This window comes from Glycine soja, chromosome 8, assembly GCF_004193775.1.
Source record: "Glycine soja cultivar W05 chromosome 8, ASM419377v2, whole genome shotgun sequence".
Classification (NCBI taxonomy): domain Eukaryota; kingdom Viridiplantae; phylum Streptophyta; class Magnoliopsida; order Fabales; family Fabaceae; genus Glycine; species Glycine soja.
In genome coordinates this window covers 8,660,576-8,941,826 of record NC_041009.1, presented here as the reverse complement: position 1 = coordinate 8,941,826, position 281,251 = coordinate 8,660,576, and the positions used below count along the sequence as shown (strand labels likewise).

The 281,251-nt window shown below is 32.0% G+C and overlaps 34 protein-coding genes, 9 non-coding genes and 3 pseudogenes across 59 annotated transcripts in view; 17 read left to right on the top strand and 29 right to left on the bottom strand.

The window, feature by feature from the left end:
* Positions 1-3,084, bottom strand: part of LOC114423436 (protein LIGHT-DEPENDENT SHORT HYPOCOTYLS 10-like) — a 4,549-nt gene extending 1,465 nt beyond the window's left edge. The window contains exon 1 of the mRNA XM_028390198.1: positions 2,289-3,084. Within this exon, the coding sequence (XP_028245999.1) occupies positions 2,335-2,838 (504 nt within the window). The 5' untranslated portion in view covers positions 2,839-3,084 and the 3' untranslated portion in view covers positions 2,289-2,334. The remainder of the gene's footprint in view (positions 1-2,288) is intronic.
* Positions 3,085-22,696: 19,612 nt separating this feature from the next.
* LOC114421717 (protein SCAR1-like) lies at positions 22,697-31,197 on the top strand. 2 transcript variants are annotated; one of them, XM_028387775.1, is made up of 9 exons: positions 22,697-23,246; positions 24,642-24,805; positions 26,289-26,412; positions 26,675-26,807; positions 26,928-26,992; positions 27,079-30,184; positions 30,286-30,387; positions 30,677-30,784; positions 30,874-31,197. In XM_028387775.1, exons 1-9 carry the CDS (start codon positions 23,092-23,094, stop codon positions 30,922-30,924), a joined length of 4,008 nt encoding a protein of 1,335 aa, XP_028243576.1. In that variant the 5' UTR covers positions 22,697-23,091; the 3' UTR covers positions 30,925-31,197. The 2 variants fall into 2 exon arrangements, with proteins under 2 accessions (XP_028243576.1, XP_028243578.1); XM_028387777.1 differs by lacking the exon at positions 22,697-23,246 and having other exon boundaries at positions 24,679-24,805; positions 26,278-26,412.
* A 4,344-nt stretch (positions 31,198-35,541) lies between these two features.
* On the top strand, positions 35,542-36,637 carry LOC114421715 (annotated as a pseudogene).
* A 5,282-nt stretch (positions 36,638-41,919) lies between these two features.
* Positions 41,920-44,839, bottom strand: LOC114421713 (14-3-3-like protein C). Of its 3 annotated transcripts, none has more exons than XM_028387772.1 (7): positions 44,496-44,839; positions 43,983-44,289; positions 43,791-43,878; positions 43,341-43,450; positions 43,072-43,220; positions 42,257-42,309; positions 41,920-42,179 (listed from the first exon to the last, which is right to left on the bottom strand). In XM_028387772.1, exons 1-6 carry the CDS (start codon positions 44,566-44,568, stop codon positions 42,257-42,259), a joined length of 780 nt encoding a protein of 259 aa, XP_028243573.1. In that variant the 5' UTR covers positions 44,569-44,839; the 3' UTR covers positions 41,920-42,179. The 3 variants fall into 3 exon arrangements, with proteins under 3 accessions (XP_028243573.1, XP_028243575.1, XP_028243574.1); XM_028387774.1 differs by having other exon boundaries at positions 41,920-42,174; XM_028387773.1 differs by having other exon boundaries at positions 41,920-42,171.
* Positions 44,840-46,158: 1,319 nt separating this feature from the next.
* LOC114421712 (putative lipase ROG1) lies at positions 46,159-54,572 on the bottom strand. Of its 2 annotated transcripts, XR_003668568.1 has the most exons (12): positions 54,120-54,572; positions 51,491-51,632; positions 50,977-51,044; positions 50,154-50,224; positions 49,765-50,031; positions 48,646-48,809; positions 48,507-48,562; positions 48,345-48,400; positions 46,893-47,061; positions 46,690-46,787; positions 46,380-46,607; positions 46,159-46,290 (listed from the first exon to the last, which is right to left on the bottom strand). XR_003668568.1 is itself a non-coding variant. In XM_028387771.1 (11 exons), exons 1-11 carry the CDS (start codon positions 54,277-54,279, stop codon positions 46,503-46,505), a joined length of 1,356 nt encoding a protein of 451 aa, XP_028243572.1. In that variant the 5' UTR covers positions 54,280-54,572; the 3' UTR covers positions 46,229-46,502. The 2 variants fall into 2 exon arrangements, 1 of the variants encoding a protein (XP_028243572.1); XM_028387771.1 differs by having other exon boundaries at positions 46,229-46,607.
* A 4,709-nt stretch (positions 54,573-59,281) lies between these two features.
* Positions 59,282-63,994, bottom strand: LOC114421710 (mitochondrial dicarboxylate/tricarboxylate transporter DTC-like). The gene is made up of 6 exons (XM_028387769.1): positions 63,653-63,994; positions 63,400-63,483; positions 62,806-62,867; positions 62,231-62,592; positions 59,748-59,962; positions 59,282-59,667 (listed from the first exon to the last, which is right to left on the bottom strand). Exons 1-6 carry the CDS (start codon positions 63,776-63,778, stop codon positions 59,611-59,613), a joined length of 906 nt encoding a protein of 301 aa, XP_028243570.1. The 5' UTR covers positions 63,779-63,994; the 3' UTR covers positions 59,282-59,610.
* A 3,439-nt stretch (positions 63,995-67,433) lies between these two features.
* Positions 67,434-73,089, bottom strand: LOC114421709 (thioredoxin-like fold domain-containing protein MRL7 homolog, chloroplastic). Of its 4 annotated transcripts, none has more exons than XM_028387768.1 (5): positions 71,898-73,089; positions 69,130-69,259; positions 68,210-68,294; positions 67,864-67,975; positions 67,434-67,728 (listed from the first exon to the last, which is right to left on the bottom strand). In XM_028387768.1, exons 1-5 carry the CDS (start codon positions 72,580-72,582, stop codon positions 67,625-67,627), a joined length of 1,116 nt encoding a protein of 371 aa, XP_028243569.1. In that variant the 5' UTR covers positions 72,583-73,089; the 3' UTR covers positions 67,434-67,624. The 4 variants fall into 4 exon arrangements, with proteins under 4 accessions (XP_028243569.1, XP_028243568.1, XP_028243566.1 ...); XM_028387767.1 differs by lacking the exons at positions 67,434-67,728; positions 67,864-67,975; positions 68,210-68,294; positions 69,130-69,259 and adding exons at positions 70,033-70,353; positions 70,489-70,600; positions 70,835-70,919 and having other exon boundaries at positions 71,768-72,656; positions 72,821-73,086; XM_028387765.1 differs by lacking the exons at positions 67,434-67,728; positions 67,864-67,975; positions 68,210-68,294; positions 69,130-69,259 and adding exons at positions 70,033-70,353; positions 70,489-70,600; positions 70,835-70,919 and having other exon boundaries at positions 71,768-72,648; positions 72,821-73,086.
* A 562-nt stretch (positions 73,090-73,651) lies between these two features.
* Positions 73,652-76,530, bottom strand: LOC114420898 (annotated as a pseudogene).
* A 4,048-nt stretch (positions 76,531-80,578) lies between these two features.
* LOC114421708 (bZIP transcription factor 11-like) lies at positions 80,579-82,006 on the bottom strand. Its single transcript, XM_028387763.1, has one exon. The coding sequence runs from the start codon at positions 81,358-81,360 to the stop codon at positions 80,854-80,856; it is 507 nt and encodes a 168-aa protein (XP_028243564.1). The 5' UTR covers positions 81,361-82,006; the 3' UTR covers positions 80,579-80,853.
* Positions 82,007-90,681: 8,675 nt separating this feature from the next.
* On the bottom strand, positions 90,682-93,929 carry LOC114421705 (mitogen-activated protein kinase 7-like). The gene is made up of 4 exons (XM_028387762.1): positions 93,687-93,929; positions 93,350-93,453; positions 92,425-92,851; positions 90,682-91,661 (listed from the first exon to the last, which is right to left on the bottom strand). The coding sequence occupies exons 3-4, from the start codon at positions 92,845-92,847 to the stop codon at positions 90,978-90,980; spliced, it is 1,107 nt and encodes a 368-aa protein (XP_028243563.1). The 5' UTR covers positions 92,848-92,851; positions 93,350-93,453; positions 93,687-93,929; the 3' UTR covers positions 90,682-90,977.
* A 15,430-nt stretch (positions 93,930-109,359) lies between these two features.
* LOC114421704 (tubulin alpha-3 chain-like) lies at positions 109,360-111,623 on the top strand. The gene is made up of 3 exons (XM_028387761.1): positions 109,360-109,750; positions 109,840-110,548; positions 111,065-111,623. The coding sequence occupies exons 1-3, from the start codon at positions 109,423-109,425 to the stop codon at positions 111,378-111,380; spliced, it is 1,353 nt and encodes a 450-aa protein (XP_028243562.1). The 5' UTR covers positions 109,360-109,422; the 3' UTR covers positions 111,381-111,623.
* Positions 111,624-113,408: 1,785 nt separating this feature from the next.
* On the bottom strand, positions 113,409-114,204 carry LOC114423866 (ethylene-responsive transcription factor ERN3-like). The gene has a single exon (XM_028390769.1). The coding sequence runs from the start codon at positions 114,202-114,204 to the stop codon at positions 113,437-113,439; it is 768 nt and encodes a 255-aa protein (XP_028246570.1). The 3' UTR covers positions 113,409-113,436.
* Positions 114,205-116,330: 2,126 nt separating this feature from the next.
* On the bottom strand, positions 116,331-125,257 carry LOC114421703 (importin-5-like). The gene is made up of 20 exons (XM_028387760.1): positions 123,859-125,257; positions 123,469-123,672; positions 123,042-123,146; positions 122,861-122,926; positions 122,612-122,776; positions 122,441-122,515; positions 122,201-122,355; positions 121,736-121,871; positions 121,568-121,637; positions 121,320-121,447; positions 120,954-121,010; positions 119,876-120,061; positions 119,659-119,751; positions 118,712-118,797; positions 118,547-118,613; positions 118,398-118,464; positions 118,188-118,324; positions 117,943-118,034; positions 117,780-117,846; positions 116,331-117,001 (listed from the first exon to the last, which is right to left on the bottom strand). The coding sequence occupies exons 1-20, from the start codon at positions 125,080-125,082 to the stop codon at positions 116,837-116,839; spliced, it is 3,345 nt and encodes a 1,114-aa protein (XP_028243561.1). The 5' UTR covers positions 125,083-125,257; the 3' UTR covers positions 116,331-116,836.
* A 1,812-nt stretch (positions 125,258-127,069) lies between these two features.
* Positions 127,070-132,512, top strand: LOC114423561 (peptidyl-tRNA hydrolase, mitochondrial-like). Of its 2 annotated transcripts, none has more exons than XM_028390372.1 (9): positions 127,070-127,231; positions 127,315-127,430; positions 127,678-127,762; positions 127,860-127,927; positions 129,044-129,094; positions 129,189-129,262; positions 131,362-131,420; positions 131,507-131,583; positions 132,113-132,512. In XM_028390372.1, the coding sequence occupies exons 2-9, from the start codon at positions 127,323-127,325 to the stop codon at positions 132,245-132,247; spliced, it is 657 nt and encodes a 218-aa protein (XP_028246173.1). In that variant the 5' UTR covers positions 127,070-127,231; positions 127,315-127,322; the 3' UTR covers positions 132,248-132,512. The 2 variants fall into 2 exon arrangements, with proteins under 2 accessions (XP_028246173.1, XP_028246171.1); XM_028390370.1 differs by having other exon boundaries at positions 127,071-127,231; positions 127,318-127,430.
* A 19,632-nt stretch (positions 132,513-152,144) lies between these two features.
* LOC114422111 (IQ domain-containing protein IQM2-like) lies at positions 152,145-156,336 on the top strand. The gene is made up of 9 exons (XM_028388318.1): positions 152,145-152,427; positions 153,227-153,746; positions 153,833-153,947; positions 154,104-154,169; positions 154,273-154,361; positions 154,461-154,548; positions 154,652-154,888; positions 155,027-155,128; positions 155,257-156,336. Exons 2-9 carry the CDS (start codon positions 153,271-153,273, stop codon positions 156,067-156,069), a joined length of 1,986 nt encoding a protein of 661 aa, XP_028244119.1. The 5' UTR covers positions 152,145-152,427; positions 153,227-153,270; the 3' UTR covers positions 156,070-156,336.
* A 2,673-nt stretch (positions 156,337-159,009) lies between these two features.
* On the top strand, positions 159,010-161,538 carry LOC114421702. 2 transcript variants are annotated; one of them, XM_028387759.1, is made up of 2 exons: positions 159,010-159,174; positions 160,151-161,538. In XM_028387759.1, the coding sequence occupies exon 2, from the start codon at positions 160,183-160,185 to the stop codon at positions 161,392-161,394; it is 1,212 nt and encodes a 403-aa protein (XP_028243560.1). In that variant the 5' UTR covers positions 159,010-159,174; positions 160,151-160,182; the 3' UTR covers positions 161,395-161,538. The 2 variants fall into 2 exon arrangements, with proteins under 2 accessions (XP_028243560.1, XP_028243559.1); XM_028387758.1 differs by having other exon boundaries at positions 159,011-159,174; positions 160,167-161,538.
* Positions 161,539-162,730: 1,192 nt separating this feature from the next.
* On the bottom strand, positions 162,731-167,770 carry LOC114421701. Of its 2 annotated transcripts, XM_028387756.1 has the most exons (8): positions 167,410-167,770; positions 166,885-166,991; positions 166,556-166,735; positions 165,490-165,558; positions 165,196-165,395; positions 164,657-165,072; positions 163,590-163,774; positions 162,731-163,153 (listed from the first exon to the last, which is right to left on the bottom strand). In XM_028387756.1, exons 2-8 carry the CDS (start codon positions 166,961-166,963, stop codon positions 162,786-162,788), a joined length of 1,497 nt encoding a protein of 498 aa, XP_028243557.1. In that variant the 5' UTR covers positions 166,964-166,991; positions 167,410-167,770; the 3' UTR covers positions 162,731-162,785. The 2 variants fall into 2 exon arrangements, with proteins under 2 accessions (XP_028243557.1, XP_028243558.1); XM_028387757.1 differs by lacking the exons at positions 166,885-166,991; positions 167,410-167,770 and adding an exon at positions 166,008-166,321 and having other exon boundaries at positions 166,556-166,695.
* A 421-nt stretch (positions 167,771-168,191) lies between these two features.
* Positions 168,192-178,258, top strand: LOC114421700 (protochlorophyllide-dependent translocon component 52, chloroplastic-like). Of its 2 annotated transcripts, none has more exons than XM_028387755.1 (7): positions 168,192-168,812; positions 170,027-170,214; positions 170,538-170,623; positions 170,888-171,054; positions 171,148-171,336; positions 172,293-172,480; positions 177,914-178,258. In XM_028387755.1, the coding sequence occupies exons 1-7, from the start codon at positions 168,291-168,293 to the stop codon at positions 178,167-178,169; spliced, it is 1,596 nt and encodes a 531-aa protein (XP_028243556.1). In that variant the 5' UTR covers positions 168,192-168,290; the 3' UTR covers positions 178,170-178,258. The 2 variants fall into 2 exon arrangements, with proteins under 2 accessions (XP_028243556.1, XP_028243555.1); XM_028387754.1 differs by lacking the exon at positions 177,914-178,258 and adding an exon at positions 173,527-173,988 and having other exon boundaries at positions 168,193-168,812.
* Positions 178,259-179,209: 951 nt separating this feature from the next.
* LOC114421697 lies at positions 179,210-181,360 on the top strand. Its single transcript, XM_028387751.1, has one exon. The coding sequence runs from the start codon at positions 179,388-179,390 to the stop codon at positions 181,113-181,115; it is 1,728 nt and encodes a 575-aa protein (XP_028243552.1). The 5' UTR covers positions 179,210-179,387; the 3' UTR covers positions 181,116-181,360.
* Positions 181,361-181,932: 572 nt separating this feature from the next.
* LOC114421699 (60S ribosomal protein L32-1-like) lies at positions 181,933-184,030 on the bottom strand. 2 transcript variants are annotated; one of them, XM_028387753.1, is made up of 4 exons: positions 183,875-184,030; positions 182,352-182,533; positions 182,098-182,265; positions 181,933-182,009 (listed from the first exon to the last, which is right to left on the bottom strand). In XM_028387753.1, exons 1-3 carry the CDS (start codon positions 183,962-183,964, stop codon positions 182,136-182,138), a joined length of 402 nt encoding a protein of 133 aa, XP_028243554.1. In that variant the 5' UTR covers positions 183,965-184,030; the 3' UTR covers positions 181,933-182,009; positions 182,098-182,135. The 2 variants fall into 2 exon arrangements, with proteins under 2 accessions (XP_028243554.1, XP_028243553.1); XM_028387752.1 differs by having other exon boundaries at positions 181,933-182,265.
* LOC114424808 lies at positions 182,634-182,717 on the bottom strand. The gene has a single exon (XR_003669107.1). It is a non-coding gene; the product is annotated as a small nucleolar RNA Z196/R39/R59 family (small nucleolar RNA).
* Positions 183,044-183,120, bottom strand: LOC114424806. The gene has a single exon (XR_003669105.1). It is a non-coding gene; the product is annotated as a small nucleolar RNA Z195/SNORD33/SNORD32 family (small nucleolar RNA).
* Positions 183,250-183,329, bottom strand: LOC114424830. Its single transcript, XR_003669125.1, has one exon. It is a non-coding gene; the product is annotated as a small nucleolar RNA U31b (small nucleolar RNA).
* Positions 183,612-183,694, bottom strand: LOC114424824. The gene has a single exon (XR_003669121.1). It is a non-coding gene; the product is annotated as a small nucleolar RNA U31b (small nucleolar RNA).
* Positions 184,031-184,911: 881 nt separating the features above from the next.
* LOC114421696 (60S ribosomal protein L32-1-like) lies at positions 184,912-187,118 on the bottom strand. The gene is made up of 3 exons (XM_028387750.1): positions 186,911-187,118; positions 185,357-185,538; positions 184,912-185,272 (listed from the first exon to the last, which is right to left on the bottom strand). Exons 1-3 carry the CDS (start codon positions 186,998-187,000, stop codon positions 185,143-185,145), a joined length of 402 nt encoding a protein of 133 aa, XP_028243551.1. The 5' UTR covers positions 187,001-187,118; the 3' UTR covers positions 184,912-185,142.
* On the bottom strand, positions 185,639-185,722 carry LOC114424807. The gene has a single exon (XR_003669106.1). It is a non-coding gene; the product is annotated as a small nucleolar RNA Z196/R39/R59 family (small nucleolar RNA).
* On the bottom strand, positions 186,049-186,125 carry LOC114424804. The gene has a single exon (XR_003669104.1). It is a non-coding gene; the product is annotated as a small nucleolar RNA Z195/SNORD33/SNORD32 family (small nucleolar RNA).
* On the bottom strand, positions 186,258-186,336 carry LOC114424827. The gene has a single exon (XR_003669123.1). It is a non-coding gene; the product is annotated as a small nucleolar RNA U31b (small nucleolar RNA).
* On the bottom strand, positions 186,452-186,528 carry LOC114424828 (annotated as a pseudogene).
* On the bottom strand, positions 186,640-186,722 carry LOC114424825. Its single transcript, XR_003669122.1, has one exon. It is a non-coding gene; the product is annotated as a small nucleolar RNA U31b (small nucleolar RNA).
* Positions 187,119-190,070: 2,952 nt separating the features above from the next.
* LOC114421695 (glucan endo-1,3-beta-glucosidase 4) lies at positions 190,071-194,178 on the top strand. 2 transcript variants are annotated; one of them, XM_028387749.1, is made up of 5 exons: positions 190,071-190,443; positions 190,839-190,981; positions 191,838-193,085; positions 193,688-193,715; positions 193,816-194,178. In XM_028387749.1, exons 2-5 carry the CDS (start codon positions 190,915-190,917, stop codon positions 193,961-193,963), a joined length of 1,491 nt encoding a protein of 496 aa, XP_028243550.1. In that variant the 5' UTR covers positions 190,071-190,443; positions 190,839-190,914; the 3' UTR covers positions 193,964-194,178. The 2 variants fall into 2 exon arrangements, with proteins under 2 accessions (XP_028243550.1, XP_028243549.1); XM_028387748.1 differs by having other exon boundaries at positions 190,072-190,443; positions 190,831-190,981.
* A 775-nt stretch (positions 194,179-194,953) lies between these two features.
* Positions 194,954-196,432, top strand: LOC114423116. The gene is made up of 3 exons (XM_028389739.1): positions 194,954-195,132; positions 195,222-195,392; positions 195,972-196,432. The coding sequence occupies exons 1-3, from the start codon at positions 195,019-195,021 to the stop codon at positions 196,053-196,055; spliced, it is 369 nt and encodes a 122-aa protein (XP_028245540.1). The 5' UTR covers positions 194,954-195,018; the 3' UTR covers positions 196,056-196,432.
* Positions 196,433-198,954: 2,522 nt separating this feature from the next.
* Positions 198,955-201,532, top strand: LOC114422861 (constitutive photomorphogenesis protein 10). Its single transcript, XM_028389408.1, has 4 exons — positions 198,955-199,238; positions 199,326-199,399; positions 200,245-200,392; positions 201,215-201,532. The coding sequence occupies exons 1-4, from the start codon at positions 199,025-199,027 to the stop codon at positions 201,310-201,312; spliced, it is 534 nt and encodes a 177-aa protein (XP_028245209.1). The 5' UTR covers positions 198,955-199,024; the 3' UTR covers positions 201,313-201,532.
* A 1,053-nt stretch (positions 201,533-202,585) lies between these two features.
* On the top strand, positions 202,586-211,174 carry LOC114421694 (probable acyl-activating enzyme 18, peroxisomal). Its single transcript, XM_028387747.1, has 14 exons — positions 202,586-203,034; positions 203,112-203,241; positions 203,324-203,586; positions 203,993-204,194; positions 205,433-205,473; positions 206,334-206,462; positions 206,608-206,681; positions 206,758-206,978; positions 207,370-207,464; positions 207,536-207,752; positions 208,248-208,373; positions 208,865-208,963; positions 210,459-210,665; positions 210,860-211,174. The coding sequence occupies exons 1-14, from the start codon at positions 202,766-202,768 to the stop codon at positions 210,971-210,973; spliced, it is 2,187 nt and encodes a 728-aa protein (XP_028243548.1). The 5' UTR covers positions 202,586-202,765; the 3' UTR covers positions 210,974-211,174.
* Positions 211,175-213,101: 1,927 nt separating this feature from the next.
* LOC114421690 (translation initiation factor eIF-2B subunit gamma-like) lies at positions 213,102-217,121 on the bottom strand. 2 transcript variants are annotated; one of them, XM_028387745.1, is made up of 13 exons: positions 216,886-217,121; positions 216,712-216,807; positions 216,553-216,630; positions 215,910-215,990; positions 215,608-215,827; positions 215,469-215,521; positions 215,095-215,144; positions 214,921-215,008; positions 214,568-214,828; positions 214,368-214,460; positions 214,162-214,266; positions 213,868-213,984; positions 213,102-213,789 (listed from the first exon to the last, which is right to left on the bottom strand). In XM_028387745.1, the coding sequence occupies exons 1-13, from the start codon at positions 216,949-216,951 to the stop codon at positions 213,724-213,726; spliced, it is 1,374 nt and encodes a 457-aa protein (XP_028243546.1). In that variant the 5' UTR covers positions 216,952-217,121; the 3' UTR covers positions 213,102-213,723. The 2 variants fall into 2 exon arrangements, with proteins under 2 accessions (XP_028243546.1, XP_028243544.1); XM_028387743.1 differs by having other exon boundaries at positions 215,469-215,527; positions 216,886-217,120.
* Positions 217,122-219,543: 2,422 nt separating this feature from the next.
* On the bottom strand, positions 219,544-221,322 carry LOC114421689 (probable polyamine transporter At3g13620). The gene has a single exon (XM_028387742.1). It carries the CDS (start codon positions 221,202-221,204, stop codon positions 219,756-219,758), a length of 1,449 nt encoding a protein of 482 aa, XP_028243543.1. The 5' UTR covers positions 221,205-221,322; the 3' UTR covers positions 219,544-219,755.
* A 3,610-nt stretch (positions 221,323-224,932) lies between these two features.
* TRNAG-UCC lies at positions 224,933-225,004 on the bottom strand. Its single transcript has one exon. It is a non-coding gene; the product is annotated as a tRNA-Gly (tRNA).
* Positions 225,005-225,060: 56 nt separating this feature from the next.
* LOC114421686 lies at positions 225,061-228,438 on the top strand. The gene is made up of 3 exons (XM_028387740.1): positions 225,061-225,247; positions 226,654-227,037; positions 227,585-228,438. Exons 1-3 carry the CDS (start codon positions 225,076-225,078, stop codon positions 228,292-228,294), a joined length of 1,266 nt encoding a protein of 421 aa, XP_028243541.1. The 5' UTR covers positions 225,061-225,075; the 3' UTR covers positions 228,295-228,438.
* A 1,610-nt stretch (positions 228,439-230,048) lies between these two features.
* LOC114421688 (serine/threonine-protein phosphatase PP2A catalytic subunit) lies at positions 230,049-236,584 on the bottom strand. The gene is made up of 11 exons (XM_028387741.1): positions 236,296-236,584; positions 234,512-234,568; positions 234,146-234,229; positions 233,662-233,733; positions 232,910-232,981; positions 232,506-232,546; positions 232,224-232,290; positions 231,013-231,204; positions 230,835-230,924; positions 230,650-230,757; positions 230,049-230,553 (listed from the first exon to the last, which is right to left on the bottom strand). The coding sequence occupies exons 1-11, from the start codon at positions 236,380-236,382 to the stop codon at positions 230,488-230,490; spliced, it is 936 nt and encodes a 311-aa protein (XP_028243542.1). The 5' UTR covers positions 236,383-236,584; the 3' UTR covers positions 230,049-230,487.
* Positions 236,585-238,719: 2,135 nt separating this feature from the next.
* LOC114421685 (pentatricopeptide repeat-containing protein At4g32450, mitochondrial-like) lies at positions 238,720-242,995 on the bottom strand. Of its 2 annotated transcripts, XR_003668566.1 has the most exons (4): positions 242,856-242,995; positions 240,352-242,379; positions 239,307-239,608; positions 238,720-239,187 (listed from the first exon to the last, which is right to left on the bottom strand). XR_003668566.1 is itself a non-coding variant. In XM_028387739.1 (3 exons), the coding sequence occupies exon 2, from the start codon at positions 242,209-242,211 to the stop codon at positions 240,364-240,366; it is 1,848 nt and encodes a 615-aa protein (XP_028243540.1). In that variant the 5' UTR covers positions 242,212-242,379; positions 242,856-242,995; the 3' UTR covers positions 238,720-239,187; positions 240,352-240,363. The 2 variants fall into 2 exon arrangements, 1 of the variants encoding a protein (XP_028243540.1); XM_028387739.1 differs by lacking the exon at positions 239,307-239,608.
* Positions 242,996-244,953: 1,958 nt separating this feature from the next.
* LOC114421684 (DEAD-box ATP-dependent RNA helicase 37-like) lies at positions 244,954-251,873 on the top strand. 2 transcript variants are annotated; one of them, XM_028387737.1, is made up of 7 exons: positions 244,954-245,111; positions 245,488-246,423; positions 246,521-246,604; positions 247,722-247,964; positions 248,438-248,605; positions 249,136-249,249; positions 250,817-251,308. In XM_028387737.1, exons 2-7 carry the CDS (start codon positions 245,665-245,667, stop codon positions 251,306-251,308), a joined length of 1,860 nt encoding a protein of 619 aa, XP_028243538.1. In that variant the 5' UTR covers positions 244,954-245,111; positions 245,488-245,664. The 2 variants fall into 2 exon arrangements, with proteins under 2 accessions (XP_028243538.1, XP_028243539.1); XM_028387738.1 differs by lacking the exon at positions 244,954-245,111 and having other exon boundaries at positions 245,665-246,423; positions 250,817-251,873.
* Positions 251,874-254,488: 2,615 nt separating this feature from the next.
* Positions 254,489-259,248, top strand: LOC114421683 (F-box/kelch-repeat protein At1g55270). The gene is made up of 3 exons (XM_028387736.1): positions 254,489-254,813; positions 254,896-255,110; positions 257,611-259,248. The coding sequence occupies exons 2-3, from the start codon at positions 255,048-255,050 to the stop codon at positions 258,859-258,861; spliced, it is 1,314 nt and encodes a 437-aa protein (XP_028243537.1). The 5' UTR covers positions 254,489-254,813; positions 254,896-255,047; the 3' UTR covers positions 258,862-259,248.
* A 2,423-nt stretch (positions 259,249-261,671) lies between these two features.
* On the top strand, positions 261,672-263,653 carry LOC114421681 (berberine bridge enzyme-like 8). Its single transcript, XM_028387734.1, has one exon. It carries the CDS (start codon positions 261,803-261,805, stop codon positions 263,408-263,410), a length of 1,608 nt encoding a protein of 535 aa, XP_028243535.1. The 5' UTR covers positions 261,672-261,802; the 3' UTR covers positions 263,411-263,653.
* Positions 263,654-264,725: 1,072 nt separating this feature from the next.
* LOC114421682 lies at positions 264,726-265,487 on the bottom strand. The gene has a single exon (XM_028387735.1). It carries the CDS (start codon positions 265,470-265,472, stop codon positions 264,942-264,944), a length of 531 nt encoding a protein of 176 aa, XP_028243536.1. The 5' UTR covers positions 265,473-265,487; the 3' UTR covers positions 264,726-264,941.
* Positions 265,488-271,198: 5,711 nt separating this feature from the next.
* On the top strand, positions 271,199-273,298 carry LOC114421680. Its single transcript, XM_028387732.1, has 2 exons — positions 271,199-271,838; positions 272,944-273,298. The coding sequence occupies exons 1-2, from the start codon at positions 271,356-271,358 to the stop codon at positions 272,986-272,988; spliced, it is 528 nt and encodes a 175-aa protein (XP_028243533.1). The 5' UTR covers positions 271,199-271,355; the 3' UTR covers positions 272,989-273,298.
* Positions 273,299-277,963: 4,665 nt separating this feature from the next.
* Positions 277,964-279,399, bottom strand: LOC114421679 (protein YLS3-like). Its single transcript, XM_028387731.1, has 3 exons — positions 278,926-279,399; positions 278,589-278,687; positions 277,964-278,284 (listed from the first exon to the last, which is right to left on the bottom strand). The coding sequence occupies exons 1-3, from the start codon at positions 279,260-279,262 to the stop codon at positions 278,139-278,141; spliced, it is 582 nt and encodes a 193-aa protein (XP_028243532.1). The 5' UTR covers positions 279,263-279,399; the 3' UTR covers positions 277,964-278,138.
* Between the last annotated feature and the right edge of the window lie 1,852 nt (positions 279,400-281,251).

Sequence of the window (281,251 nt, the reverse complement as noted above, 5' to 3'; positions counted from 1 at the left end):
TCAAGAGTGCAATTTTTTAAATTAAAAAACAAGAGTTGTTACTATTGTAAAAGTTGCAAGAGCAGGAGTTTTCTTCTCTCCTTTAATTATGAGAAAAAATTCATCTTGATGACAAAAGAAGTAATTAAATGACTCTAGTTTGTGGCACATGCAAAAGACTAGGGCACTTGAACCACAATAGCCTCAAGTTGCTTTCTCAAAAGATGGTGTATGGTTAGCTTACAATTTGAGAAAATCTAGTGTGTATGAAGGATATGTATTTTTGACAAGCATGGCAACCATTTTTAAAGGATATGTATATATGTTTCTCCTCCTCCACTTGTTCTTCTTTCAAAAAACTAGAGCCAAATTAACAGTAATTTATAGCCTATATGCACAACCTCAAGGCTTTGTCATTGAAGGCTAAGAGGAAAATGTCTATAAATAAATAAATAAATATAAATTTTATGAGATGAAATAAAGCACCAAGAGCATGGTATAGTAAAATTGACAGGTACTTCATTAAGAAAAAATTCCAAAGAAGCATGAGTGAGCCTACTTTGCATGTCAAGTATCAAGGTAATAATGACATTCTTCTTATAGCACTTTATATTGATGATCTGGTGTATACATGTAATAGCATGAAAATGATTGAGAATTTCAAAATAGAGATGACAAAAAAGTATAAGATAACTTATTTTGGCTTGCTACAACACTTTCTTGGTATTGGGGTTTATCAAGATGAAAATGGTGTTTTCATTAGTCAAAAGAGATATGCTTAAAACAAATATGTTGAAGAAGTTTGGTATATATGAATGGCTAAAAACTTGTTAATACCCCTTTGTAGTGAATGAAAAATTAAGAAGAGAATATGGTGGAAGATTGGTGGATGTAAGCAAGTATGTATTGATGCTTGGTTGGAAGCTTATTCTATCTCACTGCAACATGATCCAATTTGATGTATTTGCTGCTAGAATTGTTGATTTGATGATATGAAAAACACTTTCAGTTATGTATTTTCTGGTAGGGCCAACAAATTATTGAAGCCTTTGTTGGTATATCCACGTACACACAGGCACTAAAGCTTAAACATATATAAACACTAGACTCGAATATCAAATCCTTCCCGCCACAACAACTCAGGTAAGTTTAAGTGATCAGTAATCTAGCTATTTATCTATCTATAGAATTTTGTTTTTTCTTTTATTTAATATATAAAACAAATCTACCATTTCACTTTCTCTACTTTAATTTTCTTCTTTTAGAAAATATTTATTTTTACATTTTTTTTAGCTCTATTATATCACAAGAATAAGAAATACAGACATTATTAGATAACTGTGATAAAGTGGAGTCAGCTTCCACTAATAAGAGACAATAAGTATATAACAATCTAGCTAGAGAAAGTCACGAGACAAACAAAAAGGGTATGTCCAAGGCCCCTTGTCTCTTCACATGCATAAACAAAAATAAGCATTAATAAAAGAATGACTAACATTGATTAAATAGACCTTCATGTGGAAAAATAATTAAGTTTTTTTCTCGTTAAACCATGAATTTAATGTTAGAAGACTTTCTATGGACCACAAATATACATATACAAATAGTTGAAGGACAATTGTTAGTTATTAATAAAAATATGTATTTCTTTAAAATTACAACATGTGAAGTGAAAGACTTCCGATTCTTCCAATATGTTATGATCGATCTCTATAGCAACGTCAGGTTGTGTATGTAATCACATGCAACGTATGATATATAGATCAAGCTCACACATCCATGGGGAGCACAAGAAATCTCGCAGAATCACAAAAGGCCCAAATTTAGCATAAAGAAAACACCTGATAGTATTTAATTAGGAAACTGCAATAACAGTGTTTTGAATGATAGGAGAGAGAAAGAAAGAGGAGGGATGAGAGAAACACTATTCTTTCTAGTCTCATCATTACTCTTAGCCTTAGCCAGTAAAATATTCTTCAGCCAAACCTTTTTCCAATCGACAATGAAATATTAGGGTTCTTATTCTGCTTCTAGGGTTTTGTAAGCTACAAATGACATCTCCAAACACACTTAATTGACGATTTTTTTAGCCTATTTAGTTATAAAAGCTTCCAATTTCTCAATAATCTGTTTTCTCTCTCTCTCTCTCTCTATATATATATATTAATGGATATTATTCTAATATACAAGTTGCGAGTTAGTTTGTAATTCAAGCAATTCAAAGGGTTGATGCTTTGCATGAATAAAAATTAAACATATATAAATTGGAGCAACAATTATGTGCACCATATATAATATGAAAAATTTACCGTTCATATCATATATATATATATATAGATATAGATATATATCATCTCAAGAAGCTTGTTGCTCGATATCTTTAGCTCTTTGAGTCCCCTTGAGAATTGGGTTTCTCTTCTTCTTCTTCTTCTTATATGGGATCCCTCTAGCCTTTGCCTGACACTCCTTGACCTCACGCAGGTACACCCGAATGGCTCCTCCTCCAAAGGGATTAGTCTCTGGCGATCCGCCATGCTCCTCATAGGCAGCGCGAAGCCGGCCTATGAGGGCATCGAGGCTACCCCATGCTTGCCTGAGAGGGCAGGCACAGGGTGCAGGAGGGGTGGGCTGGCCAAAGAAGATGCAACCGTGCAAGTGGACCTTGGTTTTCCCAAATTGATCGAGGTACCGAAGGAAATCCAACACATGGTTGAAGTTGCACTGAGAGAGTGGAACTGGGGGACTCTGATTCCTCAGGTACTGTCCAAAGGTGTTCCAGTCTCGCCGCTTTTGTGACTCATAGCGACTCAGTGGTTGTTGTGATGAGGAGGAAGAACCATTTTGAATTTGAGTAGACATGTTTTGGTTTGGTAACTGTGTGCTATGGTAGAAGAATTAATGGCTATAGAGATATGGATGTATATGGAGTTTTGGGAAGAAATAAGAGGGTGAGTGAGAGAAGGAATGAGGCGAAAGAATGTGTTGGTGCAGTGGAGAAAGATGAAAATCACGTCTTGTGGTCTTTTGAGAGGACAGAATGTGGGGCCTTTGAAGGTGCTTTTCTTCTCCTCCTCCATCTCTTTCTCGTATTTGTATTTCTACCTTTTACGTTGTTTTTACACTATACGTACATGTTTCACTAGATGGGAAAAGAGATGCTGCTTGGGTAATTATATAGGATATGGAATCATCAATAATACAATCACACCAATCATCATTTTTCACAATAGGCATTATTGTCACTTTGGTAATGGTTTTGCGTTGGACCCTCTTTTCTTGATTTTGTCTAATCCAGTGGGAGCCGACTAGAAATACCCTACTCATTAGTCGGCGACCTGGTGCTTATAGTCCAAATGCTGCTTGATTTTTAGGATTTGTCTTCATTAATTATTAAAAGGATAAAATTTAGATATAATTCTTTAAGTACTTTTAATGTTGTTTTTTTTAAATAAGAATTGGAGTTTTATTTTAATACTCAACATAATAAAGATTTCATTAGATGTTAACATAGATCGTTGAGATAAAACTTTAATTCTTAAAACCAAAAATCTGTAAAGAATTATATCTAAGTTTTATCTATAATTTATTAATAACAATAATTTAATCAACTTGGTTATGAGTGCTGTTTGGCACAGGAAAATGATAAAACATATATATGTATATATTCTATTTGGAGGCCCCAACATAATTAATAAGAATAAAGTAATAAATAAATTAACTGGATAAAAAAGTAATAATGAACCACAGTGTATGATTTGATATTTTAATGATCAGGTATAGTTTTTTTTTGGTAATTTTGAATGGGGTTATTTTGAGCCTGATCTGTGTATGTGCCTTAGTGATGCAGTATAAATTGCTTGTAATTATTGTTGTTGAGATAGAATTCATGGTCAGCATAATTTGTAAGAAAAAGTAATTGTTAATTAGTTTAAGACTCTTTTAAAAGTTTGCTTGAATTAGTATGAAATGTAAGTAGCACCAGAGATACCTCTGACCCCTGTTTACAAATTTTCAGCTCAAAACAATGTCAGGTTTGAGAGTACATGTCCATGCATGAATTGACAAATGGTTATAATCATGCCTGACCCCCAACATACAAGCAGTTACCTTTTAATAAAAGTGATACATATATTACATTTCGCTTAGTGCTGAAGGGTTAGCTTCACTGAAAAGAATTTAACACTTCAATTGCTTCTGATTAACTAAATGATGTGTTTCTTCTTCTTCTTTTTCCCCTTTTAATTCCTCTGTATGTACGAAACCATAATTTTTTTGAACTACCTAACATAGGACATCAAAGTAGACAAACTCCAAATTCATATCTCAAGAGTAATGATTAGGTTAGATTGTGGCATATGTAAGTATTAATTAGTAATTATCTCAACAACATAATATCCAAATGGACAAAAGAATTATATAAAGTGGCTGTAATATTTAAAGATTGAATCACACGCATAAGATTTATTGAGAGAATAGTAATCACATAAAGTGGTAATCGATGGGGAGAAAAATCCTTTTCAGGATGTACATGTCTGTATAGATTTCAGGTAAACAAAGGGGTAAGTCTCATCTGAGTGAGCCCTATAGACAGGACTCACTATTAATAATTACCTATCCTATATATATGCATCCGGACATACGTATTCTGATTAAATAGCATAGCCCTTCAATCAAATCAAATTAAATTACATATACAGATTTTCAATTACAACAAAAAGGAAACATTGAAAGATTGAAGATGGGAAAAAGAAATGCCGTCTTCATGTTTATCATCAAATCAAAGAATAAAAGGAAACAAGACACTGAAAAGAAAGATTGGTACAAATTAGATAGACAACTTTGTGTGATGGTCCATAACTCCCGGAGATGTCCTTAGCGCATTATGGTGCTTGTTGAAGTTTTGACACTGCCTTCTACATTAACTCTTGCACCGGCCGATTGCTGATGATCTAGACATCTTCATGAATAAAATTAAATTTCATTAATTGGCACACCTGGAAATACCAACACTGATCACAATATATGATATGTGGGTGGTACAAATTACATTGTTAGTAGTGCCCATGACTGTGACAGTGAGCAATACTAAGTTGCTGCTCTATCTAATTTCGTTGTATAGTTTTGCTAGAGATTCATGATAAGACTAACTTAAAATAATTTCCTAATTGCACTGTGGTTACCAATACCAGAGGATGATATTAAGGTTACTGTCAACCAATAATTTCTCCAGTTGAATGATAGGTTTGATTTTGAAAATATCAAATTTGTAATACCCGAAGACACTCGACACAATCGCAATGAAGCATATCTTGATCAGTTTGTGCAGTGCTTACCATTTTCACTTATTAAAAAGGAAAAGACCCGTTCAATGCAAATGGTCCGAAACACTCCATGTTCCCCACCTAGCTAGATACAACATGGGTATATGGCCACCCCTTTTTGTTCTTTTCCTAGGAGATTCTCATTTTTTTTTCAAAGCCTTTATTAGCTTGGATCATAGCCAAAATAAAGTTCCTAGGCCATTGATTCATATCACAGCTCTTCAAATATTAGGTCAAAATATAATTTTCATGTATTAGTAATTTTGGTCTCCTATAAAAATATAGAAATACTTAGTTCCTCTATTTTCAAGATAATTTTTTTTATTCAACCATTAATTTTTAAAACATTAATCACTAATCACTGACATGATATTGTAATATTAGGTTTTTTTATGAATACTATAATATATATTTTCGGTCAAACTTTGTTTTAGTTTGTGTAGGTTTAAATTGATCAATTTGATCTCTATTTTTAAAAAAATAAATAGATTTAATCTCTATTTGATCCATTGGTCATCAATGCACAGAGATTAAGTAAAATTATTTTTTAAAATACAAAAATCAAATTGATCAATTATAGAAACTAAAACAAAATTTGACAAGAAAGTAAGGAACTAAAATTATATTTTTTTTCATTTAATTAAAAACTATAAATTATTTAAAATCGCTTTAAATCACCTAAGAATCTAATTAAAAATTTAATATTATAGTGTTGTGTAAACAATTTAGTGATCAACATTTTCTAATCAACGGTTAAGCTCATGACGTTGAACCAAAAAAAAATTGAAAAAAATTATCAAATATTTCTATTTTATTTTTATAGGGGTTCAAAATTATGAATTAAGTAAAATAAAAAAATCAAAATTGCATGCTAGTGGTCGAATAAAATGAATTAATATCTTACCACATAGAAAAAACAGTTCAGATTCTTGCTGAAAAAATATGCTCACGTCTTTAGTGAGGTTTCATGATCATTTCCCAACTACGTTTTGTTATGCTTATTTACTAGTTTTGGTCCCTTTAGGTATACTTTGTTTATTAATTACTTTTGTCGATGAATAAAATAACTCTGCCAAGAATTCTAACCAACCATCTTTAATCAAATTCTATTTTTCAATTACTTTTTGATCTACAATATTTAAATTCGATATCTTAAGAAATTTAGACTTAATTCTACTCAAACTAACATTATATGAAGCAAAATAAAAATCTAAACTTTAATTTAATATAATAAAACATAAAATCTTTGTAAGTATTAAAACCAGTATATTTGAAGCACAAAAATAATTTTTTATCTTTATTTTTTTTTCCGAATATTGATAGTTTAATTAATTTGTACGTAGTTTGAGCCTCAGGTTATTCATTATTGCCAGCTTTCAGTCCAATTTCACATTCGTGGATGATGATGGCTCGTTTGTGGAAACTGGAGTTAGTTCACTAGTTCAGATTCGTGGATACATGTTTCAGTTTCACACTCCAACCAACAACCAGCTCTCTCATGAATGTTGGCAACCACAACATCATGTTCCGCGCCATGTTCTTCTTCAAGTTAGTACCTTTGATTCCATTTCCACCCCCATTATGCATTGCACGAGTACCGTGCTTCTGCATGGCCCACCCGTTTTGCAAATTTTTCTCTGACCTGGTCATATCCTCCACCAACAACGTCAACCTCCCTTTAGTAAAACATTCAAGTTTTCTTAGAAGCAAATGACAACGAAAACATAAGAGAATGGATTTCTACGTACGGATACTTTATCAAACAAGAAAAAATCCTAATCAAGGGACCAACACACGATTACAACAATTTTTATAATATGGACGGAACTCATACGACCACACATTTTTTTAGAAAATTATTAGATGGTTTTAAATTACTATGTATTTATGATCTTGCGACTAATCTTTACGTAATATATAAATATAAATTTTTAATTTAAAAAATTAATAAAATTCGATTACATAACAGTAAAACGTAATTCAGATCATAATAATCTTGAATTATATATAAACGGAGTATGTAATATTTTCTCCATTTTGGAGTCTACGTATTCTAAAATTAAAAAAGATCGAAAACCATATACTACTACATCCCTAGCTAGCTCAAGTCACTGCGATCCATGGTAACATGAAGTCATGATGACCCAGCTCCACGAACCACCATAAGCTGTCACACCTCCTCCATCCTCTTATTACATGACTAAGTAATCAAGTATTATTACTTTCTTTTTTCTTCTTTTAATTATATTCCTTTTTCAGAAATATATGTTTTTTACTATTTCTTTTCCTTTCTTACAGTCAATGGAAGTCATTTCAAAAAAATAGTGACAAAGGTTTGGGTTTATTCCTTTGGCCCTTCCTTTGTCTTATCCTGGGATTCCTTGTCTAATTTTTGGGAGACAATTCCATGTAGTACCAGGTTAAAATGCTGGTAATAATATGTGCTTTTCACCAAGTGCAAGGTTTCCTTTGCTTGCATCGATCATTATTTCATTTTTCTGTTGAGTCTTAATTAGAAACAGCTAGTAAGTCTATATATATAATGCTCCAACTCAAGGGTAATGATGCACTTTTCGAGGGAGTTATCACTTGAAACGCATATACCGGAACACAGAATCAGCAGCAAAGTAAGGTATAATGATTTTTCAATATACAAAATGCCATTAATTTACTCTAATTTGTCCTTCCTATGTTTATCTTCTCTTTTTTTTTCCCCTTCAACAACCCTTTACGTATCTAGCTCGTTGTTAAAGTAACGGAAAAATAATGAATCATTTCAGTTTATAACCAAGCCAAATATGAATGGATGTCTAGTCATTAAGAGTACATCTTTGGACCTTTTTTTTTTTTTAAGATTGGCTTTCTTTTTCGTTAGTTACTCCTTAGTACTGTGATTCTCTGCTAAAAGCTCTTTAGCAGAGATACTTCTTGAGCCAGTGGACCCATTTTGAGTTTTGAATTTCTCTGCATGTGTAAACAAAAACACTTATAGTATCCAATAACGAATATTATGCAATATGGTGTCCAACAATAATACAAGATAGTTTTTTTATGGGCAAATATTAGTTGTTATTTATTAGTATGTTAGTTTTTATTAGTAGAAAAGATTTGAATCTATAATCTTTTTTTTTTCCTTTGATCACCAAATCAAATTTATATAACTCGTAGTTCCTACCATATGGCGGAGACGTACGTTAACTTGATTCCGGGGTCGTAAAGATAGAATTATCCAGCTTTCATAACGAGTGAAACTAGCGATGAAACTAGGAATAATGGAAAAATAATGAAGGGGTGTGAAACAGAATAAAAGGGTTGAACAGAATTCCAAAACTTAAATATGTTACTACCCTAAAAAATATGCGTTTCGGATTAGGCTTAGCTAGCTTGGAGTTCAACTCTAGAAGAGTCAAAGTTCAGATGTAAACTGAAGTCAAACATCTATACAACTTAAGTCCAAGAACATCATAGTTCACGTGTATACAGAAGAAGTCGATCGTATTACTCTAAAACTGGTTAATATTCTACGTACGTATGACCAACTCACCTTAGATATCAAACACAATTGATAACATTTTCAACGATCGAGTGTGAGTATTTGATAAATTCATTAATTCTCACCCTTCAACATGATCAGCACCAGACATCATACCACGAAAGAAGTAGACTCACCCCACTATCCCCTCATCAACCTGACTCCTCGGTTTTCATCACTATTCTTTCAACTAACCAGTGAAGTCATGATCGAGAATGGTTTAGGCCCAATTAACTAACAAGTTATAACATTTGTTAGTTAAACTAGTAAAGATTTTATGGTCTCAAATCTCAAATCTCAATCTTGTGAATGGAAAAAATAAATTATCTCTTTTTATAAATTCATCCAACTTAACTCAAATTACTCAAAATGTAATATAACATTCAACTTTAAAACTATTAAAAAACACTTCAAACTTCAATGCTTATATATATATAACAAATTCAACTAATTTGATTTAATTTCATGAGAGTTATCTTATTTTATTATTGCTAATATTTCTGTTAATAATTAAAAAAACTGAGGTAGCTATCCTGCTCCTCCCTTCTTTTTGAGTTACATGGTTATGCTTTTTATTTTTTTGTCTCATCTCTTAATTATTTATGTTAGGGACACTTTTATTTCCTCTTTAGTGGACTATATGATTTTGCTAGTATTTTCTTTGGGCGTCAGCTCGAATATTTACCTGTGTTTCACTGGATTTGGATGCTGCCATTTTCAAATTTAGTATGCATTTGGTCATACCTAATTTTTATAATTAACATCTTAAGTCAATGATGGAAGTGATCACATCATATTATCCTTTTGGGAGTGGATAAAATTTGCCGGTGACCTTTTATCAATACAAGTTTATGTCTTGACAGTAAACCCCACAATGACAAAGGTCTTTTTTCACATTAATTACTACCTTAAGAGTAAAACAGAAAAAAAATTACAAATTTGTCAAATGACATTAGTGTATCTTAAAAAAAAGTGAACACACATGAAAATAACAATAATAATAATAATAATTTATTTATTTAAATAAGTTAATATGTGATGCACTAAAAATTTAGATGATCAGTGCTTAAAACTTAATGTATATTTCTAAATAAGATATCATTTTTTTACTTAACTTATTAAGTAAATAAATTTAACTCAAATATTTCTAAACAAAGAATGCAATATTTTTATAGGTAATATATTCAACGAAAAAGAGATAGTACTATAGTTTGAAGTGAGAAAAATCCCTTGACTTACATCATTTTTTTAAAAAATAAAAACTTTTATTTACATCATTTAAAGGAGATGGGAGACTCAAACTTACAATGTGTCGCATGCAAGTTTTAAAAAAATCTTTTATTTTTAGATCATGTTATTATAATAATTCTCACAATTTTTTTATTTCTTGCTAAATTGTAATTTTTTTTTTTAAAATAGGTGTAAGAATAAAATTATAGTTTATTGTATTAAGGGTTTCATTTTTCAATATGATAGGCCGGCCAGTTAGATAAGACTTAGGTTGTAAACAATGTAAGCCAATATTAAATTATGTTATTCTTGGAAACTTTAATTATGCATCTTTATACGACTTCTGACCAGATTAGTCTAATTTTAATTTTAAGGCAATTTGGCAGCGTATATCTAGTCATTCAAATAGAAAAGGCAAAGATTATGCGCAAAATGAATATAAGCAGCTTTATCAATAGTAATTAGACAGAGATTATGAGTTATGACGTTACGAAAATACCTTCATTCAATGCTTTTCATTTTTTTTTTTCTCTTTTTCCACTTTTTCAGTGTTGGTGTTGGTCAGTTGGATCTGTATGACAAATGTCAGTATCTGTTGTCTCCGAATTTAAAAGCATTTTATAAGTTTTTAACGTTTAATATACAAATTTCTGTGAAAAAAATGGCATTTAAAATACACGACAAGGTTCATTAATAATAATAAGTTCACGTCTAAAACAAAAAAAATAATTACTTTTAAAAAAATTAAAACGACATTACATTAAATGTTTTTTATTGACTCGTTGTGAACCAATTTTTGGCTAAATTTGAAAAAATTTACAATTTTTTTATCAATTTTTCTCATGGTCAATTTTATAATTTATTTGGATCGGGGACGTTTAATCAGTTCACCATTTTTGGTTGAACCAGCTTGTCCAATCTTCGTTTTAGCACAGATTTATTCCTTGAGATTGTGTATATGTGTAAAAATTTAAATCTTTTTAGATTAAATTTAATTTTTTAATTAGAATTAATTATTTTATAAAATTTATTATTTCTTTATTTTTTTTTCTTTTTCTTTCCCACCCAAGCAAAGCGTAAGAGAATAGCACAAGCACGTGAAATGGCCCCCACTTTCTTCTCAACTGTCTCCAATTAAATGATGAAATCTCCGGTTACTTCAGGGTTCCCTGGTCCCCTATATCAAAGACTCTTTATTCATCCTAGAATAAGAAACTTTTATTAATTTCTTTAATCCTCGATCCTTGATTAAGTTCCAATAATAACGAATCATAGTTCAAGTTCTACTATATACATTTCTCATCCTGGAGCCGTAAGTCATCGGGGTTCATAACTGTAAATCAGATTCTAATATTTTTCAATTTGAGATTTTTTTCCATAATTTATTATGACTGTAATTACGAAAGCATATTTTTTATACTATAGTATACTTTTAGCAAGTAAAATATAACCGTAATTGACACCAACGATTGGAAATTCTACATTTCTTTAACAGAAGGACGACATGGGCAAGATTAGTTTCAGCATAAGCTTCATTTTAGGTAATTCTGTTTTTATAAAATTGATTTTGATTAAAATTAACTTTAAAGTAGAGCCATTTGTGTTTTAAAAAAAATAATCTTGAAAAAATAGCATTAAAATATAGTATAAAATTTTCAAATCAATACAAAATCTTTATCTCAATATTTTTATTCGTTTTGAATCAAATGTTCTTTCAAGGGCAAAAGTAAAGTATTGATTTGAAACAACTAATTAACTACTATCATTCTCTTATGTTTTTTTTTCATAATCACCTCCAAGTTACTCACCTCAAACATGATGTTTTGGAGTATCCCACGTACCATTTTTCTAAAAAAAAGTTGAAAAACATAAACCAGAAAGCTCAACGGGTCACCAATGTTGCAGTGCCTTTTCTTTGATAAACATGATCTGCTTGGGAGGAATGATTCTGTCATCCTATATCATTTCTGAAAAACAAAATGCTTTCCATAAAGTACAGCAGGTTAGAGCTGGGATTAAAAATGTCAATATGGATTGCAGCACATTCCAGATGGAATTTTTATCTGGTCAGTGTGGATGTTCAATCAAATTATTCCATCCTGATTTTAATTTTCTTTTGTGGTCCTTTGATTTTTCTCAAATAAAAGGACCTGATAAAATGTTTTCTAGCGAGGACTGCACTCAGTGATCCAGTCTGAAGTGGTTCTTGCTGATTTGATTTATAATTATTTTTTGGTCTCTAAAATGACATTTTTATTGTCAATTTTATCGTCTCTTTTTTTTGTCTCCATTAAGAATATTTATGATGCATGATTATTTAAATAAATTATTTATCTTCAATTTATAGATCTGTCACATAAATTAAGAATTCTATATGAAAATTTACTCAAATATTAATGTTTTTAAAGTGAGTGCTTAATCAATTTTCTTAATTTTTGCACTGATTATATTTATAGAAAAATAATTCTTTTTATTGATAAAAAAAATAGTATATAAGCAATGATACTCATATAAGAAGTTTCTTTGTTACCCTTAGAAAATAAGAAAGCTAGTCGAGGAAAAAATGAAATTAAAAAAAAATAGGGAAATGAGAAAAGGAAAATTTTAAGTTTTTATTTTTAAAAATTGACTTTTCCATTTTTTTATTCTACTTTCTAATCTAACCAAACAAAAAAAAAGGATGGATCATTCACTTTATTTTCTTTAATTATTGAAAATAAAAAAAAACTATAATAAAATAGTAAAAATGGATCTTCATCTAATAATTTTATTTTGTTCAAATAAGTATTAGCTAACAATTAAAGTCTTCATTTCATGTTGTAGACAAGGATACTCAATAATTTCAGCTTCAACTCTCAATCGATTCATTTTTATATCCATCCTGCTTCTTCCAAGGATAGGCTGAATGAATCGTAAAACTTGGTCACGCACTCATGATAGCTGCAATAGTGAGATTATAATCTGGTTATCAACGCAACATGCACTTTCTTCTCCCAAGCATTTTATTTGTGAATACTGAATCTGTTTCGCAGCATAATTTGCTTACCCACTCTAATTTGTTTCTCGCAAAATATATGATGGATTCAATCAGCGTTTATTAAATAATAATGTCACATCTCATGCTTAAATAATATCTCTTGGTTAAAGGATAGTTGATTCTCTTGCTTGAATGCATGTTTCCAATGAAAAAAAAATCACATCTTTAACAATATATTGAGTATTCTATTTGGGAAAGAATTAAGTTCCCATGTCATCCTTCAAATTCACATGTAAAATAGTCATGAAAATGATTATTAAAAAAAGCAGCCTAAAAAGAGACATGAAAATTTTCATTATAAAGATAGAATATCAACAGTTGCTGGCACCATATATATATCACAGCATTCTAGCAGTAGGCATAAGATCAGGATGAGACAGAACTAAACTGTTTTTGTATCGATATTACTTAATTTGGAGATGGATAAACCATCTTAAGGCTCCCTTATTAGGATCCGAAATTATAGTGAATGGCGTTTTCTGGGTAGATTTTGAGAAACAAACAGGAAGACAACTAAAGAAGAACCCTCATAATAGTGAAGGCGTCAAAGTAAAGGGCCATTCTCGAGAGATCAGTCAATGTGAAATATATACACTACCATAACAAATGTAATTAACCTAGCAAATGTTTTTTTCATTTATACTGATAGGGTAGGATAAATACATTTATATATGTAACCTAACAAATGCCAACAATTAAATAATTATAATCCTACACCTGCCTTTAGGAAATTAAAATAAAAACTAAATAACATTATAAATTATATTTTAATATTCTACTATACTACTCTGTAGAATTATTTCTAAGATACTTAACTTTTTTATTTATTATTATTTGTCTCTCTAGAACCATTTTACCAGAGAGCCAAGACAAGTATATATGTATCTAAAAGAAACGATAATAAGATTACAACAGCAAATAAGCATATCTTAAGCAGAATTAAGTTTACTTCTAAGTTGAGGCTAAATGTTCATTATATATTTATGTCTTTTTGTTTATATATGAAACATGCTGAAAGAGTGAGAGGAATTCTCCCTAACAAAATTAACTTAAAAAGGCAATAGGGAAATGTTGAAAGAGTGAGAGGAATTCTCAGCAGCTCAAAAGGATAGCTGGTTGTTCGAGCTACAATGTGCACAATAGCTGGTTTAGCTTGAATTTAACGAAATATTCGCTTAATTTTTAAAAAACTGTCCTAAAATTGATAAAAAAAATTGAGTTAAGAGGTATTAATTTTCGCATACTAATTATAGCTCATGATGGAGCATTTGGGCTGGTCTAATGGTAACAACAAATCCATACTTTAAGCCCATAAACTATAAGCCACATAACAGGCCAATCATATCAATAATCAATAATATTCACCAACGGGCAGAGCAACAAATTTTCAAGACTGATACAATTATGCTAAGAAGCTAAACACCAAATGTTGGGTGTTCCCACAGCTTGTCAGATCATGTTTGAATCCATTTGTGGCTAAGCAATAAAGCAAAGATGACTCATGCAAAGCAATTGCTGAAAAGAAGGATGATGGGAAATTTGATACAGTTCCATATTGTAAAGCTCTGAAAGACAACCATTCCCGGCTACTACTTCAGCTTATGTGGGTTGACTTAAGGATCTCAAATTTGAGCACAATTATGGAGGTACTGTCCAATCCATAAGCTAACATAATTGGATTGTATGGGCTTGGTGATGTAGCCATGTAGGTAGACTACTTGGGCCAAATTAGTAACCAAAAATAAGATGAATTGAACAAAAGCTATTGGACATAGTGTTTCCCAACTTCTCAAGAGAACCAGCTCCAGACAAAATGCCATAGCATATTGGTGACAATGTGGGCCTTATATTCGATTATGAAAGTGAATTCACTAGAGCCAGTGATCTATGTGTGAGAGAAGTTGAGGCAAGATAAGAGAGTGTGCTTATTAATTATATTTATTCATGTTATATAGTATGATGTTTTCGGGGGTGTTGGTAGCTATGTTACCCAATCAACTGCATTTAGTGACCAAAACATTTCCCTGATGGAAGATCAAACACAATGATTTGTGTTATAGGGAAGATTTCAACCCGTGTCCTGATAACTACCACTTGAGCTACTTTGCAGGGACAAAGAGCTTTCTCTAAAAGTTTGAATGTGACCTCTCGATCTAAGACTATCCCATTAATCAACATGGTGATAACACGTAAACATTTTTATTAGTTTGCTATATATTTTTATTTTATCCGAAGCGTGGAATGGTAGGTGCTATGGTACATATCCCCTCCATAATTGAATGAGTCCTAAATTCGGTGCCTTAATTCTACGATCTAATCAAATAGCACTTTACTTTTGAGCCTATTAGCTGATGTAGAAGCTAAATGTGTTTACAATAACACTATAAGAGATATAATGTAAGTTGGGCGAGAAAAAAAAAGTTGTGATTCAATCCCTTTTACTAATAAAATTAATATTTTAATAAATTAATATTTATCAATTAAAAAAAAGTTTACAATGATCTCATTCCAAGGGACGAAATTGTATGAAGGCTTTTGGGATTTAATGCTACATGGTCTCTTGGACCATTGATGTCAGATAATACTCTGCCAATGGCTAATTATGTGGGTTGGACCACTGGGTAGGAATGGGCCTACCAAAAAGTGAAAGAAAACTTGTCAAAAATCTTGCAAAATACAGACACACTTGCAAGCACATCAAACAAACCTGGAGCCTCCACCCTGGCGCCAGTTTTCAAACTTGACCACGGCCATCACTGGCTTCTAGAGTATTTGGATAACATGTAATTGATTATAGTCTATCCTACAAAATCATAGTATTATCAATAAAAAAAAAAAGTAACTGTTTATAATTTTATTTTCACTGTCAAAAATTAAGTAATTTTTTTCTGCCATAAATTTATTCCAAACATACTATCTCTCGGCTTGTATTTCAGCGTCTTCTTTGGTAGCCATGTTTATTGTTTAGTTTGAATCGTATTTCAAACAATTTTTTTTTATCCTAATTTAGATGTTTCTTTTCAAAAGAAAAATATGCATCACACATTTAACATGTCTAAAACAACTGTTTTTTTTTAAGTCAAGTGAAATTTATTGATAATAAAACTTAGAGAACAACACAAGGTGTGTCCTTTCTAAGATAAACACTGATACAAGTAATATGAATAAGATATATAAGGTTGTCTAGATGGTGAAAAGAGAAGAAAAGAGAAAGATTTTGAGTTCAAATCTTTGTGTTAACAAACTAATGACTACTAACATTTGCCAGTAAAAAAAAATAGGAGCAGTGAAAGCATGCTACCACACAATTATATCCCTTTCCCTGCATGTAAATCTAAATACCCAACACCCCTTAAAATTACAATGACTTTCTCCAAAACCAAACGCATGGAACTAGGAACAGGCTTGAAATTATCTTTCATTCAATAAGAATTCTAATTCAGTGAAATACTCAGTGACAGTTAGTGTATCTTGATGCATAGGATAGATGTTCTGTACCAGATCAAAGATTTTGAGAATAACCCCTTTGCAAATTCGATCCGAAACTTGATCTATGCACAGATGGATTGCAACATCAAGTCCTAAATCAAACAATGAATCCATGCAAGAACCATCACATTACACCTCTCGCAAGCCCCAACTGCATGGATCGGATTTGACATCAATGAAAGTATGGAACAGGAATACCACCATAGACATTCTTCAATTTGTTCTTGTGGCAAAAAGAGTCAGTTTCATTGTTCTAGCCCATGCATGATACTTTCTAACATTTAATGGAGGAAAAAAAAGCACTTGAGATGGAAGAAAAGAGGGATTGATGGATTGGTGAGAAAACTAGAATAACTCTGATTTGCCATAATTTTAGAGGAGATGGTAATAGAAAACGATGGAAAGAATCACAATGAGAAGAATATAGATTCATGCAACCAGAACTCTTGGCCAAGTTCTGATACCAGATTAGGAATCATTTTTCTTGATTGATCAAGTGTACAAAGTCAGTTACAATATTTACATGTGACATTCTACACATGAACCAGAACCAAAGACTTAACTATAACTGAACATAACAGAGTAACTACACATAGAAGGATAATTAACCTCAGTTATGCTGCTTCACCACTACCTTGAGTTTAAAGCCTTGTTAGTTTATGCATTAAATGACTATAAAATTAAAAATATGTTAATTAAACATCTTCTTTGTCTTTGAGATGTAACATGGTTGGATTAATTGCATATTAAAGCTGTGTTAACATCCATCTAACGCGCTAACTAGTCAATATTGAGAAACTCTTAATTTCCCAGAGCGAATCAATTAATATATTTTTTTTGTCGGTATATATTCTTTCGATATATAGTTTTTTTTCTTTCTTTTTAACGATGGCTCTTGCGATGTATAGTTGTTTTAATCGATTATGTATTTAGTTTGTGATGGTGGTGTGACCGTCTCATGTTGAAATCCGCAAGGACATATGGTGTGAGGAGTATTCTATTTATTGTATATAATTAGCCTATCATGCTAACTAATTAATTAATATCTCAACTAAAAATCGAAGAATAGGCCTAAGTCATAAGAGAGTGACTCAATAGTTAATCATACTTGCGGTTCCTGATTGATGGCTTTCTCACAACAATTGATATAACTTGCAACATTAATTATTATAATTATTATTTTGAAGAGGCAAAAAAATATTATTAAGAAAAGAATTTCCCACAAGGTGTTTGAACAATCCAAAGAAGCTGCAAAATATGAAACCTCCACACAGAGATGCATAGCTTGAGATATATCGGTCGAATGCCCCATAAAGCTTCTTATTTGCTTCATCCTCTAATTTCGCCTATTCTTATATGTACATCAACATAAGAAATTTTAATTGTAAAACACCTAAATAAATGGTTTGTGATGTAACTCTTAGTGGCTAATTAATTTAATCAAGACATAATTAAAAAATATATATATTTTTAAAAATTATCTTTCGAAACCTCCATACATATTAATTTATTTCATTGGCATGATCTATGTAGCTTCAGTATTTTATAGAGAAATGGTGAGCACAGCACAGGTACCATGATCCCATCACCTGATTGCCCTTATCTGTATTTGATGTGTAAGTAGCTCACGTGAATATCATGTGAAACTGTTATCTTTGTCTCCCCTTTTATTTAATATTTCATTTTTTTATTTATTAAAGAAATATCGAACTTTAAGAATCCTATTTGAAGACACAAACAAACAAACAAAATCAAGAAATGAAATTTCTCACCTTACTTTACTAATGATACGCCATATGATTTCTTGAAGCCTTGATACAATGATACCTGCGTACGGATAAATCAAACAAGAGTTATTTAAAAAATTCTATTGCAAAGGGATTTCCAAAGTTTGTGAGCGTGGGGTGTTCAAAATACTAAAACACATATGGTTGAAGAGATACTCTATTTAAAACTTTAGGTGTTGTTTAAAAACATTTTTATACTAGTGATAATTGAGATTAAAAATATATTTAAAACAATATAATATACTACTCATGAAAGTATAAATTGAGTAGATTTGATAGATTTACCGTTTTTATTTTAATTTTTTCTACCCCGTGCTAAGTAAGAGTTAAGCATACGTATTTAGGACTCGAGTTGTTTCAAAATTGACATATGAAAAAGGAAACTAACCCATTGAACTGGCCGTATGAATTAATAAATATCACTCTGTAAAGAAATGGGACAGCACAAACATCTTACTTTTTATGTACCATATTTTAATTTTAACGAAAATAAGCAACAAATTAATGACACATAAATTAAAAGGCCACAAAGAAAAGATAAAGAAAAAAAAAGACCAGGAAGAAAAGGAATGGAAAATTGAAGTCCTCCAACTATTTAATTCATACTCAGAGAAAGGAGTAGCTTATTTGGCTGAATATATAATTAATTGCATTGAGCAGTCATGGACCCTTTAATTATGGCCAAAGATGCCTAAAGACATGTTAACACATTGGCTTTACTTATCTAGCCTGCCACGTATTATTATATTTGATTGCTTTCACGTACTTCTTTTCACAATCCAATAACTTGAACGATCTGATTTATGATAAATTGACAAAGTAATTAAAATATAAGTTCTATTCTATCCCTTTGAATATTGTGAAACCTAAACAAATTGAAGGACTAATTATGGGCACTGCCTGTCTTCATAGATTACTGTGACGCAACAGCGTGAACTTTCCACTACGCAGCATTGGATTTGGCAAGCAGAGTGCCGTTGTGCACTTTGTTGGAATTATGTTAGATTATATAATAATGTTGACTCAGATATAGTAAATCATAATCAACCACAACTTGAGTTATGGTCATTTTAAATTTGTTTAAAATGCCCATGTTCGAAATAAATATTCGATACTGAATGATAATGGTTTATTCTTTTTGTCATATCATTGATGCATTTTTTTTATTTTTGTATTTAAACGATGAAAATGATTCAAATATTAATGTGAATTTTTTATTTTATGTTTTTATCCAATCATATGAAATTAATAACGCATAGTAAATTTAATTATGCTATTATTAATAATAAATTTGGTGTTATTGTTTATTAGTACCAAGAATTCTTTGGGATTGTCAGGGACATTAAAAAAAAGGAACAAATTCCTAAAAATAAAGACAACTATTATTTTATTTGTGGTTTAAAGATTTTACACTCGGATTAAGAATATAATAATATGTTAAAATTATTTTCATTTTTTCTAATATATTCTAGCTGTTCTTCTATAGTTATATCTTTTATTAATTACTAAAAAATATTTTAAACAAAACAACAAACAACTGTTTTTTTTTCTCTGAGATGAAGATAAAATTAAAAAAATGTTACGTTGAAATTTTAAAATAAAAAATAAATATATTTTTTTTATAAAGTGACCCTGAACAAAACAACAAATATGGTATTTAATTATCTGTTAAAATAGTTCTTGTCTACCATAATAGTTATTGTTTAATATTTATTAAAAGATATTTTTATTATGTATTCATGATAGCATGATGAGAAGTTAAAATAGTTGTTTGGGGTAAATATTTATTATGTTAAAACTTAATGAAATATCAAATTACATGTAACTTTGATAAAGTATTACAATTTACATCCGTTAATAATTTTTAATTAGATAATATTTTCTTAAAATTTATTATTAAATTAAAACTTTCTTTGACATAGATCATATTAAAATTTCATATGAATTTAAAATTATTTATTATTTAATTTATATAGATTAAAATTAATGTAATATAATTTTTTCAAAATATATTAAAATATAGATCATTTGATTATTTTTGTTTAATTTTGATAAAATTTAACATAGAAAATTTTAATAATATGTAAATGTAGTTAATGATTGAATTAATAAAAATTATATTCTACATCAAGTTATTAAATGATGTAATAATTATTTAAGTTATGTCGATGTAATTTAATTTTTGTTCGTCTTATTATTTAAATAATTCAATTCAATAAAATATATTTAATGTCGGTAAACCATGTATCACACGCAATAAAAAAAATGTTTTAAAATAAATGGCGCGTTTATACTTTCTACTGACCCAATTAGGGAGTATGCGTGTATTGGTTGAAACTAGGATTAGGAAACCCAAATTAAAAATATGTAGCTCTCTCAAAGATTTCAGAGTGTTACTACAATGACCCGGGAATAATAGTAGTATAATGATCAATTTGATAGTAGTAATATAATTAGAATCAAAGGGATCAAATGGCATTTGTTTTGGGTGAAGTGAAAGCCAATAAAGATTCTTGATAACTGTTTCAAGTGAAACCTTTCACCAAACGTTTAACCTCTAGATTTGTTTGTCAACGCTTATTGACTCAGCGAAAGAGACAATTGATCATATTTTATTCCTCAAGGATTTGGTGAGAATTGCCCTAAGTTATTGTTTTTGTTAGTATTACTGTTAACTACTCCCCCAACAAACGTGCATTTTTTTTAGAATGCATATTTACTGTTGACTACAATGTCGAATTAAAGCCTCACAAAAAACTGGCTTATCATGGTGATTATGTTCTTTGTTGTTAACCATTTTCCACTCAGATAGACTATATATCAAAATATCTAGTTTTTGGTATATCACGTAATACATTTAAAATTACATTTTATTACTAGACAGATAGATTTTTGAAAGACGTGGATTACAATTCATCCACTGAACACTTTAGCTTAACAACTCCAGAAAGGAAGAAAAAACTTACCTTATCTACATTTATGATGTATGGCAAATGACACATGAATTTGTTTGCCCCTTACTCTTATTAATGACAAATCTCTTTCTATCACTTTCCTTTTCCCGTTTCTTTCACTTTATTTTCTTATTTTCTTTGACAAAAATACCATTTTCGTACTTAGATTTATGTAGCCCTTGCCATGCCATTACTCCCTCTCTCTCCTTATTAGAACCAAATTAATTAGCATGCAAGAAAAGATTACAGAGTGTAACACGCAGTCGCCATTACTTAGTAGCTCAAGTAAATAACTTCAACTGCTTTCTTATAATTCATTTATGAATGGCTATCTAGGTACGTACTACTACTACTACCCTTGAAAAATCCATCAATTTCTCAATATATTAATAAATTTTATACAACATTTTCAATATTTTTTAACTAATCAATATTCTAGCATTTTAGCTATACACATCCCATCACATAAAAAATTTAGATCTTAGCATTAAATCCTTGAACTATTTAAGGCTGCCGCATGATTCTAGCTATGGTGCTATATACATAATATCCCACCACATAAAACAAATTGTAGATCTTAGCATTAAATCCTTGAAATTGAAAAATCAGAAACCATTCCATCCGTAATTGTCACCCGAAGCACCGTATTTTTGCGTTCATAAACATCACTTTCTCGCATTATCCACATCACATACGTAGAATTCTACTTCTTCACTATTCTCAATTTTATTTTATTTTTATTCTTTCCTTTCACAAGTTGACCCAGTAGGATTTCAGAAACAAAAATTGAACATGTTCCGATTCATGTCTAGCGTTAGGGTCCCTTTGCGTTTTACCATTTTGACCAAACCTCAAAAAGTTTGTGGTACCCACGTCGAAGGTTCGGAGCCATAGAAAGCCACATTTTTTTTGTCACACTCCACATATATAATTGATGGTAATTTAAAAAAATTAATTAGTATTATTTATATTAAGAATCTTTTAAGTAAATATATTTGACTTAAAATAATTATAAGATGTATTATCTTTTTGAAAGTTTTTCAAAAAATATACAATTGTAAATAAAACATGTTGAAAATTCATCTATTAGTTCATACAAACTGATCCTTAAAACAATCAAAATAAATTGTGGTGATCTCAAATAGAATTACCTATAAAGAGAAATTCTCACCAACAAGAACCTCGGGTGAAGTGACACCATGAAATATCCTAGAGGACAAATTCTCAAAAAGCTGACAATAAAAGATGCTACAATAAAGGTGCTAACAAATCGATTAACAAAATTATCTCATAAATTTATTATATTTTCATACATGAATTTGATTATTCAATCTATTATCACACAACACTTTTGGGACACGTAAGGCATTTTAGCAAAGACAGAGGGTATTTTGGGAGTAGTGAATTCCAGCCATGTTTTTCTCAGACAATGATTTCCGTTCAAGAATGGCTTGCAGAGTTGGCAATGTCCTTCTTCTCCCTTACCTCACCGATCCGTACACTTAACCTGCTTTCTCACTCTTTGTCGCTTCTCTTTGGCAGTTAAGCTGCTTCAATCCACACTCCCACCTAATTTCTCTCTTTTAAACTAAAAAAAAATCCATTTTTTTGTTGTTGATCTCTCTCTCTCTCTTAATTCGTTCATTTAATGCTTCTCGTTCCACACGCACATTCATTGGTTTCAGCAGAAGAGTTAACAGCTAGAAGGGGGTAAATAAAAGAGTACTTTGTTTTGGGCTTTCACTGTTTGAGTGAGAGGAAGATGCCTCTGGTGAGGTTGCAGGTGAGGAATGAGTTCGGTTTGGGGCAGCCTGAGTTGTACAGAAAGACAAACAGAGAGGACCCTAAAGCTGTGTTGGATGGTGTGGCTGTGGCTGGTCTTGTCGGGATCTTGAGGCAACTTGGTGATCTTGCTGAGTATGTTTTCTTTCAATATCATCTCTTTTTTTCATTTGGGTTTGTTTAAATAGGTGCAATTTGCAATTTTTATGCTTATTGGAGTTGTTTGGGAAATGGGGTTGGTTAATTTCTGTAGTTTCGTGGCTTTAATGGGGTTGAAGGGTGGGAGGTTTCTGTGAATGTTGTTGGTTTTAGTTATAACGAAATATGGCTGAGTTTTTGTTTAGGGAGAAAGATGATACTTAGCCGTTGGAATTGAGGTCTGTTTTTTTTATTTTTCGGATTTTGGGCCAAGTTTCAATTGATAAGGAGACAAAATGCTCTTTGACTTTTGTTTTTGGTTGAGCTTTGAGTAGACTCTTGTAGCTTGTGTACAGCTCGACCTTGGTTGCTCTTTGGATAATAACTCTAATTCATTTCCTCTTTAAGAGTTTGTTTGGGTGGTTCACGAGGTGCAACAGTTTCGAGGAATGGATTTGTCAAAAAATGCTTTCTTGTTTAAACTTTGTGAACTGACTCTTGATTCTTACTTCCATTTCTTCTAGAAGTTTTCTCTTTTAACTAAACTAATACCATGTCATGCTCCAGCTAAACAACTGTAAATATAGTCCGTAGTAGAAGGAATATGACTAATCTGAATGCCATTGTGGGGGTTTTTCTAGTTTTTGGACCGCCATTACTGATATATGCCACCTTCCTCCCCTCTGCTTTACTCCTTACTTATTTTGATCTGAGTTACAATTCAAAAACCTATATCTTTAGTTTCAATGAAATCAGGCTATGGTTGTGTAAGAATTAAAGTTTCAAGTTCTTGTATTTGTAGGGCTTTGTTGTTTTATTTGTAGAGCTTGTTGGCAAAGTTGGAACTCCAATCAATTTGATTATATATTTTGATTTTGATAGAGTAGAACGGATGTGGGATCTTGTGTGTTCTTCCTTCAAAACCTTATCCATGCTGGACCCCATTTGGACAAGTTGCTCTTCTGTGAGAAGTAGTGCTTAAATAGCTAGTAATTATTGTTAGTTTTGCTAGATGTGAAGCCTTACTTATGGTGTGTGTTTTTTGTTTTGGAAATATCCCGTATTAAGATTGCACATTTCTTAAAATAAATCATGAAATTTTTTAATGCTAAAATAAATAATGATTTCTTGTGTTGGATTCAATTTAATCTCTCCATTGCCCACTGTGTACTTCCATCCTATTCTGATATCTGTTTGTGTGTTTGGTATGTGCTCCATTATCTAGGGTAATTATTATTACTCAGTTACTGATAATTGTGGCATTTACTCCATGCTTGTTGAAACCTTGTTTAATATTTGTTTGATGAATGCAATTTAATCTAAGTAGTTATAGTTTTCCTTCTGTTATTTGTGTTGATATTAATTACTGACGAAACATTTTTGAAAATGTAGTTTCGCAGCAGAGGTTTTTCATGGTCTGCAAGAGCAAGTAATGACAACAGCTTCCAGGAGTCATAGATTGACGTTTCGTGTTCAAAACATTGAAGCTTCATTACCTGCCTTGGAGAAGGCTGTATTGGCACAAACAAGTCACATACATTTAGCTTACACAGCTGGTATGGTTCTTTTAGGCAATTATCTCAGTCTATGTGTAGATTTATTGGAATTTTTTATTATTATTCAGAAGATGTTAATTTCATTTCTGAATGTTATTGCCTTAGAAAGATAGAGTTAGGGCTTATTTGGATGCATTTTTCTAAAAGCACTTTTAAGAGAAAAAATAAGAAGAGAAAAAGAAAATGAACTTCTTCATAAGTTAAAATGAGCTCTCCATTAGCTAGTTCGTAGAAGCTCTCTCATATAGCTTCTCTAAAAGATTAGAGGACATCTACAAATTAGCTAATGGAGAGCTCATTTCCTTTTTTTCTTCTCCTAGAAGTACTTCTTGAGAAGCTTACCCAAGCAGGCCCTTATTTTATTTTGCTTAATGGGGGTGTATCTTTACCAAATTTTATTTAAAGGGAATTTTGAAAACCACAAATAGAATTTCTCCCAAATTATATAAATGGCGGCCTAATGGGGTCAGGGGGCTATTTCTGTGATTTGAACATGTGCCCTGCCAAAATATATCTTAAAATTAAATTTGTACCAAGAAAGTGTTATGTTTTAAATTAATGCTTCCTGAGTAATGTCACAGAATGCAAATCATTACTGTTTTACAAGTTCTGATATAAACATATTTATGTCCCAAGTGAATCAAATAGAGTAGCTTTTGAGATAGTTATTCCCATGTTAAATATTTGATTATATCGCAAACTTCTTAAACTTGTTTCTTTGAGTAGAATCTTTATATACCAATCATCACTAAACATTAATTGGCACACTAGAATTTGTATCAATGAATTAATGTGAAGGGCTCTCATTTGTTTGTCTAGTGATGTGCTGATCAGGCAGCTGAATCATATTGAAGTTAGGTTGTGTTTTCCAATGTATTTTCTTTCTATTTCTTTACATTGTTCATGAATCCGCTTTTGCTCTCTCTTTTGCATTTATCAAAGGGAAATCGCTCTGAGAAATTTCATTTGTCTTTGGGTGTTCCATAGTTAATATATAGATAGATCTTTGTTAGCATGCAAGCTATTAAGTTGTTAGTAGACCTCTAAAACTTTAAGGAAATTGGAAATACTGTGGTTGGTTCAGTATTCATGTCTTCAATATGTTCAACGAGTCAAGGTATTGTGATGAAATAGGGGCTGATCATTGTTGAATATGGTCATGATTTACTGTAAATATGATGAAGCTTATATATCAAATCTTGTGTGTGCATTGTGATTTGTTTGGCATGGAAGCTGATGTGTGAAAGACACTATAAAGCAAACTCATAATATATATAATTTTGACAGTAATGTTGATCTCAGATTATTTTTAACCTGATTGCAGTCAAGTGGCATTAAGCTAGATTTATGCACTTTTTAGATAGCATATATCTATATATTTTACTTCAAATTTTGCAATACTACATTATTTAATGATCATGGTTTCAAACTTTCAATGTTCAAAGATTATAGGAGTCCTTAATGAACAGCAGTTTCCTTTCAGGTTGTGAATGGCATCCACGCATGAAAGCTGCTCAAAATCATTTCATTTACAATGACTTGCCTCACTTTATTATGGATTCATATGAAGAATGTTGTGACCCTCCACGTGTTCACTTGCTTGATAAGTATGTTAAATTTCCTTCCATGTTTTGTCTTTCTGTTTGAGACTTCAAGATTAGTTAGGTACTACTGCTTATATTAATTTCCAAGGTCTAGATGATAAAAAAAAAATACAGTCTAGTTCAAATTTGGACTGGTATCCCTGGATCTTGTACCTGTCCTATTTGCCATCTCTCTCTGGTTTTGAAAGAGTTGAATACAGTCAACTAGTCCTGCTTAAATCAAGTGTCCTGTACTGGTTAATGAAATATTCCATGTGCCCATCAGATTTGATACTGGTGGCCCAGGATCTTGTTTCAGGAGATATTCAGATCCAACCTTCTTTCAAAGAGTATCTACAGATTCAGACAAATCTTACTCTGGGAAAACTGAAAAAGCAAGGGAATCTCATAAAAGCAAGGTACAATAATGATCATTTCAGGGGGAAGATTATTTTTAACCCAGTTTCATTCCTGTCATATGCATGCATTGATTTTTTTGCAAACAATTTCTCGATGCTTACACAAAAAATGTTGGACAGAAGAAAAGGTCGCGAAGGAATGGAGACATTTTAAGGGGTGAACAGAGTCATGGCACTAGTGGCAGGTATTGCATCTATATATGTCTATTTAATCTTGGCATACTTCTTGTTCATTCAAAATCAACACTTACATATTGTATTGACTACCCAGAATGAAATCTATTTCTTCTGCTATCAATGGGCGAACTTCTTCCTCACAAACAACCTCCACCATAGATATGACAATGAAATCAGATCTGGAACATTATTCAAATTCTTTTGATTCAAAATCTGGTGCTGGCTACATTGAATGTGTTTTCCATCCAAGTAATTCTAAGCAATCTGATGAGCCAGATTATAAAGCACCATCCTCTACAAAATTGAAACGGAAAAATGATACTCTGTCATCAGTATCTCATCATATAGATGATAGTATTTCACATGATACATTGGAAAAGCAAGTTGCCTCTAGTTCATCTGGTGTTACTTGGGATGAAAAGGAAGAGATAGTGGAATCTAAGAGTCAAGCATGTGATATAGATAAAACTCCTGAGAGGCTTGTGGAGAACCATGACTTAGATATGCATGTAAATGAGGCTGTTACCATAACCAGCATTGACTACAATCATATCCTATTTAATGAAGAAAGCAACCTGAAACCAGTCTCCAACAGGGTTCAAACTGATGATATTGATAGTGAACCTGATAATTACGTGGATGCTCTCAACACCATTGAATCAGAATCTGAAAATGATATTGATTATATAACAAAACGAGAGGTGCAGCAGTTATCTTCACGTGTCACTCGTGGAACAATTGAAAATGGAGTTACTGAAGCTCCTCCCAATTTATTGGACAATAATTTATCTGATGTCGTTTCTCAGACTGATTATACTGTTCCCTTAAATGAAGAAAAAGGGAATTTAGCTGACTCAGTGCAAGAAAATCGTGTTCTTGATCTTGTATCAAAGCCAAATGCATCTAATTTGGGATATGTTAGTCCATCTGATGATCTTGATAGAGAAAATATGACCAGAGACACAGCTTCCTTAAACAAAGAACCATTCAGGGATTTGTCTGACTCACTGCAAGATATTCCTCCTCTCACATCAGAGCCACATGCATCTAATTTGGGACCTGAAAGTCCATCAGATGTTCCTTATAGTGAAGAAATGACCAGAGACACCGTTTGCTTCAATAAAGAAATGTTTGGGAATTTGCCTGACTTGTTGCAAGAAATTTCTCCTCTCACATCAGAGCCACATGCATCTAATTTGGGACCTGGGCATCCATCAGATGTTCCTTATGGTGAAGAAATGACCAGAGACACTGTTTTCTTCAACAAAGAAACATTCAGGTATTTGCCCGACTCAATGCAAGAAATTCCTCCTCTCACAATAGAGCCACGTACATCAAATTTGGGACCTGTGAATCCATCAAATGCTCCTTATAGTCAAGAAACGACCACTGATACTATTTCCTTAAACAAAGAAATGTTTGGAAATTTGCCCAACTCATTGCAAGAAACTCCTGCTCTAACATTAGAGCCACATGCATCTAATTTGGCATCTGTGAGTCCATCAGATATTTCTGTTAGCAAAGGGATAGCCAAGAATATAGCTGATTCTCATCACCCCAAGACTCCTGCCTGTGAGCAGGTTCCTTGCACAATTGAAAATTCTGTTTTGGATAACTCAGTATGCACTGATACCTACATTGGTTCTTCTACTGTTAATGATACAGTGTCAGCACCAATTGAGACTGATATATCATTTTCTGGTTCCAATAACTCTAATTTACCAGATGAGGAAGCAGGTAAGATCAACAACAATATCTGCAAATCTGAAGAGACTCGTAGAGAGTCTTTGGCTGATCATTCAGTTAGGTTCTGGACTAATGGTGGATTATTAGGACTTGAGCCATCAAAACCTCCTGACTTTAACAAGTCAACTTCTTTAAGTCAAGGGTCTTTGAGCACTAAAAGTGAAACAGATGGTGGTTCACATCATAATTCAATGCAAAAGAGCAATGGTTATAAAGAGGAACGGGAATCATCAGAAGACGTTGCTGAGCAGATTCTAAAGGAACCAAGTTCTAGATTCTTAACATCAGGCCATAATGATGACCAAGCTTGTATCTTTGAAAAGGCCACTGGCAATTCTCAGCAGAGTAATGGATTTTGTCAGATTGAGAGGAACAGTTTAGGGGAAATCAGGGTAGCTGCACCTGAAAGTGTTCTCCCATCGATCCTTGACACAAAGGACATTACTGAACCCAACCAGGGAAATGGTGAAAACTCATCCCGTGTGTTTGGACTTAGTCGTAGATTACTAATAAATAGCTTTCAGCGGAAAGTTTCTTTTGATGAAAAATTGGAACGTTATAATTCTCTGAAATCTGTTATATTGGACCAGAGTGGACTAAATGGCATTGTAGGACAGTCACTTCCTGAGACAACAACCTCCAAAGAGAAAGTTGGTTCTGGATATCCTATAATGTCACTTCCTCCTTCACCTCCACTTGAACATATGAAAATATCCTTCCATCCTGTCAGTGGACTTGAGATCTCGAAACTAAAATTGAAATTTCCTGATGGCAGTAATCGTCATGAAAGCTTAAAGGATGTGTTTCCTTCTTTCCAGTTGGTCCCTGAAGCTTCCCTTCCTCTGGATGGTTTAGTTTCTCACTCAGATGATGATGACACTTTCTGTAGATCATCTCCATATATATCAGATGATGGCCGAAGCCCTCGCTCTGACTATAATTCTGAGCAGTGGGAATCTGATGAAACTCCTGAAAACAGTGACCAAGGGGTACATGATTCTCCTCGCAGAAGGTCATCAGCTGAATCTGTGTCCATTGATGATACCAATGTAAGAAGTGGACATGGTACATGTACTACAAATGGTGTGGAACATTCTCTATCTAGGCCTTTACTTGATTTTCCAAGTTATGATAATGTTAATCCTGCACTTGAGAAAGAAAGTAAAAGACACTCCAAATGCAATAATGTTATGTCACATAGTCATGCAGAGCCTACACAACCACCACCTCCTCCTCCACCTCTTCCTCCAACGCAATGGCGAGTCTCAAAACCACAGTTGGATATGACAAATGGGACACACCATTTGTCTGAAGATGCTGAACATATTGATGATCACGGTCTTCCACATTCTACTATCTTCCAGCAGCCTAGGCTCACCCAGGTTGAGCAAATACAAATTAATCACGATGATCATGAATCTTATAACAACATTATATATAGATTGAAGGACAAGGTAACATTTGGTCTTACCTTTCTCTTGCACACTGTATTTATGAAGCCATAGTAGATATTGGAATTTAACAGTGTATTAATCTCATTGAGCATTTCCTGCAGCTGGATCCGCAGAAGTTGCAGGGTCAGAAGGAAGCAAACCAGTTGAAAATGGGAAAGGAGACGGATGAAAGAGAAGATTTCCTATATCAAATCAGAACAAAAGTATGTAGTCATGTTATAGTCTCAACTATTTTAAGGGTAACTAAACATTTTGGTCCTCCACAGATATAAGTGTCATTGACTTTGTCTTTCATTATAAATACATCAAAATGATAATTAAATACTTAATTTTTTTTACATAAAATTAGTCTTCCAAATGACAAATTGATGACAAAAAATTGGCATTGGAGTCTAGACCATATCAATCCAGAGCATGTTCTAGCAACATTAAGCTGTAAATAAAGTAATCATGTTTCTGTAGTTAATTTTTGCAATTTATTTATCGGTTCAGGCCTTCAACCTGAGGCCCACAGTAACAGGAAAGTCAAATGATACCACTGGTCCCACCGCAAACGTCAAAGTTACAGCAATTTTGGAGAAGGCAAATGCAATCCGTCAGGTATTGGTCACTCCTCTTTGGTTATACATTACTATTTTTGGTGTCTGCATTTTATATCTAACTGGCACCCATAATGGATAACCTTTCAGGTTGTTGCGAGTGATGATGGTGAAGATGATGATAACTGGAGTGATACATGACATTTTTTTTTATTTCATACATGAGCAGTCTTTTATGTTTTTTAGCCTCTTGAAGTGAAGTTGCATGAGGCTTTGTTTTATTGTATGTACACACGTGTGAATAAATCTTGTTTATCTGTTATTAAGTGTAGGCAGTTTCATTCATTTTCGTATGATGAATTTATGTCTTCTTTAGTTTTTGCTTTGAATATCTGGGCTGACCCTATGTATTGTGAGATCACAAATCCAAGCCATTGTTTATAAAAAGTTCCTGAAAAAAAAAAATTCCGAGTACTTGACTTGATTTCAATTTAAGATACTAATGTTCTTGACCAATTTTTCTATCGGTGGTACTAATGTTGTAAATGTCAAGGTTATGAGAATGTTTTTGTGAGAAAGTTGGTAAAAACAATTCCTAGGAAATTAATAATTTCCTGAGAATGATTTTTTTAAAATACATAACAAACTTGATGAAACAGAATCCCTCTTGGAAAAAAAAAAACAGAATCCTTTATAAGTTTTATGATGCAATGTTTTATCAAACAAATATGGAGAAGAGATATCGAGAGAAATTTGATAAAACCATGAGGTGCTGGATTAATTTATTCAATACTTTTTAAAATGATAAAATAAGAATGTTTTTAAATTTCAGGTTTAATAAAGTGAAAATATAATGCACTTGAAATGAATAATAAATAAACACTTAATTTTTCTACTTTAAAAGAAAACTTTCTAAAAGAATATAATAAGTTAAAAATATGGGTCAGCTTGAGTGAAAGGAATACGATTTTCCTTAATGTATATGATGTTGGATTTAATAAAAAAATAATTAAATTTGTATATTGTAAGTGTAAAAACATGGGTCAGCTTGATGCATGTTCTTTTGCTCCACTCACCCTCTAGCCTCTAGCCTATGCCCATTTATACTTGTAAATTAAAAGTGTTTGCAAATTGATGGAGGGCATCCCAGAGCCAGAAAAAGCGACTAATCATCAGACACCTTCGGGACAGACAAAGGTATGGTGTTTGTGTTTCAACACATTTTTTGTCACAACTTCTTGTAACCTGTCATTGGCATGATTGAAAGTAAAATTAAACCATTAAGATATTTTTTTAACATAAGAGGTTGTGCTCTTCCACGTACAATTTTCTTTTACATATAAAACTCTCCCCCTGTATGTTCAATATTTTTATATAACTCTACCTTTTTTTCTCTGTTTTTCATCTATATGTAAGCCATTGTACGGTACCATGGAAATAGGAGGTGTGAAAATAAGGTTGATTATTTGGTTGAATGAAAATAGAATAGGACCAACTAGTACTTTTTAATTCTATTTTTATTCATTTTTTTTTTCTATTTCTCTTCGATAAACATCTTTAATTCTTATTTTATTCTTCATTTCTTTTCTTTCTATGAAATGAACCCCACAAATTGTTTAACAGGTTACCCCACAAATTCCTGTCCTCCTAAAGCCAGTGCCATTGGTAAATCAAATCTTAATTCTGAGAAAATGGTTGAGTTTGTTGCACAAGCTGAATTTCAGAAATATATTTATTTGAAGGTTGAAGATCCTCAACTTGCATCAATGAATCTGGCTGTTCATCATGTTCCATCGCGTCGATTTGTGGCTCATGTAGCAGCACCATTGTGTCCAAGGGGAAGTTGGTGATTTTTTCTTCTATTGCTCCTTAGTTTAAATTTAAATTTTATATAGGATAACATTTAATTACAGTATTATAGCTGTTAATTTTTAATAATATTCTCTAATTAAAAATTAGAGTTTTATTTACCTATACTTAGACAATAAAAGTCAGCATGAAATTTCAATTTTGATATTAAAAATACCTATACTGCACCTGATTTTTGTTTCTTCATATATTCTTGCTAAGGTTTTCCTCTTTGATTTCATTACAGGTAAGCAATTTGCTGCATCTTCTTTGTCGCTAGCCTTATGGCATATCTTATTTATTATCGATATCATTCGTATAATAATAAATAAGTGATATTTGCCAAAACTTGCACATAATATTAGTGAATCTAATATTTTATAGATAGCTGAACTTTTTTCTTGCGTAAAGGAAAAAAAGGATAATGGAAAAGAAAAAGTAATAACGAATGAGTTCGATTTCTGTGACTGGATTAGATCAACAACATCCAACTTTTCCCCTTATTATAATTAGAAATCTATGACTATGATATTTTGCTCCGATATATCTTTGCTTTTAAAATTGATAAAAGACTAAATAAATACGAACTGATTGACTTTTAAAAGAATCCTCACGAAAAAGTGTATCCTTTATCGATAAAAAAAAAAAAAAGAAGCAAATTGATGCTTCCTAATCTTCATTATAAAACAGAGTAATGAGTTGGAAATGGGATCACTTTCCAAATTAATAATATTAAAAATCCTTCAGTAAAAAAAGTGGCATATAAATGTTGCGTACTAAAAGGAGCTGGCAAGGCCACAACGGTGTGTCTATTTTTTATCTTTTAAAAAAATTAACGTTTGATAAAGAATATTTAAAGTTTATTAAATGCTATTAGTTACTTTCCACTATATAAAAAATTATTCAAACTATTTTACGTGATTTTTATGTTGTTAAAAAACTTATGCAATAATAATATTTTTAAGATTTGTTTTTAATCAACAAAGCATTTTTAAATTAAAAAACTACATTAATGTTTTCCAAAAATCTATTGGAACCTGAAAAGTTAGGTTTTTTGTGTGAAAAGTGCTACCAAATGCCATTAGGAGCATGTCACTTTAACAAACAAAATATATACACGGAAAGAAAAAGGCAGGATATTTTTTTATATTTAAAAATGATTCGTGAGTCGTTCGTGACCGACCTATGATAGTTCTTCTAAAAGGCACACTTATTTGGAGGCATCCCTTCCCTACTCACGTCACGTGCAGAATATATATATCCATGCAGATAGAGTTTCTTGAATTTATTTTCCTTTCTTGTTATGAAACTGTTTTTTTATTATTAAAATAACAAATTAAAACTATAGTATTTTTTTATTCACAATATATATTTATACTAATTTTTTGTTGTTGTGAATATTAAGATATACTAAGTGTTGAATTTCTTTTAAATTCTGTCAAAAAATAATTCTTTTAAATAAAAATTATATATACAAATTAATAATTGTAGATAGTATCCCGGTAAAAAAAAAAAAACTGATATATAGTGTTAAATCTTGACATTTTGTCCGTTAGTAAATGAAATCAATAAATCATACAAAGATCATTATTTAATTTGCCCCTTTAGTCTTGTGTAAGGATAAATATGGATAGATGAAATTTTTTTTATGTACTAACAAAATCTTAAAGGAAATAATGTTAATGATTTAAACTTTTGAGGGATGAATTTGATAATTTAAAATTTTATAAAATATTAATGTTAGGATGCATTAAAGAGTCAAACTTAAAACTTTCTCTAAATAAGTTAAACCTTTTTAAAAAAAAATGTTATATATATACTTAATTTGACCTGATAAAGGATTTGTTTGTTTTAAAGTTAGGTAAAACTAATCTTAATAAAAGTATTTTTGAAATATCAAATATAATTCTAATAAAAATAATTTTGAATCATTAAATGTAATTAAGACATATATTTAAATTAATTTCAGTATTAATATTTTTTTTATTAAAACATGTGTGAGAATAAAAGAATCCAATCGGACATTAGTTTACATTTCTATGTGGCTAGCTGTGGGAGGATAGCAACACCCAGACAATAACTTATCTAAACAAACAACGAATCATGCTCTAGACTCTAGAGCATTCATGCATTACTTAATTATCCGTTATGATCAGCTAGCAAACATCCTTATTTTCCAAACTTTAATTGCAAGTTTGCTTAGATCATAGATCATAGATCAATGCAATAATTTAGACGTCTCAAAGAAAATTAATTAATATACAATATTCCTTAATTTATTTCTCTTTCCGAATTTTTTTCTTTAAAGAAACTAACAAGGAATATATAGACATCCCTTTTGGCTAGTGTATATAATATCTATGAGTTGGCTTACATTTGAAAATAGAATATAAGTAGAATTTAAATACAAGAAACTACTCTCTCCCTCTCTTTTTTTTCTCTCTCTCATCGTATATAAAGTAATGATACATTTATAACAAAACTTTATGATATTTTTTTTATATAATTCTCTTTCTTTTCTTCACATCACTTATCAAATAGCAAACAATTCTTTTCATTCGTGTCTTTATCGTATATTATAAGATTGATTATATAAATCAATATATTATACTCCACTCTGTTTTACACTTTGTAAGCGATCTACCTGGATTGGGCCTGTTGCATGTATAAATTTTAGCACTGCATGGTCATGACGTAGACTACTGATGTGTACAAAAAGCTCATCCATAGCTTTTTCTAATTTCTACTCCCCAAAACCCTTTTAACTTTTCTTCATTTTCTCTTTTTCTTTAGTGTAATTTGGCAACGCACTTAATATATATTCCACTTACGATTGGCGTTTATCACATGGACTTTCTTCCCAAGACCATGGTTTATGATTGTACTAACTATTATACACTTTTAGCTTTATTCCCCTTTGTATATATAAAAGGCAACTTAAAAAAATTTCCTCCTCCATTCCAACCTAAACCTTCTTCAGTAAGAATAATTAATATTCTCTCTCTAACATGGCTCAAGTACAAAGTGGCCAAGCTAGTGAAGGAATTATTAAGCTGTTTGGGACAACGATTAGGTTGTATGGTAGAGAAAGAAAAGAAGATAAAAACCATAGAGAAGATGGGACAGATGAGGACATAAAGAGAGCTGATAAGATCATTCCATGCCCAAGATGCAAGAGCATGGAAACCAAGTTTTGCTACTTCAATAACTACAACGTTAATCAGCCCAGGCATTTCTGCAAGTAACGTGCCAATAGGAGCCGGACGGCGAAAGGCCAAACCGCCGTGCCATGACTTTGGATGAATCACATGTTGCCACCGCTGCTCACGCTGACTTCCGGCAGCTTTTTCCATCTCAGGTGCTCAACTTCAACCTTGTTAAGCCTTCTCTTCCCTCTTTTTCTCTTGTATTAACATAGGTCTCCCTTGGAGGGTTTTTTTTTTTTTTTTTTTACTTTAATTTTGCTTACGAAACTTAGGTATCAATTACCATTTTATAAGTATTGTTGTTGTTGTTGTTTCCCAATACAAACACAAGGTATAACATGTAATTGATAAGAATATAACTATTGTAATAATTGTTACATATTTTGTATATTTAATTTATTGAACAGAAAACACCGAAACTGTTTATAATATTACATGCATGTATGTTTCATCCATCTATTTGTTAGTATCTTCTTTTCTAACTCAAAAAGACTGTGAGTAAATAAGTAATCCTTTAATAAATTCATCTCATTCACACATCTAAAGCGATTTTTCTAAAGAAAAATATGTTCCCATGTACCAAGCGAAAGAGTTTGTTTGATATTTTGCTTATTAAGCATGGAGAAGCCATTAATTGATGTGTGTTTATTTTTTTATTTTAAAAAAGAAAACTTCAATATGCATGGAACTCCGAAATTTCCCAACTTCCAGAATACTCACGAGTCATGACCCAAGCAAAGTGATAATGATCCAATTATTTGATTTTGTTCCGGGAAAATAAGCTTTTTTGTATAGTTAATATTTTGGCATTACATATAAATAAAATGGGCCAAAATAATTTTTGTATAGAATTGCTTGTTAGTGCAGCTCAGCATGAAACTCAAAAAAAGTTTGTTAACATCCAAATCAGATAGAAACAAAGGAGGCTTGAAAAGGCAGTGACAATCTAAAAGCTTATCTGATTATGAAGATGCGAATGCTCGAAAAAAGACACAGCAAATGAACCAACCATGTTCTAGCTGTTGGAGACGTGAACGGTTCAGATTATTTCTCATCTACATGCTCTAGTTCTCGCAAAATCTCTATAGAATTAATTCAAGTACATTAATCCCTTTGCTTTGACATGTCATCCGCAAAAGCTACATTAATTAATTTATTAGCGGAATAAATGGTCAATGAGAAAGAAAGGAAAAAGTTTATTAAAGTAAATACGAAAATTTGAGAGCAAATTGTACTTTTGTTAATTATTTATTTTCTCTCTGCCTTGAAAATTAGGGAATTTATCCGTCTTTTGTTCACATCTTGGTCCTAGAGGCCGGCTTAAACGTTTAGTACACGGTATCAATAATTCAATATAAGAAAATAATTTGAAGTTAAAATAAAATAAAGATTCCAATTTCGTGTTTTAAAATAATATAAGTGGTCAGATTTATTGTTTTATTATAATAATGATATCTAATTAATCGGATAAGTTTTGTAAACGTATGTAATTAACCGTATCAAATTTGTGATAGAGTAGCCTGGATCATCAGTAATTTATTTTTCCACTTGTTTCGTTAATTAAATTAAATTCCTTTTGTCTGATGGGAAGGAACGTTTTTCGTAAAATAAATAAAAATAGTTTTATTTAAAAGTTAATAAAGTTTTTAGAAATTAAATAAAGGAGATGAAAGAGTTTTTGTTAATTAAAATAAGAATGTCATAGTATTAAAAAATAAATAGAGTAAAATGATGTTTTAGAAAATAAAGGAATATTTTAATTGATTATTTATTTAATAAAAAAGTAAAACAAAGTTTTTTTTTATAAAATAATTTAAAAAATAGAGTACATAATAAACTCAAAGTATTCTAAATAAATTAAGACATATTAGGTCAGTTTTTAAATTTATAATATGTTTGTACGCTCTTTTTCTTCCTTCTAAATTTATTTTTCCTTTTTTTCCTCCTAAAATCCTCTCTTTCACACAACTCTAGACAGAGAAAAGTCCCTCGTATGGAGACCGTGAAATTGAGACTCAAATTCTTTATATTTCTCTCTAACGCTTGAAAACTCTAGCAGAACAACCAAAGATGCTGTTATCACTGTCGAACTATACACGTGAGCCCGCTTAGAAGTAAGGAATAAATTTATCGCAATTAGGATTAAAATGAACATGTGTAGGGATTATTAGAGGATTAAATTGAAATTTATTTTTGGATGTTTATTGTACTGTAATTCTTCCTTTATAATTATAATCACAAGATCGTTATGTTTGACGAGCCAATTGATGTCCAATGCGAAATTTCTGTGAAGTTGATGTGTTCTTATATTGAGTGTGAATCCTAGAAATTAGGTTTTTTTCTAATTGGTGTGAATTGATGAAACTCAATGATTAGTATGATGTCATTACTAGTTAATTTGCGTTATGAGTTTATACTTGAATCTAGCATAATGTGATAAAGAATAAATAGTAAAAAAAAACCTTTGTGTTTGTTTTGTATATTGCGATAGATTGAAAAAGGTATTGTAATGTTATATTAAAATAAACTTTCAAACCAAGCTGAAATCATACGCAAATTTTTATGTTTTGTATCCTGCACTTTTGATATTTGACACCACACACATCAATTATACTTTATTAAAAAACGTGAATTATACTCTAAATAATCTTCTTTTTAGTTGCTTATTTTATACAAATTATTGTCTTTGTCTTGTATTCTACCACAATGATGATCAACATGTTATATATACATTGTAATAAATAAAGTAATAATTTCTTTTGTGTGTGTGTGTGTGTGTGTGTGTGTGTGTGTGTGTGTGTGTGGTGTGTGTGTGTGTGTGTGTGTGTGTGTGTGTGGTGTGGTGTGTGTGTGTGTGTGTGTGTGTGTGGTGTGTGTGTGTGTGTGTGTGTGTGTGTGTGTGTGTGTGTGTGTGTGTGTGTGTGTGTGTGTGTGTGTGTTGTGTGTGTGTGTGTGTGTGTGTGTGTGTGTGTGGTGTGTGTGTGTGTGTGTGTGTGTGTGTGTGTGTGTGTGTGTGTGTGGTGTGTGTGTGTGTGTGTGTGTGTGTGTGTGTGTGTGTGTGTGTGTGTGTGTGTGTGTGTGTGTGTGTGTGTGTGTGTGTGTGTGTGTGTGTGTGTGTGTAAAATTATTTTGAGAACAATTAAGGAGTTATGTGTTTTGTATAATTCATAGATAGAGTCTACGTGTTAAAATGTTTTTTGAGTTGGACTAGAATCAGGAGGAACAAATCCTAATAGACTATTCGGAGTCTAAGCCTTGTGAGTAAATATACCTGATTTGAGTGATCCTTTAAGCTTGTGTTGCTCTCACATGGTTGGATCATTCTCATAAAACAACGTGACTCTGATTGATCTTCCTATGATTTTACTTAGTGAGAGTGACCTGAATTACCAGTATATGGTATGTATTGTCATGTACTCCTACGCACTCAACGAGATTTTTCACTGACATGATACCACATTACATATAGGATTGAGTCTTAGTATATCTGTTGAATAACGTCTGTGTAATGATCATTATGACTTATTACGTAATGGTGGGTAATAAATTGTGTGAGTGTGAGATGTTGTGTTATACTTGGGATGTGTTGTTGATTTATGTGATTTTGTGACTAAATCCTTGGAACAAGTGATGTTACGCAATGAGTGGTAAAATCATGAAAATTATGCTAAGTTGTTTGTGTTTGTTTATCTCTACCTTCGTTTATGTGCCTTTGTTTATCTCTACCTGTTTAGTAATGTGATAACTCACTTTCTATGTGTTGTTTGTGTTTGGATCTTATGATAATCTTGAACCTTGTGTTTGTGGGAGTAGATGGTTAGGTGGATGACTATGCAGAATCTCATGCTAGATGACGTTGTGACATAATGCTCTAATAGGATGTGACATCGAGACATGAATTTTTGTATTTATTGCATGAAGTTCTAGACATGTAGTTCTAGACACCAGGGCCTTATTTTGAGCCGGAGATGTTTTCATACCCTTAGTTGACATGGTTATTATAACGCAAATGTGAACATTATACTCACTCGAACTCTTTTATATTTATTGAATAAAATCATTTTATATAAGTCTACATTTTCATCTATTTGATTATATAAATATGTATACCAGAATAGAGAGTGTCACATTTGGAGGGAAAGAAATTTTTCATGCCAACAAACTCATGATTCATCGTGACTCTTGAAAAATGAATCAAATTTATTTGATTGATCATATTAATATTTATATAAATTTTTTGAGAATAAAAAAGTTATGTGATATTTTTATTAATTATTTTAAACATTTATCACATTAAATAGTCTAATAAGAAAAAAAGTTTTTATTGAAAACATAGCTAAAAACATTTTTGAAAAATATTTTTTCCATGAATTCCATTTAAAAACTTGATACTAAACATGAAAAACTATAATTATCAATCTAAAATTCTCATAAAACCAAAAATTGATCCCCTATCAAACGTTGACTCAAAACAAACTATATGCTAGTTGTTTGCCTTACTTCAATTGATATAAATTTTGTCTAATAAAAATTAAATTATTATTATTATTAGTTTACTCTAATGTAATATGTCACGTTAAGAACATGATATATCAATTATATGTCTCCTATCCGTTCAAAAAAAAATTATATATATCTTTTTTCTCAAACTAATCAAGTTAGATGTTAACAACTTAACATGATTTATAGCGTCCGGGTAATCAATAATATCTGTATTAATACTGTTAAATAACAATTTACATTTTTTTTGTTACATAAAACTTGGGGGGAGGAGACGGTGTTTGACAAAGTCTCTAAACTCAAGAAATATTTATATTTTCCTAGTCCTAAAGAAATGAGTGAGAGTTTGAATTTGTAACTTGTCAAATGTAAAATGTGAGAATCTATCTTGATTCATTTGACTAACCTTTTAGAATTTAAATAAAATCTATATATGAAAGGGAACAAGTTTAATAACTAACAATTAATTAGTATAGGAATTTTTCAGTGTTAATTTTTTTCTATAAGCAAAATTTTATTTATCCTGAAAGCTTAATTGGGATCTAGATGTACCCAAATGAAGACTCCAAAAAGTGTTAATACTATTATTTTAATCAGATGAAAAAAGAATTTGTTATTTTAAGTTAACTCCTTCATGAAGAAGGAAAGAGTGGGGACACGATGCCGTTACCAGCTGCTCACTGGCAACATCTCCGCAATCAGCCTTGCTGCTCTTCCCCAGCTTACACTCTCTCGTCACAGCTTCCTTGCACTCCACGCGTACAGTTGCACCTTAATTTTCATTTTAGTTCATGTTTTATTTTAATTATTTTTTTCGTTAAAATTTTTCCAACTTTATTGATGTTTAAAATTTTGACAGGATACTAAATATAAATAAAATAATCAATTTAAAAAGTAGCGACTAAAATAATTATTTATTTCAAAATTAAAACATAAATGGAACACTAACATTTTTAATAAAAACTGAAAAAAAAATCAAAATAAAACTTTTGAAAACATAAAAAACTAAAATAAAACTTAATACATCAAAATAAAATTTTTAAAAATATAAAAGAATCAAAATAAATTTTTTAAAACTTAATGTGATAAAATAAAATAAAAAAACACTAAAATATAATGGAATAAAAATAGCATTTAATCTTATTTTTAAGAGAAACTTTTCTTCCTTAAAAAAATAAAACACTTTTCTTCATATAAAAAGCCGAATAGGGTATCATAAAGAATGTCTTTCCACGGGGGACTAAAAAGGATCCATAGGGCATTACAAGACGAATGATTGAGATTTTACTGATTTTAGTACTCTTCATTATTATAATTTGGTATTTTTGGTTTACGCAATGGATGTGTTTTCGTTCTTGTTTTTAGATTTTACCTACATGTCTGCAGTCTTGTCGTGAATGTAACCATAAACATTGAACGTGATATTAAGCCCCCTTTAAAAAATAAAAATTGAAAACTGGCAGTAGTTGTTGGGAAGTCTATTTAGTCACAATCATGTTGCAATAATATCATGGGTATGGTAAAGTAAGAGTCCAGTCAACCATTAAGAAAAATACGGTCGTAAATTCACACTTTTCTTTTGGAACAATGATTCGTCGCATAATTTTGATTCAATATTATCTATCTATGTAAACTGATAAAAGAATGCAAGGTATCATCCTCTTAGAAAGAAGTCAAAATGAAGAAATTCACTGAATCACAGGCAAACAACATACAAATCTCAACTCCAGTCTCCATCCAGTAACAGAAAGCACACGCATAGAATAAAAGGCTCGCAAAGCCCTATGGTGATTTTCTAGAGACCAACTCCATGTTCTATTACTACATCCTAATGGTAAATTATCAAGAGAAAGACTAGCCTTCTCGTATGACACCACAAATTCCTAGCCAATACCTGCTTCACTTCATTGCAAAATGTAACTTTGTTAAGGTGAAAAGTAAAACCCAAATACCATCAGCTAAATGGGTACATAACCTACCTATGCATTGTCACCTCCAGCAGCTCTGGCAGAATCCACCTTTTGTTCCTCAGCTGTTAAAAGAGGACGTATTTAATTAACCAGACAAATCATAGATACTGATGTTGGGTTGGCAGGACCACAGAACAAAGAAAGAAAAATAGCTAGAAAATAAAATGAGAAGCAATAGCCTAGTCGGAAACAACAGCAAAATAAGTATAGTAAACAGAAAACCACAATCAAAATATGATGACCAATAGAAGCAATAAATTAGAGTGAAAATGAATTGAAAAACAAAGCGAAAGACTAGGACATCACCTTATAAGTCACCACAACCAAGTACATAATACTCTCAGCAAACTCACCTGACCCTAAAAATACTAAAGCAGTGGTATGGCCTTCAAGCCACAGTAGTCTGTAACAATGTCCAATACTGGAATGTGTGCTGCATGGTATGCATGCTTTTGCAATTTTTATTTTGGAAACCCTTTTAGTTTTTTCTGACACCAGGCAGCCAAAATTTCAAGTTTTGTGGGCTTCTGACCCAATAAGGGCAAGCATGAATCTTCACCACCCAAAACCAACCTTTGATGGTTTGAGTTTTTGGTTGGAAACTTTTCATTTTAAATTATTTGGTATTTAGTGGGTTAAATTCATTGGATCAATCCAGGCTAAGCCTATGAATGCTCTTAATTTTTTAAGTTCTGCTTAGCTACAAATGTTTTTTAGTGTAATTCTTGTAATTAACCCTAAAAGTTTTCATGTATTTAATTTACATTGTGGACAAAGTCCAGCTAACAGAGTGACACAAAACATTGATTTCCATTAATGAATACCTCCTTCTTCAGGGATGTCAGAAGTCCACAGGGTGAGATTGTCCCTCAGAAGCTGCATAATTAGGGTGCTGTCTTTGTAAGACTCCTCGCTCAGAGTATCCAACTCAGAGATGGCTTCATCAAATGCCTGCTTAGCAAGGTGACAGGCCCTGAGATATGAAGAGTATGGTGTTAAATTTGTTAAACAGGGCCCAACTTAGGCACATAGTACACAAAGAGGTGGGCATTTAAACAGTAATACTGTCAGGAAAATAAAATAAAAGTCATACCTTTCAGGAGAGTTCAAAATTTCATAATAAAAGACAGAGAAGTTCAAAGCCAGGCCCAAACGGATGGGATGTGTGGGTGGTAACTCAGCCTCTGCAGTAGTGGAAGCCGACTGCAATATTTATAAATTGTTCAGATAAATATGAACAAGTGGAAAAATACTTCGGTGATGAAACAGCCAAATCCATATCAGTGATGCCTTCATCTAAATGAATGTCACAGTGCCACACTGGTAAAACTAATCATATGTGGTCATAAGACAAATACAAGGTATAATAAAGAACCATTAGAAACACTCCTTCAAAATCATATCACCGGAGAAGAGTTGTGGTTAAAAAATCTACAGGTTAACACCAACATAACAAATACATTAATATTGATGATGTTGAACGTCTTCCAATGAAATGATTTGCATTACAACTACAACAATAGAATTTTGACTTGCCAATCACCTGATACGCCTTCATGGAATGATCAGCAGCCTCTTTTCTCTCATCACCGGACTTGAACTCCGCGAGGTACCGGTAATAGTCCCCCTTCCTGCAACCAACCAACCAACAAAGGCTTAATTTAAATCAACACACACAAAACGAAAGTCTAAATTCCACACTGAAGAACAAAAATGAGAACTGAGCAGCACTCACATTTTGTAGAAAAAGACACTAGGTTCACCAGCAGAGCTAGAGGGAATAAGGTGTTCATCAATAACAGTCATGATATCACTGCAGATATTGGACAACTCAGACTCCACCTTCTGCCTATACTCCTTTATCCTCTTCACACTCACATCGTTCCCTTTAGCTTCTTCTTTCTGTTCAATCGACGATAGAATCCTCCACGAAGCCCTACGAGCACCCACCACGTTCTTGTACCCTACCGACAGAAGGTTCCGCTCCTCGACCGTCAATTCCACGTTCAGCTTCGCCACATTCTTCATTGCTTCCACCATTTCTAACCACAACATACCAAACACTCAAAAAATCACACACAATTGTGCTCCGCAAAGTTCAAATTCAAAATCCACAACGAAAATTCAACCGTCTGAGCCAAAATTAAGAAAAGGCGATTATCTAATTAAACATCTAGGTCAGCACAGTGTGGTGACTCTCAAATCTCAACATGGAAATGAAGAGAATGGATTATTATTATTAATATACCTTCATAGCGTTCGGCTTGTTCGGCGAGCTTGGCGGTGTAGACAAAGTTTTCGCGTTCCTTGGTGGAGGCCATGGAGGATCAGCTACTTTCTCTCTCCTCTCACTTTCTCGCTCTAGAAATTTTTTGTGTGTTTGTGCGTTGTGTTGTGTTGTGGGAATAAGCAAGTTGAGAGAAGGAAGGGTTTGGTTGTGGAGGGACAGGGCACGACGGCAAGGGTTGGTGGTGGGAGAGGGGGTGTTTCCACGCGCTCTGAGAGGAATGTTTCTCACGCGTTTGTCTTTTGGTGATGAGTGGGGAGTGAGTGATTGTCACGGTGGAGGGAGCGCTGTGGGATTGGGAGGGAGGCAAATTGAATGGCGTTTGGTGGGCATTGAATTTCAAATTCACTTTTTTGAATAAGGGGGGGTTGTTCTTCACACGGAAACATTAAAAATTATAATGGGCAAAATTTTGTTCATTATGGTCACGTTTAATTCTTAACCGTTGGATATAATTTTTAAATAATGTAATGGTCCAGATGAATTTATTTATTTTAAATTGTACAACCAGTTACATAGTGACACTCACATTTACGTCAAAATTGCAAAATAATCCCCCATCACATTTGGTCGCTATATTTTTCATATTAAACTGACATCCATGATCTAACATTTTAAAAAAAAATGCTAATTTTTATACTTCAATCAAATCCAAATATTTCTTTATTTAAATAAATTTTGCATTTTCTTTACTAATCTATACAAATCAATGTTGCATTATACGTATATTACATTACCATGAATTATTAGACGACAAAGTTTGAGGTAAAGAAATTTAGTTTAATCGAAATTGAGAAACTATGAAGACTGAATGTGATTAATTAGAATAGAGACCAAAATCACATTTAAAAAGATAAAATATAAGTACTAATGATACAATTAAATAGAACAAGTTTAAAAGTGTTTCTTCTCAAGTTTTTATTTCATCCCTTAAAAGGAGATTTGGGAAAAAATAGAATAAAAAAATATTTTTCCAAAACAAGATACAGGATGAGAGAAAAAAATACATATAAAATATAAGGGGGTGTTTGATTTGGTTGTTTTCTGTTTTCATTTTCACTGAAAATAGAAAATGGTGATGAAAATGTGTTTGGTTGGATTTTTGAAAACATTTTTAGTGAAAATGAAAACAAGAAACAACCAGAAAATGAAAACAATAAAATCTCGTTTTCAGTTGAAAACAGAAACCTCATTTCGGGTAAAATGAAATTGTGGTGACAATGAATATAATTTTAAGCAAATCTAAAAATACAAAAAGACAAGAAGTCAATATATCATACATTTTTAGTATTTTTATTTCATGAAAACAGAAAACAAAAAGTCAAACCAAACATATTTTCAGAATTCTAATCTTTTGAAAATGAAAACAGTTTTCAGAAAATGAAAACAAGAAATGAAAACAGAAAATGAAAATGCAAACCAAACACACCCTAAGAATTTTCACCTTGTTGAAGATCTAATAATGTTACCTGAAGACTTAAATGAACAACTATTAATGTTAAGAACAACCGAGATGAATCATTAAATAGTATAATTTGTATTCCTGATACAAAATTACATAAATTCATTCATGTATCATAAGATACAAAGTCATTTAAAATCCATCTTCCAGTATAAATGGGTATGATACACACAAATCATATTGTTTCCATTGATATGATTGTGTATTTGTCTAAAAGTTGTATGAATGTATGTTAATAATAAAATATTGTAAGTATATTAATGACTACTATAATAAAAAAAAATGTTTTCTCATCTTGCATTGTATAAGTTAGGCGGTGTTTAGTTTAGGAAGCTAGGAGAGAAATAAGAAAGAAATTTGGTGGGTCTCATGTGGACCCATACCTTTTACACCTTATTTTAATAATAAAAAATTCTCTTCAATTTACATCTCTATTTTTATTCTCTGAACCAAAGACAACATTAGGCATGTTCCCGGCAAAGTGGAATCACATACTAGTACACTAGTTACAAGCTAGCAGACAAAAATGATGATGCTTCTAGCTGTCTTAAGCTTTCGGCCACATGAGCAATAACTCCTACACCAGCATTGTGAAACCATTCATTTTTCACCTGAAAATCAGACAAGCACTCGTGTTAAAAACTCTGTATCAGTGATACCATCATCATCCGACAGATTAAATGGATGCAGTACATGAATGTTGTTATGAGCAAAGAAAGGCCAGAATGCTGAGTGAAAGCTGACATCAACTTTTTTCCATCCCAACTGCTGTAATCCTCGAATCATCTCATCTGTTAAAAAGATTAGTGGCTTTAGAGGAACACCAGAGACTGAACAGATGATTGATACAGCTTAAGTTTAATAAGTTACTCTGGGCAATTATAATCATTAATCACCTTCTACAATTTCATGATATTCCACAGTATTCTGTGTATTGGGCGCATTTTGTGCTGCCTCTTTTGCTTTTACTGCTTTTGGAGGAAATTTAGGGCCATCAGAAGGAACTGGGGGACAGTATTCCACATCAACCACGTGCTTGTATCCATCTAAAGATTGGCGAGGAGGCTGCTAATACAATAGAAAATGTTAGTACCATAAAAACATATTCACATTCTCTAACTTTCACAATTCAAGCGTTTCCCTTTTCTTATACTATACAAATTCTCCTCCTAGTTTTCAAAACAGAACCTGCACCAAAAAATAAGGATTCCAGCATTTTTTCCTTAACTCAACGTCTATAGTTTCTTTTCCATGTTTGCAACACGGAAGCTAACACTGACAAACTAGGATGCCAGAATTAACACCACTCACAGGTCACAACATTTTAGTTGCAGCATCAATTGAATAGATCCATCAATTTTATTTTATTTTCTTCGTTTCAAAATTCAAAGGGATTTAATTATAGACATTCAAGAACATCAGTATTGCATAGATCAACTGATACAGATACAAAAGAACCACTGCCACGACACGTCCATTTCTAGATACAGGCTTTCATCTTTTGCGGATAGGCTGTGACTCTGCAGTGATAGGAAATTCCAATTGGAATTCCTAATTAAGTAATTATGAAAGGACAATAGAGATTGGGCCACTAATGAACTTAGTTAACATAGTGCAAATTATAAAACCATCCTTATAATTGAAAATATGAAGAACTGAAGATCCCAATCAACAATCAAACTAGTGAAGTACAGTGGTACACAAGTATTTCTCCAAGAATTAAAAAAAATGAAATATAGGCACATTTTGATGGGACACTTAATTCTCTCAGTTCTCTCAAATTTTACATATTTGTTTTTTCACAATGTCCCACATAAACTTTGTCGTGGTAGATGCAAGTTCACTTTTAAACCCTTTTTCTGTTGAAATTTAATACATTGATGATGATGAAATCTAATACATCATCAAATTATTATTATTAGGAGAGGGTAAGAAAATTTGATGCTCTGTAACAGTTCTAGTACACAGAGTAGTAAAAATAATAATAATTTCTTTTTAGTATTTTATACTTCTATTATTTTCATTACTTGATATAATTCATTGTCACAAACAAAATTTTATATTAGAACTCCTGATAATATTTCATACCTAAAGAATTTGTCTAGTTATCCTATTAGCAATTGTAGAATTTAAATTACAACTTATCATTTAAATGATAAATCTAAGAGTTAAGAAAGTAAAACAGATTACAAATGCAAGACATAAACACAGTTAGGATGTTAAGCATAATTCTAAGCATCCTACAAGAATTTAATTTAGTCATAATATAAGTATTAATTATTAATCATTAAACTTAAATATGTTAAATATTGGAGATCAATAACCAAAAGGAGAATCATCATATTCACCTTCTTACTGAGCTCAGTTTCCCTCCTTATAGAGGATGTGCGCCACCCAACCATATCTATATGAAGTTAAAGAAATTACTAAAATTGAGGAGAAAAGAACCATAAGTTTATCATTGATATGCCTAACAAGTTGTAAAACAGAAAAACATACTGAGAGGATACGATCATATGAAACATTAGCATAAATGATACGACATCTAAATGCTCCAAGTGCAGATCTACAGAAATATTAAACCTTGTATTAGATCACTTAATTGAAAAAGAGGGATATAAACTAGTATAATAAGATTCCTTTACTTACAAAAACTTTCCATCATCAGAATCAGAAGCCATTCTCAATAGGAGAGGAGGTTTGTCAGGTTTACCATCAGTAAGGAACAACTGACTACCTGTCTGACCAACAAAAAAAGGAGCTATAGGTGCAGCAAGCTTTTCTAGGATTGGGACACCCAACAGAAATGGAAGCTGAAATATATGCACAGTAAACAATCAAAACTCTTATGGCCTGCAAATTTTCAGCAAGTTGAGAAACATGAAGAGCATCAACAAGACATATAAACGGAGGGTTGGCAGAACGATGGTTTGGATATTCAATTCATTCATTTGACTTTAAAAGTCCCATTTATTAGCATTATTTTCTAATCGCCTTTTTCATGATTGTAATATAACATTTCTCCTGTATAATTAAAACTTTGTTAGGACCATTTTGGGGATAATGCAAATCCTATTCTAGTATTCTTTCCATCCGAACTGCTATTAAAAGAGTTATTGGCATTCTCTCCTCCTTCCACTCTTTCTATTTAAAAATTTCTTAAAAGAAACTAAAAAAATAAATACAAGCATGCATAATTCAATGTAAGAACTAAGAACTATGTACAAGAAACTAATTCAAGAAAGTGAATAGTTAAGTCAAATCTCAGCTCGGAGACAAAAAGCCTAAAACTTAATGTAGTTAATTCAATGCATTATTTGATGGATAAAAAAAAGCCTAAAACTTAGTAAGCTTTAGCTTGGGGGAGAGTGTCATATCTTGCATTATCTTCAAGGATTAGTTTCCATATTTCCTCATTATCTCTTAATATTGGTTAACAACATATTTCCTTATCTCATCATGATTTGTTCACCTAATTATCTAGGATTATGATTAGTTAATTAGTATAAATATGAGTTAGTGCTTCAAGTTTTACGAACATATCAAACACACCAATACATAGTAATATCTTAGTTAATACTTAATATCAAATTATTAATTTCATTCTCTTGTCGCTCTTCCTCCTCTATCCTTAAGCTCATAATTTCAACATACAGCACCAAGACAATTTTAAGTTTTAAAAAAGAAAGACAAAACAAATCTGATATATAGATGTTTCAAATAGAAGTCAATATATACGGCAAACAAATTATATCGCCCAGAACAAACCTGCTTCTTTCCTCTCACGCCAAGATGTGGTGTTGCTAAAGTTATAAAATTGATTGGCTCTAACCCAGCAATCATCCCTCCTCTTGAAAGGGTTGTTCCCTGGGAATTTTCTGTCATGCTGTTTGCTAGATCACCTGGTTGGTCCCTACTATAAGTATCAGGTGAATAAAGAACAGCAATTGCATATCTAGCAAACAAGCCTCCCAGAGAATGGGCTAGAAAGGAGATTCTTTTCAGGCTCTTTGTCTTTTTAACAACTTGCAAGACCTGTTTTAATGAAAGGCCATAATCATTCAACATGAAACAATTTGAAAGAAATCCAAAGATATCAGAACTGAAATTGGGCGTGCTAACTTCAGATACATAAATTTGCATATCTCGTGACTCACTTCATCAGCTAATCGCTTTCCAGCTCCATCAATCCCAGTAAATGTCTTAGTGTAAGTATTTGATGAACTTACTGCAAACAACAAATAATTGTTAAGGACTTCAGCCAGACAAATAATTTTACATTCATGGATGAGGCACCCATGCAATACCCAAGAAAATCTTCACAACATTAAAAAAAAATCTTAGGCAGCTTAAGCTTACTTCTTTCCAAATGATACAAATAGACTTTTTCCAGCTTAACTTCAAAGAAAGTGAAAAGAACAGTTCAGGGTGTGTGTTCAGCACAAGAGTGAGAGTTAAGTTTTGCATGTTTACTCAAACCTGTAAAGCAGATTATGTTTGAGTTGGCTAAGGTATCTCAGCCAGTTGCCTCCAACATAGATCATTGGAAAAAATTCACAATTGTTCTCATGCTTTGACCAATTCCATTTTTGTGCATAACACACACAGACATTGTCCATCATATTCAAATAAAAAGATGAAACATTTGAATATTTTCTTAATCAAAATCCCAAAAGTAACGATTTAATTTAAAGAAACTAAGAAAACTCTGGTTCAACAATCAAACAATACATAATGGTAAAAAGCTCTTTTAAAGTGAGCTTGCATGTAAAATACATCAACAAGGGTGTATTCACCATTGATTTAATTTTCAACTACATCACAATCTTAACACATTTAACTAATTTGAACTACTTTAACCCACTAAAATTTAAGGGTGGTTACACCCTTGTACACCTTACAAACAAGCTCAATTAGTAGACCTAGAGGAGCACTATGCAATATAACATAGAGAACCACCAGTTAAAAAGATGCACTAACCATAAATTAAAAAGTTTTTTCCAAGGCGCCTTTTCAACTCTGCTTCCGCATAAGTCCAGTCTGCTGTGCTGTATCAATAAAAACATCAGTACAACTTTGTATGAGACTAAACTACAAAACAACATCCAAATGACCAACATAAAGAAGCAGACAGATGAGACATGATAAACAACCATTGGCACAAATTTTGCAATGAAACCAACTAGTAAAAATGTAAACACTGAAAGGAATATTTTACTTTATTCACAATTATAGGCTAAATTGTGAGATTATAAATTGAATCAGATTTATAATTGACAGGCAAACTGGAAAGGTACCCACTAATCATAAACAGGATGAAAATCATAATCCCTTCCAACTGAACTTCAATATAGTACCTAACTTTAAAAGCATTAAGCACATTAACTTCACTTTTGACCCATACTCCCATAGCTCAAAACAAGCATCACTCATATTTTAACACAAAATAATTTGAACAATTTTTTATTCTTTTCAATATAAATATATCGCATACCTAGCCAAGATACCATGAACAAGAACAAGGAGATGATCAGGATCGTTCTTCAAATTCCCTATGCTAGCAATAGAATTTCCAAGTGTGACAGTACTCATAGCTTGAGCTCTAAGGCCCTGGTGTCTTTGTCCACTGTTTGTACCTGCAAAAATTCATCTACCAGCCTTAATGAAAATAAAAACTTAATACTGTTGTTAGAATATTGGGATTATTAGTCGTAGTGTTTGTAGGCTTAGACTAGTACTAGTACTTGCCGTAATCATTACTAGGTTTATAGGAGTATTAGGTTGTAGTACTTTATCACATTTATCAAACTTATATTCAATCAGAAAACAAATATGCACAACCATCTTTCTCTCTTTTATCTCCTCCCGACCAAAATCTTATTGTTCCTACAATGGTCTTTTGCCTAGAAAAGTACAAAAAGAGAATAGATAAAAGAGTGACAAAGAAAGAGGACGGAGAAAGCAAACCAAGGAGGAAATAATTGTAAAAAATGTTGCCCAATGCACAAGGTTTCTAACACTTTGGGGCCTTGAGGCGGCATATGTATGAATCTTCTTGAGGAAAAGATGATCCAACCCTATAGTTTTAATGGATAACAAACAAAGCAAATTGAGGAATAAAAATATTATGTGCTAACATGTTCTCTCTAAGCATACAGGGATTAAAAATTGACAATCCATCTGATTGAAAGATATACAGTCCCATGAAGATCGTCCTAAGAATATGCTCAACAAACGTTGGAAGACTTCATTGTCGTATGATCATTTGAACTGGTCCACGACAGAAAACCACCCACACAGCCACACTATCTACCTAGGGAATGCTTGGTTGAATGTAGCCACTAGCCAATGGAAGAATGTTTTGCTTTTGCATGGTGCTTCACTTTACACTCACTCCCAAAATGAGATATATAGACCCATAATATCAAGTGATATATCAATAAACTACTAAAATCAACGTTATACTTGAATTCAAATTAACTGCCTTAGGGTGAAAAGTCCATAGTATCCCAATTCTGCATATAGTACCAACGGAAATAGTATGCGATAGTTTTTATTACTAAGCTTCACGCCAATGGGGTTTAAAGGTTTGACAGAGTTGATTGCAGACCTCTATTTTACTAGTGTTTTAAGGTTAGATAGGTTTGATCAATAAGCTTGGAACTCACAGGGTATTAATGGTCTTATCACTGAGATTTTCAGTCACCACCTCTTAACTCTGGTATAAGTTGTATGCATATCCTTACATGTCAATCAAAACAGAGTCCTGTTTATAACATCAACAAATAAAGTTTCTAGAACTAGATGAACATTGAAAACTGCCAAGTACCAAAATACAAAATTAAATTGGTCTTCAAGTCACTTCCCAATAATCAAGGAAGGTGGACCATAGAGGGCACCTTGGGCCAGTACGAGTCCCACCCCACCCTCTAGCCCAATTTTATAAACCTGGCCCACTGCCTAAGTAGCTTTAGAAGAGTTTTGGAAACTGTTAGGGGCACCCAGTATTTTTTGCTGGTACACCTAGCATAACATGCGAAATTCTGATTTTGTCCTTTTGTAAGTCCAATACGGATTGACAATCTGTAGGCCCAATACAGATTGTTAATCCGTCACATACGGATTATTAGTGCAACACTCTAACCAATTAAGTTAATACACCAATTATGTTATAAAATAATTAATGTCGCTATATATAACACTAAAATTTATAATGTATATTTAATGCTCATATAAATTTACATAATAAATTTTGTAATAATTAATTTTTATCTAATAATTAATTTGTTTATATATATAAATTGTAAACAAAAATCATAGACTTAATAAAAATTTACATATGTAAAAAAAATACCAATTTTTTTTAATTATCAATTGTTGTAATAAACATCTAAATACATCATTCAATTAAATATCATATTTGTTTAATTTTTAATCACTGTAATAAATATCCAAATACATCATTCAATTAAATATCAAATTTACTTAACTATTAATTACTATAATAAACATCTAAATATAACATTCAATTAAATATCAAATTTGTTTAATTATCAAATTTTATAAATAAAAAGAATTCAAAACATACGGATTGTCAATCCGTATGATTCATACGGATTAACAATCCGTATATTTTGAAATTTTTTAATTCGCACATCTTCTTTTCCGACAACGAAAAATCATCGAACTTCACCGTATATCAATAAATAACGCACGTACACTACCAGCGACAACAAACAATCACAAAAGTACTCTAAGGGAAGCAAGTTACACTAAGGAAGTGTGATTTTATCGAAGAAAAAAAAAAGGCACTACAAAAATGAAAAAGCTAATATGCTATTTACACTCCTATGTAGTTTTTTTTTTCTTTCGAGGGGTGGACCCCATTGCTCTCCCACGTGTAGACCAACCTCTCGTGTGCACAGAAGAACAGAAGGCGAAGAATAAGATCATAACGAAAAATCGAAAATGATCAACCCTCGATGCTTAATTGACTTATGATACAAAACACTCTTAATTACCAGAAACTTATGCTCAAATACTAACAAATCCGCAATAAAATCTGATTAAAAAAAATCGAAGGTTAGGGAATTAAGAAGTGAATGGTTTAAAATTAAAATTACCAGAAGGGTGAGAGAAGCTAGAACTGGAGGGTGAAGAGGAGGAGGAAGCATGAGAAGACGAAGAAGCCAAGGGGCCTTGTTGCGAACTAGGCTTGTTGTTGCGATTGGAAATTCTAGGCGAGTAAGCACAGCGCGCGTGAATGAAGGGAGCGGTTGCCATATGTATGATGCAAGATAAATAATATAATCCAATCCTTGTTTGAAGGCAAGGAAAACGGCACGAGTGTAGTGTCGTGTTGTTATCTTCTGGACCAAATCACAACACTGCCCATACCACTCTGAACTTTTGAGTCTCTCAGAACTCAGAAATCGGAATGGGCAATGGATTCGTGGGTGGGAACAGGCCAATTGTGAATTTGTAAACGACAAGAGTAGGCGATAAACGACACGCAACGCAACGCAGACATACAGCGTGGCGTCACCGCAAACTCACCACTCATCAGTGGGGTTTGTTTTGCTTTGGCGGCCTCTATTTTATTTTTTTTTTCTTACCAAAACCAACCTACAACAATACATTTCGATAAAGAAATGTCACTAATTTCTTCTTTTTAATGCTATATTTTTTATTATTAATTCAATTTTACTAAAAATTGCAAAATTATGAGTCTTACTCTTAATTCAATAATTTTCTCTTAAATCTCATATATAGACCTTTATAACTTAGCGTTTCACTTTTATTTGATTATATCACAACTATATATATTTATTATTAAAATATTCACATTGAAAGCATGAATTATTTCATTGAGAATTAAGTGGTGATGTTTAAATCACGTTATTCTTCAAACAAATGAGAATTCTCTTCTAAGTAGCCCACATTTAATGACAGGAAAAAGTCCAGAACTTGATGCGATAATTAAATGTATGCTTCACATTATAGAACAAGACTGATGGTTGTCACCAATTGGCTTGTGGTAATAGCCAAAGTCTTCACCATAACTATAGCCATAATGGCCGCGAGCCTAGGCATGCATGGTATTCTGGGTTGTATGGATATGGCCACAGTTCTGCCCTCCTGCCAGTCTTCCTTATATCTCCACATTGGCACAATGTTAAACTACAATCATATATAATTGATACGTACGTAGATATATAGTAATAATTTTTTATATATATATAAATATATATCATCAAGCATGCTCAATGACATGCATTGTGTTGTCAATGCAAAATAAAAAGAAACTAAATCTGATATAGCAATTGATACGTACGTAGATATATAGTAATAATTTTTTAAATCAACAACGAACATATATCATTAAAAACAGGTAGCAGTAGTACCGAAAAGTACAGGGTAGGTTATGTTATATTTTATTTATATTTATATCAGTGAGGATATAAATATTAGATAACCCCAGAGAAACAAAAGTAATTAAAAAAGCTATGTCCTTGTTCCTCACCAATAGTATTGAATTCTTGTTTTCACCCTCTTTCAATTTTTGTAATTTTACCTTTTATTTTGTTCTATTCCTTCTAAAAGTTTTGATATTTTGGAGCGCTTATGAAATTAATCATATGTGTAATTCACACATTACGGAAGACAGCAAGATTATATATTCATATGTCCTATTTCGCTACCGGCAAGTCTAGATAGATTTATGAATCTTTGTAGTGTATATATATAGTCACGAGAACCAGCAAGAGCTACATTAAGAAATGCAAACATGATTAAGTAAGAATATAATATACTTATTAATTTCACGCGTAGTCCCCAATAGATGGATTTTCTTTCTCTTTTTATAATTTGCTGCTCATAACCTAAACTTGAAAGAGTAGACAAAGTGGAAATTGCAAAGCAAAAACCTTTTTATACCGCGATAGTGTATATATAATAGAGGAAAGCTATGGACGGCAAAATATATGCACCAGTCACCATAAAGAAAAAAGCATATGATATATGTTACTATCACTTTGTTTTTCATTTACTATGCCATTTAACAGGTTAATGAAACCTTATCACGAATTTTATTGGAATGAATTTTTTGACTACTTTATGTTATTCTGCAGAAGCTGCCTAAGAAGAGCTAGCTACGTACGGCAGCATGATGCATACTCTTAAGTGACAAGGTCCAAAATTGAAGTTTAGAAGCTAATTATCAATTATTAATTAATAAATAAATCGAAGGGTGTTGCCGTGTATGCGACTTCCTTGCACATATTATGAAAAGAGATATGCTACGAATATGATGTGTTGACAATATATGTGAAAAACTGAAAATACTAGTTGATATAGCTGACAAAGTCACTTCAACTAGAAATAATAATATATGAAATTGTTTTTTTACTCTTAACTATGTTGTTCATTAGTAGAAAGGGATCAGCTAATTTGAAATTTTATCAGAAAATAAGTAAAATTTGATTAATAATTTTTTTTAAGGATTGAATTTAGATAGTATCTGAATTATTTAATTTTAACTTTAGCATATTAATTATTTGTCTTCAATTATTCAATTACTTGGTTACTGTCATTTTTTTTATTATATCGAAAACTAGTATTTGAATGATTATCGAAAGACGGAAATCAAAATCGATCAAAGACCAATATTATCAACGATGAAGATTTATACTCTATAAATATAAAACTTATATGTTATAATTGGGATTGAAATATATAACACTCTTGTATCCTTTTAAGGATACGCTCCACCACGCAGCCTTATCTTGCATATGCAAGGAGGCTGTTTCCGGATTCGAACCCATGACCAACAAGTCACCAAGGCACAACTTTACCTGCACCAGGGCTCGCCCTCAATATATTTTCAGAACATAAAAAATATTTTTTTGACACAAAAAAATAATATAATTATTAACCATATTTTCATTATAATTAAGATACTATACTTCTATGTATTTATTTTCATTACACGTCATTTATATTACTGGGATTTAACTAAATTAGAATGGTCGATTTTTTACGATGTTCAGAGGATAAAATATTTTTTAAAAGTAAGAATATCATGATTATTCTCCTAAAAAAAATTAAAAAAGAAAAGTATGCATCTGTTTTCATAGGAAATAAGTGGAGAAATTATCTGGTGATCCATCTAATTCATGGTTCTCACAAATTTTTACATAACTCAGAATTAAATATTATTAATTGTTTTTTTAATTAAAAAACTTAAATCGTGTTACAAAGATTCATATTTCATCGGACCATACACAGGTAATGGTCCAAAGCTAACTGATAATTTCTCAAATAAGTGGGTGTCTCATTTCACAAAAAATTAAAGATATGAAAAGAGATTAACCATTAATACAATTAAAAATAGGTCTATATTTATATAATTAAAATAAAAAAATTACTCTTTTTATCTGTTATGCAAAAGACAAGATGTAATAATATACAGGCTAAACTATATTTTTAGTCTTTTATGATTTTAGTTATATTTAATTTGATTTTTTATCTTTCAAAAATTTAATTTAATTATTTATATTTTTTAATTGAGTCAAATTGATCCTTTGAAAATAATAATTATTTACAATTTTAGGATATAATTTTGAACACTTTTTTATTAATTCAATACATGAATCTTGCCATATTAGATTCACTTAGGTTATGATTATATTTGTCAAAATTAGCTAAAAAGCTAGTTGAAACGATAGCTTGAAATTAAAAAGTTAGGTTATTAAATTAGAAGTATTTGATAAAATTAGCTGTTAAAATAACTGAAAAGTGTGAATGACAAAAAATAATAATATCGTGATTTATTTAAAAAGATAATAAGGAAATTAATAAATATATAAAGGATAAAAATGAAAGAAAATATAAAAATCTGAAAACTAACATTGTAAAACACTACTTGAAGTAGCGTTTAAAAAACTTTAGAAGCTAGTAAGAAAATAATTTGTTTGAAATGTCTTGTTGAACATAACATATGTTTGATAAAACATTTAATAAGTTAGTTTTTTTAGCTTCCAACTACCAATTAGTTTTTCATCTTTAAGCTAACTTTCCAACTTTCTTCTAACTTTTCAACAAGTTTTGTCTAACATAACCTAAATGTTTGGTAAAACTAACTATTGCATTAATTGAAAAGTATAAAATGACATAAAAATAATAAAATTATGATTTATTTAAAGGTTATGTTCGACAAGATAGTTCAACTTATTTCTATCTTTTTTATTAGTTGAAAAGATTATTAGATTATTTAGTTGTTCGATAAGCAAACTTTTTTTAGTAGTTTCTAGCATTTTTTAAATGTTACATTAAGTAGCATTTTTTAAAACTCTAACTTCTAGCTTCTAGTTTTTTTTTATATATTCTTTCACAACTAATTTTACCGAATACCTCTAATTTAATAAACTAATTTTCAACTTCAATTATCAACTATCAGCTATTAGCTATCTTTTCCGTTAGTTTTGTTGAATATAACCAAATAATAATAATAAGAAATTTTGATAAATATATTAAAGATAAAAATAAAAGAAAATATAAAAAAAAACTAGAAACTGACATTTTAAAAAATATTAATTCAAATAGAATTTTAAAAAAACTTTAATGAAAAACTATTAAAATAAGTGTTTACCGAACAGAAAAATAAAATTTTCAGTTAATAAAAAAATTTAAAATTAATTTAAATATGTTATTAAGCATAACCTTACATAAAAACTATGAAATTCTACCGATGTTTGAACAAAAAGGACCGTATTCGTGATGAAAATAACATGGGAAACAAGTCCCCCAGGCAACCGTAATTACTATGATTCATTTTGTCATTTTTCATCTTTCGTTTTTATTAAAATACAGCTGAGGGTACATCGCAGTGATGTGAGGACAAGACTAATCTAACGGCTATTAATTGTGATCCACTATAGACCATATTAAAGACTTCTCCACCGTAGCCGTGGACCAAAATAAAAGATAAAAAATGAGAAAATGAATCAAGCAAATTTTGAACACATGTAAATTTACCACTAGAAGCACCAGCTAAGATGATAGACTACATAATTTTTAACCTCATTAAAAAAGACAGAAGACCCAAAGATAGTGAAAAATAATATCTAACCAATCGTTAGCTAAATTCAATTATATCATGAAATCCACGCTTGTTTTACTTCCACTGTAATTTCCAATGCGATTTTTAATTTTAATAAAAAACTTTGTATTCATTTTTACCTTAACCAGTAATTTTAACTTTTAACAAGACACCAACAACATAATATTAAAGGAAAAGCTTGCAACAAATAAATATGGAAAGAAATTACAAAACTTGATGTCGGGAGTTTACTTATTCTAGTTTCTCAATGACATCCATGCTAAAATGGAATTATACTAAACTGCTCCAGCCGCATCCAATTCTATATATATAACTAATACAATGTTTGTATGCAAATTCTCGCTTCATTCGGATGATTAATTAAACTTAAAAAATGATCAGCTCCATTGGTGTTTAGTTGCCAAAAAGGGCTACAACCCAGCCAACAAATTATTCAATATGCTCAAAAAGCTTGAATTCAACAGAAAATATCCGTTACCACGGAGAACTACAAACTACAACCCGTAGGATTTCTGCAATTTCTGTATCTGGTTCAGGAAAATCCATGTCATCTGCATAAGAAATTAATACAATTAGACATCAGAATATCAAAATAATAAACAAAAGCAAAGGAATCATTATAGAATAATACCATCACATGAGGAGCAATCCTAACACAATAGACAGGGAATCCGGTGTAAAATTTGAATGGTCCTCCTGCTTTGAAGGTTTTGACAGCACAATCAACGGAGCCAGTGTATGGATATTTCCCATCAGCATCAGGTTGCATCTTCTGGATCTGGGTCTTGACATAGTCAAATGGTAAACTGCAAGCTGCTGCGAAAAATCCAGAAACAGAACTTGCACCTAAAGAAGAACAAATTTTAGTTGGTAACAATGAGAATAAAATCTTAAGCAGTATTTTAACCAATGTGCTAAAACAACAAAAAGTAACCAAGTCCCCCAATTTGTACAAAAAGTAGAAATAAAAGAAACATATCTGCTTAGGCATTGTACAAGAACTAAATACCACGGGAAATGCAAGTACTAGCAATTGGTGAATATGCAATACCCCCCACCCCAGTATAAACACAAGAATTTGTGTTATGAACATAAAAGCGTCATGGATATCAGCTGGATGAAGAACCACTCAATGTTCAAAATAATGACACCATAGTTCAACTGAGGATAATTTTTAATTACTTGCAAGTTGCAAACATGAATAACCACCACCTTAATGCATGAAATGAGGATGATACATCTCTAACCAACATATACATTATACAGAACTACAGAAGAAAGAAATGTGGGCTGAGAATGAATGAGCCAAGCAGAGTGGAAGGACCACAATTCAGGAAGTTGGAGTGGAGACAAAAGAGGATTCTCTTATACAAAAGCACAGCTGGTAGGTTGTGAATGGAGAGAATAAGACAGACTGATTATCAGTATGAAGAGGAGAGATCAAAAGCATGGGCGAGGATATAGGAAGGTGAGGGTAATGTGGGAAAAATTAGGAGGGTTGGTTCACAATAGTGGGAGATCCCTGGGGTCTAGAACCCCATTGTTATTGTGCTTCTACTTCAATTTACATCTTGTATTTCTTTCTGTAAAAATTCAGGAGCTAGTCTCCTGTATCCATTATATTACCATAATATATCACATTACCAGTCCTTAACACAGAATCAATCAAGAGTTACTACTCCTTTCTTTTTACCTACCACTAGTGCCCTTTTGTTAAAAGATACTATTTAAAAATAAGCATTTCTAAGCCAAAAAGTCAAAACATTAAGATACTATTTTAACTCAATTTTCTTTCCCCAACTTCCTAAAAGGGTAAAACATCACAGACTATGTAATACATTTTCCATAGTCTGCATGTAAAATCTTGAACACATAATCAAATATCACAGAGAATCATTAAGAGAGCATCCCACTGGATCTTGGCAACATAAAAACCCATCCATAAAAGCCAACATCTCATCAACTTTAAACTTTGAAAATTCAGCCAGTAAATTCAAAACATACATATCAGTATTTTGAAGATAGATAATGTTGAAGTAATCATAATTATATTAATAGAAAACGGATTAATGATTATATGTATTTTTTTTCCCATACAGATATATAGCTCTATGTCTAAAACTTAGAACTGTAGGGACATTTTAAATTTTTAATAACACTTATTAAGAATAAGATGCAAAACTTAGACCATTTTCAAGGTTTAGCTAAATTACAGTCATCTACTTGAAGAGTTTGTCCAAATCAAAATTGGTGCATTAACCCTAAAATCCTCCCAATAAAATGGTTAGTTTCAAAAGAGTAAACTACCTCGACAATAACATACAGAAATGTTGCAATTGTTTTCATTTTGCCTGAATTGCATAAACTTTTCAAAAATGCACTGATATTTGTCTTCTACAGCATACTAGAAGTGACTAATTGACAGGAATCAGTCGTAAAAAAAGGAAACATCAGACAATAAATTCAGTTCTTATACGATAGAAAACAGTAAAAGGAAACACTATGGACCTGTTGATTCCTTTACCAGATTGTCTTTAGAACTGTTTTATAAAACAATTCCACACTGAGCAATTAATTTCTCATGTAAAATCTATTACGTTATGAAAATTGTTTCCCAAACAAGTGTTTTTTTCCCATTCCCTTCTTTTTTCTTCAAGGATTCTCTGTCAAGTTCTCAGAAAACAAACTTTTAGAAAACAGAAATGTGCTCACTTCCAAATGTGCTCAGGGGACAAAAGTTTTAGAAAACAGAAAACTGTTTTTGTAAACAGTAAACAAACAAGGCCAACTATTGTATCTGTTGGCAATTTTTGAGCTTTTGGCAAATAATAATGGCAGTAGATGTGGAAGACAACCCAACTATTGTAAGGTTTGACTAAATCATTTTGTTTCAGTGTTGTCAAATCTACATGAAGCCAATGGGAGTAAAGCATAGACTTTTGAAACATCAACAGAAAATTTTAAATAAAGTGCACTAAAAATAATCTGGGCAAAATCTTTAGAAAGGTGTAGTACATCTGAGCTTACTTGTCCCACACATATCATCACAATGTATAAAGCTAAAGCCAACAAGTTCAAATAAAATAATTTGACAATAATAAAATTGTTACTTACCTAGCACAGTAGCACCTTCACCAAGACCAACAGAATCCCTGAAGAACTCAACACTTTGATCATAAGATGCAAGCATGCCCATGTTCAATGCCATGGCTCTTACAACAGTAGGCCCAGCACCTTTCCAAAGCGCCAAAACCCCTTCATCTGCAGTAATTCGATAGAGTGCATGGAAGGCATTTGTGTAATTTCGGCGCTGAGCAGCAGGTAATGTTGCATCAGCCTGCATCCGAATGAGTGCCAAGTCTGCTGGACTACCAACACTTGCTCCGATAGCACCAGCAGTCAGCCCACACAGAGCTTTCTGATACAGTGGCAGGGGCTTCCCATCATTAGCCTCAATAGCTTTGGCCGTCAAGATTCTAAAAATCATTAAAACCATTAAGTTAGACACAATCACACACAACAATTCCTTAGAAGCCATGAAAGATGATGTGCCTTCCAGTTATCAAAGCTATCATCGTATAAACAATGCAATACAGCAAAGGAATAGCAGAAAGCCTTTAGAAATGAAAACTACAGAGTTTCTACTTTTTGATTAATCAAGAGTGATGAACATAGTCATAAAAACTCACTTAAATGATCCAAGACGGGCAGTGGTGTATGTAGCCTGCCTGAGTAATCCAGCAGATAGACCCTACAAGAAGTGATTCATTTTAGACACTATAATTATTAGATAATTAAAAAAAAAGCCCAAACTCAAACTGGAACAAAACAGTCACTCATCAATTAAGAAACCTTCATAACTCATAAGCCAAAGCAACAACACATGGTTTTAATATCGGTCCACAACCGCAATTGAGGCTGCAACATAACGGTTTTTCGACTATCCACAACCGCATCGTGACAACAATTCCGGACGCATTTACGCGCAATGTAAAGGTTTTTTGACTCACTGCAACCAGGACTACAATTGCGGACGCATTTACGTGCAATGTAAAGGTTTTTTGACTCACCGCAACCGCGGGCAATTTAAAACCTTGCAAAAACGTATACAAAATCCACTTCCACTTGCAGATCTATAGCCATGTAAGTGAAACAAACACAACACACACACCATCTGGCCATACCAAAACCAATAACACAACAAGCATCCCACATTGGAACCAAACCCACACCCAAAATGAAACAACATAAAAAAACATGGGAAGAGATGCAAAAAAAAAAACCTTATAGAAGGCAGCAACACCCTCATTCTTAAGCATGGTGGAAGTGACCTGCGCAGCTGATCCTTGCCCAAGTTGAATCCTCACCTACACCACCAAAAACCCATGAAACCAATCAAACCCCACAACACAAAAACAGAGATCGTAAACAAAAAGCCACAGATCTGAACCCAGCAACAAGATTCGAAGAGACCCAGAAGTCCATTTGGAAGAATAAAGAGAAAAAAAAGGCAGAAAGGTGAAAGCTTTACTTCACCTTGATCATATCGATGGGTTGAATGACACAGGTGGCGAGCATGCCGGAGGCTCCGCCATTGACGAAAGGCTTGATGGTGGACCACACGCCGGAAGCAGGGGACTTGGTCTTATTCTCGTCTCCCATCGATGTTAGTGAGATAGGAAAAATAAAGGGGGGGTTTAGCGAAGAAGAAGAAGAAGAAAAAAAAAGAGGGAGAACGAGTAAGAAGTGCAACAGTGATGCGTGCTCTTAAGAGCTGAAAGTAGGTATGGGGGAATCCTAGAGAGAGAGGCCACAGTATTTAGAAGCGCATTTATAAATTGTAAACCTTGTTGTTGTTGTTCGTGCTCTCTCCCTCCCCCAACAAATGAGAGAACAACATTTTGATAAAATTAATGTGGTATTTCTTTTTTTGTTATTAACCTTGGCTTTCCTGTAATTTACGAAACTAGTTTTCGGCCAATGAGATCCATGTTCGTCATTTATTTATTTATTTTTAATTACTCTTTCCAAATTTAAATAGATTATCTGGTTGCTTAAACTAGTTTCTAATTATTTAATTGGAGATAATCGCGATTAACTAGTTATTTTTTTATTACCACCAAGTATGACACAAGTGATTAATAACTTAACCATTTAAACATATGATAAGGGTTTAATTTCTGTTTATGTGAATAGAGTAAACATTTATGAAAAAATAAGTTGTTTCTTAATTTGTATTCTACTTCTTATTCAGGGATTAATCTTATAATTTTTTACTGAGGTAATACCATGTTTTGAGAAGAAAAAAAAACTAATCATTTTCTAGTAGAATGCAATTATTTTAAAGTAATAGTGGGTATATGTAATATTTTAGAATTAAATTTTTATATGTTATCAGTGTACGGATTTTAATATTCTCAATTACGAGTAATTAAAAATAATTATTTATGACAATCAATAGAATTATCATGTATAAGAATTCGTGACTTGATAAAGATATAAAAAGAAAAATTACACTAACAATATATATATGATTTACTCAACATTTTAACATTTAAAAGATGTTTGATACAAGAGAAATTTATAAATTTTTTGGATGTTTGTTTCCCATGTTTGATTTATTTTTAAAAAATAGCATTTCTAAAAATATTCCAATCTAACTGAGTTAAAAAAAAGTTTTATCTAAATAATAATTAGATATATTTAATATTTATTAAAAATATATACTCATTGATAGTTCATTTGTAGAGAAGTTGTTCAATTGAAAATGAAAAAATAGAGGTTTAAAAAATTTGGAATATATTTTAGTTTTAAGTTATTGTCGCTAGCCTTTTATGATATATTTATATACTTAATTATATAAGCAAATTTATGTTATTTTTAAATTTAATTCTTTATATTTGACATTTTCAGTGGCCTTAATTTATGATATAAAAAAATCATATTATAATTTATTTTATTCACCATGTTATATTGGTGTAAAATACTGCATCGATCCATTTTATAATTTTATTAATACGTTATTTACTAGAGATAAATATGACATTTACTCCCAAGCCACTGAAATTATATGCAGTATTAGTTATCATATCTTTTTTTTTTTTTTCTGAAGATTAGTTATCATATCCTTAGCGATAGAAACGAATTTTAGGTGCGTCGGGTCTAATAAGTCAAACCATGACTTTAATTATGGGCAAATTTAGGCATAGCTTCTTAAAAGCCTATATTCAAACATTTTAAGGCGCTAGAATATTCAATATCGAAGGCCTATCTGAAAGGATGGTACATATATTTATATATTTTTAAATTGTTATGCATGGTGAAGGTTATTAACTTTTATAACATTATCAACAATTATACTTTAGATTATTTTCTATTAATTCACAATATAAAAAATTTCATACTAACAATATATGAAATATGATTCCTCATGGTGGCTCAAAGCGCAGTTTTGGTTACGTAATATGAAAATTACAATTGTATATTTGTATACAAGTGTAGTGGTGCATATGATGTGCGGTTCTTTCTGTATAGACGTGTATATTGTATAATAAAAAGGAAAAAGAAGAATGTTCCATCAAGTGTCAAGTGGGGTTGGTTGCTTTCGGATCTTGCAACGAATGAGCTTTGCGTTTTTTTTTTTATTTGGTTCGTATATAGACTGGATGAGGATGAGTATCCAATAAAGTTTATGGTGGATAATATAACAAAAGAATTATGATACTCTACTCGAATCATATCCGTTATAGCAAGAAAGTCTAATTCACATGCTTGAGTTAGATATATAAGTTATTATGTATTTTTTAGTATCGATTTTTTATTCTTACAAATAAATAAGAAATATTTTCCATTATGAACAAAGTTATTAGCAATTACCAAATAAATATTAGCAAGGCCTTCTGAATTTGCATTTGCTATGGCATAACAATCATGTGAAGGGCAATAGGATACGGATTACAAGAGTAAAATAAGGAGTGCATGAAGGACATTTTAGAGAATTGACACTTGAGATTTGTTGTATCTATTATCTAATATCGGTGCTCCACACGAGGACGTGTGATTCCATGAGAGTTGCCAACTTGTGGAATTGGTTGGTTGCTGCTGTGGGGTGGATATAAAACTTGTGGAAGCTAAAAAATACCAAACTCTCCCTTAGGATTTGTCGTTGAATGGCCATTATCACATCAAACTTTTGTCCCCTTACACGTTTTTGTACTCCTTTGTGTTTAATTGTTACAATTTTTTGTTTTATACAATGTTCAAATAGAATGAAAGCCATCTTAATCTCTTTTTTTTCGATATAAAGGGAAAGCTAACTTATTCTAGAGCCAATTGAGTCTCAAGCTAAACATTTTAGATTCGATCTTCGTGGCACGCAACACCAAATTTGGATCTAGACTGGTATTGCAACTTGTAAACCACACCCATCTTTCTATGTTGGCGAGGGTGGCAGCATAACAATACTTTTTTAATGTTTGAATTTATATTTTTTTTTTAACGAAGAATGCTGATGATATTATTAATTATTATTTGATTGAAAGCGAAAGAATTGATTATTTTAATAATTGGTTGTGAATGATTAAGAAGATGTAAAAAAAATATTAAAGAGATCACATTGTTTTCCAATTTTCAAACTTATTTGTTTAAGATTCTTTAACGAAAATTGGCGTAAAAGAAACAGAATAAATTTTATTTTTCCTTTAAAGGCTGCTTACAATAGAATCCAGAACAAATAAGCCACTCCTTGTATTTTATTTTTAGTTCGATAGACATCACCATATTCTGTTATATGCATCGCTTGAAAGCCAAGAGGACCACCCACCAAGGAATACGAATGATTATCATTTATGACCAATGAGTGGGGCTAGAGTCGAGCATTTCAGCTGAATAGCCATTCACAACATATAGTTCTTTAATTAAAAAAAAACCCTGAGTTTAATTTTTATAATTGGGTAGAAATCTTTATATTATTGATCATACCGTATGCAACGTTTAACACAAGATAATTATTATACAAATCAATAAACTTATCATCATAGAAATTTTTGTGATTGGAAGATAAAATAATTTTATATTGTTAGTACATAGGCCACTAACTCAAATTCTTTTCTTTATTTTCTTTAAAAAATCCTATATAAATTGCATATTTAATATGCTCGCAATTCGTATGTATAGTACGAGATGAAAGGCAGTATATTTGTTGTGCACGTAAAAGTGCCCTCCCTAGTGATATAACTTTTCATGGTAATCATACGACTTTTAATTAATCCAAGGGAGAGAAACCAACAATCCAAGGGACTTTAAACTCAGTAGCTAATGCGTGGAAGAGAAAACAATGAATATGAATGTCTATTGTTCTACTTAAAATTTCTAAATTTGGTAGTCCAGGATTGTTTTGCTTAGATATTTTTTATACAAAAAAAAAAAAAATTGCTGCCAATTTTGTTTGTTTCATTACAAAGACACACAATCTTCAGGTTGTCAAGGGCTATATGATATTGGGGAAGATTAAAAACGAAAATACAGGGCCTTATCATCTATCCACGCAGGCTTTTTTGCATTATAATAGAAAAATGCAATCATCTGAACCAGCTCATCCGCAGTTCTGAGTTCTGCAAAGATATAAGTAACAGTGCATTATTATAAAAGAAGAACCTAGAGAAAGAGAATGTGCATTTCTTGGTACCAACCAAACAAAAACTCTTATATACATAAAAAAGAGTGAAGAGAAAGATCAATGATCTCACCTTTTTCCCTGTACACGACCCTGTTACCCCGTAAAAATAAAATTTGAGGACATTCTCTAACTTTCAGGGCGTATGCCAAATCTCTCTCGATATAGATATCTATCTTAACCGCCTACAAATAGGAAATTCAGCATGTTACATGGTATTCTAAAATAGTGAGGTTATCACTTGTAACATTTGTATAGTGATAACTAAATAACAGAAAATATAATTCAATAAATCTAACAAGTTAGTAATCAGAGGGAAGATTTGTATTGATGGAAAGCAACATCATTCTTTTCATTTTAGGTATGTATAAATGGATGAAAGTGCAGTCTTAGCACATGAAATAGAAAAATGACCATACCCGGGGAGGCAACCGATCTTTTGCACTCCAAAATACCTTTACTGCTTTCTCCAGCTCTTTCAAATTTTTCCAGTTATCAGATGCCCTGTGGAATAACAAAATCAAACGCCAAACTAAAGGCTACATTTACCTATAAATAACTAACATTATTTGAAATCGCTACCAACATATCATTCATTATATATGGGGATGTGCCATTTCATATATTCATTCAATTTTCACAAACAAAAAGAAACCTTTAATTAAAATAATTGTTACGGAATTTATTTTCTAAATATTTTTTTATTCACAATGGTTAACAAGTTTTTGGGAGATATAAGGCTTGAATGGTCAAGGGAAAAGGGAAGAGAAGAAAGGTCATGGATTTGATTCCCTCTACTAACCAATTAACATTTCTCTTTAAAAAAATTATCATTTTTTTAAGCATTTCCACACTCATGTGCATTATCACGTGCCTCTGAATAAACAACAATTATCTTCTGTGAAGAATCGACATCTTAAAAGAAGTAGGTATAGCAAAAGTTTTCTTGGCCCCAATTCAAATGCATGTGGAGAAAAAGTATCCAAAGTTAACCAACCAGCAACTTGTCGCACCCCATGTTTCCAAATGCTGTCTTTTTTATAAGGGAAGTATAGGTGCCAAGCTCTATTAGGTTTATCAGTACTTTTAGAGAAGTTAGAAAAAGGAAGCTTCTGAAAAAGATGAAGAACATAACTTATGCAAGAAGTTTGATTCATTTTCTCCCTTATCCATTTGTGTATGAGTGCTTGTTGAGAAGTTTTTACCATCTCATTCAGTAATACCATTTGTTCCATCCCACTCTTGCCTTAAGTATTACCAGCGATTAATTCTATTTTTCTTTACTCCTGCAAATCCATGCAGACCCACCCAAAGGGAAATCCAGAACAGTAGAAATTACCTGTTATAGCGTTCAAAGACAAGGACAATTAAAGGACTGGGATGGAAAGCAAAACTCTCCCATTCCAAACAGTTGATCTCTTGCACCCAGTTGTCATCAATCTCCCCTTCCCAGTCAATTTCATACCCATCTTTCTATGTTGGCGAGGGTGGCAGCATAACAATACTTTTTTAATGTTTGAATTTATATTTTTTTTAACGAAGAATGCTGATGATATTATTCATTATTATTTGATTGAAAGCGAAAGAATTGATTATTTTAATAATTGGTTGTGAATGATTAAGAAGATGTAAAAAAAATATTAAAGAGATCACATTGTTTTCCAATTTTCAAACTTATTTGTTTAACGAAAATTGGCGTAAAAGAAACAGAATAAATTTTATTTATATTCTGTTATATGCATCGCTTGAAAGCCAAGAGGACCACCCACCAAGGAATACGAATGATTATCATTTATGACCAATGAGTGGGGCTAGAGTCGAGCATTTCAGCTGAATAGCCATTCACAACATATAGTTCTTTAATTAAGAAAAAACCCTGAGTTTAATTTTTATACTTGGGTAGAAATCTTTATATTATTGATCATACCGTATGCAACGTTTAACACAAGATAATTATTATACAAATCAATAAACTTATCATCATGTAAGGAAATTTTTGTGATTGGAAGATAAAATAATTTTATATTGTTAGTACATAGGCCACTAACTCAAATTCTTTTCTTTATTTTCTTTAAAAAAAATCCTATGTAAATTGCATATTTAATATGCTCACAATTCGTATGTATAGTACGAGATGAAAGGCAGTATATTTGTTGTGCACGTAAAAGTGCCCTCCCTAGTGATATAACTTTTCATGGTAATCATACGACTTTTAATTAATCCAAGGGAGAGAAACCAACAATCCAAGGGACTTTAAACTCAGTAGCTAATGCGTAGAAGAGAAAACAATGAATATGAATGTCTATTGTTCTACTTAAAATTTCTAAATTTGGTAGTCCAGGATTGTTTTGCTTAGATATTTTTTATACAAAAAAAAAAAATTGCTGCCAATTTTGTTTGTTTCATTACAAAGACACACAATCTTCAGGTTGTCAAGGGCTATATGATATTGGGGAAGATTAAAAACGAAAATACAGGGCCTTATCATCTATCCACGCAGGCTTTTTTGCATTATAATAGAAAAATGCAATCATCTGAACCAGCTCATCCGCAGTTCTGAGTTCTGCAAAGGTATAAGTAACAGTGCATTATTATAAAAGAAGAACCTAGAGAAAGAGAATGTGCATTTCTTGGTACCAACCAAACAAAAACTCTTATATACATAAAAAAGAGTGAAGAGAAAGATCAATGATCTCACCTTTTTCCCTGTACACGACCCTGTTACCCCGTAAAAATAAAATTTGAGGACATTCTCTAACTTTCAGGGCGTATGCCAAATCTCTCTCGATATAGATATCTATCTTAACCGCCTACAAATAGGAAATTCAGCATGTTACATGGTATTCTAAAATAGTGAGGTTATCACTTGTAACATTTGTATAGTGATAACTAAATAACAGAAAATATAATTCAATAAATCTAACAAGTTAGTAATCAGAGGGAAGATTTGTATTGATGGAAAGCAACATCATTCTTTTCATTTTAGGTATGTATAAATGGATGAAAGTGCAGTCTTAGCACATGAAATAGAAAAATGACCATACCCGGGGAGGCAACCGATCTTTTGCACTCCAAAATACCTTTACTGCTTTCTCCAGCTCTTTCAAATTTTTCCAGTTATCAGATGCCCTGTGGAATAACAAAATCAAACGCCAAACTAAAGGTTACATTTACCTATAAATAACTAACATTATTTGAAATCGCTACCAACATATCATTCATTATATATGGGGATGTGCCATTTCATATATTCATTCAATTTTCACAAACAAAAAGAAACATTTAATTAAAATAATTGTTACGGAATTTACTTTCTAAATATTTTTTTATTCACAATGGCTAACAAGTTTTTGGGAGATATAAGGTGAGTTGAATAGTCAACGGAGAAGGGAAGAGAAGAAAGGTCATGGATTTGATTCCCTATACTAACCAATTAACTTTCTAACAAACTAACATGTCTTTAAAAAAATTATAATTTTTTAAGCATTTCCACACTCATGTGCATTATCACGTGCCTCTGAATAAACAACAATTATCTTCTCTGAAGAATCGACAACTTAAAAGTAGGTATAGCAAAAGTTTTCTTGACCCCAATTCAAATGCATGTGGAGAAAAAGTATCCAAAGTTAACCAACCAGCAACTTGTCGCACCCCATGTTCCCAAATGCTGTCTTTTTTATAAGGGAAGTATAGGTGCCAAGCTCTATTAGGTTTATCAGTACTTTTAGAGAAGTTAGAAAAAGGAAGCTTCTGAAAAAGATGAAGAACATAACTTATGCAAGAAGTTTGATTCATTTTCTCCCTTGTCCATTTGTTTATGAGTGCTTGTTGAGAAGTTTTTACCATCTCATTCAGTAATACCATTTGTTCCATCCCACTCTTGCCTTAAGTATTACCAGCGATTAATTCTATTCTTCTTTACTCCAGCAAATCCATGCAGACCCACCCAAAGGGAAATCCAGAACAGTAGAAATTACCTGTTATAGCGTTCAAAGACAAGGACAATTAAAGGGCTGGGATGGAAAGCAAAACTCTCCCATTCCAAACAGTTGATCTCTTGCACCCAGTTGTCATCAATCTCCCCTTCCCAGTCAATTTCATACCCATCTTCTCCCACCACATTCTTGATTGGATGCTTCTCAAAATACTCAGAAGCTCTTATTCCCCACCCAACATCTGCATCCAATGGCCAGTTTTTACTCTCTTCCTCAATCACCATCTTATTTCTTACGCCTTCTCCGCCATCTTCCTCTTCATCATCATTGTCATCGTCCTTATCGCTGCTTTCAGATTTAGAACTGTCACCATCCCTCTCCTTCATTATATTTTCATGACTCTCCAAAGCATCCTTGTTTTGTTCCCGAATTGCAGCAAACGTGCGCTCGAGCGAATCGCGTACAAAATCTTCCACTGCCACTGCTTCACTTCTACGACCACGCCTCGGCTTCCTGGGAATCGTTGTGGGGAATGTCTCTGCTGAACTTTTATCGTCGTTACTGGATTCCACATCTTTAGGTTGGTGACTTCTGCTTCTCGCCTTAGGCCCTGCTCTTTGGTTCGAATTAGCTTCAGGTTCGGGTGGTTCAGGCTCAGGTTTTGAATGGGACTTTCTAGAAACAGAGCATGATATAGACTTTACAGTGCGGTTGCTAGGTACAGGGGAATAATGAGAAAAACTGTGAGCACATTCCAACATAGGATTTTGAACATTAAGTGATGACAATGGATGCAAAGTAGCATCACAAAAAGGTGAGAAGCGTCTAGGTAAGACAGTGGTTTGGAGAAACAGCATTTTCGTAACTTCACAACGTTCTCAACGGAAATTCATCTATTTATCTAGAACGAGGAGTCTGTTTCTCTGTTCAGCTGTGTCAAAGAGTGTCAGAATCATCGTCGAGATAGTGCTCAAGGGTTGGAAAACATTAATTTCAAATAAATGGAAACTAATGGTTGGATTATTTTATCAAACAGCTAGTGCTCAAGGGTCAAAACACAGAGAATATCCCAAACTTTAACAAATGAAGCCTTACTTTGATTTGTTTTGGGGTTCCGAACGTGGAAAATGATTCAACTGAAGTTCCGAAATAGTGAGCGATACGCACTGAAACGAGAGAAGTACGGGTGTGTGTGTGTATGTAGTTGCCTTTCTTCTCCACAATGTCACTTCTGCTAACTATGCTACTCAGCTTCATCTGTGGCGAGTCGCGTCTTCATGTTAGTGCTGCTTTTTTCGCTATTGGCACCCCATCTGTGCTACTTAAACCCCCCGAGAGTTGGTATTTTTATTTTTGACAAAAATTCCTTTTTAACTTGATAGATATTTTTATTCTTGACAAAAATCCCTGCCACAACTGAAAACAAATTTCTGTTGTATAATATTTTTTTGCACCCTCTACTACACTATAATAATACAATAAAACTTTCTTTTTAACTTGATAGATATTTTGTAGTCAGGAATAACCTTTGATGTCTTTTCCTATTTTATTACCTAGCTAGTCTTTAGCATGACATCATTAATTTTTGCATAATTTTGTAATATTGATTTGAGATGATTTAAATTTGAAACATGTGATATGTTTTTACTTCTAAGTCACTTTCCTTTTGTTTCTTGCTAAAAAAAGTCAATGCACATACTCTATTTTACTCCAAGTCAAGGGGAACACTTTTGCTTCCAATGTCCATATTTAGAGCTCAAGTTTAGAGTTAACCTCTTTCTTCAATTCCTCAATCAAATCTATATCATATTTTAAAAGCATGCATTTTTTTAAAAAATCATGTAAAAAATGTATAAGTAATTAATAGTTTAGCCTAATTAAAAATATTGAATAATGATAAAATCATGTATCTATGAAGAAAATGTCTTCATTTTAAATTTATTTTATTATATAAAGGTGCATTGCGTATAGAGCATTGAATGGTTGTAATTCTACAACCAGATTTACTTATTTTTTGCTACATGTACTTGAAAAATATTTATATTCATATATCTACTATATTTTCACCCACCACCGGTAGCACTTATTTTCTTAACTTTGACCTTTGATTACACACCAAGGACTTCAGCTAATAAATAATCTATGCTGCATTGCAGTGAAAATCTGAATGCTTCCAATTCCAAGGTTTTGTCTATCATGTTCATCCCTCACCCAAATAATCCTTCACTTATTTTTCGAGATCAAGAGGACTGAATGTTGGTGTCTGCTCTAGTCTTTTGAGAATCAATGGTGTCACTAAAGTCTGCTCTAGTCTTTTTTTGAGAATTAATGGTGTCACTAAAGTCTGCTCTAGTCTTTTGAGAATCAATGGTGTCACTAAAGTCTGCTCTGGACTGATAGCTCACGCTTCATTTGATCCCTCATTACTCTCCTCGGTATTTTGTTGGAAGATGTCCCAGGAAACTCTGGCACAATTTTAGCAAGGCTTACCTGTTATGTAATGAAAAACAAATTGTGAATGCAAAGTCAGTGAACTGTATCATCCCAAGTCAGGCCAGTTTTCACAAAGTAATAAATAAACCGCAATTAATTCACAATTGTTTAAAACAAACCAAGAGTCAGACCTTAAGCAAAGGGTTAAGGTTGCTTTGAATAGCTTTAGTGAATTTCATCTTTAGAGTTTCTGCACTGGAATTGTATCCTTCCTTTAAAACTACAAATATAACCAGTTGTTCTGGGCCTCCATTTGCAGTTGCAACACCAACTGCAGCTGTCTCCAAAATGCATTCATCCGCTCCATCACAGACACTCTCAATTTCTACAGAACTTGTCTACATATCAGAAAAACAGAAATTTCAAAGTTAAAAGAACAGTGAGTCCAACAATGGCAAAGTAAGAGCAAGAATCATGTAAGTTTTAAGAATTTTCTGATATATCCATGATCAGTTAGAGAGTATTACATTCTTACTAAGTCGAGCAGATCATGGACATGAAAGGAATGATAGAATTCTTACACCATATGTGTAAAGAATGGAAAATAAATCATTCTTAATAATTTTAAGAATTTACGAAGAATCCACTATCATTTAGAGTATCTTCCATTTTACCAAGTTTATGCAGACCATGGACATGAACGATATAGTATTCTCACACCCTATGTGTAACAAGCAGACCTATTCTTCAAAAGCTTCATCCCCCAGTCAGTGTGTGTAGAACTCTTTAAATATAGAAGGTGAAGTGATGGTCCCAGGATGGCTAATTACTATGTTTATTCTGAACAGAAAGTTATTACAGTTGTTTTCAGTGTTTCTAATTATTGTTGCCGAGCTGGAATGAATTGTTAAGCTGGAAGGAGTGTAGCTCATAATCAAGTGTAGCAGAGTTGTTTATAGTTTATCATTTTATGTTCTTTTTTTCTTGTAATTTCTGTTGCACCCTTTATAAATGGAAAGTTGATCAGATGTTGTGAATCAAGGAATGGAATTTTTTCTGACTACTATCAGAATCTTCGAAATTCCTGATTAGTTTGTAATTAAGCTGTTTCCATGTAAGAGTGATACCTTTATTCCTCCAAGATTCATGGTGTCATCACCCCTCCCTTACACAACGATATATCCGTCAACTGTTCTCTTGACTATATCTCCATGTCTCCTAAGAACCTGTAAATAAATTTACAATGATAGACAATTAGACATGTCAAATTATAACCATAATAATAGAATGAGAGTAGTTAAAATTACAAATTTAATTTATTATATTATTTTGTAGTTCACAAAGAAGGGATCATTTGAAAATGTTTAATGGAGGTCTTACTGATCTACAGTATTTTTAGACATCGAAAGCTTGCATGGGTATTGATGACATTTGATAACCAACTATAAACCATCCAAAAGTCCAGATTGAAAGATATTTCTAACTTTTCACTCTAACAGTCTAAATAGTTTTGATTTTCAACGTGTAATTTGTTAAGTGTGCATGAAGACAAGTGATTGTGAAACAGGGCCATAAAAAAAAAAAGTAACCACAAAATACTTCCAGATCAGAGGAGAGATAGTACACATGAAAGAATTCATGTTCGAAGATAGCTGTATCTAAGAGTGGAAATCATTCTAAGCATATTAATTGAGGTCCTACCTTCCCTTTATAAATGGGCATTCCCTTAAAGTAACCTTCTCATGGTCAGCATTAAGCAATCTGTCAGATGCTCCCAGAGAGAGAGGAAATAAGCCCACTTCCCCAACACAAGCAACATCATCTGGCTGTCATATTAGTCAAAGAGATCAAATTAATTAGAAAACCTAAATTATAATTTATCTAAACCCGTAGATAGGTTTGCAATTATGAAAATAAGATGGTGAAATTTATTGGATAATTAATTGTTTAGACATCTGCTAGAGAAAATGCAAACAACTCAATTGGGAAGAGTATGAAAATTTAAAAGAATTGGAGAAGATGTAATAGGCAGATCCACACTGCAAACAACAAAATTGCACCCAGATATGGGCATGATGTAATGTTGTCACAAGTGGCAGCATAAGTAAATAAAAATCATGACCTAAGAACTTAAAATATCCAGAAAATTATCTTACATAAGGAACTCCATTTTCGTCAAAAATGACAAAACCAGTTGTCATTGATGCTGTGCTAAATGCTCCAAAAGCTTGAGGCTGCAAGGGACTTCCTGCAATGTAGCTAGATGCGAGCTCAGTGCCTCCACACAATTCAACAATTGGACTGTAGTAAGCTTTTGAAGAAAGCCACATATCATCATCAACATTTGATGTTTCTCCAGAGGAACAAAATGTTCAGCATATAACCATAGCTCAGTTCACTTTTCTTAGTAGCAACTTGACTATTTACACTAACGAGAGATATTACTTTATCTTTGTCCAATCCAAGCCCTCCATACATTGCGTACTCTTCCAAGTTTTTACTAAGCTTGGAACTGTTCCCAAAATGGTGACACCTGCATCCTGAACAATTGTAGTTCAATAAATAAGGTTGTGCTTTGGGGCAAAGTATCAAACTCTAGTGATGCAGAATACAACACAACATCAACCATTGCAATTATGATGTCACTTTCACTGTCATAGCTGTACTAATTACTAATCAGCGTTTACATTATGGTCTGTGGTCCCAACTTTTTAGCTGTATTAATTTTACCTGGTCTGCTTTTAGCCCTACGAAAAGAGGGAGAGGAAGATGAAGATGAAGAAAAGCATTGGAGGAAATTGTTACGAGAGTCCTCGAATAACATTTCTTAGAATTTGGTCTTTAACCAATACAATTATGTAGTCAACTTTATTTAGTGGGATAAAAAAAATTATCATTGCTGTAGTTTGACCTCGAATACCTTTTTTTGAAATCACTCTTATTCTTATTGGTAAACTAATAATTCTTAAAATAAGGAAAGAAAACAGTGAATAGAGAAATCAAAAAAAAAAAAAAAAGAAGAAGAAGAAGCTTTTTACTATTTAGATGGAGATATGAAGGAAATAAAATTGAGAATAAAAATATATCACCATGTTAAATGGCATTTATATCTAACAAGAAACTTCTAACTTTAATTGCAATGTGTAATTTGGAAATAGTAGAGGATTAAATTTTAGATGTTTCAATGCATGCATGCTAACCTTAGGGTGTGTTTAAGTAATCGTTTACACGCGTTCTAATGTACCCAACCAGAAAAAATCCCCCTTGAATGATTTGAGAAGAACGAAAGTTTGAGGTGTGAGAACATAAATCCAAACACACGTTAATATTTGGTGACGTCAATTTACTTTTATCTATCTGATGCGGATACCCGTTCTCCTCTTCCAAAAGGAAAGATACCTCTTCCCCTCCTCCAAAAGGAACTACAACATTGGCAATTTGCTTATCATCTTGGGATAATTTTAAGTGCGGATAAAGTGATTTTCTTTTTCAAAGACCAGTGACTAATTTGTAGTACACAGTTATTTAAACAAACAAAAAAGTAGTGTTAAAATTTGAATGATTTTTCTAAACAATTTTAAAGCTTATAACTACCTCGGTCCTTTTATATAGTAATTAGCCCATGTTTGATTAACATTAATCTTGGAAAAAAAAACAATCATTTATTTTTTTAAATCCCTTAAATGTTGATAAAAATAAGTGATTATTTTTATAAAAAAAGAATTGATTGAATCATATAAAATTCAACAGTCTTCACTCTTTGGATTCAGGATTTAAGTATTCATATGTTCAATGGAGTAGTAATGTTGCAGCTTGTTTATACAACGGTTGAACTGAGTTTGTATCGTGGTAGGTGGCTAAAGTGGAAGGGAAGGACTTAGAACTGGGTGGGGTGTCTTGCGTGCATATATTTCTGGGAATAGTGGGTTTGTGATGGGTGCTTTTTGTGGGGTTGGGGTTCTGCTCTCTAGCTTTGCGGTTAAACTGTATTTATATCTGTGATGGATATTAATAGCTACTAACCGGTTGGCTTATGCAGGACTACCTCACCTTATTGAGGTGTATTACTTGGTACTTCTATTACCAATGTTTTTTTATAAGTATGGAATTTGCTGATTTTAAAAATAAAAAAATTTCTTAAAATTTCTTTATGATTAGAAAAGATGACTTTTCTTTTGCTACGAAACAAAATCATAACTCAAACTGATCATATAAGTTTTTTAAAAAATTGTTTTAATGAGATTATTTTTTCATAAACTGTTTTTTTAATTCTGGAAAAAATATCAACTGTTTTTTAGCCTTTTCTTTATAAATTAATTATTTAAAAAACTATTTTTTTTATTTTAAAAAACACAAACGAATGTGAGAATGATACAAATGCACAATCAGGGGATTCGGATTTTCTGGGTCCATGCTGGGATCGTGAAGACATGATTAGGTCTTATTACGAGTTACGACACATTACATATTAATTTCAGTTCTAGAAAATTAAAAATTATACAGATGTCAGTTCATCTGCTTTATAATTTGTCCAAACTGCTAGCACCGTCTTCATTTTCATTTCTATAAAGGACGATGAGCTAACTATTCAACTATCACTTGGAATATTTGATTATTTTTTTTCCACTTGTCCTGTCCAACAATGAAGGCATGCATTCACCAATAATACGAATATTATATTCTAATGCACAGCTAAACTTCTATATTTTAGAAAATGGTATAATAATGGATGATTTGCCCAAATGGTTAGACTTCATTGTAGAATTCTCATTTTTTTAATGGAACTTCTCTTAAGACCGATTAAAATTAATTATGACTTCTCCCCCACAAAACAAATCATGACTCAAACTAACCAGTAATCACGTAAAGTTTCGAAAAAGAAAAAGAAAACTTTTAATGATATTTTTATAACTTTTTTTATATAGTTTAAGAAAAACTCTAAAGCTGTTATTTTGGATTTTTTCCAATTTTATTATTTAATATATATATATATATATATATATATATATATATATATATATATATAACTAATGAAACATGTTTCAGTAAACATAAAGTCTCGCTTGAGAATTAAAATCACCGAGATATCTTATAAAATTATGACATCCGATCAAATATCTAAGAAGATAATATCTCAAATATAAAAAACTCTTAACAATCTCTTAAACATTTGAATTTGGAACAAAAAGTAATTTAAAAAAAAAGTCAAACACAAACAATCAGGCTATAGTTTGGTGATTTCGAATTGTCTGGATTCAGGATGAGCTCGCGAGTGGCCATGTGATTAGGCCCTTTTTCTAATACATGCATGATAGATTTCTGTTCTCATAAAGGAATATCTAATAGATTCCAGTTCATTGCTTTCACATTTTCATTTCTTTAGAGGATGATGAACTACTAACTGTTGTTTAACTCTCACTTTGATTATTATATATCTTTCCCCGATTATTCTCTTCAGCATTGAAAGCATGCATCAGCAATAATGCAAATATTATATTCACATGCACAAATTAACACTTGGATTTTAGGAAACGGTACAAATGTATCATTATTTTTTGTGCTTACAAGTTACAAATGTATCATTATAGTATCATATATGAAATGAAATGAAAGAATAAGAAAAATATCATATGAAATGAAACAATTGTCTCTTTTCCTAAATTAAAAGATCTAAGCATCCACCGACTTTATTATTTCCCCCTTTACAATTAATAAAAAGAAGTTGCACATTAACTGATTGTGATTGGTTTTAAAGTTTTGTTTATATGACATACGTCATTTGTCTGTTCATTGTGACAAATTGACAATAATATACACGCTTTTTTATTATAAACTTCTTACTAATATATATGCTTTTTTTTTCTTTGAGGAAATTTTATATACCTTGTCAACAACATTTTTTTAATTGTTTTTATTATCTCAAGCTTAAAGACGAACATACTGTCACATGAAAACGTGATTAGTCAGATGAAGAGTGATTCTTGTTTATATTTTGCTTATTTCGAAACAGCAACGAATCAAATGTGACTCTATCTTATTAAATAATAATAATAATAATAATAATAATAAAGTGTTTGTATCAAGATATTATATTTTAATCTCAAAAATCATATTTTCAAGAATATTATAAGTAAGAATGTTATTTTTGGATATATTTAAAAATGTTTGGTTAAATTTTAATATTTCTAAAATATTTTTAAAAATTAAAATAAAAAATAGAGTAGAAGTTATAATTGAGTTGAAAAATTATTTTCCAGGTTCCCATGAGAAATATGGTTTTTTCAACCGTCGTCTTGAAAAGGAAAATACAATATAAACTACTTTCTAGGAATGAATAATGTCTAGAAATATTTTTTATTTTTAAATATCATAACAAATATGGAATATTATACTATGCATAAGCTGGAGATTTAATTGATATGAGTGGAAATTCACGAAAATCACATATACTACTACATGGAAAATAAAAGCTCGATTTTTTACATTTTCGAGAAGAAAAAATAACCCCTCTTAAAATACACAAAGACAACCCTAAACATAACATAAACTGAAAACAATAGACATTACTTATTACAAGAAAAACAAAAACAAAAAAACAAATTAAAACAAGAGACAACAAACACGTGTTGTAGTTGTGTTACAAAGGATTAGCACCAGGATTCACAAAAACTCCAACTCAAAATTAATTTCACCAATCAATACATCATCAACATGTCATTGTCAGCGTAAGCCATGATTTGTTGATTGAGTGGTATTCCGTAATTCCAAGCATCCATGAAGCCACAATCATTGAACAACTGAGTCGTAGTCTCCTGTGCCTCATCGAACATCAAGCAGTTGTTGGTGGTGGTGGTGGAGTTAATCAAACTTATCATTTCGTTCAGAGAGTTCAATCTCTTGCTCAGTTCTTCCATTTGAGCCCTCAGAATCGCGTTCTCAGCTTCCACGTTGAGGTACAGCTGCGTGCTGATGCCTATGTTTGTGTTCATTTGGGTGTTCTCCTTTTTTAGCTGATCCAATTGGGCACTGAGACCTTCCAGGTGCTGCTGTTTCCTCATCCTCGATCTACGTGCCGATTCCCTATTGGATAGCATTCTCTTCCTCTTCCTCTGTTCCATGATGTCTCTGTCTCCCTCAGAACCAGAGTTTTGAAGAGAACTTGAACCAGATGAATAGGTCCCACTTCCACCAGGAGAAGCCATGTACTAGTATGCTATTTAATTTGTGCAATGATAATAAATAATAACTCTAATTTGCTAGCTAGATTTAATGATTTGAATGTGATGTAGTATTGAAAAAAGAACACGAGTACTATGTTTATACTCCTATGTACGAGGTCAGTTAATTTAGTTCATGAGAAAACGTAGAACCAGTGGAGGAAAACAACTGAGAAAGATTGCACCAAGTGTGTCCTGCGTCTTAGGGAAGAGTTTATGGTGAAGCCAGAGAGGAGGATCTCGCTGATCACTGGGGAAGACATTTGTGTTGTCTCTCAATCATTCATGACTGCATAACATGTAGTACGAACAAGAATTATAGCAATCCAAATCGCTTTGGGCAAGAGAAAAGAATCAAACTTTGAGAGGTACAAGGCTTGGGTTTGTGGTAATTGATGTTATGAGGGATAGAAGGTTTGTGAAGGAGATAATTATAGAGGGAAGAAAATAAAAAAACTAGAGATTGGAAAAGGGTGTCAAAGACTATGGGCAGAGGAAGAACTTTTCAATTCTGGAGGCAAGAGAGAAGAAGATGATGATAAGAAAGAATATGCAAAGAGATAGGATAGATTTTGACCAATTTTTAGGAGGAGGATAAGATGAGAAGGGGAAGAGGTTTTGAAGGGATTCAGGGATCGAATTTATAGAGAAAAAATAGCCCATTGTAATAATGGAATACGATTAAATAAATAAAAAAAATTGAGTAGTGGGGTTTTTTGGTCTTTTGATTTTTGCTTTTTGCTTTTTGGTGTGCACTGCAAAATAAATAAAGTCAATAGAAATAAAAGAAGGTGGAAAAGGTCACACAGTACGACGATGTTCACTGCTCCTGTTCATGTGCACGCGCAGTTTTTTTTTTTTATATTTATTTACTATATGTTGCCATTTATTTACCAAGTGGTAATGCAATATGACGGTGATCTACTTCGTAGATGTTGGACCACCCATTTCAAATATTAATTTATTAGTGGAATCTTAGGCAGTTGCAGTTCCTTTTGGTTTTTTATAATAATCATTTTCTGGTCTTTTTATTTATTTATTTTCTTGGTGCTCCTTGTTGGTGTCAGATATTCTACTCTTTGTATTGGCAATCATCTAGGGTTGTTTGAGTGAGCTACAATTAAAAGCTTTTGACCTCTTACTGTAAACTCAAATTATTATATATACATCAATTTCAACGTGTGATTAATTTTTTCCATGTATTAAACATTTGAAGTTTGTTTACAATTTATCGTAATTTAAAATATATAATTAAGTTACTTCATCAAACAATACTATGTTCAACTACCCTGGCCTGTTATTTTAATGAAACATCAACAGCTTTCAACATATTTTTCCATAGAGTATTAAGGGGTATTTAATGGGATGAGAAAACCTGAGCACTGGACGTTATGATATACTGTATATATACACATAACATAAGCATACGTATATAACAAAGTAAAAAATACTAACGACAGAAAATCATCCACTATATGCATAATTTATTTATACTTACAATTGACCCGTTGTCTTTAATTATCTAAATCTAATATAAAAAAATTAAATAAAATCACTTAAATTGAATTTGTTTATTCCTGACAAATCATATCACCGAAACGGAATTTAGAACTCACGAAAAAACAACAAATAACTCTCTCTAATCATTTCAACACTCTATAAAACAGAATAATAATTACATGTAAACGAATCAAATAATTAATTCAAAAGTAATGTGCATAAAACTTCCACATTCTTTAGAGCCATTGATGATGTATTGTCACAGCTATTATATATATATATTTATATTTATATCTCCAAAAAAATGGACATCTTGAAATCACAGCATTCACATTTTTAATTACTAAAATATTACTATCATTAAGAAAAAATTTCCACATGGCGGACTGATTCAATTAAGCAGGCCAAAAACGTATTGAACAAATTTGTTTATGGGTTTCATGTGAGGTTTTGGTTGAGATCTGAGAGGAGTTGAACTCGAATATTAACAAACTTAACTATACTCCATATTCTGCAGAAATAATTTAAAATCAATTATTGTCACATGATGCACCATAACTAGTACTGTACTACTTCTATACTAGTATTTAATTTACCGAAGGTGATCGATGCTTTTTTCAACAGAGGCAGCTTTTGAACCCCAGAATGTATATTTATTTGATTTACGATGTACATTATAACATTAAGCACATGGTTCCAGTTATGGGTTGTTGGAAAAGAAAGAAAAAGGTTCCCGACCAAAATCCAGTGGGGTGGCCATGCCAGTCCAAGTTGCCCAACTATTTCATGCATTTTTTTAAGAGGAAGAAGAAATCCAAGAGAAGAAGAAAAGAAAAGAAATGAGAATAGTGTATATATATGTTCCATGGTTTATTTTCCAGCTGTTACTTGATGTAGCTAAGAGAAAGCAAGATCATACAAGATTCAAGTGAGACCCATTTGTCAGCTAGGTTCCACTAAATTCTGCGTCTCTCTCTCTCTTTGTTGCATCATCCAGCAGCTAGCTAGAAGGATCCAAATTAAATCCCTCAATGTGAATGGGCATCTATCTTTATTCTAAGTTTTTTAATTTCTTTTCCATAACACTTTTTATAATTCTCACGTCTAATAAATTTATTTAATATTAAGAAATCATAAAAAAATTCAAAAAACTCACATATTTATGTTTTTTATTATAACTTAATTATTGTTCAAATAAAATAATTAATTCATTTTTTAAATTTTTATGTATAAAAATAATAAATATGAATAATTGAAGAAAATATTAAATATCAATAAAAAATAATAAAAATTACATAACATTAAAAGAAAATACTAATAAAAAATATTTTTATATAATAATAGATAATTAAACACAAAGATATTAAAATATAAAAAATATAACAATGAAAAATAAAAAATATTACATAAAATTAATTATTATTATTTTCTTTTCTCAAACGTTCCCCAATGAGAAATTTCTTCTACGAAACTCCCATTCAAGATCGCATGAGTGTTTTAATAACACTATATTCTACAAATAGGTACAAGCCATGTATGCAGATCGAACAAACCTTTTTCAAACCAGTTTGAGTTGGGTCTCACTCATTTCCATCTTTGTATATATGTTGTTTCTAGGAAGCTTCAATTTAACATACATTTATGCATTTTTTTAATCAGGAATATTAATATTAGACTTGTATTTTACGTCTAACTAATATTTCTCACCGGCTCGATCTATTATTATAGGACAGAGGATGTTTCGATTAAAAAATGAGATATTTATAATTGATTATATAAAATAATATTTTGTTAAGCGAATTATTTTTAATTATTTTAAAATTAATAATTTAAAAAATACAATTTTGTTTCAATATTTCCTGTGAAAATAAATTGACAGGTAAATTCGCAAAAAAAAAAAATTGTCTACAGATTTTCCTATCCCATTATTATTATATTAGTATATGTTACCCACAGAAACAAAACAAATTGGCAGGCAAATAGGTATTTTCTGCGGATTAATTTTCCGCTTAAAAATTAGTAAGTATTTTGTACGAATGATTTTTTGATAAAATTTCGTAGTAATCTCCTTCGGATATAACTTCCGCAGCTTAATCCACAAAAAATTTCCTACAGGAAATTGACACTTTTATAGTAGTGCAAGTTGCGATGACTTTATTTCTAAATCAAGAAATGAATCCCAAAATTTAATTAAGAGACCAAAAATTAAACCACTTTTATTTTATTTTCACAATAAAATTGAACCACTTCTACCATTGATTTCGGTTACATTCATGCATGTTACAACTGTGCATATAAACCTTATCGCTTAAGTTATTGACATCACCAGCGCCAGCCAAATCTTATTTTAGTTATATTGTTTAAAGACTTATGACTCCTTCTGTTTCAGGAAAATTACAAATGCTTTCCACGTGGGAGAATAAATTATAATTTTATCCTTAAAAAAACTAGATAGATGGCTGCTTCTGTTCATTTTTACTTTGACTAAATAATCTTCATTGTGTCAATTATCTATAATTTTATCCTAGGAAAAATCAGATGGCGGCTTCAGTTCATCTTTTCTTTGACCAATAATCTCCATTGGGTCGATTATCTGTTAGCTTATTTTATAGTCCAATTTAGTTAGATAAGATGGAAAGTTCTGAGTTGCTAATAATCTCAATTCTAAACCTCCTTCCAAAACAAAATCAGAATTTTAGCACAGTAATAAAAAACTGTATATGGTTACTTACACCATTAATAAAGAAAGTCGAGTTGTATTTCAAGGGAGCTGTTGCAAAAGTTCAATTATGTTAACTTGAAGTAAGGTAACTTGTTGTGACCAGTCAAAAAACAACTTGTTCTGAATTCCCTAAACATGTACTATACAATAAGCTCTTAAAATCTTTTGACAATTTTGACGTCCGTTTCTGTCTTTATCTAATCTTTGTCGGCTTTTTGTTTTATAATGTAGTTACAATTACAAACCTGTTGATTGATAAGGAGAAATAATTAGCCAAGCATAAACATAGCTACCCGCCCTATTACAGAAACGGGACCCAATCCTATGAATCGTCAAAAAACAAAAGATGAATGTGATTAAGTATGCCTACAAACACACACTCAATGTGTGTATTTGATAAAAAAAAAATAACAATTAAAAAAAGCAACTCAATATAGCCGCAAATTGCTTTCACATTCGCTCTTCACAAAATTTCCCGAATGTGTAGAGTTGCTAAATGGAAGAAAAGTTACTTTACTCACGGTACCCGAAATTAGATTGTTCATATATCCAACTATGACCCATAAAAAAAAGACACCAACATAATTTTAGAAGAACAAAAAAAGGGAAGTATGAGATGAAAATGAAAACATTATATAACCACGAAGTGTTATAGAAAACAGACTCGCTGCCGGGAACGGAAGCCTAAGTGTATAGAAGTAGTTATGATAGAGAGTCTCACTGTCCAAAATCATGCATATCCATATCCATTGTCAATTTGGCATTCTCAACAAGATCGTTGATAAATCTAAAACATATCTAGATTTATAGAGCTTTTTTTTAACACATTCTAATGTATTAATTTGGTGAATATTGTGAGGAAATAATCGACTTAATTACATATTTATCATTTTACAAATTTTACCACCTAATTATTTTCACAAATTTTATCATTTAAATTTTTAATTTTTGTGCATTGTAACTAATAACTTGTTTCAAACATAAACTAAAATTGCTAACTTTTAAACAAGTAAACAAAAAATTAACAACTAACTAAAATATTGTGTCAAACATATACTAAGTTTGTTACATTCAGGCATAACAAGAAATATATTGTGTCAAACAAGTAAAACATTTTGTCAAACATATACCCATGAATATCCATTTAACTTCATCTTAACTTTAATGGGAAGAAAACTTGCTTTGACTGATTTCAGGTTTGGATTTGGATTTTTTTCGACTTCTAATTATTGTCCTAAAAGAAGTATATCTCATTAATGTTAGTGTAATTTTGAAAAAAATGTATAAATGTAGGACAAATTTAATATTTTAACCAAATTAACTGGTTTTTTAAAATTTTAATGAATAAATAGGTTTAAATTTTAATTTATATGTTTAATTTATTTTTTTATTACAATTCTCGACTATTTAATTCAATAATTATAAGTGCAAGTTATTTTGTAAAATTTGATCACTTTAGAAAAACGAAATGTATTACTATTACAAGATCTGATCATGTCATGTGGGTGCTCCAAAGACAAAGACGTACAAGCAACACCCTATAATTTATCATTATGTTACTTTACGTTGTCAGCACTCCCTGTGTCTGACTCTGGCGGGCGCTATTGATTTCTCTTTCCTATATTGCTTTTCTTTTCACACCGTTTTCATCGGTAAAGAACGCATCACAGTCACAACTCATATAATAATACGGAGATTCTATTGCATATTCTTGAACCATTACTCACTCCTCCCTCACTTTAGTGTATGTTTGATAAATTAAAGAGAAAAAAGATGAAGTTTATTTATTTATTCTTTATCATGTTAGATTTCATCTTAAAATCAATTGGTATTAAGTGATACCATGTTAGATTTCATCTTAAAATCAATTGGTATTAAGTGAAGTTGCCCAACAGATATATAAGCCGCACTTCAAGGATTGAGGCCGCCGATGTGGGACTTAGGTATTTCCCAATATATCAAACAACTTCTGAATGTGTATAGTAGAGGGAGAAAAGGGAAATAAAGAATTATGATAAATTTTACATGGATTAAGCATGGCTACTGCACTCATCCTCACGGGGACCAATATGAACCCATTTCGATTTTAATGGAAAAAAATCAAGTTAAGAGAAGTTGGGTCCGCTTTGGGTTTTTCTCGATTGAGAAAATTAGAGTTGGATATGCTAGTACTTACCCCATCCCACTACTATTCTAATATAATAAATATTTTAAATTATTATAACTTTACAATTTAAATGGATTAATACTTGTTTTATGTATGAAATTATTATTTTCTTTATAATTGTGTACAATTTTTACTTAATTTCATGTTGAGTTAAAAAATAAATGAAAATAAATGATTTTTACTTAATTTGTTGCTAAACACTTAGAATTTCAATATTAATAAATAAGATGTCATGATCACTGTTTGTTTAAGATATCAAAAAATAAATTAAATCAAGCAATTTTTACTCAAAATTTTAATTTAACATGTTATAATAGATTTGATCCAATTATAAAAAAAATTGTCTTATTTTTTTCAATTTTTTATGAGGGGAAAAAACAAGTTAGAATGAAAGGTGGGGAAAACCAATTCCCAAATGGGGGCAAGAATGGATCTAATTTTGGACCATGGAAGAAATCAAGGAAAAAGTGGGAATGACCTAGGGAGTTGGGGGAGGGGGGTGCGGAGATTAAATCTGCCCTTCTTCCATTGTTATGCCTACATGAATCTCATATCTTTTAAGCTTTATTTTAATTTAAATATTTTTCTTTTTTTCTTTTATTTATTTTCACCACCTCAATTAAACACACTTTTTATGACTTTGGAGTTTGGATGGGAGATGAGATATTAAATTAATCTTTAAAATTATAAATACGGATTCATTTAATTTTATAAAAATATTGTTTTAGTTTTTAAAACTATCAAATGTTAATTACTTTTGCTTTAATATTTATAGTTTAATAATTAAGTCAGTTTAATAGTTTTGAAAATTAAAATAACATTTTTTTCCAATTTTAAGGATAAACTCAATTGATACTATGGATTAGGGGTGTAAGTAATATGAATTGGATTAAATTTTATTTATTTTCTAATCCAATTTAATTAAACTTAATTGGATATGATATGATTGGATTTGTATTTGTATTTTATCAATTGAATTTAATTTTAATTGGATTGGATTGAGTTGATTATAGGATTGGATCATTAAAAAAGTCTAACATCTTTACGTCTTGAAAAAAAATTTAAAAAATTATAAATATATAATCACAATGTGATTCATAAAATAATGTATTACCTTAAAATAAAAACTCAAAAACAATACATTACCTCCGGAAAGAGGTATACTTAGTTTAGATTTTTATGTTGGTAATTTAATTGTATACATTTTGAATTTGGTTGAGTTTTAATCAAGTCCAAAATTTAAAATCGATCATCTAATTTAATTTTAATTGAGTTCATTAAATTAAAATTAAACAAATTCAATGACTCAATCCGATTGAGATCCGCTTACAGTCCTACAGTCCTACTAAGGATGACAACATGGTGGGGGACTTAAACAACTCTTCTCATTCACATCCCCATAAAAGGTGGGAAGGGTTTATGTCCTGGTATAAAAGACACATTTAAAATTTTAATACTCATTTTTATCTCTGTTGCATGTTATCGGATTCCAATATACCCACGAATAGCCTAACACACTATTATTTATAATGTTAAATTACTTTTTTATTTTAAATAAATTATGTGTAAAGTTTCATTGTATTTTAATTCAAACATTTTATAAAAAAGATAATAAATAACAACATCTACTTAATTAAGATTTTTTTTTACTGTACTATTAAACTAATTAATTTATAAGTTTGTATCTGCATTAATACTGTATCTGCATTTTAATAACATCATTAAGTTATATATCTTTAGCAAATTATATAAGATCGTTGTAAAAAATTATATATATAAGATTATCAATACAGCATACCCATATCTTAATTAAGCCTTTTTAGTATACATGTATTAAACAAATTTTTTATCCTAAATCTTATCTTCATAGTATATTATTGGGTTAATTTTCAGTCCAATTACGTTCCTTAATTAACCCTATATTATTATACTATCACAATTACCTTTCTCTCTTCTCCATTTTTCTCTCTTTAGGTGAATGCGAGCACTAAATGTTTCATGGATCATTTTTCTTTTTAGTACCATGGGTTTATATTAAGACTTCCATACACATTCGCATTTCTAGGGGAATAAAAGACTGTTAATTTCATTACCATGTTAATTTATACTAATGCTGAATATGAATTTGTATTTTGGCAAGGAAACAAAAGGCCAAAAAACCTAGTACTGAACTTGTCACCGACTACATATTTAGCAGCAAGATGTATATGGATTCCAGCCTACTCACTTCAGTTCCTCTGCAGTCTACATTAGCAGTCCAATGTTTGTCAACTCAGCAACCAAATTAATGGTTAATATGATTGCAACTTGCAAGAAAAAAGGTAAAATGCACTTCTGAGGTCTTTATATGTTTTATAATCTCCTTACTGCTTCTACTTCAAAATATTATTACACTCCTCATAGGTCTCATAAACTTCATTAAAACATATAGTTCATCTTGTTTTATAACTTTCCCTTTCAAACGTGCCTATGTTACCCGGAACGATTAACTTTCTATGACACTATGATACATTTTCCCAGTATTGATATTTGATACTGTACCAGTAAAGCACAGGCACAAGATTTTCAAACCCGTGGTAAGTTCCACAAAGCAAATGCCACTGATACAAGTCCCTTAGAAATGAAGAGATTACAATATGAGAACTGTAAATCAACTAAGGAGGCATTTGAAATACTTTATTTAGGGATATGAAAGTGATTTACGACCTTTCTATAAATTATTTTCAACATATTTCAATAAATTTCACTGTTAAGCTTGTGAATAAGATCTTGAATGAATAGAAGTACTTAATTATATTGCTTATCTAAACACATGGTCTGAACCCAAACACATTCTGGTTCAATTGAATGATCCCGCGATTGAAAACCAGGTAGGCGTGTTATTTAAGGAAAGCATAACCTCATAACCATGGATGTATTTGAAAGCACAAATTATCTTACTCTTTTCTGTTAAATGTTAGGAAACAACTAATGAACGACACTAGTTCAAATGGGTTTAGCCGAAACACCAAAAACAGTATGCATGGCTATATACAAGTTACAAGAGGCCATTATCCTTGTGGAGACGCCAAATTAAAAAAGTACTAAAGCAATCTCATACAAAGTACAAAATTCGGTAGTTAAATCCTTTAAGATTACAGTTTGTCTAGGAAAAAACAGAACTACTCCTAGAGACAAGCAACAAGACCTGAAAGCCTTGGAAGAATTAATCATTTATGCATTGGCGGAAGCAGCTTCAGGATGATAATGTAGCATCTCATTCCAAAACATTTCCCTAATCATCGGTTCTCCCCAATGTTCATCTATGTCGAGACTGATGGGAACCTGAGCAGGAGGGTCGCACCTTGGATCATATAGGCTAGCCATATACGGGTGTTGGAGAGCTTCCAAGACAGTAATTCTCTTGGTTGGATCGAACACAAGCATTTTTTGCAACAAATCTATGGCTAATGGATCTGCTTGTGGGTATAGCTGAGAGAAGTGTCTGCCCCTAGTATAGGGCAGTGATTTGATAAACCTCCTTGCTTTTGCATTATCAATAAACTCAAGATGAGATTCATGCTGGCTTCCAAGAACGCTTATAATTAGTTTCAGCTGGTTGAGACACTCAGTCCCAGGGAAGATTGGCTTTCTACCAAGAATCTCAGCAAAAATGCACCCTACTGACCAGACATCAATAGAGGTTCCGTAATTGTCACAGCATAACAAGAGCTCCGGTGCACGATACCAGCGAGTGACAACATACTCTGTCATAAACTGGCCATCAACTCCATTAGTTCGTGCAAGCCCAAAGTCGCATATCTTCAAATCGCAATTGGCATTGACGAGCAGATTCCCAGGCTTCAAGTCCCGGTGAAGAATGTTTGCTGAATGAAGGTATTTAAGACCTCGAAGGAGCTAAAGTAAGAGTATATGGTTAGTATCATTCACAAGAATAGTTAAAATATGCAAAGGTTAGAAGTTAAAAAAGAATCCGTTAACTGCTTTCTACTTGTAGATTATTATTGTCAATTCTGTTCAACATTCTACAGCAAAATTCATAAAAATGTAGAAAATATGAGTGACAAGAATAGTCCATAATAGGGTTTTTTTCATAAGAAGCTTTGTCAGTTAATCAAACAATGCTAAGGTCATATCAATTTCCCAATTTGGGCCAATGGTTTTCTTTGTCTAGTACCATGTCAATATCCAGCCTGAAGAAGAGAATACAGATACCCCTTCCCTAGACTTCACTAATTTACAGAATGATAGTATATGTTACTTCACCTGAAAAATAATGGAACTGAAACACTAAATTCTTTGACTCAGGCAACATACATTCAAACTAGAAAATGTAAAGCCACAACTCAAATTGTCCCAACTCCTCAAAAACAGCCTGATGATTGTGTATAAGAATGCATGAAAGAGGATATTTAATAGTTAATTCACTTTTAAGTTGTATGTTAATAATAGAAAATGGGAATTCACTTCGAAGCATGCCAATGTCATTTAAACGCTGCAAGAATGCATTGCAATCATACTTCAAACCCCAACAAAATCTCCTTCAAATGATTATTTTTATACATTTCTGCAAATCCAAAAAAATTCACTACCACAAAGGCTTAGAAATTAGAACGAAGAGCTAAAGGAATGGAAAATGCCAAAACAAACTGGTTAGTACCTGAAACAAGAAATATTTGCAATGATCATTGGAAAGTGGCTGAGAGGACTTAATAATTTGATGAAGATCTGTATCCATGAGTTCGTAGACCAGGTAGACATCCTTAAAACTTGTTTTGTGGATTGGCATCATAACATCTTTCAAAGCAATGACATTCTCATGCCGAATATGTCTAAGCAGCTTCAGCTCCCTTAAAGTTCTCAATGCATCAATAGAATTCTCAAATATATTACCAATCTTCTTAATTGCAACTTTCTCATTGGTCTCCCTGTTGATCGAAGAGCACACCACGCCATACGCTCCTCGGCCTATAGGTTTAATTGGAACATACTTCGTATCAATCTCAAACAATGTTTGCCATATTGTATAATAATGCTTCCCCTTTGGCTTAATTCTGTTGGGAGGTTCAACTAGAGTTGCCATTTTCCTGCAAATTAACAGCAACACAATATATTCTCAATAAGTAAACACACACAGGAGGAGACTAGTAATAAACTCACAACAGTAAATTCATTATTATAGGCATGAATCATGCATTACTAACTGTGACAAGCAATCAACAGTCTGTTAAAGCTGGTATCAAACAAATATCAGAAACACAGTGCATATATACATCCACTGGTATTGTTGCAGGATAAAGGGTGAATCATTGGATACTTTTTTATGCCATGTTAAAGAAGGTTCGAATCAATTCTTACTTGCTATTTCTAAATCTGGGTTTTGATCTTTTGATGTCACCTTGTCTCTTTTTAGAACCTATTCTCAGCAAGCCCATCTTTTTGGACATCTTTTTTTCTTAAAAAATAACAAAGATTCAATTTTATCTTTCCTCTTCACCTGATCTCAGGCTTTCAACCCACACACACCCCAATAACAAAGAAACCAAATCAAATTGATTCCAAAAGAGTGAGAAAAGCGTTCATACCCCAAAATTCAGCTTTCATCCCAGCTCTGACTCCGAGGCATCAAAAGCGAATCCAAAGATGAAGAAGAATCCCTCCTCGATTGATGCAGCTTCAAGTAAACGTTCTGCACAAAAATCAAATTTTCACAGCTCAAGCAATAATCTATAGAATAGAGTGGGTAATGGATTGGATTTCAAGAAGTGGATTTCATATCATTTCAAATCTTATCATATAAACAATAATAAATGTCTTCAATTTAAGCGAGATCAGACTAGAGAAGAAAAGGAGTATATAGCCATAGTGATCATATTAATAAATATATCATAACGTATCCATATAATAATAATAATAACTTACCTAGGCATAAAGGCATAGAATAAATAAAATAAAAATATCAAAGGAGGGTTTAGTTTAGGGTATGGTTGGGAAAGAAGAAAGTGAAATAGCACATTAACATTTTTAACATACCCCCATGACTCACATGAGTCATGAGGACGACCACAACCCACACGGCATTGGTTCTTGGTATTATTATTGATTGGGTTTGCTTTGCTTTCCCCGTAAGAGAGAATGTAAAATACGACAACGTACGTATGTGTGTTTGGCCTTTGGGAACTAAAAATCTAAATCTAAAATATAAACGTGTCTTTCCTTTTTCTTTTCCAGGTTAAAGTTAACATTCACAAATTTGGTTCAGCCGTTTCGTTTTTTTTATCGGCAAAATCAACCTTATATCTTTATTAGCCTTTTTGACTTAAATTTCATTATTTATTTTCATTGAGGCGCAAACAAATTGGCAAGTTTCCTTTCAACTCAACTAATCTCTAGAAAATCTGACAAAATTATTCGGTACCAACCCTATGGCTACAAGTACCACCAAAAGCTATTCAATGTTCACTCAGATAGGGAAAGTGCATTTACCTTCTATTCTTGCCTGCCACCGGCTGCTACGTAGTGCTATTTCTATCCACACATCATTCCTACTTTTTCGTTTTTTTTTTTCTTCAACTTGTGATTCCAAAGTCTAATATTTAATTTGAAGAAACTTGGACCTAGACTTGCTCTAATTAAAAAAGATAAAATATACTTTTGTTCTTCTATCTTCTGAATATTCATTTTGATTTTTTTTCTTTTGAAATATTTGTTTCCGTTTTTCAACTTTCAAATTTGAATTTATGATGTTCTTGTGAAATAATTATCATTTTTATTTTATTTTGAAACACAATTTTAATTTTAATTATAAATAATTTAATACACAATATTTATCTCATTAAATTCACTTATATAAAATTATGGGATCAACTAATGATTTAACTAAAAAAAGGCAAAAAAATGATAAGAAATTTTTGCATCATAATGGGTTGTATGCAAATCCAATTATTAAGCAACAATTTAATACAAAATGATGAAATTAAAATGATATCATGTTGTGGCCTAACATGTCAAAACTACTTATAATGCATTGTAATAGATTTTCTCTAATCAATGAAATTCATGTTTTTCCACGCATCTGCCACTAGAAATAGATTGACATTTATCATTTTCTCTAAATTTTTTTGAAGAGATAAAATAACAAACCGCATTAAGATAAGAAATGCAAAAAAATTTAGGCAAAATAAATGTCAATCTATTTCTAGTAATGAATTTATTTATTTAGATACTTTTTCTCAATTCTTTAAAAAATAATCATTTTTTAATACATTATCTTCTAAACGTTATATGGATGATCAAATCATACTATCAAAAAAGCATACAAAAGAATAATAGAAATAGAATTGCATTAAATAGATAATAAGAAATAATTACATTGCAAGAGTTTGGCCTCCAAACTTCCAACAAAAAAGGTTTAGTCTCTCATAGTCATGAGAGACTTTAAAAGAGAGAGGGATTTTTCCTAAGAGATAAACTCAGGTTTTGGATAAGTCTGAGTCTCAATGTTTTTTTTTTTTTTCTGCTTCTCCTCTTTATATAAGTTATAGGTAGCTTAATTTTCACGCTGACTTCGCGCTCGTTCTAAGCGCATATTTGGGCTTCACTGTGGGCTTTCTGCGCAATAAGTCTGTCGTGCGCGCTAAGCCTACATCTATCGCGTTATGCCGGCAGCTCACGCCAAACAAACTGTCTAATTTTTACAACTTTTCTTTCAATTTTTGCATCAATTTTTCCTCTAAAGCACTTGAAATTTTCTTCTTTTGAATCATGCTAGTAAAAAATTACAAAGATATTAATTTCTTCATTATTTCTTTGAAAATAATAATAAAATAAAAAAATTACACTCATTTATTACTCAAAATTGACTATCAAATTAATTCAGATTTCGTAGTTATCACTTATGCGAGAGCATTTTAAAGAAATTGAATTTTTTATTAAGTAAATAAATCTAATTTGAAATTTAATATTATATTTTTAAAAAAATATTATGCAATTAGTTTTTATCTCTTGACATTATTTTTTAAAATTACAAAAACAATAGTAAATTTTTTAAAAAAATCTTATCTCAATATATTATATCAAATTTAGTTATTATATAATTAATTTGTATCTTCTAACTTTTTTAAATTATGAAATTAATGAAAATGTTATCCTTTTTAAGAAATTTGGACTTAAATATTATATTACATTAAATTTTAGTTATTATATAGTTAATATCTAATTATTAAACTCTATTTTCTTGCAACAAAAGGAATTCTTGTTTTTCAAATCTTATTAAAAATAAGAACCCATAAAAAAAACTCAAATAAACAAATGTCATTATATTGGTTGGAAATTATTATAATTTTCAAACTACGAAAACGCACAATAACAGTTGTTATAGTTATGAGTGGCCACATTGATACGATCGACAAAGAGCGAAAGGCATCCCACCATACAAAAGAAAGTTTTTATTTTATTTTTCTTATTTTATATTTAATGTTAGAGTAACAAGATAACGCTTCATAATACGATAAAAGATTATATTTTTTTATCAAATATTTGTTAGTTTACATTGAAAAGAATATTTAAAAAATAGTAATTATTGATTTTTCGTGACATAAAAGAAAGATATTATGTGTTTTTTATGTGATAAGATTTTGTGTGTATGGCTATAAATATTTTTTTTTAAATTAATAATATATATTTATTGGATGGATTTGATTTTTTGTGATTATCCCCCCCCCCCCCCCCCCCTCTCTCATTCATGCTCTTATGATTCATTCACTTCTCATGCCATTTTCACCATAAATTTATCATTTTTAACCTTAACATTACTGGATAAATAAATTTAATATGATAAATTTTACATCTTGATTGGCTAAATAAGGACTCAAAATCATGTTACAAAATAAAACAAAATCATTATTTTGAAAGGACGACATTAACTTAAATTTAAAAGTTAAAGAATTAAAATGAATATTTTAAGAGATAAAAAGCTAAATGGTTTTTTATAATAATATAAAACAAAAAATATATTTTAGTCAATTAAAATTTATTTACATGCCCAAGATTTTATTAAAAGAAAAAAACAACAGTGCATGAACCAGCATAATATTGGACTAAGTCAAATTAGACTATCTCGATGTGAGCCCTTTCAATAAAATAAAATAAAATAAAAAACATAGTTGAAAGAGAGGGTTCAATGTGAAAATTTAAATACTTAATACCTATAACATGTTAAAAAAAATTGTGCATGATTTTTTTAAAAAAAGATACTTTAGCTTTTACTGGTTTTTGATATGCTGTTTTAATTATTTTTTTAAAACGTTAATTTCTAGTATTTTATATTTATTATATTCATTTTTTAATTTTTTATTTAAGATATTTTTTTGTATTTTAATTTTTATATATTTTTACTAAACACTTATAATTTAATAGGATAATTTTTTAATTTTTAATTATCAAATAATTTTTCAATTTTTAGGTAATTTTTTTAGCTAGTTTTATAAACATGATGAAAAGAAATGGATGAACTTGTTGTAGTATAAGATAGCCAAGTGAAAAAATAATTGGGTCATTTCCGAAGGAAACAAAGTTGGAAGAATATTTGTAATAGTGTAAATCTTGGTTAGTGTAGATTTGTGTGTTTAATGAAACCATGGTTGTTGCAAAAGATTGGATATAGTCTTAGGTTACTAAATAAACCAATACAAACACTTGTATTTTTTCCTCTTTCCTTATCCCTTTTATTGCATTTACGTTATGTAATTGAACTTGTTAAAAAAAACACTTTTAATTTTGAACAGTAAGTTTTGTAAAATTTCATCACTATTCATAAGATAATATTGATTGGTTTGATTTTAGGGTAAAATTAAATATGAACTAATTAGATTTTTTTATAGCACCGATCCTTGATTTTGGTCACAGTTTTTTTTTCGTGATTTTATTCCTCACATTTTAAAAATCAACAACTTTGGTTCAATTAAAAATTGTGCATATGTATATTTATATATTTACATTTTAATTAATTAAAATATTTTTTTATGATAAAAATGTTAGATGTGTGCTTCAATTGTACTAAAGTAAAAGAAATAAGATGTTTGCAAAATTAAATAATAAACTAGAATTTTAGATTTTCTAAAATGTGAATGTAAATATTAAAATTGCGGAAAATAAAATGGAAAGCCTCAAATGATGAAATTAAGATTAAGGGGAATAGAAGTTACAGTTTAACTTAATCTAAAAGTTAAAAACTAATTGATTGGGTTTGTTCAAATTGAAAAGGATGAATTTTACAACCAAATCAATCTTTATAATGCTTCTTTCATTGCTCATAATGAATTGTTAATTTATATTGTTTTTTATGGTTTTGCTAGCTACAGAACAAATTGGAGTGCTTCACGAAGCCATTTCAAGTTGAACCTCAGGTTTCTTTTTTTTTTTTTGACATAAGGAATTTCATTAATGATCAAATGAGCAATACAACGATATATATATAAAAGGTAAATAATCTGTGTGTATAAAAGATATATATATATATATATATATATATATATATATATATATATATGTGTGTGTGTGTGTGTGTTTTTAAAGGATGAAAATACAAAATTTAGTTTTCGAAAGTGTAAAAAATACGATAAATATATTCGACCGATAATTTTTATTTGTCAATGTTAATAAAATAACTTACGTGACACATAAGACTAAATTTGTCACTAAAATGATTGTTAACGTGACCATACTCACTAGATTGGACAAAAATGTCAGTGAGATATTATTTTTAAACGTAAATGTCAATAAATTTTTGTTGGACGAAAACATCAATATTTTTTTATTGGAGGAGAATGTTAATAATTTTTTTTACCTAAATGTTAGTGCGTTCTATTGGATCAAAAAATGTTAATAAATTATCATTATTAAATGAAAATGTTAGCAATTTTTTATTGAACTTAAATATCAATATGTTTTTATTGGACTAATTTGTTAGATCCAAAAATTTATTTCACTTAAGGGTAAAATATATTTTTAGGATAAATTTCCGCCATTTTTTATCGTTACAAACATAACATTACAATAATCACTTAAAAAATATATCGACAAACATAATTTAAAATACACATAATAATAATATTGATTATTAACCAAAATTTGCTTGTCACAATAGAAATTATCCAAAATAAATATTGTACTAGTTTACTAAAATATAACATTGTAATAGTGTACAAATCATTACAATTTTTTCAAGTTACCCTAAAAGATAAATACATCTCATAGTTTAATTATTTAAATCTTGTCTATTTTATTAACGGTGACAGATTAAAGTTAATAGACGAATATATATGTCACACTTTTTATACTTTATATGACTAATTTTTATATTTTCATCTTTCAAAAATAAATTTGTCAGCAAATTATACATTCAATAACAAAAGTGATTATTTACCCATTTATATTCCCAACGAGTGAGAAGAAAAAAAGTAAATAAAATATTATATGACAAATATGGTTCTATGTTGACAATTAGAGATAATCATGTTAACAATTATTTTAATGACAAATTCGTTTTTTTATGTCACGTAGGTTATTTTATTAATGGTGACGGATGAAAGTTAAATATATTTATTATACTTTTTATATTTTTTGAAATAAATTTTATATTTTTATCTTTCACGGATACATTTTTTTGGAAAAGAAGAATATATTCATTACCAAAAAAACAGATCAACACAATGCGACTCCCACGGATCCAGCAGATCAAAACCCAAGCATACAAAAGAACAAAAACCAACACCACCTAAGGGATTATAAGCCTACCCAAATGATTCCTAAGCTTAGGATTCAACCAACATCTGTAAACAACGGTGTCGGTGATTCTAGTGCCTTTCACGGATACATTTATCAACAAATTTTTAAAAAAGTGACTATTTAAAAAAAAAAACTTGGAAACCATTATGAGTACAAGATGGAGCTACTTTTGAAAAGCATGAGCAACTCTATGCCTTGTCTCCTTACAACATCAAGACAGAAACTTGGATTCAGCTATAACAAGGCCCAATTCAGAAATATCAAAATGATTCCTATTCACTTTATCAAGAATTCCTTTGTAGCCAGTTTGAAAAGAAACATTTTGCAGCCCCAAAGAAAAGACGAAATTCATAACCAACAACAGCAACCCGAAAGCTTCATCATCCATAAGACCATAACTAGCATGCACGGGTTTATATATTCGGTTCTGGAAACACTTTTTATTGTGGCGAATTAGTAACGAGCACTGTAGTGTGTATCTATATATATATATATATATAAACGTTGAAATTAAGATTGAATTAGTTTTGATTGTTTACGAAAGTAATTCTTGATTAAATTTTATTTATCTTATCCAATTTTGGAATTAGTCAATTTCTTGGTGAACCATTTGGCGAAAAAAAATTATAATATGCAAGAAATCATATATGTTGTGATTAGTGAATTCCTCCCTAATAAATATTAGTCGATAATAAGAAAAAAGGAAAAATAAACACGGGCTATTTATGCATATTTAACATTTGAATATTTTTATATATAAATAAAACAATTTTTCTTCTTCTTAAAAGTGCCTAATAAAAACGATAGTGGTATAAGAATCTTATACTAAGATAAGATAATCTTACAGAATATATAATAATAATAATAATAATAATAATAATAAAGAGAACGTTAACCATTATCCTTTAAGAAATAAGATGAAGTTTGATATTATTGTTATTTTAATTATATTTTTTATATAAATTAAAATAACGTATAAATATAAACACTCTTTTCCTTTACTTTAAAAGAGACATATAAAAAAAAAATATTAGTACCGTATTATTAATATCTTTAAGACCTAAGGACTAAGGGGGAGGGAGTGAAAAAAAAAACTCATTCGGTGATACTATCGTATAGTATATAGTCATTATTAATGACGAACCTACACATTCTGCACATGCTTATAAGAATCAGGCCACGTGGGTGCCAACCAAGAATTATGCGACTATGGGATTTTTATTTATTGTTACACAATGCGAGACTCTTGTGCGATAATGGGTAATTTAAAAAAAAATAAAATACAATGGATATATTTTAAAAAAATTATAAAAATAGGTAAATGGTACTTAGAAGTATAATTTCACTAAAAAAATCATACTTCAAAGTATGATTTTATTTTTCAAAAAATTATTACACTCAAATTATATATATACATACAATTTTAAATTTTTAACTTTTTATTGTTAAAAGTTAAAAATATATATGCATATACACGATCTCAACATTCTTTTTTATCACTTCTTTGATTTGACACAAAATTTTGCAAGAAAGAAAAAGAATAGTAAGGAGACCAAAGGCCGTTCCTCCTCCCTTATTTTTGCTTCCCTTCCAAAGGAGTAGGCACTTAGTAATAAATTCAAACATTAAACTGTGTAAACGCATTCTTTGCATTAATTTGTTTTTGAAGGGTTCAGTTCAAAATTATTATTTATTGAAACGCCATTAATGAGGAATAGGCGAGACTGAAATTGGTGCAATGTAAAAACCGTAACTTACAAACCAAACATTGCATGAGTCATTCAGAAAATTGTTTACAGTCTCAAAGTGGCCTGAAGCCCCGTAAAAGCAGCAGCACATAAAACATCCAGAAACCCTGACAAATCTCCATCTAACATGGTGCTTCTTAGCAAGGTAAACTACCTTGTATTTGCTTATTATAAAATAGCTTCGACGCCAACAAAATAAACTGAATCGACCTCACTTTATTAAAAATAAAATATATATAAAAATCGTCACTTATCATACAATTTCATAACAAAAAAAAAACTGAAATCATATTTTAACATATGATATATGATTTTAGTTTTTATAAAAAAAATATTTTAAACAAATAAAAAATAAAATTGTGTTTTAATATATGATTTGTTTATTATAAAATCTTATATCAAAGTACGATTTATCTATTTTCATAATTTATTTTAAAATATCTATTATAGTAATTTTTTTAAAAAAATCTCTTCATTTCGTAATTAGTCCCACAATGCGACGATGGGATTTTAATGCAGATTTATCATGACTCATATATATGTGTCTGAAACTTTTCTATCAAAAAACAAAATGTGTCCAGAAACTTAATAATGGCTGTTAGTAGTCCAGAAACTTTTTCATATGGTGGTGTAAACGAAGCCGATCATTCCTATATGGCTAAATTCATGTTTAAGTATTCTATTTTTTTTTTAATAATTAATTAGATTTTTTTTTAATTATTAAATTATTTAATTAAATATTCTAATTATTTAAAATGATTGAATTTGATTATTTCTGTCAATTAAGTATTAACATTAACCATATAAGTTAAGGATGTGATAAGTGATGTGTAAATTTTTTAATAAATAATTGTTAACATATTTATACTAATTGGTAGAAAATGATTCAATTCAACTCTTTTAAATAATTAGACAGTCAATTGAATCACTTAAATGATTAGAGGACCTAATTAAACTTTAAAAATAAATTAAAATATCTAAACAATAATTTAATATTCCTATATTTCTTTATAAGTTCAATTAAAAAATAAATAAATGATATTTTAATTTGGATTAAAACACTTTATTCTATGTTATCTGTCCTATAGAATTTGATATTTTATCATCTTGTGTTTTGTTTTAATTTATTATCACATTGATAATTTAGAACATTTTATCTATTTTTCTAAAGATAAATATATTTTACAAATAATAAAACTATATTTCACTCACTCGATTTCAGTTCAGAAAATAGTATATATATATATAAATATAAAAAAAAGTTGAGTCACTAAAAATGGAGATTTAATATTAAGATATTTGCTTGAAATTGTTGTTTTAACTTGTTCATCAAACAGAGTAGGGGTTTGAATCCTCTCCTGCGTATCTCTCTCTAAATTCTCTGCAGTTGATTTGTAGACCATTGGATTGATCTCTTGACTGAAATTTAAAGTTGATGAATGAGAAATTTTGGCCCTTGGATCAATCTAACAGATGAGAAATCATGTAAAATAAAGAATGAAATGTCTAAATTTATATAGAGAAATTCTGTAGGAAAATGCAAATCCAAATGGCAAAGATCACAAAATCAAAAGCATATATAGGCCATAGTTTTGCAAAATCTTTTCCCAAAAGCTCTTCTCGTGACAATTTTTTGCTTTTGGATTTTATTTATTTTTCTTCTGTAATTTTCACATATCTACAGACTGAGTTGTGTGCCTGTAGTTTTTAACCTCCTTTGTGTAACTACGAACAGTCATCAAATAATGGAAGAGACTTCCAAGAATTTCATATTAGAGTGTGGATAATACACTTCAAAAAGAGGCTTATAATACGAGGAGATCGAGGTGAACCATACTAATTACATTTTTTCATAATTCAGTTTCCAAGGATTCCTCTCAATTTAGAAACATTGATCTTTGAATTGAACACCATGAGATCAATCCAATATTCTACAAAAACAGATGGGGGAGATTGGGAGAAGCTGGAGACAGGCACACAGGGGAGACTGGAGAGGATCCAAATTCAACAAATTTCAACGGATTAGGTTAAGCTAAATCCTAGTAGTAATATCTTTACTAGTTACACAACTAATAATAGTATATCATAGTTGTAATAGTGATGGTAAGCTTTCATTTTTTATTTTTAAATAAAACATGCCCACTAAAATGGAGATGATTAGCTTTTTTTTTTTTTTATCTCAATTTAAAGAACCAAAACAATTCTGACTTTTCATTCTAAGACCTAAGTTATAAAAAATTAAAAACAAATAATCATCACATATAACTATTGTGGTCGTTACCAGCGTTGGTATCCATGATCAAAGCGAAAACTTATTCTCCCTCGAAAGTAAATATATTTCAACAATTTGCCATGCATGATTTTTATTTATATTGACATGGATTAACGTATTGTCAAACTATCATAACAGTACTCATTCATACAGCATATGACCCGAAACATCACAAACACAATTTGACCTCTTTTGAAGCAATTTTCAACTACCAATTCATGCATGCCTCAAAACATCATATCGTAGGAAAATTTCCCATCAACAACATGACCAACCCAGCAAGAAGTAGACAATATTATTTGGTGCTTGTCACTGCAATCTAAAAACAGAGTCCAAAAAAAAAAGAGAGGTGTATATGAATAAATTTAAAGCACCATCAAAGAATTTAAGTCCTTAAGGTAGAGATTCCCGAAATCTTTCAGTAAAATCAATCATCCATACTAAAAAATCTTGATCTTTGATAATAGACAAACGTTTCTTTAACCTATGTTTATTTAGAGGACGTAAATACAAACTAAAATCTTTAAAAATGGTTAATCCAACAAGTTTTGCATTAGTATTCTCTATGACTCTACCTATTTATGATAGACTGAATATATTTTAATTATTTGTTATAATTTTCTAACATTGATTTAATTTATTTAACAAACTGAAGCAATAGGTGTAACAAAAAAAAAACTAAAGCTATAGATCAAGGGATTTTAGAATATATATATATATATATATATATATATATATATATATATATATATATATATATTAGAAGTTTTAGAATATTATTTTAATCATATAGATTCACAAATCCATCATTAATCGCTTTAACTTGTTCTTATTTATATGTTGATCATGGGTTCGAATCCGGAAACAGCGACTGCGTACAACATCCCTCCCCCATACCTTCGCATAGCGAATAACCTCTGAGCAATGAGGTACGAAAATTTTCATTTTAATAAAAAATATTTAATGAGTGTCTAAATTAAATTGACTATTGCCGAAGAAGTATAGCTCGATCAGCACTTATATTTCCATAAGTAAAGTTTGTTTATGATGCAGCATTAAGACTATATAGCTATATTTTTGGGAACATTAAGTCTTTTATAAATAAATCACAAAGTGTACATTTATCGTCACTCAATCCTCTCTCTTTTTTTTTTAAGGGATCGTCACTCAATCCATTGGTACGTGTCGATTGTATTTTTTATATAAAAAATTGAGTAATTTTTATGATAAATTATTTTTACATTTTCTAATTTTCTATAAGTAAACAATAATCAATACTCATAAGGCATTGACTATTAAAATGAGAAAAACATATTTGTTACAAAATATGCATTGTACCAAAAACACAAAAAAATGTTTAAAATCATTCTAATTTATTTACATTTTTGCATTAATTTTTAAATAAATTACACTAATCACGGCTAAGATTTATTGAAATTACACAATTTTTCATTTTTTTTTACATTTACATTAACACCCCCTTACAGGATAATACGGTAGTGTATATTTTTTAAAAGTTAACGAGGATTGTTGTAAAAAAAATTAACAAGGATTAGTGTAGAAATAGATAAAAGCATCAAAATTTTGTGCAATTTCTCAAAACATTAAGAATAGTTAGTGTAAATTACTATTAGTTTTAAAATATTAATTATATTTAGTTTTTTATTTATTTTTTTTAAAAGTATTAAAATAATTAATAATGATCTTATAAAAGAGCATAGTAGTATCATTTATTACAAAATAATTTAATATTATTTTTACTGTATTATGTAATATTACTTTTTGAAATAATTGAACACATTTAATAAAATATAATAAGTGCCCATTTGTTACGGGTTAAATTTAAGTGATTAATTTTTCAAAAGATTTTAAAAAAGAAACTAAAAAGAGTTTGCATACTAGTATCATAAAAATAACTTTTAAAGTAAAACAACTGATTTTTATTAGAAATTACTATTAAAAATAACTTTTTTTTTTTTTATGAATCTAAGGTATCCTCAAGTCAAAAGTAAATAGCTAATTTTTCAACATACTATAATTTATTTAAGAAGTTGATATATCTTAATAATTTTTTCTTCATATATATGAACTTACGATATAAGTCAAGGAATAAAGTTATCATGTTAAACAGTGTTTGTAAATTTTAATTTTCAACAGATTTTTATTTAAGTGATTATTTTGAAGAATTAAAACAAATAGTATTAAAAACTTTTAAAGGCAACTATTTTTATTTAAACAAAAACTGTCACATAAATGGCCTAATATGCTCTTTAACATTACTTTTAATAAGAGGCGTTCGGTTTTATATAAGTATAAAGGTTGGTGTTGGAATTGAAGAAATAGAGATATTTTAGTTTTAGATGCAAGAAGGAGGAAACTGAAAACGAAGCAAGTAGCCAAGTACTACTGTGCTGTGGTGTTATTTTGTTTCCTTGTCTGCTAATAATTGTAAGCAGCAGTAATGCCTAGTGGGTGCCAGCACATGGCCGCCCTGCTCCACCAATCCAACTTCCCTTTCTTAAATCATATAGACATAAGGACAAATTCGTAATCTTTTATTTGTTAAAAAACTTTTTTTTTTAATTCAAGTACTTTTATAGTTGAAAGCTATCAGACTAATTCTTCTTTTTGCGTCTTTGATTTCAAATCCAAAATTTACATTTAAGAGTAAAATCACATTAAAAGATTATCTTATGTAATTCCATGTTACAATAAAAAATATATATAAATAATACTAGTTTGACCAACATTACTGATGTATTTCCATGTTTTCCAAATTCGTATCTTACTGCCAAAAAAAAGTTACACAGGATCTTATGTTGTCGTTTTTTCTCTCTATCATCTAGGATGTTATCTCGGTAATTCCTTGAAGATGATGTCTCACCCAAAATCTCCCCTTCATTTTCAATTCAAATTGCTTCTACTTGTTTTGTTCATCTTTGACATGCGTTAATTCTGCCATATCGACAACTTTTGACTTTTGTGTCTCTTGCATTGCAATTAGCTTAACACTAATTGAAAATGGTGGTTCATTTGCCTTTGTTGTTGTTTTTTTTACGCTATTAGACTAACCACGATAGGTGAATATATTCACAACTTGATGGGATGTCGAAGATTAGAAAAGGGCGAGTATGTTCTAGAAGAGAAAAACTTTGTTCTCTTACTAGCTTCACAAATGATGCATTTGATTGTTTAAGACCATTTTTTCAAGAATCATCAAGCATACTCCAACTTGAGTCGTTGACCTACACATTGAGAATAAAATCTTATATGCATATCCCATGATGTCATCTTTGCAGCTACCATTTTTCTCTCTTTCGCAAGATTGTTGGTATCACTTTGCAATTTTTTAAACTATGTTATTCGACTTTCATCATTGATATTTTAGTTGTGTCTCTTCCATCACTTGCAGATAGACTTAATTATGCTTACTATAATTCTCTTTAATTCTTAGCCAAAAAAGAGTATGCCTTTAATTATCTATACCCCTACTACTGCAACATTGAAAACATGTAGCCAAGATTGGACGAGAATTTTATCATCCCTCTAGACGAACCTTGCTCTGTGTTTTTCAGTTGAATGTTCATCAAGCTTAATATTATCCAACTTGAATTAGTAGAAAAATGATGGAGCTTGATATTCTCACATGATATTTCATGTTCCTTTTTACTAGAATGCTAACCATTAGTGCCACTGAAGTCCCATGATCCATGTTGAGCTTAGTTTGTGGTGATTGAAACATAAGAAATTGGTATGAAAAATGAGAATTTCGAAACTGGAAATTGTCCATACTTAGCTATTTTTGTGAATTTGGTAAATGTGGGGATTTTATAAAATTAGATTATTAAGATAATATTAACAATTTTATATATATAAAAATTTAAAAGGAAATCATATTATATTAGTTTGGATTTATTGGGTGAAAATAAATAAAAAGGTAGTTAAGGATTTTGTAAGAGAACGTGAGTAAATAAAATTGGCTAAAATGAAACTTTAAGATTCTATATGAGAGAAAATAATGGAAAAATTTGTAAGACTGGAAAAGTAAAAATGAGAAAATTCAAAAGATTTGGTTGTATAATTTTCTGTTGAAATTGGTCATATTTATATAGATATTGATCTAAAAAAACATGTTAAAAAAATTCAACAATCACAACGACTATTTTTTTATTTCATTAAATTTTATTATATTTTCAGTTTGTTTTTTTCCTGATGTAACGGGTATTTTAAGTTTATTGGACCAAAGACTAATGACTAATTATGCTCGTAGTAATTATTATTAGTCCAATTTTTTTTATCCCATCAAACAAGAGAATCCCATCAAACAAGAGACTCATCACTAGATAAATCATTCTTACTTTACAAAGTGTCTATCTGTTATGTTAATTTGTCAAATTAGATTTTTAATTTTATAGTATTGAAAATTGACAAAAATAAAAGCATAATATTTTTATGGTAAAAATTTATTAAAATTGAAATATATACCAATAATATAAAAGATTTTACAACTAAGCAAGAAAAATGTAAAATATTTTACACTCATTTGATTATTTAATTAAAAATTATAGGTTAAAATATATTTTTTTATCCTTATAAAATTATTTATTTATTTTTTATTCTCAAAATTATAATATACTACTTTTTTTTAATTAAGTTTGGAGCCATTCGAAGTTATGTGACATTTTTTTTATATTTATATATTAAAATACAATTTTATAATCCCACAAATTGCAGAAAAAATTAAAAAAAATATACAAAAACCAAAATACAACAAACACCACAGCAAACCCAGATAAAGAAACTTGCAAAACCCTCCTACTAAATTTCTGAAACAACTAGTTTACAACAATTTTTTCGGCACGTTTTAGGCAATGGTTGTAATTTGGTGCGCAAACTACAACCTCCACAAGAGAAAAACAAACTAAAACAGATTCCTGATGAGAAACTTGATCACAATTATGATGAATTTCGAAACACGGAAGCAGCGCGAGAAAAAACAAAGGGCATGAGCTCTAAGCTTGTTAAAATAACTGACAGGCTTTAATCTGATGGTTCTGTGCACGTAACTCATTATTCTAAACATATGTAGCTTAAATTGTATCTAAAAAATGTGACACACTTTATATATATAATTTATATTATAGATATTTCAAAAAGCTAAAAAAAATAAAAATATGAATCGAAGCCTCTTCGGTCTTCCCTAACACCATCAAACACAATAATAATAAACCCAGATCAAACATCATCGTCACTATCGCCGCTTGAAACCTCCTTCCTCCGCCGCGTCTTCCTCTTCCACATCGTCGAGCTCTGCACCTCGCTGCTCTCCCTTGTCCCTCCCTAACCGGAGTGAGCCACTGAGTCATGCAACTCGGACGAGTCGTCATTGTCCTCCTTTCCTTTTCCTTCAATTGGGTAAAATTAAAAGAGGAGAAAAAGAGAAAGAGTCTGCACGTGTTCATTTTTTGATTGGATAGGTATTAGACATGGTGATTTTACAAAGAAGAGAAACAGAAGAAAAGAATTCAAATTTTTGTATATTTACATGAAGAAAAATATATGTTAATTAAAATTATATAAATAGTAGTTTTTACTTGAACACTGTAAAAATATAATAAAAGTAAAAGTATTTAAAAAAGGGATAAAAAGAAGAGGAAAAAAAAGTAATTGTTGATATGTATTAGTGAGATGCGGAATGGATGGGAGTAGTGGGGTCGGATAGGCTGGCGGCAAAGGGGCCGGATTCTAAACATTTATCAAATTCCCCTTTGAAGGCTGGCTCACACTTAAGACTTAAGAGTGAAGAGTGAAGAGTGAGAGAGAGAGAGAGAGAGGCACTTGGAATCCAAAAATGAGAGAAATCATCAGCATTCACATAGGTCAGGCCGGGATCCAGGTTGGCAACTCCTGCTGGGAACTCTACTGCCTGGAACATGGCATCCAGCCCGATGGCATGATGCCAAGTGACTCCTCCTTCGGTGTAGCCCACGACGCCTTCAACACCTTCTTCAGCGAAACCGGATCCGGCAAGCACGTCCCTCGCGCCGTCTTCGTCGATCTCGAGCCCACCGTCATCGACGAAGTCCGTTGTGGCACTTACCGTCAACTCTTCCACCCCGAACAACTCATCTCCGGCAAGGAAGATGCCGCCAACAACTTTGCCAGAGGCCACTACACCGGTTCCTCCCTCTCACTTTCTCACTCCATTTCTATTTCTCTTACCTATTCTTTCAATTTCTGACCTAATTTTTTATTCCCCCCATTTCAGTTGGCAAAGAGATCGTAGATCTGTGCTTGGATCGCGTCCGAAAACTCGCAGACAACTGCACTGGTCTCCAGGGCTTCCTCGTCTTCAACGCTGTCGGCGGTGGCACCGGTTCCGGTCTCGGATCTCTCTTGTTAGAGCGTCTCTCCGTCGATTACGGCAAAAAGTCCAAATTAGGGTTCACCATTTACCCTTCCCCTCAGGTTTCAACCGCAGTCGTGGAGCCCTACAACAGCGTCCTCTCCACCCACTCCCTTCTGGAACACACCGACGTGGCTGTTCTCTTGGACAACGAAGCCATCTACGACATCTGTAGGAGATCTCTCGACATCGAGAGGCCCACCTACACCAACCTCAACAGGCTCATTTCCCAGATCATTTCGTCGCTAACCACTTCCTTGAGGTTTGATGGCGCTATCAATGTGGATATCACTGAGTTTCAGACCAACCTTGTGCCATACCCCAGGATCCACTTCATGCTTTCTTCTTATGCTCCGGTTATCTCTGCCGCCAAGGCCTACCACGAGCAGTTGTCGGTGCCAGAGATCACGAATGCCGTGTTTGAGCCCGCGAGCATGATGGCCAAGTGTGATCCCAGGCATGGCAAGTACATGGCTTGCTGCTTGATGTACCGTGGTGATGTTGTTCCTAAGGACGTGAATGCTGCTGTTGCCACCATCAAGACTAAGAGGACTGTTCAGTTTGTTGATTGGTATAATTTTCTCTCATTCTAAATATGTCTTGTTCACTCACATTTACTAATATTCACTAGATTTGTGTTTTAAATCGTGTTTTAAATCACATTTGAGACGTGGAAGCTATAAAGCCTATAACAATTTGCTTATCAGTGAACATGAAAAATCACATCTGGGGTGTGGAATTAACCACATTATAAGTGCATTGTTTGGTTTCACATTAAGAGATCTGAAATTATGTTGAAATACTTCCAATTAACATGATTTTAGGGAAATGTTCACTTGTTTGGTCTCACATTGATTAATTGATTCTGGGTGCATAATTGATTTTAACTTTTATGTTGAATCAACTTTGCGTAGTGTTTGCATTTGATTAGAAATTTTTACACTGAGATTTACTATTAACTTGCATTTTAGATTAAAAACACTGAATCATAAACCGTTTCACTTAAATCAAATCTAATTAGAATCAATTTTGCAAATGTTGATCTAATATTGTGTATGAAGTTGGTGATTGTTGTTGTTTGTGATAGGTGTCCAACTGGATTCAAGTGTGGTATCAACTACCAGCCTCCTTCTGTTGTTCCTGGTGGTGACCTTGCCAAGGTGCAGCGGGCTGTATGCATGATCAGCAACAACACTGCAGTTGCTGAGGTGTTCTCTCGCATTGACCACAAATTTGATCTGATGTATGCCAAGAGGGCCTTTGTTCACTGGTATGTTGGTGAGGGTATGGAAGAAGGAGAGTTCTCTGAGGCTCGTGAGGATCTTGCTGCTCTTGAGAAGGACTATGAGGAGGTTGGGGCTGAAGGAGCGGAAGATGATGAGGAAGGAGAGGACTATTCATAAATGAAGGTTTTATTATCAATGTAATTGTTTCGAGTAAAAAGGGTATATGCTTCGTTACATTACCCTGAACCAGTATTGTTCGTTCCTTTTTGTTTTTACTCCTGTGTGATATAATTCTCCATTATTCAAACTGTGAAGTGATATCATCATTATGCTTCTATTTTGGTGGTTTAGGACCTGTTGTTTGCGACCTCTGTCATGTTTTCAGAATTGTCCATGTCAAAAGTTGATTTCTTATGTTTATATGCTCGCAATTTTTACCAGATTTTCGTTTTGAATATCTCTTTTTGAACCGTGCAAAACGTACCCCTCGTATGTTTTTTGCAAGTCGTTTCATTCTGGGAATGGATGTGATTTATTTGCGATTTTTGTGTTTAAGTTTATTATTATCAGTGTGTTTGAACCAGAACAACACTCACAATGAACTTGAAACGCCTGAATTGGGAAGTACGAAGCTGCGTTTAGTTTGGCCTAGTGAACAGGAAAATTAACTTGACTTGGAAAGAAAAGAATTGGTAATAAGCTGTCTGAGCTTAGTGAAAGTGGATAAGTAGTAAAACACTGTTCGGTGTTGGGAACTAAAGAGCTTAGCGTATGATTTTTTACTTTTAACTGTCTCTTTTCTATTTTTTTCCTCTAAACATTTTTCCATTTCTATTATATTTTTCACGTATTTTAATTTATTCATTTATTCCATCCGACAGTAATTCTCTCAATGCTACCAAAACGTGCATTAGTGTTGTTTGTTTGGCATTTTTCGTTTGAAACATCCCTCAAATGTTTTTTTTTTTTTTATCAGAACCGTAAAATCGCAAAACCATGTTGACTTTAGTAGTCGCAACTTTGATTGAACATTTGCACCAAGTTTTATTACAAATTTGGTTGAGATAAATATGAATTACTATTCACTCAATTAAAACAAATCAAGATCATCCAAAATCAAATTTGTTAAAGTTCAGTTGGCATCATTAGTGATACAACCACAAAGCCCGATTCCACGGCATAAAAATTCGAGAGAGAATTACTGCAGATCTATTCTTTAATTAGTCAACCATTTGGAACGGTTATTTGATCTTTCAACATAATTATTGTGGCATGATCAGTTATTCCAAAAAATTTAAGCGGTGGGACCATGCTCAATCATGCTTAGCAGTTAGCAAGTCGTGGATCCTATCCTCGAGGGCACCAAACACTCATTTTCAAACTTCTTACGATCTATTCCAGACACCTCATCAACAACGTGGGCGTAGTCTGTGTGTTGATCACAACATAAGTTGTTGGATTTGACTTAGTAGATAATGGGAGGTTAACTCCATAAGCCCTAGTCATAGAGCAGTCAAATTTAAAGGTTATTTTTTAATACTTGTATTATACATAACCCACTAGGACCAGTCTATTAGGACATGGTTGAAGTAGCTTGTACAAAGTCTTAAACAAAAATACTTGTCTTATAGTACATTATTTGATCACAAAATAATATGGGCCTTGCACAAGTGAACCCAGGAGATGCACCTATACGTGTGTACAGAAATTATTTTAAAGGTGAAATTTAGCACAAAAAAGTAAAATGCATCTTAATATCCGTTTTCATCTAATAATCCAACCATAAGGAGATGGGGTGTGACTAAGTACATTTGTAGAAGAATGAAGATTGATAGTGCGTACACATTTGACTTCACACATTAGTCTTCCTTATTTATACTGAGATGGGGTGTGACTGTTAGTGATCACGAGCTTGCAAAATATCCAATGGGTTAACTTTGAGGTGTTGAAAAGAATTGTTACATTCTGGGCAGAGTTGGTACCAAAAATGTTCTTACTGATTCCTATAGGCACTTAGTGAAGCAGAGGTGAGTTTAGACTCTAGAAATTCAATGGTCTTGATTCTAGATCTATCCTCTCAGGGAAAATGACATGCAAACAAGATAATATTATACAAACTAAAGAATATATACTAGGTAATGTATACAATCAAGTATATGCAACTACAAAGTACAAAACATGAATTTTCAGAACCCCCCATTACCATGTGTGTTAAGAAGAGATAGGACAAATATCAGGTGAAGCAGAAAAAGTGTGAGAGAGGATAATTGAAATCATATTCATACTTATATTCAAATGTATCCTCCACATGGCACTCATTGGTGGCATATACCGAATCTGAAAATTGCCTTTCAACATTCAAACCATCTTTTGGCATTGGTAATTCGTTAATCCTTTGTTGGGCTAGTGCCCTAGAGCAATCAAATTGCGATGTATTTGGTGTGATACCCATTGAACAGTTGATCAAATTCGTGTCTAGTCCATACGTGTTATCAGAGACTTGGTGATTCTGAACCAAAAACATAGAATTACCTTCACTACTACAAGTAGAGTAGTTTTCCATGACCATGATCTTATTGATGGCACTAACATTTGGACTAGCTGAAGTAGCAGCAGCACCTTCGAAAGTGGAACTTATCGTAGAGGATGATTGGCGTTGAATTTGAATTTGACTTTGATTTGACATGGCTTTACGATCAAGGAGGTTTCTGAGTTTGAGAGATATAGGAGAATTTGTAGCAATGCCATATTTATGAGTAGAGAAATTGGTGCGAGTGTTTGAACCTCTAAGGAGGCACGCAGCTTCATCATAAGCTCGAGCTGCTTCCTCAGCAGTTTGGTAAGTTCCAAGCCACAGCCTAATCTTCTTTGATGTGTCTTTGATCTCTGCTGCCCATTTCCCTGATGCCCTTTGTCTCACTCCTACAAACTTAGGCATGCTCTTGATCTTGAGTTTCTCACAGAATCTACCTTCCTTGGCATTTTGGTTTTGATACTCCATACTTATTAATACGAGTGTAATCAAGTTAGATATAACATAAACCATATATATAGGTACATATGAGAGTCTTAGAAAATATCATAGGTTAAATTTAATTTATTTGGCTTAGAGTAGTGGAGAGCTCGTATTTTGTTTATTGTATCCTTTTTTATAAAATCTTACAAATCTTAGATAATGCTTAAACTGATGTGGGGGTTTGTATTTGGCTTGTAGCTGTAGTGGTTGTCCTCACCCCATGCCTTAGTTCTTTGGATTGGTCAACCAAATTGAAACAAAGTTTAATTCGTGATGACCACTTACATAAAATGTTGTTTTAAGGCATAAATTTTAATGTGCTTTTGGAGTTGATCCTATAGATTTTAACACTAATGAACTGTAACGAGCATTTGAAGTGGAACCTCTATGAAGCCATGTTTCAGTCTTGAAAAATAATTGATCATCACATAAATGGGACATATATTCGTTGTCTCATTACTGGTTGACTTATCTCTGGTTGGAACATTCTCTTTTATTTATTTTTTAAAAAAAAAGTTTAATTAGGTTCTCCAATTTTTAAAAATAATTCATTTAGATACTTTTATTTTTAGAACATTCATTAATGTCCTTTAATTTTTAAAATAGGTTCAATTTGGTCTCATTTTTCTTTCACATGCTTAAAAAAAATTAAAATAAGATCAAATTTGATCTTAAATAATATCAACTTGAACTTATTTCAAAAAATAAATGACATAATTGAACTTTTAAAAATAAAAACACTTAATTAAAACATTTTTAAAAATAAAAAATCTAATTAAACCTTTTAATAACAAAAAGATTAATTTGAACCTCAAAAATAAATTAAAGGAGCAACATACTAATTAAGCTAAGAAAATATAAATCTATTTTACAAGAGCTACCCATAATCATAGCCCATGACGTAAAGTTATGCGGGTGTTGCTAGGTGCATCAAGCATTATTGCTGGTTCACCCATTATTTTTTGAAAATACCAAAACTATACCTGCGTTTTTTTTTCGCATTTGTGATGGGTGTGTGTGAGGGTGATCCATAAATCTACGGATCAAGTTGATCCGTAAGACTTTTATGGATTAACTTATATCACTTACAGATCAAGGATATTTTCGTCATTTCACCTTAAGTGTTGGGTGCACCTAGCAACACCCAAATTAATATGGATTGGACAATTCGTATGAGACTTATAGATTAGCCCAATCCGTAAATGGCCCAATTTTTTTTAAATTTTTTTCAGAAATATGTTTTAAGAATAAATGATCTAAGTAAGAATTGAATCTTATTAGCACGACGTTCTAATCAATTGAACTAATAAGTCAATTATATTATAAAATAATTAATATCTCTATATATAACATTAAAATTTTTAATGTATATTTGACGTGCAGGTAAATTTAAATAAAAAAATTTGTGAAAATTAATTTTGATCTAATAATTTACTTTTTACATATATAAATTTTAAATAAAAATCATAGGTTTCATAAAAATTCATATAGGTAAACATATTAATTATTATATCAATTAATTATCACAATTTATTATTCAAATTTACATCCGCATTAAATACACATTAAAAAATTTAGTGCTATATATAACAATATTAATTATTTTATAATATAATTGACCTATTATTTCAGTTGATTAGAGTATCAAACTAATAAAATAAAAGTCTTAATTCCTGCTTAAACTATTAATTTTAATTTGTAAACTTATGTGTATTAAACATACATTATAAAGTGAAATACATTTTCTAGCGCCATGAACAAAATCAACTTGTAAAAGTGTATTTATTAAGAGAATTATCTTCATGTAAAAAAAAACAACCGTTAACATTTTATCAATTTTAGTCATCGTTGCATATACATATGCTCTATAATCTCAATCACGTGTACAACTTACTAAACTCAAACCTAAACCCAAGACGAATCAAATTCGTACGTGCAAGAAACATTTCTTCCTATAACTGACCAACATAACTTATTTTATAGACATGTTACTTTCAAGCGAGTCAGTTTGAAATCAAGGGTGGATACACCCACACTTCACATATCTTTTTACATGAGGATCCAAATCTTACAAACACGAAAAAAAAAATTTAAAAATTGCAAGACCCAGATTAAGAACAAATTGTTGTTTGAAGAAACAATTGTCTGAAAACTTAATAAATAGCATTCAAATTTCATATGGTACAACTTCATACTGATAAGGAAATAAAACCAATACAATCGGCCAAAACTGCAAGAATTGCCCCACAGACAACCCTATATTCTCACGCAATATGGTAAGAAAAAACAATAGAGGAATACAACGAGAAGCTCCCACGCCACAATTCCCTAACCTCCTCTTTTGGACTCAATCGCACTATTAACACTCATAATATACACATTCTACAGAAAGTTCCCTTTCCAATCACAATTGACTCTGCAATCTCAAAACTGAAGCCATGTTGCTATAGAACACCATGCAAGAATGAATGATGGAAACCACCGTATGGTAAAAAGAATGGGTAACAAATATGGAGACCACCAAACTGGAAAAAGCTTGTTCCCAAAAAGAGCAAGACACCAACTGCCAAGCCAGATGCTATGAAGAAATGATGGATATGCAGCAAAGCAATGAAAACTATGAAGAAAGGATAGATTGCAATGCAAGCTGTTGCTGGGGCTGCAAAGATGACCAAGTAGAAGCAAGTGTAGAGGGTGGTAAAGTTTGCTGGAGCTGTCTGAGTAAATTAACCATACGACCAGCTGTCTGTTCTGTTGCAAGGTCCTTACCAGCACATAAAACCTATGTCAAAAAATGTTTTCCATTAAATAGAGAAACAATATCAAACAAATTCAATATAATTACATATTACCAAAAACAAAGCATTCACTAAATGTGTCCCTTGTTTCATGGGACTAATGCATGAGGCAAAAATATCAATTAACTATGTATGCATGCACATTGTCATATAAACACCAAAATCAACTACGCAAATGAACAATTTAAATAATTGCATTTCATCAACTTAAATTATGGAAGTTTATAATAAAAAAAACCTAATAGCTACAATTACAAACAAATAATTCATTGCTTTCTGGTATATATTCTCCATGCAAATAGCTTACAGTAGCAATCAATTATGAAATGACATTTTACTCGATTCCAAAAGTTCCTAGACATTTCAACATGACAGGGTGCTACAACCAATTTTTACACTTTCCTGGTCTCCAAAACTTACCAAATTGATCAAATTTCCAATAAAATAATTTGAACCTTGGACATTATGGCCTATGTGAAAAACACACTTCATTGAGGAAATTGCCTAGGTTAACAAGCCGCTATTGGGGAGTTCTATACATTAATGTATTCTTTCTATTCTATTTGGAGAAGCAATCTTATTCTCCTTACTCTTGAATATAGCTAGCTTTCTATTTAAATCCTTTCATCAAAAACAAAAGGTCTACTGATATTTCAGATTCAATCCTACAACCCAAAAATATTAAGCAAAAGACCCTAAATTTCAGGCAAAGCAGACAGTCACACAGATTACAAATTGGCAAAGTTGCAACCAAACACTAACCTCAGCAAACACTGAAACTATTTTTGGAAGGTATTGATTGTTTGGACCCAACAGCTCACTGTCAGATCTGTGCAGATAAACAGACAATTAGTACAGTGGAAAAGATATGCATGACAGCATGAACATATCAGAAGATTGAGAAAAGCAGGGTAGGACCCCTAACCTCTCAGCCATTGAACAAAGTTGATCATGCACAACTTTGGCCTCAATCAAATCACCTTTGATTGGCAAACAGTTTAGCCATGCAGGAACTACCTGCAAACATAACAGAACATTACAAAAATATTAACTATCATCTCAACCTAAAAACAACAAAACAGACTCAAAGAATTGATCATAATAATGACAAACATAATGAAGAATCAAAACCACAAAAGCAAGTTATAAACAGGGAAAATATGTACTGACCTGGGCAGAATCAATACTGTCACGATGAAATTGGCAAATTTTTCCCAGAGCGGAAACGGCATTGTCATATGCCATTACATTATCTGAATGAAGAGCATTAGGATGCTGGATCACAGCATTTAACCTCAAAAGAGCCTCTGCAGTAAGCCAACAACTTGTTACTCAATATAATACAGCTTTTTCCTAGTTTATTAACGGATCAAGCAGTACCTCCAACCAGAGGTTTGAACACAGATCCACCAAACTCTGCACAAACACCGAGACCATACACAGCTGCCTGCAGAAATATGAAGCAATACCAAAATCAACAATCAATCAGCTTAAACACTGAGACCATACACAGGTGCCCTAATGCTTACCTGTCTGACATCAGGAGTCTCATCATTACAAGCCTCCAACAGGAATGGGAGATAGGTATCATAATACCTGCTCAATTGGTATATAAAAGAATGAAGTTGATGACATGCCTTCATAATAATCACTGCACAATAAAATGGTAACCTAGCAAAACAAAGAGTGCTTACTTAATAGCAGCTTCACGACACTGCTCTGCAACATCATCAAAAATACAAATTGCAATTCTTCTCTCTTCAGGAGTCTTGTCCCTTCCCTATATCCAAAACATTAAACTAAGAGTCAAAATAATGACCTACATGTCTTAGGTTGTGTTTGGTACCACATCAGAAAGCCAAAAAGTGCATCTGATACGTGAAAACCAGAAGCTCTAAATACTAGTTTCAATGTTAGACGCAAGAATCAACACGTACTATGGTCTAAACTAACGTGCAACCAAACATTAGTTCTTTGAAAATTGAGTTTAAAAGTTAAAACTAATCAGCAGGCACAACCTGTAAGAAATCTGCTAGCATAACATAAAGTAGACCACTCAAATTGCAGAACCAAACATGGTTAAAGTCAATCTAACAGCTTAAACATGGTAGAATGATACATTTCATAGGGAAAAAATCTTGCAAGCTAATGTGCATTGGAGAATGAAAATGAATGTGAGCTCCAAGATGACGTGTGATAAAATAGCGTAAACTGGTAAGATGATGATAGATGTGAAGATCAGAATTAGAAATCAAACATTGATCTATGCCAGTGTGTGGTTTGCAAGTTTATCTCTAAATGACTAAATCTATACCTAATGTTGCACGCAACCACCACTCAATTCACAGTCTCGGAAAAAATAAATATTCATCTTTGAATTGAGCTAAAAAATTTACTGGCATAACTTACAGAGTAATCTTCACACTTTTGAATAGGCCCAAGTTCAAAATTAGCAATATCACACAGATCTACATTTTGAAATCGTATTTACAGTTTACTAGCTAAACTGAGAAAACAGAAAAATTTAGACATTGCACCAAAACAAAATACAAAAGATAACACTTAAAGGCAAGCTGAATGAATAAATGGAAATAGAAAATATAATTAATATTTGAGTTGCTAGCTTTCTCAAAGAACATACCCACATAGGTGTCAGATATGATGATAGTTCATCAAAGAAAGGCAAGAAGGAGGCTTTGAAGGTTTTGATTAAAGTTCCTAATATCTCACCCACCTGGGACAATGTAATCATACATTAGAAGGAAGACCAGGAAACTGATCTGCATAAACTTAAAAATACAAAGATAGTAGTCCAGTACTTATGGTGTTTTAAATTATTTTTAGATTAAACAACTAACTTGATCAAAAACTTCTTCCTCTTGTTCATTTTCCTCTTTAATCAGGTCCCCCTCTTCAGCATCAAAATCTTCAGCTTGGGTCCTCTCTGCTCTCTCTCGTTTTCTACTTGAACTAGCTGTGATCACCTGTTTTATCTCATCCACGATGGATCTGACCTGGCTTTCGTCCAAAAGCATTCCAGATATCTAAAAGAGAAAACAAAAAAATTGGAACACATCCAAAACATATTTATATTGCACCATACGCACTCAACGGAAAGATAAAAAAGACAGACAAAAAACAAGAAAAGGGTCAATCATCACGCAAGCAGCACAGGAACAACTACTTAACACTCATGCACAAACAAAAGCATGAATTGTGAAATTGAAGAAAATAAACAACAACCAAGCATTCTCTGTTAATTATAGATAAAACATTGACCTCTAAATTTTAATAGTTTAGCCTATAATATTTATTAAGTCTCACTCTACCTCCAGTGGTAATACTAATCGACATCTTTCGGGCTCTACTTACTAGGGCCTCCTAGAGAAATTAAATAGTTACAAAGTGACATCAGAAAAGACTGCGCAGAAGTAAATAAACATATGCAGTCAGCTTCACAGGAAGGCACACCAATTTTTTGCATGGCATACCTCACTCTTAATAAAACAAATACTACAAGATCTACATCTATATTAGTAAAAAGTAATGTGCACCTAGTATCAACTTTAATGAGGCTAGCAGTTGATAAGTGCAAAAGACAAATTTTGTAACCAAGTCAACTAAATAACAATTTAAATCCTCAACAAGCCAATCGTGAAAAAGGAAGTAATTAAACTGTAAAATTTAGTTTTTATTTGCCAATTAATCACAAAACCTAGCAGGGATAGACATCAGTTAGAAGAATAAATAATAGCAGTGCCAGTGAGGCTCTTGATTGAATTGTAATAATAAGCATCAAAATTCAAATTATAAGATATAACATCAACTATGCCACAAGGTATATTCAACAGCCATGGCTTTATATAACAAAGAATAGATATTCATCCAGGAAAAAAAAAGACAAAATATATAACAATGTTATCTCATGAACCAAACCTGTAAGCATTCATTTAATGAATCCAACATGCTTGCACAAATCTCTGTGTCAGGTTCCTGCAAGTAAACAGAAATGGGAAAATCTCAGCAAAAAAATGCCAAGGGCAAGTCGGGCAACATTCACCACGAATATCACCTAGAGTAATCTTAGTCCTCAAACTCATGCCAGAACTGGGTATCCTAAACCAACAAAAAAGAACATGCTGCACTAACAAAGGGTTGCTTTGGTTTTTATAAATATTCAGAACACAAACTATTTTCAAGACAATTTCAAATCAAAAGATAAAAATATTCAATTCTAAAGTTCAAATATATAAACTCCATAACAACACAACTAAGAAAGGATAAACTTGAATATCAATTTACCTTGTGCAATGCTTCCACCAAAGCTGGGATGATACTGTCAGTCAAAAATTTCAAATAGGTTACGTCCCGACCTTGAGATTGTCCCTTCTCAATAGCTAATTTTGCAGATCGTAATAGCTCCGGCATTGCTATAACAATATTGGAAATGATAAACATTAAAACAGATAGGGTAATGTTATAAAGCACATTTACTGTGCAAGGAAAAATCAGACCAAAAAAAGATGCAAAGCAGCAATAACTTTTCATACCTGAAACAGCTGCTTTTCTAACCTCCTCGTGGAAATAAAATTTAAGGAGTGGAACTAAAGTTCCAGCAACCTGTGTTGCATACAAATTATTAACAAGAAATAATATGTAAAGAAACACTTAAACAAACATTAATGTGCAAAGGGATTCAATGAAGGCCTATGTCTAACCTGATCAATCCATGGAAAGAATCCTTCCTTCAGCTCATCAGCATAGCAACAAAGCATGTTACATGCTGTAGCTTTTTCCTCTAGAACACTAGTCTTGATTCCAATTCGCTTGTCCCCAAGAGTAATAGTCTCCATACTACAATGGATAAATAAAACTTAGTTGGATTTGTCCTGCTTAAACAAAAATGTTTTGACATATGCTTCTAATTCTCCAGAAGAATGAAATCGTTATTAGTCAATAAGAATGTGCGTTAGGGTTTTGTGTGTGTGCAAGAACACATGGGTGGGTGTCATAATATAAAGATTAGTAATGCAATAAATGCGCTTTAACTCCTAAAGGCTTAAACTATTAGTGAACATACAAGACCAAAATGACAAGAGACGTGTGATAAAAGCGATACATTGTGCATTCGTAATTTGGTAATTGTTTAAATTATTACGTAGAAAAGGGATTAAAGTTGAGACCTTTCATCATCAGAATCCTCAATATCATTGTCTGAATCTGCTGATGTAATGGTTACATCGGGCTTAAGTGCAGCAGATTGAAGTAGTGGAGGCATGACAAACTCCATGTAAGGAAGAAAATCTTGTCCCAGACATTTGCAGAGTCTAGCCCATGCCTGTAACAAATTAAAGTCGTTAGACTAAAACATAGTCCAACTGGAGCTTTATGCATATGCTTTAAATAATATACTAAAAACATACCTGTAGCATGTAACTTGTTGTTGGATCATCTGTCTCCATTTGAGATACTTGAAGGGACATAAGAACTTCCATAACCTATTGAAGAACCAACACACATAGAATATTAAAATCATACGAGACAGACATGCATTCTTGTTTGACAAAGTATAAAAATAAACAAGAAACACCTACCTGCTTAGCATCAGCCCTAAACTTCTCCTTCCCAACAGCCATTCCAACTAAACTTATACACTCCATGGACTTAGCACGAAGCATACGGTTAGACTTGTCGGTTGCATTAACCAATATAGCTTTCAGATATGGCATTACAGCATCATAATATTTTTGGAAGTGTTCCTAAGAAAGAACATAATAATTAAATGAGTGATCAAAAGAAAATAAATTGCATATGTTGATTGAACAAAGAAGTTCACAAAATACCTGAGAAGAATCAGCAACTGATGCCAAAGCAGTTAAGGCACCTTCTTGCACCATCTGCTTACCATTCTAAAAAATGTATAGAATATCCAAAATTAGGTGAAAGAATAATTCAATCATATGATAATTCAGCAAAATGACCATAATAACATTATTCTTGAGAATAATACTCTATTAAATATACCTGAAGAAGTACAAGTAGTTTGCTAACTATTCCATCCAAGTATGGCGTTAAGATATCAGGTGTGCAGTTCTCGCTGAAGTTGAGAACTGCTGAAGCAGCATGTGCCTGTGTAGACAATATTTTGAAAATAATTACAATAGAAAGCTTATTTAATTTAAATAGCATGACTTCAATCATAAATCATAATGACTACAAAGAATAAAAGAAAAATGATACACACTTCATAAAATTGAAGTATATCACAATGCTTCGCATTTGTATAATAAAGTAACATTGCAGTTACTGTTTGCATTATTGATGTCTTTAATGAAATACAAAGCTCATTAAAAGAATCACAAAACTTTCATTTCAAACTTGCATTTCAAATCATGAGCAAAAATCCATGTTCAAGAATTAAGAATATCACTTCAATAAAAGCACAGCTAACCTGCACACGAGGGTTCTGAAAATCATCCATGGCACCAGCTAGTGCTGGCAACACTCCTTGATGATATTTAACTTGCAAATCAGGACCCAAATCAGTAGACAGCTGCCCAATTGCATTAATAGCTGCCCACCTTACACGGGGGTGTTGGTCAGGGAAGGAAGTCAGGACCATAGCCACCACTTGCTCCAAATTCTTTATCATGACCTGCACCAATTAAAAGTAGGTAGAAAATCAAAATCACAAGTGGCATACACAAGTTATTGCCGAACAAGAAACAATCAATCACAATTAAACCAACTATAACTACCACAAATATTCTAACTGTAATTTACTTATATAAAAAGCAAAACATGCCACAAGAAAAGTAGACATCTCCAATCAACACAATACCTTTGAGCAGCCCTCAGCTATCTGAGCAAGTGCAATAAGTGCAGCATGGCGTTTCTGCCATTCGGGAGCAGCCAAGTAAGCAGGCAACTGTTCAGACGCAACAGGAACAATGGTGTTTCCACCCAAAGATATAGAGAGCCTATCCAAGCACTCTTGTCCCACACTATAATTACTGGTTTCACCAGCATCCTCATCCTCAGTCTCAGCACTGTGCCACGCAGGATCATCCTCGATATCAAGAAGCATTTTCATGAGTATGGTGAACAACCTACTAATAAACTGCGGCAACTTCCTCATCATCCCGGGGGCGCGCTCCCTCGCCTCCGCGAGGGTAATCACAAACTCAATCGCCAAATGCCGAGTCCCTTCCTCAAGCGACTCGGCCTCAGCAATCTGCAACATAGCACCAACGACATCCACAAGCTGCCTCCGCAGAAACCTCGGCTCGGTCCCGGCGAGCTCGATGAGAAGCTCGAGCGCCTCCTGAGCGGTGGCCTCCTGGCCGGAATTAAGCGCCTCGGTCAACGTCCGCATCATCGCGGGCAGCAGGTCCTGGAAGCGGTCGCGATCGGCGGAACCGGATAAGCACTGGATGAAATTGATAACGGCGTTAAGCGCCGCAATTCGGACGTCAGGGTTAACGGTAGCGTTCGTGAGGCACTGTAAAAAGATATCGTGGAGGTGCTTGATGTGAGGAGTGAGGGAATCGCCGATGTACTGCGACAACTGCGCGAAGATTAAAAACGCGGATTCCTGAAGCTTAGGGGAATCGGAGGAAACACACTGGAACATGAAAGGAAGAAGCTCCGGCCAGGCGTTGTCGGGTAAAATACCAGAGGCGAGTTCAGAGATGGTGTCGCAGAGCTTCTTGGAGATGGATTTGATGTTTTCCGATTGAATCGAGGAGAGGAGGAGCGATTTGAGGGAAGACTGCGTCTGAGGGGAGAGGCGCGGCCAGAGGTAAGAGTCGTCGCGGGTGAGCTGTTTCCGGAGGAGGATGGCGGACATGGCCCGTGCCTCCTGGTGCGGCGAGGAGTGAAGGAGATGTGCAAGCTTTAAGGAGAGGTTATCGGGATCGGTTTGCTTGCAGAGGTTGAAAAGAGTCTCTGCGTGGGAGCGTTGCTCGTTGGAGGAGGACATGAGGTGCGAGATCAGTGTCTGGAAGGGGGAGGGATCGGCGCCAAGAATGGCGGCGACCTGCGATTGCTGCACCTCAGGATCCATGGCGGCGGCGGCGACGACAGAGAAGAAGAAGAGCGACGACGAGAAAACACACCGGGGGGTTAGGGTTTTTGGTTTTTGATGATGATGTGATGAGAGACTGACTTGCGTCGCCACTCTTCTCTCTGGGAATGTGTGTGTTTTGTGTGTCCTTTTTATATGTGCGGGTTTTGGAGCTTGTGTGATGTGGTTTATTTGTTGGTCATAATATAAGTGGGAAAATGGTTAGGTTACCGTGCAGAGGAGTGGGGCTAATTAGGGCAACCACATGATTTTTATTAGCTGTTTTGTTTTCTAGGTCATGGTTCATCGTTAGCCTACGCTTTCCTTACTTCTTTTTTCCCCTTATGGCAATTAAAATTAAAATTTATGTATACGAAAATTAGGGGACACTCTGGAAATCAATTTAAAATGCGTCTATGATTGTTTCTTGTTTGTTAATTAATGGAATTATTTAGCGGATTAATGTAGATTTTAAGTATCTTGTGTACGAAATGTTTTTTAGAAGAATAAAATGGCGAGAAATACATACATTATACATATATACATATATAAAGACATACTTGTAAACCATCATGTCACAAAAAAATAAGTAAATCATCTTATCTCGTTCTACCAGATATATGCTATATATAAGACCTGGTACGTGTGGCAAGATAGTGAACAAGTCTACAATTCCAAATCTACAAAAACATTCTCAACCTACAACTAATTCAATCCTGTTCTTACCATAAATGGGTGTTTTTAAAAGATTTTTTTTATGTGTTTTAGTTTGTTCCTACCTCTATTTTAAATGAAATGATATGATATAAACATTTTTTTAAAAAAAATATTTTTCAAAACTTTTAGAACTAAATTATATTTTTAAATTTTTAAATTAATTTAATAATTTTTTTGGAATTAATTTTATAATTTATTACAACGATAACAACAAAACCTTATTCCACTATTCATTATAGATTTAAAATATATTTCAATAAATGCTAACAAAAAAAAATATTTTGATAGAATTTTTGTTCTGATGGACTTCCTCCATTAACATTAAAGGATGAAATAAATAAAAAAAATTTAAGCTAGAAGTTATCTTATTATATCATATTTTTCTCGCGGTCTAGCTTAGATTTTATAGTAATCTTTAAGGATTAATCTTTTTTTTTTGTCTGACTCTAAGGATTATTCTCATCATACCACATCTTCTTAATTAATTCACGAAAAAAACAATATATGATTAGATGCTACAACAAAGCATGACTAGATAAGAACATAAAAATGGATTATCAAAAAATTATTCAAAAAGTTTTTTAATTTTAATTAAATTTCAGATTATTTTAAAACTCTAATTATTTTTAAAAGGTGAAACAAATACCTAAAAAACCAAAAAGAAAAATGATTAATTTTTAAAACAACAAGTGAATCTTTTACAATAATAAATTGTGACAAAAAACCTCGTATAATAATTTACATTATTCATGAAATTCTACAGGAAAATAAGTACAAAAAAATTATAGATTTTAAAATTTATGCACTAATAATATAATTTTTTTTAATAAACTACAATAACTACTTTTGAAATTTCATAAAATTACACAAAAATTTCTGCCTTTTTATTTTATTCCTACACTATGTCCTTTTCATTATACATTGATATCCCCTCCCCTTATACATTATACAAACATTTTTTAATTGTTTGAAGAAACAATACATTGTACTTCCTATAAAGGGGTTATTGCAAATGTTATAAAAAAAAGTGTAATTTATGAAAAGTATTTACATTTGAGAAATTAAACTCTTACAATAAGTTGTACAGCAAGATATACAATTAAGTAAATTGTACAACAATATATAAAGAGAAAATAAATAAATTTAGAATATAATAAATAATAGAAGGAAGAAAAGAGATAAACACAAAATATAATATAATATAAATTATTTTACATATATAACTTTTGTTTATTAAAATCATCGAAAACGAGCCCATACTTTACTCCACTCCATCAACCTTTGAGAGTTACCAAGCATATAGAGTGTGAACATATATATTTTTTGGGTATACACTTAAAAATCAGATATCGACTAGAAGTGGTTGTTGAAGCAGTTTGGTTTTATGACTCATTGAAACCCAACGATGCGGAGAGGCAACGCTGATAGCTAGGTAATTAGTAATTACCAATGCATATTCTTCTCCGGTGAATGAATGAAACTCTTTTATTTTAGTTTTTTCTCCTACTTTGGCAGCAGAGGACATGCTTCATAGGTTAAGCAGACGCTGCTTTTGCACCGTTACTCCACGCCCTTGGCTTTTCGTGGGCTTGGGCAACCCTGGCGACAAGTTCAAAGGAACCAGACACAATGTATCTTTCTTTCTTTTTTCTTTTTTTACTTTTATTTCTGCTTCTGCTTATTCAACATATGTTAGCGTCTTGTTGTTCGTTTCAGTTACCGCTTTGTTTGTTAGGAGTTAGTTTCGGTGGTTACAGGTTTTAGTTATCAACCATCAAATTGCATAAAAAGTGTTCTGTAGTGTATAGGGGGCATAGTTGGTGTGTGAATTAGCAATTTTGTGATGAAATATGAGAACATGTTTTTTGTCCCAATCAGGTTGGCTTTGAGATGATTGATGCATTTGCGGAGTCACAGGGGATTCCTATGGACACTGTCCACTCCAAAGCTATTTTTGGAAAAGGTTTTTTGTCTGCCTCATTTGATATTCCTGTTTTCTGTTTATCTTTCAATGCCTGTTGTAATTTGTGAATCTTAGGCACTGTGGTCGTTTGTTACAGGTTTTGTTGGTGAAGTTCCTGTTTTCCTTGCAAAGCCTCAAACTTACATGAATCTCAGTGGTGAATCGGTAAGGAATTGAGATGTGCTGCCTTTTCCTTTTTCTATTATCCATCTATATATTTTGCTTTAGTTTCTACAAATTCCTTTTGATTATGCATTCAGCTGCTTAAGCCAATAACCTAATTTGAGGGGTAGCTTTTCTGATCTGCAAATTGAAATCGACTCTTATTGATTGACTTTGTTATGAGGTTAAAGTGTACCAATGATAACTACAATCAGATAATGTGATCACTATGATAGGAAAATCTTGAAATCGACAATGGTTGCTAGAGGAATAACTTAGTATTTGCAGCAATTACGGAATTACCAGTCTGACATAGAGTGGATGATGTTTAATTCCACAGTTCTTCTCGTTTTGAATATATGAGGTGTTTGTAAGAGCTTATTTTAAAGTTATGACTTTTTTTAGCTTATTTCAATTAGCTTCAAGGTGAAGCTTATCAAAATTTTCTATAAGGTGTTGTGGGTGTTTTGTGCATGGAATTTCCTGGGAGAGTCTTGGGGGGCAGTTGTGATGGTTTTCTGTGTGTTTCTCCACAAGTTTTTGTGGTTTCCTACATGGGATTTTACTTTCTGTGTTCCTTCAGCTCTATGGATTGACTTCTGTTTTTTTTCTTCTTCCTAGAAAATCTTTTCATACACGGTAGAGTAAGGTTATAGTCATTGTGGAAAATAGTAAATTAAGAATTCAAGGTTTTGGTAGTATCATTCAGATTGGAGAATAATGAAGGGAATAAGAAAGTTCTAGGAAGTAGGGAAAAGTAGCTTCTTACAAATCTCCTGTGGATTAATAATTCTTTTGTCAAATAGAGGTCCTTATTGAATACCATTAATCTCCTTCCCCTTTTTCATACAAAACCCAAGGAGAAGAGGATTGAAAGATGGCCATCATGGCTGATTGCTTACATCTTTCATTTCTGCTTTTACTGGTTTGATTTTATTTGAAGTGCTGACTTTTTGTTGGGGTAAGGTAATATGCTAATATGGATTTTGTGGAAGGTTTCTGTTTTTGAGGTAGCATGCAAATGGTTTCATTTGCTTGTTTGTTGATGTTTAGCTTACATATGAAGTCTTGAGCTTATTATCAATTTATGTTATTCTATGACTCTTTATTTTACTGCAGACAGGACCACTGGCTGCTTATTATAAGCTACCTCTTAATCAGGTGCTTGTGGTGAGTTATTTCACATCCCATAGATTTTCTTTTAAGTATCTAATCAATGAAAGGTGTGCTGTTACTTTATTTAATCATGTATTTTTGGTTGCAGTTCCATGATGACATGAACTTGCCCTGTGGGGTGCTTCGTCTTCACGACAAAGGGGGTCATGGAAGTCACAAAGGGTACAACACTACATGATAATTGTGAAGCAAAATTAATATTATCTCCATCCTTAAGATTTTTTGACATTGATGACTGATCATAAGAAACTTGTTGCTAATCAAGTACCTACTCCTCTAGAGATTTATGATGCTTATTACACATAATTAGATTATGTAATTCACTTATTCCAGAACCCAATAAATATCTATCTTGAAATTAACATGTAGATGTTATTGGAGTCCTGATCAAATAACCATCATTTTGGAAGTCAGTTGCATCTTTTGTTATAATGAGAAGATGCGGACAGACTAAGCAGATGTAGTAAGCCAAATTAGTTAACATTGTGATGCAGATAGCCTATGCATTAGCACAAATGACTTTGCAATCTCATAAAATTAAGTGGATATTTTAGTGTCCTGATTAGGTTGTATCTTGATTTGTGGTTTGAGGGGGAAAATCCCATTACTTAATAGGTATAGATTGAAAAAGGAAAGAAAAGAACTGATATATATTGAAGGATCCCCTTACAACCAGAGGAGGAATCCTCTGTTACAGTATTTTAGCAGAAACTATAGAAAACAAATGACAATGAATGGAGCAAGCTCCTTTGTTAGGAACCAAGAATTGAATAGAGAAAGAAAAGAAAAGATTTTATTGACTAGTAAGAAAAGAACTGAAAAATAGGAGAGAAAACTCTCCTCCAAGGGTTTCCCCTTCACAAATGATTTCTCCTTTCACAAAGAGCTAATGCTCAATTTACAATGACAAAAAATCTTCCTCTCTCCTATTCTTCTTCTCCTATTTATATCTAATAAACCCCTCTAACTAACTGACTAACTCATTAATAGTCTAACTATCTTAACTAACTCACACTTATCCTTATATCCTAACATCCTTACAAGATGGCAAATATGAATTTGGATAAAATAAAAGCAATGGTAACACCCAGGGATTGAGAAATGACAAGTTCCTCTGCTCAGACTAACAAACCCCAACATAACCCTTCGGAACTTCTCTCATTCCCTCTAGTTGGTTGCACCTTCCACTAAATAATCATTCTCTCTCTCCTTGCCCGATTCCCTGCTTCCCGCATTCCCTCCTCCATTCTCTCAATGCCACATGTTTATTCTGTTATCCCTCTCTCTCCTCCTTCCAACCCCTCGTGTCACATTTTTCATTTTTTCCTTCTCCTCTCATATACCCACAGGCTTTGATTCTCGGGATCAGTTTCCTTTTCCTTCACCTTCTCACTCCTCCTATATACTTGCACAATGGGCCTATCATAATTCATACATATTCCAGATTGTGTTTCACCTCTTAGTTTTAATAGCTCATCTTTTTCATTTATTCTTTCCTGAAATTTTGTTTTGTTTCTCACAATGAACAGCATCTTGTGCTTGTACTGCTGTAACATGTTGATTATATATTTTGTTGCCCAATCAAGCATTTGCAATCCTTGTTTTCTTCTAAATCTAATTGTCTTTCAGCAACATTAATGTGTTATCCAAGTCTTCTCTTTTTTTTTTGTTCTGCACTTCAGATTGAGGTCTTTTCCTCCGGTATTACCATTTTAGCTCGTGGCTTTTTTTGGATTCTCATCCTTTGTTCAAAACTATTTTATTATTTTTACTAGGTTATCTGCATTACAGTGAGTGGGTATATACTATAGAAAGAAGAGAAACCAGTTACAAATGAGTCAATCATGAAAGTTACTTATTTAACGCATGCATTTGAATGTAGGGATAACAGTTGACACTGCAAAAGTTTTGGTTCTGGTCTTAATATTTAGGGTTGTAAACATCTATAAGTACTTTGTATGGAAACCTAATCATATAGTCATTCTTCATAGTTTTTCTTTATCTATTCATGATGGATGTATAGCTTCACCGTTGTTCATTACATTTTCACTTTTCTAGAGGCTATATGTTGTCATTTCTGTAATGCTTCACTGTTTTAGGTAAAAAGGAAAATCATTTTTATGAAGTGGCTGAAAACAAGAGGATAAGTGGTGATGGAAAATGAGTTCATGAAATGTTTTTAGCCCTGATTTTTTCTTGTGAAGTGCTTCTCGAGTACCACTACTTATCTTCTACATTGTCCTCACTTCTCACTGAATCAGGCTGAAGAGTGTGATCTATAACTTCAGAGGAAATAGAGAATTTCCTAGGCTGAGAATTGGTTGGTACTCATGTTGCAAATCCCTTATTCTTTCCCTAGTTTAGATTATTGTTGTCATCTTTATTTTCAATTTGGTTTGTTGTTAGGGATTGGGAGTCCTCCTGGGCAAATGGATCCTAAAGCATTTTTGCTTCAAAAGTTTAATGTAACAGCTAGGCAACGAGTAAGTTCTTGGTTTACTGTTAAATTCATTTTTGGAGTTTTGGTTCCTTGTGTAATGAAAGTTTCAATTTGGTTCCAATGGTTCAAATTGCAATGATGCTTCTCAAGTTTTCTACTCAGTACAATTTGAATCCAATTATTAATGGCAGTTATAATGGGAAAAATGAGTTGCATTGTGGTGATGTGGTGCCAAGAAAGGATGGTGTGTGGCTGCACTCGGGTGTGAAAAATGTCAAATATGATTGCAGTTACTTGTCACGTTAGTGCAATGTCATAAATATATGCTAATAGTCTCCATTTGGGTGGCTTTCTAATGATTGAAAATGAATATACTGATCTAGAAAATTTAAGGGCATGTTTTTTTACAGTGGAGCCATAGTTATTAATACCATACGATATGTGTAGAGGCACACTACCCTACTTCTATAGTATAACAACCATTTTTACATTGTGCTACATGCACTATATTGAAAACTGGCCAAGTTACCAAAATCTTCATCTCAGTGATGCTTGTTTTTCTTTTTGGACAGATTGATGAGGCTTTGCAAGAGGGGATTGATGCCTTGAAGCTCCTTTTATCTAAAGGTTTGACAGAGAGTGCAAAAAGATTCAATAAAGAACAAAAGTATAAGCACTTAAGAGTGCAGAATTTACCAGTTTCATAGGATTCCATGATAGCATGTTGCATTATAAGTATGATTATGATTAATTCTTCACTTTTTAGGTTGCAATACATGTGTAAAACTTAGCGATAGGAAATTGGCTTAATTTTGTAACATTCCAGAGCTTGATATAGCTTTTAAAATGGTTTATGACCAAGTTTTTTCCATCTTGATTTGTTTTAATTGGATACTGTCTCTGTAATGTGCATTTTTCACACTCGAGTGCACACGGTTGGGATAACTGATCACGCATTTAAGCATTTGGATATTCGACTTGGGTGTTACTAGAAAATGAAGATTAGGGACTTAAATTATACTAGCTATGTATGTGTCTTGATATGGAGGGTAGCTAGGAGGTACAAATACTTGGATAAGGACAGGAAAATAAATGATTTAGAAGGATTGAACCACTATCATCATCATATTTGAGTTTTAAAGCCTTGGGCCGGTGTTAAATAATTTGGTTGGTAAACCATCACTCGTGCTACTTGATTTATTAATTGTCTTTAACTAATTTCTTCTGATTCTTTTATCTTGACTTTCAGGACTGAACATTTTGTCTTGAACTTGAGTTTGATTTTTAGTATATATATAGCTAGTTCAAATTTAAAATAATAAACTACATTGCTAAATATTAATTGAATTTATTATCTTTTGTTTGACTTAAAAATGTGTCACCTTGACATATTCAAGTCTTTTTTTTATCCGTAGAAATTGAATGGTACGTCTACTCAAAGACCCCCTTAGTTAATTGAATTTATTATCATATGAAATAACAATAAATTTGTTTAATCATAGTTAATTTTTAACAGGCTGAACATACATTAAAATTGAACTTTGCGTCCCTAAAATTTGTTCCAATTGGTTTCATACGCTCCGCGTATCACGCATCATAACGTTATGGGCCGAATAAGATAGTAAAGGATTTACAGTGGGCAGCTGTTCAAAGATCCAACCATCATGCTGGAAAATTCAGAAACAGGTTTTCAACAATGTGTCGAGTAGAAAGTGTTTCCATGTGCTCCACGTCCCAAAGGGACCTTATAAAAAGAATACTAATTGACAGATTTGATTTTCCGTAGTACCATATGCTTGCCTTGTACTTTTTGCAGGTTGCTTTTCTAGTATTCAAACTTCATATTTAATGCATTTATGTTTAGGATTCCTCAGCAGTAATGGTTCATTTATGATGAAATGCTACAGCCACAGGCAAAATCAATGAGTACGCACCGTCATTTTTTTTTCTTTTTTAAAAAAATAGATGGCACAACATGTTTTATGAGCCATTTTATGAGCCATATTGTTATTAATAAGAAATAAAAGATTATATATACTAATGGTATAAAAATAGTTTTACTCTCTCATTTAATCACAAACTATTGGATATACTAAGTTTGTTGACTTATTTTATTTCTTGTTTTTAGGATTTTATGAAACTTTATTTTCATCATTTTTGTTACAAAATCATAGGAACAAACGATAAAGTGGAATTTTTTTATAATCATGAACGAAAAACATGTGTATCAACTGAAAATGAAAACTACAAATAAACCAAACTCATTGTATTCACTAATAAATATAAAAAAAATATCACTATTTTTATTCAAAAATTAGTATAAAAATTGTGAAACCAACATTAAAAAGTAAAAATAATCAAACCAAACAACGATGTTTTGAGTGAAAATTAGTCACATGGGATCCATTATGGGGGTGATGAGCGTACGAAAAATATTAATTTTGATTGAAACAACTAACTCGCGTCATTGTATTGTCAAGCTGTGTATGTTGATCCAGCCCATGCAATCATGCAAGCTTAATTAATGCCTAGTGTTATCCGATAGCAAATTGGGGATGGTACAATTGGTAGATGGTGCTTTGTTTTGTGCATGAATCATATATATATGCCAGCTTGTTCATTTGGTGTGGTTTATTTATAGTTGACCCTATCTTGTGACTTGCGATCGAGTTTTAGCCTTTGGCCTCTAGCTAGCGGAAATCACTTCCTAAATCCTAGCTCCTTGTGATTTTCTAACAACCTTTTCGAGATAATTACACGTTATAAGTGTTAAACAACCAACTCGTTTTGGGATCTAGGATTAAAGTAATGTTATAGTTTGGTCAAATGTTATGGTTCTTTGGTGGCATTGGACTTGGTTACAAATAGCTCATTACTACAAGCAAATGCTATAAAAAATCACATGCTGCCTGCAATATTAATCTAGTGAGGAAATCATCTGCGCCTAGCTAAAGTTGATCGCCTACAGCCATTTTTTAACCTTTAAGTTGTTAATTGTTATACGCATTCATAGTTTAATTATAAGCATTGTTATATATGTAACTCGGGATTTGATTGGGTTGGGCATTCGTTAATTATGGTTACAAATATCATTGGAGAATTATTGAAGAGCATATAATTGGCTCAATACTTATTTAATTCAACCACTGACATAGTGACATGGTTCTGCTTGCTTTAGCTGTAGGTGTTTGCAAAATCATATAATTAACCTGCTCCTTAGTTTGCTATTTCGCCTCCACGCATGACTTACACGATCAGAAAGCATGCATGGCGTGCTATTATAATTTCATGTCTTATTTTCTCGTTGATCGTGTCCCTTTGTGATGTCAAATCTAATTAATTAAAATTTTAAGTACGTAAATAGATAATTTGCTTAAGCAATAATTCTTATGCTCTTAATTTTCTTTTATGTCACATGCATATGTTCTGTTCCTCTCCCACACACAGAAATTCCTTACATATGGAATTAATTACATATAGACTTGAAGCACTGTTGCAACTTGAAATTCAGCAAATAGCAAGTAGCATCGCATGTTGACTTCTACTTCTACTTCTACTTCTACTTCTACATGTCAATCATCGAAAGCACCTTATTATACAAGGTCACACACACTAAGACGCGCTATGTCAAAATTCTTGTTCAGTAAGTAACTTGTAATTGTTTAATTAGTGGTTGACCTTAAATTTTTGCATTGTGCACTTGTCAACTCCACTCTCAAACAAATGGGGGAAAAATACAAAGAGGTTTATATATATACGTGTATAGATATCTCACTATGCCAGTATCATAATCAGTGATCTAGATCCTTATTTCTAGCTGTGACACACAGATCAGATCAAACAAGTCAAACATGGATACACATTTCAAGCAACTTCGTGGCTGCTTCCTCATTTTCATTTAAAATTTGGTTCAATTTTTTTGCGAAAGTGCCAAATCGCATAAAAGACCAAGTCACCGACTTGTCTCACAAGGATCATGGACCGACTATACACAGATATGATTTGGTGACAGGCAGAAGGAACTTGAAAAAAACGAGAGAAAAGAGAAGAATTGGAATTCCTTGATTAAAACTTGGATATTTCATTGAAAGCATAAAATAAGACAATCTATTCAGACAAATGATGCAAATTTTTAGATTTAATGTATTTCATTTCATGTGAAAGAATAATTCAAAATTAATTCCAAGTTAAAAAATTATGGATAACTTTTATATTGGATATCAAGTTTTACTCTTAACTTATTTTATAGGAAAAATATTTAAATATAAATCATATCATTTCAAAATCAATTTTGTAAACCCGATTTAAATAAAAACAAAAGTTTAATTCTAAAATTAAGTAGATTAATATTTGGGACAAAAATATCAATGTTGTGTGATATAATTAATACATAATTATTTTATAAACATACGTTCAAAAGTTAGATCATCAATTTTGTTCTGTATAATAAAGACTATTTAGTACGTTGAGAAATTAGTCTCCGACTTTTCGTTAGAGAAATATCCTAGGTTAAAAAAAATACTGGGATGGGCAAACATAATTTGATTTCCTTAAAAATTAAAATATTATTTTATTATCATTATGTTGAATTTTGGTAAGTTACTTTTCTGAATATTTGACGGATTCAAGAATGCAATGTTGTCAGCTTGGTCAAGATTAATGCTCAAAAGTGTTAAAAATGACCAGACATAAAACGAATTGTTTGGTCAAAAAAATAAAAAGACGTGGACCTAGAGAGAAAGAGAGATTACAGAGAGGTTGTTACTTGTTAAATTATATACTTCTTGTTCAACAGTGTTGACAATTGACCCAAAAATTCTTCCTTGACAAGTATACACCATAGGGAGCAGGGCATGGATCAGATTTGAAAATTTGCTTCACTAATAAGTAATAACAAGTGACACGAAAATGAGAGTTGAAAAATGGTGGTGCCACTGCCAACAACTTCGCAGCAAGATAATACGGTAGGTCATTTACTCATTTATATTGTCTCTACTAATTCTAATTAAAGTACTAAAGTATATTCTTAAAAGTGGCTCGTGTAACCCAAATCTAAAGTATACTTTATTGAATCATATAATGAAAAGATAAATTCTAATCAATGCTCAAAGAATATTAATTAAGAAATTTAAAATGAAATGTTTTTATTGAAAGATAGAAAATTATATTATTTGTGATTTTTTTGCGTTTTTCTATTATTTACACAGTAATTTTTTTTAGTTTCTTAATTAATATTCTAAAAACACTGGATAACAATAAAAAAAAAACTATACTTAATTGAGAAAATTGTAAAGCCACTTTGTGTGTACATAACTATATAAACCTGTTACGGTTAAATAACAAATATTCAAGTACAGACAAATATTAGCAAACCGCTGTACCTACAACTATGTAAACTTTCAACTTTTTTATATGTAATGTAGTTTCTAGTTGACATTTGTCATTTAGTTAAAACAAATGTAGGACCCAATTAAGAGTAAAAGAGATAGAGGGTGGGTTTGTTTAGGTTTATTTTTTAAAAAAATAATTATTTTTTAAAATAAAATTAAATAAATAATTTTTCAGTTTTCTTATGTTTTTGTCTAAATTATTTTATTTAAAGTAAGTAATTTTTTTACTTTTTTTTAAGAAAAACAAATCTTATATGCTTAATTGCTTATTAAAAAAAGTATTTCCATAAAAAATTAAAATTATTTTTTTAAGCTTAAAAAACTGGTTCATAATACTTCAATGGTCACGACTATGTTTCCTTAACTTTATTTTTTAAATGTTTTTTAATAAATTAAATATTTATTTTATTTTTTAATGTGATCATCTAAACTTTTTTAAAAAAAATAGAGTATTTATTTAAGAAATAAATTCTCTATGTATTTAAAAAATACTACTAAACAATATTTTTATAAAAAATATTTTTTATTTTTTAAGTTTAGACAAATTATTTTTTAAAAACTGGTCCATTAACTAGTTTTGATTCCTGACAAATTATTTTCCCTTCTAGAATCATGTCTGCTCCTGAATTATATTCATAAGAATAAGTTTGATTTAAATTTAGTTTAGTGAAAGAGAAAATAGTATTTGTATTAATAGTATAAATCATCTAATCATAGATATTATGAATGATAAGTATGTTGATTTGCATAATAATTACTTTAAAAACCATATTTTATTATAATTTATGTTTAATAGATGATATAAAAAATTATATTAAAGATATACAAAAAATTAACTCATAATGGAAATAGTTAGCATTTTGTATCATCTCATAATTGGCTTAAGAAATTCAAAAAATATTTATTACAACTATTATTTGTATATATAATCTATTATAGTACTAACTTTAAGTTATATTTAACGAAAATAGGCAATGAATTAGTTAATAAAAGTAACATAACATAACAAATTACTTCCATAATTTTTTTTATTTTGTAGATGAAAATTTATTTTTAAGTATTTATAATCTTAATTTTGTAGTTAATTTTAAAATTTATCATTTTAAAATATCATACAGTTTATTAAAAATAAAAATAAGACAGCATTTAAAGAGATGTAAAATTTTTAAAATATTAAGATATTGAGAATAAGAAAACTATTATAGTTAGATATAAAAAAAATTACTACTTTATTTTTTTTTTCTAAAATAATACGAATTAAGAAGATAAATATATTTACTAAAGAATTTAATTTTCATATATAAAGATTTTACTATTACATGGTTATATAATTAAAAATCATTCAACATATAACTTTTAAAAAATAATTATTATAAAAAATAACAATTTTATGATGTATAATAATTATTAAAAATCATAATTGAAATATTTAATAAGATCAACTAAATTAATTATTTTTTCATGAAACGTAAATTAATTGAAGAATTTTATAATTAGGTATAGAAAAAAAGGATTAATCAATTATGTGAGATCCGTAATCGATTATTTGACCATGAATTTAAAAACTTGGAGACATGAATCATGAAAGCCATAAAAATTCACTTTGTTTTTCTCATGTGCAGCAGAAGAGGACTCGTACAAGCAAAAAATACTAGTAACAGAAAAAGAGACCAAAGATGAGCATGTGGAACAATTGTGCCAACAGAAAAACGAAGGAAGAGTTGCAGCTGGAACAAGAGCAACACCCACGATTTCCCCGAGGTATCATATGTTAAGTGTGCGTTTGGTTTTGAAAAATAGAAATAATATGAAAATAGAGAAATAAAATATAAATAAATGATATGATATATTGTTTGGTTTAAGAAAAATATGTGAGAAATAATTTTTTTTTATCAAAGAAAATTGATTTTTTATCTAAAATATTGATTCTTTTCGTTAAAAGATCATTTTTTCTCTCTGAAAACCAAAGAAAATCGATTTTTGTTCTAAAAAATTTAAAAAAAAAAAATTTACTATAACTAGGAAGAGAAAATTTTATATTTTTATTCTCTCTAAAATCTCACCAACCATTTTGTATCTTTATTTTAATCAAAATAAAACGAACCAAACATACTTACTCCGTTTTCTTCTTTGGTAATTTTTTTTTTCAAAACCAAATACAGCCTAAATTAGAAAAGCAAAATGCACAATATCAATCTTACACTTTCACTGAATTGAGAGAGGAAATGTTTAATTGTCGACCCCACGATTTTTTTTAAAAAAACCTTCATCCTTTTCATTCAACCTAACCATTCAAAATAACACATTTTTCTCTCACTTTCCACCTAGACAAAGTATAAAAGCGTAGGATGAAAAGGATAAAAAAAAACTAAATGAGTAAAATATAAAAAAAGTGGAATTTTTTAAAAAAATGTGAAAATTACAAAATTGAATAAATATATGTCTAAAATTAAAAGTTAATGATGACATGACCGTTTAAAGATGTCACAATGTGTGTTAGATATGCCCTATAAATTATTTAGGACATATTTAGTGTAAGAGGCAAAAATATTGGACATAAAACTAAACGCAGAATATTAAAAAAAATAGTAACTTTTCTTAAGATTAATCTGTTCAACAATTATTTAGTTATTTATTTATATATGTATATATTAATTTTAATAATTCAAGCATTGAATAATTTGATATTACTTTCCCTCAAATTTTTTTAAAAAATGAAGATTTATTATAATTAGGTAATTTTATAATCGATATTTACTTGTTTTTAATTTAATCATGAGATTATTTAAATTTGTTACATAAGAGAGAGAGAGAGAGTATGCACTCTGTAATTTATATATTCTCATAAACAAAATTAAATTAATGAACTCATTCCGAATTAACAAAATATAAACGAGCCCTTTGACTGCGAAATACTAAACAAACATAGTCGATTATGAAAACAGCTTGAGATTCTTTGTGGCTGGTGGTTGAGAATTGAGATTGGGACTAATTAAAACTGTCTTTTCTGATCCAGCTTCAACTTTTGATCATTTGTCCCTCCAAAACATTTGTAGGTGAAAACAATTGTTTTATCCCCTTACAATTTCTTCGACTGGGCTAAAATAACAGTTTATAAACTAGTAGTATGCTGCCTCGCCATAAATTACATTACTTCTATACAATTAATTAATTAATATAATAATAATAAGTTGGCTTTTATCAATTCCCTTTATATAATTTATGATTATTATACTAAAAAGTGAGTGAGTGATTTATTTTTCACACAAATTCTTATATGAGAGAAGGTAAATGTATTATATACTGAAATAGTATTTTAGATAAAGCCATTAATGGCCATTAATGTAAAAGAAGGAAATGTGTGGATAATAATATATAAGAAAAGAAAATATGATTTGATTTTTTTAATTGAATAATTTTTTAAAAATTATTTTTTTTATTAAACTACGTAACTCCTTTTATATTAAGGATACTGTTTTTTTTTTTCAAAAATTATTATTGAAATTTAATTGAAATATAATTTAAATATGTAGTATTGAATTTTAAGTTTTAAATATCGACTTCCTATATTAAATTCACAAAGGTAATGATTATGCACCCAAAAAAACATAAACATAATGATTATGTATCTTAATTTGAATAATTCTATCTCTTTTATTTAATTCTTTATGATAAATAGAATGCTAATTATTTCAAAAAATACATTATTATATCATAGTTTAGTGTTGATATTTTTATCTTTTAGTTTCATTCAAATTTATAAAATAGAAAAAAGATTATATATTAAAAGTGTAAAAAGTTTTATATTAATCTATTATATATAATAAGATTATTAAATTTTATATTAATTACTCTCAAAATCATATCAATAATAATTTATGATTATACGATAATATAAAATTATTTTACACATTATGATATTAAACTCTTTATAAAAACCTATGCACCAATACAGAAAATAGTTAGTTATACATTTTGTTATGATGGGGAAAAGTTAGTTATACATTTACGTTAATATTACTCCATACATTATCCAGCAAAAAATAAAACTCCATACATTATTTCGCCTATGAAGTACCGGTTTTTTTTTTATAAATAAAATAAGCACTAGACATATAATTAAAATATATTTATGGGCATAATTATCTCTAGATCATAGTTATGAATGAAAATGCATTTATGATCTAATTAATTTTGATATACTCCATAGTTCTGTTGATAAAATATGTCTGAATATATATTTAATTAAATTCTGAATATCATATAAATTGATTTATTATATTTTTTTCTTTTAATTATGATATGAAATAAATTTTGTTAAAAATAGTGATTAATTTTCATCAACAACCACACATTAATATTTTCTTCTTTAATATAATTTATTTTATATCCGTTAATCAGGATTGTATATCATGATGATAAAAAGTATAAACAAGTTATGATTGGTTTTAATGTATTTAAATTTGTGCACAAAAGTCAATAGGAGTACGTAGTAGTTGTAAACATCTACTTCTAAACATTTAACTCTTGATTTTATTCATACAATTAATAATATCGCCAACGGGCAACAAAGATATAACGTGTGTGTATATTGAAACTGTTTTTGTTTTTATTTGTAAGAATATTCTTTTAATATATTTACGCTTAAAAATTAATAGTTGATTTAGTTAATCATATTAATTATTTATATTATTATTTTTATTTTCTATGTATTTAATTGTTTTTAATTAATTTTTGAAAAAAAATAATTAAATAAAAATATGTAGAAAAAAATTGTTATTATATTTAAAAATAAAAAAATAATGTTATAAAAAGAAAAAAAAACAAATGTTTAAAAAAAGTTAGAGGAAGTAATTAATAAACTTTTGTTCTTCCTTTACCTGCCGCCGTTGTTACTATTTCTTCTTCGCATTATATTCAACATTAATATTTTGTCGTAGATTACATCAAATCTCGAAGCATTTTTTAAATCGGAGTGAGGTTTTGCTTCTTTTACCATATTCTGAGAAACGAAAAAAGAAAAGGTGTCACACATTTCGAGGCAAGCAGCTATCCATTTAATTAATTCATGTATTTCTTTTACAAAAATTTAGGTAAAGATATTAAATTAATAAATCTGTGAATAATTTTATTTTATTTTAAAATTATTATTATTTTTACATTAATTATCTCTATTTTCTCTTTATTGTTTTTCAATTAATGATACTCTTTGTTCCAAAATAAGTACTATTTTCTTGTCTTATTTCCTTTGTTCTTATTTATAACATTTATCTTTAAATTAATATTTGTTATTTAATAAGATCCAATCTATAATGTTTTTTACATTAGTTATTTTTAGATTAAAAATATCCCTAATTAAAATAACAAAAAAAATATATTGATAAATAATTAAAAAATAAAAATATTAATAATAATGATAATTTTAAAAAAAGTTATAAATTTAACACAAATTTATTACAATCAACTATATTAATCATTTTCCTTTATATTTATGAATTAAGTAATTTGATATTATAAATAGAAATAGAGGTAGTATTAAATACAAATAAAAAACTAATAAACTAATAAATAGAAAAAAAGAGAATAATAATGTTATAAAATTAATCTTATTATTGAGGATCTTGTTAAACCATGTTCTAAGCCTAATAAAAAATTAAAATGAAAAATATTTATTATGAGAATTATAAGAGAATATAAAGAAAGGTCTGGATAACAAAATTTTAAGCGTCCTGATAAAAACTTTTACTACCTCTATTCCTTTTTAATTGTTGGATTTTGGGAGATTTTTTGTTCCTATATATTTGTTGCTTGCTAAATTCAAGATCACATTAATTGTTATTTTACCAATTATACCCTCACTTGTCTCATAATCTTTAATTAATTTACTCATGCATTTTATTGTGAAGTGAAACGAGAAAGGGATAAAAATATAAAATTTCACAATAATTTTATTAAAATCAAGAAAACTTATTGCATTTCTTGGATTCTACATAATAACCTTAAAAAACAGCTAAAAAGAAATGGAGGGAGTATCCTTTTAGTTTCTTAATCTCAAAGAGTATTGCATTCAAAAGATAAACTGATATTTATTAGGAGTATTAATGAAAAAATAATTAATATTACATTAAAAAATAAATATGACACTTATTTTGAGATATTATTTTCAAATGCGATATTTATTTTGGAATGAAGGGTTGCTTATTTTTTTCCCATTCTAATGAGAGTGAAACTTTATCTCAATAATTCCTATCATTTATTATTCCTTGGCTGAATTTTTTTTAATTAATTAAGGATATTTTAGGGAAAAATATTGATGCAACAAACAATTAAAAAAATAATCTTATAATAAAGGATAAGTATTTTAAAAAAATGATCTTATAGAGTCAGAAAGAGAACTTGCTTTTTGTAAAAGTATTTTTTTAGAAGCAATCTTATCATAGCCACTTAGGATTATCATGGGTCGTAATTTTTTTTTCCAAATATTTAACGTAGTTATATATCCAAAAATTAAATTCAAGATCTTTGATAAAATTGGAACAATTCTATGTTAATTAATTTATGCTTTCAATGTAATTTTTTTTTGTAAAAGCAGCATGTTAATAAAAAAATATTTTAAAAAAATAAAATATATTTTATCCTATTTCAATGACATCCATTTACTATTCCATTTGTTTCTACTCATCCGTATCTAATTATTCCAATTGTTTAACACTAAAAAACAACCCTACCAAGTCATTGTTATACAATAATTTTATTATGTTTTTATTAGAGGGATAATTTTACTATGTTAATAGTCTAGTTTCATAACTTAGTTAATAATTAGGTAGATGTTCTTTAGTTATTTATTTCTGTTATGAGTCGTTGAAATGGTTGGGAAGAAATTCAATGTAAGGAGTACTAATTACTAGAGAAAACTGAGATATATATACTCTTTTTTTTTTCTTTTTTCTTAAAAAAAATCTAAAGATAGATACCAAGAGAATTTACAACAACTTACTTAATCAATTGAGTTAGGTTTCATTGATCATATATACTAGTATTTGATTTGATCTTGTGCATAGGACTGACCTAACAAAAAAAGAGATCTAAAATAAAAATGAGAGAAACTTTTTTAATTTTAAAGATAAAATCAAGATGCAAGATCTTTTAGTCAGTCATATGATTTTTTTTTTACTTTAAAAAATTAATAACAAATAACTTTTTATTGGTGAGTTTAAAGTTGAAGTTTTAGTTCCTTTACCCTTTCACATGTCCTGCTCATGCATATAAATTGCGTTAGACATGGGTAGTTCCGAAGATAAAAAATAGAAGTATGATTTAGTTGGCGGTAGAAGATAAAGATAACGTAGAATGGAATCAGAAGGAAAACGAAGCAAATCCAACCAACGTCAAACAAATGAATTAATGAATGACTATGGGGGATGGATAGTGTTTGACTTTTGCGTAATTTATGGTGTTTGGAATTTTGGGGAGTGAGTTTGTTGCGACTAGTTCCACAGCCACAACACTTCCCAAACGGTCAAAACACTCGAAAACACGTACAAAAAAAAGAAAAAAACTCACCTACAAACGTTTGAGTCGGTGTTATGGTGGCCCTTTCTTTTGGTTTGCGCGTTAGGGTTTTATTTTATTCTTCTTTTCTTTCCTTTTCAGAGTTCACATCAGTGGCATGGCTAGAAGTGACCACTGAATCAGTAGAAAAGTGACCAAAACATAAGAAAAATCGATGACACTTTACAGGCCAGCTGGCATTAATTACTTAATTCACAAGCATGCACTACAGCTACGTTCTCGTTTGGTGGCCGATAATTTATGTCATGCGTTTATTCCTCATCTCCTCTAACGATGTCACTGTTTTACGTGTTCTCATTCCTTACCTCATATTCTTAATTTTTATGTGCAACAACTCCTTATGTAACTACTATATTGATCAGTATTCCGTATGTGCTCCTGATTTATTCGCTAAGAAAATAAGTGCGACGTATGTATCAATCTATTTTATGTCTTTTGTAAGATGAGATCGAATAAAAAACAACCAATAATGAGCAATGTATATCAATAGTTTCATTTTTAATTATCTATGTTTATATCATTGTTAATTAATTAATGATGATAATTTGAAAACATATATATGGACCAGACTGGAAAATCACTTTTTAGTATTATGGATGTTTTATTTTATATAAGTAATTTAAATTTAAATATATATAATTTAAACATGCATTGAATTTAAAGTTTCTCTAGTGTATAATGAAGACAAAAAAAAGTCGAGCCTAATTAAGTCCTTATACATTTACAAAGTTACCCCAACTCCGCACAACTAGATTTTTGGTAATTTTAATCTACTGAATGTGATATGGCACCTATATATATATATATATCATCGGCTACTACTTATGCATGGACACTAATCAAACTACTTTAATACATACTTCTTATTGCACATATTTGGCGCACGTACAAGTTAAAGGGATTTAAATATACACTCTTAATTGGAGTAGTACTTTAGAAATAAATATTAAGTATTTATTCACTTTTCTCATTTTTTTTGGAGAAAAAACAAGTAGAAAAGCCTTGTTTTTTTTTAAAAAAATGAAGAAAAGCCTTGTTCGATACCAAGTGAAGAAAATATGGGAAAAGAAAAAATGTTAAATTTAAATTAAAGAGAAAATAAAAAATATTTTTTTTACAATTTTATTTTCAAAAGAAATATCTCTCTCTCTCTCTCTCTCTCTCTTATTTTCTCTTTAACTAAACAAAAACTAAAATAATTACCCATGTTTTATTTTTGTTCTATTTTATTTTCTCTCACCCATACAAATCAAAAGAGACTTTTATAATTTTTTTCTCCTTCCCTGGAGGAAAAAACATCTAAGATGATTAATTTGTCTATTCATACATATATTATCATCATTATATTAAAAATTTATTTAAAATACAATTACATTGAAATTATTTGATTTTATATTATATATTTGTAATTGATAATTAGTTAGCAGTGTATAAACATTAAAATCTTAAATAAAAATAAAATTTAAAGCACATATTTTCCTTTCATTTGTCAAACTAATATTGAAAAAGAATTTCTTATTTTTCTTTATATCTAAACAAAAACATACAATGTGTTTGGATTAGCTAGCAACATGTTGTCTCACAATGATTTTTCATCATACAAAAGAAATAACTTTGATGGTTCGCCCAATAGGAAAAGAAAGAAAGAAATAGGATGAATGAAAATAAGTAAAAAATAATGTAAAAATAAAGATGTTTGATTTAAAAAAAATAAAATAAAAATAAGGAAGATGTCAATAGGTGAACAAAAATAGGTACTACTAAAAAATAAGATTAAAATAACTAGTGGGTCTTACACTTTTAAATTTTTCTTCTTTCTCATTTTTTCTCTACTAAATGCATTAATCTTTAATCAACAAACAGAAAAGCACATTCATCCATATTTTTATTTCTCATTTATTTTTTTCCTTTCACTCTATTTTTTTTTCCACCAAACAAAACATAAGATCTTTTAAACGTATTACACCACATTTCCAAAACACGCACGTAGTAGCATACAAGACTACGATACAGTGTACGTAAAGCAAAATTTCCTTTTTACATCAAAGCAAAACATCCGATACAATGTAAAAGGGGCAGCAGAAACTGGCGACGAGATTTTGTGGTCTGGGGGCACGGTACGGTGCTACCAAGTGATGGTGGCAGCGCAGCGTGGCCCTCTCTGCATCCGACACGTGCACATCCATGTACTCCTCTTGTACGCGATGCATGGATTTCTGAAATATGACAGTTGGAAGTGACAATGTTTTGTCCATCTATCATCACCATTTCACTATTTTTTTCTTTATATAAAAAATAATCGTATCTATTAAACAATAATTGTGATTTCATTCATATTCAATTTAGTCAATTTGAATAAAAACGAATTTCTATATAAAGTGTATTCTTAAAATATTCAACATTACTTTTTAAGAACAGACAAGTGCACAGAGATGACTTACTGGCTTAGCGTAGTTTCCCTTGGTTTCAGTTTGACTTACAGGTGTATTCATAGTTCTCTTTATGTTTTTTAATTTAATCTTTTTAACTATATATAGATAATTTCCATTTTATAAATTTTCCCCCGTTGTGATGCACGTTGAAGCATGTCACATTTCTACGAATTTTTGAGATTTTGGTGTCTGGAAGAGAATGACTGAATGAGGGAAGTATGAAGTATTCTTGTAGTTATATATATTGGATTCAAATCGATGGCCTTCTTTTTGTAAAGCTAAGCTGATTCAGCTTAATTAGGATTTAGGAGTAATTAATTATACTAACTAACTAATTATAATGATATTAAATCCTTCGTTATGGTTCAGACTTCAGAACGTCTGGTAGATTTTATCCTAATGGATATATCAAATTTTTTTAAGGCTAGCTAGCTTCACAATTGCATGCCCATTAATTAGTTTTAAAATATAATAACTGTTAGTTATAGATTTATTTTGCCTCTTAATTATCAGCATTTACTTCTTAAAAAAGTGTAAATATTTAATTTATATAAATAATATATAGTGTACAATGTTTCTCTCTCTTTCTCTCACATGCGAAAAGTTTTTTATATAGTTTTAATAAAATTAATATATACAATATGTAGTACGCTTTTTTGGTTTTCGTTACTTGTAAGAAAAAACAATCAAGGTAAATAGCAGTAAAAAGAAAGAGCGATCAACGTAAAACATCATTATATACTCTATTGATTGTTTTGTAAATCTATGTTAAATATGCTAATTTATAAAAACTAAAACATATTTGTTTGTGATTTTTTTTTGTATAAAATGCATTTATTTAAAATCAAATATCCCATTCGTGAGAGACAGTTATTCTTCCCTTTTCTTCCTTTAAATACAGGCCTAGGCATTCATGATTTATCGAGAACAACGCAATAGTGAGCATGACGCGGTGAATTCTTGACTAATTTCGTATAATTGAATCATCAAGGCTATGCATGGAATCTCAACTAGAAATTAGTATTTATTTTTATAGAATTATTTATTTGTGTTAAATTAAAACATGTCTTGATCGGGATCTAAAAATTTAATTTGTATATATAATGTATTATATTCAACATTACATATAGACATATAGTTAGACTATGAAATTAAATTTAAAATATATTTTACAATATTTATTTTAAAATAAATAATATAAATACAAATATAATCCATGTTATGTTATGTAAAACAATATAAAATTTTGGATTAAATTGAACCAATTCTAAAGATATATAATTTAAATTCATTTTTTAAAATGCACCGATTTTAATTTTTTAAATTTAAATTCGTTCAAAGTACTTTAAACAAAAATAGATTATGTCAGTGCAGAATATGAACGTTCCTCGATCATTTATAGATCATGTGGTTTGAATTATCGTCACACATAGTCTTTCTTGAATCTGAAAGGGTAAGATTTGCTGGCTTGATAGATATACTTGTAAAATTTTTAAATAGGAAAAGTATCATGCTGAAGAATAAATCAAATGACCGAAAGATGAAACATAAACACGTAGATTCCTAACGTATGTTTCCTTAATTACCACCTAAAGCAGTCCTTTTCAAATTTCATATAAAAAAAAAACAGAAGAGGGAAGAGTTAGTTTAAGTATATATTTATATATTATCTTCTCACCAACTTATTCATATGCTGTACACCACTTTCCGACACCGTACGTTTGCATAGCCAATTTTTATAATGTCAATGTCTAATTTCTTCGGGTGCCTGTTAATCAATTTTGACAGGAAATTGATAATACACTTGGCTTATTTTTCTTAAATAACTCTACAAAGTAATTATTTATTATATAAAAATTCCAAACATTTAAACTTATAATCATAGTATAATTTTTTTTACAGATAACTTTTTTGTTAGACTTTTATTGGAATAAATTAATATTGTTATTAATTATTAAATAAATGAACAATCATTGTCAGTTTAACTTATTCAATAAATACTTTTAATTTTAACGTATTTTAATTCATTTTTTGTTCTATTTACCATTGCAAGCAACATAAGTAATCATATAAATTTGTTTTAACGATTTTTAACTTACACATACTTTTAATTTATTTGTTTTATATTATACATGCTTCACACATACGTACCCATGCTTTAAATACCGAATGAAGCGTAAAGGACTATACGTGACAAAGTCTTAAACGGAAAATCATCAAATGATAATCAAACGGTGTAAATGGACTATTGTTATTATTAAACCTGAATATTATAGACAAAAAATTACGGTAAAATATTATTATTATTATTATTATTATTATTATTATTATTATTATTATTATGATAAAAAAATCATTAAATGGAAATATGCCATATATATATAATTATAATTTAATTCAATTACGATCATATGACCATATTGCAGTCAACGATATTCACAAATGACGATGATATTGCAATAAAAAACTATAACTAATTTCCTGTTGATCATATTAATTTAGTATTTTTCTCAACTTCCACTCTCTTAAATTAGAGAAGATAAAAATGCAACAATATTTACAATTTCCAATGTAGTGAGGAATAGGGATAGCAAAATTTATAATTCATCACCATGCATGTGGGATAAATTTTTGTTCATTTAATATTTTCTCCTACAGATAATATATGCTGTGTATTTAAAGAGCTAGCCAACATAGGTTTGATCACTTTTGACTATTTGGACTGCTAGCAAAAAGACTTTTTAAAAAAATTGTTGCTACTAATATGCCAATGATACGATACAAAAGTTCAAAGTTTAGAGCCTGTGGGACATCCTGAGAACATTAGAAGGAAATTTCCAACTTTTTTGCTTTCACATCCCAAAAACAATTTCAAATTGATAACTTTATGTATGTACCTCAACTTAAAAATCTTTTTAAGGTACAGTACGCAATGAACATATATATAAAAAAATTCTAACAAATTTCGTCAGCAATGAGCTCCTTATATGCTCTTTTAATTATTACCAAATCAGCCACAACAGGCAGAAAGTTCATATGCCACGAATTCAATTAGATATATTCAAATTAGTGATTAGCTTCGGAACAATCGACAGGTGTCTGATGGTTAAATACTTAAACTACGTAAGGTACCCCTTCGAGGGAGTTAAGAACGAATTATCTGAGACGATCTAAGCAGTTTGGAATTAATGGTTGATTTTGCCAAAGTCAATCTTTTTCTCACTTGGAATAGATTGAAGTTTACTTCAAGACTTGGTCATGAAAATGACCCCTAATAGAAAGGAGGAAATAAAAAGTGAGAATTATTTCCTAGAAATCACAATTTCATTGGAGGTTTATACGTAATAAAAGAAAATATCAGCAAGTCAAATAAAAATAATCTTTTTTTTTATGTACCTTAACTCATAAAACGCGTTTTAAAAAATAAAATAGACATACTGATTATTATAATATAATACTAACAAGCATATCAATAATTAATAATAATATTTTATAAATAAATTAACTGTGAATGTTATAAAATAATGCAAATAAAAGACAAAACGTATATAAATTAGAAGGAAAAATGTAGAGAAAAAATATTAAAAGTAAAGATAACAACAAAAATTAAATAATAAACTCTGATTTTATACAATATCCTTTTAATTTACAAAAAGTAATTAAATCATATCCGTACTCAAATAGATCAAATCAAATCTAATAAATGATGGACACATACAAAATAATCATATTTATAATATTTCTCCTTGAATGTTCATTGTTAAAGAATGCGTTTTATTAAAAATTTATTATTAATGTTCACGGAATGCTTCAAATATAAATTTACTAACATTATGAAGCTTGTTTTTCTTAATTGGACAATCAATAAAGAGTACGTTTAATTGGCAAAAATTGTCTAAATATGATAGACTGAAATGTAAGCAGAAATAAATTGATTCACAGTAATTAAGAAAATAAATTAACATCATTTAATTTTGATAGCCTTAATAAAAAAATGAATTCATTTTTTAACGTATCTTTCACATTTAATTACATAGAAGAAAAAAATTTAATTTATTATACTTATATTATTATTTTCATTTTTATATACAGATAAAAAATATTTTCATTTTATAAAGTAATATGAGAGTTAAATAGTAATGAAAATATAAAAAACGAAATATTAAAAGTGACAATTTATGGAAACAGTCAAGTAATGTTGTAGATAGGATTTGTATAAGTTAGTGCACATGTTTTTTTTTTTTTTTTTTATGGAATGTAATTATCTCATTTCTCATACAGTCATACCTACGTTCCAAACACAGAGTGCATTCCTTAAGATAGTGGATCGACACTTGAACTCGTAGGATATACAAAGTACTTTTGTACAATACGATTTATTTACTAATTAATTCTATCTATTTGACTAGCCCAATTATTTCTATTATAAATTTACTAATTTTATCTATTTGACTAGCCCAATTCTTTCTTTTATTTTAAAGAACCCAATTTTAAGCGCTACGCGTACGCGTGAAAGAAAAAGTTCACCAAGCTCAGTTTCATTTTATTAATAATCAATAAATATCAACTAATATTTTTTTTTGGAAGGCATAAACTAATATACTTAAACATTTGTTAAACTTAAAAAATGAAAATATTTTTTCAAATTCATAATTTACCAAATCTTTTTATATTTCCTATTCCTTAACATATGCTCTTGGAGTGCAGATTAACACTGCTCTTGTTTTATTTGGAGTGAAAGTTTATTTTGAAATTTTTATTTTTGTATAAATATATTATTTTAGTTAACTTTTTCGACAAATGAATCTAACTTTCTGTTGAAAGGATTTTAAGGACATACACATGTGTCAAGTGAATCTAGTAATATGTATAATGAAATTATGTTATTTTATAAATAAGGACTGAAAAATTAATTTTTTTTACCATTATCTCACTTCAAATTTGAACGATAAATTAAAACAGAGTACAAGTTCTCAACTAATAAAATCAACAATTTGAGTTTTCTAAAAAAGAAAATAAATTAAAATAAGGTTACATGTCATGTCATGGATCTGCTGGTAAAGAAGCCACAAACCAAACCATGGTCTTTCCAAAAATAAAGGGAAAATAATCCCAAAACCTAAACAGAAGAAAAAGAAAATAAAATAAAAGGAATTTGAGCATACTTGTTCGACTCCACGTGGTTGGAAAGTGGAAACACTGTTTCTTTCTCTCTCTTCATCTGCATCTTATTCTTCTACTCCTAACATGTATAAATATGTTAAGTGATTAATAGCAAAGGATCCCATTAACTTTGTTAACAAGTGCAAGCTAGCTACCTAGTTCAATTTTCCTGCATAAACATTTCAAACGCTATCATATCATATCATCTCTTACCATTTCATATCACATTCCCCATTAACTTAAAGTAACATTGTTCCATTAAGATTCTCTCATCTCATCAACCCATTCCAGATTCTTCTCTTTTTTCCTTCCTGGTTTTCGAATCTTCAGGTACTCTATCATCCTTCATTTTTCTTTTGCTTTTAAGAATCAATTTTAATATGTTTGTTTCTTTTATGGAATAAATGATATGTATATCCATTATTTCTGTATATTGCATACTGTGCTGAATGTTTGAATGCTATGCTATTCTACCCAATCTAACTATATATCTGTGAAGGAAAAAAATGATTTTTTATTCATGTTTCGGTCAAAGGTTTTGTTTTTTGGTTTTTTTAGATCCTTGCTCTTCTCTAACTGGGTTTATCTATGCTATTTTGGTTTGTGTTGTTTGGTTTGTTTGGAATCTGTTTAAGAGAATGAAATCGGGTTTTCTATGTACTATGTTTCTGGTTCTCCTTTCATGGATATGAGATTGTTTTCTGGGATTTTTCTTTTAAAAATGGGAGTTTAGCTAATGGGTTTTGCGGATCCGTGATCCTTTTGTTTCTGATGGTTTTGCTGCAGCATAGAATTTGAGTTCTTGCTGATCAGTTCGATGAGGATTACAAGTACTGCTGTTCCTGCCTAGATAATAATAAATAGAATAATGCATTTTAAAAAATGGGTCTTAAGAATTTTATTTTTCGATTTTTTTTTTATTTCCAACCTTCATTTATCTTGATGTAAATGTGTGGTGTAGTTTGTTACAAAAAATGGTTCTTGTGATGTGAGTACGGTCTGAATTTAATGGCTTTGGAACCTTTGTATTTTGTATTATTGTTCATAACATTGTTGTACCCATTCCATCCAGTTTGACATATGAAAAATGCATCATCTTGTACTTTAATATTGACTTTGTAATTTTCAGGACCACGGATTGCATAAGTTTCTGCAGATTGGTCTTGCTGTCATATGGGGATTTCCTTCTCATGTCCATTTGCCAAGTACAATGATGTGGAGGATGGCTTAGACTCCGTTGTTGTAAAATCCATCAACTTTGGCAATGATGAAATCAAAACTCCAATGCGATCGGTCAGTTTCAAGAATGATGATTTAGAACCCACCATCCTTAAATCTCTAGGTTCTGGAAAGATGACAGTAGAGACATCTGTGAGCTTCAAAAGAAAGGACATTGATAACATTATCTCAACCAACACTTTGTCATTTGACCAAGAGGAAAACATGCCTATCTCAAGGACTAGCAAGAAGAGCAAAGAAATGGATGATCTGCCTTTTAAGTCAGAGTGTCAAGTGGAAACCATCCAGTCTGCACTTCTAAATCCAAACAGCCCCAAACACATTGCTGCACTTAAATTGCAGAAAGTATACAAGAGCTTTCGCACGAGAAGAAAGCTAGCAGATTGTGCAATTCTTGTTGAACAAAGCTGGTACTCTTTTATTGGCCTGAGACTCTCTTTCCTTCATTACAAAATTTCATGTGTTTCTAACATGTTTTTATCTAATCTTTGAATAGGTGGAAACTCTTGGATTTTGCTGAACTTAAGCGCAGCTCCATATCTTTCTTTGAGATTGAGAAACATGAAACTGCTGTTTCTCGTTGGTCCAGAGCTAGAACTAGAGCTGCTAAGGTACTTTAACATTATTCAGCTTTGAAAGTTTTATTTATTGGAAGGGTAATGGTGATTACTGAAGGTTAATACCTTCAATAACTACTATGCTCTAACCTGCTTGTTCAATTTTTCAAGCTGCAAGAAACTGAATTAAACTTTTCTTTGTCATTGCAGGTTGGAAAAGGTTTATTAAAAGACGATAAAGCTCAAAAACTTGCTTTACAGCACTGGCTTGAAGCGGTTAGTCAAACATGGCTGCTCTAGTTTTTTATTTGCTTATGTATTGGTCTGTTAGTCATTCATCAATTATTACTTACCGAAATGTTTTTTTACTGTGTAATAGATTGACCCACGCCATCGCTATGGACATAATCTACACTTCTATTACGATAGGTGGCTTCAGTGTCAGAGCAGAGAACCCTTCTTCTACTGGTAACATTCTTTGTAAAATATATTTGAGTTACAACTTAATTTCTCCTATATAGATCTTAAGTCACCAGAGTCTGAAATTAAGCTGCTTTGGAATTGCAGGCTAGATATAGGAGAAGGAAAGGAAGTAAATCTTGAGAAATGCCCTCGTTCCAAACTTCAACAGCAATGTATTAAATATCTTGGTCCGGTAAGGTTTCTTTCATTTATGTGAACATCTCTTTATAGACAAACTTTTTAATTTTTATTTGATTTCAATTTTTATTAACTATTTTCATTCTTCTTTCTTACAGATGGAAAGGCTGGCTTATGAAGTTGTTGTGGAGGACGGAAAGTTCTTCTACAAGCAGACAGGAGAGCTCCTTAACACTGGAGAAGATGCACATGCCAAGTGGATTTTTGTCCTTAGCACATCTAAGACATTGTATGTTGGCAAGAAGACAAAAGGTTCATTTCAGCATTCTAGCTTCTTGGCTGGAGGAGCTACATCTTCTGCTGGGAGACTAGTGGTTCAAAATGGTGTCTTGAAGGTATAAATCTCGCATAAGGCTTATAAATTTATTACTCTTTTACTGGATTCTTACCACCATAGATGACTACTTTTTATTTAGTTGTTTGTTTTTATTTTATGTGCTCAGAAAAATGACTTTGTTGTTTCTTTTCAACAGGCTGTTTGGCCTCACAGTGGTCATTATCGTCCGACAGAAGAAAATTTTAAGGAATTTATTTCATTCCTTCAGGAGAACAATGTGAGCCTTTTAGACGTCAAGGTATAGATACTTAGAACCATGGCCTTACATTACTTTAGTATTGTTTGTAATGGTTTATAATTTAGATCTTTAGTTACAAGATGTGAAAGAATATATTCTGAGGAAATTCATTTTGTTATATGCAACAGATGGATCCAGTTGATGAGGTTGATGACTTACTTTCTCTGAGAAGTAGTGGTCATCTTAGAAGCCACTCATCTGAAGAGGACTTCACTGAGAACATGAATGGCCTGGAGATTGAAGAGACCACTACTGAAGACTCAGTTGCAGTAGAGAAGGCCAATTTGATCGAAACCGAGAGGCCTTCTGCATTGATGGCACCTAGCCCAAGGCAATTTCAAATTCTTGGAAGAGAACTGGGCAATCTTGAAATACCAAAAAGGGGTAATGTGTTTGAAGGACTAGAAAATGAGATAGAAGGTGTTGAACAAAGTTGTGTGAGTTTCCCTATGGAATCACACACAGGTAGTCAAGAAACAACACTAGCATTTGTACCAGAACTAGACCATACCATTTCAGAGAAAAAAAACTTATCTGATGACAATGATGTAGAAACCATTCCACAAGAGTCCATACTCAAAAGAATCAACTCACATAAAGAAATGAAATCATATCAACTGGGGAAGCAGTTGTCTTGCAAATGGACAACCGGAGCGGGACCGCGCATTGGCTGTGTGAGGGACTACCCTTGTGAGCTTCAGTTCCGAGCATTGGAGCAAGTTAATCTGTCTCCAAAAAGTGGATCCCGCTCTAAATCATCTTTTGCTCTTAGAAGCACCATTTTGTTGAGCTCTAGTCTTTCAAATGTGGCAAGTTTATGTGGGGACTTAACAATAGAACCACTTCACATGCCCCAAAGAGGTGAGTCCTATAGTTCAAGATCAGAATGCTCCCCTTTGATCAGAGGAACATCAGTGATACCAGTTATTCATAGTTCATGAGTGAATAGGATTCTCCATTATTTTATTCTTTTTGTGTCAACAGGTGACCGATTAATATATGTATTTTTGTTATTCTTTCCATTGATTCACACAGGCATTCTTTTTTCACTCATGTATAGTACTATAGGATTAAAACTCAAAAAGTGTAAAATTATTTTGGGATTTATTTTTCCTCCCAATACAAAGGAAACATTTGATCTTCCGCCATGCAACAAGTTCATGGGTTCAATTCAAATCTATTTATAATATATTGAAGGTTTTTGATGATGCAAGTTTTATGTTATCCTTTTCTCGCTGAAATTTAAGTCTAATCCACATTATTTTTTGTTATGCGGCTAAGGGCATGTTTGGACTTAAAGTATCTACAATGTTTTTTCGGTGAAACAAAAGGTCTCTATAATGAATATTATTTTTGCTAATTTGTTTTTTTTATTCGTACTTAGTTTGGGGAATAAAGAAAGATCTTTACCAATATAGGATAAATTCTTATCAAAATCTTTATGAAGATAAGATAATGATCCATCAACCCACTAGTTCTTTTTATGAGGCACAATAGGGAGAACTTATCCTGGAAACAGAAGAATGGCTGAAAACTAACCACAAAAGTTTATGTACAAACTACAAAGTGCTTAATGACTTCATAAATCTTCGATTTTTTTCAGCAATTTAGCTGACAAAAGTCCCAAAATCTTCATATGGTAATTGACACCGGGAAGTATTTATATGTTTAGGGTTGGCTTATTATAATGTTTTGAAAAAAAAATTATATAAAACTCATTGTTTAAATTGGTCTAGTTGGGCTTATTAAGCTTCGCATTCAGTGCTGGCAGTAACTATCTTTATCCTTGCATTGCTTGATACACGTTAATCTTTCTGTTCAAACTTAACTAGTAAGGATAGCCCGTGTTGTAGACGGATCTGTAAGTTTTGATTAATATATATTAGATTGAATATATAGCAATATTATGATGAAAATGAATTTTATTTAAGACTCGTGGCAATCTCCTTTTGTGGTGCATATTCTCTGAACATTGTTTTCTCTGGTTGCCTAATTAGCTATTAAAACTAGTAGTTCAAGTTTTCTTTTTTGATTTTTTGGTATCTCGTGGCCTTTTTCCGGTAAAGTTTCACTGTTTCAGGATGTGATCAATAAATTTGGATTTGTCTCTTTTAAAATAGGTATATAAATCAGAAGATAAGGATAAATTTATAGTAAATTTGAATGAAATACTACTATCTTATAGAGTGAACTAACTTCACTTCAATGGTGGTGGATAAATAATGCTATTGCAGATGCCAGATAGTTATGACGGATTCAAAGCGTATTTGATTTTCCGTGAGCACAAATTTTCAAATATATAACCAAAATAACAATTATTAATTACTTTATATGTTCAAGTTCTATGCTAACATAAAATCTAATAAACATACTCAATTCGCAACCCTGTATTAATGATTGTGTTATGTGATTGAGAACCAAAATTTGGCTCCCCCTAATTTGTCAATATTGGTGTGATGTATTGTATTAAAATTTTTCACTTAATTTTAGATAAAAGTGAGGTATTCAATGATTAAACATGTATATAAATTTACTTAGAATATATATAATAAGATTAATAATTTTTGTAACTATTATTTTAAAAGTAATATCTAAAGAGGTTACTAATTAATTGACATATAAAAATCCTTACATTACTAATGTATCAAAATTAGACTTCCCATATATACCTATATAGTATTTTGAAAAAAAAAAGAATATAATAGGTAGTTGATTGCATTGCATGTAGAGAGTAAAGGAGATACTTAACTATAGCTCGAATTAGCTCACCTAGCCCAAAAGTATTTTTCATGATCAGACAAGACAAATCGAGAAGAGTCCTTGAACCTTTTTCTTTTTTTTTTAAAGAACATAAGAGAAAAAGAGGAAGGCCAGCCAGGAAAATTTGATGAGAAAAAAAAACAAATAAATAATCTTCTTTGTGAATTTTTATTTTATCATAAATTTTAATTATACTAGCAAAAACATAGACACTAATGCGCTTGTATTTGCATTTTTATTAAGTTAAATTTAATATATTATAAAAAAATTCTTACTATGAATTGATATATATGTTAATTTTAGTTTATGCAAAATGAAAAATACACATTGAGTAAAAGTAAATTAATAAATTATAATACTTAATGTCTTGCCCAAAAATATAAACAGATAAAAAGAAATTGTTACAATATGTCAACTTTAATGCAGTACATACGTAAACATTTTTTGCTGTTGTTGCAACATACGTAAACATATCGACACAACAATATATAGTAAAAGAATTTTTTTTGTAATATATCAAAGTTAGCATCTTGAAAACAAAATGCGAATACACTGTTACATGGTGGTTTCAGCCGTGCTCAAGTACCCTAATTTTTTTTTCTTTTGTTTTGTGTTTGCATTTTTTAATTTTTTTTGGGTAAGATGCTAAATTTGATATAAAGTTATAATTTTTCTTATTATATATTGATATTGATATGTATATTAATTTTAATTTATTATTATTTATTGTTTAATGCATGTTTATACGTATGCTTTTTTGTTATGTATTATTTTGGGGTTTAATAATTTTTCTTCTTCTCAGCACATGTTTATTTATACACTTTTTTTTTCTTTATGGATAAAATGTTAAGTTTGATACTTTTTCAGATCTCAAACATAAGTAAAATTAATTAATTTAGGCAAAAGATATTTAAAAATATTTCATTACATTATTTTTTATCATTATATTAATGTCAAAAATCGGTAATTAAGCACTATAGTTTCATTATATTAGTTTGTCAAAAAAGATTATGACTAGATTATGTTGTCATGTTTTATTTCTCTTTTAAAATAAGATAAAGATAAGGACAAAAGACCAAATTAAATTGAATAAGAATATTTATATAGCGATGAAAGTCTACGATTGAACTCAATTTAAATCGAATCAGGAGTTGGAAAGTTCTGGTCTCCACTCTCAATTTCAAAACCGAACCAACCAACCCCCCCTTTTTATTTTGGCTGTTCTGCTGATCGCAAATCCTCATCTCATCCCTATTCGTCGCAATCTCCACTGCACCACTTTCCAGGTTAACCCTAATTCTTGTACTCTTCCTCTTTCAATTATTAATTCTTTTTCCTCATTGCATTCTTGTTCAATATCCAATTCATTTGTGATGCCGCCTAAACAAATTAGATTATTCGCTTGGCTTGATTGTTGTGTTCTTTGATTTTTTTTGAAAAAACTGTCTGATTAGTGATTAATTCAATTGCTACACCGCATGCAATCATGAAACATTTTTTCAAGGCGTATTTTCTTTTGGATTTACTTTTGTTAGATTCTTTTTCTTCGTAAGGCACACTGCATTGTTACGGGCAAGATCTTTAAGCCGTTACTTTATTCTTGGAGGTGTTAGATTGTTAGGGCCTGATTCTTAAAACACGGCACTTTTTGTTTTTTATGCCCAATTCTTTATAGTAAAAACCTAAAACTACTCGGAAGTGGAAGGAATAGACGCACCCAGTGATTGCCAAGGGCACTAGAATTTAAAAAATGTTGTTTCGTTGAAAGTTACCTTATGTTGAAAGAGTAAATTGTTTAGAGAACATGCATGTCGGGATAAAGAGCTATCAATGCCTCCCACTTATGCAGCAAATCATTTGTATTAATCCTGTTGAGTATTGTTGCCCCCAAACAAAGGACTTGACCTTAGAGAGAGTTATCAATTTCTATCTGTATTTTTCAAGAGGGAACTTTTGGGGGTTAAGAGACTATTGTCTGAAGTTAAAAAAATAATTTTACGGGTAAGCAGAATCCAAAGTTCAAATTTTCCTACTAGAGTTGGCTAGGTTGATGAAATTTTCAAAACCTCAATACTTATGAATAGATATAAGAATCAATTACTCTTTTCTTGTATACAAATTGTGTCAGGATAAAGAGGTAAAGAATTCTAATGATATCAAGAGCGGATCTTATCAATATAAAAGACCTGTTACACTTTAATTATTTAATTACTATTTCATTACGTAATCTGTTTATTGTTTTGGTTGTTTGAAATAAGGAAGATTTTGTTTTTAGCAGCATCTTGAATTTCAAAATGCCTAAAGTTAGAAGATTGAAGTCCCTGTCTACTGATTGTAATAGACCGTATCCTTACCCATCCAACTCCAAAAACATTGAGCTGCATAAACCTATGAATTTGTTGGAATCGGCTGATGAAATGAAAGAATGGGAGGAAGCTAGATGTCCTATTTGCATGGAACCCCCTCACAATGGTGTTCTTTTGAAATGTTCTTCCTATGAGAAGGGTTGCCTTCCTTACATGTGCAATACCAGTTACCGCCACTCCAACTGCCTTGACCAGTTTTGTAAGTCCTTTGCTTCTCATCTCTCATCAGAAGTACTGCAAGAAATTCCTGTCACAGGCAGAGTCTCACATAGTAGAGAAATTCAGTCAGAGTCTTGGCACCCTGCTCAATGTGGGAGCCAGTTACAACCAAAGCTCATTTGCCCTCTTTGCCGTGGAGAAATATATGGATATATGGTTTTGGAGCCTGCTCGAAGGTATATGAATTCTAAACTAAGGAGTTGTTCTTCCGAAACATGTGAATTCCAGGGGACATATCCAGAACTCAGGAAGCATGCTAGGTCTGAGCATCCTTCTGTTCGACCATCAGAGGTGGATCCCTCGCGACAATGTGATTGGTTAAGGATGGAACAAGAAAGGGGTTTGGGAGATCTTTTTAGCTCAATCCATGCAAGTTCTGGTGCAGATTACAATAGAGATACCATTTTGACTGGGGGTCTTGCTGACTTGATGTCCTCATTCTTGTATGAAATATTTATCTCTATTGAAGATGTTAACCGAATGGCTAGTTTGTTGACTAATTCGAGACACAGAGTTCCATTATATGACAGAAGGTCTGGAACAACAACACACAGGGTATCAAATGATACACAGACAAGTCAATCAGCTAGATGGAGATCCAATTTACCTTCAGTGCATCAACTGGAGAGAATTGCCAGAAGTAGAGTGAGAAGCAATTTTCCGTATTTATCATCCCGTGATCTTGAGGCAGAGGAAAATCGTACGGCTAGATGGAGAACAAATTTATCATCTTTAAGAACGCCTCGCAATGAGCATCAGTATAGAGACCTCAGTGCAGAGGTCACATCTTCAACAAGGATGCCTCGGGCCTCACAAGGTACTCAGACTAATCCCCAGAGCAACATTTCTTCATCTGGAAGGTTCCCTGGTCGTCAATTACGCTGGCGTGATCAAAGCTGGTCGACAAACAACCACCAATGATGATGAATGGCAATGGATACAAGCTAGTCTGTTTCATATAATTACAGATGTTTACTTCTGCTTTCCGTTATGGAAAGATACTTCAAACTACCGCTTAACTTCGTTTTATTTCAACGAAATCGTTTTATTGGAATTTAATGATTCTTTCATGCCCAAAGTAGATCGTTAGCAACTACGAAATATTTTTCTAACTATTTTTGTTTGTTTTTCATCTAAATTCTAAGGATGGACTATTTCGGCCCTAACAAGGCCAAAATTAATTTAGTTCTCTTCTTTAACATTTTTTTTTGTTTCATTAAAAAAAACATTTTTTTGTTACCACAAATCTTATAATTCAAACATTTGCTTGATACCTTTAATTACATCATTAGTTTCAATAGATTTTAAGAAAATATTTTCACCTGAATTGTTAATATGAAAAAAATTAGTAAGTGCTTTTTGTCATCTTCATTTTTTATGCATCAGTAATGGATACACATTTATATTAAATATTTAGAGGAATAACTTTATCATTCATTAGAGTCTTACTCGACTTGAATAAGATTATTTCTAGTAGAAAATATGTGGTTAAAAAGAAAAAATTATACCATGAATTGATCTTACATGACACCAACTTCATACTTTATTCCAACATACATATATGAAATTTAATTTGAACTTAAAACACAATTAAAGATGTTTTACATGTTGTACAATTTTTGACATTCAAAGGATAGAAAACATACTAAAAAAAAATCATAAAAGATGTAAAGTAAAATTATGATTTACATAGGGGGAAATATCTAATAGCATAAATAATAAAATTGATAGGTAAGTTAAAAAGTAGTGAAGTAATGAATATTAGTAACAAGGATGTAATAGTATTTTTGCATGATAAATCAGATTTTTACCACACAAGAATCCACATTTCCACGGGAATCAAATCAATACAAAAATAAAATGAGTATGAGAATCTCATTTTCATGGAACATGTCTGAGAATATTTTTCAATTAATTTTTTAACAAACATGAAAAAAATATATTCCCATCTTCATATTCTCAAAAATCTAGTACGATTCCGTGAAACAAACTCCCATAAGAATTTTTCATAATAAAGTCATGTGAAGATTAGTGAAGTACTATGGACATAATGCAAATTGATCCATAACCTTAAAAGGAATCACAAAATACTACGTGTTCTACCATACTAATACTATTACCAAACACAACTCATAAGTTATATCTCAAAGACTCGTGGAAGGATATTATAAAGGCTCTTTACTTTTAAAAAAACAAATAAATTTGAAGAGCTTTATCTTTACTTTCATTAAGATTAAGCAAAATAAACATCAAGAAATTCTTGGAAAAAAAAATACATGACAAAATGAATATGTTAAACAATAAACAAAATGTCAGCCTGCTTTTGATGTTCTTGTTACATTTGGCAGAACAACAGAATCAAGATCCCCAGGATAAGGGGTAAACAAGCCTAGTCCTCCCCTACTTTCTTTTAAATTGCCTTTCTTAAGTTCATCCAACTGTTTAACCCATTCTATGGGAGAAGAGTGCTCTCTTGTGTGAGGGTGCAACACAAACAGTGAATTGTATTCACAGTTGAGAAACATGAAGAATTTGAACGCGTCCCCCAATCTGTATGCAACATAGCCAAAACTCAGTTGATCTCTGGGAGTGAAGAGGTGAACCTCATTGAACCACAAGCAGCTAAATAAGTTATTTATGGCAGTGTGTTCCCGAATGATGACGGCTCCCTCTGGTACATCTGAAACATCATATATTGTAGTTAACAATATGACATCACCAAACATTATTGTTGATAGAGAGGAACAAGAGAACATTTGAATGAATCCATGTGTATTAACTATACAACAGAGAGTTTCATTTATAATTAGAGTCATAAATACACTGGTTAACGGTTACATAATTATACAGCTCATAATATCCCTAAGAAATTGGTTTTTAAATGAACCCAATAACATCTTGTGATATATGTAGTCAACATCATCTATTGGGATAAGGCTATTGTTGTTATTGTTGTATATGGAACAAATTTGAACAATATTAGAAAATTAACAGAAATGTGACAAAACAATATGTATAAGGATCCAAGAAGTGATCCTGTTTCCTCTTACCGAAATTGTTGATATCAAACAGTAAACATAAAATACAAAACCAGAAGGTCCCGTTTCCTGTCTTACCACTATTGGTCTTTTTATTTGAACTCCATGGCTTCATTCCCTCATAATAATAGATTTTCATGTGGAGATCAATAAGGGGTCGAGCATATCGCTTTCGCCTCTTGTTTGAATCAGCCTCCTCATATATACTACGGTGATGCTTGTGTTGAGCAATGGCAAACGTATGCTTGCCTCGCCACAGGTATCTGCATAATTATGGTAGTTTTACAAGGTTACAGTCATCACAAGTCACAGAAGGCTTGCGCAGACATGATCAGGAGTTTTTCAACAATACAGATGTAGTTAGTAAGCTCTAACATGAAACTTCAATGGGAGAGTTTATAACAATAGTTTCAGTGTGGTTTCTCCTGTTGGTTGAAACTTGTAATAGAAATATACATTCAAAGTTATCCCCTGCATTATATTTGTATTTTGTACACTAATATCCTTCATGGTATGTACAATTGTATGAATTAGTGCTTTCAAAAGGAATAAGATATGCCGTTATACAACACAGGTTATCAAAGTGTCAGGTGCAAATAAACGCAAGGGAAGTAACTCCAGGAATAAAGAAAAAAGCTATCCATTCTGCTAGAAAGTTTTAAGCTTATCAGTTTCAGGTACCATTTTCATTGATTTGGGAAGAGAGGAGGGGAGTTAGTGTCAAACTAAATCACAAGGGGCGACACAGAAAACCTAACATCATGATTCAGTAAATTGCTATCCCAAAAGAAAATCCAGAAACACATGACAAGGAAGTCCCTACCAAACCAATATTTTGTTTGTATAATGCACAACTTCATGATTGTAAATATCCAAAGCTTATGTAAGAGAAAAATGAAACACAAAAGACATCCATTAGATTGAGCCCTTCAATCAGAGTGCCCCATAATGTTTTTTGGGTAACTGATAAGCACATGAAATGTATCAAATTCAAAATTATAAAATGGCTTCCCCCCCCTTATCCTTCTAAGCTCTCTCAAGTAACGAAAGGATAGTAGTTTAAATATCTATCCAGAAAAAAAAAGATTAAAGTGTTGATGTTATCATAAAAATTAGGCATAAAATATTTAAACGGTTATGAGTACCTCTCAAGGATTAGCAACGGATCTACTATCAGCTCCATTTTACCATCAATCCAAATGCTATACTGTGCTTGAGGGAACAACCTGTGGGTTAAAATTTTGGGAACCTTCCCATTCCTTCTTGGTTCATCATAAGGAGGATGCTTAAGAAGAACAAGTCTCCATATTCCCACCCATTTTCCACCAGCTCTGTCTTCTTTGACCGTACCATTTTCCCTCATGAATTTTAGAGATACCTCATCCACAACCATAAGGAAGCAAAAAAGCTCCTTTGAGCGAAGGCTTATATTTGATGGTTGATGAGGTAAATCATAGCCATCAAAAATTCCAGATGCAACAACAAATTTGCATTTCTTGACATATTTGATGTCTACACGATTCATTTCAGCACCACCACCTTGGATGAATCCACAATGCACCTAATGGGCAGAGCAAATGGGAAAACATGACTTGTTAATTGTGACAACTATGATGTAATCTTGCAAAATTGTGAAGCATTTGCAATTAAAATGAACTTGATCAAATCATGCTAATTAATTTACCTTCATATTTGACTTTAGTTTAAAACTTTCCTCCCTTTGTTTCCAACTTGGATGGCCTCCAAATAGAGGAGATGACTGAGCTTCACTATGTGGAACCTCATCTTCCATAACATATGACAGATTTTTGACAATTTCGTTGGGAGTTCTTCCAGTTGGGATAACTATTTTATCAGGGTCATTGGAAAGAGGAATTGGACATCCTAATGAATATAGGCAGCACCAATATCAAACACACAGTTATCATTTGGTGAAGTCCAAAAAGAAGGGATGGAGGCAAAACCACCAAAATCTTACTGTGAGGTTTTGATACAAGTCCCATATTGTCTAACATGTTGAAAACCTTGCTATCTTTGTTACACATAGCTGCAGGTCAAGCAGAAAATTGCTATATTTTCAGAAATGTAGTCAATTTTGGTGGAAAAAAAATAAAAGACAGAATATTTATATTGAACAAGCATTCCTTGAAGTATGTCTTCTAATAACCTAACAGAACCTCCCATCAAGTTATCATCCAACATTTCTACCCATAGCAAATTTGCATCTAAATTCGCCAATCAGATTGTAGATATTTGTATTTTCAAAGTTAGTTTCAATTAACTAAATATAATACAAGTGCAGTCCTAGTTCCCCTTACAAATACCATCAAAGAGAGACAAAAAGTAACAAGAAAACATCACATTAAATTCAATTTTCTGTATCTAGATATTTTATACTAACTAATGTACCCCTCTAACAGAAAAAAACTAATGTACCCCAATACCAGAAGGCTCCTGGGCGAAAGTATGGGAGAGGGCTATTGTATGCAGCCTTACCCTTCCATGTGCAAAGAGGCTATTTCTGGATTTGAATCCATGACCAACCGGTCACCAAGGCGCAACTTTTCCATTGCGTCAGAGCTTGCCCTCTGTACCTAGATATATTATACTATTCTTATTTTCAACTAGAAATTATAGTTCCTAACCTTCAAATTCCACAGTAAATACTGCTAAAGAATTAAGCTGTGAGTTGAACTTATGGATATGAGAGAGAAGAAGACTTATCTATAGTGAAAAATGAATTTCCAAACTGTCCTTTTCAAAAGCCAACATCTATGAATGGCAAGAAACTTCATGTACACGTTGGTTTTCTAGTACCAGGAACAACTAAAACCATGAGGCACAGACAGCTACAAAGATCTAGTTAAAATATAAAGCGACGTGATGTTCCCTTAAACCCAATTCTCAAAATATCACATTGAGAATAGACAGTTGGATGAAGAGTCTATGTTATCACTTATTACAATAAAGTGGTAGTTATCAACAAGAGGTAAACTTGAGAACATTTCAAAAAAGTAACCAAATTTATTAAAAACTTTACTAACCTGATAAAAAGGAGACGGAAGTTTGACAAGACCATATATGGAACAATAATGCAAGAAGAATTAATAACATCCACAAGATCCCTGCTACAAGAACCAACCGAACAAACCCTTTTTTCCAAACAATCTTCATGGGGTAATCCTGAGGTACCCTCCCTGAAGAAAAGAAGCCCACCTCAAAATCTGCATCACCAACAAACAAACTAAGTTTATTTGCCAGGGCCAAAGTAACTATGTCCTTCACTGTCATATCATCTGGTAAAGAAACAAAGACAAGAGAGATTTCTCAACAGATAAAAGAACCAAAACCGTTTTCAAGAATCCTTCCTCACCTTTAGCAGGACTTTGATTACTTCGGTCTCCTCTACGATTTAGGCGCAAAGATAGAGCCCTTTGAAGATCACCCTCCATATCTGATTCTTTCTTCAAGTTATCATCACTGCCATTGCATAACAAAAAGAAGGAATATAACAAAAAAAAAAAGATGACATTTTGGCATAACCCATGAGACTAAAAATCAGAAAAGATGCACACACAGTTATTAAAAGCTAAAAAGAGAACGAAAACGGAAAAATAAACTGATCCAACAGCAACTAATTACCCCATAAGTTCCTTGAAAATATTCAACCAGAACAAATTTAAAAACCAAAACTTTGAGCGAAAAAAGAGAGATAGAAAGGGAGAAAAAGAAGAGGGCAAGACCCGAATGAATATTAAGAATAGTATAGTGTCGGTGAGGAGAGCGCAGATGCATATAACCAAAAAAACAATGGGAAGAGGAGCCACGAGTTGGGGCATCACGATCAGGTGTAAATTGTGAATGAAGTGGTAGAGGGAAAACGAGAAGAAACCGGTACCTGGCGGCAGTGAATGAAAGGATAGTTCTGTTGACAGTGACAAAAAGGAACAGATCTGTGTAAACTGTGTAAAGTTGTGTCGGGTTCCTTCCAACAACAACAAAAGAGATAAAATTAGAAAGAACAAAGACTGTGACGAAGAGATGTTTTCAAACTTAAACAGATCTCCCTCTATCCTTTGTTTTCTCATCAACACTCATCCGGGTTCATCATAGAAATAGGATCATGGAAGATGCAGAAGCAGAATCTCTTGTTTTACTTTTATCAGCTTTAATTTTTATTGTGAATTGATTGAGGAGGAACAAAGGCCCAAATTAAGAGGGTGGAGCAATTTGGAATGGGCTGTATGGAACTGGAACTATGTCCCAGCCCTGATGAGCCCGGTTTCTTTTATCTATATTTTTAAATTTAAATAAAAAATTAATATAAAAGAAAACAAAATAAAATTCGAAAGAACAAAAGCATTTTGGTTAGTTAAACTTTTTCCACGGGCCTAATGGGAAGAGTCGTATCAGAATCAGAATTGTACAGTTGATTTTTAAGTTTTAACCATATAGAAGATTATAGTCCTTCGTTTGTTCTTGTCCATTCATAGCTCCAAGCTCTTAATCATCCACGTGGCTTCGTGATAATTCATCAAATGCCAGAAAGTCAAAGCGATATGGTCCTTATTACAAAGTCATTACCAAGCCAAAATCACTTGGTTGATGGTGACAACTGGCAACACGTGAACTTCACGTTGAATTTCAGCATCACATAAGAATGAACATAAAACATTAAAACGTGAACCTCTAGTTTTAAGTCGAAGCATTGTCCATTTTGTGTTGCCACTTTCCTCTCTTCTTGTACACTCTTGTTTCTTCTGGATTGCAGAAAGGAAGATGGAAGCTGTGTCTGCTTTTTCTGTTGGCACACTTCACATCCCGACAGCACATGAAACACCAAACTCATTTAGGAAATCTATATTCTTGAGCAACCAAGTGGCTTCACCAGTTTCATTGGTTCTCAGGGGCGCTTCAAAATCCAAGCTTTTCACTGCCTTGTCACCCCCTCCATTGACAGAATCCAGCAACAACCAACCTGAGGAGGCTGAGCCAGAATTTGAAAGTCATGCAGAGAAATTTGACTGGTACTCTCACTGGTACCCTTTGATGCCAATTTGTGACCTTGACAAGAGGAAGCCTCATGGGAAGAGGGTGTTGGGAATTGATGTGGTTGTGTGGTGGGATAGGAATGAGGGTGTTTGGCAGGTTCATGATGATGCTTGTCCTCATAGATTAGCACCCTTGTCTGATGGAAGGATTGATCAATGGGGCAGGTTGCAGTGTGTGTACCATGGTTGGTGTTTCAATGGCAAAGGAGAATGCAAGCTCATTCCCCAGGCACCCCCTGATGGCCCTCCGGTAATTCCTCTTGGTCATAATTTGTAGTTAATGTATTTTGTTGTAATATGGCTTCCAAATTCTATATTTTTTTATGTTTCATTTCCTGTGTAGTAAGTAGCCAGAGCGCATATGAAAATGCATACTTTTCAGCCGTTTTTTCAATCAAAGGATTAGGATTTGCATGTACCATTTATTCATTTCCTGGCCATTAATTTTAGCTTGTCATGATTTCATGTTTTGAAACGTGCAATATTGAAGGTGAGATCATATTATGTTGATGCGTGGAACGTAAGTAGTGGCTTGTGACTTGTGAATGAACTGATGGTGTACTTTCTCAGTTAGGTCATTGGTTGTACATCTCACTAATGCTTCAAACTACCCTTGGCCACTAGGCATGTCACTCATGGCCACCTCTTCTTCCTCTTTTCGTTGATACAATGTTATGTTTCTGTAGATTTGTACTTTGTTTTTCATTTCCCTCTTAATTGAAAATGTATGAGTTACATTCCCCCCACGTTTAAAAGAACAGTTTATTCTTTACTTGATGTGTGACAATTTAGTCTTACATAAGTCGACTTTAACCACTTACCATGAAAGTTGACTTGTAGTTTTGAAAGTCAACGTGCACCATTCAACTTCAGTTTATAGTACATAGTCAACTTACTGAATACAAAAGGTGAGCAACTAACACAACACAAAACTTCTAGTGTTTCAAAAAAGCAAAAACGTACATGGTTCAGTTTTGTGCTTTGAAAGGTCCAATTGGGTTAAGTCAGTACATGACTCCTACACCTAATTTTTTTACCCTCTTAAAAATTCAGGTAAATCACACACAACTCAAAATTTGAGTCCTTTTTACACTTTATCCATTAGCCGGATGAATGTATGTTGATACTTTGTTGAATGAGGTCTTTTGCACATTTAGTAAAGAATGAGTAGGTTCTGTGACCCATATGAAACTCAGGAATTAAGTCACATATGACCCAAAGTTGGAGTTTCGTTTAACCATTTTTCTTTTCAAAATTTTTAAATGCTTCTAAGTTTCTTCAACTTGTAATCGCTTGAGCAATCAACCAAAACTAAGGATATAGAAGGGTAGCACCTAGCAGTAGATTGACTCTTCCATTGTTTGTTGTCTTCCTCTCAGCCTAAAATGCTCTATATGCTAGCTTCTTATTCATACAAATGGGACAATCTAGTGCTCATTAAATTTAGCTGAAAAAAATGTGCAGGTACATACGTCCAAAAAAGCATGTGTAGCTGCTTACCCAAGTACTGTACAGAATGATATCTTGTGGTTCTGGCCCAATACTGATCCTCAATACAAAGATATTATTACAAGAAAAAGACCCCCATACATAACAGAATTAGATGATCCATCGTATACTAAATTAATGGGAAACAGAGACATTTCTTATGGGTATGATTTTAAGACTATTATGATCTTTCCTGTGTTGTAGAACTAAACATCTGTATGTGGCTCACTTTCCTTTAACTGAAGCACCTCTAATGTTTTTTCTTTCCTTTTGTAATTGGTATAATTATTTCAGCTGACTCTGGAAGATGAAAACACAAGCATTACAATATGCATATCCAACAGTTTTTTCTCTCTTTCTTCTTTGACATGAATGTAGTAATCTCCGCAAGAGAAAAGAAAATAATTTGCATGCTAGGGGTGAAAACCATATTCTCAAGAATCCCCACTTAGTGTATCTTTCTCACAAAATGAACATGCAATTTCAGGTATGAAGTACTGATAGAAAATCTTATGGACCCTGCACATGTTCCATATGCACACTATGGACTAATGCGTACTCCGAAACCAAAAGGTAGGCATATAAGATATAGAGGAGTGCTACCAACACACTTCTTCTAACACTCTACTATGGGTTAAAATTTATTGGAAACTACAAAATTATAAGTGAGACTCCTTACATAAGAAGCAGGACTAACAAAATTGTGATTTTCACTAAATTTTAGCCAATAGTAGAGAGTGTGATTAAAAGAGTGTGTTCCTATATTTTTTCTCAGATCTTCAGTAAATTTCTGTTTACTTTATATATGACACTTACATATGTAGAGCTTATTAACAGTGAAAGTTGATAGAGAAGGGGGCAGGCCACTTGAATTGTCTATTGAAACGTTAGATATCAATGGTTTTACTGCAAATCAGGGTTGGAGTAAAAGTAAATTTATGCCACCATGCATTTTTTATGTATATACTGATTCAGATCAACCTGCCTCATCTGCTGAAACTCAGGTAACATGCTGAGTAGATATTATCTTTAGATCAGAAACAATATGCAGGCAATTTTTGTTAAGGGTGTAGCATAATGTGTTAAATATAATGCAGAAATCATCAGCTCAGAAGAAGTTTGCTTTAATCTTTGTTTGTGTTCCGGTTAGTCCTGGTAAAAGCAGATTGATATGGTGCTTCCCAAGAAACTTTGGAGTGTGGATTGACAAAATTGTGCCACGATGGATATTTCATGTTGGACAAAACCGGATTCTAGATTCAGATTTATATCTTCTCCATGTTGAGGTATTTCCTATCAGTTATCATTTATAAACTATTTGTCCTGTTGAATACTTGGTTCCATTTCTCTACTTTTTCCTCTTCAAATTATTATAAGTTCTGTTGAATAATACCCGAGGTACTCTTTCATTTCATTCATCTTGCTTGAACCTTATGATTTACATCTCCCTCTTTTGCTCATAAAAATCAATAAAAGAAAGATACTGGTTGTTATTATTGCATCATAACAATATCAAATTCAATAACTGCCATTTTTTTTAATGGATTGGGTTATTCAGCTTGTCTTTTTCCTGATTAACCTATAAGGCCATTTGCAACGAAAATTTTGATCAAAATATTAGTTGATGATATTTTCACCACAAATTCTTGTTACTATTATACATAGTAGTTGCCAGGTTGACTTTATCCTTGCATTTGCACTCAGGCTATTGATGTATAAAATCTTTTTCTCTAATTTTTTGTAATTGATTATTTATATTAGTTTCTTTAATTATCACAGATTCTTTATATTCTTCTAACTTGAATAGATAGTTTCAAACCAATTTTTCTTAGCCTTGGGTGAACAGATGAACTTTTCAAGTTAAATGTAAATTGTAACTGCATATCCATATTTCCTACCTAAATTATTTTTCTGTTGGTCGAATTGTTGAGGGATTGCGTCCCAATAATGGGCTACGAAATAACTCTTCAATATAGTCTGCTTCAATATAATTCCACCCTTGCTTCAGCTTTTATGATTGAATATCTCTTAGAAGGGTGAATCATTTTTACTCAACAATGATGCAAAGTCTTAATAATTTATGTTTAATCAACCAGTTGCCACCGGTATTATGTTCTACATTTAACCAAAATTGGGTGCCTTTCTTTCTTCTTTTCTGGCCTGTTTTATTTTCTTAGTAATATTTCCCTGGGAAACAATTTAATTTGATTCCTCACATCTGGTTGTCAAATTCTTTTTATAGGAACAAAAAATAGTTGATATTGGTCCAAAGAATTGGCACAAAGCCTGTTTTGTGCCAACAAAGTCAGATGCCCTTGTTATTGGTTATAGAAATTGGTTAAAGAAGTATGCAGGTGGTCAGGTTGATTGGAGAGGAAAATATAGTGGGGCTCTCCCTCCAACACCTCCAAGAGAACAGCTTATGGACAGGTAGGTACTCATATAAGATTGCATTTGAACATGGAAGTTTCATTTTAGTTATATTTCAAATAGATTGGCCATTTCCTTTAATATGTTTTAAGTGTAAAGTTAGGGTATGTTTGGCTCAGCTTAGTTTGAGCTTAATTTCTACTTATAAGTAAAAGTTAGGCCAAACACTTATTAGTAAAAGTAGCTTATGTAAAAGCTATAAGGTGTAGCTTATTTTGAGCTTTCACGGAGCTTTTTTAAAGGCTCACGATTTGATTGTCACAGCGATACTTCTCTTGCTCTCAATATATATATATATATATATATATATTAAAAAAAAAGTTTAAAGAAGCTTTTAAACTATAAATAAATAAAAACTAACTTAAAAACGTTTTGGTCCTTGGAACTTGGAAGTGGCAACTTGTGTTGCTTTGGTCTCAGAAAAGGTCTATACATCTTAAAAGGGCAAATAAACTTGTTAGCGAGTTGACACTTTCAAGGATCAAAAGTGTATAGACAGGCACTTTCAAGGACTAAAGCAGCACAAGTTGTCACTTTAAGGGACCAAATTGTATATTAAATCGAGTATAAATCTTTTCTGAAGTCCACCATAAATCATAATCAAGAATTTTTATCAATCTAAAGTCTAAAATTCTAAACAGAGCAATGCAGCTTAGTAAATGACTTTTATTGGCAAGTGTTACAAATTATTTTTAGCCAATGACTAGAGGCATATAATATAAGTATATGAGTGGAGAAAGAAAAACTTGTTCTGTAAGACGGTAACTACAACATAAGCAGGAGAGAGAAATTTCATGTGTTTCACAAAATCAATTTGATACCTTAAAAAGTTTTTTTTTTCCTAAGTAGCTAACAAAGGCAAGTAATCACAAAAAAAATGAAGTTATATCGTAAGCTGGGATTCAAAGGTGCATTTCTGCATCTAACAACTTTTCAAGAACATAATTGTATATATACTAATAAACAAATTTGAAAAACTTTTTAGCCCCTCTTAAGATGTTCTTTCCCTGGTCCTGACATTGTTGATTACAAATGAATTTGAACAGGTACTGGTCCCATGTGGTGAATTGCAAGAGTTGCAATTCTGCTTATAAGAGCCTCAATGTGATTGAAGTAATGTTGCAGATCATATCTGTTGCTTCAATTGGGATTGTTGCCATCATGAAGCATGGTACAATGTCAGTGGCAAAAAGAAATTCAATGGTTGCGTTAGCAGTGCTATCATTAGCACTGTCTCGGTGGTTGGCTCACTTCATATACAAAAACTTCCGTTATCATGACTACGAGCATGCCTTCCGCTAAAATGTGGTTTCCATAGTTCAAGTCCAAATATATGTATAGACTATACTGAAACTCCACTAGAATAAAGTCACTTGCACTTTATTTTACTTTAATTTTAGAAGTTAATTTAAAATGGTCTTTTACCTCCATGGAAATAATCTATCAGAATCTCTCCATACAAAGAGTTAAGTGAGAAAGGGAATCTATCTATTGTGATTTTGTGATTATTTTTAACTGTCCATATTTTAAACTATTAACCGTGTTAGAAAGAGTAAAGGATTACTATGAATTTTTTAAAAGATAAAAGACTAAAATACATAAAAATAAAATAAAATAAGGGACTAAATAGAAAAATATAATAAGTAGGAAAATCATCAGGGGGCTTGGCAGTTGGGACTTGGGAGAGAGTAGCCGTTGGAGGGACGTTAGAATCTCCTTATTAATATTGATAAAAAAAATACGATAAATAAAAATGTTGTAACTAATTATGAAACTGAAGTGTTTGAATTGATTAGTTAATCTTTTTCAACGGGCCTAAATGGCAAGTAATTTAAAATTGGGAAAATAGTACTTTGTAAATAATCCAAATTTGATTTGTACGTTTTAAACATATAGGTGATTAAACATAGTCCTTCGTTTGTTTGTCCATTTATAGTTCCAAACTCTTAATCATCCACGTGGCTTTGGGACAATTCATCGGTTAAACATTATTTTTTGTCATTTATATTAGAAAGAGGTACCAGAAGTACAACAGTACACATGATAAATACATTAATCATAAAAGGGGTTATGAAATATATATATTTAACACGAGTAGATAAATACTAAATAATCCCTTTAAGAATTAAGATAGAACCACCAAAGCATAAAAATAAAACCATTTTCCAACTATACCAATTCCCAATCATGGATCGAACCAGCTCCCCAAGCACAACAGGCTGTACTCAATATCCAAAACAATCAATAAAACACTAACTCCATCCATATATGAAAAGTGAAACCTTTGTAGGCCGAATGGGAAGAATAGATACCTTGATTATTAGTTTTCCAATCCAAGAGTCCTTCACTTGTATCGGCTCCACCCAATCAATTAGATTTACTCTAAGCACCTGACGACTCAGGAGTGGCTGAGTGGATAAATTTGTAACTACTTCATCTCATATACTGCTGGTTTTCCAACTTGCAGACTATAAAGGGATAATCCATATTTGAGGTAGGAAAATGTTTCTTGCCTATCAATCTTAACAAAATTTTATTTATGCAAATTTAACTGAATTGAATTTTCTTATACGTGCAACTGTCCAAGTATCTATAATCCATGTGTATAACAATGCATAAAAGGGAATACTTTCTGTTTGATTTTTACTTCTTTTTTTATACTTTTATCCTCTAATGTCATAAGAAATTTATATAATATTTTCTATGAGTGATTCTAAATTTATAATTTGTTGAAACATCCTTCAAAACTGAATAATTACTCACTACTCATCTTTTTGCTAATTGATAACTGCACACTCCCCTTGGCTTTCTTCCCCCTCTTCTTCCTGCTTCTCCTTCTTGCCCCCACCCCTTTCTATTCCGGCTTCTCCTTTACGCACACGAGAAACCTTTGTTGTGGACAATTGCATCGGTAAGTTTCGATTTTTTTTCCTTTTTTCCATTTAAATGTTTTTTTTTATTACAAAGTATCAACTGAGAATCAGTCTTATATGTGCATAAATTGCGACTTACTTTTTTTTCGCTTCCGTTTCCGTTAAAATCTTTTTATTTACAGAAGTAAGAAGATTATTGTGGTGGTAAGTTTCGATTTTTATTTTCTGTTTAAATATTTTATTTTTACAAAGTATGAACCAAGAATCAATATCATGGATATATACATTGTGAGTTTTGTCTTATGCTTTTCATATTGTATAATGGAATTTATGTTCTGCTTTTCTTTGTTTCAGAACTTAGATTATTATGGTATAGGTATGTATTCTCCTTTTTTCCCAATATTTTTTTATACAAGGAATATGGTTTGCATTGCCAAATCTGGTTTGAGCTATAAAGTATGTTACATATGTTGTTTCATAAAAGAAAATAGAACTGGTAATATGAAGAAAAAAAAATCCTACTTTCTTTTTTATTGTTGCCTTTAACAGTGTTCAGTTTGGTTTAAGATTGAAATTTTCTGTTGTTCAGCAATTTTTTGAAATCTCTTATCTTCAGCTATGCACTATCAGCTTTGGTGGAAAGATTAAAATATCCTCATTCAGGATTATCCTAGAATTTATTGAGAAAGATATGTGTACTATCAAAGGTTTGATCTTTTTTAAATGGTTTTTTGAGTAATAGATAAGATATGTATTAAAGTTTTTCGTTGTTGCTAACTACAGTTTTTTTATGGCTTTTTGAGTGCATGAAGTGATACCAAGGCGTATCCATTTGTCTTACCATAATATTAGTCATATGGTGCGTTTGATTCGCTAATAAACAAAGGATTGGATAAGACAAAAATATTTATTCAATGTTTAATTTAAAAAATGACCGAGGAATAGTACAAAATAAATAATAATAAACTGAACAAATACTCAAAAACTTGTAACTCACTGAACCTCAGTAAACTTTTTGTCCAGTGTCTAACAAAAGTAAAAATACAATACTATTCCTATTGCCTTCGCCATGCCCCTCATCGTGGATCTCTTGGACTGTTCCTCCCTCTCCATTCTCGCTGTCCCTAATGCCTACCTTGCAGCCAACGACCACCTCTCCCCGATTGCTCTTGCCAACGTCCTTCGCTACCAATCCTCCTAGTTCTTCTCCATTCTCGCCGATGACTCGCCGATAGTAAGTCATCTTCTTAAACTCCTTTGCAATGGACTCTTGGTAAAATAAAATCGATGTATAATGATTTCTTTAATATTGTATAACTTCTTGCATGAAAAGCTAACATAACAATAATATTATGTTACAGATTATGTTTTTTTTTTCCTGCAACAGGATGTCCTTGAGAAGGATGATGTTGACACTAATTTCTTTTTACGATTCATCATCAACATGGCTTCTAACAATGCTCTGGTCAAGCCATATTTTGTTAACATTTAGTAGTTTTCTTCATTGCAAATAAATTAGTAAGCAGATTTGGGTGGCCTGCTAATAATTAGTTAGTGTGCCTTTTACTTTGGAGTATCAGGGTCCTGATGTAGCAATTAAAACGATACAAAAACAATTGGCACAAAGCCTGTTTTGTGCCAATACAGTCAGATGCCCTTGTTATTGGTTATAGAACTTGGTTAAAGAAGTATGCAGGTGGTCAGGTTGATTGGAGAGGAAAATATAGTGGGGCTCTCCCTCCAACACCTCCAAGAGAACAGCTTATGGACAGGTAGGTACTCATATAAGATTGCTCTTGAACATGGAAGTTTCAATTTAGTTATATTTCAAATATTTCCTTTAACATGTTTTCAGGGAAAAGTTATAAAGAGTTAGAATACGTTTTGGTCCTTGGAAGGGGCAACTTGTGTTGCTTAGATCCTTGAAAAAGTCCATACAAATTAGTCTTTTGGGGGATGAAATTATTTACAAGTTGACTGCTTAAAAGGGTAAACTTGTTAGCGAGTTGACTCTTTCAAGATTATTTTTTTATAGATAGGCACTTTCAACTTTCAAGGACTAAAGCAAAGTAAGTTGCTGTTTCTAGAGACCAAATTGTATACTAACTCGACTATAATAAATCTTTACTGATGTCCGGCATAATCAAGAAATTTTCCAATTTAAAATTCTAAACAAAGCAACACAACTTAGTTCAAATAATTTTTAACCAATGGCGAGAACGATAATTATGCAAATGAAGAAGGAAAAAAGTTGTTCTGTAACTAGAACACAAGCAGAAGAGATAAATTTTGTGATTTCATGTGTGTTTCACAAAATCAGCTTGATACCTTGGGAAGTTCCCCCCCCCCCCCCCCCCCCAAGTAGTTAACAAAGGCAATTAATCACAAAAACGAATATATGTCGTAAGCTGGGTTTCTAGGGTGCATTTCTGCATCTAACAACTTTTCAAGAACATAAATTGTATATATACTAATAAACAAATTTGAAAAACTTTTTAGCCCCTCTTCAGATGTTCTTTCCCTGGTCCTGACATTGTTGATGACAAATGAATTTGAACAGGTACTGGTCCCATGTGGTGAATTGCAAGAGTTGCAATTCTCTTTATAAGAGCCTCAATGTGGTTGAAGTAATGCTGCAGATCACATCTGTTGCTTCAATTGGGGTTGTTGCCATCATGAAGCATGGTACAATGTCAGTGGCAAAAAGAAATTCAATGGTTGTGCTAGCAGTGCTATCATTTGCTCTGTCTCGGTGGTTGGCTCACTACATATACAAAAACTTCCGTTATCATGACTACGATCATGCCATTGACTGAAATGTGTTTTCCATAGTTCTTCATGTCCGAATATTGGTATAAAATATAGTGAAGCTCTACAAGAATAAAGTCACTTGCACTTTGTTTGACTTTTTAAATTTTAAAAGTTTTTAACTTATAAGGGTCATTTATCTCTATGGAAATCAATTCATCTCTCACAAGTAGTCACAACCTCTTCATACAGAGGACAAGTAGATTGGGCATGAAGGGTCACCGACTCACCTTGCTGCAAGTTCGACATAAAATGAGTAGAATCGTAGAAATATAGTAACTAATTATGAACCTAAAGTGTGTGATTATTTCCCCCCCTTTTATAGTAGGCAACAAAACAGAGGCACCTTGGATGGCACTTAAGGCCCAAGCAAGAGTCAAGACATAAAGTGTGTCATAAAATCAATTCCTAAATCCCATTGCTAAGACAATGTTAGTATTTGTCAATAAGAAATTAACTTCATAATTCTAAATTATCTTAAAAAGCTTCATAATTGAAAATTCATTTTTTTAAAATTATAATTCTAAATATAAAACACACAAAATACATTGATTTACATATTTTAAAACTAAGTTTAAGATTAATTTCATATATTATTAGTGTTAATCAATTACTAGAAACCATCTTAAATATGACTTTTAAAGTGATTATAAAAGTCCACAAAATTATTATACAAATAATATATAATTAAATAATAGTGAGAAAAACTTTTACACTATCGTTTTAATCAAATCCTTAGTGTGTTGGCCAAATAAAAACCCTACTTTAAATGAGAAGTATCAGTAACATATATTTTTTAACACATTTCTTGAAACAAACCTATTGGTTAAAATTATGTCATAATTTAGTATATTTATTCTAAATTAAAATATAATTTATATATTTAAAAATGCTTATTTATTATAAATTAAATTATATAAAATAAATATTTATCTTATGCAATATGAAAATTTTAAAATAAATTTCTCTAAGGAGCTGGAATCAAAATAATTAATTGTAGTAGTAATTGATAAAGGTTGATAAAAGTTGGTGCAGTAGATTATAAGTTGATGTGTGAAGGAAGAAAATGCGGTGCTTGAAAGGGAAACAAAAGAAGCGAAGTGAAGTTGAAGTAAGTAAAGATTAACACAGCAGTGAATGACTAGGCAGCAGATTCAGATCCAGCGTAGCCATAACCCCTAACAACTCTTTTCCTTTCTGTGACATTCAGATCTCAGAAGAAAAAAATGAAGGACTCAAACTCCAGCAGTAGCAGCAACAGAACCGAACCCATTGCCCAAAACATCATCAAACTCATTAGCAACCTCTGCTTCTCCCTCTTCGTCTTCTCTGTCTTAATCTTCACCGTCATAGCCATAACCTACCAGCCCCCAGACCCATGGCTCCAGTCCACCCCAGCCCTAACCAACCTCTTCACCCAATCAGAAAACGCCACTTTCCGAATCGACTCCTCCGTCCTCAGAACCGGCGAAGACCTCTCCCCCTCCCCGCAAGACCCTCCCCTCCCGCCACCGCCCCCCTCCGAACCCCTCATCGATATAACCCAACAGCAAATCGCCAATTCCACCGTTAATTCCACCACCGACTCTACCGCTTACTCCACCGACGCGCAGCCTCCCTCTCTCCCTGCCTGCGATGAAACCCTAAACTGCTCTAACCCTCGCGTTCTTATTGCCATTCAGAGATTCAACCTCCGCGCGTTCAAGTCCATTGCCTTCTTCGACTACCAGCCGCCGATGAACGGCTCCGTCCCCGGCGAGTGCGACGTCGCATGGCGCTTCCGGAACAAGCGCGAGCGCTCCTGGCGCAAGTACCGCGACTTTCGCCGCTTCAAGATCGCCGTCACCGACGACTGCAGGTACAAGGTGGTCCACGCTGGCGGTTGGCACTCCGGCGCCAATGCTCGCCGGAATGTGACGCGAACCGGCGCCGGCAGGGGTGGTAAGTCCCTGCCGCCGCGGGCTTCGGCCCGCGACGATGAGATCAATGACACGATTCCGACTTTGGGATCGGAGACTAACTTTAGGAATGGGAAGTATTTGTACTACTCGAGAGGTGGGGATTACTGCAAGGGAATGAATCATTATTTGTGGAGTTTCTTGTGTGGATTGGGGGAAGCTATGTTTTTGAACAGGACTTTTGTTATGGATTTGAGTGTTTGTTTGGCTTCAACTTATAACCCTAGTAACAAGGATGAGGAAGGGAAGGATTTCAGGTACTATTTTGATTTCGAGCATTTGAAGGAGACGGCTTCTATTGTGGAGGAGGGTGAGTTCTTGAGGGATTGGAAGAAGTGGGATAAAACGCATTTGAAGAAGAAGAAGGTTCCTGTTAGGAAGGTTGTCAATCACAAGGTGACTCCTATGCAGCTTAAGAAGGATAAGAGTACGATTATATGGAGGCAGTTTGATGCGCCAGAGCCTGAGAATTATTGGTATAGGGTTTGTGAAGGTGAGGCTGCTCAGTATGTTCAGAGGCCTTGGCATGCTGTGTGGAAATCCAAGAGGTTGATGAATATTGTTACTGAGATTAGTGGAAGGTTGGACTGGGATTTTGATGCGGTCCATGTGGTTCGGGGAGAGAAAGCTCAGAACAAGGAGCTGTGGCCTCATTTGGATTATGATACGTCACCAGATGTTCTTGTTGAGAAGCTCAAATGGATGGTTCAGCCTTGGAGGCATTTGTATATTGCCACCAATGAGCCTTATTATAATTACTTTGATAAGTTGAGGTCAAATTACAAGGTGCATTTGCTTGATGATTATAAGGAGCTGTGGGGAAATACAAGCGAGTGGTATAACGAGACCACGCTTCTCAACAGTGGAAAGCCTGTTGAGTTTGATGGGTACATGAGAGTTGCAGTGGATACAGAGGTCTTTTACCGTGGAAAGACACGCGTGGAAACGTTCTATAATTTGACTAAAGATTGCAAGGATGGAGTTAATACATGCTGATCAGGTTGGCACTACTGATTTTGATGCTTATTCAGAATACATGGTACACTAGGGCCTTGCTTTTGGATTCAGTTTCAGATTCATACCATTGGGTTAGATATGAGCTTGTTGTTGTACTTGCTTGTTCTTTTATTGTATTGATGATTTATGTTGATTACCATGATTTTGTATACATACTATAGAATCCCTTTCTCCCCTCTTTCCTTTCTATTGAATCAAGCTGCTAAATCCATTCTCTTTTCTCATTAGAATACCAAATTGAAAATTAAGAAGGGTTTTTGCTGAAGCCTTTTAAGATTCTATTTGAAAATTAAGATGGGTAGTGGCTTTGCATTATAAATTTTCCAAGTTATATAGTATAGTAGTATAGTGAAATACTAAAATATATGCAATGAACTTCCCACTTAACTTTTTGACCTCAAATCCTACAAGCTCTGCATAACCCTAATTTGTGTACCCCAAATCCATCTATATTTCCTTCACTTTTGTATTTATGTATTTGGAATAACTTATCCTTTTGACTGCTAGGAATACCCATTTTGGGGTAGACACTTCACTCCATGCCACGTAATTTAGCTTAAGTACACAATTTACTTCATCATTGAACATGGTTTAGTCACTCGTACTTTGACTTATCATCGAACATGGTTTGGCTTAATTACATGAATCATTTTATAAAGTGAGGTTTAAAGGATAACAATGGCACAAATTTTATATATTTATCTGATAACATACTATTATCTAAATGGTCAATGAGATCCAAAACCGAAATCCAGAAGCCATTGAATTTGACACGGCAAGCGACGGGAGAAAAAGATGATCAAAATGCAATTTTTTATACGATTAATACGAGAATAAAAGATGATCAAAATACAATGTCACAACTAGTGTCACCAGGTTCACTACAAACAAGTAAATTTCAGTCCTACAATTTATACGAGAATAAAAGATGATCAAAATACAATGTCACAACTAGTGTCACCAGGTTCACTACAAATAAGTAAATTTCAGTCATTTAGACTATTCATCCTCCTGGCTACGTAATCTGGCCGTTTTATTTGTCACAACAACATCAAGCTGCGCGGCTCTCTCGACTATATCTTTTCTCTTTCTTGTGGATATATTGTGGGCAATCTCAGCACAGTAAGTCCTAAAATAAAGACAACTCAAGTGGTCAGAAAACATTTGATGCAAAACAATCAGAATTAAAAATCTAATTCGGACTAAATGATTCACCTGTTGTGCATCATGAGCAGTTCCAAATCCTTCACATTGTGAACAACAAATTTCTTGAAACCATTCGGGAGATAGTGGCGGGTCTTCTTGTCTGAAGCATAACCAATGTTCGGCATCAAAGTGCATCCCTTGAACTTTCTCCTAACACGGGAATCGATACCCTTTGGTCTGCGCCAGTTTGTCTGTTGAAATAGTATTATCAAAAAGTTCAGGTCAGAAAATATGAACTTTGTTTATCCACACCAGATTAATAATTTCATAAACTAGATTAATAATTTGAACTGCAATCTCAGCCGAAAGATGGTGATATTTGGGATAATAATCACAGAAACTCAGCACATTATTAAAATGTCATCACAGATTGCAGATCAAACAATTTTCTGGTATAGTAAAAAGTATTATTAGATGAAAACGTTTTAGAAGACAAATAACAATATATTGAAGAGATTTAAACAGGAAAATAGTAACAGAAGGCTTATAGCAAAGAAAGCCATCTGTGTCGCAAGGCCTGTAAGAATTTTATATATGCCCTTAAAACGAGATATCCAGCTATAACAAGACAAAAGTCCGAACTCAGGATATCAGATACCATGGGCAAATAATAATTAAAAAACGAAAACCTAAATTGCAGTAATCACTAATAATTAGTCAAACAAGACTACTCAACAACAATGACATATGAAAAAAGATGCAAGGGATCAGATGGTAGTGCATGTTAGTAATCATCATTCAATTGCAGAATTGATGGATAAACATCATCATATCTTGTCTTTGCAATTACATTTCATAATGTAGAAATAACAAATTTAAGGGGAAATTTGTTCAGTTAAATAGCTTTGTTTCCAAGTCATAGAAATCAATGGGACAATGACAAGAAATTGCTAGGCAGCCATTCAAGAGATCAGACAACTAAACTCTCACCAGAGTACCCCCAATGGAGCAAGTAAGACTGGGTGTCAAAAAGTTGTCATCAAATCCCATATTCAACTTAAAATTAAAAAAAAGGAAAACCCTAGCAAACACAACAATTAAAACATCATAAAACAAGACACAACTTTAATTCATGTATGATATATGGGATCCGATAGTCTGTCTTTCACCATGTATAAACATATATAGTAATAATGGGTGTTAAAACATTAACCTTGTATCCCATCGGTCCAAATAATAATTGAGACATCAAGAAGAAATTAAAAACAAAAAACTACCCAATTCAAATAAAATTGACAAAAAATACAAGATAGAGCATATAAAATAGCAGGATCAGTTATAGTGTCAATCACCATATTTACACCTAGTGGTGCAAATTAAGACTGGGGCGACAAAATACTATCATCACATCCTTAACTAAAGCCAAAAAATTAGAAAATAAACACAAGTTCATGAAGTTCAACATCCATATGCCGTACAAACACAGTGTAATATTACAAAATTACTCATCCAAACAACACATCTTAACTTTCTTCGAATAAAAAAAAAAGTGCATGTAAATTAAGCAAAAAGAAAAAAGGTAGAATGGATACCTTCACAGAAATCTTCCTGTCACTTTGAGGCCTCTTGAACTTCTTCAGCCTCTTCTTCACGATCTTCTTCGAGAGAAGAGGCACCGCCATTTTTTCTGGAGTGGTTTGAGGTAGAGACTGAGATCCGAGAGGAAATAGAGTAGCAGTATATATAAGCGCTGCTGCGTCTAGGGTTTTTTTGGATAGAGGCAAGTGCAAATGGGTTGGGCCAAACCGGGGGAGTTACTATTGGAACTACCACTTTTGTTATTAGTACTATTCACCTGAATGCCCTTTAACAGTACTCCAAAAATACTCTTTCATTAGAAACATAGATTTCATTGTCTACACTCCGTGAAAAAAATAAAGCACAGTAAAAGCATAAACATGATTTTGTTAGTCAAGTGCATTTCCATGATGAAAAAAATAAAGCACAGTAAAAACATGATTTTTTTTATCCTTAACCCATGTCTCAATCACTTTGACTAGACTTTCTTGATATTATTTTTTAGGCTATATTCAACAAAACTAATTAAAAAGTTAACTAAAAACTAAAAAATTAATTTATTAAATTATAAATATTTAATAAAATCAAACTGAAAAATATAAAATAATTAAATTATAATCTATTTATAAAAAAATAAACAGAAATTTAATAAATGATTAAAGACAAAAATAAAAAAATATATAAAAAACTAAAAACTAATAAAAAAACATTACTTAAAGTACTACTTAAAAACCGTTAAAACTACTAAAAAAACCGATTTAAAAAATAATTAATTGAAAAAACAATTAATTGAAAGTTTCAGCAGATAAAAAAAAAATACACGAAATACCATAAAATAATTTTAATAAACCCTCTTGATATTCAAGAAATGATTAATAAGAAAAAAAAATTATTTTACAATAAAAACAAATTTTCCATACCATATACGTGATTATATTGTAAATTACGTAATTGAGGTAATTTAACTATATATCTTAAATGTGTTTGAAAAATTCAAAATTAATCATGTTTAACCTTTTCTTCTCATAAGTGTTTGAAAAATTATCAAAAGGACCCCCAAAAAAAACTCATCAACGTTATCACACAGCCAAAGATTAAGGTTTCGTATATTTTTGTTCCTAAAAACAAATCAAGATACGACTTACATGAAAGAGGCACATCAAAAAACCTGGTTCCCAATAAGCAAAATACACTGAAGCAAAATTCAATTTAAAATTAAACTGCAACTTCGATATTGAACTACAGAATCACTACAGATAAGTGACTTTTTCAGTCATTTAGACTATTCATCCTCCTGGCTGCGTAATCTGGCAGTTTTGTTTGTCACAACAACATCAAGCTGCGCGGCTCTCTCGACTATATCTTTTCTCTTTCTTGTGGATATATTGTGGGCAATCTCAGCACAGTAAGTCCTAAAATAAAGACAAATAAAGTGATCAGGAAACATTTGATGCAAAACAATTAACTGAAAATCTAATTTGGACTAAATGGTTCACCTGTTGTGCATCATGAGCAGTTCCAAATCCTTCACATTGTGAACAACAAATTTCTTGAAACCATTAGGGAGATAGTGGCGGGTCTTCTTGTCTGAACCATAACCAATGTTTGGCATCAAAGTGCATCCCTTGAACTTTCTCCTAACACGGGAATCGATACCCTTTGGTCTGCGCCAGTTAGTCTGTCCAAAATAGTATTATCAAAAAGTTGTCAGGTCCGAAAATATGAACTTTGTTTATCCGCACCAGATTAATAATTTCATAAACTAGAACAATTTGAACTGCAATCTCAGCCGAAAGATGGTGATATTTAGGATAATAATCACAGAAAATCAGCACATTATTGAAATGTCATCACAGATTGCAGATCAAACAATTTTCTGGTATAGTAAAAAGTATTATTAGATGAAAACGTTTTAGAAGACAAATAACAATATATTGAAGAGATTTAAACAGGAAAATAGTAACAGAAGGCTTATAGCAAAGAAAGCCAACTGTGTCGCAAGGCCTGTAAGAATTTTATATATGCCCTTAAAACGAGATATCCAGCTATAACAAGACAAAAGTCCGAACTCAGGATATCAGATACCATGGGCAGATAATAATTAAAAAACGAAAACCTAAATTGCAGTAATCACTAATAATTAGTCAAACAAGATTACTCAACAACAATGACTTATGAAAAAAGATGCAAGGGATCAGATGGTAGTGCATGTTAGTAATCATCATTCAATTGCAGAATTGATGGATAAACATCATCATATCTTCTCATTGCAATCACATTTCATAATGTACCAATAACAAATTTAAGGGGAAATTTATTCAGATAAATAACATTTTTTCCAAATCATAGAAACCAATGGGGGAATGACAAGAAATTACTAGGCAGGACAATTATAAAGGATCAGACAATTAAACTCTCACCATAGTACCCCAATGGAGCAAGTAAGACTGGGTGTCAAAAGGTTGTCATCATATCCCATATTCAAATTCAAAACAAAAAAGAAAGGAAAACCCTGGAAAACATGAAACAAATCAAACGTCATTAAAACAAAAGAAAACAACAACGAAAACGCCATTGTTATATTATATATGGGATCAGATAGTCGATCTTTCACCACGTATTAAAAACATATTGTAAGACTGGGTGTCAAAACTTTATCCTCATATCCCATCGGTCCAAAAAAATAATTGAGACATCAAGAAGAAATTAAAAACCAAAAACTAGCAAATTCAAATAAAATTGACAAAAAAAAATACAAGATAGAACATGTAAAACAGCAGGATCAGTTATAGTGTCAATCACCATATTTACACCTTGTGGAGCAAATTAAGACTGGGGCGACAAAATACTATCATCATATCCTTAACTAAAGCCGAAAAAAATAGAAAACAAATACAAGTTCATGCAGTTAAACATCCATATGCCGTACAAATACTGTGTAGTGTCACAAAATTACTGATGCAAGGAACACATCTAAACTTTCTTCGAATAAAGAAAACATAAAAACAGTGCATGTCGATTGAGCAGAATGAAGAAGCTAAAATGTTTACCTTGACGGAAATTTTCCTGTCACTCTGAGGCCTCTTGAACTTCTTTACCCTCTTCTTCACGATCTTCTTTGAGAGCAGAGGCACCGCCATTTTCTCTCAAGTGGCTTCGGATAGAGACTCAGATGTGGTAGAATAGAGTAGTTGTATAAGAGCGGCTGCGTCTAGGGTTTTTATTTGATGGAGGTAAGTGTAAACGGGTTGGGCCAAACCGGGCAACCAAGTAAACTGTGCTAAGTTAGCTCTTACTATTTACATCTGTTTATTCTAAGTGCACTCCGTATCCCCTTTATTAAAACCTATTACTTATCCGTTATTATTTTTTTCCTAAAAAAGTACACCCCTTTTTCATTTCTAGAAATATTTTTTTCAAAATAACACATAACTATTTTAGAAATATATGTCCGAAACCATATCTTATTGGAATTGAGTGTAGTGAAGACATGTTAGATGTTTATCTCATTATTAAGATCAGGAATCTCAAAGTTTAGTTTAGCAATATACGTTGGGTCCATGTATTTTGAGTGACTAATTGACCAGTTGATGCTCTAATCAAGGAAACCCTTTCGATGATGCAACAAAATATATTTTATGATTCTAGTCCTTTTTTTATGTGTCCTATTAAGACATTTTTTGTACATATATTTTTTTCCTGGCAGATCTTAATTTAGTTGGGTGATTTGCTCCATTTCTCATTAAAAAAAATATAATTATACACCCAAGACTTAAAATCGATATCCACTAATTAATGGAACAATCTAGCTGTTTCAAGCGCTCAGTGGTGAGAATGTCTATTAAAGAGAGTGAGAAACAACACAAACCGTGTTGATTATTATAATTTATAGAAGTAGTTTTTTTTACCTTTGTCCACTTTTCATATTATTCTTTTGTTAGTTTTTTGTTTTATTTTTTTAATGTTTTTTTAAAGTTATTTGAACTTTTTAAAATTACAAATATTATATTTTGATAATCCTATTATTAAAAGTTATGATATTTTTCATATAATTCTTTTGTTAGTTTTTTTATTACTTACTTTGCTATGTCATCTTTTTTCAAAGTTGTTTGAACCTTTTAAAAATTACAATTTTTCATTTTGACCATCCTTTTATTAGGAGTTATGACATCCAATAAATCAAAAGGTAAGAAAAAATAATAGAGTCATTAGTTTAACTTCTTTTTAAAATAAAGAAATAATTTTACAATAATACAAACAGTTTTTTTTATATGTTTGTCGATTTTCTTTTAAAGTTTCATTTTTTAAGAATTAAATTATATCTGTTTCTGTGTATAAAAAAATTCTATATGTTTATTTGAATTTAAAAAAGTACTTTCTCTATATACGAAGGGGAGCCTAAAGAACATTTATGAGAACTACATTAACGTGGAAAGGGGTTTGTCCTTAGCTGTTCACCAAGGACATGTTTTGGATTCACTTAATAAGAACTATAGTAATAGTAATTTCTTTTTCTTTTTTTTTTTAGAGAAAGCAATAGTAACTTTTAGAAAGTGAAAATGGATATTTTGTACTATTTAAATGGGGAAAATATATTTAAACAAATATTTTTCCACAAATTAAATTGTTTTTAAGATTTTTTTAAACAAGTACAATTTTTTATATTTTAATTTATACTAACATTACAAATACAACATTTTTTATTAAATGAAGTTATGTTTTCTTAAAATAATATTATAATTTTTATTTTTATATATTCCTCCTACCTTCACAGTTTAACCTTATATTACAAATTTGCATTATAATATTTTAAAATAAGATAATATCTATACATACGTTTTTTTATTTTATTTTTAAAAAGGCTGTTTTACTTGTTTTATAATTTTCATATCAATTCACATTAAGATTTTAATTTAGGAAAAGTTGCTTACCTTTCCCAAGGGTTTTTCTAAGTAGTATTCACGAATTCCTAGTTTTTTTAAAATAAAAATTACCTATCTTTCCTAGATAACATCAAAGAAGGGCTTGGTTTTCCAAAACACGGAGAATCAAAAGTTTGAATATTCGCTCAAAAAATGTTTTCACTTAATAAACTAGTATAATAATTTTGTTCATGTTCAAAAATTATAATTTTTGAGAATTTGTTTTTATTTATTTATAGGAATCAAAGACTGTGTCAAAAAATTTACAATAAATCATACACTCTTGTTCCTTAACTAATTGAGCTAGATCTATTTGCTCAATTATTAAATATAAAAGAGATAAAATGTTTATTTAAAAAACTTTTTTGAATGACTAAGAAGACCTTAGAAAAATGTGAGGTTTTTTTTTAATTAATGTTCAAATAAATTTTTTTTTCTAAAATATTTTAATAAACATTTAAATTTTAATAATTATTTGCTAATTTTCTTGAAGATATTAAGTAGTTATCCTTTAAATAATAGTTTTCTTCTTTAATTTTTTGAATATTTTTATTTCTATTTTATATCATAATGTTCTCGACCTATTATGTAGAGACTAATCTCATTTACATACAATAAAAATCAAATATTATTATCACTTATATTAACATAATAAAATCTTACATCGCAATGTTAATATTTTAATTTTTTTTATGAGATGTTTAATAATAAGCAACTTGTTTATTTTACAATAAAACCAATTTTCCATACCATCATACACGTACGTGATTTTATTGTAAATTATATAATTGAGTTAATTTAACTATATACCTTAATTGTATTTGAAGATTCAAAATTAATCATATTTAATCTTTTCTTCTCACATATATCTCCTTTCAGAAATAATATTATTTGAAGTACAACTAAATATTAAATATAATTAATATTATTGCTAAATGTAGAGTTTAATACTAAAACTTGTTGACAAATGATTTAACCTTGTTTTTATTTTCACTTGAATTTAAAATCATGACCGGAAGTATCACCTTATTTTACACTTAAGTGGCTTGATGTGAGGTAATAGTTAGAATTTCAAATAAAATTATAATAAAATATTTTTAATAGACATATAGTATCAATTTTTGTATTATTAATGAACAAAAAACTATTTTGAAATTATAAAAGTAGTGAAAAAACTTTATGGCGCATGCATTATTTATGAATTATTATTAATAAAGAAATTGAAAGTTGCATGTGCAAACATAAAAGAATGAAAAAAGGAGAGAGAAGAAAAGGAGACCATAGGGCAAAACGAACGGCAATGATGCAGATGTGATGTTGTCCGGTTGTAATAACTTAGTGGGCAGTGTTTCGGACAGTAAAGTGAGTGAGACTTAGCACACTCTTCTTTGTTGTCTCTTCCCTCTCCCATTTCTCTTTCTTCGCCAACTGTTCCTCCTTCCATTCCAACACACACAACAACAACAAAAACTAGTTAGATTCATCGCTACACCTTCACATTGCTACCTAAAAATATCAATTCAACAACGGTTTCAGGGTTTTAGCTTCTGCTACGTGTTGGTGTGGTGAATGCCCTTTCTGTTCTGCGTGTGCCACCTCTCTCAGCCAGTGTTCACTACACCCACAACACAAGCTCTTACAGGGTTTTTAAGAAAGATCAGGTGCACACTCCGCGCTTCTCTTGCTTTATTTTCTTTCTAAACTCCTGTTTGAGGGTTAGGTTATTTTGCATTTTTTTGTACTAAAAGAGGAAATCACGCTTCTCTCTCTTCTCCATTTTAAGAATAATATCTAAAAACGGCAAATTTTTTAGTATTTTTTTTTTTTGTTTTAACTGGGCCTTGAGGTGTACAATGTACCTATCTGGAAAGCATGTTGAATATGATACTGTTCTTACTAGATTTGATTTTTGTGTATGCAAGAGTAGATATTGGTCATTAATGTTCCATCCAACTAGTGTGCTTCGTTTAATTATCTGTTGATTTTCTGTTTGTGTTATGCTGGTGGTTTAAATTGCTCAAAATGTGATTTCGTGTTTATTGCTCAAGTCTGACAGCTAAGTCTTTGCGGGGAAGCAATATTTGGCTGAGCTTGCTGACTGACTGAGGTTAAAGGTGATATTATTGGATGTGATGAAGCTTAAAACATGGCTTGCGAGTGTTCTGTTGCTCACTGTTGCCATGCTTACCGCTACATTAGGTAATTTGTACCTGTTTTTTTTCCATATTTGGTGTGTATATCTCAAATTGACTTTTCTGCTTTCTTTTTGTTCTCATGACCAGTCTCCTTACTGTATTGTCCAGACTGCTTTTGCAGTCACACTGTGTGTCAATTGAATTTAGGATAAAAAACATCTAGGAATTTTTAATATTGGATTTTTTTTTTTGGAATATTGTTTCCATGTTGATCTTTATGTTAGAGCTTTTCATTTCTCAACAATTTTATGTACGTAGAAATATATCTAAACCATCTTTTTCAAGTCAAAAAGAAATGGCTGATTGAGTGATAGGTGACAGCCTAGCCAATAGTCATGCATTCTTACTAGATTTTCCCCTAAATAAAATGAAACTTATCCTGGCATTGGCTGAGATTGGATTTATGTAGTTTATGTGGCCTCCTCCTGGACCCCTTCTTCGCCTCTGACCATAGATCAGGCTCTTATGGCCCAGTTCAATTTTTGAATTGTTTGAAACATAATTGCTTGGGTACTTTTCATTGTTTATCAGATTCTGGCTGTAAAGTCGTTAGTTCTGCAAGCCGACTGCAGTGTGGGCTGAGCCTTCTATGCTTGCATGTGCATGTATTATCTATCATTTATTAAGTACAATTGATGAGATTGATGGTCACAAGCAAGGATTTTATAGTCAAAAGTACTGCTTTTCTTACATAAAATAATGACCATATATGTCTAATGTCTTGTACATTGTTCAGCTTTTTTATTTTAATAACCCTGTTATGATTACCACAAGGGGTAGCGATCAGGGATGTGGATGTATGGCATTGACCATCTATTATCTCTTTGAGTTGATGCTAGATCAAATTGTTTAACTTGTAGGTGCATTCGTGGGGGTAAACATTGGCACTGATGTTTCTGATCTGCCATCTGCTTCAAATATAGTTGACATTCTACAAGCTAATCAAATTACTCATGTGCGTCTTTATGATGCTAACGCGCACTTACTACAAGCCCTTTCAAACACTAGTATTGAAGTAATTGTTGGTGTCACCAATGAGGAGGTACTGAGGATTGGAGAATCTCCATCAGCAGCTGCAACCTGGATTAATAAAAATGTTGTTGCTTATGTTCCCTCCACCAATATCACAGGAATAGCAGTTGGTAGTGAGGTTCTTTCCACTATCCCAAATGTCGCCCCTGTTCTGGTTCCTGCCATGAATTCTCTTCACAAAGCCCTGGTTGCTGCAAACCTTAACTTCCGGGTCAAAGTTTCAACTCCCCAGTCTATGGACATTATCCCTAAGCCTTTTCCTCCTTCCACTGCCACCTTTAACTCTTCATGGAACTCTACTATCTATCAACTCCTTCAGTTTCTGAAGAATACAAATTCCTCCTACATGTTAAATGCCTACCCTTATTATGGATATACTAAAGGAGATGGTATTTTCCCTATTGAATATGCTCTTTTCCGACCTCTTCCTTCCGTGAAGCAAATTGTTGACCCGAACACTCTATTTCATTATAACAGTATGTTTGATGCTATGGTGGATGCTACCTACTACTCTATAGAAGCCTTAAATTTCAATAATATACCCATTGTTGTCACAGAGACTGGCTGGCCATCATTTGGTGGAGCTAATGAACCAGATGCTACTGAAGAAAATGCCGAGCTTTACATTAATAATATGATTCAGCGGGTCATGAATGATTCAGGTCCTCCTAGTCAGCCAAACATAGCCATTAATACATACATATATGAATTGTTTAATGAAGACAAGAGGAATGGGCCTGTATCAGAAAAAAATTGGGGCATCTTTTATACCAATGGAAGTACTGTTTATCCATTGAGTTTTGGTGCTTCTGACCAGATTACTGGAAATTCTTCAGGAGTATTTTGTGTGGCTAAAGATGGAGCAGACACTGATAAGCTGCAATCTGGCCTGAGCTGGGCATGTGGACAAGGAGGAGCAAATTGTGCTGCAATTCAACCGGGGCAGCCATGCTATCTCCCCAATAATGTGAAAAGCCATGCATCTTATGCTTATAATGATTATTATCAGAGAAAGCATAGTAGTGGTGGAACTTGCGACTTTGATGGTACCGCTACAATTACTACCAAGGATCCTAGTAAGTCGATATGATTTCCTATTTCTGTCGTAATCCTGATATTCTTATATGGTACTCTGGTAACACTTCAAGTTATTTCTTTGGACTGTTTATCATATAACCTTTTTTTTTTCAATTTGTGTACTAACAGTTGTAGGAAATTTGCCACAACCTCTCCTTGTTAGAAACAGGAAAGCAGCCCCTGGAGAGTAAATCATAGATTTGAAAGTCATTGGTCTCTGTATCTATGAGAATGACCAATGACCAAGGAAGCAATTATTGTTATAATAACTATTCAAGTTATAAGCATATACCAATATGCTTTTCAAATTACACGACTACACATCCATGACTTCACTAAAGGCTGAAGTTGAATAAATACACCTAATCCACAAAACATGGCTGGATGATAAAATTATGGATTCTGTATTTGTTATATTAGTAGGGCAAGAAAGCAGAGTTGCGATTTGTTTTTGAGAACTTTACAATTTGATCCCCCAACCCCTCCTATTGACAATTTTTTTTTATTTATTTAAACCTGAAGATCCTGTTTATTAAAAAAAAATATTAGTTACATTACATCTTTTAGTTACTTAACCAATTAACTCTGTACTTTGTTGCAGGTTCTTCATCCTGTATATTTGCCGGAAGGTATACAATCTTGAGCTTTGTGCATCTTCGATTTATTAGACTTAGAAGTAATTATTACTTTTTAAATTTCTTATATGATAATGGAATATTTTGACAACAGTTCTAACTCGAGCACTGGTGGATTGAGTTTACCTCCAACGGCTCTTGGACCTTCAGGCCCCTTTGGTGCGAGTATGAACCTGCAAGTGTCTAGCCTTAAGTATTTGATATCTGCTGTTGGTGTATTTTTGGCTCTGGCGGTGTTATGACCACAAAGGTCGATGCTCTTTAAATTTCAATTCAATGATTCGTGTAATGTGGTCCTATCGATTTTGTTTCTAACTTTTCTTGGGTCCAATTTATTATTCAGATACGTCCCATCTTGTGCATTTGGGGTCATTGTAATTTATCACACTCTTAAGATTGTTATTTAATCTAGTGCTTTAACCAGAGGAGACAAGCCGAATACGGGTCCCTTAAGAAATGACTGCCAGCGTCCTCGAACTAACAAATTATGCACATTTGATCTTAAAAAATTATAGTAGCATTTTGCCATCCATCGGTTTCTTAAGCTTAGTATTAATGAAACTTACATACAATTTATTTGAACTATTAGAAAGAAAAGGTGTGTTCAGTTGAACTATTAAGAAACATTAGCATGAGATCAGTGAATTATTTAGTAGCTTATATTATACTATATTTATATGACGAAAATACGGGGGAATAATTTTTCTTTACCATATATTGATATTAATGTTGTTGTCTTCTTTAAAGTTTTTAAATTTCGTTTTGACAATTTTTTTTTCTAACTCAATGGTGGCATCTTACAGAATAAATAAATACATAGTCTTAATGTTTTTTAGTAGGTTATTTTTTCATTCATCTTTTCTCCCCTTCTGTTTGCTGCTTCTCCTTTCTGAACAACAGTCGTGAATTACCTATTAATGCACTATGTATTTATTTATTACAAATTTTAATTAAAATTTAGTTATATAAAATAAACATTAAGCAAAAAGAAATAAAATACTTAAGAAGAGAATGTCTCAAACACTCCTAATTTGGATATAAAAAAAATAAAAAAATTAAACTAAAAGTAAGGTAAGACCTTATTGTTTTCTTTAATATATAAAAGATACTATTATTTAAATGAAAAAATAAAACCTCGATATATTAAGTGTAGTAATTTTCTTTTGGTAAATTAGTAATTTAATATTTTTATTTTGATATTTTTTTATAAGCATCTCTCACAAGAATAGTGCAGCAACAGTCAAAAGCTCAAAAGCTGATGCGAAATTAACAAGACACTATTGTGATTGTGATTGTGATGCGATCGAATCGGAGCATGGAGGGAGGGAAGAGAAAAGGGTACGCGTGGGCACTATCTGCTGGATTCAACGCCGCTCTTGCAGCCATTTCCGTTAAGCTCCCTCTTCACCAGGTTAGGTTACCCATTCTTCCCTGATTTCCCTTCTAATTTACTTCTCTTTCCTTTAATTAAATCTTAGATTATATATATATATTTATCAGTTTGTTAGGTATGGGATGGTGTTATTGTTCAATGTGACCATGTGGGCTTGTTATGTGAACAGCCTCAAAGCGCTCTCCTCTCTTCAGGCAACTGTCACCAATTTCGCCACCAATTTCATCTCTTCCGGTTTAGCCGGTTTCTTCTTCTTTCACGAATCACTCTCTTTCCAGGTACCCACCCTCACTAATTTATGACTTTGCCTTCCCAATTAATACACCCTCTCTCAACTTTGCTTCACTTTTTATAATTTTAACTTAGCTGGGGGTTACTCCATTTGCATCTCACACCTTCTCCAAAACAATGTTTTTACTTTCACCATTTTTTAACTATAATTTCTGTAATTTGATCTTGGAAACCAAACACTCTTCCCATCAACTGGAATTGTTTATGGAATTAAGAAGTAATCAGGTTAACTTCCCAAGTGCTTGAGAATTTTAATTGTGGGGATAATCAATTTGGTGTCACCTTAAATTGAGCTGAAGGATTCAGGGACGAGTTTTTCTCTTTGATACTATTTTTCACATCAAGTTTATCTTCGGATTTTAGTTTCAAGGGGGACCAAATTGATGAACCATAATGTTGTTCTGCTTTTGTAGCACTAACAGAGTAGAGGACCACTTGGTTTTTCTTTGTTTATTCCTGGTGCTGACAGTGCTAATGCTAAATTACTAAACCACCAAAGAACTCATGCCTTTTATGCATTCAGCTTCTTGATTCATGCATTTTCTGATGCAAAAACTTTTCCACAGTGGTTTGCAGGTGCCATACTTATAATAATTGGTGTAGTAATACTTAGCAACTCAAGTATTGAGAAGAAGGTTAGCACTGATTAGGTGTTACAGTTCAACACGATACCTTTAAGGCTTGCTTGTTCAAGAAGGAGGCAAGCATCTGCAGCTGCATGGAAGCATATTTTGGACAAGAACTTGGAAATACCAGGAATAGTAAAGTTAGATAGTTTCCAGGGCAGTTCAACTGACATGAAAACAAACACAACAAAAATCACTTCTTGCCTTCCCCGATTTAATAACTCTTGTTATGTATTTGTCATTCTGGTTGAGGAATTGTTATTAGCCACAAGCAACTTTTGGTTCCATCATTCCATGGCTCCTGTTTTAAATTTCTGTTTGTATTATGATCTCAAGGTTCAATCTGCTATATTTATGAATGTTGTTCAAAATTGATTTGCAACTACAAGTTTTCTTGCTGATCGAACTAGCTCTCCTGCCTCTCCATTTCTATGAATTCAGTCGTTTCAGTAACAATGTAAATAGGATTTTACATATGTGAGAGTATTGCTGCCCATCCAATAACTCAGCATGACATGCGATACAGTAGTGCTACTGGTGATTCAAAATAAATTCTGTCCAAATAAGGCAAAAATTATAAGGTTTCGTCAAATTTCTTTCAATATCTCTATTTTTTTGTTTTTTTCTTTTCTTTTAACTATCATTCCTTAATTGTTTAAAAATCATCATTCCCACGTTGACATCCTTTAATTGTTTGTAAAACATTAAAGATTACACTATTTATCTTTGTAAGGTTGTTTGTAAAACATTAAAGATTACACTATTTATCTTTGTAAGGCTATAAACGTTAAAAAAATAAGCAGTTATGTGCAATCTCAAGAAACTTCAGAGGTGTTAGAGTAATATCTTGCTTTTATAAAGTTTACAATAATCTTTCTTACCGTCTCTAATAACGAAACTAGTGTTAAGATAAATATGACCAACAAATTTCAATTTTAAGAATTCATTTGACATTTTTTTAATTTTACGGACTTTTATGATGATATTTTAGGAATTTAAGGACAAAAATTTTAGTTTAGTTTATAATAAACTATCATGATTATTTAACCAAAAAATTTATAATTGTACAAAAAAATTACTAGAGCTGTCAAAATGGACCAGCCCAGCTCACGTGGGTTGGCCTGCAACGGGTTGAACTAAAAGTGGGCTAGCCCAACTCGGCCCACTTTTGTGTAGGCTAACAAAATGTCAGTTCGACCCGGCCTATCATGGATTGGTGGGTTATGCGGACTAACATACTTTTCTGCCTTTTTTTGTAAAAAAAAATAAAATTATTCCAAACAACTTAAAATAAAATCCAATATAAAAACCAAACTAAATCAAATTCAAACATTTAATATTAAAGTGATTGAAGTCTTTAAAATAAACATTCAACATTAAGATAATTGAAATTTAAATATCATCAAAAATAAACTTCTAAACTATTAAAATTAAACATTAGAACTGTGAAATCCATAACAACTTCCTCTTATTTTTTAACATCATCATTAATTTCATCTACAAAGACAACAAAAATAAACAATATCATTAATAAGTCAAATAAATAAAACAACACACATTATTGTTATGATTATTTTAAGAACAATTATTGTTATGCTTTTACCCATTCCTTCATATTGATTATGTGAGTGAGAAATTATATAAATGTGAAATTTACTCACATTATTGTTATGATTATTTTAAGAACAATTATTATGATTATATGCTATAAAACTATACTCATATCTTTGATGATTTCAAAGTTAAGTTAATTATTTTATATTTTACTCTTTTTACTTATTTAAATATTAATAAATATGAAATATACAGGTTATAAGAAAATATATGATAAGTTAGTTTAATAAATCATAATATTTGATATATTGTATTTTATGATGATAACTCCATGAAAAGATTGATTATCAATATGTTTAATTTTAAAAGATATTTATAATACTTACAAATTTTATTTATAATGAATTATTTATAATAAATTATAAAATAATAAAAAATTTATTTTATAAATATTTTATAATGCAAAAGTTTAATGAATTTAAATTTAAATAATTGTAAATTTATATTTACTATTTTCTTTTTAATTTATACATATAAAGAGTAAATCATGGAAATGTTCAATAGGCTTAGACATGTTTGAAGATAATACCTGATTAATTAAAAATATAATTAATTTTTTTACTCAATTTTAATGTAATTATATTTAATATGATACTAAATATTTAGAAAAAGAAAAATTTATTGATATATATATATATATATATATATATATTAAATAATATTAAATACCAATAAAATATTAAGAAAGTATATTTTTAAGAAATTATGAAAGGGGCAGGCTTTGCGTAGTTGCCTTGTTTATCATTAACAAATTAACGATTGCTAGTTCAATTGGGTTTTGCTATTGCTTGTCCTTGCTCTGTTATTGAATGTAAATTGACAATTGGGTTGTTAGTTACAAAATAAAATTTTAATTTCTTAATAATTATAAAATAAAATAATATATTATTTAATTTGGTGGGTCGACGGACTGACCCACTAATCCACGGGTTGAGTCCACCTAACCCACGGGCTAAGTGGGTCGAACTAAAAAATTATCGGTACCTACTTTTTTTTAATTAAGCTCGACCCACCTCTAACACACAGTGGGCCTGGGCCGGGCTGGTCCACGGGCCGGAACCCATTTTCAAGGCCCTAAAAATTATCATTGATATTTGCTAACAAATTTATTTAAAAATTAATTTTAAATATTTAGAAATAATGCATTAAAATACAAGAGTATTATATTAATCCGAGATCAAATTCCTTTAAATAAAATCTCTGGCCCCCACAGTCGAAAAAACAACTAAGATTTCTGTTCTGCATTAGCAATGGTGATTAATTAACAATGAAGTAATAAACTAATCAAAAGTGGAATTTAATGATGTAGAAATAATGGAAAGCAAAATGAGTGGATGAAATGAAACCTTGGTCACTGCCTTTGTGAGAAGAGGAGAGTGATGATGATATCAGGAGGAGGAGGTGGTGGTGGAGGGAAATCATCGTGGAGTTCGTCAACATCGTCATGGGTACCCACAACCTCAGTGTCGGCATCGGGAAAGAGGATTCAGAGGGAAATGGTTGAACTCAACAACGACCCTCCTCCTGATTGCTCTGCTGGCCCCAAGGGCGATAACCTCTATCACTGGATTGCCACCATTATTGGAACCCCAGGTATACCTTATTTATTACTATTACTATGATAATCATGTTTCCAACATTTAATAATAATAACAACGTAGATTTCTTCTTTGCTTGCAGAAACACCCTACCAAGGTGGCATCTTTTTCCTTGACATCAAATTTCCAATTGATTATCCCTTCAAGCCTCCCGAGGTACATTCTTCATATCCTTCTCTCACATAGTCACATACTTTGGACCATGTCATGTTTTGCACCTAGGTCATTCAACCATACAGTACATATGACTTGCTCCATCAGCTTATTACTTAGTTTTGCAAAGGGGATGAACTTCTTTGTCTGATTGTTATGTTCCACATTCAGTGTAGGGGCTCAATTTAGTCATAATAACTTGCACTTTCATTGATATATACCACTAGATGGCGTGTTATTGTATTTAACAGTTTTAAACTGACAACCTTTTATCCTTAATTTTGAGTCCACTCTTCCTCTTCTGAAACTTATTCCATTTTACAAATATTAACGGAAAAGTTGTTCATTTACTTGAATGCAAATATTTTTTTTCTTCCGATTAGGCACAGGGAAAGTTTACTGTCTGGCTGTTCTGTTTTAGATATGTCATTGGAGCTGACTGGATTAATCTGAACTTCCAGCTGCTTTCCAGTTCTAGTTTGTTAAATTGAAATTTGGAGCAGTTAAATGCTTTTTGCTCTCTTCTCACCAACAAAAAAAACTTTTGCTCTTTTTTCCTTTTTGAGTACATCACTATTACTCCTCTATTTTTGTAGTTTTCCAAGTACCTCCCTGAGTCCCCTCTATTTTCAAACAAACCTTCTGTGAAATGTTCAAAATGTCCTCTGAAGACCCTAAATTATCCTCCTTCAGATTTTCTTGATTTTTCATAAACTTACCCTAATCAAGGTAGGTTGGTATAGGGTTTTGAAAACAAAGCAATATGCATACAAACCAGAAAATGTATAGAGCGGTTTAAGTAAGTTAATTGTTTTTTACTGTCTTGAATTAATTAATTGAGTTTGCAGGTAGTATTCAAAACACGCATTTACCACTGCAATGTAGACCCTGATGGCCGTGTTAGTATGGGAATATTGAAGGATGATTGGAGTCCAGCACTAACAATTACTAAGGTGCTACTAGAAGTTAGATCAATTATGACAAATCCTGATCCTTGTAAGCTCTTCCAATCTCTTCATTTTCTATTTTGTTTATGTCAATGGGGGTTGATGATGGTTTGCATGTTATTTTTATTCCTTTTCCTTTTGTTCCATATGCAGCAGTAGAGGCAAACCTTATTATGTGCCTTGTTTTGGGATAGAAGCATGTTTTAACAGGAAACCCAGCTAATGCTTTATGTCGTCTGACGCTTTGGATTCAATTAACTTAAGGGGTTGTTTGATTTGAGAATACATTTTCTGCTTTATTTCTTGCTTTTACAAATCATCACACAAATGTCACCTTGTTATTGCTTGGTTTCCTATTTTTAAAGATTTGTATAGGAAACAACGACACTTTTTTACTTTTTCATTGTTTCCTATAGAAATCTTTGAAAACAAGAAATTAAGGTTAAACATTAAGACAATCATATTTTTGCAGTGCAAACAAAAAAAAGGTTAAACATTAAGACATTTTTGCAAAACAGAAAATGAAAACAGCGAAGGCCTTTTCTTAAACACCAAGTAGCTCCGTTATTTCCAAACAAAATGATTCCTACATCAACTTCTTACAATACTTTTTACAACTCATTTTTTCCTTCTATCTTTCTTCATCATGCCACTCATCTTATCCCATACTTCTCTTACTTCTCTTCCTATCTCTTTCCTAATTTGTAAAACCCATACTTCTCTTACTTCTCTTCCTATCTCTTCCCTAATTTGTAAAAAGGTGCTGTGGTAGTAGAATTTTCCTTTAATATTAGTGATGCCAACACTTTCAAGCAGTATACCAAGTAGGCATTTATGATCTTGGAGTGTAAAGATGTTATCATTATTGCAGATAATGCTGTTGTCCCTGGCATCGCTCATTTGTATTCGGGAGACAGAGCAAAACATGATGATATTGCTGCAGAATGGACGGTCCGATTTGCCAAGTGAATGTGATACAAGTGCCCTTTGGTTGGCGTACATCTTATATATAATGTTCCAACATTTATGTAAATGAGAATGATAGTTAATAGTAGTTCATAGTAACAAGGTTATCTCCTCCTTGCAAGTTGTTCCCTTAGAGTGCCTTAGTTGATCCCTGATAGTTGTAAGTGGATAATGATCATTGTGACGTGATTTTAATAATTTTCTTAGTTCTTGTTTTTATTTATTTTCTTATATCAAATTTAACCAAATTTGAGGTAACATGTCTTTTAAATTTACTTCTAGGAATTCTAGGATTATATGAAGCAAAGGATGTTATTTCAAGAATGACCCTGTATTTGAGAAGTATGAAATTTAAAACTATTTTTGAAAGAGCCTTGACATGCATTGATAATTGTAATGGATTGACATCTGGGTGTGGGTTGGGGGACATGTTAGAATCACATGAACGTTAACGAATGCAATGACATTTGAGTACACTACGTTAGAAAATATCACTTGAGTGGATTTTTCTGCAAATAGTTGTGAAAAATCCATAGGAAACTTAGCGAGCTTCTTGTTAGTGGATATAAATCTGCTGGAAAAATAAAATGTTTCTCAGAAATTTGTTTTCACAGGAAAAAAACATATCTTTTGCTAGTGTCATAAGCAAAGTTGCGAGATTTTTTTTATACAGAAATAATTTGCACGAAATTGATAAAATTTTAATAGTAAAAATGTACTCGATTATATGGACATGAATTCAAGAAGTTGCGATACTGATTTTTGTAATTGCGACATTATTATTTCAAACTTATTTATTTGATTTTAGGGTTTGAACTTACACATCAAACATTTGGAAATGTCAATTAACTAGCCTATTTATTATATATTTAAATATTTGTGTTGATTTTCTTTTTTCTAGATAGACTTATCTTTTCAGCACACGAGTATGGTTTGCGTATAGGTACCTCCTGACTTGAGCAAACCATGGATAGTTTGTCGCTTGAAAACATCACTGTGTAATTTGAGACAAACACCTATATAACTAAATTTGGGTACATGTATAAGGGATACAGTGAAATGATTTATTTCCCATCATCCCTCCTATACGATTCTGATTTAGATTATTCTTTAAGTTCTTTATTTTTTCCCATCTAAAAAAAGTTCCTACACTTTTCCTAATTAGATAAAATTATTGACAACTCTTTTTCTAAAATTGTCAATTCGTGGTATTTTTTAAATAAATTTCTCTTAATAATAATTTGATGTGCGTTCTTTCAATTCCATCACTAAAAACTATGTGCTTTTGAGTGTCTGTAGAGTCACCTTCACCTACCCACCCGAGTGAGGCAGAGTTAGGTGGTGTGAGCGTGGTCAACTTTGGGAACTCAAACTCAACAACCAGTCAACCACCCATCTAAAGCTTTAACTTTCAAGTTTTGGTAAGTGCGGAGACATAACACAGAGAGAGAGAGAGATGGAGAAGAGCGTGAGGGAGTTGGGAGTGCAGGACTTGGTGAATGCAGGAGGTTTAACACTTGCAGAAGCCAATGAATTATACCATGTTTTGACTGATATTCTGTCTCAGTCTCAGTCTCCCTCACACATATGGCACCAAATTGTGACTCGGAGATTGCTCAAACCATCCTTCCCACACTCTTTGCATCAGCTTCTCTATTACTCTGTTTATCACTCTGCTTTTCATTCTCAACATGCTTCCCTCCCACACTATTGGTTCCCTTCTATGTATGTCTCTCTTACTACACTCTCCTTATCACTTATCACTACTACAATACAAACGCTCATTCATGTTTTGATTTCAGAGAGCAATCCAAACGCACCAACCTGGGCCGTCTCATGGAAACTCATGCCCCTAAACTTTTAGGAGCTTCCTACAAAGACCCCATCACCAGTTTTCATCTCTTTCACAAGTTCTCCGTTCAACACCCTCAGGCAAACAACCTCTAAGTCCCTTCTTTCATTTCTATTCTGTATTTTCAATTGTCGCGTCATTTGTTTCTTATTGTCAATGCAGGTGTATTGGTCCCTTATTCTCAAGGAACTTTCAGTTTCCTTTGTTGAGCCTCCAAAGTGCATTTTAGATACTTCTTCTGACCCTTCCAAACATGGAGGGACTTGGCTTCCCGGTTCTGTCCTCAACATTGCTGATTGCTGTTTGCAACCCACTCCATACCCCCACAAAACAGATGACACTTTAGCCGTCGTTTGGAGAGATGAAGGTTTCGATGATTCCGAGGTTAATGGTATGACTCTCAAACAACTCCGGCACCAAGTGATGTAAGCTTTTCAACTCACTCTTTCTTTTCGACCAAAGTTATGTTACTCATCATCATCATCATTGTTGTGCTAATTCAGTTCATTCAATAATTTGATGTGCGTTCTTTCAATTCCATCACTGCTTTGATGTTTGTTACCGTTGTATTGAGATCAATTTGTGTGAGTTTGTTACCGTACTTTTCCATCTTGTATTCACTTTTTGGTTTGTATCCCACTCCTATTAACATAGGAACTGGAAATGGAATAAAAGGTATGATTCATGAATATTGATGTGTATATTGAATACAATAAACAAAAAAATTCTGATTCTAATGAATTTTGTTTCTTATTCGTCAGTTTCTATAATATCTTTCTTTACTTCGTGTGCAAAATTATATCTTTTCATGTTTTTGCCGGTTATTTCCAGGTTGGTAGCAAATGCAATAGATGCCACATTCTCGAAAGGAGATGCAATTGCCATTGACATGCAAATGACAGTCAATGCTGTGATTATATATCTAGCCATTGTTCTAGCAGGATGTGTAGTGGTATCAATAGCAGATAGCTTTGCACCAAAAGAAATTGCAACTCGTCTGCGTGTTTCTAAAGCAAAGGGTATTTTCACTCAGGTGATCTTTTAAATTTTGTATTATGCTTATGACTTTAAAAATAAAGCTATTGTTGATCAAAGTGAGTCTATTCAATCTTTGACTTTGTTCTTTCTTAGTTACCAGTTTGTGTGTACTACTATTCAGTGTGTGAAGGGATGCTAAAATTACCAAATTGTTAGTGGCTAAAAAATATTTAATCTTCATTGGAGTCTAAATATCTAGTTTCCTGTTTGATGAGATTCAACCAACAGTCGGTGCAAAGATATCTGACTATTGGAGAACTTGTTAAAATTCTGACTCCTTCGACCTTATTTTAGTTAACTTAGGCTTATACCTGTTTGATGAGGGTACTGACAACATCATATAGCTTTGATCCTCAGTATTAACAAAAGTTGGATCTTGTTCTGGCTGATTAGTCTTTGTGAATGGTGTGCATTGCAATAATGCAATTAAGACTTCATAAGCTTCAGAAACATCAGGTTTTTAATAAATACTTATTAGGTAGAAAAGTAGCTGCATTGAAAGCTTATTGTATGTAATGTGTTAAAGTAAGGGTGGCTTGCAAGGAATTGACAGAAATTAACAACCATATTGATAGCAGTTTTAGTGCTCAAAACTGTACTGGTGAAATTAGATTTCATGGTGAATGAAATCTTAATGATGTTAAGCAAAAATCAATTAGGAAACCAAGTGAATGAAATCTTAATGACGTTAAGCTCCAACTCCAAATTTTCCTATCCTAGCAGCTGTTGTTAGGTCTTTTGAGCCATCTGTTATTAAATTACCCTTAGATATCCAATCTTGCAAACATCACACTCGAGAAGTTTAGCCTTCAGCATAAAGGGATTGTGTTGAATATTCCACATTGACTAGTAATATGGTCAAAATAGTATATATAAGTGATGAAGAACCCTTACCATATGAACTAGCTTTTTGGGATTGACTTAGGCCCAAGTCCAAATTCTAATAAGTATCATATGTATAATACTCCTCTTCAAGGAGGGAGAGAGAAAAAACGTTTTTGTAAAATAAGTTGTAGATGTTCCCTTTGAGTTTTCTTTAGATATAAAAACATATAGCTTAAGCTTTTAGGAGAGTTGGTCCTTGACATGGTATAAAAGTCTCCTGATCCAGTGGTAAAGAGTTTGATCCTTGCTGCCCTCACATTAAGGTCTTTGATATAAGCACTTACATGATGACCTTCCAAAGTATCTAACTGAAACTGTTGTATTTTACTCAGTTTAAATTTGTTTCAGGATTTCATATCAAGAGGTGGCAGGAAATTCCCTTTGTACAGGTAATTTTTTTTAACATTATATTTATACTTGTTGCAATATGAAAATCATACTGCCTAGTTATCTGTTCAGAAGATCATAATTGGCATCTTAAGCTTTACAAGTTTATTTGTCATCACTCATCATCCTTAACTTTTGGCACTATTGCCAACTTAATATTTGTTATTGTCATTTAATGATCATCTGTTAACTTATCCTTTGATAAATCTTTCAATATTATGTTCGTCTTATTGCTGCCTGGGTTCATATTCAATGCCATGGTCCACGTGATAGTCAGAAGTCTTCATGTTTGAGCATAGATATACATGGTTGGGCTATTTTGGAAAACTCAATCTATTATGGAACAGATAGTGTCATCAAACACATTTTATTTTGGAACCTGCTTTCTATAGAACCCTGTTTTCTTTTTCTCCTTTCTGCCTCAATTTGTTTTATGGCATTTGATATAGGCATGACACGGGAGTTTAGTAATAGATATTTAATGGGATCACAAAGGAATGATTTTTGCAACAAATTATATTTTTCACTTATAAAAATGATATCATACTCTCAGCCACTCTTGGTATTCTTTGTGTATTTCCTATTCTGATTCTAACTCAGGAATCTAACAAACTTAGTTGTCAAAACCAGATTGAACTGGCAATCTGACCAGAAACGAGTATCCAGACCTGTTTAGTCAACTCTCAACTGATCTTACAAAGAACTTATCTTAGAACAACTGCATTACTGCCTCTCATTGGCTAAACTTTGTATTCTAGACGCTAATTTCCTAACTAATGCTTACTTGAATGCCACTTTCAGAATATTTTACCATGCAAAATTTCTAGACCACTGACCTCATTCTGCTTATTTCTCCTTGCAGTCGAGTCATTGAAGCAGCTGCATGTAAAGTTATCGTTCTGCCTGTGATAGGTGATGATCTAGGTGTGCAATTAAGAGATTGCGATATATCATGGAAGGTTTTTCTTTCTTCTAGCAGACAGCATCCCAGGTAATGTACATCAAAATGTGTCTATTAAGCCATATATTCATCCTAATAAATTGTAATTATGTGAACTAAAAACAGAAAAGAGAGAGAGAGAAGTTGCTTTGTTTCTCTTGCGTTTTGTCTCACCTTAACATTTTAATTGTTACAGGTCATATCACTACTCTCCAATCAATCAATCAATTGATACTGTCACTAACATACTTTTCTCATCTGGAACCACAGGTAAATATTCTCCCTTAAATACATCAGGCAGAAATTGACATTGTAATGATTTTCTGGTTACGTTTTTACTTTTCAGGGGAGCCAAAAGCAATTCCTTGGACTCAACTTTCACCAATACGAAGTGCAGCAGATGCATGGGCATTCATTGATATTCAACCTGGAGATGTCTATTGCTGGCCTACAAATTTGGGATGGGTGATGGGCCCAACTCTTATATATTCATGCTTTCTGTCAGGTGCAACTCTTGCTTTGTATCATGGATCTCCTCTAGGCCATGGTTTTGGAAAGTTTGTTCAGGTATTTGTCCAACTCTAATATTTCAGTCCTTATAGCATTTATGATTAACATAACATGTCTTATTCTACAAAATGGTCATTATTATTTTAATCACCTAAGAATTTGGACATCAAACAAAGTAAGTGCTGACTAGTAGTAGAACTGAGTGGGAACTAGACTAGTTTTTTTTTTTTTTCTGCAAAATCATGGAAACAAGAAAATAAGACTCTCACTGCTAGAACTTGACTTAGCTACAAAGAGGTTAAATAAGGTCTGGAAGGGTCGAAAGTCAAACAAAAATGAAACAAGAAATAAAAAGCGTCATATTAATTTTTGTAGATTATGTTGTATTTTGCATCAATAGAATTTGATACATTGCACAAACCAACACCATTCAACTACAATTGTTCAGGATGCAGGTGTTACTATTTTGGGAACAGTTCCAAGCTTAGTAAAAACTTGGAAGAGTACACAATGCATGGAGGGGTTGGATTGGACAAAAATAAAGTAATTTCTTGTAAGTTTGAATAATTAAGTAACTAATGTGAAAAACTGAACTAAACTGTGGTTATATGCAGAATATTTTGTTCAACAGGAGAAACTTCAAATGTTGATGATGACCTCTGGCTTTCTTCAAAGTCTTATTACAAACCAATCATTGAATGTTGTGGAGGCACTGAGCTTGCATCTTCTTACATCATCGGAAGTCCACTGCAACCTCAAGCTTTTGGAGCATTTAGCACAGCATCAATGACAACTGGTTTGGTCATCCTTGACGAAAATGGAGTTCCTTATGTAAGAACTTTTTCTCGATAATTTCTATTATTTGATCATGTGATACTATATATGTTGCCACCAACTTGACACTGCTTTCCATCATGCCAATACCCACATATAATTTTGTTGCTGCAAGGATAATGGATGTCAAGTGTATTACATAATCTGGACTCAGAACCAATAATGGCTAATTGGAAATGCTAATCTCAAAATCTCAAGACTAACTTCTAATGGTCATCAATTAGAATGTCCATATGGATTCTCCTTCACTATTTATTTCTGAATGGTGTAATTCTTATGCTGACCCTTTGGCAACCAATTTTCTCCTATAACTTACACTCTTCAATTCTCTTGTGATTTTTCACTCTTCCCAAGTGGGTTACATTTCCTTTAGTAGATGAACAAACTATCTTCAATAAATGTTCATTGTGATATATAATACAATTCTTTTGGCATAAACAAATTATTTTTTAGGCTTTCTAATTTGTTTGATCCCTTTGACCAATGCGACAGCCAGAGGATGTTGCTTGTGTTGGTGAAGTGGGCTTGTTTCCAATATATATGGGAGCAACTGATAGATTGCTTAATGCGGATAATGAGGAGGTTTACTTTAAGGGAATGCCCATATACAAAGGAAAGGTATGATTTTCACATTCAGTTGTAGCTATCTTGCAATAGTAGTTCAGAACTGAAGGTATTTTGTAGTTTCTTGCTTCCTAATGGCTTTTCAAAGGTCCTGAATATATTGGTTTGGTACATCTTAGTGCTTGTTTGAGGTCCTACTGCATAAGCGCACATTTGCATGTACACACTAATTAAGCTAATTGCACTTATAAAGTCCAAAAATAATAATAAAAAAACACAAAGAAATTAGAGAGGATAGGATTACTCTTTAACTCTCAACTTTGGATGTTTATCAAATACTGCTAGTGCCTATGTAAGTGATCAATATCTAAATGTTTCTTAGAAGCATAGATTAGTCAGATCTTCCATCAAGGATTTTCAGATAATCCCTTGCAAATTACATAACTTATTAGACTGCATTGTAATGCTAACTACTCTCATTCTATTGTTATTGTCATCTACCTTTTCAACTGGTTTATTTATCCTCTATAACATGATATAAGCAGGTTCTTAGGAGACATGGAGATATAATCAAAAGAACTGTTGGAGGCCATTTTGTTGTACAAGGGCGGGCTGATGACACAATGAATATTGGTGGAATAAAGGTATCGCATCATCCACTATATTTATGTTTATAGCTCCATCCATCTCCCAGTTCTACTCTTTTTTTTAATCAGCTAAAAAATGATTGATATATATATATATATATATATATATATATATATATATATATATATATATATATAAAGCTAAACGGTACCAGAAGTACCAGTGAAGTTTCATACAAGATATACCAACATAAAACAGCTTGTTTCTCTACTTTCAAATACCAGGTCAGGTACAAAATGGTTACAAAACATTTATAGCATTAAATAACCATAAATGAGATATAGCCATTCTCATTTTACCCAACAACCAGTCATAAATGCTAGCTATATCAGCTCCCTTTGTTAACCATATATTCCCGTTGCAGCAAACAATTCCACCTCTTCTCGGCCAAAATAAAAAATTGGTCCTTCATAAAGCCCTTCCTCATCATAAGCCATATCTCAGGTTATTCTACACCACCTAACTTCGTCACTCACGTACCTGCACCCCCTCTCCACCTAATAACCTCCTTCACTTACCCAATAGTGCCTGGACTGATGCTCCATTGGACAAAAGAGTAGGAAAATGATTTATCAAATGACTTGATCCACGACCAAGTATAAAACATAATCTCCTGCACTATTTTTTCTTTTTGAAATTGTCCTCCATTCATCATTATATTGTTTCTGTTGTTCCAAAAAAACCCAAACAATACAACACCAAACCAACCTCCACCTTTCCAGATTCTCTTTATTGCCAATCATCAACACATGCTGCCAGTAGCGTGTTCTCATAGAAGAAGGAAATGCAAGTTTTATATCTAGCCATGAATAGCAACTTTTCCAGACTTCCTCTGCCTTCGGACACCACATCAAAGAATGCTCCAAGGATTCATCTTAATTTTGACGTAACACACACTTCAATACACCTTCATCCACAACAATATTCCTCCTAGCCAAATTATCTCCACTTGGTAGTCTATTTCGCATTAACCTCCATAAAAACAAGTTAGATTTTGGAGGAACTTTCAACCGCCAAATGTCAGCCAAAGTATTGAGCATGGAATCGTCACAATTTGGAAAAAAATTACTGTCACATAGAGCCAAATATGAAGATTGAACAAGATAGTTCCCGGTTCGATCTTGCTTCCATATCCAAGAATCCTCCCCACCCTCTACCAACCTAGCTTCACCTAGCATCAAACTCAGCCTCTCCACCACCTCCCTCTCCCATACAAACCAGTCCCTACGCCACCTAAAATTCCACTTCCAAACCCCCTCAACCCACTCCCAGTTCTACTCTGATAGGAGATGAAGCTTCTAAAAGCTATTCTTCTAGATAAACATGGTGTAAGAATTCTATATCTTTCCATGTCAATGTCCTGAATAAATTAATAAGAATGGAAGGTACTTGTAACTGGTCATGGATTCATCAGAAATTCATAAATTTCTATCTTGACATCTATGGTCTCACTGTTCTTTTAACTTTGAAATTTCTGTTTCTGATATGCAGACAAGTTCTGTAGAAATTGAGCGTGTCTGTGATAGGGCCGACGAAGGCATTTTGGAGACAGCTGCAATCAGTGTTGCTCCTGCAAATGGAGGCCCGGAACAACTGGTTATATTTGCAGTTTTAAAGAAAGGATACAATTCCAATGCAGAAACTCTAAAGAGGAAATTCAGTAAAGCCATTCAAAGCAACCTTAATCCTTTGTTTAAGGTATGACCCTTTGTTCATTGTAAGCAATTACGATTTTGAATTGAATACATTGTCAAAAGCAATAAGTTAGTGACTTAAAAATTCATGAAATTTAGAGTTTGAAGGGAAATTGAAATTTTTATGCAAAAATTAACCTGACTTGTGATGAGGAAGTTACTGGTTTGATGTTCACAACTCATTTTGTTACTTTACAGGTGAGCCTTGTTAAAATTGTGCCCGATTTTCCCCGAACAGCTTCCAACAAATTACTAAGGAGAGTTTTGAGAGATCAAATGAAGCGTGAGCTATCAATTCAGAGCAGACTTTAGTAACTATAAATTCAGTCCATTCCCTATATCTAGAATACATTTATACTGGGTGAGGTCTTTGCCTCTTTGGCGTGTAATCAAATGGTGAACATTTGATATTAGTGGGAAATGCTTCACTTTATGAAGTCGTAACATTGTTTATTATCATTTATGATTGATTATGACTTTTGCTAAAAAAATAATAAATTTATAATATGACTACATGATTGAATGATAATATAAAATTCTTTATACCATCAATACATACATTATTTATTCTAAAATGAATATATTTTTGTAAATTAAGAGTTAAAGAGAAGATTTAAAAAACTAAAGAATAAAATAATTAACAAATTTTAAAAACTAGAAAGAAGGTTGATATGGATATTTTGAGTTTTGACTATATACTGACAATATCGAGGGATGATCGAGCCAGTATTTAGGTAGATGCGTTGAATTTTATTTTTTGCAGTATATTAAATGCATTCCGGAAAACTAGAAACTTCAGGGCATGGACATATTTGATTCTCTTCTAAAACAATTTTGCACTACTCATTTTACTCGTTAATATTTTTCTTATTTAAAATCTATTAAAGTTTGAAATTTGTTTTCAAAACAAGTGTTTTAAAAACCAAAAAATAGAAATAGCTGAGAAATGTTTCATGTCTTCTTCAATTTTCATTTTGTTTAACGTCTCTCCCCATTCCACACTTTGCTGTGTGCTTGCACTACCCTCCACCAATTTTGTGAGCAACTTTGTTTAGTTGCATTTTGAAAGCTAAGAACAGTTTTTTTATAATAGAAATTAAAGGCACACCCTTACTTTCGAGAGTAAAGCAACCACCATCTGACCATATGCACAATGCTGCATCACATGGTAGGACCTAAAAAAGACTTCTTTCTATTTATCAAACTAGGGACTGTTGTAAAATTATATATCAAACTAGTGTAGTTCGAAATTATTCGCTGAAATGAAAGATTTTAACTTTGATATTAGTTATAGTTCTAACCGATATAAAAATCATTTCTCTTTATCTCAATTATAACTAAAACTGATATTAAAAGTCGAAATCATCTTACAACCTATTGTCTTTTGCCCCATGATATGCTAGACCGAAAAGAATTATAGAATTGCCAAGAATAATACCAAAGATAACCACAACCATGAACGTCAACAAAGAGTCCAAAGGAAGAGAGCAAATCTGATAGTCCAACATAGAAAAAACACAGCCCAAGGTGACAGAGGTGATGTTAATTTGAATCGGAGCACGGTCCCTTAATTTGAATTGGTAGTGATTTTAATTGTCAATCTCAATCATGAAAAGACTTTTCTTTTCGAAATTTTTATACCCCAATCAAAAATTGGTTAAAAATAATTCCGCAAATTCTAGACTTAGGAATTAATTCGGTCAAAGAATAATGATCAATGCTATATATTTCATAAATTAATTTAACTCTTTTTCCTAAATAAAGATTGGCTACTAATGTCTATTTATTTATGATGTGTCCAAGTAACGATGAGCGTGTCTTATGTATAAAATTTCTCACATCCTAAACTAGTGTAATGTATTTTTAAGAATTTTTAATTAAAGTTAAAGTAAAAAAAAAATTGTGTATTTAGAAATGCTGATTTCTTTTCAAGGGAATAAACGCCTTTTTGCATGTAAAAATTTGTTCTAGTACAGAAGTACTGTATTATGTGATTGAAATTTGGTAAGATATTTAGATTATAATCTGAAATTATTTTTTAAAAAATAACTTTTTCATCACAAAAACAATTAAAACCTATGATTAAAAGTTAATAAATTATTATTTTCTACTGGATTCTTAGTATTTTTTTAATTTTTTTCTCCAACAATTGAATATTTTAAATACTCCTAAAGATAAATTTATCTTTTTAATATAATTTTACTATAGAAAAATTAAGTCTTTTATCTAAAAATCCCTTTTTAAAAATTATATTCGAATGTAAAAAAAAATTAAAAATATTTGTTTCGTGTTATAACAATTTATTCATTTTGTCCCTTTTGCTAAGCTCCAGTTTGCAGTGAAAGCAATCTAAAACAGGTATTATAAGGGTACTCTTGAAGAAAAGGAAGATATATATTAGCAAAACCAAAATGTATATGTCGACTTTTACTAATAAAAAAATGTGTGTAAAAATGGCTTCAATGAGACTCGCAATTCTCTAGAGACAATTTTCTGTAATTGCAACACTCGCACACATCACATGCTCAACTGGTTGACGCTACCAAGCTTTGAGAACTACCCCTCCCTCTCGCAAAAATAGGGAGGAAAAAAGTGAGCTTAAACGAATTACTTACAAAGCAAGCATCAAATTCAAGTAAACATTATTATCACTAGATCTCAAACAAAAAGCCCAAACGAGATACGCCAATAGTACTACATTTGCTCGAATACAAAACTGATGGCGCTGGATTATACCGCTTTAGCACAGCAGCAAGATACCAACCGAAAGTCCCTTGTAACATATGGCAGAAAATTGTGATGAAAGGGAAGCAATTGGTAGTCATTTACACAAATGAATATTCAACACCGATTGCAGCCATTTTCAAACAAATTGCAAGAAACTGCAAAGGGCATGCATATAAATTGGAAGTATTAGAATTTCTTCGTTGCTCCTTCTGCTAACATCACCAAATTGTAACTGCTGACAGCAAAAAGCACAAAATTTGCTCCAAGCAATGATCAAGCAGAATAGAAGTCATTTTGCTATGTATTTCCCCAGCCTCCATTTTCACATTCCAGATTCATTTCTTAGCCAAGACCTCCCCCTTGCACTCACTACCAGCAGTGACCACAAAACCTGCTCCAACCTGCCAAGACAGGCAATGTTACATTCCAATTCAAATTACAATCATGAAAAATTGCCACAAAGAGGTGAAACAAATTACTTGGCAATCTTTTAGGATGGCACGTTCTTGGAGCTGTACATTGCTGCAGATAATAGAACCTTGGATTGAACAAGATTCTCCAATAGTAACATGATTCATAACTACTGAATTGACAACCTGCATGCATAAAAGCAAGTCAAAAGAAAACTTGGTAGTATTAACATTATTGAATACAACTCTTCAGGTCAGTGTTGCTGACCAATCATCGAGGTTTGGAGATCATAGTGTTACCGATAAATCAAAAGACCAAAAAGTAACTTCCTGTTAAATTGTAAAAATAATATATCATCCCACCTTAACATTGGGACCTATCCGACAATGACGGCCAATGACAGATCGTTTCACGCTGCATTTGTCACCCATCTGTGAACCTTCCCCCAGTATACAATGTGGTCCAACCTAAAAACAAATCACAACTATTTATATAAACTTAAAAATGGGAAGAACTAAAATAATGCTCCCGAAACTGTATATCAGACCGCACAACTTATGTAACTCACAGTTGTTTTTGCCCCAAGCTCTGCAGAAGGATGGATAATGTTGTTTTGAGCAGAGAAGGAATACCCTGATAAGTGACTAGCCTCTCCTGTCACCTGTCACAGTAAAAAATAAATCGCCTAAGCAACCAGAACTATACCCAAAGAAAAATTGTAAGGCAATAGCAAGTGCCTAATAAAGGCCATAACAATAACTAACTCACATCTCGGTTTATGTCACTGTATGCTTGTATAGAATTTAAGCGAGCACAGTACTTGCTGCTTCCAGCAATATACACACAACATTTGTGGGTTCTTCGATCAGAAGTAGAACCATGAGGACCCAGTGCATTTCGTAGATGAAAGATTGGTTCAGATGCATTAGCGAGTATTTGAGATAGCATTTGTTGATTGCTTTGAGAAATAACCTTTTCAGTTCCGTTTTCTTCTGCTTGTGGCATACCATTTAATAATACTTCTGATTTCTAACTCTCATTTAGAAAATATGAACAAGGTTAGAATCCTTAAAAGTATAACATTCCCTAGCCTATCTCTGCAAAAACCTTTAACAACTAACCAGTTGGCTCCGGACTAGATATGGCAATACATCATGCTTTAAGCTATGAAATGCACTCTTCTGATCTAGAACTTCTTGTAGAACTGATCTGCAAGAAAAGTTTGTTTCAGGATACAAACATGAGTAATTCAAGACTACGAATAAAGGAGAAAGTTAAAAAGTAAATGAATGTACCTTTTGAATGCATACAAGTGGGCGTCCATTAGATCAGCTCTTATTTCTATCTACATGAAGGACAAATAACAACAAAGAGAAATAAGAAATTGCAGAAGTCTTGCATTTAATTTTCTATTATTCAGATGAACAATTCATATTTTCACAGAAAATGCTATTTCTTTAAGATTGACAGATTAAACATTTTTCTTACACTGAAAGCACAATGACCAATTTCCATCTCTACACAAATCACAAACAGAAAATACCTCCAATAGTAAAGTTGGTATAGACACTTATATCTCACACTAGAAGTGTGAAAACTCGTAACATTAGAGAAATTATAGGCAGGAGGAACAAACTAGGAAGGTTCAGAAACAAGAAAGAAAAAGTACCTGGCCAACTGCAGGGAGCATGCTCTTCTGAATTCGAAGATCTTTTTCAACTTCTGCTCCTGAAAAGAGTTGAAAGATTCCACATGAGCACACATACAACAACAAAATGCCATATACAAGGGAAAGCTAGATAACTAACCAGTTGCTATGTGAACTAAAAACTGTTTTGTGGGGTCCAGCCCTATCAAATCATAACGGCCAGGTTTCTTGATTTTGTCTTTCCCACCAGAGGATACTGACTCCGAAGGTCCACTTACAGGAGCAGAGCAAAGCATAGCAGTGACAACTGCATCATGCCGTCTATGAGTAGCTGCAACAGCACCAAGTGGAACATCGGTAACAAGATCACCACTGACAACCTGCAGAAAATCAACACAACCATAAAGAACAACATTATTTATATCACAGGGTTCAGGGACAGGGGAGGGGGGGATATTCCACCAAAATGTCTTTAGCTGTTAGGTGATGCGAAATGGCCCGAATTGCACCCGCTGTCCCCACATCCTCAGGAACTGCAGCAACCTGGAAAAAATTTAAACAGAAATCATCACCTTTGGACACAGTATCAGTACTTTAAAGTACAAACTAAATAAGACCCTTTAAATCAACTTTAGAAGAAAATAAAAAGCAAAACGAATCAAACTTCTTCCACAAGTTAAAATAAGCTTAAAGCATCTCAACTTCTGAAGAATTTAGATGGGAGAGCTTCTATAAAAGTTGAAGTACATAAGCTTACTTTAACTCATGGAAAAAGTTTAAGACCCTGTTTGCATGAGTTAAAAAAATCCTCTTATGCATAAGCTAATTTACAGAAGCTCTCCCATTTTGCTTCTTTAAAAGCTTATTTTAATTTATGCATGAGCATTTTTTTAATTCACTTTACCTTCTTATTTTCTTCTCTAAAAGTGCTTATTGAAAAGTTTATCCACCCATGCTAATTCATTCTTTTTTTTTTCCTCCTATAACTTACTTAAGTGTATCCAAATAAAACCTACATATCCTTATGCTTGTGGTCACTAGTGAGACATATATAGAGGCAAGGAATCATGTTTGTTAAATTTTCTAATATCCAAAAAGTGATTACCTCAACGTGGAGGCGATCAGCATAAGCCCCCGAAATCCAAGCCCCAACATGAAGAACCGCTTCTTCGCCTTCAACCACCTACAGTTAAAAAATTCATTTACTAATTCACCATTTACCCTCTCCAATAACATCTAAAAGATTGCAAAAAAATGAAATTACCACAATGAGATCTTTGAGGTTGCTAAGCTCCAAGTACTCGAGAACGTAGGAGAGAACGGGGCGATTCGCCACCGGAAGCAACGCGTTCGGAAGCTCCTGCAAACAGAAATAAGCGCTTCAGAATAATAGAATAGCATCAAAATTTGTTTGGTTTGAAGCATTCGAGTTCGGAACCTGAGAAACGAGAGGGAGGAGCTTCTTGGAAAGGCCACCGCCGAGAACGACCACTTGGAAATCCATGGCCGCGACGCCAAACAGGGTTTTGGGTTTTCGAAGGGTTCTGTTTTCTGTTTTAATTTCCCTAATCAAATATGGGATTCTATACAGCACTCGCTCTCACTCCTTCATTCGCAACCCCAACCCCAAAGCCAAACACGCCTCTGAGATTCACCTTCCTTTTAGTTTATATCACGAACACACTATGGGTCGCTCCATTTTGTTTAGTTTTTTTTTCGTTTTAGTACTTAATTAGATTAAAAAATAAAATATGCGAAAAGTATAAAATTACAAGAAAAATATAAAAAATCATTTGTCTTCTTTCAAATCATTTTTAACAAAAAAATTGATATCTCCTGTTGTTTTCTTTCTCTTTCCAATTTTCAAAATTCTCATTTCTTTCTTGTTTGGTGTCAACAATGTAGAATAATTATAGTGATATATAATTGGATTAATAATTGTTGTTGTTCTCTTTCTCTTCCTAGTTTTCAAAATTCTCATTTCATCCATGTTTAAACGATGTGTCAATAATATAGAATAATTAGAATTATATAATTGAAATAATAATTATTTATTTAAAAAATAAATAAAAATGACTTATATACTTTGATGATTTGACCCACTTTAACTATAATTTAATAAATAAATAATATTAAATGGTGGAGAAAAAATAATCCTATGTTATACTAATCTTGAAATGATCATTAAATGCAATTAATTTTATCAAACTTATCTTTAAAATAATTATATGTCACAAATAGATCTTTAGGATAATGTCCGGCTTCTTCGATGTGTCACTGACATTTTCAATTTTTCTGTGAATTTTCTTGAAAAATATTCCACCAATTTGCTGTCATTTTTCACCAAATCACATGAATCAATTTAGCAATACTGGAATTTTTATTCTTTAATACTGAATTACATGAAATTTTAACTAATTCCGTATATGAAATACCTATTATGAAAAGAGGAATAAATAAAATAAAATTTTATATTCAACTTCCAAGAAAGGAATTTGTAACAAAACAAACAAATAGAATCTAAATTATAATCTCAAAATGGAAATGAATTAAAAAATTCGACCCAAATTTCAAGATTTTTTTCATTTTAAGGAATATAAAAAAATGCATTCCAGTTCTATTATTATTATATTCCATATTCTAATTCAATTGGATACTAGAAAAAATGAATTCGAAATTGTAAATTATAGTCATATTTGTTTGGGACAACACATAATATGTGGTGCTTCTCCCTATTTTACAATTTTTCTATTCAATATGCTTGGTAACACATTTTAATGGTTTATAAGCTACTTTTTGGTTTATAAAATAGTCTGACTAAAATACTTTTGTTTCATATAAATAGAGATTAAAACATTTTATTTTTAAATTATAAGAATTAAAAATGTTAATTTTAACTTTGAAGGATAAACAAAATTAATTCATTATTAAAAGAATAACAACATATTTAAGTTTTTTTAATTATATTTATACTATAATTTTTAAAAATCAATAAAAAAATTATATTTTAGTATATGTATTTATGTATTAAATTTAGTAATAATTAATTTTATTTAATAATATATTTTTAGGATATATGAACTGTATACAGATACATATATTTAAGAAGTATATTTATATTTATTAAATTTAATCATGTATTGTATTTATTTCATACAATAAATAATACATTCAATATTTATATAAACATTATATTAATAACTTTAAATATGAAAATAGTCTAATTCGGTAGATTAAATATGTTGTGTAAATTTTTTATAAATCGTTGATATAATGAAAAAAACTTTAAATATTTGCCTAAAAAAATTAAAGATATATATACACGTTAGATATTTCGCAACGTTCGTTTTAGTGGTGTAATGATATTGTCCACATTCTATATATATTTACGCTTTAACAGTTAATACCATCAGTACCGGGGCCCTACCACCGGTCCCACTTGAGGAAGCAGTTAAGCGTCACAAATAGGCATTTCGTGCGTACACCATAAAACAAAAAAAAACAAAAAAAGGACAAAATGACTGACTCATTTGTTTTTTCTTTTTTGGTATATCCTGAATTGTTTAATTTATCACAAATAATAAATTATTGCATTAAGTATATTATTATGTAATTATGTTTACATTTTTTTACGCAATTTAAGAATTATTTGATACTTCATTAATTATTTTTATTTAATATATAATATTTTTAAAATATAAATAAATGTCAATTATAAAATATTCATTTTAATTTAAAATTTTCATGCTTAAGCCAATACGAAATATTTAATGGTAAATTTTATTATATTTATATTTAAAATAAAGTATTTTTTAAAAGAAAAATTTTAATAAATTATTAAATGATATAAATTTGCAAGATTTATTTTTGAAGTAAGGGGTCTACATAATATAGATACGCACACTTTAGCCATTGATTCTTATCTTCCCTTTGAAGTGATCTCAGGGGAAGAATTTGATTCCCTTGAAAGTGGAAGGGACATCAATTCTTTAATCAGATATTCCTAACCTTTTTAATTTCGTAACATACAAGATTGGATCTAGAAATGCCAATTTGAAATAAAATAAGCATAGCAATTGCAACTAAAAGACAATGCTTTATGCTACCCAAAGAAAAAGACAATATTTTGCTAATTGTTTAGGGAATCAACATCGTCATCAAGACATTTGCATTACAATTTATACTTTAAAACATAATGACTGAGGAGAATCCAATTTCTCCAGCAGAAAAAATAAAAACAAGATTCTTGTTCCCCAAACAAGTACGTTTGACAAAGATTCCATTAAAAATGGCAACCATACCCAACTTCTACAAAACATAATCATCTTCACCCAATTTATCTCCCACACGGCTGAATTCAAGCCACTTCCTAGACTTAGAAAGATTCATGAAATAATATAAAGCAATCCCAAGAAAGGTCAAGAAGGCACTAGCCACATACACAATTTTGGAAGCAACAGTCATCACATACACCAAAAGAATTGATGGTACCAAGCACATTATGATTAAACCAAAGAACCCCAATGGAACCTGAAATGGCCTTTTCAAAGCAGGGAATTTCCTCCTCAACCTTAGGAAAGCTGCAAACTCCAAAAGCATCCCCAAACTGTACAAGAAATTCACAGTAGATATGATCTCTGTGAAGGTCAAGAAACTCATGCCGAGTGCTACAACTGTTGAGATCAAAATGGCCATCCAAGGAGTGTTAAACCACTTAGACCTTTCACCAAAAATTCTTGGTATGAATCCCAAATCAGCCATACCAAGAAGCTGATATGCAGCACTGCTTAGTTGGGCTTCAAACAACCCAATTATTGACAAAACAGCACCAATTTCCATCCAAATTTTCAACCAATTCCCAGCAATGACCCCAGCAACATGTGCAAAATACCCACCAACCCAACTTTGTTGATCAAGTGGCATAGCCCCAGTGGTAGCCAACAAGGGAATTATGTATCCCAAACAAGTAAGCAACCCTGCAGATAACAAGGCCTTTGGGAAAGTCTTATGTGGCTCCTCAACTTCACCAGCTAGAGTACTAGCACTGTCCCAAAAGTTCAAGTTCCAAAAGATGGTGTTGAAGTACAGTGTCCAATCCTTCTCCACACCCTCTTGACCAAAACTTAGCCATTTGCTGGGGTCAATTTTGGGCAAGGAAAACAAAGACAACAACACAAAAGGCAAAAGTGAAACAACACCAAGAACAACTGCAGTATAACCCACTATAGCCAAACCAGAATAGTTCAAAAAGGACAAGACACAAGTGGAGAGAGAAATAGACACAAAACGAGGGAAGCCAGAAGATAAAATTGGGATCACCAGTTTGAGATAATCTATGCATAGAACCGGGTATGAGGCTAAGTTGATGACTCCACTGAAGAACTTCCAGAAGCCCATGAGGGAGCCCCAGAAGGGTCCAAAGGCTTCATTGGCCCATATCACAAACCCACCATTGCCAGGGAAAGTTGTGGCCAATTCAGCAGTGAGAAGTGCCTCTGGAATGCTCCAAATGAAAGGGAAAATCACAAAGCCAAGGATGGCTATTAGAGGGCCTGCAGCTCCCACTGCAGCCTCTTCACCATAGGGGCCTCCAGCAACCTCAAAATAGATCAGAAAAACCAAAGGGAGAAGAGCTAGCTTCTTGTGTTGTTTGGTGTTGGAACCATGTTGTTGTTCTGTCTCTGACTCTTCTCTATGGTGGTTTAGAAGATGCTGTTGGGAACTTGGAGTTGAAGAGTAGAGAGGAGAATCCTCCATGTTGGGTTATTGAATGAATGATTGAATTCAACAAGAAAAGTACAGTTATAAGATGAAGATACCAATCAAAGGGTTGAAATAGAAAATATGATATATTTTTTTAAAAGGTCACATGCTGCTGTTTCCTTTGCGTATGTCTCACAAACACGTTTTTATATTATGCTTGTAAGAATGATCCAACTACATAATATCTTGACGTGTACTCTAATTGCTGGTCCCGCACTTGTAGGGAAGTCTTAATTATAGCCTTCCATTTCGTTGAACATTTTTATTTTTGTTGAATAAACAATTTTATGTAACAACCGAAGAAATATTCATCAAAAATAAAAATCGGAGAAATGATTTTCTCTGTCAAGTTGTTCTGATTGTTTAAAGATAAATAATTTTAATTCTATTTTGTGTTTAAATGATAAATGTTTCAATGTTTTTTTTTTATATTCTATATTTCTATACTTTTTTTTTATAATTTTTAATAACACCTAAAATTCACCCAACCGTGAATCATGTGATGGTGTATGTCAACTGATTTGCTTGATTCATGTCATTATAATTAAATATTTCAGTGTTTAATTGTGAATCCACTGAATTTGGGAATTCACATTGTTGAAATCTGTCGGATTTTAGGCTAATTTGTTTGGTGTGTGCTTTACAATGGTTAAGTGGGGGAGGAGGAAAAGCAAGTGTGCCAATTGAGGAAGCTTCTCATGTGATTGTCAATGATAATGTTATCATGTTATGTTCTCCGTCATGTGCTTTGTTTGTCCTTAGTTTTTCAAGATTAAATAGTTTGTGGACTCAAGTTATAAAGACTTTAGAGTAATATTATTTAATAACAAAATTTCATATGTGTAAAAAAAAAATCATATATAACATTTATTTTATTTCTATAAATCACATCAATTTCCAATATTTAATTTTTTTAGTTGAACCCACGAATTCGAGTTCAAAATAAACTACGTTCATATTTAGGTTTGAACATTGAATCAAATGTAATGGAGTTAATATTTTCCCTCTAAATATATTAATTTAATATGTAGTATATGCCCTTAAGGTTATTGCGTACAGACCTTGTCCCTTAACGGAAAAGTCATCCAAATCTTTGCAGACATATCACCACTTCTTTGGATAATTATTTTTTTTGTTTTGTTTTGGTTTTTGACGCAAAAGACTTTATTAATTTAATGAGAATGATCACGACGGTTTTTGTCAAGCTATTCTTTTATTTGTTTCGAGTTAATAAAGCAAGTATCAATAAAAATATAAAACACTAAATGTCTCAAATATATATATAATCTTAATAGTTGTTTTTATTTAATTAATAAAATTACTACCAGGATAATAAAAAACTATATGATTATTCAAATAAAAATAGAGTTACAATTTAAAACATATCATAAAAAGTTTACAATGTACATATTTATAAACTTTATCTTGTAACAGCATAAAAAAAAACTTTATCTTGTAATACTAACATTATTTTATAATTTTAAATATGTTGATAATGTAGAGTACGTGATGATAAAGGGTAATGTTAAATCCTCTTAGAATATCTATAATATATAATTTATTTAGATGAATTATTTATCATAATTTTATGAATTTTATAATTTTACATAAATTTAAACATTTTATAAGGTATATACTCTAATACTAAGGTAGTTGAAATGAATAATTAACTTAATTTTATAGTTTTTACAATGTTTAAAAAATATTATATTTATGATATAAATTTGTTAAATAATGATTGTTGATCATATAAGCAATGTTTATCATGTATTCTCGTGAGAAAAAAAAATTACACAACATTAATTAAAGTTAAATAACTAATGTAAGTACTCTTATTTAGATAAATTATTTTAAGTAATATTTGTCTAACTTTTAGATAAATGAGTTGTTTATCTAAAAGTTATGAACCTTATAATGTCACATAGATTTAAAAATTTCACTTAAAAATTTATTTCAATATTAAAGTTGATAGAATAAATGTTTAACTTGAGTCAGATTAATTTTTTTAATCAAAAATAATTATTTAATTGGTAAGAATAAATTGAATAATAATTACTTATACAAATAACTCACTACAGGAATACATTATGAAGTCATTTGTTTCAATGATAAAAATTTGTTAAACAACTTACAAAGCACTCACGTTGAAAATGTTTTTACTATATCATTTTATTATCTTTTATGATAAGTATTAAACAAGAGGGAAAAATATTTATTGTGTTAAAAGTGTAAAATATATTTAAAACTTAACGTGTAAGAGGGTAATATTAATATGATTGAGGAAGGGAATATCATAACGAGTGATAGCAACTATACAGAATAGTGATAGCGACGGATCGAAATCTTGAGTTTAAAATTATACTGCAGCTCTGCGTGGTGTTGTTACATAATGCAACAAATTTTGTTATATAAAAAATAATGCATCAAATTTATTGAACTATATTCATAAAATATTTTTTTATCATCGAATAAGCAATATTAATGAATGAGATCTCTGTTAATTCTAGATAATCTCGATCGATAACAACTTAGTTGGTATGGTATAATGATGATAATAATAATAATAATTTTTTTACTATTACATGTACATTTAATGTGACTGTATATTTTGGATTTAAATTTAAATACATTATTAAATAAAAAAAACCCATACCAATTAATTTATATATTTGATTGTATGATAATAAGGTTTGAATGTATTTTTAATTTTTTTTTAGAAAATTTAGACAAGTATTACTTTTTTTCTAACACAATCTTAGATTCTTAATCAAATATGTTACGCTAGAATTAATAAAAGAAGTAATAATACAATAAATAGTCCATATGTTAATATATAAATTAAAAAATACATTAACATTTAATTATAATTTGTGATGATAAATTTTTTAATTTCATAATAATTAATTTAAAAGTCTTATTTACTATGCTTTTTAATTATACAATTGTCAATACAAAAAAAAGTCACAATAATATTAATAAAAAAAACACGATATCTATCAACTAAATGTAAAATTAATCATTCCAAACATACTTAATAAAATTGAAAGTATGTTTGAATGGATTAATTTCACATTTAAAATTGTTCAACAATTCATCAAAAATATTTTGATTATAATTTTAATTAAAAGGAAAATTCAAGACGTGTTCTATATATAAGTTTAATTTATACATTTTTATTTGGAGGTATTATACATTAAATTTAATACTAATAAAAAATATAGTATAATTGAAATAATTTGGACATAAACAATTAAATAAAATGGTTTATACAATACACGTAGTTTCTTTGAGGCAATTAATGTTTTCTTATTTCTCAAATTAATTGATAGGTACAACTTCATCCCCATCCCTTTATTGGGTTCTTAGAGTAGTTGACCTATAATTGCCTTTAGTCGGTGCCTAATACCCTTTTCAGACACGTAACATGCTTCCCATTTCCAATTCCAAGTTCATCACATTAGCACTTTCCCAACGTTTAGGACTTCCATAAGTAAGTTATTAAGTGAATGCACCCCTAACCAAACACACACAAGGTGCTATAACATAAGTGATAATTGACAAGAGGGTAAACAAATGAAATGCTATTTGAGAATTCAAATTATGGGTAGGGGTGTTGTGGCTTTGTTGAATTTATCAATATATAACATTAAAACTTAAAAAAAAATGCAATTAGATATATTTCATACTTGTTTGGAAGAACGAAAATAAACAAGTAAAAAGATTGCGTTTGCCGGGAGTCGAACCCGGGTCTATTGCTTGGAAGGCAATTATCCTAACCGTTGGACTACAAACGCTTCTTGGGTATGAAATCTCTTTATTTTATAATTAGTATATAACTATCTCTTTGATTATCGCATGGATTCAAATGTCTGTAGTTGCGTGCCTAAACTGCATTGCAATTCCTGAATTGGAGTATAGAGGCATGGAGGGAATTCCTGTGAGGACTGTGATACCTTCAGCTACAAGAAGGGTTCCCACCCAAAACAGAAATTTACGCTTTGCTGTTCGAGCCAAACTCTCTCCTTCTGATTTTCAAGGTACCCACGTAACAATTTCTGTAGAAATTTATTAAAAATCTAAACTTTTAACTTTTAGCTTCATCCAAATGAATTTCGATTTTGGTTTGGTTAGATATTGATAGATGATGGGAAGGGATGATATTATCTGTACCTCTCTGTTAATAATATATATAATTTTTAACGGATTTTAATTGCATCTTATCGTTTTAATACTTATGGAAATACAATTTTTAAGATTTTGCTCCTTTAAATTGGTGGATTCACTTCATGCATAGACAAAAGCAATGATTTTCTCTTAGAAAATCAACGGTTAAGATTAAAATAATTTCCTTATTTATTATATATTTGAATGTATTTTATCATCATCTAATCTTTAAATTTCTCAATTGATGATTGTAACTATTGACTTGTTGCACTAAAGTTAGGAGAATCGAATGTAATTTTTTTTATAGTTTTGTCGTACAAAAATCTAATGAGAGGATTTATTCCAGTTATGAAGTACATGCTGGTTGTTAATATACGGTTTACTCTTTAAATGGATATGCATCTATCTGGCCAGCAGTCCCTACTTTAAATGAATCAATGATCACAATCAATTATTAATTTTGATCTGACTTCACAGTCAATTATTATTTTTTGATCACAGACTTCACAGTCAATTATTATATAGTCGCGTCATTTGCTTTAGTGGGGTGAAGTATTATTAATCAAATCCTTCACATTTTTAATGCTGCAATTGTCATTGCAACTTGCAAGGTATTTTAGTGGAAAAGATTATGGCAATGTAGCTAATTGGTTGATTTTTGGTTGTGTAAGTGTGTTGGCTTCATCCGATTTCTGTATCTACATGGTAATTTATGTTAAATTTCAAAATTTTGTAGTTAATTTCTTTTTTAGCTTTAAATTGAGTCATGCATACATGAAGCTTGATTCAACCAGCTTCTATTAAATTGGCAAAACTAATCAGTTTAGTATTTGTTGTGTCCAATGACTGGTAGTAGTAACATGGATTGCTTTCCACATTTTTTGGACCAAAAAGTACTTCCCTTTTCTAATTTATGGGATTGATCAAAGCCTCAAAGGTAGTTCCATTGATTATCTGCCAACTAACTTTAATATATGTTATTTGTCAGGCACTTCTTTATTTGAAACGTAGACCCGAGTAATTTCTTTTCTCTTCACATGCAATGTTTCTCTATTTTTTTACCCTTAATTTGTGATGAAAGGGGGTAAGTGAAAGGGTTATGATGTAATAACACATCTTTCGATAAGGAAAATCATTTGTTAATTGTGTAGCTTGTAGACCATTTCAATGAAGACCACTAAGGTAGACAATTTGGTCACTAATGTTCTAAAGAAGTACTTGTGATCGATGTTGAATAATATTTTAGTTTATTCATCAATCTCTGATGTTCCTGCCACAGATTTTCAGAGCTATGCTAGGCCTTCACATCTCTTGCCAGCCTCTGAAGTGAAAGTGTATACAAATACATCAGTAGAAAACATTTCGTCATCTTTGAAGGAGGATGGATCCAAATCTTTATTTAGGGTCAAGTTAGTTACAAGCAACGCTTATGGCTCAGCTATTAGTGACTTAAGTGCTGGACTTCTACTATGCTTGATAGATGAAAACGGAAATTCTATATTGCAAAGGATCCCTGTGAGTTTGATGATGGGTCGTTCTACAGAATCAGGGGATATGACTAATATTGACATGCTTCATTTCCAAAGAGGTTCTTTAGATGAATTCATTTTTGAGGGTCCTAAAATTGCACGACTTGAGGCTCTTTGGGTCAGTGTTGAATCAGGTATATTATTATTGTTTATTTGTTTTCGAGTGATTAAAATGTTCATAGACATCATCCCTGGCCTACAATTTTGAAGTGCCTTGATTAACAAGCTTGTCTACCCACAAGTGAAATGCTAACAATATACTCCCTAACACTTTTTTTAATACACTATCATTAGTTGAAATTTATTAGAAATCATAAAATTTGTAGGTTTGGCTTCTTATTTGACAAGTCTTACTCGTGATTTTGTAGTTTCTAATAATTTTTAACCAGTAGAATAAAGTGTATTAGAGAATGAGTTATTAACACTCCTGCCGACAAACTTGTTTTTAGGTACCGAGGAAAAAATATCCCTTCTGCATTCTTAGCTAGGAAGCCAGTATACTGTTATATTTCTTCTGGCTTCTTAGACTCAAATTCCAGTTTTTAAAACCATTATGCAACCAATATATGCTCTCTGTGAAACATGAAGAACTAATTGTTGGTACAATCATGAGTTCATCCCATATTTATCTGTTTAAACCTAGACTTTCTAACAACACCCTTCTTCTGTTTCTAAGGTCAGGTCAGTGGCGCCTAGGAAGTGTATCCTTAATGGTTATTAGCTGTGAAGGGAAACCATCAGGACTGGAAGATGGGGTAACAAGTTACACTGGCTTCCAGTATGACTTTCAGATTGATGATGTGTTGCTTGGTGAGGGAACTGATCTGTCCATGTTGGAATTAAGACCTAGCCTTGTGACTGAGCTGGAAGGGATTGATCCCATAAGCATCTTCAACAAAGGACTTAATGACCCTACCTTGTTCTCAAGTCCTAAGATCTCAAATGAAGAGAGCATGAAGGAATATGCAGATTTGAAGTTCTCATTGTTATTTTATGATGCTATGTTGACACTATTCGGTACATCAGTTGCTTCCCTCTCAGCTGGGGAAAATGCTGGGATTGCTTTCTTGATTGGTGGGATTGGAGGCTTCTTGTATCTGCTACTATTGCAGAGATCTGTGGATGAATTGCCAGCTTCAGAATTAATCACCAATCACAAGGGAAGAACTGATGCACTGTTCAGAGGAGTGAAGGGTCCAATAGCAAGTGTGGCATTGGCTCTAGGCTTGGCTGTAATTGCATCAAGATATAGCTCTGGAGATCTTGAACTGATGCTAACACCAAAAGATCTCATAGTTGGAATGATGGGATTTCTTGCATGTAAAGTTTCTGTGGTGTTAGCTGCATTTAAGCCTATTACACTAGGTCCAAAGTTACCAAGTGATATGTAACATTGTACTTTTTTGTCGTTTGTGAAGTGGTTTAATTTTTAAACCAGGTGTAACTTACAATTATCAATACCGTGACCATTATAGTTGTATAGTGCTCATTTTAAGTGTTTCTTACGTACTCTTTGGCTGGAAAGGAATGGAAAAGGGGAATGAGATTTTGATAAAAATTGTTTATTTTATTCGGTTAAGGAGTTTGAAGGGATGGAGAAGAGAAATGAAGGTCTTGAAATCTCTTTTCATTAGTTTTTTTTTTCTCTAATGGAGGGAGAATTTTATTTCTTCCATTTCTCTTTTCTTAAAAAAGTCGGTTAAATTTCAGTTTAAATACCAATAACAATTAAGGAAACACAAGTACAAATGAAATATGGGTACAAACATTACATGTGGGTGAGACAAATTTTAAAAATGCAGCTTATGCTAATATAACGAACTTCCTAGTGACTGAAAGTAGATAACTGATTACAGTTATGCTAATACTCCCACTCAAGATGGGGAGAAGAGATTCTGAAGATCCATCGTGGATATGAATTCATAACAGCGATAAAGGCAAAGGTTCGGTTAGAAAATCAACCAACTGTGTAGGTGTATGAACATGAACCAATTTAATAACATCTGCTGCTATCTAAATTTTACAAACAAAATGGCAATAAGTTCTGGGATTCATTCGCTCATGAAAAGCTGGTTTTGAGGCAATAATGTATGTGGCCGGAAACATGAAACCCAAAATCAGCAAGCAATTGACCCAAGTGAGCTCACCAAGGACTACTAAAGATCTGTCTTCTGCTTTAGTGGACGATCAATCCTGTTTCAGCATTATATTTATGGGAGCTTAAATGAAGGAAACAACGGAATTATCATAAATATATACTCACTTTCCATCTCTTTTCTTCCTATCTCTATCTCTGATCACAATTCTACCCCAAAATGGATTTATTACATTTATTATTTTCACACCATTTATTATTTTTTCTCCACTTTTCGTTTTTCTTCTCTCACTTTTCTTACTACACACATCCACCCAAAAAATGGGATGAGCATTGAGTATTACCCATTACATTCTCTCAAACCAATTAATGAATCATCTCATGAACAGTAAAGATCGTATAGTTAGCTGCTTAGGATTTGCATGTGTGCTATGCGATACGAGACAACGATTCTGACAACTTGACGAACATCTGATGTAATCTCTAGCTTATTCTAGATCTCCCACATGACCAGTGTCTGGATTCAATTTCATCATTCAATAACAGTGCGTCCACCCATCTCAACCTCATTCTCCAACAGTTTCTGAAAATAGACTTGCAACCAATGAGAAATCCATTCTGAAATTGAACAGTGAATAAAAAAGCTTTTCCCAGTGTACCAAAAAAAGTCAATAAAATGTTGCAGAGGACAGCAAATAATTATTTATTGACCGAGTAGGAAGTATGATATATCTGCAAAATCACAGCAACATACATCTGAGATCCATACTGAAATTGAACAGTTACAAATTGCAAGGCCCAAATTATTATTCATTGACTGAGTAGAAAGTATGAAATATCTGCCAAAATACGATAATGGCGGCATTTAGTTAATTAAGAACAGATCATATTAACTTAAATATAAAACTTATCAAGTCATTAAGTAGTTAGAAAAACTCATTTAATTTTCACTAAGGTTAGCGGAGAAAGAATATCCTTATCAATCATATTACCTTAAACTCATCACAGATGCCTCCATCACACTCTAAATAATTGGAAAATGAAACGACATTTCATGTAAAAACAAGACTACCTATTAGAATATAATTCTCACAAGACGGGTAAAAAATCATAAAACACCATTAAAAGATATGTTAAAAGCATTATCCATCTACAGAAACCCACCCCCTTAACAATAATCCTAAATTGAGAAAAGAAAGGTCAAGAGAATTGCAAAAAATAGAAAAGGAAAAAATGGGGAAAAAACATTAAATTGATACATTGCAAGCTGGAATGATACACATGCCCACAATTGCATCGCCTGCTGCTCAGCTTCCTCTTGGAAAGATTCAGTTATAATTCAACTAAATAACACATCCAGCGAAGCCTAACTTCAAAAATATAAGTATCAATATGATTCATGGCTCTGATTTGGACAAGTAGATGAGCTTGCACATTACTGCATGGCATTGGTTGCTGTGCTGGTAACAGCAACTCAACCAAAATAGTATCATAGGAAGTAATCAGGCGTTCTCCTGGTTACATCTGGCTCTCCCCTCCTTGGAGCTGGCTCAAACTGAGATTAAAAAAATTAATATATGTACAAAAGACTAAAAAAGAGTTAAGATCCAACATATTACTTGAGTAGATGACGAAAAGAAGGAAGCTCAACCTGAATGAATGTGTGTCCTTTGCAGTCATCAACCTCAAGAATTGATGCCATATTCCCACAACGATAACAATAGTTAGGTGCACTAAATATAGTAACCACCTTTTGATCCTGCAACAGGACTATAAATCAACCATTTACCACAACAAATGAATATAAGAACAAACAAAATGATATCAAGTATTTACATGTCCCCAGTTATATCCTTCCATAACCAGCTGGTGAGCTCTAGCAATCAGCTTCAAGTTATTGGTATGGTTAAATTGCTCAGATATGTCCTACAAAAGCAAGTTGCATAAGCAATAAAAAAAAGTAATGGTGACAGATGAAAACAATACAAGCTTGATACATAACAAACAGGACTACCTGGCCAAAGGTATATCCAGCACCTCTAGGAGAGATGCCCCAACCACAACGATCATCTGGATCAGACCATAGAAGATCACACATGGGTCCCTCATGAGGAACTTCTTGTACGCGATCAAAATTACGTATGTTATCCAGGGTTTCAATAGATGGCGACAACCCACCATGAAGACAAAATATTTCAGATTCAACCTATGAAAGTTAACATATCACACTTTAGCAATACTCAATTATTGAAAAACTAGAAATCCAGTGAAATGCATTTGATTGAGCAGCATATCACGAAGCTTAATAAAAAAGAAGAGACACAATTACACTAGACACAGCTAAAAAAGAAGCATATTGAATTCGAAGTACCAAGGACAAAATGCACATGGAACTAGACAAGGTCATTAAATCAAGATCCTGCTTAGGATCAGGAAGGGCTAAAGATCATAAATCATGGAACCTTAGCAAGGATCATAAGATCATACAAAATTCTTAATATATGTGTGAGAGCATAATAGCATATAAATTCATATTTCTGTTATTAAAAATTATTAATGTTTCAATCTACTTTTATATTGATAGTAATTATAAAAATATAAGATGCTGAAGGAGACGGAACATAAAATTTCAGTCCAAAGATCCTCATTTCTTAGGTTCCAGAAACAAAAAAATGCAAGCTTCTTCAGACAGCCATGGCTTCCACATAGCAGGCAGAGCACAAATAGATCAGAAGGATGCTCCAGCCAACTAGAACACAAACAGAGCAAAGAACTTCAAAAGAAAGCTCCAAAACAGATAACAAAGGCATGACTTTGAAATGAGATCAAATAACAGACAGGACTAGATGAGTTTGAACAAGATTGAATAGTTAGAAAAATTGGATTGAATTGATGTCACATGAGATGAAACTTCAAGGTTTTTTTCTTTCCGAAATTGGTCAACTAGACCTAGAATCTCAGTTGGCAACATTCAGTTTTTCATTCACCAGGTCATCTGAAATGGTTCCCAATCAGGGGGAAATAGGGTCATCTGCTCCAACAGATTCCACAATACAGCACAGCGATAGCAGCCAATTCCACCATGGTGTAATCTTAAATGCAAGCTAGCATAATAAGGGTGCCCAGGATCATTGAATTGAACAAACTACCTTGGACCTGAGAACAATGACAATCTAACAAAATATCCCACAATCCTTTCCAAAAATTATGTAATAGTATACTAACCAATGCTGTCAACGGAAAGTAGTCAAACAAATCGGTAAAGATCTTCCAAACATTAGCACTACCATACCTGCAAATGAAATAAAAATATTCACCAATATAGGATTGCACAACTTCAAGAATGAAAGTTATAAAAAGAAGCAAAATATATATAAAGGATTAAAAATGGAAAAAAAAAAAGCAAAATAATATGAATTCCAGATCAACTTTCAGTCAAAATTAATTTGGTATCATTTTGCAATTTATAATTGCTTATCCTCAGCCATGAACTTAGCAGGTACTTACTTCCGCAGGCACTCATCATAAAACCCATAAACTTGAGTAATCTGCAACAGATAGGTAAGATCATCCATTATCATTCAAAGCTAAAGCATACAAAAACAACTGAACAAACAATTAAGTCAAACTCCAACTACTTTATCAAATCAATGGTATCATTTTTTAATACAAGCTTATTTGGTTCCCAAAATACTACAGAATTTCTTTCATCTGGATGTGTGAAAGCATTTGATTGGCAACATTGCAGCAATATGAACTTACGGGTAGCATATTGATAAGAAAAAATCTGTCAAAACTCAACTGATACTGACCAAATGACCATGCCTCCAATTACCAAAATAGGATTTTAAATCTAATCTAATCTATAATCCACTACTAACAGGAAGGTCATGATTTAAAAAAGAACAGACCTGGCGACTTTCATGATTTCCCCTCAGAATAGTAATACGCTGACGATAACGCACTTTAAGGGCAACCAAAAGCTGCATTATGACTTAATTAGCACCAAAAATGTTACAAAACAAATACCATATGGAAGCAAAATATACACAATCTAAAATACGCAATTAAAAAATAGCATTATCAACTTGTACCTCAAACTCAGTTTGAATGTCATACACATCTCTGCATGTTAATGTTTAATTTAATTTTTTTTTGCTCCGCAATGTTTACTTATATGTCGGCGTATTACAATGGTATCCCACTTATACTACAGACATAATGCATGATTTACACATACAAAATCATGGTGCTTTTTATTTTGGATAGCACAGTGCACAACCATGAAAAGTTTAATAGTGGCACCCAATAATTCCAATAACCCCCACATGGCACATAGCATGAATAGTAGTGAATCATTCTCACTGTAGGAGTATGACACAGAAAGGAATATTAGAATTATGGTCCAGAAAACAGAAATTTTGAGGTAAAAAACTACTACGGATAAACTAAGTAATTTTCTAATCCACTAAACAGATATTAAATCACTGATAAAAAAACATATAATTCAAGCTTGGTCAATTAGTCTAAGACCTATAAGATCTCACTAGAACATCCAAACCAAATAATCCCATGATGACTTATAAAAAATAAATAAAATAAAAACATTTCAGAACCAAGTTGAATTCCAAAAAAATAATTAAGTAAAATATTTCATATTTACCGTAACAGTTTCGACAGAATAATAGCCACGATCAACATAATCTCCCATAAACAAGTAATTTGTATCTGGACACTACCAACAAAAAAAGGTAACAAGAATCAGTATTTAACAAAGAGGTTCCATATTTCAACTAGAAGCGAAAAAATATTTAAATATGCAAGGATGAGATGCTAAAAAATAATGGTTTCAATCAAGAATAAAATAAGCACATAGCACATTAGTTCTCAAATTTGAAATAAGACAATGAGAGACTATGTAACTTATTGGCAATAAACACTGCAGTTTGTTTCTCAATTAAAAATTAGACTTTCTGCCATGAAATAAGAAGTAGGCCAAACCTAATTTCACAATACAACACTAAGGAGCATGGAATTTCCTGGTTTTCCAAGTACTACATATTTCATACATATAAATCTATGTAGTCAACGTGTCACAAATTTAATTAATACATGTTGAATGTAAAAACGTCAATCATAAAGAATACCTTCCCTCCAATGCGAAAAAGCTCTGCAAGATCATGGAATTGCCCATGAATATCACCACAAATTGTAACAGGACTTTTCACAGGCTGCAATTATTGGCAAATGAAATAATGTCTTTAGTTTTCTCAGTCATTCAAAATCATCATGAGCTAAAGCCCTACAAATAAACATATTAAACAAAGTAAAAACCAATATAAAGGGTGGATAATAAGACCTCCTTAATAGATAAAGGCCACAAATTGAGAGGGAAAAGGGGCTTGATGCAAACAATGTTGGTGAAATATGAACCAATTTAAAAAAATCCCTACACTGAAAAGCACAAATATAAACATGCTAACATAAATGATAAAAAATACACACAGACTCACCTGTACATTGCTCTCTTCCATCAAAATCTCTTTTGCCTTATCACACAAGACCCTTACCTGTACACACAAGAGCAAAGTGAAATCAGAGTTGGATTGCTAAATCAAAAAGAATCACAACACTATCTCAATGGCAAGGCTATTTCCAGAAAGAAGACTAATTCTTTTCTGTAGCGGCCAAGGGCCATGACACAATGTCTCACAATAATCACACACTATTGACAACTATGGTTTGGGCTTTTAAGTGTTAGTTAGAAATCTGGAAAACGCATCAAAAGAACACTGAATTGTGAACAGAGGGTGGGAATGCTGGGTTTTTTTATTTTAATGGATGTAGAGATTCAAAGTTTTCAACCATAAATCCCTCTGATTCAGCAAAGAGTTTAAACTGTAAAATAAATAAAAACTAAAATAAAAAAATCAATGGCCATAATTAGAAGGGTAGAGAAAAAACAAGGATTTATCCTGTTCATTGTTGTGAATTCTATAGGTGTGATTTTTTCTGTGAAAGACCGCTACCTCAGCTGTGATCTGTGAGAAACAATAAACAAAAAACAGCAGCATTAAAGTGGTCATAGGATCCTCTGCCCCACATCACCACAAAAGCAGCGCAGGTTGCCACTAGTAACTTACTCTGCTAAAAAGGAAAATTGATCTGAACCCACAAAAACCTAGGTAGAACTTTCTTTGAACTCCCTGAATCCCACCGATCAAATACGATGACACGTGCAAATAACAGAAAGAAAGTGAAACTAATTGGAAATGTTTAACTTGACGAATACAGATGCTTTACAAGATAGGCAGTAGGAGAAAGTAGCACGGAATTCTTACTTATTACTTATTAATTATTAACAAGAGCATTCAAGGAACCGGAAGTTTTTAATATTTCCCTTCAGCTTTGCTGACTCCTTCCATATTCTTACTTATTACTTATTAATTATTAACACGTGCAAATAACCGCTTTTCGTAAGTACCAAAATAAGACAAACATCATCCAACGTATGTAATGTCAGAGCTGTATTCCTGACTCAAGACCGAAAACTCTGCCTAAATTACTTCAAAAACCAATGCCAACCAACTAGGGACAAAAAAGAAAACTAACCCCTCCTTAAGCAATAAGCATAGACTCATAACTCATAAACAACACTCCATAGCAAACAACAGCTCCTAACTTGCAGACTTAACAGGGAGTATCCATTCCATAGTACTTACTGCCCTCCCAAATAAGGCAGGTAACAAGTTATCGTATAAAAAATTAACGTACAAATCATATAATTCATCATAAAACCCTTACCAACACACCACACTCAAGCATAGAGAAGGAAATATATTCCTCCTCCTCAAATAATCCTCAGTCAATGTTAACAATCTAAAATATCCACGCCTTAAATGCAGAAAAGCATAATTAATTGCGACCAATTGAAATAGGTCTAAAACTAAAAAACCACAATAACATGATATACTCAAAATCAATGTAAAATAATTTTTTTTTAAAAAAAAGAAAACTAGAATCGCTACCACGAATTCCGCAAATCTAACGGAATATTCGAACAAACGCGCACTCCAGTCGCCATTCCAATTCCGAGAGAAACCAGATTTCACAAAAAAGAGGAACTGATTCAATTTTCGATGCAACAAGCCACGGATCGATGCGCGAGAAGCAGTTGGAGCAAAAAGCCAAAACCGATGACAAATAACAAGAGATTTTCCCGATCCGCGCATCGCATTTCTTAATAACGAAAGGAATAAAACGGAGCGAGATGAAGCGGTTTCGGGAACAACGTTACCTCTTGCTCGGACAAGGGTTTGCACTGCATGAGCTGAGAAATCTGCTCATCGAGGTTTCCATGCGAATTCGAAGGCACCGAATCCATGATCTAGTACTCCACCTCCTGTCCTTGCTCGCTGAGGTCGTTCGATCAATATCCTCTCTCCGAATCGATGGAAACCCTAGATCTCACTCGGAAAACCCCTTTCGCCTTTTCGGTTTGTGTTTGTTGTTTCTGGTTTTTAGAAAGAGAGAGAGAAAGAAGGGTGGTGGTGGTGAAGAAACCAAAGCGTTTAGGAGGCTTCGCTATGCTCATTTTGTTCGATAACCACTCCTTTTTCGGGGGCAAAATTGAAATTACCAACAATTAACACTCATGCTCAACAACAATATTGGGACTAGGTGGATGTGTTGAGCTTTGGATTTTAAAAATTGTAGCCTTTTGCATTTTTAACCTCCATTTTTTTTATTTTGGATAAATTTTACTTCTAATTTTTTAATTTCGTATATTTTATTCCAACTTTTAAAAATATTATAAATTTTATCGTCAGTCATTTTTTTATTAATAAACATAAAGATTGAAGGTAAAATTTATCAAAAAAATAAAAAAACTAAATGCAAAATTGGCCAATTTTTTTTTTAAAAAAAGGATAAAAAAATGAAATTATATTAAAAGTAAAAAAAATGAGGATAAAATCTCTAAATTTGTTAAAAATTGGAGGTAAAATATGTCAAATTGTTGTTGGGATAAAATAAAAAAATAAAAAATTAAAGGTAAAAAATGTCATTAAGCCAAAATTGTAAAGTTGTTTTAAAATGTAACTTTAGGAGCAGGTTTTTTATACTTTTTTGTTTTTAAATTAAAATTTATATTAATAAATATTTTTAAATATGTAAATTATATTTTAGATGTATAATAAGTAATTTAAATTATGATAAAGTTATTATTTTACTATTAAATTTTGTAATAAAGTATTTTTTTTGTGAAAGATAAATTGAAATGGACAACCAAAAGATCAAATATACATGGAAAGATGACACGAGGATAACTTAAAATAGTTGAAATTTGAGATACAATTATTTTGGCTGATTATGTAGTTAGCATATGAAAAACACATAAAGAAATATTAAAATATCTAATTGAGAGTGAAACTAATAAGAAATTTTCTCTTTGAGTTTATATTCTAATTTATAATATAAAAGTATATTATTAAATAATTTTTATTTTAACGGAAAATAATCTCCGAGAACACTTAAAATATGTAACTAAAGTCACACACAAGATACTTGTAAAAATAAATGAATTTTAAAAATGAAAAATGAATTTTTAAATTTATATCGAAAACTTAAGTCACACACAAGATATTTGTAAAAATAAAAAGGATTTTTTTACTATTTTTAAGTTATTTAAATAAGATGGGGATATAAAAAAAAGTCAAAAGTGAACTCGTAATATTTACCTTGTTTTTTTTAAAGCTAAATGTCAGAATTTTTTCATTTTGATCCATTAAATTTTAAAAACCATATTTGCTTCCTCTGTGAACAAAGTTAGTGTTTTGTTAATATTGTCAAAATTTTAAATTTTAAAATAATAATGATTGAAAAACATCACTATATTTTATTTTTAAAAAGCACTAAAAAAATTGTCATCTCTTCCAATTCCAACTTGGATCTCAAAATCGGTTTCCATCAGGTGTTCCGCACCACCATCAGCCTATGCACAAGTAAACGATAGTTTTTGAAAGAACTAATACGAAAAGTTTTTACAAATTAATTAACTTGTGCACAAGTTAATTTTAACTTTTGAAGAAATGAATTTTATTTTTTTCTTCTCCTATATAAGTATTTTTGGAAAGCTTAGTATGAGTTGTGAGACATGAATTGCCAATACAATAATTCAATCACTTGATACGCGCTTCACTGCTTTTCCATTTTCTTGTTATCCCGTCTCCCTCTCCCTTGAAAAGCCTTTCATTGGACCTAAAATAATTTCCTGGCCCTGCTCCCATGCCTAAAGCGAGTTTGTATGTTGCTAAGACAACAGTCACACGTGATTGTGTCAATGTCCTCATTAAAGTACATCTTATCCATTACCTATTCAATTCGTTATCACAAACATTAACTATTACGAAAGGGGCACCCCACCACCGAAGCATCCTAAATGCTCCAACAAAGCTTCAGCAGGGAGCTGAATCTCTTGCTCAACACCAAAAAGAGGAGTAGATAAGTACCCTTTTTTTAATCAGCAAGTAGACTAGTACCCAAGTACTAGTTTTGACCTACAAATCCCTAGTTCCCTAAGCACCAAAAACAACAAGACAGCTATCTCCCACTTGGCAAGCCATATCAAAACTCAAACTGCCAACACACACATATATGCAAGAAGGAAACGTCCAATTATGAACACCAGCAAGAACTTTGACACAGAAGAGGCAAGAAAGAATGAAAGGCAAACAAGTTTAGACTATAACTCAGATGATTTGGATTTTAAGATTGTGGTAAATGACTAGGTTCTGACATCCAAAAAAGTTGTCTGAAATTATACCATTGAATGTCAATGTTGTCTATGAACTGCCTTTCAAAAAAAATGTTGTCTATCAACTACATAAGCTTTTCTCTTGCCTGGAGTGACAATAATAATTTATATCTTATATGGAAGCTACAACAACCAATTATATAAAACTACTCAATGAATAATGCCTCTGCAACCTGAATGCACGTCCCACTGCTTGATTTATTAGTGTGGAAGAGCCTGGTTAAACAAAATTCCAATCTCCTCGTGGATATAAAGATCAATTTTAATTTAATGACCGGGAGATATATGAACAATTTCCCTATCTGCTGGCTTGAGGGGTTACTTACCAACAGCCATTCTATTCAATCCATCTGGTAGTCAGGAATCAGGATACATCTGCATAACAAGATTGTTGTGAGGCTTACCTTAATTTTGCTTCATGACACAATTGACAAAAATATCAAAGGCCAAATAAGATAAAAGGTTAAAAAAAGCATCATAGAAATCCACATTACCATCATATTCATGTTGTAAAATGGCAAACAGATAATATGCTCAACGCCGCAAATATTGCACAAAGCTTTCAATGCCCTCAAACAAGACTTTGTAAGTATATTACACCAGAAAGGTTTGTTTCACCCCAGGTAAAACAATATGGAGTTATCAAGCATTTGCCCGGAATTCAAATGATGGGTCAGGACGAGGCTGAATGATTATTCCATGTCCTATGGCCAATTGAACAGTCCCTTTGACAAGTGTTTCGCACAAGGGATTCAAGGATTTATATTCTTTCATTTTCCCCAAGATACAGAGTGTCCTATATGAGAGAGACAGGAATTGTATGGTTAAGGGACAGACCATCACCCATGCAACAGTCCACCAGTCATACATAGACACTATTAGTATATTTCTCTCTTAAATCATAACACTGCCCTATTCTTAAGAGAAAAAAAAAGGGAAAGGATCCAGAATCAGGACGCAATACTTCACATTTGTTCAAACCAATTCACATTGGCCTCTGCTCAATTTTCTATCATAAATTCATAAGCCCAAATATGAAATTGCAACTCCTAGAAGTGAAAATGGAAATCCCATTTTCATCTCTTTTAGAAAGCAACATTAGAATAAGGATATATTAAGCACCAATTGGAGATGTATCTGTCATGCACTCTCTGCTTTTACTAAAGCATTAGGAGTTTGTAATGTTAACAAACTGACAGTTTTAAGTCTTTCACTCTTCTGTATTAATAAATCATAGCCTTCCTTATGACTAACAATTTAGTCAGCTTAGAAAAAGTATAGTTGCAATAAAGTACCTCTAGGCTGGAGTTTTACTGGCAAAACTCATTGTATTTGCACATGGTACATACTCTAAAAACTAAGCACACTATATTGAACAACAAACAAATAAGGAAGATTTGTTTCATGTAAGTTGAGCTTAACTACTTCTGAAGTATAAAATTTTGCTCACACAAATTGCAGACATTTCAGTTCCAATAAATTCATTAGCTACCAATCAAATAACAAGGGAAATATAAAAAATTAAGAGGCAGGAAGTACCTAAGTTCATGTTCACCAATAATCCCTGCAGGAGCATAGTCCATCGTTAAAATGGTGGAACCTTTTCGCATCTCGAATAATGAGTTCTCTGCCTACAAGCTTAGAAATAATCTTCAGTGCTGTATGGCAATCACCACAAACACGGAGGTTCTTAATTACCCTCATCGGAGCGCGAGCAGGGCTGTTAAGGAGACCATAAGCAATAGCAAGTCTCTCGCTGTGGGCAAGAAGAGCTTCTTCTTTGCCTTCCTGATCTATGTCATGCAACACAAATTTTGTCTCTGGAACATAGCCAGCTTCTTTCATTTGTGACTTTAAACCTCTAAGCAGGGCATATATCTTATCACTTTCAGGATGAAAAGTATCTCCTGCTCGATATTCACGGACTCGACTCCTTACTTCAAGAAGATTTTTGTTTGTCAAAATCCTTTTTTCTTTCTCTTTTGTCAAATCTGAGGCTTTTACAGGTACAAGACCAGCCTTTGATTGCTCATTTAAACAAGAAGAATCTAGCTGCTCAACTAGTTCAGCACAACAATCCCCCAGCCCAGTGTTCCCATGAACTCTACAGAGATTCATCAAAGTCTCCCATATATCAGCACTTGGCTTCATTGGCATCTTTTCAATGAACTCAAAGGCTTCATCCAGATGCCCAATGCTGCCAATCATGTCTACTACACTGACAAAATGAGTCATAGATGGTACAATGCCGTAATCCTTGTTCATGGATTCAAAGTGCTGCATTCCCTCGTCAATATCTCCCAGCATACCACATGCAAATAGAACTCCAATGAACATCTGCCCATCAGGTTTCAGTCCCAAGTTTTTGAATTGAGTAAATAGATCAATTGAATCTTCGGCAAACCCATTCTTAGCAAGCTGTGTTATCATAGTATCCCAAGTAGTCAAATTGCGCTCTGGCATATTGTTGAAAATGTTGAGAGCATCATCTACAGAACCACATTCTAAATACATCTCCAAAATTCTATTATATGTGCTGACTTGGAGAGGTGACAGATGTTGTAAAGCATGCCTGTGTACATTTTTTGCCTCTTCAAGAGACTTATTCTCCCCACATTGGTGCATTAATTGCAAATATCGGGGCAAATCCACAGGAATATCTAGTTTTTCCAGCAATTCCAAAACTTCAACTGCTTCCTTCACGTTACCCTCAATGCAGAAATTATCTAATTCCTCAAGTGTACCTCTATATGGACTATCATTAGATGCTTTGGCTGATTCGCCATCAGGATTTGCATTACTTGATAGATGAGAGCCAACCACTGATCTTTGTGCAGTATTCAAATTTGGCAAATATTGACCATCTTTTAGACTCTGCTGAGACTGTCCATAACCTGGGTACTGTGGACGCATTTCATGACTCCCTTTGTAATGAACATTTTGTGGCTGCTGAAAATGATCAATGTTTTGATTTAGGTCCCCTCTAAGATTTCCCTGTGACTCTAAAGGCCCAGGTGAACTATATGCATTGGGAGACTGCATCCCTTGTCCAGGTTCCTGTGTCCAATCATGTTTCTCAACAAATGGATTTGCATGCATCCCAGAGCCCCATGCATTATCAACACCTGCCCCAACTTTTTGTTGCATTTTCATGTCGCCTTGACCAAAGTACCCATTGACACTTCCATTGTGACCCACCAAATTATTGTGAACATTTCGGGTCACATTTATATGACCTCCATCTGCAATCTGACCAGCTCCATAAGAATTTTGCCCTGCATTTGCTTGGGAAACATAATCAGGTCTTTGCTTGTTCAAAAAGCTCATAAGAATCAGCCTTATTTTGGCTTTCCAGATAAAACCCAACACGATTTTGCTGGTAACCTGAAGAATCATCATTTTGATAACCACCAGAAAACTGTAAATCTGTCCTTTCAGCAGCAGTACTAACAGCACTCAATGTACTAAGGCCTTTGTGTGAGCAACATCCTTTGCACAACTTCAAAAGACAACTAACTGTAACTGATGAGGCTCTCTTAGAAGACATTATTTGGGACTTAACATAATCTGAGGAAAGACAAATTGGAAATAAAATAAAATCAGCGAAAAATGTAAGACATTGGAGGGGAGGGTATCAACTGAAAACAACAATTTTGGGCAAAACATTATTCTGAACTGATGAAAGTTAGAAAGGGGTTTAAATTTAACAAACAAAACAAAAGCAATGTTCACACTGAATGCAAATTGATGCTTGTGATTATAAACCAGGAGATCAGAGTTGTTCCAAAAATTTCTCTACAAGTCTATCTCTCTAAATTTATCCCCCTAAGATGCAGCAAAATAAATTTTCTATTTCACAAAATGATGCCACAGAAAGCTTCTAGGACTTTACTAGCATAACAAATTCATTACCAAAAAGTCTAAGTTGACTAAAGAACAAAGTACCAAAAACTTAGCAGATAGTCAGATACCAAGTTCTATCATATTATATTCTTATCAGCAACAGTATGGTACAGTTACAGATACAGATACAGAGCACTCACAAATCACAATAAGGGAGCAGCTGAGAAACGAGAGAAGAGTGCTCGGTTTGCATCTTTGTGAGGATGTAGGAGAATCAGAAAACGACTCGTGTAATCGTGTTAGGGCAAAATATTTGGATTAAGTCACTTTTGGGCCAAACTGGGTCACGCAACCCGATCCAAAAAACCCAACTGACAAACTCGACTGTTACTTCCTGCACCCCCTTAGATTTTAAAATTTACCCGTTTCCAAAAATACCCCGTCTAGAGCTTTTAAATTTTAACTTTATTTTTGGACTTCTGGATCATGTGATTCATAAGTGTGCTTGCTTTTCCAGACTAAGTAATCCGGTAGCCTTTCTAGCCTATTATGGATTGCCTAATCTGAAAGCCTTTACCTTGTGTTTGGATGAGGAATTTGAATTACTCTTATTCATAATTCCTTCATTTTATAAATGATTTGTCCTTTATGTTCCAGATATGAACAACTTATAACATGCATCTCATTAACGTTTCCATGAGAGGGCGCACTCAATTTTGTTGGGACTAAATCTTCTCAAGCAACTAAAGCCATTACAAGATCAGAATTAACACATAACAAAAATAGACACAAAAACAACAAAGATACAATGCCTCAAATCGAAACAAAACAGTAACAACTAACTCAAACCTATAATCAATATGTCCCAAATTCAATGAATTGTGAAGATATTTTATATCATTTTAGGACATGTTGTCCATGGGTCAAGAGAGTAGAAAAAGTTATAACTGTGTAGCACTTCCAACGAAGACATATTCTTCGAGTAGAAGTATGATGTGAAGTCCCACATCATATAGAAATAAGTATGTTGAACACTATATAGGTGAAAGAAATATTCATAAAAGCCTTAAGATTTTGGATTAATATGTAGTGTAATTACTCCTGCCACACTTTTCCTAAGTGCTTATAAACAAATATGGGTTATTATAAATTTTGTTACCAAACTTTCATTATTTTGTAATTTTTTTTTGCAAATTTTATCACTCAACTTTTGTAATTTTGTAGATTTTATCACTCAAGTTTTTTTTTCCCCACAAATTTTACCATCAAACTTTTGACATTTTGCAAATTTTATCATTCATATTTTTTATTTTTGTGTAGTTTAGCATCACATTAGTAACAAAATGATGTAAAAAGTTACTTTTCTAAATTTTTACAAAAAATTATTTTTCTAAATTAATTATAATTACAACCGATATCAAAAAGTTAAAATCATTCATCTTTCGTCAATGGTGATAAAATACACAAAAATTAAAAACTTTGATGATAAAATTTATAATTAAGCCAAAAAGATTTTAAAAGGTAATTATAACGATAAAATATGAAGATAAATGTGGATACAAAAAATATCTTAACCCCTTTATATATACTAGTTGAAAAAAAGATACTTTGTGCCTCTGTATTTTTCAAGTGAAAAGAAAAAAAAAAAGAAGTTGAAGAATGTACTGATAACAATAGTTACATTTTGAAGGTCTAAGGAAGGAATTGAAAGTAGTTATAAATATTGAAGGATAATTTAGAAATAAGAAATATTTACATAAAAAAGGATAATTATTTTTATTAATAGTTATAGAGATTTATGAAGGAAATGAAAACAATTATATATTTTGAAGGGTAATTTAAGAATAAGAAATGCGTACACCAAAAATATTAGTTGTCTTTATCAGTTTATTATTAGTAGTTACAGAGTAGGAGAAAAAAGACTCTCATGTCTTATAAATAAAAAAGGAAAAGAAGAAAAAAAGGTTCAGAAGTATAAAAAAAAAAGTAAGAAAAGAAAGGATAAAATTACAGAGGGACATTTGTTAAGAAGAGAATAAACTGAAGGAGGGTAAAATTGTTTAAAAAATATGAACACCAAAATGAGATATTTCGTTTATTATTAGTAATTATATTAGTATAGATAGTTATAGATATATAGATTTATATGTTAATAGATAATTGAAAGAAAGGGATAATGTTAAATTTTATTTTTTCTACAATGTGAGTTTATATACCATTTATTTTTAAATTAAATTAAATATAATATATTTATTCTATTTTGAATTTCAAGTTTTGAGAAGAGGAAGAAAAACATTACAAAAGAGAGAAAAGATATTTTGTTGTTTCTAACCTTTGAAGGCGCCTTCTCCTCTCTTTCTCTTTCTGCAACCAAACCAAAAATTAGGGTTTCTCGATCTTCTTCATTTCTCACTGCTCTCACCGTTTTAGGGTTTTACCTTCCCAATACGACTCAGGTGCATCCATCGCTCTTCTCTCTCTCTCTATCTGCAATCTGCGTGCCCTTATTACTATTACTATCATTCTTTCTTCGTTGCTTCGGCTATGGTGTTTTTTGCTCGTTTCGGTTGTTTTCGTATTTGTCTTTCAAAGACATTGTGTTTGGTTCGCCATTTTGCTTATGCTATATTCTATTTGAGATTTCGAGGAGAATGAACTTCGTTTTAACTCATCCATTGTTTTGTTCTTCTCGTTTGTTAAGTTTGTGCTTTTGCATTTTTGTGACTTTGTCGATTGTGTTTGATGTGTTCTGCTAATCGGCTTCTGCTTTATGTGATATCGTGATGTAAATATGTTTGCAACGGTTATTGATCGGAATTCGTTGCTTTGCAGGGCTGCTTCTAAGCAATTTTGTTCGTTTTGAAGAGTATTTATCTGTTTCAGCAGTTTTTTTGTTTTATTTTTTTAATTGGAGGCTACTTGTAAAGCTGCTATCCTGATTCTGGAAAGGAGGGGTTTTCCCTTTGAATTTTGCGGACAACTGTTGACTACGAGAATTTGTGATTGACTATGCGAACTTCATGGGCTGATTTGGCTGCAAATTCTGCAGCCGAAAATGCAGGTCCTGGTTCTTCTGCTGACAATGTGGGAACTGGTAGCACTTTAGCTCCCACGCGACCTGTTTATGTACCTCCTCATCTGAGGAACCGTCAGCCAGCAGCAGAATCCCCTGCCCCTGCTCCAGCATATAGTGGCCCTTCTTCTGGTGCTGGCTCTAGTTCTGGTGCTGGTAATTCTGGATCCCGTTATGCTGCACCCAGAAATGATTATCGTCCTGGGTATGGTGGTGGTGGTGGACGTACAGGTGGATGGGGAAACAAAAGTGGTGGATGGGATCGTGGCAGGGAGCGGGAAGTCAATCCCTTTGAAGAAGAGGATAATGCTGAAGAGGCATTCAGTGAGCAGGAGAATACAGGAATAAATTTTGATGCATATGAAGACATTCCAGTGGAGACCAGTGGTGACAATGTGCCCCCACCTGTGAATACGTTTGCAGAGATTGATTTGGGTGAAGCACTTAATCAGAATATAAGAAGGTGCAAATATGTGAAGCCAACACCTGTTCAGCGGCATGCCATACCGATATCTCTAGCTGGACGGGATTTGATGGCTTGTGCGCAGACTGGTTCTGGAAAGACAGCTGCATTCTGCTTCCCGATTATCAGTGGAATCATGAGGGGCCAACCTGTGCAGAGGCCACCTCGTGGGGTGCGTACAGTGTATCCGCTTGCGCTTGTTCTTTCTCCAACGAGGGAGTTATCAATGCAAGTGAGTTAGTTACATTAACCTTGTATTTATGGTATGGTTTTAATTGGACGTTGTTCTGCAATGAAAATATATTTGAAATGTTGTAATTTGGTTTCAGATACATGAAGAGGCTAGGAAGTTTTCATACCAAACTGGGGTTAGGGTAGTTGTTGCATATGGTGGAGCACCAATAAACCAGCAGGTTTTTTCCTTTTATCTTTGTTTCTTTTTACTTTGTTTCTCCCACAACTTTTTATGAGTCCATGGCATGATATTCTTGATAGATGTTTCAATTTTATAGCTCTTTCTCTCTCTGGCGTGTACACACCTTGTTTCAAATTACCAAACAAAGTTAGTTCAATTTGAGATCCAAGTTTGATAATTATGGTTGTCAAATAGGGATTTGAATCAGAAGACTCGTTTTCTGATCTGTATAATTAATTGTCAGATTCATGATAATAATTAGAAATGTTTTATATAGTTAACAAAGTCATAAAATACATAGATTTAGAAGCATTTTGACAGAAGATTATGAGCATATATATATATATATTGGCATTGAAAGTAAAGAAACTATAAACAATTCAACACATTACAGTCAAAATAAAGCAGGGAGATGCAAGGGACACTTACACAGTGGCTTCAGGTAACAACCTCTTTATTTGTTGCACTCATTTTTCACTCTTTCAGCACACATAGCCAGAGCACACATCAGAGTCAACGTGCAAGGCAAAACAACAAAATATAGATATAACAACGGCAATTAAATACCAGAATAAGAGGTAGGGAACCGCCGCACCTTGAATGATGAATGCAAGCAGCATGAAAATACTAGGGACCACAGCATATGTGAAGCATGTGTTGTGTGGGTAGTCCGAGTGGAGAAAAAAAAATAATGTATGCACATGTTTGGAAGCATACATAGTCTCATGGTTTCATAATGAGCCATGGTGTGAAATTTTGTTACATCCTTTTCGAGCTTCAGTAGTGTTTGGATTTTCATGATTTCAATCTTCCGATAATGCTGCAATTCTGTACTTGAGAAGTTTTGCATTTCTGTGTGGGTATTGGTTGGTCAAGAACTTTGTGGTTATATATTATATTGTAGTACATTTGCTGGAGGTGCTGCACCTTGTAATTAATGAGTCTCAAACTTATCACTGTAGATTCATTCTCTTGTAGATTCTATCCTGTTGCAAATTTTACTTAATGGGTCGAATATGGAATCTAGATTGACCCATCAAATTTCTTTAAATGATCAGTAAGAACTTTTAGGTTTTGGTATATACCCTTACCCTAACAACTTATATTTTCTCTAGCTGCGGGATCTTGAAAGAGGGGTGGACATTCTTGTTGCAACTCCTGGAAGACTGGTAGATTTGCTGGAGAGAGCTAGAGTTTCACTGCAGATGATTCGATATCTGGCATTAGATGAGGCAGATCGGATGCTGGATATGGGTTTTGAGCCACAAATAAGGAAGATTGTAGAGCAAATGGACATGCCTCCACCAGGTGCCAGACAGACTATGTTGTTCAGTGCAACATTTCCAAAAGAGATACAGGTTTGATATAGTCTGTAAAATATGCTTTCATCTGGCATATGATTTTAGTTAAGAATGTGTTTCTTAATTTTGCTATTTTTCCTATTTCATGGTGCAGTTTGGTTTGCTTCCCCCCTCCTTTGTTGCCCCATTGTCTAGGGTCTGCATATATTTTGGACTCCTTTTAGTGCTGGTTGGAAGTCTATGCACTTAGGGAGATGTGTTTTACTTTATAGCATAGGTTTTCATTGCTCTGATATGCATTTTCTTTGTGTATCTGTGAATCACATACTTGTATCTAAGGGGTCTTGCTGTTAATCTCCCTCCTCTTCTATTTCAGAAAGAGTGCCTTTAGAATAATGTAATTTGGTTGTTTTTAATTTTATTTGAGATGATAAGTGCCTTGAGAGGTATAAACAAACAATGCATGAATACCTAATTGTTGTGTATATTATAACTTTTCAGACCTCTTATGATTTTTGGTTGATATGCAGAGATTGGCTTCTGATTTCCTTTCAAATTATATTTTCCTTGCTGTTGGAAGAGTGGGTTCAAGTACTGATTTAATTGTCCAAAGAGTTGAGTATGTTCAAGAGTCTGACAAGAGAAGTCACCTAATGGACCTTCTTCATGCACAGAGGGCAAATGGTGTACAAGGAAAGGTACTTCACTTACATAAAACTTATTACAAGTGATATTAGAGACTAAATGAACGTCAAGAATTTGCTCATCCATTGAATTCTCCTTATAGATACGAGAATTACGCTTTGACAGTCTACCTCAAAGTGTAGCATAGATGGCTTATTGGCAAAAAATTTAGCTTCTTTACCCTCTACCAAAACCAACAAAGGTAGTAGTAAGAAAACTTGTCCAAGGACTTTAGGGAATACCCAGCTCTCTCAAAAATTGCCAATCATAGTTTTTGTAAAGAAATATCTACAGGACAGTCTAAACTGATTCTGAGCAACATGCATGCACTTGTTTGTATTGACATTTTAGGTCAATGTGTGGATTATGGTGTTTTAATTATTTTGAACTCTGTCAGGTAATGCCTTTGCATAGTTACATTGGAATTTCAGTTTGTATGGGGGATTTATAGTGTAGATAATGTATTTTATTCTCTCATATTGTGGAGACTAAGAAGGGAGCTGATTTAGTTTTAATTATTTCATGCGTATATTTTTTTTTTCAGCAAGCTTTAACTTTAGTTTTTGTGGAGACTAAGAAGGGAGCTGATTCGCTGGAACATTGGTTGTGTCTTAATGGTTTTCCAGCAACTACTATTCATGGTGACAGGTCACAGCAGGTTAGTCTATTGCACAAATGTTTAATAGTAAACAGCACTTGTTGTAATGGGTTGTCATATGTCTATGATGATTGACGTATAACATAAGAGTGCTATAGTGCTATGTGAAAAATTGTGTGTATTATTGTTAATAATTAAATTAAAAATATGAAACATTTTATAGACTCCCAAATTCCCCCTTTTTGACCACATATCTCTTTCCCATATTGCCATTGACTTTTTGTTTGTAGTCACAATTCTTTGCCATTTGAAATGAATCGCATGTTCCCTGAATGAGTATGAACTCTTTGTTTAATAATTCTTTTTACTCTCACAATCTCTCAAACCGATGCAACATTTTACTTTCCTGGATTGCCGTTGACTGTAGTTTGTAGTCACAGTTCTTTGCCATTTGAAATGAATTGCATATTCCCTGAATGAGTATGGACTCTTTTTTTTAATAATTCTTTTCACTCTCACAACTGCCATCTCTCAAACCGTTACCTTTGGTTTAACAAATTCTGCACAAATTAAGATTTGTAATCTCTCACTTAAAAAAAGAGCTAATATATCTGACAAAAACGAAATTCTCATTAAAATGTAACGGATGAACAGTGGTTATATTATGCCAAGAAAAGAGCATGTTTTGTGCCTCTTATAGAGCATTTGTATTTGTGCTCTCCATTGTATGTTCTTAAGTGGCTCCTACCTCATTTAAGCGTCAGTTGCTTAAAATTGAGGGAGAAAAAGTGTCTTTAAAGTAATTATTTATTTTAGCAACCAATCCTTAAATTTTTAAGCAACAGAATAAAAAACGCCCTTAGCATAATAGTGGAGAAGGAAAACTATATTAACAGAGAAGCAAGAGAAAATGAGAGAAATCAGAACAAAAAGAAGATTAGAATGTGAAGTTACTTTTACCTGAACAGAGGACAAGAAGTTTCTATAGCTAATAAAGTTGGATTGAGCATTTTATTTGGGTTTTATTTAGAGATGACTTGAAACACCATTGCATTAATGGAAGAAACTATTTTGTTATTGTTCTGCTGCAATTTTATTGAATTCCAATTTTCTGTTTACTTCATTCCTACCACTCTAATACAAAACACAGAATCTTGAGCCTTGCAAGATTTGCAAGTCAAACATTTCAGGACTAGAAGTCTAGAACCGCTATCAAGTGGTTATTTCTAAAAAAGAATTGTTTTTGGTTACAGGCAATATTATTAGGTTTAAAATGACTGTTTTCTTCTGCATCCTTTTTTTGGGCACATCTTTTGCAGTCATTCTCTGATGTTATTAACTTATTATTGGTTTGTTTGTTTGGACCTGGAGCTTACATATATTCTTATATATTATTTATTTTTCCCAGGTTTTTTCATTAATAGGGTCATGGTCCTGGATTCTTGCATCATTTTTGCTTGGTAGTTTAGTGTTAAGAAATTGCTATTGAACTTGCTACCCTCATATTAAACCCTTTTACTTCATAGCATTTACTAATTTTTTTGTTGGTTTTGAACTGCACCAATATTATTGGTTATGGATATACTTGTTTGTCTTACTGTGCTCATCAATTCTGAAATACCCGCAGGAAAGAGAATTAGCCTTGAGGTCATTTAAAAGTGGCAACACCCCCATATTGGTTGCCACCGATGTTGCTGCACGTGGTCTTGATATTCCCCATGTTGCTCATGTGGTCAACTTTGACCTGCCAAATGACATTGATGATTATGTACACCGAATTGGAAGAACAGGGCGAGCTGGAAAGAAAGGTCTTGCAACTGCATTCTTTAATGATAACAATTCATCGCTAGCTAGAGCTTTATCAGAACTGATGCAAGAAGCAAATCAAGAAGTACCTGCTTGGCTCTCACGGTATGCTGCTCGATCTTCTTTTGGTGGAGGCAGGAACCGGCGATCAGGCGGTCGATTTGGTAGTCGTGACTTTCGAAGAGAGGGCTCTTTCAGTAGAGGTTCTTCTGATTACTACAGTGCGGGAAACAGCAGTGGTGGTGGATATGGAGGCTCTGGTGGGTATGCTGGTGGAGGGTATGGTCCTGGGGTCACTAGTGCTTGGGATTGACTTTCTTCTTTTCATAGCATTACATACCATCTTAGGTATAGGTGTGGATACGCCTACAGGATGATTTTTCTCCCCTCGGGTTTTTATGATCTTCAATTTACTTGTGTTTCAAGCCACATCATTTTGTACTATTTTACAGTGCTAATCATTGTGGGGAATGGGTTTGTGTATGTGGTCTAGTAGCCACATCAATAAAGGTTGTGTAATGATGGTAGGTATTGGTGATTACTAACATATTAGGAGTTTCTTGTCGACAACTTTTTATACCCTTCATTTTGGGTGATAATTTTGGTGGGACTGGTTGTAGATTGTGCAAGGGGAGAAATCGAGCTTTTTGTTATAGCCGATCATGGTTTTCTGACTTCTCTCTCAAAGCATGCTCTTTCCAGTTTCAACCAATTTATGTTGAAATTTAATATTTCCCCACTTTGTTGGGCAAAGGTTTTTGTAATATTATAGTGGTGGCTGAAATGAACAAAAGGTTCCCGCCGATGATTTCAATTGAGCAGACTTTTTATGCCTTGTGACTAGTATGGAAACATGTTCATTATGTTTGAATTCTATATATTTAGTGAGAGATTAACATAGACCAAGGGCAAAGGTTATCTTATTACGTTGCACAACAGGGCGTGTGCCACATTATTATCAAATAATGTTTTCACTCATACTTTCCCTTTTTTTCTTAATTATACGAGTTTAGAAAGGAATATGCCTGTCTTTATTTTTGTGTGTATCCCACCACACCTAATGTAGTCACTAATAGTAGCACAGTTCCTTATGTTCTCTGAGTGTATCTGTGGTAATTTTATGTATTCTTCGCGAGATTTTGCTTTTGATATTTCTAACTAAAGAACCTTTGCTCCGAATGGTTTCCAAGTTTGATCATTCACCCTCGGTGTAATATTTTTCTATATACAAACAAAAACAAATAATAGAGGTTCTTTTCCCTCCAGTTTGACATTATGAATTCATTTTAGGTGTTCGGCCAACTATTTATTTGTATTTCAAAGGCTACATTTATTATAAAGTCGGATTAGTTTTGTCTTGTCTATTCTAGATAGCTTGAGGTTGTTAAAGAAGTGGACCGACCATGTATCCCAAAATTGATGATCAAGCCAATAATTCCGATTAAAATAGAAAGATACTTGAGTGGAGAAAAATTACGTATAGAACGGGACCCTTATTTTTAGACTTGTGGATGTGATTACTATAGGAGACCTATAATAGTCAATAATTCTTCATAAGTAGAAAGTTCTATTCTAATCTAAGTCAGTAAGTCTACTAAGGCAGGGCTTGTCTTCCTTATTGAACCTTAGACGTGTGGAAAAGAAAAGTTCACATGAAATTCTATCCCAATTTCAATATACATCTCTTAATCCAAGTAATTTTATGATAACATATATTTATACTCATTATAAATTACAATCCCTAGTTCGGAGAGTGTTACACTCACTTTTTTCACTTTCTCAAATATTTTCCACGATCCCTTTCATTTTTTCTTACGCGGTGCACTTTACAATTTTTTTAATCTTTATTTGTATATTTGATTTTCTCAACCATATATCAATTTAAATTTATAAATAAACTTATACCATAACTTAAATTATTTATTGTAAATTCAAAATATTTATTTATTATAAATTTTAACTATAATTATATACACATAAATATATATCCTATGCAACACACTGATCAAAATATCATTTTTTAAATTTTTATAAACATTGAATAGGGATAACAAGAATCACTTTGGGGGAAGCTACCATGATATTTACTACTTATGTTGTAACCTTTTGAAGTGATAATTTAAATTCAAATCCCCCTCAATTAGGAGTGTTCATTAAATTTTGTCAGCCTAACGACTCAGTCCGAATATATAAAATTGTCTCTTTTTTACACGGCTGGGTCCAACTGGAGCTGAATGGATTAAATTAGTTCAATTCTTAGACTTATATTTTTTGAAACTGAATTAACCAGAATTAAAACAACCTTTTTTATTATATGTGTGTAATTAGTTACATTGGCTCGAATTCTTATGCAATTGGGTCTAACTTGAACTGAATAAACTAAATATCTTTATTAGTTCAGTTCTTAGATTTATCCTATTTTTCAAAACTAAATTAACCAAACTTAAAACTTTTTACAGAAGATAGTGTTGTTAGAATTGAGTAAGATCATGATGAGAGGTAAAATTTCTTAATGAGTGTTTAATAACATAAATTTATATTCAAAATTTAAAGTTGAGATAATTCATTAAGTTGCATGTTAATTAATCTATACACTTAATAGTAAACTTTAATTAAAATTCTAAATTCAGATAAACTTAGATATTTTTTTTCCTTTTTAAAAAAATTGTTTGTTACTTTTTATAAGATCTTTTTCTAATTTTTAAATGCGTTAATTATTTTTTTCTTACATATTCATACTTAATTATTCTTTCTTAAAACATTGATGAGAAATAAGTAAATAGATATAAAAAGAGAATAAAAAGGTAATTTTGAAATAATTGTACAAATAATTAACATATTTAATGTTATAATTATTATTTTTAACGGGCGTGAATTAATTAAAAGACTCTTATAACTAGTGACAAAGAGAATACTTTTATTGTTTTGTTTATAATGATGTATTTATTAGATCTATAATTTTTCATATTTTTATTTAATATTTCAAAAACACAGTATATATGTTAAAAGCTTAATTTTAATTGATATTTTCTCCGTCCTTAACTATAACTATAAGATTACTTTTTAAATTTTTTTATCTCTTTTATAAGATATTTTTCTAATTTTTAGATTATTAATTATTTTTTTAATATATACTTACTTAATTATTTTTTCTTTAAATATTAATGAAAAATAAGTAGATACATAGAGAGAAAAAAAATAATTTTAAAATTATAATATAAATAATTAATAAATTTAATGTAAAAATTATTTTAAAAAATGTAAATTAATTGAAAAAATCTTTAAGAAGTGATGGAGTAATTCAAATCGTTTTCCTCCAAAACTCAACCATCGGAACTCGCAAACAATGCAAACACCAAACTGGCCGTGGGTTAAAGAAAAGGAAAATGTGTTAAAGAAAAAGACAAAAAAGCTGTTCGAAGGAGCCATGTGATGACCAATCTTCACAATCCCACAAAAGGATGATATTTTCTGCGATCAACAAATCGGAAAAAAGAAAACCCTTGACCTCTCTCTCTCTCTCCTTTGCCTTCAAAGTTGGGTTGGTTTGACCCATGAACTGCAACACATTTATTAAAGAGGACCATCGCCACAAGCGATGTGTCCTCTTAGGACAGTTATACAATTTATATTAAAATTTCGCAAATTCACACAACTCAGTTATTAAAATAAAAATAAAAACCACTTTAATTAATTTTTCCCAAATCCCCAAGAGAGAAAAAAAAAAATCACACAATTTCTGTGAAGCTAAAGCTTGTGGTTTCTTTCTCATTCTCTCAACCAAAGGTGAAAGAAAGAAGAGAGTGAGAGAAGAGAAGGTGCTCCTCATCTCACCGCTCTTTAGTTCTTCTTCCTTCAAAACTCGAATGACCCATTTCCTTGTTTTTCGTTCTCTTGCAGTTCCTGAGGTAAAGATACAAGCTTTGCTCTTCTGCTCACTGGATCGGGTTCCAGGAATTCAAGGGTAGGTTCAAAAGGGGTTGTGTTGATCTGCACCAAGATGCTTAATTTGCGTTGAAAAATCCATTCATTTGCGAGACTTAGCTTCGGAGATGAACCAGTTAGTTGAAAGCTCAATGAATACTCAAAGGGTCTCTAGAGTTCAAGCTCCACTGGTAAGTCCAATTCACTCCAATTTTTTTATCAGCATAATAGTTTTTTTTCTCTCTTTTGAATCGTATAACTTTTTCTCCATTTCTTAGTTGCAGCTTTTTGTGTGTGTGTTGATAAAAGGTTCGATTTGCCAACTCGAGTTCCTACCATTTTCTGCTTGTGTTTGGTAGAGAGGCAAAAAACTAAGTTGAGATTGTAAGTTGTAACTTGAGTCAATTGGGTAGTCTGTGAACCTTAGAGTTCTTAAATGGGAAGAAGCTCTCTTTTTATTTCTAGGGCTCTTATTTCTGACCAAGTCAAAATTAGATCTTAGAAGTCTCTTGCTGCCTCAACATGCATTGTGTGTTGACTTTCCTAAATACTAATCCAACCTAAACATGATGTACTAGACTAGACTAGAGAGTTGTTCGCAACTAACATTTATGTATCGTCCATACTCCTCACCTTTGACTGAGAATGCTACCGTTCGTTCTCTTTGTTTTTTGGCACCTAAAAGGCTAAATTGTTAAGGGTTTGGGGGGTTGCTCCAATCCAAGATTGCATATCACTAATTCATCAGCAGGAATGAATCCAAAACATTTTTGTTGATGCAATTTGGTCTTGCTAATTACAAGTTGTACTTAGCTTGTGTTTTACATATGTGGAATGTTAACTTCCATACTCCACACCTTTGACAGAGAATGTTACCAACAAGGGAAATTAGGAGTCATTCCCTCATTTTTAATTAGGAGGGAGGGGGGTGGAATACTTCTCTCTAGAGTTAATTTCTCTGATGGATGTGCTGAGAAAGTGGAGAGCTGTTTTGGGCTAATGTTCCCCTGTTGTTTTTGTTTTCTTGGCTAGCTAGATTCTCATCATTCTTCTATCTACTTCCATTTCTTGCCATAATAATTTTTTCAGGAATAATTTTATAAGAATTTTCCAGCTGCTGTAAATTTAGAAGTGTAATCTTAGTACATAGCTGCAATGCTCATTAATATCCAGCCTTTGTTCTTCGTTTTCATTTAGCTATTTGATCAAGAGTGAGCTTGGTTTTTTATTTGTCACCTTCAAATAGCATAGGGATTTATTTTTTCATTTTTCCTTTTACTTTGTTCCCCATGATTTTCCATTGAAAGCTATCAGGTTTTATATGTATATGTATAAGACAAACTAAATTCATCTTGGTTTATATGCCAAACTTTTCCCTGAGCATACTATTCCTGCAAATTCTTCTGCTCATCAATATCATTAGCTCTACCTTAAGCTATTTGTCTTATAATAATGGGTTTTGAAAATGATCAGTTATCATAACTCTTGTATAGAGTTCTTCTTATCTACTTTCCCTCCTCATAAGTTTCCCAATCTTTTCTAAAGTTCTCCTTTATTGTAGTTCACTCATCTCTGCTCTGTATGATCTAATTAATATTTGTACTATGTATCTAAACTAAAACAATGGTCCTCATGGCTCATACCTAATATTCATTTTTTTTTGTCTGAATTTAAAAATTCAGCGGAGGGTAGTATCTCCGTCAACCTTGTTTAACGAATCATCCCACCTTCTCACATCCTTTTATGATCCTTCAAATTTACTGATTCTCACTCACTGCCTTCCCTCATTCTGAAGTGTAACTTACATGATATGTATTACAAATGCAGGATGTAGTTACTGAAAAGGCCTTTCTTATGTAGCCAAAGGGGAATTTTTCACCAATTTCATTTTTTTAACTTGGGATTATTTTAAATGTAACTTTTTATAAATTTACTTTCAATCTCTTGTTAGATATCTCTCTGATGATACCCAGATGCTCCTTGTTTTCTCTTGAAAATTCTCTTTTTTGTATTTTATGTGGATGATAATGGTACGCCTAACAGACAGAAATCAAGTGATTTACTTGATCTTGTTTTCTGTTTTCATGTTTCTCTGAGCATCATTTGGATGTATTTTAATTCCAAAATATTGCATATCTATTCCTTCTTATTTTTTAAAATTTGAGGATATTAGACCCAAGGGTTTGAATAGAAATATTTTGGCAGAAGCTGAGGATAGCTGAAGTGTTATGGCATTTGTTCAATATTTTCATCAGGAAGTACGTAATGAACCTATCTAATATAACCTTTTGCTTGGTCTTAAGATCTTACTGCCCCACCTGCAGCATTGAAAATTCCATGGCTACATTCATATATTATAATTTTAAAACTTAATATGACCTTTCTAAGAAAATAAAAATTTCATATCAATAAAATAAATAATAATTTATTGTTTTACAAGTCAATAGATTGTGAAGTTATTGGTCTGGAACTTCCTTTTATTGTTTTCTTGCTGAAAAAAAGCGGTATAGAAGAAACTAGAAAGTAGGAACTGTTCAATTCTTTGGAACCTGGAGTTGGAAGGAGAAATATCAAAAGCTTACTGTGTGCATGTGAATATGCTCTTGGACATTATGCATATACATATTTTTGATGAAATCTTTTTGATATTTTGATGATACTTTCAACATACTAACATGGAGAATTTCACAGGTTGACTCTGTTTCTTGCTACTGTAAAGTAGATTCAGGCCTGAAAACAGTTGTTGGGGCAAGGAAATTTGTTCCAGGATCGAAGTTATGTATCCAACCTGACATAAACCCAAATGCACATAGGAGCAAAAACTCACGTAGAGAGAGGACCAGAGTTCAGCCTCCTCTCTTGCCTGGTCTTCCGGATGATCTTGCTATTGCATGTTTGATTCGTGTACCTCGGGTTGAGCATGGTAAACTGCGTTTGGTTTGCAAGAGATGGTATCACCTCCTATCTGGAAATTTCTTCTATTCACTCAGGAGAAGTCTTGGAATGGCAGAAGAATGGGTTTATGTCATCAAAAGAGACCGTGATGGAAGAATTTCATTGCATGCTTTTGATCCCATCTACCAACTGTGGCAATCCCTTCCTCCTGTTCCTGGGGAATATTCTGAAGCATTGGGATTTGGCTGTGCGGTTCTCAGTGGTTGCCACCTGTACTTATTTGGTGGAAGAGATCCACTGAAGGGATCTATGAGACGTGTTATTTTCTACAATGCCCGTACTAATAAGTGGCATAGAGCACCAGATATGCTGCGGAAACGTCATCTGTTTGGTTCTTGTGTAATAAATAACTGTCTCTATGTTGCTGGTGGGGAGTGTGAAGGAATTCAAAGAACTCTTCGATCTGCTGAAGTTTATGACCCCAACCGGAACAGGTGGAGTTTTATCTCAGAGATGACCACAGCAATGGTGCCCTTTATTGGTGTTGTTCATAACGGAACATGGTTTTTGAAAGGACTTGGATCTAATCGAAATGTCATATGTGAATCCTATTCCCAGGAAACTGATACCTGGACCCCAGTGAGTAATGGAATGGTCAATGGTTGGCGTAATCCTAGTATCTCGCTGAACGGACAACTCTATGCACTTGATTGCCAGGATGGGTGCAAGCTCAAAGTATATGACAGAGCATCAGATTCATGGAAGAAGTTCATTGATAGCAAACTCCATTTAGGTAGATCCCGTGCTCTTGACGCTGCTGCTCTTGTTCCCCTTAATGGAAAGCTTTGCATTATACGCAACAATATGAGCATCAGTCTAGTTGATGTTTCGAGTCCAAACAGACGCGTGGAGAGCAATCCTCAACTTTGGGAAAATATTGCTGGAAAAGGTCATGTCAGGTCTTTAGTTAGAAATTTATGGTCAACTATAGCGGGACGTGGTAGTTTGAAGAGTCATATTGTTCACTGTCAGGTTCTTCAAGCCTGAGATCCAAACTCCTCTGATGATAATCTTGGTTATACAGTTAGGGAAATTGTTGGTATTTTGGGAAAATCAAATTGAAACAGGTTTATCCACTTTCCTGTGTGGGAAAGAGATTGTGCTTCATTGTAAAGAAGAGGTTAATTGTTTGATTTTGGCTATAGAATGAGGTCATTCCTTTACAATTATGAATAGGGGGCAGATATTGTAAATGTTGTTTCACTCTAAGGCTGTGCCTTTTCCTTTCTTTACAGTATATTAGGTTTGTAAGACATGCATTTCCGGTGTATATGATTTATTAGAAAACATCAAAAAAACTTTTGTATCTTTGGTCAAGTTGATTTATTCAGTAAGCAGGGGGAAGAGCCTATCAGATCCCATGTTATGGCAAAAGTCATTCCAATGTATGGTTTGAAAAGCAGTTGCTTGTTTTTGAAGTGTAAGCTATGCTTGGATAAGATTTTTCCAAAAGCCGTAGTGTCAAATACAGTTTTCTAATACCAGCGTGAATCAAGTCTAGGAGTCCTACGAAATTGAAACTATAGTTCGAGATTCTTGTTGGGAGAGACGTATGCAATTAGTGTTTAACTATAATTTGAGCAAACTTACTTCTTTACTTGTGAGACAAATTTATAAAAAGTAAATTAAGAAAAATAAAAGGCATATGCACAACTAGTCTTTTCCCTGAATGTTTGGTGGCATTGAGAGGAACACAAATATTTAGAGAAACTGTGAACTTTTTGAACTACTGAAGAATTTTCATAAATCCAAAATTATATCCTTCACTATTGAATCTCCATTTAAAGAAATAATCGCACTTCATTTTTTTTGCTTGTGTGAAGTAACAATCATACTATTATTTAGCCACTGCAGCAATTCCATTCAGCTCAAGTCATTCATGCGCCTCCGTGTATCATATCCTGAAAACGTTTGAACGAATTTTCTCTCTCAATCTTCAACTGTTTGCGGAAGTTGTTGATGAACGCATCAGCCATTTTGTTGATGTCTTCTTTCTCATTCCCCAAAACTATTTGTCTGCTCATCAATAACTTCTTCCTATCTTTACTTTCATTCTTGTTGATTCCACTGCCACTGCCACTGAAGTGCTTTCCATGATCCATTATAGAAGATAAGGTAAAACTCTAAGCTGAAAGAGAGAGAGAGAGAGATTTTGCTGTAGAATGGCTTCTTTGTTCCTGAAAGATCACTATTTATACTTATAATCCTAGCATGTGTATAGCATGGCCATAAGCCAGAGAAAAAACATAGAAAGTGGAGAGCCTTGAAGAGAATGTCTTTATGATTGTCTTCACGTGAAAAGAGAACTTTGGCTTTGTGAGTGACACCTATTTAATATTAGTCCACTTGGAGAGGCATCATACATTTTGAGCTATTGTTAATTCAGGTAAACCTGATTTCAAATAAGAAATACTTCAATGGGAACATTGTTAATCATGCTAATTGGTAGTTTTCTTAAAACTAAACGTGTAATTTGTTGTTTAGTTAGACTTTTGACGTGTTTAAACAGGTGGCCAGAATTGACCCTTGGTCAAGATATGTATTAGATAATAATACATAATTGCCTACTTCTAAAACTTTAAGGTTCCATTGTTTGAACATAGCTTTACAGCATATGTTATGTATCATACGATTATCTTTTTTTTTTTTTTACTTATTTTATTCATGCATATAAAAATTATACCTTGAAATCAAAGAATACAACTTTTTTGTATCCAATTTGATGTTCAAGAAATGTTTTCTAGGGGCTAAATGACATGGACCAAGGACAAACCTTCCTTCAATTTCCATGCAAGTTAGAAACTTCGAAGTTCCAACAGTGAAGCAACATAGAAAAGAGGTTCATTTATGGAAGGGAGCCCTTTCTGCTTCCTTTTTATTCCTTTCTCTATATCCTTCTTATTTATACTTTATATGTATGTTTTCAAAATTAGTATATCATATAGTATTAAGAATATAGCCAGGCATGCCATTAGAGTCTTTCGAATAACAAAATTTACTTTCTTTATAATTATAATAATAAGGACACCATATCAAGCACATATTTAAAAGACACTACTGGAGATTGGAGAGCCATTTTATAGATATGTAAGTTTATTTTCCGAATAATAATATAAGTAGATAGTTGATTACAAGATGGTAGTTAGAAAAGGTTTTACGTAAAAGTTGAAGAGGGAAGTTGCACTGAAAATATGTAGAAGTGGAACAAAGACGAAGTGAAGATTATGGTGTAAGACTGTAAGTAACGTGTTCGGAGCTTTTTGACCAATCATGGATGATCATGTAAGCCATTCTTCTTAGAAAAATAGAATGACTTAATTATAATTCAAATCCTTATAACTTACTCATCTATAATACATGGAATACAGCCAAAAAAATTAAAAATATTTGAAAAAAAGAATAGAAAGAAGTTTATTAACTATACATTAGTTTTAGTTTTAGCATGCTATTTAATCACATATCACCGTTTAAATAATTTTTATAAAAATTTGACAAATTTATTATACATATAACTCTTTTTTTCCTATAAGAAACTAAAGTCTCCGTCCATCACTCGGTAATTTAATTAGTTGATTAATAATATTGCATAATCTCTCTTGCACGTGCTTTTTTTTTCTATCCTTTTTTTCCCTTAAGAATAATTTAGAATGTTTATCTGCGGAGAAAGAGAGCAAAAGAGAAAAAAAAAAAAAACAGTAAAATAAAACGAGATTGATATTTTTATATTTTATGTTAATTCAAAATTTTTAACCTCTTTTTTTTTTAATTTCTTTTCACCGTAGGAAAGGGACCCTAGCTTGAGATATTGCTTACTTTTTATCTCTAGTGTTTCCTCCATGTTATCCTTCACGCGTAACCCGGAAGAAGATCTATCTATGGACAACTGAATCAAGCAACCTCTGAAATTTGAATCCGTCCATGCCTATAGATGTCTGCGATTGCGATCTTACCCTTTCTACTCCACGTTCTAATGGCTGCTTCAGAATCAGAACCTTTTCAAGACAGTATTCTCCAGTGCCTCTCTCTCTATTCTGACCCCTCTCTTCCAAATCCAATCTCTGCTGTCACCTATTTCCCCAACAGCCCCTCATACCCTCCCATCTTAGACTCCTACATCAGAAACCTCAGATTCAGTTCCTCCACAACTCCAAAACCATCCTTCATAGTGGCACCAACCCACGTGTCCCACATCCAGGCCTCCATCATCTGCTGCAAAAGCTTCAACCTTGAGATCAGAATCAGAAGTGGGGGCCACGACTACGATGGCCTCTCCTACGTTTCAGAAGCCCCATTTGTTATTCTTGACATGTTTATGCTCAGATCAGTCAAAGTCAACTTGGATGATGATGATGACACTGCGTGGGTTGACTCGGGGTCAACGATTGGTGAACTCTATCATGCGATCGCTGAGAGGAGCAAGATCCATGCTTTCCCAGCTGGGGTGTGTCACAGTGTTGGTGTTGGAGGACATTTCAGTGGAGGAGGCTATGGGAACATGATGAGAATGTTTGGTCTCTCTGTGGATCATGTTTTGGATGCAATAATTGTGGATGCTCAAGGTAGAGTCTTGGATAGGAAGTTAATGGGGGAAGATCTTTTCTGGGCTATTAGAGGAGGTGGGGGAGCTAGCTTTGGAGTCGTTGTGTCGTGGAAAATTAGGTTAGTTCCTGTTCCTGAGGTTGTCACTGTTTTCAGAGTTGAAAGAACATTGGAACAAGGTGCCACTGATGTTGTTCATAAGTGGCAGTATGTTGCTGATAAGTTACATGATGGCTTGTTTATTAGAGTGGTTCTTAGTTCTGTCAAAAGAAAGGGTGTGAAGACAATAAGAGCCAAGTTCAATGCCTTGTTCCTTGGAAATTCACAAGAGTTGCTTGGTGTGATGAATAAGAGCTTCCCTGAACTTGGTTTGGTTGCTGAACAGTGCATTGAAATGAGTTGGATCGATTCGGTGTTGTTTTGGGACAACTATCCAGTGGGGACTTCGGTTGATGTTTTGCTTCAAAGGCATAATACACAGGAGAAATACTTGAAGAAGAAATCAGATTATGTGCAGCAACCAATTTCCAAAACTGGCCTTGAAGGTATATGGAACAAGATGATGGAGCTAGAAAAACCTGCTCTTGCATTGAATCCCTATGGTGGGAAAATGGGTGAGATTTCTGAGGTGGAAACACCGTTTCCACATAGAGCTGGTAACATTTATAAAATTCAGTACTCAGTGACTTGGAAAGAGGAGGGTGAAGATGTTGCTAACAGATATCTAGATCGGATTCGGAGGCTCTATGATTATATGACACCTTATGTGTCAAGTTCACCTAGAAGTTCATATATCAACTATAGAGACGTTGATATAGGTGTCAATGGACCTGGAAATGCTAGTTATGCAGAGGCTAGAGTCTGGGGTGAGAAGTATTTCAAAAGAAACTATGATAGACTGGTAGAGGTAAAGACCAAGGTTGATCCAAGCAATTTTTTCAGATATGAACAAAGTATTCCATCACTTGCATCTGGTCTAAGCATAATGTCAGAATAGAAGATGCCTTCAAGATGTATAAAATAAAAGGTTTGATTCAGGACAAAAAGTTATCTAGAAGCAACCATGTCTTGGAAAACCAGTTCAGACTTACGTACAAGTGTGCCATAAAATTTGATTGGTTAGAGAATTATTTGTTGTGCAATTGTATTTTCCCTTATTAAGGGACTTTTTTTAACTTCAATTCTATACTAAGATTGCTGCTATATTAAGAAAAATGATTGTTTAATTTAATTTATTGAATGCTTTTAGATAAATTTTAACAAAGAAATAATCACACTTTTTTTTTATGTGTGCGTGTGAAGTAACAAACGCAGTACTATTTAGCCAATGCAGTAATTCCATTCAGCTCTAATCATTCATGCGCCTGTTTATCATATCCTGAAAACGTGTGAACGAATTCTCTCCCTCAATCCTCAGTTGTTTGTGGAAGTTATTGATTGATGAATGCATCAGAAATTTTGTTGAAGTATTTTTTTCTCATTCTCCAAAAGATCAAAACTATTTGTTTGTTCATCAATAACTTATTCCTATCTGAACTTTCATTGCTGCAATGCTGCTCCTCTTGTTGGTGCCCACTGCCAGTGAAGTCATTCATTTCCACGATCCATTAGAGAAGGAAGAGTAAAACTCTAAGCTGAAACAGAGAATTTTCTGTAGAATTGCTTCTTGGATCCTGAAATATCACTATTTATACTTATAATCTCAGCATGTCATGTGTTTAGCATGGCCATAACCATAAGCCAGAGAAAGTGGAGAGACTTGAAGCGAATGTTTTATGTTTGTCTTGGTGTTAAAAGAAGAAAACTTAGGTTAGCAAGTGGCACCTGTTAATTTAATATTACAGCATGTTGGCAAGCGATTTTAAAGGGACATTTGCCGTGAAAAATCACGTCCTGACAGAAGCTGATAATTGTTGCTTTCACGCTGTTTTGTTATTGGATGTGGATAATTGTTGCTTTCACGTTTGCGTGTGATTTTGTCGATCAATGTAATCATCAATCATAGTCATATTGGTATTGGCGCAAAGAAACTTCAACTATAATTACTTACGAAACCGGAAAAGTTGCTCAGCTATCTAATTGCTAAAAATAAGTTTTTAAATTGCCTATGAGTACCAAAAATATAAAAAATCACTTTCATAATTTCTACGATTAAAAAGGGGTTAATCTTTACCTGTCTACTAAAAAAAGAATTAAGAAAAGAAAATATAGTTATAATTGGTTTTCTTGCGATTAATGCAGGAACATTCCATCAAATAAAATCACTTCATACTTAATTTTGAAAGAAAAAAAAAAAAAAAAGAGCCCTCTAATTAAAAAAAAGTAAATTTATTAAAGTCCAAAAAATGTAAACAAACATTAACGGGATTAATTCCCTGAATGCGAAACAGGGGACGCGCTTCTGAAAATCCCTATAATTTTAATTAACATTAACATGGTAGTAGGCTAGTAGGTAGTATTTGAGTATGAAACAATTAATTTGAAGTTGAACAAGATGAGTAGGAGAGAATAGACAGAGATGAATACGGTCAGAGAGGAAGAATGAGGTTTGTAGCGAGCAGCGATCCTCTGCGGGAGCACCCAGGCACATCCTGGAAGTCGCTGGCGGGTAGCGTCTGGGACAAAGCTCCAACGAAGAACTCTAACATGCCGGAATCCTGGTGGACCTTAATTCCGGTAACAGGGAGCCAGAGGAAGAGTTTCTGGGCCTGAATCCCCGACACGTGCGAGACGGAACCGTAGGTGAGAGTGCCACTGATTTGGCTGTGGTAGTAGACTAATTGGTCGTCCCAGTGGACGTAGCAGGGGGCATCGAGCTGGACGGTGAAGAAGCCATCGTCGGGGGAGAGGGTGTAGGAGACCGCGTTGTTGGGAAGAAGACCCTTTGGGAAACCGTACTGAGGGAGAACATCGTGGATATCATCTGGTGCTGTTGTGCTTAAGACGAGATCTCCATGGAAGAGGATTATGAGTGCTGAGAACAATATTAGGGTTTGTGGGAACATGTCTTCCCTCGGACTCAGACGCTTCCTAGCTGTCAAGGATTGGATCAGGATCATATACTATAAGTTCCTGTTGGAACATATATTTCATAGTCATACACCTAATTAATAAATAAATAAGATAAACAAATCTATAGAAAAAACACATTAAGCTAGTAAAATAAAAACTAAAATATATTTTTCTTATCATTATAATTATAAATATAAAAATGTTTAAAATTTATCTGTGTAAAATGATATAATAATTCAAATAAATCTGAACTTATAATTTTTAATTTAAATTCTAAAAAATAAATTTTAGAGGTTAATAATTCTCACAAATTTTTAGTCCCATTATTCAAATCCCATTAAATCATAGCCCAAACAAACTTAGAAATAAACGCAGCCACCTCCCTTGTCCCAAACATCACCTCCTTTGTCACCGTGAGATCATCAACCCACACCCAAGCAAGAAGCAACACTCCCTCACCATCACAAGCAGGGTCTCGCAAGATATAAGGTAAATTAGGCATTAATTTAGGGTTCAAAAAAAAAAATTAAGTTCTTAAATTTTTATTATTATTAATTATTAACAAATTTTAACTTATCAAAATAAAATAATTTAGAATTTCTCTTTTCCTTAAAAATTAATCAATTAATATTATCTTTTTAAAAATTAACCAATATCACAATTAATGTCATTTAAAGTATTTTATTTATCCCAAAAAAGTAAATCCCTATTAAGTTTCCTTTAACCCGTCTCAATTCCCTAACTAACTAACATAACTCACTCTCTGGACTTCATTCTTCACGTCTTTTCATCTCTTATAAAAAAAAAATCTATTATTCTCCTTCCCTTGAATGAAACCTATTGCCTATTGATTAAACTTTGTCTCCGCCAAAATTTTGTGAAAAATGTAAAATTCATAGAAAACCTCATTTTGATAAAAATATTAGTAATGAGATCACACATTCACCTAAATAATCTTTTCGTGAGTATTTTTTATACATATCAAATCAATCAATCAATTCTATTGAGACACGATTTGAACAATTTTTACAATATGAGACTATTTTTGGTTTTTTATTTGATTCCAAAAAAATTAAAGCTTTAGATGAGGATGAATTGAAAAAATATTGTATTAATCTTGAAAAGTTTTTAAGGTTTAATGAATACTCTGATATTGATGGTGTTGATTTATTTTCAGAATTGAAAGTACTAAGAGAAGTTTTAAGAAAATAAATTAGCACACTAATAGAAGTATTGAGTTATATTAAAACTTTAGATTTTTGTCCAAATGTTTATATTGCATATATAATTTTATTGACAATCCCTGTAACAGTTGCTACTGCTGAAAGAAGTTTTTCAAAATTAAAATTACTTAAATCATATCTAAAATCAACAATATAAATTGAATGAATTAGCTATTTTATCTATTGAAAGTGAAGTGTTAGAATTGTTTGATTATAAAACTCTGATAAATGATCTTGCAGCTAAAAAAACTAGAAGATTAATATAAAAATTGATATTTTATATGATATACTAAGTCTCTTTAAAATTCTTGTAAAAAAAAAAGACTCATTTAACATTTTCACCTTAGGCCCCAAAATGTCTGTACACGGCCCTGATCACAAGCCATCACCACCATAGCCCTGCTCGTCATGCCACCAATCAGGCAACCACCATATCCAATCTCCTATGCGTTTTGTCATGTTGTCACCTGTATCACCTCCTTCAACGTGCGTATATGTAGGCTTGGATGTAAGTTTAAATTATCTGAACCTATGTCTTTGAAAAAAATAATTTTAAATTTTATGAGAACAAAAAATAGATAAAAAAAATCATCTAAAAATAAATTTTAAATTTTTATATTTATGAGTAAAAAAAATATATTATAACATACATAAGCCAACAATGGGCTAATAAGCATCACAACTTTAAGTTTTGCAAGTTGTAAGTTTAACAACAAGCCTAGGATCTGTATATCCAACTTTAGTAATATTATCTCTTAAAATAAAAACTATAGTAATGGTAGTATGTTCCATAAAAAATAATAATTGTAGTATGTGAAATAGGGGTATTCGCGGGTCGGATTGAGTTTTATCAAATTGAGGATTTAATCCAATCAAATTTGATAGATTTGTTTTGGGTCAATTTTTACAATTTTTTTAACTCAACCTAATTCAACCTATTCATAAACAATTTGATTTGGTTAAGTTTATGTCAATGGGTTACCCATTTTAATTTGATATTTTTTTTCTTAAAACTACTATTTTATATTATGATTCAATCAAATATCTAATACAATTAATATAATATTATCAAATAACTGAAAAATAATAAAATTGATTTATTTAATATCATCAACATAATATTATAAAATAGATTAATACGAATTAAAACAAAATATTCTTTCACTAGATTTATTATAATAGTCTAAATCACAATTATTTCTTACAAACTAATTTCTTGCAATAAGATAACAAATGTGAAACAAATAACTGAAAGTAATACAAGAAATTCTAACACTAGGCGTCCTAACATTTTTAGTAGTTCCAACATCTAGAGAAATCAAACAATTTTTCATTTTTTTATCGGTATTGATCAGATTTATAAATCTAAATCCGTGATCCAAATCATATGTAAACAATTTTGATTAGTTAGTTCAATTTGATTTTGACCAAACATACAAATGACTCAACCAAACTACTGAAATCAATTTGGGTTACGCTTACTCATGAGCAATAAGATAACAAATGTGAAACAAATAACTGAAAGTAATACAAGAAATTCTAACACTAGGCGTCCTAACATTTTTAGTAGTTCCAACATCTAGAGAAATCAAACAATTTTTCATTTTTTTATCGGTATTGATCAGATTTATAAATCTAAATCCGTGATCCAAATCATATGTAAACAATTTTGATTAGTTAGTTCAATTTGATTTTGACCAAACATACAAATGACTCAACCAAACTACTGAAATCAATTTGGGTTACGCTTACTCATGAGCACCCCTGATGTAAATTTTTTTATAATATAATAATAAAATATTTAAATTGAATAAAATCAAATGATATATTACTTTTATACTCGATCTGGATATTAGATTAAATCATGAACATCCAATAATATAGTAACAAGATATCATGATTAGTAAATATTTTTATTTTTAAAAAAATATTTATTTATTTTACCTTAAATAAATAAATAAATAAAAACTCGCTCTTAACAAACTTTATTTTAAAAAAATGCTTATTGTTTGCGTAAATATAACTTTATTGTATGCAAAACTCAAAAAGAAAAACGTCACATTTGAAACTTGAAAGCTGTTGTCCTGAGTTTTGCATTGTTGGTACGGCCACGCGTCCCACGAGTTGTTTTTTTTTTATAAGAGGCGACCCACGAGTTTGGATGTTATAAAAAATTCTTGAAGAAAAACTTTATTATATAAAGATGAAATATGATTTTTATACTAAAAATACCTAGCAAGCTCCGGAAAAAAAATTGCAAATCACCAAAACAAAAAACTCGTATATTTGGATTTCTATCAACTACCAAGGTGCTAATCGATATAATATTTTATTTTATTTAGAAATTATTATATCAGTAATTCAATTAACAACACTTACTAAGAAAATCTAAGCTGAATAACATGTGTAAATTATTATAATTTTTTTAATATTTATCTTTAATTTTATAATAATTCATATATATTAATTAATCAATTAAGATAAATTTTCTTGATTGACACATGTAATTATGTAAAAATATATTAGATTAAATTTAAGAAAAATAAATTATATGCTAATGATAAAATATAATTTTATATCACTATATAATTATTTTATTATAGTTATTATTATTATTATTCCATCATAAATCATAATATATGATCAATTTACTGAACTTTATAAAAAAAACTACTTTAAAAAAGTACATTAGTGTTGATTTTTTATTGATCGACATTGTAATTTGTTTTACACTAACACTATATAGGCAGTAATCTTAAAATAAGAAGTCATGGTGTAAACTCCTAACCTAGAACACGATGATTACTCAGTTGTAGTCATGAAAACAAAATAAACAGCAAAAAAATAAACAACATACCTTTAAAAGAGTCAAAGAATAATATAATCTCCCACTCTCACAATATGTGTCATCTACTAATCACCCTTCTGAAAACACTAATCTTAAGTTCAGAACACAAATAAAAACAATGAGCTATAAAAGGGTTCCAACTCAAAATACAATTAAAAGTGTAAAACGATGACATATCGGGGTCAAAGTCGCTCGATCACAATCGTGACCAGTTTGCTCATAGTCGAAACCACAGTTGTCAAGGCACAATCTGTTGGAACACAGCTTATCACAGACACGAACAATTGATAACATGCATAAGCATGCAGCTGCTAACCGCAGTGACTAACATCAAGCCTTTTGGACACGTTTTTTCTTCAATCTTAGAGTTCCACTGAGTCTTACATCTACATTTAGTGCCTTTAAGCACAAAAATCGACAGTAAAACACAAACATACCATCGCATAACCAATTCCACAAAGATTAGAAAATAATGAAAACATATTATGATCAAGTCCTCATATTTTAGATAATCTTTTTTTTTTCTTTCAATTTTCAATTTTATATACGTTTATCTTTTTTATGTTTTACATTTTAATTAATTAAATAATTTTTAATTATCAAATATTAATTTTCATCTCATCACAATATTAACACTCATTAGTTAACCATTAACAATCAACATATATACAACATTAATGTTGAACCAAAATTACAATATTCATTATTCTTAATACTAGTGTGTCATTTTGTTTTGGGATAAACGCATGATATCTTTGAAGTAAGAATCATATATTAATCTTGTAAAACAATCACATCTCACTCTTTTGAATTATTGGTATTTATTTAAGAAATTGATATCTCATAATATTTTTTTCCATACATATAACTTTAAAACTAAACTCTTAACTACATTTTTAGATAGTAATATGTTTTGTAAATAAAGGTTAATTATTAATTTTTTTAATAGAAAAAATTAAATATGTAATTTTTCTCTTATTTCTTTCTATCGTAACTATAAATCTTATATCTTCCTTTGTAACGATACCAAGTTAAGTTTGCCTATATACTAAAGGATTAATCTTGTAATCATTTGGTGTATTACCTGTCAGTCATACCTGAAAGTCATCATTGTAAAAAAAAAAGTTTTTAATTTTTATTGGTTATAGTTTCACCATTTAGTTGAAATGTTTTAGTCCTATAATATGAAAAGTATTTTTTTTAGTTTTTATCGATTATGTTTTAATTTTTTTTAGTTTTTATAGTTTAAAAATAATTTTTTTAGTTCTTATAATTTGTATTTTAATTATCTTAATTATCTTTTAATTTTTTTTAAAAATATATAAAAATAATTAATTATAAATTATCAATTATTTTTTTATTATAAATTATCTTGTAATAAATTAGTTACAAATAATTTGTTAATATTTTTATAATTAATTATGATTAATAATATTATTTGTATTTTAATGATTAGGATTAAAAGAGGATTAAAATATAAAATTAAAAAAATCATTTTTAAACTATATGTATTAAAATTAAATTAAAATATAAATTATAAAAATAAAAAAAGTATTTTTAAACTAAAGAAGAATTAAAATATAAATTACAGACATAAAAAAATTAAAATATAAATGCTAAGAATAAAAAAATTCCTTTTAAGAGACTAAAAAGATACAAATCAGAGTTAAACTAAGAACCGAAAACATTTTTTATTTGTGATAAAACCAAAATATTCTTTGAAATAAGTCAATTGATAGAGGTTGTTGGTTGTTGGTGTTTAAAATTAAAACCGAGCCTCTTCCCCAAAGGAGACACAGAGCGAGAGAGAATCGTAACAAAAGCGGTAACCGGAATAAGTTGTCTCTACGATTTGAGCCATGGCAACAACAACACCCTCAAACCGATCATCAGAGGCGTTTGCTCTCATGGCAATCCTCAGCACTCTGCTTTGCACGGCGGTGGCGGCGAAGGAGAGCGTGTACGAGATACTCCCCAAGTACGGCCTCCCGAGCGGTCTGTTACCGGACACCGTCACCGACTACACGCTCGACGAGGACGGGCAATTCGTCGTCGTTTTGGCGAAGCCCTGCTACATACAGTTCGATTACTTAGTTTACTACGAGACCAAGATCTCCGGCAAGCTCAGCTATGGCTCCATCACCAACCTCAAGGGCATTCAGGTCCAGCGCCTCTTCATCTGGTTCAACGTCGATGAGATCAAGGTCGATTTGCCTCCCTCCAACAGCATCTACTTCCAGGTCGGCATCATCAACAAGAAACTCGACGTTCACCAGTTCAAAACCGTTCGCTCCTGCCGCAAATCCCTCTCTTGCCCACCTTGCCTTCCACGTCCAATTCAGGTTCCTTCTTCCCCTATTTTCTCCTTTAGACGCTCCATTTTTCTTTATTTTTACTGCTTTAGCCTTTTCGAACACTATATTGGGTTTAATTGGACTAGTCCAGAAACTGCTTCAAATATAATTAACTAAACATCGAAGCTAATACGGGAAGAGTCAACAAGTTTTTTTTTTTTTAATTTTTTTTTTACTTGAATGGTTAAACCTTTGATGCTCTGTAATTAGTTTCATGAGAGGTGTGATTTATGCCATCAGATTCGGGGTTTACAAGTGGGATTACTAATATTGTTTGCAGTACAACATTGAATAATATTGTTGGGATTACTAAGGAGTCTCTAGCTTAGTTGGTTGAACCTATGGTAAGTTCTCTAATACTTGAGTTTGATTCCTATGAGTTCACAAAAAATTGTTGGGATATGGGCTAGTTGTCCCACCAGTTCCTTGGTTTTAAGCAGTTTCTGCCTAAATTTAAAGTCGGAGGTAGCCATTGATCTTGTCTTGCCGCCAAGGGGAAGTAATGTTATAGAGTTCACTCTCCCTGGGGTTCATTAATGACTTAGGGTATGTTTGGATAAACATGCTGAAACATTTCTAAAAGAAGAAAAAATGAAATGATCTTTTTCATAAGTTAAAATTAGAGAAGCTAATATGAGAGAATTAGTTTAAGCATAAGTTAATTTTAGTTTATAGTATTTTTTTTCTATAATTGTTTCTATAGAAGTTTATACAAATAGGTAATGGTCAGTGTTTGGTGCAGAATAACACCTATGCTAATAGCTTGAGTTTTTGACATGCTGACAAACGCTCTTGATCATATCACCGAATATGAGTTTTTTGTGTGTGCAATATGGTCTGAGCATGGGAGGCTTAGGATGCTTAATGAGCTTTTCAATCATCTGCTCCCTTGTAAATGAACAAACAAATTCCCAAAACTACCAGTTTTCCACTAATTAGAGGCATACACTAGTTGAGTTTGTCCATATGATCATACAAATTAATATCATCTGCAACCTTTTTCCCTTGCATATCCTTCTTCATTTAGTCTTGACATTTTTTCTAAATGCAGTCAGAGAAATACTAACTTGTAGAAATCTTTTGCAATTTGCAGCTTCCTGCTCCGGTCGATGAAATTCCCATGCTTCTCACGGAGTAGATCCAGTTTCATACTAGCTGTTGTATGGCATAATGGAATATATGACGTTTTAACCTGTCACTGTCCCTCTATTGCCTTAGCTTATATCTGTCAAAGTGTTAAGACTCGCAAAACCCAGTCTGGTTACGTTATATTATATCCACGGGAGACCTTTATGAACATGATATTATGTACATATTTAAGTTGAGACTTCAACTTCATGTATGTTGCTGAACTTTCAGTTGCTGGTAAGGTGTAAACGTGCTTAATAATGAATGCCAAAGTAGGGTCTTGCTAAAACAACGATTTGCATGCTGCGCTTACCTGACTACCCTCTATTGTTTTCCACGTGATCTTTTCTGTGTACTAGGGTGATTACTTTCCTGATTTACAAGGCATTGAATATAATTGAAATCACTATAACCTCCTCATTTGTACCTAGTGTTTTCTTAAAAGTTTAATACTTAATCTGTAATATAATGGACTATTTGTGACTTTTTTTTTTTTTAAATATGTTTACTGCATGTTACGCAGGACACTCGCACCAGTTTGGTTAGGATACTATATTACTATTGTGTATGCTTTTAGACTCATACTTTTCCTCCAACTTAGTCCATGTTTGAATTATTAAAATTTACAAACTTAAGTTTGAGTTAAACATGAATTTGCAAACTATAAGTCTGAAAAAATATCTCAAGTCTTACTTCTCCCAAACTAAGTTTTCAAGCAAAAATATACTTTTATACATAGAGTAACCAAACATGATTCTCAACTGATTTTATTCTTAAACGTACTTTTGAAATTCTCTCAAAAAATTCAAATATACCCTTGATGCATATTCATATTAAAGTTTTTAAACTTAAGTTTACAAAAACAACTTAAATCTTACTTTTATAAAACTTAGTTTTGAAGATCATGAAAGTGAGTTTACTCTTCAAAAATAAGTTTAGCACCCAAAATTACTTTTTGAACAGATAATAAAAAATGTCCTTAGTAGCTCATCAGGGGGGAGGTGCTAACTTCCTTGACTTGGTGCCATGTCTAATGTTGGGCCTAAAAATTCTTCTTCTGGCGTGTTTGAACGAGCATTAATAAAATTAATTTTAATTAAAATTGATTTTGAAATAAGATAATTTGTGTTTGAATGTTTTTAACTTTTTATTGTAAAAATAAGTTATGAGTAAAATTTAGTATAATTTTTTTTATTTAGTACAAAAGTTACCCAAATTTATTTCAATTTAAAATTAATTATGAATTTTTCTCCGACATAAAATAAAATATGTGAATAATTATCTATAATCAATTTTAAATTTGGATTTAATTCTTTAACATAAAATCAAACATGACATTACCATTAACCTTGTTCTTGAATTTGGGCCATATGGCATTCCGAGTGATGCTACTCACATTGCCCTCTTTATTCTTTGTACCGCCTGTTTTTTTTTTCTCTTTATTTTTTTTGACAAATATATCTTCAACAAAAACTAATTTTTGTAGCGTAGTTATGTTTTAATTCATTATGGAACTAGTTTCTATAATGTTTTTTTTTTACACAACGAAAACAATATAACCATTAAATATCAAAATGAAATGCTGGTTTTAATTAAAAATAATACTATAAAAAACTATAATATTGTATTTAAGTTTTATTCTTTTAAATAAGCTAAATCCTCAATAAAAAGGCAGAACTAAAAATAGGCATTAGGTCTTTTGGTTTTACCAAAAAAGTTTGACATGATTTAAATCTCATAAACATACTGATTATGATTCATTTTTTAATATGTATGATAAATGCTTTATTAAAGTAAGCAAAGTCTACTTTAATAATCTATACTTTTGAAAAAGATGAATCTCTCACTATTGATTAAAAATATCTTTAGCGACTATTAAGAAAATGTATATAATCAGTAAAAGAAAGTCATGTAAATTATGTAATTGCAGTAAAAATGTTTATATATTTGCAGTCAAATAGAGAGTATTATATATATTTAAAAATCAAGATTAAGTCATATTATGAGAAAATGTAATTATGTAATTACGCGAGATTCTCCTAATAGGAAAAAAAGAAAAGAAAAACTCTTGGCTATAACTACACATTGTGTGAGTATCCTCGTTGCAGGTAGTTGCAATAAGTAATGATGCACTTTCTTTTATGGTAAATAAGCTTGATTTTAGGATCGCGTACAAATTACTAAGTAATGATTTAATGATATGATTGATTCATTATTTTTTTTTTAAAAAATAGAAAATATTTTTTTTATAAAATTTTACTAATTCTTAAAAAAGATTACGCATATACTGAATATTTCTTTTTACATGTTCAACCCCATTTTTTTCTTAATATTTATTACATTTATTCAATGCCAAATTAGGAGTTTTCGGAGGGTAAATCCATCTTGGAGTTTTCGGAGGCTTTGGATCTTTCTATAGCCAATACATGGTTTAAGAAAAGAGAGGAACATCTTATCACTTACAAAAGTGGAGGGACATGTTCTCAGATAGATTTCTTCCTTATCAGGAAGTCTGATAGGAAGTATTGCTTGAACTGTAAAGTTATCCCGGGAGAGAGCTTGACTACCCAACATAGAGTTTTGGTTATGGATGTAAGAATTAGAGATAGGGCAAAGAGAAGAAGTCCTTTGGTAGCACCAAGAATCAAATGGTGGCACTTGAAGGGTGAGAAACAAGGAATCTTCCAACAAAAGATATGGGAGGGTTGGTGTGGACAATCACAAGGAAGTGCAAATGATATGTGGAACAAGATGTCCCAAGAGATTATTAAAGTGGCTAAAGAGACGTTGGGTGAATCTAGAGGTTTTGGACCTAGGGGTAAAGAATCGTGGTGGTGGAATGAAAATGTTCAGAGCAAAGTTAGAGTAAAAAAGGAGTGTTTCAAGGAGTGGTCTAGGTGTAGAAATTCTGAAACTTGGGATAAGTATAAGATAGCTAGAAATGAAACCAAAAAGGCGGTGAGTGAGGCAAGAGCCCAAGCTTTTGACGGACTATACCAAGCTCTAGGAACCAGGGACGGAGAAAGATCTATATATAGGCTTGCTAAGGGTAAAGAGAGGAAGACTAGAGATTTGGATAAAGTAAAGTGTGTTAAGGATGAAGAAGGCAAAGTATTAGTGCATGAAAAAGATATCAAGGAAAGGTGGAAGGCGTATTTCCACAACTTATTTAATGATGGATATGGATATGACTCTAGCAGTCTAGACACAAGAGAAGAGGACCGTAACTATAAGTACTATCGTCGGATTCAGAAACAAGAAGTAAAGGAAGCGTTGAAAAGAATGAGTAATGGTAAGGCGGTGGGGCCAGACAACATACCTATTGAAGTGTGGAAAACTCTTGGAGATAGAGGTCTTGAGTGGCTCACCGAACTCTTTAACGAAATTATGAGGTCAAAACGCATGCCGGAGGAATGGAGGAGAAGCACGTTAGTGCCAATCTATAAGAACAAGGGGGATATACAAAATTGTGCAAATTATAGGGGAATCAAGCTCATGAGTCATACCATGAAATTATGGGAAAGAGTGATCGAACGGAGATTAAGAAAGGAGACTCAAGTTACTGAGAATCAATTTGGTTTCATGCCGGGAAGGTCGACCATGGAAGCGATTTATTTATTACGGCGGGTGATGGAGCAATATCGCATGGCCCAACAAGACTTGCACTTGATTTTTATTGACTTGGAGAAAGCGTATGATAGAGTGCCTAGAGAGATTTTGTGGAAAGCTCTAGAGAAGAAAGGGGTTAGGGTTGCATATATTCGAGCTATCCAAGATATGTATGATAGGGTATCGACTAGTGTTAGGACACAGGGTGGAGAGTCAGATGATTTTCCCATCACAATTGGTTTACATCAAGGGTCAACCCTTAGCCCCTATCTTTTTACCTTAATTTTGGATGTCCTCACGGAACAAATCCAAGAGATAGCGCCGAGATGCATGCTTTTTGCAAATGACATAGTCCTCCTTGGAGAGTCGAGGGAGGAGTTGAATGAGAGGTTGGAAACTTGGAGACGAGCTCTAGAAACACATGACTTTCGCCTAAGCAGAAGCAAATCGGAGTATATGGAATGTAAGTTCAACAAAAGAAGGAGGGTTTCTAACTCAGAGGTGAAAATAGGAGACCATATTATCCCTCAAGTCACACGGTTTAAATATCTTGGGTCTGTAATACAGGATGATGGGGAAATTGAAGGGGATGTGAATCATCGCATTCAAGCAGGATGGATGAAATGGAGAAAAGCATCGGGGGTGTTATGTGATGCAAAGGTACCGATCAAGCTAAAGGGAAAGTTTTATCGGACTGCGGTAAGACCGGCGATTTTGTACGGAACAGAATGTTGGGCGGTCAAGAGCCAACATGAGAATAAAGTCGGTGTAGCGGAGATGAGGATGTTGCGGTGGATGTGTGGTAAGACTCGATAGGATAAAATTAGAAACGAAGCTATTAGAGAGAGAGTTGGAGTAGCGCCTATTGTAGAGAAGATGGTGGAAAATAGACTTAGGTGGTTTGGGCATGTAGAGAGAAGACCGGTAGACTCTGTAGTGAGGAGAGTAGACCAGATGGAGAGAAGACAAACAATTCGAGGCAGAGGAAGACCCAAAAAGACTATAAGAGAGGTTATAAAAAAGGATCTCGAAATTAATGGTTTGGATAGAAGTATGGTACTTGATAGAACATTATGGCGGAAGTTGATCCATGTAGCCGACCCCACCTAGTGGGATAAGGCGTCGTTGTTGTTGTTGTTGTATTCAATGCCAAATTAATCTCATTATGGTACGACTAAATAAATAAATGAACACTTATATACTGTAAAAGATGTCAACATCGAACCTACCAATTACATAATACCAAGTGTAAATAGAAGGTCCTAGCAGATGCTAGCAGAAGGATATTTAAAGCATACACATTGTTGAGGTCAAGTGACGGGTCCCCTTCAATGGTTTTAATTAGTTGGAGAATTAATCACGCAGACAGCAGGAGATGGGCACACACTGAGGCAAAAAATAACTAAAGGAAACAGACAGTACAACACCTAGTAAAAATAAATCACAAATTGCATAACATAAACATATATATATGCAGAACACGTCATGAATCCGGGAAATAATAAATAGACACAACCACTAAAACATCATCCTTCTACTCTTGATAACGGTTCAAACTAGGAACAAGAAAAAATGGGAAATAAAAACAATCGGTAAAATCACACACACCACCTCTGCCACTAACCACCTCTTTCCCCACCCACCTCCGCTGTTGTTGTTCGCGCTTGTGCTTGTTCCCTTTGCAGTTGTGTTATTAGCTGCGGTCAATTTTCAGTTCTAAATCAGACAGTACAATTATATTTTGGTCTCTTAACTATCACAATTCTATAATTTTCCTCGTATTTTCATTCGTGTAAATTGGATTCTATGGTTGGACTTTCTTGATAAAAAAAATGGCCAATTTTACAATAACATCATTTTTTTTATGCATTTGCAATGAGCCGAAACCACAACCACAAATCGTACTTTAAAACCTTGATGAGGTTAAAAAATTCCACGAGGGTTAAAGGAATCAATTAAAAGTGGAATTGTGTATAATAAAAATTAATCAACAATATTTACCACTAAGGACCGGGGAGGGACTAGTTTTGTTGGTCAAGGCTTTTTCAAACCCCTCAAACACCTTAGCTTCCTGGGACTTGGGTGCCAAATGCAAAAGATCTGAAAACAGCAACATATCAAACATCAAAATTGAGTACGGGCACAACATAAGGGTAGCAAAACAAGTGCGATGAATGAAAGATATAAAATTGATCTAATCATAAAGGAAGAATAAAATGAGAGAGATGTCACAGGTTCAAATTCTCATGCTAACAAAATAATTACCTATTAACATTTATCCATAAAAAAAAAAAAAAAAGATCATGAAGAGATAGGCATATAGTTATAGACTACTTACCAACACACTGAGTTATATTAGTGGGTGTTTCACAAACATCTGGTAAGTTTAAAGCAAGGGTGACGTTGATCTTGAGGCCAAGACTAGGATCATCACGATCCTTGATGAGGATGCAGAGGCACCTCTTGCTCTTGTCAATAACCTCTTTGATACCAGAGCAACAATCCATGGTGGGGACTTTGGCTTCGCCACCAACATAGGAAAGACAACCAGCTAGACCAAGAAGTTTATCCGTACATTCTGCTTTGTCTTGATTGATGTCTGAGGTTGCAAAACCGACCAAAAGGAGCAACAAGGCTGAAGAGAGTGCTAGATTTTTTGCCCCTTTGGAACCCATTTTGGAGTTGCAGAAAGAAGGATAAGTCCAAAAAAAGGGAAAGAGAAAATTAGTGTTGCAACTGGGTTCTTCTCTCTTCCTAGTTTTTCTAGTGCTTTGCTTGCTTGCCAGTTGCCAACTTTATTGCACGGTCGTAACTACATTTGTTTGCACTTCCTTTTTTAATTGTATATTTATCCTCTTTAAATTCATTTAATAAATACCAAAACACTTATTTTATTACTTTTTATTTTTTTTGCTTTTGTGAACAAATAATAGTCATAGAAATAACACTTATTGCTTTAAAAAAATAAATAATACTTACTGACGTCGGATTGTTCTAAATAACTACTTGAAAAAAATTGTCATGATTGTCTTCATTGGAATATACATGTGTTCTAAACCAGAATAACTTAATCATTTTCAATATTTTTTAAGATTTTCTATAATTAATAGTGATTTTTTAAACTTTTTAAATTCAATTTTAATTCGAGTTTAATGATTCTTTCAACATATATTTTTTTTGTTTATATGAATTAAATCTGAAGTATTTCATCTATGTTTAAAAAAAGTATTTAATGAATAATAAGAAAAAGTACTAAATGTTACTGTGCCTTATAATTTTGGAGCATTGAAAAAATAGTAAATATTAAATAAGAAAGCAGCAATGCAGCATTGAACTCAAAATAGAATAATAATTAAACAATAAATAAGTTTGAACTCAATAAATTCGTGAAAGGAGTAAAGGCTGCTTTAGAAGCGTAGACTAAATTAATGTGCAACTAAAGGATCTCAATATTCTTTCGAGTCTAACTGGAGTCATTCATCATCACCATCCTAGTAAAAGATGTGATTTATTATTTTTGTGAAGATTAGTTTCTTCTAATAAATTCAAGTTCGATTGGGCGTTCAATCCCAACTTTAAGTAAAAAATAGAATATATATACTCCTACATGATCAGATGAAATGATAAAAAACTGCTTGCAGATATAACTAAATTAACAATTTAATACAACTAAAAAATATTTATTTATACTAAATACATGTTCAGATCTTCTTCATACTAAAGTTGGTAGAGTGGTGGTAATTAACTATGGCGTGACAGCGATGTCGAAGGGATAATTAGGTGGTGATTGGTGGTGGCTTTGTCACATTGATCACAAAACTGGTGGTAGGGTTGGTAATCATATACAACGGTGACATTAAACTAGTTTTATTGAATTGGGTTCAATATTAATCCATTTGGTTGGGTGTTAAGTTTCATTGGTTAAAGAGAGAGTGCCTGAATAATCGGTTAAAGTACCGTAAATGTATTTAAGTTTGTAATAAATATAATAAATATAGTGTTAGTGGTAATAAGTAAATAAATTATGATAGTTTAATTTTGATAAGGCCAACTTTTTTTTTTTTTTTTTTGCACTTTTAATCGTTTAGACACGGTCGTGGACTAGGTGCAGTAAGAAAAATACTATTGATAACTTTTCGTAAAGTGAAATATTTTCAAGAGTTTCCATTCAATATGCATACAAATAGAAATATTGATTTTAATTCTGACCATAGTACTAACTAGGAAGTACTAAAGACTAGTAATTAAGAACTTTCCAGAGAAATGAGATCGACCACGGAATCAGTGAAATGTTTTCTAGTTTGAAAAAAAGGCAGCCATTCTATAGAACAAGGTGCTATGGATGCATGGAGATGAGAGGATCATGAAAAGAAGGTAGGTGGGGGTGTTTAATTGAAATCAGACGACTACGACAATGACTGATATATAAATGTACCATGCCGAGTTTAGGATTTTATATTAATTTTTATGGAATGAAAGTCCTTAGAGCCTAAAAACATTATAACCACTATTTAGCTTATCTTTAATAAAAAGATATTAGTCTATAAATTAGGATTAACAAAATTCTAATAAGAATTTAATTTTAAGAGCTACTGAATAAATATAAATTGGAATTGGATCTTCATGGTTTAAACTTACTTTTTATATAGTAGTTTCTTTTAGGA

What these genes read in the sequence shown, in the direction of transcription:
- LOC114421717 (XM_028387775.1), top strand. Translation starts at nt 23,092, where the DNA reads ATGCCTCTGGTGAGGTTGCAGGTGAGGAATGAGTTCGGTTTGGGGCAG. An exon ending in CAACTTGGTGATCTTGCTGA is followed by an intron (nt 23,247 to 24,641) that starts GTATGTTTTCTT and finishes TTGAAAATGTAG; the next exon opens with TTTCGCAGCAGAGGTTTTTC. An exon ending in AGTCATGGCACTAGTGGCAG is followed by an intron (nt 26,993 to 27,078) that starts GTATTGCATCTA and finishes TTGACTACCCAG; the next exon opens with AATGAAATCTATTTCTTCTG.
- LOC114421713 (XM_028387772.1), bottom strand. Translation starts at nt 44,568, where the DNA reads ATGGCCTCCACCAAGGAACGCGAAAACTTTGTCTACACCGCCAAGCTC. An exon ending in ATTTTGAACTCTCCTGAAAG is followed by an intron (nt 43,221 to 43,340) that starts GTATGACTTTTA and finishes TTCATATCTCAG; the next exon opens with GGCCTGTCACCTTGCTAAGC. An exon ending in TGACATCCCTGAAGAAGGAG is followed by an intron (nt 42,310 to 43,071) that starts GTATTCATTAAT and finishes CTCTTTTAACAG; the next exon opens with CTGAGGAACAAAAGGTGGAT.
- LOC114421712 (XM_028387771.1), bottom strand. Translation starts at nt 54,279, where the DNA reads ATGGCAACCGCTCCCTTCATTCACGCGCGCTGTGCTTACTCGCCTAGA. An exon ending in AAAAAACTTTTTAATTTATG is followed by an intron (nt 50,225 to 50,976) that starts GTTAGTGCATCT and finishes TGTTGTTTGCAG; the next exon opens with TAAGTTCATCAAATACTTAC. An exon ending in TGCTAATGTTTCATATGATC is followed by an intron (nt 48,401 to 48,506) that starts GTATCCTCTCAG and finishes AACTTCATATAG; the next exon opens with ATATGGTTGGGTGGCGCACA.
- LOC114421710 (XM_028387769.1), bottom strand. Translation starts at nt 63,778, where the DNA reads ATGGGAGACGAGAATAAGACCAAGTCCCCTGCTTCCGGCGTGTGGTCC. An exon ending in AACCCATCGATATGATCAAG is followed by an intron (nt 63,484 to 63,652) that starts GTGAAGTAAAGC and finishes TTGGTGGTGTAG; the next exon opens with GTGAGGATTCAACTTGGGCA. An exon ending in TGAAGGTGCTACTGTGCTAG is followed by an intron (nt 59,963 to 62,230) that starts GTAAGTAACAAT and finishes GTTCTTCTTTAG; the next exon opens with GTGCAAGTTCTGTTTCTGGA.
- LOC114421709 (XM_028387768.1), bottom strand. Translation starts at nt 72,582, where the DNA reads ATGCTGTTTCTCCAAACCACTGTCTTACCTAGACGCTTCTCACCTTTT. An exon ending in CAAGAATGTGGTGGGAGAAG is followed by an intron (nt 69,260 to 71,897) that starts ATGGGTATGAAA and finishes CAACATAGAAAG; the next exon opens with ATGGGTATGAAATTGACTGG. An exon ending in GGTCGTGTACAGGGAAAAAG is followed by an intron (nt 67,729 to 67,863) that starts GTGAGATCATTG and finishes ATATCTTTGCAG; the next exon opens with AACTCAGAACTGCGGATGAG.
- LOC114421708 (XM_028387763.1), bottom strand. Translation starts at nt 81,360, where the DNA reads ATGGCTTCTCCTGGTGGAAGTGGGACCTATTCATCTGGTTCAAGTTCT.
- LOC114421705 (XM_028387762.1), bottom strand. Translation starts at nt 92,847, where the DNA reads ATGGCAACTCTAGTTGAACCTCCCAACAGAATTAAGCCAAAGGGGAAG. An exon ending in GCAAATATTTCTTGTTTCAG is followed by an intron (nt 91,662 to 92,424) that starts GTACTAACCAGT and finishes CTCTTACTTTAG; the next exon opens with CTCCTTCGAGGTCTTAAATA.
- LOC114421704 (XM_028387761.1), top strand. Translation starts at nt 109,423, where the DNA reads ATGAGAGAAATCATCAGCATTCACATAGGTCAGGCCGGGATCCAGGTT. An exon ending in TGCCAGAGGCCACTACACCG is followed by an intron (nt 109,751 to 109,839) that starts GTTCCTCCCTCT and finishes CCCCCATTTCAG; the next exon opens with TTGGCAAAGAGATCGTAGAT. An exon ending in ACTGTTCAGTTTGTTGATTG is followed by an intron (nt 110,549 to 111,064) that starts GTATAATTTTCT and finishes TGTTTGTGATAG; the next exon opens with GTGTCCAACTGGATTCAAGT.
- LOC114423866 (XM_028390769.1), bottom strand. Translation starts at nt 114,204, where the DNA reads ATGGAGTATCAAAACCAAAATGCCAAGGAAGGTAGATTCTGTGAGAAA.
- LOC114421703 (XM_028387760.1), bottom strand. Translation starts at nt 125,082, where the DNA reads ATGGATCCTGAGGTGCAGCAATCGCAGGTCGCCGCCATTCTTGGCGCC. An exon ending in CAGTTGCTGATTCTTCTCAG is followed by an intron (nt 122,777 to 122,860) that starts GTATTTTGTGAA and finishes GTTCTTTCTTAG; the next exon opens with GAACACTTCCAAAAATATTA. An exon ending in TAGAAAAGCAGCTGTTTCAG is followed by an intron (nt 121,448 to 121,567) that starts GTATGAAAAGTT and finishes ATATTGTTATAG; the next exon opens with CAATGCCGGAGCTATTACGA.
- LOC114423561 (XM_028390372.1), top strand. Translation starts at nt 127,323, where the DNA reads ATGCTTCATAGGTTAAGCAGACGCTGCTTTTGCACCGTTACTCCACGC. An exon ending in ATTTCCTAGGCTGAGAATTG is followed by an intron (nt 131,421 to 131,506) that starts GTTGGTACTCAT and finishes GTTTGTTGTTAG; the next exon opens with GGATTGGGAGTCCTCCTGGG. An exon ending in ATGTAACAGCTAGGCAACGA is followed by an intron (nt 131,584 to 132,112) that starts GTAAGTTCTTGG and finishes CTTTTTGGACAG; the next exon opens with ATTGATGAGGCTTTGCAAGA.
- LOC114422111 (XM_028388318.1), top strand. Translation starts at nt 153,271, where the DNA reads ATGGGGATTTCCTTCTCATGTCCATTTGCCAAGTACAATGATGTGGAG. An exon ending in ATTCTTGTTGAACAAAGCTG is followed by an intron (nt 153,747 to 153,832) that starts GTACTCTTTTAT and finishes ATCTTTGAATAG; the next exon opens with GTGGAAACTCTTGGATTTTG. An exon ending in TTCAAAATGGTGTCTTGAAG is followed by an intron (nt 154,889 to 155,026) that starts GTATAAATCTCG and finishes TCTTTTCAACAG; the next exon opens with GCTGTTTGGCCTCACAGTGG.
- LOC114421702 (XM_028387759.1), top strand. Translation starts at nt 160,183, where the DNA reads ATGCCTAAAGTTAGAAGATTGAAGTCCCTGTCTACTGATTGTAATAGA.
- LOC114421701 (XM_028387756.1), bottom strand. Translation starts at nt 166,963, where the DNA reads ATGGAGGGTGATCTTCAAAGGGCTCTATCTTTGCGCCTAAATCGTAGA. An exon ending in TAATCAAAGTCCTGCTAAAG is followed by an intron (nt 166,736 to 166,884) that starts GTGAGGAAGGAT and finishes TTGGTGATGCAG; the next exon opens with ATTTTGAGGTGGGCTTCTTT. An exon ending in CCGTTGCTAATCCTTGAGAG is followed by an intron (nt 163,775 to 164,656) that starts GTACTCATAACC and finishes ATAATTATGCAG; the next exon opens with ATACCTGTGGCGAGGCAAGC.
- LOC114421700 (XM_028387755.1), top strand. Translation starts at nt 168,291, where the DNA reads ATGGAAGCTGTGTCTGCTTTTTCTGTTGGCACACTTCACATCCCGACA. An exon ending in AACAGAGACATTTCTTATGG is followed by an intron (nt 170,215 to 170,537) that starts GTATGATTTTAA and finishes ATGCAATTTCAG; the next exon opens with GTATGAAGTACTGATAGAAA. An exon ending in GCGTACTCCGAAACCAAAAG is followed by an intron (nt 170,624 to 170,887) that starts GTAGGCATATAA and finishes GCTTATTAACAG; the next exon opens with TGAAAGTTGATAGAGAAGGG.
- LOC114421697 (XM_028387751.1), top strand. Translation starts at nt 179,388, where the DNA reads ATGAAGGACTCAAACTCCAGCAGTAGCAGCAACAGAACCGAACCCATT.
- LOC114421699 (XM_028387752.1), bottom strand. Translation starts at nt 183,964, where the DNA reads ATGGCGGTGCCTCTTCTCTCGAAGAAGATCGTGAAGAAGAGGCTGAAG. An exon ending in ACAGGAAGATTTCTGTGAAG is followed by an intron (nt 182,534 to 183,874) that starts GTATCCATTCTA and finishes CTATTTCAACAG; the next exon opens with ACAAACTGGCGCAGACCAAA. An exon ending in CTGCTCATGATGCACAACAG is followed by an intron (nt 182,266 to 182,351) that starts GTGAATCATTTA and finishes TCTTTATTTTAG; the next exon opens with GACTTACTGTGCTGAGATTG.
- LOC114421696 (XM_028387750.1), bottom strand. Translation starts at nt 187,000, where the DNA reads ATGGCGGTGCCTCTGCTCTCAAAGAAGATCGTGAAGAAGAGGGTAAAG. An exon ending in ACAGGAAAATTTCCGTCAAG is followed by an intron (nt 185,539 to 186,910) that starts GTAAACATTTTA and finishes TATTTTGGACAG; the next exon opens with ACTAACTGGCGCAGACCAAA. An exon ending in CTGCTCATGATGCACAACAG is followed by an intron (nt 185,273 to 185,356) that starts GTGAACCATTTA and finishes TCTTTATTTTAG; the next exon opens with GACTTACTGTGCTGAGATTG.
- LOC114421695 (XM_028387749.1), top strand. Translation starts at nt 190,915, where the DNA reads ATGAAGCTTAAAACATGGCTTGCGAGTGTTCTGTTGCTCACTGTTGCC. An exon ending in AATTACTACCAAGGATCCTA is followed by an intron (nt 193,086 to 193,687) that starts GTAAGTCGATAT and finishes ACTTTGTTGCAG; the next exon opens with GTTCTTCATCCTGTATATTT. An exon ending in TCCTGTATATTTGCCGGAAG is followed by an intron (nt 193,716 to 193,815) that starts GTATACAATCTT and finishes TTTTGACAACAG; the next exon opens with TTCTAACTCGAGCACTGGTG.
- LOC114423116 (XM_028389739.1), top strand. Translation starts at nt 195,019, where the DNA reads ATGCGATCGAATCGGAGCATGGAGGGAGGGAAGAGAAAAGGGTACGCG. An exon ending in TTAAGCTCCCTCTTCACCAG is followed by an intron (nt 195,133 to 195,221) that starts GTTAGGTTACCC and finishes TATATTTATCAG; the next exon opens with TTTGTTAGGTATGGGATGGT. An exon ending in ACGAATCACTCTCTTTCCAG is followed by an intron (nt 195,393 to 195,971) that starts GTACCCACCCTC and finishes ACTTTTCCACAG; the next exon opens with TGGTTTGCAGGTGCCATACT.
- LOC114422861 (XM_028389408.1), top strand. Translation starts at nt 199,025, where the DNA reads ATGATGATATCAGGAGGAGGAGGTGGTGGTGGAGGGAAATCATCGTGG. An exon ending in ATCCCTTCAAGCCTCCCGAG is followed by an intron (nt 199,400 to 200,244) that starts GTACATTCTTCA and finishes TTGAGTTTGCAG; the next exon opens with GTAGTATTCAAAACACGCAT. An exon ending in TATGACAAATCCTGATCCTT is followed by an intron (nt 200,393 to 201,214) that starts GTAAGCTCTTCC and finishes TCATTATTGCAG; the next exon opens with ATAATGCTGTTGTCCCTGGC.
- LOC114421694 (XM_028387747.1), top strand. Translation starts at nt 202,766, where the DNA reads ATGGAGAAGAGCGTGAGGGAGTTGGGAGTGCAGGACTTGGTGAATGCA. An exon ending in TCTCCGTTCAACACCCTCAG is followed by an intron (nt 203,242 to 203,323) that starts GCAAACAACCTC and finishes TTGTCAATGCAG; the next exon opens with GTGTATTGGTCCCTTATTCT. An exon ending in GTTTTGGAAAGTTTGTTCAG is followed by an intron (nt 206,979 to 207,369) that starts GTATTTGTCCAA and finishes ACAATTGTTCAG; the next exon opens with GATGCAGGTGTTACTATTTT.
- LOC114421690 (XM_028387743.1), bottom strand. Translation starts at nt 216,951, where the DNA reads ATGGATTTCCAAGTGGTCGTTCTCGGCGGTGGCCTTTCCAAGAAGCTC. An exon ending in CTGATCGCCTCCACGTTGAG is followed by an intron (nt 215,991 to 216,552) that starts GTAATCACTTTT and finishes AATTTTTTCCAG; the next exon opens with GTTGCTGCAGTTCCTGAGGA. An exon ending in TAACAGCTAAAGACATTTTG is followed by an intron (nt 215,828 to 215,909) that starts GTGGAATATCCC and finishes GATTTTCTGCAG; the next exon opens with GTTGTCAGTGGTGATCTTGT.
- LOC114421689 (XM_028387742.1), bottom strand. Translation starts at nt 221,204, where the DNA reads ATGGAGGATTCTCCTCTCTACTCTTCAACTCCAAGTTCCCAACAGCAT.
- LOC114421686 (XM_028387740.1), top strand. Translation starts at nt 225,076, where the DNA reads ATGTCTGTAGTTGCGTGCCTAAACTGCATTGCAATTCCTGAATTGGAG. An exon ending in CTCTCCTTCTGATTTTCAAG is followed by an intron (nt 225,248 to 226,653) that starts GTACCCACGTAA and finishes TTCCTGCCACAG; the next exon opens with ATTTTCAGAGCTATGCTAGG. An exon ending in TTGGGTCAGTGTTGAATCAG is followed by an intron (nt 227,038 to 227,584) that starts GTATATTATTAT and finishes TTCTAAGGTCAG; the next exon opens with GTCAGTGGCGCCTAGGAAGT.
- LOC114421688 (XM_028387741.1), bottom strand. Translation starts at nt 236,382, where the DNA reads ATGGATTCGGTGCCTTCGAATTCGCATGGAAACCTCGATGAGCAGATT. An exon ending in AACCCTTGTCCGAGCAAGAG is followed by an intron (nt 234,569 to 236,295) that starts GTAACGTTGTTC and finishes TTGTGTGTACAG; the next exon opens with GTAAGGGTCTTGTGTGATAA. An exon ending in CTGGATATACCTTTGGCCAG is followed by an intron (nt 230,925 to 231,012) that starts GTAGTCCTGTTT and finishes TTGCTTTTGTAG; the next exon opens with GACATATCTGAGCAATTTAA.
- LOC114421685 (XM_028387739.1), bottom strand. Translation starts at nt 242,211, where the DNA reads ATGATGATTCTTCAGGTTACCAGCAAAATCGTGTTGGGTTTTATCTGG.
- LOC114421684 (XM_028387738.1), top strand. Translation starts at nt 245,665, where the DNA reads ATGCGAACTTCATGGGCTGATTTGGCTGCAAATTCTGCAGCCGAAAAT. An exon ending in CGAGGGAGTTATCAATGCAA is followed by an intron (nt 246,424 to 246,520) that starts GTGAGTTAGTTA and finishes ATTTGGTTTCAG; the next exon opens with ATACATGAAGAGGCTAGGAA. An exon ending in ATGGTGACAGGTCACAGCAG is followed by an intron (nt 249,250 to 250,816) that starts GTTAGTCTATTG and finishes AAATACCCGCAG; the next exon opens with GAAAGAGAATTAGCCTTGAG.
- LOC114421683 (XM_028387736.1), top strand. Translation starts at nt 255,048, where the DNA reads ATGAACCAGTTAGTTGAAAGCTCAATGAATACTCAAAGGGTCTCTAGA. An exon ending in CTAGAGTTCAAGCTCCACTG is followed by an intron (nt 255,111 to 257,610) that starts GTAAGTCCAATT and finishes AGAATTTCACAG; the next exon opens with GTTGACTCTGTTTCTTGCTA.
- LOC114421681 (XM_028387734.1), top strand. Translation starts at nt 261,803, where the DNA reads ATGTCTGCGATTGCGATCTTACCCTTTCTACTCCACGTTCTAATGGCT.
- LOC114421682 (XM_028387735.1), bottom strand. Translation starts at nt 265,472, where the DNA reads ATGATCCTGATCCAATCCTTGACAGCTAGGAAGCGTCTGAGTCCGAGG.
- LOC114421680 (XM_028387732.1), top strand. Translation starts at nt 271,356, where the DNA reads ATGGCAACAACAACACCCTCAAACCGATCATCAGAGGCGTTTGCTCTC. An exon ending in GCCTTCCACGTCCAATTCAG is followed by an intron (nt 271,839 to 272,943) that starts GTTCCTTCTTCC and finishes TGCAATTTGCAG; the next exon opens with CTTCCTGCTCCGGTCGATGA.
- LOC114421679 (XM_028387731.1), bottom strand. Translation starts at nt 279,262, where the DNA reads ATGGGTTCCAAAGGGGCAAAAAATCTAGCACTCTCTTCAGCCTTGTTG. An exon ending in TAATATAACTCAGTGTGTTG is followed by an intron (nt 278,688 to 278,925) that starts GTAAGTAGTCTA and finishes TGCTGTTTTCAG; the next exon opens with ATCTTTTGCATTTGGCACCC. An exon ending in TCCCTCCCCGGTCCTTAGTG is followed by an intron (nt 278,285 to 278,588) that starts GTAAATATTGTT and finishes AATTGACCGCAG; the next exon opens with CTAATAACACAACTGCAAAG.